Source organism: Heloderma suspectum, chromosome 16 (assembly GCF_057233095.1).
Source record: "Heloderma suspectum isolate Gila_16-S chromosome 16, 16-S_ref, whole genome shotgun sequence".
In the NCBI taxonomy this organism is placed as follows: Eukaryota; Metazoa; Chordata; class Lepidosauria; order Squamata; family Helodermatidae; genus Heloderma; species Heloderma suspectum.
Genome location: NC_139473.1, coordinates 8,960,284 through 9,248,641, shown reverse-complemented (window position 1 = coordinate 9,248,641; position 288,358 = coordinate 8,960,284). Strand labels below are relative to the sequence as shown.

General features: G+C 46.2%; 4 protein-coding genes and 1 long non-coding RNA gene across 27 annotated transcripts; 1 reads left to right on the top strand and 4 right to left on the bottom strand.

Moving 5' to 3' along the window:
- Positions 1 to 33,856: 33,856 nt before the first annotated feature.
- CCDC182 (coiled-coil domain containing 182) lies at positions 33,857 to 37,124 on the bottom strand. Its single transcript, XM_084822864.1, has 3 exons — positions 36,605 to 37,124; positions 35,155 to 35,229; positions 33,857 to 34,118 (listed from the first exon to the last, which is right to left on the bottom strand). The coding sequence occupies exons 1-3, from the start codon at positions 37,078 to 37,080 to the stop codon at positions 33,857 to 33,859; spliced, it is 813 nt and encodes a 270-aa protein (XP_084678990.1). The 5' UTR covers positions 37,081 to 37,124.
- Positions 37,125 to 73,334: 36,210 nt separating this feature from the next.
- MRPS23 (mitochondrial ribosomal protein S23) lies at positions 73,335 to 140,990 on the bottom strand. Of its 15 annotated transcripts, none has more exons than XM_084822467.1 (6): positions 140,921 to 140,990; positions 140,158 to 140,363; positions 137,549 to 137,725; positions 135,340 to 135,417; positions 135,109 to 135,232; positions 73,335 to 73,789 (listed from the first exon to the last, which is right to left on the bottom strand). In XM_084822467.1, exons 2-6 carry the CDS (start codon positions 140,244 to 140,246, stop codon positions 73,748 to 73,750), a joined length of 510 nt encoding a protein of 169 aa, XP_084678593.1. In that variant the 5' UTR covers positions 140,247 to 140,363; positions 140,921 to 140,990; the 3' UTR covers positions 73,335 to 73,747. The 15 variants fall into 15 exon arrangements, with proteins under 15 accessions (XP_084678593.1, XP_084678597.1, XP_084678585.1 ...); XM_084822471.1 differs by lacking the exon at positions 73,335 to 73,789 and adding an exon at positions 125,141 to 127,743; XM_084822459.1 differs by lacking the exon at positions 73,335 to 73,789 and adding an exon at positions 127,769 to 130,087.
- A 13,885-nt stretch (positions 140,991 to 154,875) lies between these two features.
- Positions 154,876 to 240,290, bottom strand: CUEDC1 (CUE domain containing 1). 6 transcript variants are annotated; one of them, XM_084822445.1, is made up of 13 exons: positions 239,723 to 239,796; positions 189,411 to 189,565; positions 182,883 to 183,522; positions 175,485 to 175,612; positions 170,427 to 170,553; positions 168,902 to 169,085; positions 167,324 to 167,407; positions 162,160 to 162,249; positions 161,489 to 161,582; positions 159,596 to 159,654; positions 157,179 to 157,247; positions 155,411 to 155,450; positions 155,023 to 155,241 (listed from the first exon to the last, which is right to left on the bottom strand). In XM_084822445.1, exons 3-11 carry the CDS (start codon positions 183,174 to 183,176, stop codon positions 157,180 to 157,182), a joined length of 1,128 nt encoding a protein of 375 aa, XP_084678571.1. In that variant the 5' UTR covers positions 183,177 to 183,522; positions 189,411 to 189,565; positions 239,723 to 239,796; the 3' UTR covers positions 155,023 to 155,241; positions 155,411 to 155,450; position 157,179. The 6 variants fall into 6 exon arrangements, with proteins under 6 accessions (XP_084678569.1, XP_084678566.1, XP_084678570.1 ...); XM_084822446.1 differs by lacking the exon at positions 239,723 to 239,796 and adding an exon at positions 239,202 to 239,337; XM_084822443.1 differs by lacking the exon at positions 239,723 to 239,796 and adding an exon at positions 240,070 to 240,290 and having other exon boundaries at positions 154,876 to 155,450.
- Positions 240,291 to 250,616: 10,326 nt separating this feature from the next.
- Positions 250,617 to 279,612, bottom strand: VEZF1 (vascular endothelial zinc finger 1). 4 transcript variants are annotated; one of them, XM_084822439.1, is made up of 9 exons: positions 279,223 to 279,612; positions 266,068 to 266,786; positions 265,358 to 265,421; positions 262,923 to 263,106; positions 261,185 to 261,226; positions 258,454 to 258,594; positions 254,614 to 254,652; positions 253,668 to 253,712; positions 250,617 to 253,003 (listed from the first exon to the last, which is right to left on the bottom strand). In XM_084822439.1, exons 1-9 carry the CDS (start codon positions 279,253 to 279,255, stop codon positions 252,576 to 252,578), a joined length of 1,695 nt encoding a protein of 564 aa, XP_084678565.1. In that variant the 5' UTR covers positions 279,256 to 279,612; the 3' UTR covers positions 250,617 to 252,575. The 4 variants fall into 4 exon arrangements, with proteins under 4 accessions (XP_084678565.1, XP_084678562.1, XP_084678564.1 ...); XM_084822436.1 differs by having other exon boundaries at positions 266,089 to 266,786; positions 279,223 to 279,465; XM_084822438.1 differs by lacking the exon at positions 253,668 to 253,712 and having other exon boundaries at positions 266,089 to 266,786; positions 279,223 to 279,465.
- A 240-nt stretch (positions 279,613 to 279,852) lies between these two features.
- On the top strand, positions 279,853 to 283,076 carry LOC146334938 (uncharacterized). Its single transcript, XR_014786100.1, has 2 exons — positions 279,853 to 280,103; positions 282,631 to 283,076. It is a non-coding gene; the product is annotated as an uncharacterized LOC146334938 (long non-coding RNA).
- The last annotated feature ends 5,282 nt before the right edge of the window (positions 283,077 to 288,358 follow it).

Below are 288,358 nucleotides of genomic sequence, written 5' to 3'. Positions count from 1 at the left end.
AAGAAAAGCTGGAGGAAAAAAATGGGAGTGCAATTATTTTTTCATTTCGATTGTTCAGGCTCAAAAGCATTTTGTGACTTAAGTGGTATCCCCCCCACGCACACACACACACAACCACTTTTCCTTTCTCGCTCACTTTTCTTTCGGTACATCATATTCCTCAGTAATCGCATTACAGTTGCTGGTGTTCTTGCAGTAAAAAAAAAAAAAGGGCGGGGGGAGAACAGCAAAAGCACTTCACACAAATAATCCTCCTCACTTCTGAAAAAGCCCTATTGTGTTTGGTGCGAAATGTTGTCAGGGATTCCAGAGGACTCAGCTCCACAACAATCACCAGTGTTTTCACAACTCAGAATTAATATCATGACACCCTTTTCTGTTCAGGGACTGCTGGAGAGGGAAATTGGGTCTAGCAATGGGTTGAACTAGCTTCCTTCAAAAATTATGGGCCCTTCCAATGTGGGGAATTTCTGGGAAGGGGGGCTGGTGCAAGCGTAAGAAATGTATATATCTGACAGACCCCCTTCTCCCCCATGAGCCACTTGTTACCATCTGCTACACACTGGGGTGTCAGAGAAATCCGCAACGGAATCAAATGAGTTTGGATTTTTATGAATCTGACCCTGAGGTTCCATAGCTAAGGATTCTGCAGACTGGTGGGCTGGGCTTTTTTTTTACTTTCCAGAATTTTACGCAAATTTAGCCTTAGAAAAATATGTAAAATAAAAAAAACACAGGCCAAAAATGTGCATTTTCCCCATAGGCTAAAGCATGAAAATGCACATTCGGGGAGTTTTGTGCATGGGGGGGGGGTGCATATTTGCAGAAATTCAGGAAATTGGAAAAAATCTGATTCCATCAGTGAGCAGATGACAGAACAAAAGGCACCTGACAGTCAACGAAATGCAGATGCAACAGTTTTTACGAAGTCCATACATCGCTTCCTCTGAGGCCCTCTTGTTGGTCCCAAACAAGGGGTTGTTGTGCCCAGACTCTCAAACTCCCAACCTCAGGGGGTTTGTTTTGCCCTCCCTCTTTTGGCCTTGCCCCACAGTGTTAAGACATCCCTATTTAGGAAGCCCTTTAGCTTTTAGATGCAGGATTTTATAGCTTGCCGACTGTAATTATCTGCAATTCTTCTGACATTTTTAAAACTGTTTTGTTTTAACTTGGCTTTTTACTGAGCTTATGTTTCTTACTGCACCTGTTTTAAAACTGTTTCATTACTGGCTTTTATTACGCTGTGAGTGTTTTGCTTCCATGTCTAACCAGCACCTTTGGGGAGTTTTTTTAGAGCACGAAAACACGGCATTTAATTGTGACAGCGATAGAAAGTGCTGTTTCTACTTGCGTATTTGTGCTATTCTGCTATACCACAGCACCACCTAGGTTATGTGGCAGAACAGCAGGAAAGGAAACGCTCTTGTGCAGTGCTTGGATCTCAATTCTGTGACGAAACTGAAAGCAGATGCAGCGGATTAGCAGCCAATTAACAGCCTCATGGGCAAAAGCCTGACACTCTACCGGCCATTGCCGACCCAGGCCCCTCCAGATGTTTTGAACTACAGCTCCCACCATCCCTAGCAATTGGTAATGCTGGCTTGGGCTGATAGGAGGTGTAGTCCAAACCATCAAAAGAGCACCAAGTTGGGGAAGATTGCCACACTAGCTTGAGTGGCATCAGGCTCTCACATCTCCAAAATGGGAACAGCCAACCATTTGTAAGAAAGAGCATGGGGCACTTCAGTAAAGAACCCCCACATATGGCTCATTGTTAAGCATCCTATTTATCTATTCATTCAAGGCTACCTGTCAGATCGGGGTAATTCCCATGAGCAGTGACACCTCCACAAAACTATTATAGCTAAACTAAATATGGCATATTGGAGTTAGCTATTAGTTGTTGTCCCAAAGAATTCCTGAGGTAGAAAAACACAGGGGATGCATTGCAGGCAAGACTCTGAAATATTTGGTATGTTCCAGGGAGGAAGGAAGAGAACGATTAATGCTCATGAGTTATCTAGATGCTTCAACAGCCCATCACCGATCCATCTACAATCCTCACATATTCCACAGAGACACTTGACCTTCAATTAAAGCTGAATACTGCTTATTTGCAGCACCTTGCAGATACTGGCACTGAAAGATTAACATGTGAACCCCAATTATCAAGCCAAGCACTCTGACGCACGAGAGAGGGCACTGCAATCAGATAAGGAACTCTTCGAAAGCTTGCTTTCCTAGTGTCTCACGGAAGCCAGACCATGGTCTCTGCACAGACAAGGAGGCACATAAGCTTTGCCCTGAGAGCAGCGGCAGAACCTTGCTGTAAGATAAGTAAGAAGTTGTCCCTTGAAGAGGTGCTCATCTGGAGCAATTGGAGGACGACACATTAAAAGTTCTGCTTCGTACCAGGGAATTGGCTCTTCCCAGGCAACAAAATCTCAAGCCAGCGGCAGAAGTAATTCTTTGTTCGTTATTAAAATGCATATTAATTGAAAGAAGTCAGAGGCTAGTCGTGACAGGCCAGGTTCTTAGCCACAGGCTTGCATATTCAGATCTCCCTGGGCCCCCGAGTCCTTTTGGCACAATTCTATATGGAAAATCACACAGGGAGCTAGTTCTCAAGGTCTCAGGTGTCCTGGTGCCACTGGAGTCAACTTCAGAGGAGGAGCCAGAACCTTCAGAGGACCTTGGCACTACTCAAGATGATCCAGGCCCCTCAAGAGTGATGCCTTTGGATATGCCTCCTGGAGAGGTAGAAAGCTCAGCTTCTGAGACAAAGGGGCCACCACCACCTAGCCCCCGAGAATGACACGCCTTAAGATCCATGAAAGGACAGTGGCCAGGCAAAGGAGTGGTCACCTACTGAAGAGGATTACTCATGAGTCAGGCTCTCCTCATGAGGAGGACATCTGACAAGCCTCTAATATAGCTGAGCACTGGGTGGGGCTCTAATAGCTCTAGATATGTGAGCTCTCACTTGTAACTTGAGAGCTGCTGGAAACAACCTCTGAACTTCAGCTCTGTATCCTGTTTTCTCCCTGACCTTGCTGTTTGGACCTCTGGACTGCTACCTGACTCTGCTTTCGGACCGTATTTTTACTTGATTGATCTCGTGGCTTTTGACTTTGCTGTGCCTCAGACCTTGCTCTGGCAAAACCCCTCTCTGTCTGGTAAAGCTGTGCTCGAACATTTGCCTGCTAAATTGACTACTCTGTTGTATACATCCCTGTATTTGCTTAGCCAAGGCTCAGTTTAGAGCAGGACACTGGTGCAGTCTGCATCATATCCCATTTCCTGTTACCGATACTGGCCCTTTAGAACTCCGCTTCCTGGTTTCTTTGCTTCTCCAGCTGTAGTGTAACATAGGCAGCTAAGACACTTGAGATGTGGACCAGAAAGCCCCAGGTTCAAACTTCACCTCTGATATAACCTCACTGGCGGTCTTCAGACAGCCACCAGATCATATCTTTAGCTGCCTTCACCCCTGCAATTTGGGCTTAATAATGTGGAACTGGAGATGGCAGAAACAAGGGGAGATGCAAGGACCCAGGGAAATCCAAGTCGTTTCCTGACTTCATGGGTGAGGCAGGGCATTACTCATAAAGGAGTATGATAATTTTCAGCCTTTGGAGCTGCAACTTCCAAGGAGACAATAACCTCTACTCCTTTCCCATTGATGCCAGTCTCACTGGGGGGGTGACCACTCAGGCTGGGAAGAGCCTTGAAATGATCGTATGTGATACTGGTATACCTCACAAGGTTGTTGTAAGGAAAATGCAGATACTGTATGGCAGATGTTGTGGACTTCAACTCCCATCAGCCCCAGCCAGCATGGCCAATGGTCGGGAATGCTGGGGTTTGTAGTCCAAAACATCTGGAAAGCACTAGGTTGGGGAAGGCTGATGTATGAGAAACACTTTGGAAGTTCTTAATGTTATTATGATTAGCTGCATGCATGTTAGCATCTCATTCAAGAGATACTATGGCTGCAACCTTATACATGTTTAGACAGAAGAAAGTCCCACACTTGAGGAACGCTGTGAGTTGTAGGACTTTTTTCTGTCTAAACATCAGGGCCGGCCCTACCATTAGTCTGGGTGGAGTGGCTGCCTCAGGCAGCAAATGTGGTGGGGCAGCAGTAAGGTGTTGAAGGGCAGAGCTGTGGGAGTGACACAGCCTGCTCTACACCCCCTAAGCTAACTTGCTGGAGGAAACTGTACCATTGCCACTGTTGAAGTAAGATTTGACTGTCACTCTGATGGACTTCCCTATGTGGGATGGAGGGGTGCCATTTTATCCTTTACCTTGGGCAGCAAAATGTCTTGAGCTGGCTCTGCTAAGCACATGTAGGGTTGCACCTTAACTTCCTGAAATTAGTCCGGCCTGATCACGTCTACCACAATTTCCCTCGGTCCATTCCTTCCTCCTGCACAAATCCTGCTGAAATGCATGACCCTGCCCCGCCAATTCTCTTGACTGTGTTCACAAGGAGGATTGGACCCAACGGTTAACAGACCAAAAGCCTGCTAAACCTTTCAGACATTCACTGCTATTTCAACCGAGCACATGAACCTCCTCTTCATAAAGCCTTTCCTCTTAGAGATAAAGAGCAAGCAGAAACACGGGCACTTACTATGCGGAACGACGTGAGGCAAAAGAATCCAGAACGCATCATTTATTCCTTTTCGTCTCCATTCGTCATCGCCGGGGCGGCTTCTGGATTCAGCTCTTTGCCACAGTAAGCGCTGAGGCAGCAATCCACCAGATAATCCTTCTTTTCCACTTTGAAAGTTTAGGGACATTGCAAAACCACTCCACAATATACAGTGGGTCATGCCGAGAAGCCCGCATCCGTCGTTGCCAGCCATCTGCTGCCCAAATTCCACTGCTGCTTTTGCTGAGTTCTCTCTCTCTCTCTCTCTCTTTCAGTCTTCACATTACTCCTTGGCTGTTTTCTCCTCTCTGGTTTCCCCACTTTTGCTCTTGGCCCTTCTAAAACCTCTTTGCTGAGAGGACCTGCAGAGAAAAACTTGGGCTTATTCAGGCAAGAGACGGGAATGCCACACACACTCACCCCCCATCTTCTCAAAGGTGGTGTGACAAAACAGTTCAAGTGACAGGTCCCTGGGACTGCAGACTCTGGGCTCGTTGATCAACCAAAGAGGATGTACTTCCTGCCTCCCAGGATAAACATCATGGCAAAGGGGTGACCCACCGAGCCCCATACATTGGCCAGAGAAGGAACGGCTGCAGGGAGCTTGTTTCGCCCTTTCCTGCCAGAAAGAACACCTCTAAGGACTTTGAAACTAAGAACTAATGTGCCTGAGTTTTCCTTTTTTTCCTTCTCCCTCCTAATCCCCTTTTCTTTTGTGTCGTGTCTTTTAGACAGTAAATCTGAGGGAGGGACTGACTCATTATTAATCTAAGCCACTCTGGGAGCCTTTGGGGGCTGAAAAGCAGGGTACAAATACTGTAAAGAAACCAACAATAACTAATACAGTGCAGGCTCTCAGACACTGGCACAATTCAAATCACACCAAACCCTAGTTAAGGAAGCTTTCGGTATGGGTCGCAATTGGGCCAAAAGAGGCGCAGGAGATGTGCTTTGAAACGAGTTTGCAAACCGTTGTTTGAGCCAACGATGAGTTTGACGTGAGATCTGAGTGGACTAGCCATAGTTAATGGCCATCGCTCTGCCACTGTGGCTAAAGATGGGATTGCTAAGCAAACAGGAAAGCTGGAAAAGCTGTTTTAAGCCACGGGTATTCCAGATGTTTGCAAGCTCAAACCATGGTTTGGATTCTAAACCAAGGTTAGCACAAGCCAGAATTTGGTGCCACGTCTGAATTGAGCCTTCCCTCAAAGCTGTATGCTGCACCAGTATTTAAAGACTTATTTTTATTGTGCAAATTTCCATCTTCCTTGCCAGCTTTGACTTGTCGGTTTGGCATTTACCATCACGCCCATCAGTTCCTCCTGATATGCCGACCTCAAACCTCTTTATTTCTGCTTCCCCTTCAACGACCTTGTTTTGTGCCCTAGGATTTCTGCTTCTTCCACATTCCTGCCTGCTTTCATCATCTTCCCCTCATACCCTGAGGCCTTAGCTCACCTTGAACCACACTATCAACCTCCTGCCCGCCATTTTTGCCCCAACTGTCACTTCCAATTGTCAGCCAGAAAGAGGCATTGTGACACGCCTGCTAAACACACCCCTGATTGGCTGCCCCAATATTCCATTGGTCACTGTTGCCACATAAAGGTTTGTCCACTTTAGTAACACAGGAAGGAGTTACTTACACCAGGTCTGACTATTGGTCCATACAGCCCAGTATTGACTATGCTAAATGGAAGCTGCGTCTCTGTCAGAGGTATTCCCCATCACCTTCTATCTCGTTAAGACCAGAGGTATCCAACGTTTGAGGGCCAATGGGCACAATTGAAATTTTGGTGTGGGCTCTCTCACAAAATGGCTGCCATAGTGTGGGGGCTTCCCCATTTGCAAAATGGCTACCACGGTGGGCATGGCCTGTCAGAAAACACCCATTTCCCAGAAGGCAAATTGGTGAGGCGAAAACTAAATGGGCCAAGAAACTCAGCACAAGGCAAAGGTGGGGTCTGAACCTCAAATCCCAAATCACATCTTCACCCCCACACACAACAAAGCACAACACACACACACACACACACACACATAGACGAGAACTGGCATGGATTAATTCCTTCCTACTGAAAACAATAGGAGGGAATTCATTTCAATTCATAAAAAAAACAGCCAGGGGGGAATATGGAAACCAGAAAACCACTTAATGCCCACTTCTGGAGGGAAAGGGCTGGATGCGCCTGATCTCATCTGATCTTGGAAGCTAAGCAGGGTCAGCCCTGGTTAGTACTTGGATGGGAGACCACCTGGGAATCAGGCTTCCTGCAGTGCGCAGGGGGTTGGATTCGGGGGTCTTGTAGGCCCCTTCCAACCCTATGATTCTGCCCTGCCAGCATGGGCCAAGCTGGGCTTTGGAGGAGGCTGTTTGTCTGCCTTCTGGACTCTGCACTGAACCTGGTAGGTTGCTCTACCCTGCCAATCTCTGCCTCCAGAGGAAACCAAGGAGGCTCTGGTGGGCTGGAGTGTGGAGCCTGGTGGGGCAGATTAGATCTAAAGGGCAACTACACTGATCAAGGGGCTGGAGCAGCTCCCCTATAAGGGAAGGGGAGGGATTGTTTAGCTTAGAAAAAAGGTGAGTGTACAGAATTATGCATGGTGCAGAGAAAGTGGATAGGGAGACATTTTTCTCCCTCTCTCATCATACTAGAGCCCAATGGGGTCATTCCATGAAGCTGATGGGTGGGCGATTCAGGACAGATTAAAGAAAGGACTTCTTCACACAGCGCATAGTGGAACTCACTTCCACGAGATGTTCTGATGGCCACCTGGATGGCTTTAAAGGGGGGTTAGACATATTCATGGAGGAGAAGGCTATCAATAGCTACAAGTACCGAGGGCTAGATGCTTCCTCCAGTATCAGAGGCAGTGAGCCTATGTACACCAGTTGCTGGGGAACATGGGTGGAAGGCTGCAGTTGCGCTCATGCCCTGCTTGTGGGTTCCTGGCCAACAGCTGTTTGGCCACTGTGTGAACAGAATGCTGGACTAGATGGACCTTAGGTCTGATTCACTTGGCATGGACAGGAGGCCACCTGAGAGCCCCATGTATGCTTTAAATAAAGGTGGGCAGAAAGTAAGTAATACACTTATTACTCAATCCAAAGTTTGTTGCAAAAGGGGTGGGCAGAAAGTAGATATCCAGGTATTTTGGACTCCAACTCCCAGCACTGGCCATGGTAGCAGAGACTTCTGGGAGTTGAAGTCCCAAACTTCTGGAGATCTACTTTCTGCCCACCCCTGTTCAAAAGCTTCTTGGAGAGAGCTAGTGTGGAGCTGTGGTTAGCGTGTTGGACTAGTGCTAGGGAGACCTGGGTTCAAATCCATACTCAGCTCACTAGGTGAGCTTGGGCCAATCATCTTCCCTCCCTCACAGGCTGTTGTTAGAATAAGGGCAGCATGGCGGTAGAGGAAGAACCATGTAAAGTACCCTGAGATCTTTGGGGAAAGGGCAGAATAAAAATAAATAACAGAGCAATAATTGAAAGGCGAGCAGAACATAAATATCTCAAAAATTCAAATTACCAGCATGAGTGCAGAATTTCACCATATCCAGGACTTGCAGTCAGTTTCATAAGCCAATTTGGCCAAGCTCTTGAATATAATTCTCCCCATATCACATATCAGCTAAGACCTAGAACAGCTTTGGGTCAAAGCATCCCTCCCTCTAATAACAAACTCAAATAGCATGTGCCGATAGGAATGGAGTAAAAAAACGGGGCCACTGAGGAACAAAAGGGGCATACCAGCCTGGTCAGTGAAACCCTGAGTTTTGCAGACGTACAAAACATTCATGTAAGAACAGAACGAGCCTAAGGGGAACCCCTTCCCCAAAACAACATGTGTTTGGCCACTAAGCAATAGCCCTGCCCGGCTTTGGGGACTGGACAAACTGGACAAGCCGTGCAGTGGTCAGCATTATGAGCCTGCATGAATGGAAGAATCCTATCAATGTCTGCCATAGCGATCAAGTACCCTAAAGCAGCACATACAATCTTTGGGCAGCCACGCCCTTGCTCTTGGGAAAACCTCACCAAACTCAATGGGACACTTGCATTTTGGACCCCGCTCACTGTTTGTATCTACACACTGTAATGTTCAACCCAAAAGAAAAACAAGGCAGCCCTTTTGATAAATGCATACATCGCACGTAACCTTGCAACGTCCTCTGCAGCTCAAGAGGGTTTCTTATTCCAACTGGCTTTGTAGCCCGAAGGCTAGCAGCACCAGATGACTGGCTAACCCTTGGGGAACCCCTTGTGGCTAATATCTAACTACAAGACAAATTGAGGGGGGCTATAAGCCTTCGACCAACCCATCCAGCCCTTCAAATACACCCAAATATCTCTGCAACAGCAACAAGGGAAGAAACAGCAGGGGGAGGCAGGCAGAAACAGCCAAGACAGAAAATATATTTTTGATTAGGCCCAGTAATTTGCTTGCCTCGTGCTATTCAACCAAAAGACGCAGTGTTGACCTACATGCTCCATTTCTTTCCTTTGTTAAAAAAATATCCTCACGCAGACACACACGCTATTCTCCACCAGCACCCAAGACTATTTGCATGGGGGGAAAAACACAGCGGCATTTGCTATGATACATAACATTACGTCCCGCTGTTATTTCAATCTCATTACTGCATAAGCAACAACATAAGTGAGATTAAAAACCATCTTCCCCTCTCAGTAGTTACTAACAGCCTTCAATTTCTTTAGTGTTCTGGGTTTGTTTACCCCCCCCTTTTTTCCCCTTTCCTTAATGCTATTAAAATATGTTTTGAACAACAAGAAGCTAGCCACATGGAAGAAAACAGGGAATTACAAGAAAAAAAGAAAAACGGAAAAAAGAAAAAGAAAAGTGGTGCTGACAGTTACTCGAGAGATTTGTATTGAAATGAGCAAAGCAGAAAATGGACGGTTTTTTCCCTCACCCTCCTCAGCTTATAAATGACACTCGGAAGCCACCTCAGATTTGGCAGATGTGCGAGTGACATTCATTAGAACAGATGCGACAGCCAAAGTACGTGCCGGTGCTCCAATATAGAAAAGTACATGCCGACGCATCACTTCAGCGTGCATGTGCCTGTGGCAGAACGACCCCCAGTCGAAATCATAAGAGCAGCCATATTGGATCAGGCCAAGGCTCCATCTAGTCACGCATTCTGTTCACACAGTGGCCAACCAGCTGCCTGTGGGAAACCCACAAGCAGGAATGTGGATAAGGAGGCTTTTTCCTCCCTCTCACATAATACTAGAACCCGAGGTCATCCCGTGAAGCTGACCGGTGGGAGATTCAGGATAGATCAAAGGAAGGACTTCTTCATGCAGCGCAGAGTTAAACTATGGAACTCGCTACCACCACAGGATGTAGTGACGGCCACCAACTTGGATGGCTTTCAAAGGGGGTTAGATAAATTCATGGAGGAGAAGGCTATCAGTGGCTACTAGTCCTGACGGCTAGATGCTGCCTCCAGTATCAGAGGCAGTATGCTTATGTACACCAGCTGCCGGGGAACATGGGCAGGAGGGTGCTGTTGCACTCATGGCCTGCTTGTGGGTTTCCTGTGGGCAGCTGGGTGGCCACTGTGTGAACAGAATCTTGGACTAGATGGACCCTTGGTCTGATCCAGCAGGGCTCTTCTTATGTTCTTGTGACATGGGTGGAATAGCACCCTCCCCCTCATGTTCCCAGCAACGGGCATACAGAGACATACTGCCTCTGAAAGTGGAGGTAATATATATTGCCATCATGACTAGTAGCCACTAATAGCCTTCCTCTCCAGTTAGTCCATGCAATGGCTAGGCTGCAAGGAAAGAAGGCCAGGCTTGAGACGGTATAGTAGATTTTCATGGAAGAGAATGGTGAGGAGTCAGGTGTGAACTTTCCACAGAGCCATATACAGTGTCGAGTAGCATATGCCTACTTATTTGGTGCGCAGTTGACAAACATTATGAAGTTAGAGTTGGTTCACATCGCTGTATGCAGATGTACTGAGGGTTAGTACGTCTTGCAACTAACACCAAGCAGAGAGACATTCTGCACACTTCATACTTTCTTTCTCATATGATTGTTTTTCTTTGCTGTGAGAAACTCTCTTTCCTGCCACGAAGACGAGGCTCCCCTTTTTCTCCTCACTGAAGAGAGGGGCGTGTGTGTGTCTGCTGACAGTGTCTCGAACTTAGGAGAGGCACCCACAAAATCCAAACACCCCTGGCTGGCTCTTTCTTCCCATCTGAGAGGGTGAAGGCACGCCACCTGCCCAGAAAAACAGCCCCGGGGACGACGTCTGTGGCTTCAAGGGAACCGGGACAGCCACAACTTCGAGTTCAGGGGCGTGCGCAAGCTTTTCTTTGCTTTCCTTGTCTGCCTCTGCATTCCGTCAATAAACCGTATGTCATTCTTTCACACAAGTGGGCTTGAATCCTATTGGTGCCCTCGAATCTGTTTAGTGTGGGTCCTGAGTAGATCTGACCCCAGGTTTAAGGCAGAAGGGAATTCAGTAGGGATGTACGAATCCCTTACCTTGTTCTGTTGTGGGGCTTCCGCGGTGGGGGGGAGGCACTCCGTCCCTCCCCCTGGAATCCTCCCTGGCTGGCTGCGCTCCACGGCAGCTCCGCAGAGCCACCAGCCAGGGCCGTCCACACCCGGAGTTCCATTTGCGTGGCTGTCTTTACCGTGATAGGCTACGCAAATACTTACGTAGCCTATCATGGAAAGAGCAGCGGCGCAAACGGCATAGCAGCCATTTGCGTCCCTGCTCTTTGCCGTGATAGGCTACATAAATACTTACGTAGCCTATCACGGCAGCTTGGCAGGACGCAAATGGCAGCCGCAGCAGCCAGCTGAAAGACCAGCTGCCGCCGGAGCCCCAGGTAAGTTTCGTTCTGGGGGGATTCCGCAGGGTGGCGGGAGGCCGTTCCACCATGGATTTCGGGGGGCCGAATGCCAGTGCATTCGGCCTCACTGAAATTCGTGGCGAAATTCTCCGCCATCCCTAGAATTCAGGAGTGAGCTTTAGTGGGATGTAACTCCGCTCCCGTATTGCCTTCTGCCTTGCGGTTGTGACCTACATGGGTGTCTAAGAGAGGCGCGGGCAATTCTATCAGTTTCACTTTCTTGAACTTTCAAAATCTCCATGACTTTATCTCCCGAATATGAAGCACTTTGCAAATTTGGGTAAATTCTGATCAAAGATGAACTGAAACATGGAGCATGTTTCATGGAGAAGACCACGATGTACCTGCTGGCCGTATAGCTGCTGCTAAAGATAAGAAGCCTATCAGAAAAAAAGGTGGAAGCTCTAAGCAGCACTAGCCTTGTTGGTGCTAGCCAACACAGAGATTCAGGGCCAGATTCTTAAGAGCTCAGCACGCTAAGCCCTGGGATTGTCAGTTTCAGTTTCTCCCACATTCATTTTTTTAAAAAATCTCAAGTCCTTTTTGTCCTGAATACAGGGAACGTTGCGAATTTTGGCTAAATGCATATTGAAGCTAAACAGACGCAAAATTCTCTGTCCTGCTTTGACTGCGATGGCCTCTGAGCGCAGGGCTAACGCAGAAGCAACGCAATGAAGCCAGCAAGCTTTCCAGCATACGGGTTTCTAGCCAATGGAGTTCAGGCTAAGACAGGATTGGTCCAAATAAGAGTCAGGGCTCAAAACATGGACATGCCGTGGGATCAGGAGGCAGCAGGGTTGGTCCAGATAACAGGAAAAGGTTTAGTGTGGGTCCACCACACAGTCCACCAGTCAGATACCTTAGGCAGTCCAGAGGCAGAGTCAATGGGGACTCCAAAGGTCAGAAACACAGAGCATCACTCACAGGGCAAGGTCCAGGGCACAGGAGCTGGAAAAACAGCATTGTTCCCACACTGGCAGAGTCTGCAGTGAAGACTTTTAACCCTAAAGCCTGCTGAGCCCCACCCAGAGCTCCCTGTTCAGAGCCCTACTCCTGAGGAAATGGGTTCCAGAGGATTTCCAGGCCACGACCGTAGAGTCCACCAGCTAGAGCGTCTGCCATGGCAGGCGACACTCTAGCCACTGCGGACTTTCTGTATGGTCACGCGGCCACTTTGGATGCCATAGTGGCCACCGGGAGTCCGTTCACACCGCAGAGGATGGGATGCTCAGTGACCACACCAGGAAGATCACCAGGTAACTATGGAGGAGGGAATAGTGCCACCACGCAGAGGGATGTGGTTCCTGGTTGTGTGATGGGTGCGCGTGTCGTCGTTTCGCAACCCTCACCCCCACAGTTACGCTAACCGCCCTCTCCCCGTGTGTGTCTAAACAGGGCCAAAGAGAAAGAGAAAGAAGCTGAAAAAGTTTGAAAATGTCCCCCAAAACTATTGGACTAACTTGGGAATCATTTCCATGATTTGCTCCAGACCAAATTTACAGGAATCAGGAATACTTAATGCAGAATCTTCCAAGATTAGCTCCATGTCTAAAGCTAAGGAAGAACAATTGTGTGTTTGTTTTTTCTCTAGAGATCTGAACTTGGTTTGAAATAAGCTCCTCTTGTGCAATGTATATAATATTATGCCTTTTATCCCACTGTCACTTCTGATCAAACAGGTTTGGCAGGGTTCTTTGAAGCAGAACAAAAACCTGCCACACCTATTTGACCAAGAGCAGGACAAGAGTCCTGCAGCATGAGCCAGGGCCTGCGCAACATATTTTGCAGCCTGAGGTGGAGAACAAGATGCCCCCTCCCTCCGCATTCCAAATACAGAAGCCAGATGGAGTGGCAGCTGAATCATGCTTCAACACTGGTGATAGCATAGAGTCTTCTGTCTGAGGGAACAGACTCATTTAGGGGGCCTAGGCCAGGCTGCATGGTATACACAGCTCTGTCCTCCAAGAGAGGGGAACAGGAGGAACCGCTAAGCAGCATGTGCTGCCTGAGGCAGTCGCCTCACTCTACCTAATGGTAGGGCCGGCCCTGTCATAATCTTCAATCTCTCTTTCAGATCGTCTATATCTGTCTGGGAAAAAACAAACAAACAGCTATTGTCCACCTCCAGCAATAAGCTGTGTGTAATTTAACCTCCCCTCCCCCTTGCTTTCATTTGCAGAGCATGAAAGCTATATTTCGTCACTGTGGTTTATTCCCCCCGCCCCCCCCCCCAAAAGCAGGAGTGCAGGGAGGCTGCAGAAAGGTCTCCATTTCTGTGAATGGGTCAGGGCCTCTTTCAAAAGCATCCACCTTAATAGCCAAGGGAAGGTCAAAGACAGCCAGCTGCTCTCTTTGAATGTAGCAAGGTCAGTGGGAAACGTGGCCAAATGGCACATTTCTTCTCCCTTTTCTTTTCTTTTTTTTATGAATTGGCCTCCTTACGCTCTCTCCGACAGACGCACAGAGTGCCCGGGGGCAGGTTTCACTCTTGTGCAGGCCTGCGTATCATGAGGATCGATAACGTTGCAGGGGAAGACAAGAGGGAGGGGGGAGGTGAAGGTTAGGAAAAAAGGAACTTATTTCGCTTGTTTCTGTTTATAACATTTCCTCGCGGGCTGTCTCTGGACCTGGACATTTAGCAATCCAGACAGGAGACATTACTGCTTAATTAGAAACGAGACAACCAGGGTACGCGCGTGTAGGTTGGTGGCCGGGCGCCGGGCGAGAGAGTCACCATTTCGATTGTGCTGCCGAGGTAATTCGAGCTGTCACATTCAGCTGTCAGGAGTGGGTAATGGAGACAGCCTTGGGGGAAATCTCCACGGGGGAATGCAATACCTTGGATTAAAGTAACCGTCCACAGTAGATCAATGCCTCTCCCTGCGAAATGCAGCTGCGAGTACATTTATCTGAGCGAAAGGAACGCATCTCGGAGAGTCAGTGACGGAGGAGAGCAGTTCCGCTGGCGACAGTATTATCCAAATTAGCCACTCGACTATGAAGCGCTCAGACTTTTGCAAAGGTCTCCAGTGGTGTCGACACATGGGGGGGGGGCTTTTTATGACACATGCAGTTCTTCGGGGCTTTGAAGAAACAACACATCTGCTCCGCAGCCACAGTTAAGAAATGCTTGTAAAAGTAGAGTGAGAATAGAAGACTTTGCTTACCACCCACCTCCAGTATTTGGTTCATTTATTTTATTTTATTTAAAACATTTCTTGGCAACCTTTCAGGACAGAAGCCCTCGCAAGGCAGCTCACAGCAATAAAATACATAAAAACAGCTAAAATATTAAAAGCGATAAAAACATAAACACAATAAAATAGCAAATAAAAGCAACAATAAACACTAACAATAAAACCAGCAACAACTGCAGTTATATCAAGAGAAGGCCGTGATAAAATAATACATTTTTAAGGCCTTCTTAAAAGCCTGCAATGACAGAGCATGACGGACCTCCAATGGCAACTTGTTCCCAAGGTGTGGGGCCACTGCAGAGAAGGCCCTCTCAGGTGTAGTCACCCACCTAAGTGCTGTCACAGGTGGGCAAATGAGAAGGGCCTCTCTTTCTGATCTTAAAGTGCAGGCAGGCTGATATGGGTGAAGGCAGTCCTTCAAGTAAGTTGGTCCCAAACCATTTACTAATATTGCCTTATCCACAAAACCTCCAATATTTGGTTCATTTGGTTCACTATCCTTGAATAACAATGAAGAGTGTCGTGGCACCTTAGAAAATAAGGGCTTCGCCACTCGGATCTTATATTGTGCAATTGAGATTGCTTACTCATGGAAGTTTGTGGGTCCTTTATATGAGGTCATCAACCTGCAGGGCCCCTCTCATAGTTTATGACCTTTATCCCACCTTTGTAAAATGCACGGAAAGTCTGATTTTTCTCTAAGAAGCACGATGAAGCACTTTAGTTGCTGTGTATTTCCATAATGGCTATAAGAGCAGCGCCATCTAGTGGCTGTAAAAAGAAACATATAGAACTTGCTGAGAAATAAATAAAAACAGCACGTGTAAAGGAGCCAATCTTAATCCCACAAAGAATCTAGAAGCCCCAGTAAGGATGTGGAATTTTAACCTTCCGTGATGAAGCTCTAACACATTTATTATTTTGCTGCAACAGACTCTTATAGCTACACCTCTGAAAACTATCCTTGAGGACTAAGAAGGGGTAACAAATACGTATGACACATGCCGCCCTTAAAAAAAGAAGAGATCATACACTAACAGCACAATCCTATCCATATCTACTTAAAAATAAGTTCCACTGAGTTCAATGGGGCTTAAGTAAGTAGGTTTAGGACTCTAAGTGGATATAGGATTGCAGCCACCCTGAAGACAATTTCACAGATGTGATTATACATGGCAAACTCAGATCTGCAAGAGTTATCCAGTTGTGGCTTCTGAACAGGTGAACCGGCACAATACTGGAGATCGCAAGCATGCACTGGTCACATTCACAGTTGTAGGTGTATTATTATTTGTGATTATTTATATCCTGCCTTTCCACACCACAATGCCCCAGATGGTTAGCCACCAACAAGATAAAATGCGACTACAACATATAAAACTGCGTATAAAACAAGTGGGTATAACAAGGGGTCTCCAAACCTTTTGGGTCAGTGGGCAGTTCGGGAATGTTGAGTGTTGTGGGCACTCTCACGAAATGGTTTGTCCATTCACAAAATGGCTGCCATGGTGGGCATGGCTGGTCACAAGACACCCATTTCCCAGAATGCAAAACTGGCAAGATTGAAAGAAACTTGCCCCCCACCAACTAACGAACAAGGCAGAGCTTTTTTTGAACTCACACTTTTCTGCTCCTTTCCCATTTCACAGGAAGCAGTCTGTTCAGGTTTGGAGATGTGGGCCCAAAAATAATAATATTACAATAACAACTTAATAAAAACCAATCCTAGAAGCAAACCAATTAAGAAAGCAACCAAATTAAAAGCAGAAACCCCTTTCCCTCAGGTCTGGTTCGACCTCTGCAGGAAAGGTGCTCAAAACCAAAAGAGCAACCATGAAGAACAGCTTTCCACGCGCATAATAGCATCTTCTGTAACAATGTACATCTCAAGTACCACAGCGGAGGTGGGGGGGGGGAGTCTCAGCTTTCATGTTTAAGTCAAGTTTCTAGCCCTCATGGGTTTTCTCTCCCTTTCTTTCTTAAAAAGAGATCCACAGAGATTCATCCTAAACGTACTGTGCTCAGAGATGCCATTTCAAACTTGGGCAAGGGGAAAGAACCTTCGAGTCATTTCAGTAGGGGCGGGGGGACTGAATTACGTACACACAAAAGAGCAAAAGATGCGAGTGTGAGTGATTGTGATCAGATCCATCAGTGAAAGTTTAATCAGGGATACATTTGCAAGGATAAGCCATTCATGCTCAGTGTGCGAAGTTGTGAAACGGGAGACAAATGTAATATAAAGAGAAGGTATTCAGAAGTTGAACAAACGGAGCTGAAGATGCCATTTGCCAGGGCACTGATTGGGTTTGGGCCAGCCCTGAGCCTGAAAAAGGTCCTGCATTTGGTCTGTACATCCCACTAGTTTTTTGTTTTTTTCCTTCTCACAAACCCACTGTTCGGGAGCTTTCATTAGATATCCTGCTATCTCACAAGAGGATCGGTGGGAAATCCGATTTTAAAGACAGAAAAACAGGGAAGGCACTTCATTGTACAGGGAGCAAATCGAAATCTAATCCTGGCTCTCTTTATATACAGTGGCGCATGGAACATTTCTCTTTGCTTAATGTTTTAAGCGCTGCAGAATAAGCTCGCCGAGATTGTATCTGGTTCCCAAAAGCGTCCCACAGGAGCCTGGGTGATGTTTAACAAGAACAAATCGTGCTTTGGTGTTGCTTGAATTTATAAAGCATTCTGTGTTTGGTTGGAACACACACAAGGCTTTGCTCTTCTGTGGTGTTGGGCACACTCCAAATTCACAATAGCCGGAGAGGAGGAAACCCCCACATCTTTCCCCAACCTGGTGCCCTCCAGATGTGTTGAACTACAACTCCCAGCATCCCCCAGCCAGCCAGGCTGCAACACGAAACGGTCAGGCTAGGATCCCTGCCAGTATGTAAACTTCACACCAACTCCCTACAAATTGTAAGCACAAGCAAAGGATGAGTATTTATCAGTCCCACACGCATGCAAGGTTAAAAAGGAGACCTCACCCTTCTTTGGTGAAGAAAAGGTAAAAATAATTTACTTACAATATTCTTTCATATAATATGCAGGCACAGTGTACAGTTTCAAAAACAAGAGTTTGTTCAGTCCATTTGCGTTCTATAACACTGGCAGGAACAAGAGAGAAAACACAACTGCTCCTAGTAATGGAGGAGGTCAGGCAGGGGGGAGGAAAGGGAGGAGCAAAACGAAGAACTCACAGGAAACCACACTGCAGGCTATAGAGATCCTGAGGTTAGCAGTGGCCTAAATTCCCATGAACTAACTCTAACGCTGCCTCCTTCCGGTAATTTGCAGACGAGGTTGCACTATTCCCAACAACTGGTGCATTCTAAGAACACACCCACACCCAAGCATAAACCAGCCAGGAGTTATGGACTTCCGCAGATCACTCTGAAACGTTCCAAGCGAGGACGTGCAAACTTCAGCCTCTTCTCCCATACTAACTAAATAATATTCATTTATTTCATTTCTATACTGCCCAACAGCTGAAGCTCTCTGGGTGGTTCACAAAAATTAAAATAATAATAACCACCTATTTAGGTTTCATTGTATTAACCTCTTTAATAATAAAAATAGTTGTGACCAGAAGGCTGTTCTCACTAGCGGAACTGCACAACTGAAAAGACGAGCCGGCGGTGAGAGTTTGGCAGTAAGGAATGAATGCTGCAGGTTGCAGAAACCTCCTGGGGGCCCGGGGGGGGCATGTGACCTCTTTTACAGAGGACCATCTTCTCTTTGAAGAGTTGTCCTGTCCAGTTATGGTGTAAAGCTAAAAAGTGAGCTTCAGGGCTGAGTGTGAATTTCAACCTGGGTTTCCCCGGTTCTAGTCTGACACTCTTAACCACTACACCACGCTGTCTCTGGAATGAATCGCACAGGTCATTCTAGGAACATGCACAGAAGCTTTTGGTGATGTCCTGGGCTGTGTTGGGTTACCAACCAACCAGAATTTCGCCAGTTTTTATGAGGTTTTTTTGCTAGGAATCCTGGGAGTTGCAGTCCAACAGATCTGGGGGCACCAGGATGGGGAAGTCTGGGCTAAGCCATCCCCCTTCCCTGGGAGCTTTTTTCTAAACACAGGTTGATTTGTTTTTTAGTTGTATGCAACCTTTTGTACTGGGCCCTGTCACCGAGACCTGTTGAAACTACTAGTTTTTAAAATGTATCATAAGCTGTGCTTACCAAAAAAAAACACCATGCCAGAATGTACAGCTGAACCTGTAATGCTATGGACAGATGTGCCCCATGAGAGGCTCTCTGGAAAAGCAAACCCTAGTCCAGTTTATTTAATAGTTCTTGACGCTGCCTGGCCCCCATACGACACTCAGAAAACAGGTTATCTTCATCCATCCAGGTTGCTTCTTCTGTCTGCTGATGCCAACAGGGCTCTGCACACACTTCCTCCAACTTTGCTCACTCACACTACTGGAAGGAACAGTCTTTGTTAGCCTATAAATCACCTTCCTTGAAGGATGTCACTGTCAGGAATGAATCTGAGCATGTGGAGATGAGATGGGCATGGCAGCTCAGTTTCAGAATCAGAATGGGAACAGCCAGAACAGAGGGAGGCACCCTCCCTAGTGAGCCCAGATATGGCGAGACTGTCTTCCCAAGACCTTGACACGCAGATGGCCCAGTCTGAATGGCTCCCCCATTCCTCCACCACGAGAACTCAAGTTTTGGAGGAGGAGGAGGAGGAGGAGAGTGAGGGATGTGACTTGAGGGATGCCAGGGTCCATCACAGAGCGAAGCGGGACAAGTTAGGGACAGAGCTCAGATGCTCCACCAGGTTGGCCACTCGTGGAAGCCAACGTAGGAGGGAGCCACCTTGAGTGCGGGGCATCCCTGCGAAGCAAGTCTGGTGGAGAAGTTCATGCCCAGACTGCTGGCAACTTCTCTAACTTCCACTTCGTCTCCTCTATTGATATTTGTAGATGTGTGGATTAGCTGGTTCCATGCAGTCTGAGAGTTTCCTAGAATCAGCATTTGTAAAGTAGCTAGTCATTAACTAATAAAGTAGTGTGCGCCTGAGGTGTGGCTCAGCCTTTCCTGAGCCTGAGGAAACTCCTTGTTTCCTGGAGTGTGTTGATTGCGAAGGGAGAGGACGTGGAAATGTGATAGTCACCTGCACTGCCCACTCAATGCTTCCTGTGTGTCAGGAGCGCTCTGGCGGCTTCTCCCAGTAGATTCCAGTAGCCAACTCAAGACACAGACGAAAGGATTTCTTTTTAAAGCTTTAATCCTTTTACAACTTAATGACTCTTTCAGATGCTAATCACCAGCGACTAAAGCAAGGAACAGCAGGGTAGCCTAAGTTTCAAGTAGGGTTGGCGGAGAATTTCTCCCCGAAACTTCGGGGGGGTGAGCACCAACGTGTTTGGCCCCCCAAACAAGTTTCGGGGAGAAATTCTCCGCACCCCCCGCACCCCCCCCCGGGACGGGACTTAACTTTGCCGAATGTCCTCCCGGCGGCGGGTCCGGCCGGCGGTTCGGTGGGTCTTCGTCCGGGGCGGGAGCGGCAGCCGGTCTTTTGACCGGCTGCCGCCGCCACCGCCATTCCAATAAAAGAAAAAAAAACGCCCCCGTGATAGGCTACGTGACGATTAACGTAGCCTATCACGGCTAGATTTGCAAAGTCAGCCGTGATAGGCTACGTAAATCGTCACATAGCCTATCACGGGTGACTTAAAAAAAAAAAAAAAATGCGTACGGATAATGGCGGCCCCCATAGGGAGCCGCCATTCCCGTTCCTTATTTGGTCGCTGTAGTCTACGTAAATCTTTACGTAGACTACGGCGAAAATAAGGGCAACGCGTACCATTTGCGTATGCGCTTTTTTTTTTTTTAAAGTCACCCGTGATAGGCTACGTGACGATTTACGTAGCCTATCACGGCTGACTTTGCAGATCTAGCCATGATAGGCTACATTAATCGTCACGTAGCCTATCACGGGGGCGTTTTTTTTTTTTTTACTTTTTAGTTCGCGGCGGGGAGAGGCGAGGCGCCTCCTCCCCGGCCTGAATTTCGGCCGGCCGAGGCGGGAAGCCTCCCCCCCCTGGCCTGAACTTCGCGGGGGGAGCAGCGAAGCGCCTCCCCCCCACCACGAAAAGCTTCGAGGACAGGTAAGTGACTTTCGTCCATCCCTAGTTTCAAGTAGTCAGTTGATCCCCGTTTGAAAGAGAGTCACTTGAAGACCCAGAACTTATGGGCTAGGGAGAGATCCTCCCTCTTTCCTTTGGATTCATGGGAGGCGGCCGTTGCTTGCATGCCAAACGGGCTCTACACCTCCTTTCCGCGCCCTCCATTGCTCGTCATTCTTTGCGTCTGCGTCGAGCATCTAAGAAGGCCCCCTCCTGCACGCCCTCACTACCCGGGTCACTAACTGTCTCTGGAATGCCGGCAGGAGGAATCTCTGCCAGGTGCTGAGCCTGTGAGGGATGAGCTGCCTCCTCTCCCACGGATAGCTGTTCCTCCTCAGAATCCGAACTGCTCTGAGGCTCTCTGGGCTCAGTTTCCACCCTGACACTGTGTTTGATGCCCATCATGGCAGGGAAGGAGGTATTTAAGGCTGAATGGCTTGGTAACTGGTAACGAGCAGGGCTGTATGAGAAATTCATTTCAGTTTCTTTTTGATCAGGATTTACCCAGTTCGCATTTTCCAGACCGAACACGGATTTGGGTGCACTCTGCGTTCGAGGTCTGTACATTTCCAAACTTGCAATGTGATTCACAGACACCCCTCCCCCCAATAATGGGTTCAACAGCATGTGGTCATTTGAAAAATGCACATGAAACAAATGCGTACTTCTGAAAAATGTGCAGGAGTACACTTTAATCAGCAGGAGAAGAATCCATGCAAAGATGAGTGCAACTGATGCGTACATTTGGGAAAATACCCACAAAAATACAGATGGATTTTTACGTGAAAACAAAATGAAACAAAGCTCGCAAACTGATACGGACTCGAGTCAGGACAGTGCTGAGTTGAAATTCAGAGAACTCTTTGGGCTTGGGGGGGGGGTTATTTGCGCAGTTGGGGGAAACCCATGAGTAGTTGGGCGAAGAGGGAAGCAGTCCTGGTACTGAACCCTCCATCTGCCCACCTCTCTTAACCCTACAATCTGTCCCACAAAGTAGTCCCAACCCAAGGTGGCCTCTGATACCAGATATTAGCTGGGAAAAAAACACCTCAGAAGGAAAGCCATGGACAGAAGAGGATCCGGCAGACACACCTTTCTGAAGTCTTACACACCCACATCCTGCAGGAGACCTCAAACCTCCCACCTGCCCCAGACTGTTGTAGTTGGTCCAGGAGCACTTACCCTAGTTATGGCCCTACACTGGGTCAGTTGCCTCCTGTCCATATGGCAGACAAACCAGTTGTTGCATGGGTATCCCCAGGGGAACGCTTTTGCAGTAGCATCTGCCTTGCTTCCAAGCCTGTGCAAACCTTCCTCAATTATTTTCTACACTAAAGGGCAGGAACCTAAACAAGTATGTTGTCAAGCTAAACCAGGTTCTGTTTAGGGGAATAAATGAAGAGTGTGGGGAGGGTGGGATTTCCCCCTAAGGACATCCGTGTTTTAAATAAAACCTCTAATTGCCATTCCATATTCATGAAGCAGGTTCCTGTCAAAATTACACCTGTCACGGGATGTGTCTGCTTTGTTTTCTTGTGGGGGAAGATTGCTGTTCTCCATTATAGGCAGTTTGTTTGTTTCAGCCTTGCTTTCAATATATTTTGGGGGAAAAAATATACATATAATTTATGAAAAGCTCCATTGTTGCCATATGTTGTGCTCCATCTCTGTACAGGAAATGCGTAGCCTTTAATCTGTATAATTATAGTAAAGAGGAAAGAATAGCTTAGCAGGGTAATTATATTTAAACTGGGGAAAATAAGATAATTTCCCCACCTGTAAGAAATGCAGCAGTCGTGGCAAATTTGGGCCGGTATTTCTTTTCCGCTTATTTAGAGTAGCACAGAGGTGGAAACGGATGGACTTGCCATTCAAAACTACGCGAATGTCGCTTTTCCTTCACCGTAATCACAAGCACAATTTTGCATGGCCAGAGTGCCCCCCCCCCCCCGAGAGCCAGTGATCAGTTCCTCTTATAATCAACATTTACCCAAATTAGTCTGCCACGAAGCTCAAGGCCAATCCATGCACTCTAAGACCAATCAATCAGAACAAAGAAAATGGAATAATACAAAATGATGGATCTGTTAAGAGCATCAGTAGCCGACATGCAGGCTGCAGGATGGCCTCCAAGACACTCAAAATACCTTATTGGGATCTGAAACATCCTCGTTTTTTAATTATTATTTATTCTGAGTCCTTGTTGTTATCAGGGCTGGGGGAAGAATCCGAAAGTGCGGTGGCCAAAATAGAATGGATCGGATACAGGGAAGGAAGGAATTAAAAACAACCACCACCTATTTTTCATTCATTCCTCCAGGTGCCTACTCTGAGGGAGGCTCGGAAGACAGCAACTAGGGAGATGGCCTTCTCTAACTAATATTAGAACCTCCTATGGGATGGAGAGAGGGTCCCCTACACACCCTAGAGCAGCCTTCCCCACCCTGGTGCCCTCCAGATGTATTGGGCTACCATTCCAATCCACTCCAGTCATCATGCCATGCCAAGCCTTGGATCAGTCTCCTTCCAAACCTCAGCACTGTTTCTTCCATGTGTGTCGACTTCCCCATGTGATAGGAATTTTCAGAGCAGCTTCTTTTATAGGGTTCACTGATTTGTATATTCGAAAAACAAATGGCTCTGACGAATCCAGCACTCATATGCTGCCCTTGCAAGCTACGCAGGCAAGCACCCACCCAGACAAACTATATTAATCTTTTAAAGCAGCAGCACATCCGTCCAAGCAGCAAACACACCCTTGCAACCTCCCAATGCTTCATCTGGCCGGCCAGCTGAAAAACCTGGGCTTTTCAAGAGCCAGTTTCTTCTCTGAGCCAGAGAAGAATGCACACCTCCCTCTGTTTGATTTAATGGGGCAACTTCTCCCCATTAGATTGAACAGGGGGAGATTTAAGAGGCTGCAGGGCTAAGAGGGTCCTTGCAAGCTGTGGGCTTTTCTCCCCCACCCTTGGATTTTGCCCCTGCAGCAGTGGTATAGCGGAGGCAGGGCTCGCAGGGATGCAGCCCCGGCACTTTTTCATGAGCAGGGACACTGATGTCATCTGCCACCCCCCTCAGAATCCCCTGCTCCCTCTGAGCTCAGCTGTGATCCTCACTGTAGCTGTGGGGGGGGGGGGAATGAATTTTCAAAGCAACAATATATTGTTCCATGTTGGAATGGAAAGTATTTGGGATGACTTGGTCTGGAATGGGCCATTAAGACCGATTCGCGTTACCAAAGACGTGCTCCTGGTGGAGATGAAAACTCCTAGAACTGGTTTGTTGATATAGATCGACACAGCTGCCTGAAATTTTGGGGCTGCCCTTGGAGACCGTCACAGTGAGCTCCTGCATTTCCAAATTGACCACTACACCACTGCCTTGCAGCCTCTTAATTTTGTTGGGAATACTGCAATCTTGTTTGCAAGTTACTGGAAGGGGGCAGTGTTGTAGTCAGTTCATAGGAATGTTGACCACAGCTGGCCTCAAGATCTCTATAGCCTACAGAATGGTTTCCTGTGATTCCTTCTTTTTTTGCTCCAATGCCGGCCATGGGCGACTCGCCCCATCTCTCAAAGGGAATCAGTTAGAAACTCACCTTGCCTACCCAGTCCGACACAAACAAAAGTGCACACACAAGCTGAACGTGGCGAAGGAAGAGGGAGGGCCTCCATTTTTAATCTTTCGCTGGAACTTTTGATAAATGCAATTTCCACTTGAACAAAGAAGCCCTGGGCTTCAGTGTTACGTGGAAATCCAGGCGTTCTGTGTGTTTTTGCAAAGAAATATAAATGCAACAAAAACGTAAGTAGAAGCAACAGGCATCGCATACAGGAAAAAAGAAGTCCATTTTGGCTGAATCACCACCTGGGGCGTTTCAAGAGGAAGCTGTTTATTGCATTTTAAATGTTGGTTTTCATTTTCTTTTATCTTTACAGTTTTAAAGGCTACCCTTGAAAAGGGGCTCGGTTGACCCAAAATACATTCCAGGAAATTTTGAAGTGTGCATTAAAGGAGGAGTGTTATAAATCAGGGTCATCAAACATTATCTCCTGCTTTCTTTATAGAAAGACTTGGTTAATATAAAGACTCTAGGTGTAGCCCTTGGTCTGATCCAGCATGGCTCTTCTGATGTACATCTGGGCCATGGTGGGAAATTTAAAGCAGCAGCAGGGGGCTGTCAATGTAGGAGTGGGCCCACCTTGCTAAGGTCCCTTCACACCTGGAGCTAACAACAGAAGAACAGAAAAACAGAAGAGCCCTGCTGGATCAGACCAAGGTTCATCTAGTCCAGCGCTCTATTCACACAGTGGTCAACCTGTTGCCTAGAAGAAAGGATATGAGTGCAACAAGCAGGATACGAGTGCAACAGCACCCTCCCACCCATGTTCCCCAGCCAGTGGTGTACATATGGATACTGCCTCGGATACTAGAGGTAGCACAGAGCCATCAGGACTGGATAGCCTACTCCTCCAGGAATTTGTCCAATCCCTTTTTATATCCATCCAAACTGGTGGCCATCACTACATCTGTGTGAAGAAGTCCTTCCTGAATCTCCTACCCATCAGCTTCATGAGATGACCCCACTGGGTTCTAGTATTATGAGAGAGAGAGAGAGAGAGAGAGAGAGAGAGAGAAATGTCTCCCTGTCCACATTCTCCACACCATGCATCATTTTGTACACCTCTATCATATCTCCCCTTTTTTGCCTTTTTTCTAAGCTAAACAATCCCAGCTGATGCAACCTTCCCTCGTAGGAGAGATGCTCCAGCCCCTTGATCATTTTAGTTGCCCTTTTCTGCACCTTTTCCAACTCTACAATATTCTTTTTTTAGGTGCACTGACCAGAACCGTACACAGCATTCCAAATGTGGTTGCACCATAGATTTGTATACAGAGCAGTATAATATTGGCAGTTTTATTCCCAATTCCTTTCCCAATTATGCCTAACGTGGCATTTGCCTTTTTCACAGCAGCTGCACTCTGGGCTGACATTTTCATCGAGCTGTCCGCCACAACCCCAAGGTCTCTTTCTTGGTCAGTTGCTGCTAGCTCAGATCTCATCAGCTTAGACCTGATGTTTTTGCCCCAACGAGACAACGCCACTCGTACCTCCCAGAGCAACTGCTTGTCAGGGTTGGATCGGAGCCCATAGAGTCCCAAAGCAGTTCTGATTCTGAGAAAGAGACAGAAACCGTGGGAGAGGACCCCGCGTGCTGTTCAGAGGTGCTGCCGGAGGGAGAGCCCCTCCCTGCTCACATTCCTGAGAGTGGCAGTGACCCTAGCAGGCAGAGGGAGGGACAACTGGAGCTTTGGGACACTAGGCGCCAGCGCAGGGACAAGCAGGAGATGGAGGGCGCTGAGAGGAGGCACTCAGCCCACTTGGCGCAACGTCAACAGCTACGCCCCGATGCCCCATGGGAAAGGGGTGGACCCTCTACTCCTAGCCCTTAAGTTCAGAGGTTTCCTGCCCTTTCCTTCCAAACAGAGACCAACTGATTCCCTAAGGCTAGAAACCCCAGGTAGGCAGCTCTCTCTTAAGTTTCCCTCATTAGGCTCAGGCAATTAGCATCTGTAAGCGTCATTAGGTTGAATGGAAATAAAGCCTTGGAAAAGAGCCCTATCGTCTGCATGTTGATTCTGGCTACTTGAGGATTTCAGAAGGCAGCAAGGGCGCTCCTGACACTGCTCTCATCTCGTCCCGAGAAAGCCCATCTCACACTGTGGGAATCACAGTACAATGCCAGTCAGTGCTTAAATACCAAAGCTGCCACATCTGGGACAAATTACAAAGTGGGGCGCGGGGGATAGCATAAACGGCCTCCATCCTCCGTCTCAGACTCCCATCCACCTCTGGAAAGCTCGTATCTGAATAGCGTGGACCAAGCCCAATCTGACGAGAGGCACGTTTTGCGGGGGAGCCAGGAAAAACCATCATGCCAACAACTTTACCGTGCAATGGCAGAAGGCAAGCAGCAAAGGGAGAGGATGGGGGAAGTATCTGTCACTCAACCTGTTTGATACATACAAGGCAGCGGAGTCCGATGGCTCCCAAGGTGCTTTGCACCTTGGAGAGCTCCTTTAGAGTTCTGACTGAAACCCGGAGCGGATTCACCACCCCACTGGCATCGGAGCAGCCCGCCTCCACCCGTACAAGGGCAAGTCCTCAGAGATCCAGTAAAGTGCTTGCCGACAGATGGATGTTCTTCGTCCAGCACTCTCCACCCAAGCTGTGCTCCACCTCCTTACCTGACACAGATGCGACTCGGCCTGTCAGTCGGTTAAAAATAAATAAATAAATAAACCAGCAAGAGATCAGGCAGGCTAATCATATGTGGCAGATAAATAATTAATCATCCATCTCTGTTTAATACCAGAACAAACAAACAACACACAAACAACTGAAAAGTCAACACATTTAGGAACGCACGCACGCCACAGAAGGCCCCATAGCCCTGCATATGATTTAAAATTTACAAAATGCCAGCTCACTAAATAATCAAACCATTTCGGCTGTGTCTCAGAAATTGCCACCTGCGGCAAATGCTCCAATTTTAAATGCATCCCCGAGTCAATCTTTGTAAATTCCACATTAAATATTGATCAGCCTGACAGGAGCCTTAATATGGTATGTTTAGCATACACGCACTACGTTTGGAAAGAAGCCGTTAAGCCAGCAAAGTCAGCTTGTGTACAATTGGAAATCAGAATGCCTGGGCTGTTCAGCTGGTCACCTGTGGTGAGTGGAAACTGCTTTGAGATGATCAAGGAAGGAAGCTTTATAAATGACGGCGGGGCTTTTCTTTTCAGACGAATATGCCTATGTGCACAAACAACTTGCACAGGTGTGTGGGCGAGTCTGTTTGTTGGCTCCACTTGACAGTAGCAGCCATCAGTTATGAGATCTAACTTCCTCTGTGACCAGGTAGAGCTGCTACGCGGTAAAAAGTCTCTGGAAGACTGTGGGAGCTATTAGTTCAAAGAACTGCTGCTGCTGCCTGCAAGAGAGTCCCCTTCCAGACATTTCCAAGCATCACCCCCTAGCACTTACTTTCGAGCTCTGCCTGGCTCCTTCTAGCAGCAGTAAGGAACACAGGGCTTCTCCACACGGGGCTTTTATCCTGTTATTGAGATTGGTTACTCACAGATGTTTGAGGGTCCTTTACACGACATCGTCAACCTCCAGGGCGTCTCCTGCGCTAAATGACCTTCATCCCATTTTTTTAAAGATTGTAGAAAATGAACTATCAAATTACAGCGCGTTGAGTTCCCTCGTGAAAAGAGGAAATCCAGCAATAAGAGGCGCTAGACCACAGCGTCATCTAGTGGCTGTATAATGAAACATATAGAACACCGCAGATAAGGGGGGAAAGGGAGGCAGGAAGAGAAGCACGTGTATTGGGAGTCCATCGTGATCCTGCATTTAAAACAAAAGCAGAACGCCCCGGTAAAGTTGTGGGATTTTAGCCTGGTGTAGAAATGCTCACAAACAAGGATGTTGCAGCAAACCAGAGCAACTTTCTTGATCTTCTGTGCTGCTACAAAAAGAAACTGGATGTGCCCGATCTCGTCTGATCTCGGAAGCTAAGCAGGGTCAGCCCTAATAAGTACTTGGATGGGAGACCGCCTGGGAACCAGGCTTCCTGCATTGAGCAGGGGGTTGGACTCGATGGTTGTGTAGGCCCCTTCCAACCCTATGATTCTATGACTGCCTGAGGATGAGTTTGCAAGCGGGCATGTGGGCAGTGGCACTGAAAGGGGGCTGGATACAGGCAGGGGAGTGCAGCATCAGCTGTCAAAGCCAGTAGCCGCTACGGTCGCCTAAAGGCTTCCTAACAGATGGAGGCTCTCTTTAGGGCTCTTGTGTGAACCAGGTCACATAAGGAGGGCAAAAGTTTCGTGACTCAGGGACCGTTTTGTCTTAGGTCCACATGACAGAGAGCAGAGTTTAAATCCATTTTGCACTATGAAATGCACTGGATTCACATTGGTCCTTCGGCTAGTCCAAAACAACAACAAAACCCTGCTGAATTAAGCAGTCCAATCAACGGCCATCAAAAACTGTCAAGCTATAATCACACATGTAAACCGTTAATTGAACAGAACAAAGAGAACCTTATGCAAACAACAAATGGAAAAACCTGGGTTAGTTAACCTAGGGGAACAATGACATTCAGTTCTATTCTTCTTATTATTTATTTATGGCTATCGATCACTGCCTTGTTGTGGCGAAGGGGCTTGCGTAACTCAGTGAAGCCATAAGCTATGCCGTGCAGGGCCACCCAAGACGGACAGGTCATGGCAGAGAGTTCTGACAAAATGTGGTCCACTGGAGAAGGAAATGGCAACCCACTCCAGTATTCTTGCCAAGAAAACCTCATGGAACGTATCACAAGGCTAAAAGATATGACACCGGAAGATGAGCCCCTCAGGTCGGAAGGTGTCCAATATGCTACTGGGGAAGAGCAGAGGGTATTTCCAAGTAGCGCCAGAAAGAGTGAAGCGGCTGGGCCAAACCCGAAAGGACACTCAGCCGTGGATGTGTCTGGTGGTGAAAAGAAAATCCGATGCTGTAAAGAACAATATTGTTTAGGAACCTGGAATGTCAGATCAATGAATCAAGGTAAGCTGGAGGTGGTCAAACATGAGATGGAAAGATTGAACATCGACATCTTGGGAATCAGCGAACTAAAATGGACAGGCATGGGCGAATTTAATTCAGGTGACCATCATATCTACTATTGTTGGCAAGAATCCCTGAGAAGAAATGGAGTAGCACTCATAGTCAACAAAAGGGTGGGAAAAGCAGTACTGGGGTACAATCTTAAAAATGATAGAATGATCTCAGTACGAATCCAAGGCAAACCATTCAACATCACAGTAATTCAAGTCTATGCCCCAACCACTGAGGCCGAAGAAGCTGAGGTTGATCGGTTCTATGAAGACCTACAACACCTTCTAGAACTAACACCAAAAAAAGATGTCCTCTTCATCATAAGGGATTGGAATGCTAAAGTAGGAAATCAAGAAATCACCAGGATAACAGGCAGGCATGGCCTTGGTGTACAAAATGAAGCAGGACAAAAGCTAATAGAGTTTTGCCAAGAGAACATGCTGATCATAGCAAACACTCTTTTCCAACAGCACAAGAGGCGACTCTACACATGGACGTCACCAGATGGTCAATATCGAAATCAGATTGATTATGTCCTTTGCAGCCAAAGATGGAGAAGCTCCATACAGTCAGTAAAAACAAGACCTGGAGCTGACTGCGGCTCAGATCATGAGCTCCTTGTTGCAAAATTTCGTCTTAAATTGAAGAACGTCGGGAAAATCACTAAACCGTTCAGGTATGACCTAAATCATATCCCTGGTGAATATACAGTGGAGGTGAGGAATAGATTTCAGGGATTAGACCTGATAGACATAGAGTGCCTGAGGAACTATGGACGGAGGTCCGTAACATTGTTCAGGAGGCAGCAACGAAATCCATCCCAAAGAAAAAGAAATGCAAGAAAGCCAAGTGGCTGTCTGATGAGGCTTTACAAGTAGCTCACGAAAGAAGGGAAGCGAAAAGCAAGGGAGAAAGGGGAAGATATACCCAACTGAACGCAGAGTTCCAGAGAAGAGCAAGGAGAGACAAGAAGTCCTTCTTAAATGAACAATGCAAAGAAATCGAGGAAAACAACAGAATGGGAAAGACTAGAGATCTCTTCAAGAAAATTGGAGATCTCAAGGGAACGTTTTGTGCAAAGACGGGCATGATAAAGGACAAAGAAGGCAGGGACCTAACAGAAGCAGATGAGATTAAGAAGAGGTGGCAAGAATACACAGAAGAACTATACAGGAAAGATCTGAATGTCCCTGATAGCCATGATAGTGCGGTCATTGAACTTGAGCCGGACATCCTAGAGAGTGAAGTCAAGTGGGCCTTAGGAAGCATTACTAACAACAAAGCTAGCGGAGATGACAGTATTCCAGCCGAACTATTTAAAATCCTAAAAGATGATGCTGTTAAAGTGCTGCATTCAATATGTCAACAAATCTGGAACACTCAACAGTGGCCACAAGACTGGAAAAGGTCAGTTTACATTCCAATTCCAAAGAAGGGCAACGCCAAAGAGTGTTCAAACTACCGCACAATTGCGCTCATTTCACATGCCAGCAAGGTGATGCTCAAAATCCTACAAGCTAGGCTTCAGCAGTATGCGAACCGAGAACTACCGGAAGTACAAGCTGGGTTTAGAAGAGGCAGAGGAACTAGAGATCAAATCGCCAACATTCGCTGCATCATGGAGAAAGCAAGAGAATTCCAGAAAAACGTCTATTTCTGCTTCATTGACTACGCTAAAGCCTTTGATTGTGTGGATCACAACAAACTGTGGCAAATTCTTAAAGTGATGGGAGTACCAGACCACCTTACCTGTCTCCTGAGAAACCTGTACGAGGGTCAAGAAGCAACAGTAAGAACCAGACATGGAACAACCGAGTGGTTCAAAATTGGGAAAGGAGTACGACAAGGCTGCATATTGTCACCCTGCTTATTTAACTTATATGCAGAGTACATCATGAGAAATGCCGGGTTGGATGAATCAGAGGTCGGAATTAAGATTGCTGGGAGAATTATCAACAACCTCCGATATGCAGACGATACCACCCTAATGGCAGAAAGCGAAGAGGATCTCAAGAGCCTCTTGTTGAGGGTGAAAGAGGAGAGTGCAAAAGCTGGGTTGAAACTCAACATTAAAAAAACTAAGATCATGGCATCTGGCCCCATCACTTCCTGGCATATAGAAGGGGAAGAAATGGAAGCAGTGACAGATTTTACTTTCTTGGGCTCCAAGATCACCACAGACGGTGACTGTAGCCATGAAATTAAAAGACGCTTGCTTCTTGGGAGGAAAGCTATGGCCAACCTAGACAGCATAGTAAGAAGCAGAGACATCACCTTGCTGACAAAGGTCCGTCTAATCAAAGCTATGGTTTTCCCAGTAGTAATGTATGGCTGTGAGAGCTGGACTATAAGGAAGGCTGAGCGCCGAAGAATTGATGCTTTCGAACTGTGGTGCTGGAGAAGACTCTTACGAGTCCCCTGGACTGCAAGGAGGTCAAATCAGTCCATCCTAAAGGAAATCAACCCTGAGTGCTCATTGGAAGGACAGATACTGAAGCTGAAGCTCCAATATTTTGGCCACCTAATGCGAAGAGAAAACTCCCTGGAAAAGACCCTGATGCTGGGAAAGACTGAAGGCAAAAGGAGAAGGGGACGGCAGAGGATGAGATGGCTAGATAGCATCACGGATGCAATGAATATGAACTTGAGCACGCTCCGGGAGAGAGCGCAGGACAGGAAGGCCTGGCGTGCTATGGTCCATGGGGTCACGAAGAGTCGGACACGACTGAACGACTGAACAACAACAACAAATGTTATGCAAATACTAAGTTTGCCTAAGCCCCAGTAACCTGGTTGCAGGGTCTAGCCTCAGCTATGGAACTTGTGAAGTGGGCTATTGCCTAGCCTCCTGGGCATAAGCATCTTTTTTCACCCAGTGTTAAATGTCTCTGCTGTAGGGATATATCGAACACAGAATCCATTCTAGGTGGTCATCACTCAGAGGGTCATATTGAGAGACAGTGTTGTGTAGTGGTTACAGCAGGAAATAGCCAACCCAGTCCTATCCGTATGTTTTGGACCCAAACTCCCATAATTCCTGACCACTGGCCATGCTAGCTGAAGCTAGTAGAAGTTGTAATCCAAAACATCTGAAGAGGAGACTCTGTTTTGAATCCCCACTTAGCCATAAAGCTCACTTGATGACTTTGGGATGATCAGTCACTCCCTTTCTCTCAGCCTAACCTACCGCACAGGGTTGTTGTGAGGATAAAATTGGGAGAGAACCAGCTATGGTGTCTCAGTCTCCTTGGAGGAAAGTCAGGATATACTAATGTAATTATTATTATTATAATTAAACAAACACACGCACATACACACACAAATACTCAGGTAGGTCCTCTCCCCGTTTCTCAAGGTCAAACTGAACACAAAGGGGTGGCCATTCACCTGTCAGCCCTATTCCCATATAAAGTGGTGTCAGGAGAGGGATCTTTCTAAAACAGTAAAAGGAGCACAGGGTAGAAAAGCGGTGAATACTACCCCCTCCACACTGCTACAGATCAAGCCATCAATCCATCCATCTGCCAGTTTGCAGCATACTTTAAAAGCAGGGCTGTCACCTGATTAAATCTGCACTGCATGCTAAAGGCCTTGTCTGGAAGCACAAGACATCGGGGGTTGGACTTGATGGTGTCAGAGGTGCCTTCCAACCCTACCATTCTGTGATTCACCCTGGCTAAGCCATGTGCCTTGCTCAGTCTGAAGTCCAAGTGCTGCCAGCTGATGGACAATTTCAAGACCTTCCTCCCTTCTTATGGTTCTCCATCTTTAACCTGCACTTGGACTAGACAGGCCTTCAGATAGAGGACTGCCGTCTGTAAGACGGGACACACGAGCACTCTTAGCCATTTCACACAGCGTTTGGAAGTGCTTCCCTAGCCGCTTCATTAAAAAAAATCAAATCAGCTTTTTCCTGCACACCTTCATTGTTGCGCGGAAGTGCACACACCTAACCATGGTATTAATTCACACATGCGCAGCTGTGCAGACACCGGGAAATGTTTTTTTAAAAAAAAAAATGGTGGTGCAACACGCGATTTTGTGAATAACATATGATTGAGGCGACGTGACCATCAGATGACCACCCTATTGTTGTAGCATGAGTACTCATGCTACAACAAATGTGACTTGCACTAATGCGATAAAGGATTTAAAATACTGCAATAAGTGATACTGTGTGCGCTACGACGTAAATCTGCGCAAGAGGGATACAGCATCACCATGATGGGGTTGTATCGATATGACACTAGGTGTAGATCCATCCTAGGTCTGCCTTCAAATGCAGGCATGGTCAGACACCTGCCAAGGGCCCATGCCCCAGCAGGGTTCCACTAACAACATCCTCTTGGACTTGTTCCACCTCTTCACCATTACAACCTGCTTGTATGCCTGCAGTTTCACCATCTTCCTGCAGAACCAAAGCTGAAGGTCAGATAGGTGAACTTCCTTAACAGTGACATCCTTTTGTGAGATGAAATCAATATCTATAAGATCAACAGCAGCATTTACACTTACAAGGGTAAGATGGGGAGGGAGTCTGGAAGGAGAAGAGAGCCCAGGTGATATTCAGCAGAGAGAAAAACCTGAGAGTGAAATCTGTGTTACTGGGTAATAAGCAGTGAGGGGTGTGTGTGTGTGTGTGTGTGCGTGCGTGCGTGTGTGTGTGTCAGGAGTGGGAAATCACTATTCATTTCATCATGCTGATGCTTTTATTATTTTTAATCTGCCTGTTTCTACACTAATGAGAGTAGCAGGGAGGGGAACGAGGAGTGCGAAGTTATTTTTATTTCAGCTGCAACCTAGGAGTATTTTCCATGACATCAGTGATTAGTCAAAAAGGGTGGAAGGAGGAAAAAAACGGCAGGGAGATGAATGATCAAATCTTTTTTAAAAAACACACACACATTATATTTGGGGTGGGTGGTAATTATGTCACGCAGAAGAGTGTGATGCATAAAAACAAGGAATAAAGGCAAAAGGGGATATCCCCAAAGGTAGAGGAAATAGTTTAATTTAGGTTACAATCCCATACATTTTTATCTGGGAGGGTGTCTCATTGAACATATTGGGGCTTCTCTCTGAGCAAACATGCATAGGATTGCTCTGGAAAATCTTCATCAGAGGCTCTCCTATTAGGGAGGCCATGTGACCTTTTTACAGAAAAGGGCTACCAGAGTATTGTCCTCTGTAGAAGAGGACACATGGCCACCCTAGACTAGCCTCTGATGAAGAATTTGCAACACAGTCCTACGCATGTCTATTGTCCTTTATTTTGAAGACATCCTCTCTTTGAAGGCCTGTCCAATCCAAGTCTGGTTTAAAGAGAAAGAGCCATCCAAAGGAAGAGGTAGGCCGTGGAGTTGCCCATCCAGTAGACCAAACAAGGCACACAGGTCATCTGGTCACAATCTTCAACACTCTGGTGAGGTGTCCTGTATTTCTATTTAAATGACAGTAATTGTTTTATATTTGCATCTATACAAATCAATTAGCATATGCAAATCAGTGTCCTCTTTTGTTCTCGTTTTGGTGATACATTTCCCGTTTTGGTGATTCGTTAGTGCCCACCATACCTCCTACAAACCCCACCACCACCATCGAAGGTTAGGCAGGTGGTGATCCAAGAGAGGGACTCTTTGGTTATTGACCTGGTTCGCATGATCACCGCAGGTTAAACAAGCCACAGTGATTTGTTTAAGCCTCAGCACATGCCGGATGCCATTTGCCTAATCACCTACCTGGGTGTGGCTTGTCATGTTGTCCAAACCCAGGCAGCATGGCTTGTTGGAGGGGAGAACAACCCTCAAATAACCCATGGGCTGTTGTTCAACGCACGGTGATTGTGCAAACTGGCCCATTGTGTCTGTATCTGTGTGCATGTGATGTGATGTGATGTGATTGTGTGTGTGCGTGTGTGTGTGTGTGTGTGATTCCCTCCCGCCGAAGTCTTACCCAGTTGTCCTTTCAATGCCAGGCAAATACTTTTTTTTTCATTTACCCAGACATTTTAGCATGTTTTTAACTGGTGTTGTGTGTTTTTTAGTTTTATGATATAGTTCTGCTGGCTTTATTTATTCAATACATTTCTATCTTGTATAGAACTATATAGAACTATATAGTTATTGGCTTTATTTATTCAATACATTTCTATCTCACCTTTCTGACAAGGCACCTAAGGCGCTATACAATTTTTAAATACTGAAAACAAACACATGTTACCACACTCACTCACAACCAGAATATAGTTCTCTCAAGCAGATTGAAGTTCTCTTCATGAGCTCCCTGGCCTGGGTTTCTTTTTTTTTTTCTGCCTTTCTCTCAGGGCACACAAGTCTTAAACAGCCCCAGGGAAGTTGGGGAAGGGTCTGCCACAACATAAGCCCCCAGGCCTGGACTTCTCTTCATAATTTATGTCTGTGGTTTCTGTGCTTTCACCTTTCAATTTTGTTCCTACACCATTTTATTGTTATATTGTTATCTATTGCATGCCACCCTGGGATATTAATATACTGAAGGGTGGCTTAGAAATTATTAACCCAGGCTTTTTCAGATGTTTAGTTTGCTGCAGTCATATATTGTGATATGGCATAAATGTTTATTAAATAGGTATATCATTCCTTCCACTCCCCTGACACTTGTAATCTTCTTTGGGAGTCTATATACCTGAGAAGCAAAATATAAATGCTTATACAGTCTGTTTCCTGCATAGATAGGATTATCTCTCTTTTTGCCTTAAATAATAATAATTAGGGAAGTGATAACTAGTTCAGTAGCCTCCAAACAAAAACCCCTACAGGGAGTTCACAGGTGTGCTACAAAATAAAGAGATAGGTTACGGTTAGGATCCCAGTGTCTGAAGTTTTATTATGATTTTTCATCAATATTTTGCTTCTCATCCCTCCAAACCCCCCTTTTTAAGACTTGGTCCTCAGACCTAGGTTTTGAGGGCAACACTTTCTCTTCTTAATGGTGAGTTCCGACTGGATTGGTCTTCTCTATTCATTAGCCCCTTTCTTTTTTTACCATTTCTCCAGCCAACTTTTCTTGAAAAACATCTTCTCCAGAATCGCACACTTTTTGCGTAGCTCCCTCTCTCTGGACAGCAGGAAAGCAAGGACTGTGTTCCGAGCTGTGCCTCTGTCCTCTTCCTCTTTGAGTCTTTGCTCCACATCGTGGCTTCTGGTTTCAAGTCTGGCCACTACTTCTGTCAAGAAACTGAGAGTTCCCTCTAGCTTGATCAAGGTGTCCATAACTCCTTTCTGAAAGCACCTGATGTCCTTCTCCATGTTCTTCAGTTCGTAATGCAGCTTCCCTAAATCTACAGCATGTCGGCTGCACGCTGCCGGTGTCAACATGGAGAGGAGACACGCCGTGGTTTGAGCAGGGCCAATCAGGATTGCTTTCCCAGGTGGAGGCTCTGAAAGGATGGATGTTGGACCTTCCTTGGACGGCATTCCTGCCCCCTTCTCAGGAAGCACAATGTTCTCCCCAGTTTCCATCTTAGAGTGTGAGGTGAATGTCAGCAGCAGTTCATGGGCAGGAAGAATGAAAAGTCTCCAGCAGCTGCAATGCCTGGGACTCTTCTGGGAGTCACCTTAGGCTAAATGCTGATGGTAAATGGACTTGAGCTGTGAGATTATGACCTCAGAGCTAGATGAGACAATGACAGTGTTGTTCACACGACCTGATTTACATGTGTCAGGCCTATGGGTGAACAGAAAACTGCGAAAAATAAACTTACTTCAGCAAACAATACCTCCCAAAATATCACATTTAGGCCATTTTTAATTTCTGACTGTGTCTGGTATGGAGGTTCATTTGTTTTGTACATGTTCTTAGTATGTTACATTGTTTTTATTCAAAAACAGCAAAAATGAAAACACCCATCGGCATGCTGTTGTGTTGTATCAAGTGAAGAGATCATTGTCTGTAGGCGTTGATATAACTAATAGCCAACAGAGGATGTGTTGATGGCAGTTGATAACTACTGGCTACTAGCTATCATGCCAGCTACTAGCTTTTTATTTAAATCACTTTTGTACCACCCTTCCTCAAAATTGATTGCAGGGCTGCTTACAAGACTAAAACAAAATTATGTCTATATACAACCAAGAATTAAAAAATTAGCCAGCAAATAAAGAGCAGCAACATTGCACATATATCCAGTGGAGGCTCGTGGCTCTGATTTCAGTGGGGCAGTGAATCCATTCCAGGTTTCAGTCAGAACCAGCCAGAGCTCTAAAGGAGCTATCCGATGTGCTGACCCCTAACCCCCAAAATAGGTTCAGCACCCTGGATAGCTCCTTTAGAGTTCTGGCTGGTTCTGACTGAAACCCGGAATGGAGTGACAGCCCCACCAAACTCAGAGCCATTAGCTTCCATGGCATATATCTCACCTACTTAGGTGGGAGCTTGCAAAGAGGTTGGCACTTTTTAATGGAAAATCCTATCGTGCATAATGGGAGGTGGCCACTTTCCCTGAGAAACCTCAAAAAAAAAACAACAATTGATTAGTCAGTTAAAAGCTTGACAGTTTAAACGGGCGAACACATTTTCAATAATTTCACAATGTGATTATTTCCTTTTTAAAAGGACATCCTGGCAGCCAATGCCAAGGTGCCTGTGAGTTTTGTTGCTGTTGTTCAGTCGTGTCCGACTCTTCGTGACCCCATGGACCATAGCACGCCAGGCCTTCCTGTCCTGCGCTCTCTCCCAGGGCATGCTCAAGTCCATATTCATTGCATCAGTGATGCTATCTAGCCATCTCATCCTCTGCCATCCCCTTCTCCTTTTGCCTTCAGTCTTTCCCAGTATCAGGGTCTTTTCCAGAGAGTTTTCTCTTCGCATTAGGTGGCCAAAATATTGGAGCTTCAGCTTCAGTATCTGTCCTTCCAATGAGCACTCAGGGTTGATTTCCTTTAGGATGGACTGATTTGACCTCCTTGCAGTCCAGGGGACTCGTAAGAGTCTTCTCCAGCACCACAGTTTGAAAGCATCAGTTCTTCGGCACTCAGCCTTCCTTATAGTCCAGCTCTCACAGCCATACGTTACTACTGGGAAAACCATAGCTTTGATTAAATGGACCTTTGTCGGCAAGGTGATGTCTCTGCTTCTTAGTATACTGTCTAGGTTTGCCATAGCTTTCCTCCCAAGGAGCAAGCGTCTTTTAATTTCATGGCAACAGTCACTGTCTGCGGTGATCTTGGAGCCCAAGAAAGTAAAATCTGTCACTGCTTCCATTTCTTCCCCTTCTATATGCCAGATAGTGATGGGGCCAGATGCCATGATCTTCGTTTTTTTTAATGTTGAGTTTCAAACCAGCTTTTGCACTCTCCTCTTTCACCCTCAACAAGAGGCTCTTGAGATCCTCTTTGCTTTCTGCCATTAGGGTGGTATCGTCTGCATATCGGAGGTTGTTGATAATTCTCCCAGCAATCTTAATTCCGACCTCTGATTCATCCAACCCGGCATTTCTCATGATGTACTCTGCATATAAGTTAAATAAGCAGGGTGACAATATGCAGCCTTGTCGTACTCCTTTCCCAATTTTGAACCACTCGGTTGTTCCATGTCTGGTTCTTACTGTTGCTTCTTGACCCTCGTACAGGTTTCTCAGGAGACAGGTAAGGTGGTCTGGTACTCCCATCACTTTAAGAATTTGCCACAGTTTGTTGTGATCCACACAATCAAAGGCTTTAGCGTAGTCAATGAAGCAGAAATAGATGTTTTTCTGGAATTTTCTTGCTTTCTCCATGATCCAGTGAATGTTGGCGATTTGATCTCTAGTTCCTCTGCCTCTTCGAAACCCAGCTTGTACTTCCGGTAGTTCTCGGTTCGCATACTGCTGAAGCCTAGCTTGTAGGATTTTGAGCATCACCTTGCTGGCATGTGAAATGAGCGCAATTGTGCGGTAGTTTGAACACTCTTTGGCGTTGCCCTTCTTTGAAATTGGAATGTAAACTGACCTTTTCCAGTCTTGCGGCCACTGTTGAGTGTTCCAAATTTGCTGGCATATTGACTGCAGCACTTTAACAGCATCATCTTTTAGGATTTTAAATAGCTCAGCTGGAAGACTGTCATCTCCGCTAGCTTTGTTGTTACTAATGCTTCCTAAGGCCCACTTGACTTCACTCTCTAGGATGTCCGGCTCAAGTTCAGTGACCGCACTATCATGGCTATCAGGGACATTAAGATCTTTCCTGTATAGTTCTTCTGTGTATTCTTGCCACCTCTTCTTAATCTCATCTGCTTCTGTTAGGTCCCTGCCTTCTTTGTCCTTTATCATGCCCGTCTTTGCACAAAACGTTCCCTTGAGATCTGATTTTCTTGAAGAGATCACTAGTCTTTCCCATTCTGTTGTTTTCCTCGATTTCTTTGCATTGTTCATTTAAGAAGGCCTTCTTGTCTCTCCTTGCTATTCTCTGGAACTCTGCATTCAGTTGGGTATATCTTCCCTTTTCCCCCTTGCTTTTCGCTTCCCTTCTTTCCTCAGCTACTTTGTAAAGCCTCATCAGACAGCCACTTGGCTTTCTTGCATTTCTTTTTCTTTGGGATGGATTGAGTTGCTGCCTCCTGAACAATGTTACAGACCTCCGTCCATAGTTCCTCAGGCACTCTGTCTATCAGGTCTAATCCCTGAAATCTATTCCTCACCTTCACTGTGTATTCATAAGGGATATTATTTAGGTCATACCTGAATGGTTTAGTAGTTTTCCCTACGTTCTTCAATTTAAGCCGAATTTTTGCAATAAGCAGCTCATGATCTGAGCCACAGTCAGCTCCAGGTCTTGTATTTACTGACTGTATAGAGCTTCTCCATCTTTGACTGCAAAGGACATAATCAATCTGATTTCGATATTGACCATCTGGTGATGTCCATGTGTAGAGTCGCCTCTTGTGCTGTTGGAAAAGAGTGCTTGCTATGATCAGTGTGTTCTCTTGGCAAAACTCTATTAGCCTTTGTCATGCTTCATTTTGTACACCAAGGCCATGCTTGCCTGTTATCCCGGTGATTTCTTGACTTCCTACTTTAGCATTCCAATCCCCTATGATGAAGAGGACATCTTTTTTTGGTGTTAGTTCTAGAAGGTGTTGTAGGTCTTCATAGAACCGATCAACCTCAGCGTCTTCGGCATCAGTGGTTGGGGCATAGACTTGAATTACTGTGATGTTGAATGGTTTGCCTTGGATTCGTACTGAGATCATTCTGTTGTTTTTGAGATTGTACCCCAGTACTGCTTTTCCCACCCTTTTGTTGACTATGAGTGCTACTCCATTTCTTCTCAGGGATTCTTGCCCACAGTAGTAGATATGATGGTCACCTGAATTAAATTCGCCCATGCCTGTTCATTTTAGTTCGCTGATTCCCAAGATGTCGATGTTCAATCTTGCCATCTCATGTTTGACCACCTCCAACTTACCTTAATTCATTGATCTAACATTCCAGGTTCCTAAACAATATTGTTCTTTACAGCATCGGATTTTCTTTTCACCACCAGACACATCCACAGCTGAGTGTCCTTTTGGCTTTGGCCCAGCCACTTCACTCTTTCTGGCACTACTTGGAAATACCCTCTGCTCTTCCCCAGTAGTATATTGGACACCTTCCGACCTGAGGGGCTCATCTTCCGGCGTCATCTCTTCTAGCCTTGGGATACGTTCCATGGGGTTTTCTTGGCAAGAATACTGGAGTGGTTTGCCATTTCCTTCTCCAGTGGACCACATTTTGTCAGAACTCTCTGCCATGACCTGTCCGTCTTGGGTGGCCCTGCACGGCATAGCTTATGGCTTCACTGTGTTACGCAAGCCCCTTCGCCACAACAAGGCAGTGATCCATGAAGGGGCCTGTGAGTTTTGGCCGCCCACAAAGTGAGTATGGTCCACCCCTCACACGCTAGCTGAGGGCTCTCCTCAGAATGTCCTCCCTTAATTGCAAAGGTCCAGAGAGAGAGAGAGAGAGAGAGTGAGAGGTGGGGAGAAAACCCTTGTGCTGTTCTCTTATGAAGGCTATTCGGCCGCCTAATTCTCCTTGCCGCCATGAATTTCACAAGACTATAAGCCAAAATGGTCCTTTTCTTTCGTTTCATCCCATTAGTCTTACTAATACCCTTGTGTATTGCGCTAAGCAATTCTTCTGCCTTGTTGGTGGGAGACATGATCATAACGCTGAGTTCTGCTTCTGCCTGAATGACTTTAATCCCCACAGCTCCCTTCTCCATGAGATTCAGTCCTTGAGTTTTGAAAAGTGAAGCTGTGAAATACATGAGAACTTTTTGTCTGACAGAGGGATTCCAGAAGCTTCTCCATACCCAAGGGCCTGCGTAGCTACTTAGGGACACTTTGGCAGTAGAGAGATGCAAAGACTTCTGGGAGGGAATAGTTTAATCTAATCAATGGTTTCTCTCTCTCTCTTTCTCTCTCTCTCTCTCCCTCCCTCCCTCCCTGCCTTCCCAGAATTTGCTATTTAGCCTTTTGGCAGCATATGCACATGAAGGAGAACAGTGTTACTTCACGTTTGAATTAACTCAAACTGATCATCGTACATAGAGAGAAACATGGGAAGCTGCCATATAAAGCCGGTGTGGTGTGGTGGCCAGAGTATTGGGCTGGGAGTCAGGAGATCCGGGTTCTAGTCCCCACTCGGCCATGGAAGATCTCTGGGTGACTTTGGGCCAGTCACAGACCCTCAGCCCAACCCACCTCACAGGGTTGTTGTTGTGAGGATAAAATGGAGGAGGTTTATGCATGCCACCTTGGGTTCCTTAAGGAGGAAAAACGGCGGGATATAAATGTAATAAATAAATAAATAAAAATATACTGACTGACTTAGCTACACTGACCGACAGCGGCTCTCCAAGATTTCAGATAAGGGGATTTCCCAGCCCTGGGCCAGCCCTCCCATGAAGCAGGGTGAGGCCCCCGCATCAGGCGGTGGTGCAGAAAGAGACGCAGCAGGGGGCATGATGTGGCGTGTGGGAAGGGCTGTGATGCGATGGCACCGCATGCCCTCTCCTGCCTCAGGTGGTGGCAGAGCTTGCACTGGGACTGTCCTAGCCCTACGTGGAGATACCAGGGATTGAACCCGGGACCTTTTACTTTGCATGCAAAGCATGCGCTCTACCAGTGAGCTGTGGCCCCTTCAAGGAAGAATTTTTCACTCACATCAGTTTGCTCTGCTATTGCCTTCCTTTTCAGGACAGGGCATGGCTTCTTTGAGCGTTCTCAGCAGACAGGCACCTGAAAGGTACCACAGCGTTGTGATCCAGGGACTCAAGCAGCGACATCGAAGCACCTGATTCTCTGCGCCAACATGGCGAAATGACAGAAGAAGGGGCAGCTGCTCTGCAAGGTTAAGCACCATCCCTGCAAATGAACGCAGCAGGGCCGGCCCTACCATTAGGCAGAGTGAGGCATTTGTCTCAGGTGGAAGATGCTGGGAGGTGGCAACAAGGCGTTGGAGGAGAGAGAGTTGTGGGTGCTACTCAGCCTCTCCTCCACCCACTAAGCTAGCCTGCTACCTTAAAGTGTGGTAGAGGATGGCGTCCCATTGCCAGTGTTGAAGAAAGATTCAACTACCGGTCCAGTTTGCTGTTTGTATGATGAATGGATGGGGACGCCATCTTGTCCTTTGTCTCAGGCAGCAAAATGTCTTGGCCTGGCCTGGGGACATAGACCAACACTGCAACTACCAATGCAGCAGAGATCAGGTGACTTTGAGGGGCTAATAGGATCATACCTGATCGTACAAAGCTACTTTTGGTCTGGCCTCCTCAGTCTGGGAAACCCATTGCTCAAGGGCAACCTCAGCTGTTCTCAGATTGCCAGTTTCTCAATACACCAGTCTGGGCTGCATCTTGCTATGGTGCACCTCGCTCCTGCCCTCTGGCTCACGCACGGTGTGGTCTGCCTCCTGCTAATGCTTCTGTGGGAGGGAGGGCATGCTTTGCATGCAGACGGTCCCAAGGTTCAATCCCTGGCATTTCCCGTTGAAAGGATCTCAAGTATAAGGCTGGGAAAGAGCCAGTCCCACGCTAAAATGGGAGTCAGGTGTCAAAGAGCCATGAGGTCAGAACGAGAGAAGGTGCCAAGAGCCAGTAAACGCCCCCATTGGCCAGGCAAGAGCTGAGGAGGCTGGACAGGAAGCCTTTAGAACCCTTCCTGAGGAAGAGAGCCAATGACCAGCATGGACATGGGGATGCTTTAGGTACCAAAAACAGCACATCTGGGACTTGACTCTGCTCCCACCACCATGATTCAGCCTTATATTACGTAGGTACATGCAGGAATCACCTGCAGCACATATGATCAGGTGATCCCAGGAACTGATTGGTCAGTTTGAAATTCCAGTCCCTCTAGGAGTTATCCCCCCACCAGCACCACCACAGAAATACCCTTGTTTGTAAGATCTTTGTCTTCAAGCCACTGACAAAGAAAGAGTAAAGATACTTTCAAGCTGCAGAGCTCTAGATATCCCCCGCAACTTGCTTTGGTGATTTATTCTTAGGACTGTGATAAGTACGTTTTGGTTGGCTAATTCTATGTTTCATGTTGTTTTAAAAGCAATTGCCCACTTTCTGAACTTCTCTCTGCTTGGTTCATAAACAGACTCAAATGGAAACTGGGGTTCATTTTAGTTCTTTTGCCGAGCCAAAGGTCGGTCTTATTTTTATTTTATTATTGCATATTATAATTATTTCATTACATTGTTACATTATTCACACACTGGCCTGCTTGGCATACACACTTGCCTGGTGTTTAAGGAGTTTAAAGGAGCCTGCCCTTCTCCAAGAAGATAGTTCCCACATGTGCAGGATAAGCAGGGCTGGCGTCAGGGGTAGGCTTGATAGGGCACCTGCCAAGGGCCCACACCCCAGCACGGGCCCACTGACAAGAGCCCCCTGGAGTTGCTCTCCCTCTCTACCACTGCAACCAGCTAGCTCAGAGCCAGAACCGGGGAAAAGCATTATTAATCACGCAGGTGGTGGCAGTTCTATCTCTGAAATAGACAACAAAGGGTGTGTTGTAGCATGTCCTACCTCGCAGGGTTGGAGTTGCAGACTCCCCTTGGTCACAGAGCTTTGAAAATAGCTCTGTACTTTGAACTTAAGAGCATGACTAAATGCTTCCAAAGAAAGTTTTGCTGGGTGGTGTGAGTTTTGTTTCTGTCTGAAGTATATTAAAGGTCCTAAATATAGCATCCTGGTTACATCAGTGCTATAAAGCGGAAATGTCCCCTCCCCATGCAGCAACAGATCCATTAGGCTGCCAAACATGCTCGTGTTCCAACCATTTAATTCCATTTTGATTGATCCTTCCACACACTAAGGGGGAAGTGAAAACAGGGCTCATGTCGCGCAGCCTTGCCAAAATGCAAGTGGTAAAAAGTATGCGCTCCCTCACTAGGTTGGACATGGATTGTTTCTATCTCTGTGTGGTATAATAGATGGAATCTTAGATTGGGGAGCCCTGGGTTCAAATCTTACGTTGGTGTCTGTTTCTGTGGTTCTGAAGAGGGCTTTTTTAACAAGGGGGTATAAACCAGGTAAGAAGAGTGTGATCTTGTGAGCAGAGGCGTCACGGCAGTCAGTTTCAAACCTTTTACACTGATCTAGCCAGCTGGAATTCCATCAGAAACGGGGGCAGAAGGTGAAATCAGAAATATAACAAGTTGATAAACCATCTTCTCTCTCTCTCTGTCCCATCTCATCTCCAACACAGTGGGGGTGTGCGTGCATGCACACGCACGTACGCACGTGCGCGCACACGCACACGCACACACAGACAGGAGCTTACGGAAACTCATGCAGACAATTTCAATCCAACCCTGGTTTTGGTACCGTTTTCATTTCAGATTACTGCCCCATAGCTGAAGAGGGGACAACTTTATTAAGAGCAACTGGCACAGAAATCCGCTAATAGAAAAGTCATGCTTCCTGACAGTTATAGATATTCCTCTGTGAGATCTGGCAGAATATTGGGGGAAATGAAACAGATTACATAAAGAAGGTAATACAGAGCAATTTCTAGTAAAGTGTCAAAGAACCATATCATTCAGCATTTATATAGAGAAGGCTTCAGGGGAGCTGTTGGAAAACAAAAAGAGAGACCAAAGAGACAATATTAAGAAATCTTTCCTTTTCTTGGTACAGACTAGTGGTTTTCACCTGCAGAAAATACTTTTGACACTGATGTCTTCTCAGGAACTGCTGACCATTTCTCACGGAACGTCCACAACCTTAAACATGCCCCAGAACCAAATGCAAGATGGGATCAATTCTTTCCATCCCTTTTTTAATTAATCCCTTTTTTCAATTAAATCCATCCCTTTTTATGTAATGTGAGTACTGGTACTATTTTTATCCTGCTCTTCAGTGAAAAAGGTTCCCAGAATGGCTTACAGATCAATAAGAATAAGACAAATCCTACCCTGATGTTTACAAACTAAGAGACATGGCAAGAAAGGAAAAGGGGGTGCGGAAGGAGGAGAAAAGAAGCAAATTCAGATACAAATTCTTAAAGCTACCATTCTTACAACAAACTGGTGGGGTGGAAAGAATTCAGGTAGCCTGATCGAATGGTGACCGCTATGTGAAAATGAGTGAAAAATATGGAAAATATTCAGGCATCAACCCATCCTGAAGGCTTTTTTGCAAACATGCCAGATCATAACCTTATGTATTAAAAGTATTAAAGCAGTGATGAGTGGATCTGGCCAAGGGTGCTCAGGAATTAGTCCAGAGTAAATAGACGACTTTTCCAAATGCCCATTGGTCATTCTAAAAAAGACTGAACCCAGTCTTGAGTTTGGAGCAATCAGACCCTGAATCCCTCCACTACAAGATGATACACTTATTATTTATTTAGCTGAACATTGGAATGAAAATAACAAGTTGTATCCAGATTAAATTTGGGTCAAAGCCACAATCAAGAAATAACCTCAGTCTTTATAAGGCAAATCTAGGGATGGCGGAGAATTTCTCCCCGAATCTTCGGGGGGCCAAGCGCCAACACATTCAGCCCCCCGAAATCGGCGGTGAAATTCTCCACCACCACCCCGCCACCCCCCGGGACGGGACTTACCTTTGGCGAATGTCCCTCCTGGCGGCGGGTCCCGGCGGCAGTTTGGCGCGGGCGGCTGCCAGTCTCCTGACCAGCTGCCGCCGCCGCCATTGCAAAAAAAAAAAACTAAAGTAAAAAAAAAAACAACCCATGATAGACTACGTAACGATTTACGTAGCCTATCACGGCTAGATTTCCAAAGTCAGCCGTGATAGGCTACGTAAATCATCACGTAGCCCATCACGGGTGACTTTGAAAAAAAAAAAAAGCGCGTACGCAAATGGCGGCGGCCCATGGGCGCCGCCATTTGCGTTCCTTATTTTGACACGTCTAGTCTACGTAAAGATTTACGTAGACTACGGCGAAAATAAGGGCACGCTATTTGCGTTGCCCTTATTTTCGCCGTAGTCTATGTAAATCTTTACGTAGACTAGACGTGCCAAAATAAGGAACGCAAATGGCGGCGCCCATGGGCCGCCGCCATTTGCGTTCGCGCTTATTTTTTTTCAAAGTCACCAGTGATAGGCTACGTGACGATTTACGTAGCCTATCACGGCTGACTTTGGAAATCTAGCCGTGATAGGCTACGTAAATCGTCACGTAGCCTATCACGGGGGCATTTTTTTTTTACTTTTTGTTTCGTGGCCGGGGAGACAGGGCACTTCTCCCCGGCCTGAATTTCGGCCGGGCGAGGCGGGAAGCCTCCCCCTCGGCCTGAATTTCGGCCGGGCGAGGCGGGAAGCCTCCCCCCCTTCACCTGAACTTCGGGGGGGGGAAAGCGAAGCGCCTCCCCCCCACCGCGAAGCCAAGCTGCGAGAAGGTAAGTGACTTTCGTACATCCCTAGGCAAATCAGGAGTAATATACCCATATTGCAGATACAAGGACTAAGGCAGAGATACAGTTGCAAAAGGTAAGATTTGAACTGGCAACCTTCTGGTTTGCAGCTCAGGCTCTTCGCTTCTCTGCTACATTACTTTTCATAAATTGCTGCCAAAAGAAAGAAGAGGGTTTTGCGGGGAGGAAGAAAACTAAAATCTCCTGGCTTTTATTGTCTTTCCATAATTGCTACTTATTTTATATTTCTGCATTTACCAAGCCATCCTGCCAGATGTGACAGCAGGTCACAAATTTTGCAATTTGTCTTGTCAGAGTGGCAAATAACGTCTTTTTGTACGATCCAAGGAGCCGAGTGTTATCTTCCCCAAACGTTCCATTTTTGCATTGCTTTCCTTCCACCCCCCATTTTGTTAGGCTTAAAAGGAGGAGACGAAATATGAATAGAGAAGACAATCCTTTATTCCTTCTGATTAATTAATACTGAAATGGGGAAGAACAACAACAAAAAAAATTCCCCCAAGGCACAGAGCAGTAAAAATACCTGTGTAATTTCTAAGGTGTTTCTGTGGTGACAATGTTCCATGGCCCTTGTGACTTCCCCCCCAGTGTCATTTGTCATAATTTGACACTGATAAAGAGTTTCTCTAGAGCCATGTCTCTGCAAGGTAGTGAACATATCCATATAAAAGCAACCTGAACTGTCCTTTTGGGGGGCGAAACAATCTCTCACATTTTCCTCCTGGCCTAGTTTCCTTTTAGATTTTCAAACAACCGTTTGCCTTTATGCCCTCATCGCCATGATTATGGTTACGCACACACACGCACATACACTTCTTGCATGCACACACACACACACACACACACCCTACCCTCTCATTCTATAGCAGCTCGTGATTTTGCCAGTGCTAATCATGAAACAGGAGGGGTCATTGAATCTGTACATTTTTCCTGGAAATTGCAGCTTTTCAGATTGAAGACTGATGTCATTCATCATCCGGAAATACGCCCTTATTAATTAACACTGGGAAGGTGTCCTTGTGGGAGACATGTTCAAAAGTGATGTTCTTGGTGCACTTTTCTTTCTTCTTTTTTAAAAAGTCTCACCTAACCTTATTTGGTGACCAAAGGAATAAAGTGTAACAAGGAGAACAAAGAAACCAGATCCGCTTACAACAAAGCAGGGTTATTGCCCCCTGCGGGTGCTTGTTTTTAATGTATTTGTTGGGTGAAAACGTTACTATTCTGCCCTTCATCAACTCAGATTTCAGGGCAGGGTGCAACAATGCAAATCAGGGGTGGGGAACCTCTTTCACCCTGAAGGCTGGATTCCATTTTGGAAAAGCTCTTGGGGGCCACAATCCAGTGGTGGGTGGGCCAAAGGCAAAAAGGGGCAAGGCCCCAAATGGCGAAAATACCAGCAAATTTAACTTACAGTTCTTAATGCCAGCGACTAATCCTTAGGAGAGGCACTTCTGTTGGGGATATTACAACCTCATTTGGAAGTTACAGGGAAGGGGCAATGTGGCAGTTAGTTAAGTGAATGCATGGGAATTTGGGGCATAGCTAGCCTTAGGATCTCTATAGCCTACAGTGTGGTTTCCTGCACCCCCCACCCTCTCTGACTTCCACCATTGTTGGGCGCACGCCTGCCTGTGTAATGGAACACAAAATAGATGGAACAAACTCTTTTTGAAACTGTACGCTGTGCCTGCATTTATATACGCAAGAACTCTTTGTGAATAAAACCATCTTACCTTTTCTTAGAATCATAGAATAGTGGGGTTGGAAGGGGCCTACAAGGCCATCGAGTCCAACCCCCTGCTCAATGCTGGAATCCAAGTCACAGCATCCCCGACAGATGGCTGGCCAGCCTCGTCTTGAATGCCTCCGGTGTGGGAGAGCCCACAGCCTCCCTAGCTAATGGGTTCCATTGTCGTATTGCTCTGACAGTCAGGAAGGTTTTCCTGATGTTCAGCTGGAATCTGGTTTCCTGTAACTTGAGCCCATGATTCCGTGCCCTGCATTCTGGGATGATGGAGAAGAGATCCTGGCCTTCCTCTCTGTGACAACCTTTCAAGTCCTTGAAGAGCGCTCTCCTATCTCCCCTCCGTCTTCTCTTCTCAAGGCTAAACATGCCCAGTTCTTTCAGTCTCTCTTCATAAGGCTTTGTTTCCAGTCCCCTGATCATCTTTGTTGCCCTCCTCTGAACCCAATGAAGGGTGTGGTCCCCTTCGTTATTATAAAATAGCCTCATGTGCACGTGGGACTGGTAAACACTCATTCTCTTCTGCCTTTTGTTTTTTCTCTGCTAATTGCCTTTTTAACAGGAGGCTTCATTACCAAATAATCCCACCAACTTCAACGTTTTAAAATGGGGAAAAAACTGCACAAAAGCCAGGAAACCACCAAACAGCTGAGGAAAGGAAAGGGGCCAGGTAAGGTGGCATGAAATGAAATTCTCTCCCATCTGTCCCAGCCCAATTAAATAGATACAGCTATTCTCAGCATAGGGAGAATCATGTTGTACTTGCCTGCTGTTAAAGTTGAACAGCCTGTTGTAAAAAAAAGAGGTGGCTACTGTAATTCAGCAGTAATGTGGCTGAACACACAGGAATTCAAACCTAGATTTTTAAGAGCTAACCACTCAAAGCCCTGAATGAACTAATCTGCTTCAGTTTCCCCACATAACGATTTTTTCAACCTCAAGTTTTTTCTGTCCTAAATATGAAGAAATTTGTAAATTTTGGTAAATTCTGGCCAAAAATGAACTGAAACAAAATTATCGCTCCTTCCTAGGTGGAAAAGGAAGAGGCTGGAATGGGGAGGTAAGAACAGTGTGAGAACTGGAGAAGAAAGAGTGACCAAATGGAGAACAGAGCAGGTGTAGAGTAAAGCTTTCCAAACTGTGTGCCGCGACACATTAGTGCGTCGGCGGCAGTGTGTAGGTGTGTCGCGCGAAATGCAGAAAATTGTGCGGAAGGGCACCGCGGAGCTCCCTTACTCGCGTTTGCTTCCCTTGGCCCCTCCCCCGGAACTTCCTAAAGCAGCCAATGTTAAAGCAGCTAAGGCTTAGCTGCTTTAACATTAGCTGCTTTAGGATCATGTGGCGTCTTGACGTAGGACGCACGTGATTGGCGGTGTTGGAGCAGTACGGCGAGGTAGAGGCGCGGGGCGAAGAGAGGGGAGGGGAGGCGCCGCCCTGGAAGCAGAGCTTGGCCGATGCCGGCGCGAAGTGCAGCGGCCCCCGGCTCTGCAAGATTTCGAGAGCCTTCGCGGACTTCTGCACCGCGCTCCTGCGTGGCCAGGCCAGAGTAGCGCGCGGGTGGAAACGCCACCTGGGACTGCACCAAGCGGGCCGTCCGCCGTCTTGGCCAGTCGGAACGGAGCTCAGTGGAGGCCAGAAGCCTCAGAATTGGCGTGCTCCCAATCACCCGGGCGAGCGCAGCTGCAGGCTGTCACCCAGTCAACCCACCTGCTGCTGGCTGAAGGGAGGCCACCCTCCCAAACCCAATGTGGCAAACAGCAAGACACCCACCACGTGGCACTTATAATTTGAATTCTGCCATTTATTTTTATTTTTACTCTGCTGTAATTGTGGATTAACCACCCACCGGCAGTATACCACCAGCGAGTGCTGGAACTGGATTCTGGACATAGGCATTGCAAATATTTACAGCAATACAGCCTTGTAGTGAGACATATATATTTACACCATTTTTTTTGGACTTTTGCTTCTCTACTTCATGTGTTTTTGCAGCTGAGCTCCTACCTGGGCCTATGTGTCCTAATATGTATTGTAAATACTTTAGTTAATTTTGTTTATTTTTCACATTTTCTTGCACTTATTTACATACGGTTACTCATAAATGACAACAATGTATGTTATTATCTTACAAATTATGTATTTTTAAAAATATAAATGAAAGGTTTTCATGAGATATGTTCTATCCCCATACATTTCATTATTACAATTTATGTATGTGTCTGTATCTCTTATAACGGGTTAGTTTAACCTCCAGTTTGCTAGTAAAACTGAATTACCGTGTCACGAAATGACGCATGTCTAAAAAGTGTGTCACCAACATGAAAAGTTTGGAAAGCTCTGGTGTAGAGTATGGCGATGATTCAGAGCTGGAAGTTGTTGGGAATACTGCAACCTTGTCTGCAAGTTACTGGAAGGGGGCAGTGTTGCAATTAGTTCATGGGAATTTTGACCACAGATAGCCTTCGGATCTCTATAGCCTACAATGTGATTTCTTCCTGTGATTTCTTCCTTTTGCTCTTCCCCTTCCTTCTCTCTCTCTAACCTTGGGAGCACTTGTGTTTGCTCTCTCATTCCTGCCTATGTAATGGAACACAAAATGGACAGAACAAGCTCTTTTTGAAACTGTACACTGTACCTGTATTTTATATGCAAGATCATTTGTTAGTAAAACCATTTAACCTTCTTTTCACTAAAGAAGGGCGTGATCTCCTTTTATTCTAAGATAGCCTTGTGTGGACGTGGGACTGGTAAATGCTCGTTCTGTTTTGCCTTTTTGTTTCTTTCTCTGCTAATTGCCTTTCTAACATTACTAAACAATCCCATCAGATGTTTTACGGTGCAATCGTACCAAAGCTTTCAGCTCCGATTCACCATCCTCTCCTCTATGTCATAATTCTCTGGAAGCATGGCCAGTTCAAATCATTTTTCTGCCTGAGGTGAAAGAGTTAATGGCCCCAGCATCCAGATGCATAGTTACCCAGGGCTGGCCAAGTTATTTTTGCACCTCAGGGGTGAAATCCCACAAGTGCTTCTCCCTGAGAGTAAAAAAATGAGATAATAATACATTAAGTAACTATTTGCTGCCCTTTCATGATGCACAAAGTCAGCTGCCTGAGGCGACCGCCTCACTCTGCCTAATGGCAGGGCTGGCGCTGTCTGGAAGCCAACTCTCTGACAACACGATGACAGCTGATAAGAGACAGAGCAGAATGTTTTGGTAAGCCTTTTCTAGCCCGGAGCGCCCATAACATTGTAGTGCATAACAGCATGTTGAACTACCTGGTAGCTCAGTGGAAGCCAATAGCCTCCTATTGGGTTGTCAAGAGTGAATTATGTGGTCTTTGATAAAACAAAGAAACCACCACACTCCAAGAGTTACTTATCAGGGTACTGGCTTCAGAGCTCAAGATGGTCCACTAAATTTGCTCATGAATCGCCATTACAGAGTACACATCTCAAATTTGGGAGCTTTCTGCATGGAGCGCGGAGGGTTGTAAATGTATACATTTCATTTTAATCCCACCTTTCCTCCACATTGTGCATAGTGGTGTGTATAGTGATTCTCCCTCTGTTGTTATTGTTTTATCCTCACAACTATCCTGTGAGGTGGACCGGGCTGAGAGATAGTGCCTAGACCAAGATCATCATGTGGTGAGCTTCCCAACAGCCAAGCAAGGATCTGAACCCAGCTATCTATGGTCGTAGTCCAATGCTATAACCATTACACCATACTGCCGCTCCCAAAATATATGGCTTCGCTTTTAGTGGTCTGCATTCAAACTACATGGGATATCGACAGGACTGGAGCATGGTTTTTGTAACCCACTGGGTAGGTGACATGCAGGGATGAAATTCTATTTGCCTTCAGACAGTCTGAAGGCAAATAGAATTTCATCCCTGCACATCACCTACCCCTACGCTCCACCTACCCGGTGGCTTACAAAACTCTGCTATCCATACAAAAATAATGTGTACTTAATTTGAAAAGAATGTGTAAGCGCGTCCTGTGTGTGGCGCCTGGATGTAGGAAACCCAGGTTCAAATCCTTGAGCTCCTGCAAAGCTCACCAGGTGGCTTTGGGCAAATCTCTTCATCTTATCTTGTTCACAGTGTCGTTGTGAGACTAAAATGATACTCTGAAATACATATACCTGCTTCTTGTAGGCAGGGCTGAGAAACCTTTTTTTTTTTTTCTGTTGAGGGACACATTACCTCTTGGGGGTAATCTGTCGGGGCCTCATAGCAGTGGTGGGTGATGCTAAAGCTAGTGGTGGGCAAGAACAGAGACAAAAGTGGCCCCTTTTTTCTCTCCTTCTGCCACCCACCCATGTGTCTCTCTCTCACTCACACACACCCTTCTCTCTCTCTCTCTCTCTCACACACACACACACACACCTACCTTCTTTCTCTCTTGGAACCCCCCCCTTCTCTCTGTCTGTCTCTGTCTCTCTCTCTCTCTCTCACACACACACACACACACACACACACACACACCTACCTTCTTTCTGTCTTGGAACCCCCCCCTTCTCTCTGTCTGTCTGTCTGTCTGTCTCTCTCTCTCTCACACACACACACACCCCTACCTTCTTTCTCTCTTGGAACCCCCCCCTTCTCTCTGTCTGTCTCTGTCTCTGTCTCTCTCTCTCTCACACACACACACACACACACACACACACCTACCTTCTTTCTCTCTTGGAACCCCCCCCTTCTCTCTGTCTGTCTCTGTCTCTGTCTCTGTCTCTCTCTCACACACACACACACACACACACACACACATCTTCTTTCTCTCTTGGAACCCCCCTTCTCTCTCTCTCTCTCAGTCTCTCACACCCCCTTGTCTCTCGGACACCCCCCCCTCTCGGACACCCCCTTCTCTTTCTCTTCTCCCCCATCCAGCAGGCTGTTAGTGATGGGATAGATCACCCTTGCCAGAGCAGTCTGAAATGATTGCTTATAGAGGGGCCACTGAAAGCAGATCAAGCACCACATGAAATTATGCCATGGTTACCCACCCCTGTTATAAGTCTTCAAGGCCCTATTACTCCCTTTCCTGGTGAGCCCAACACAGAAACAGGAAACTGAGCTATGCCAAATAATCTTGGCAGCTAGGAATGTGTTGTTTTGACTTTTAAGCTAAGCAGTTTTGTTCTATATATGGCTGAGAAGAGAGCAGGTAAGAAAAGACGTGATCTTTGACTGGGGTTAGTTTTGTTGTTGTTCTTTTCCTGTTTGGACTGGCAATTTAATAAGAGCTTAATTTTTTTAAGGCTTTTCATGTTTAAAAATAAAGCAGGCAGGGCAGATAAAGATACCAGTTAATTAGCACCACGTCACGATTGCAGCCTCCAATATTCACCCACCATATGGTCAACTCGACGTACTTCCGTACCACACAACGCATCCAACAAAGACTTCATTACCAGACATCAAGTTGAAAAAGGCTCCGGTTATGTGCAAATCGGGAGCAAAACCTCTTATTTCAGAACATTCCTGAGGCCGTGCAATGCTGAGCAGCTGTCGGGAGCTGCCGGACGACCTTCAGAGAAATAAGCATCTCTCCTTGTCAATATCACTGGGGCCGAGACTGCGGGAGTTTGAACCGCGGTAGCGAGCCGGATGCTGCTGACTTTTCAGACTGTACCGCCGACCGACATGGGAACTGAAAGCATCTGCTTGTATCATGCTAGGTTTAAAAAAAAAAACAAAAAAAACCCTCAACTCCTCTAATTAATAGAACTCTGGGCAGTTTGTCCAGCGATTCAAAGCAAAACCTCTACAGCAAAAACTGCGTCATTTGGCTTTGTTTTCACCGCTTAGTTAGATAGGGTACCAGTGACCACAAACAGCATCTGGGAATGGCATTAGAGGGCCATAAATAGATTTTCTGAGTGACTGTATTCATCTGCTGACAGCAGTAATCTGTGAGAGGGATGTCGTGTTCTCGGCAAGCGACTCGTGATACCACATAAATCCACAAGGACAATAATAAGGGGAAGGGAGAGTCTGGAAATACATGGACCTTTGGCTGCGAGGGTTAATTCATCCAGAGCTTCTCAGGGTGGCTTGTAAACAGAGACTTGATTTCACCTACCTACACAATTTTTTTTTTTAATGATTCCACTAATATATTCATATAGGTGTCAAAGTAGAAGGCTGGGAATTATCTAGGATCAGGGAGGGGAGAAGAGACAATGTCTGAAGACCTTGCTTGGCTTGAGGAGTTGTATGGCAATGGGATGATGGTCTGAAAGTGAAGGTGCCCATAGTCTGGCATCTTACTTCTAGGGCTGTGCACAGACCCCTCGCTTCACTTTGGATGCCACTTCAGACCTTCCAAAGCAAGCCCCACTTCTCTTCGGACCAATTTGGACCCAACCCGCTTCGCTTCGGATTTGGATCTGAAGTGAGATTTGAATATCTGACTCATTCGGATTTGACATTTTCCCACTGACTTGCATTGGAAAACAGAAACATAAATAGGGATAAATGCCAAGTTCTGCACCTAGGAAAAAGAAACCAAATGCACAGTTAGAAGATGGGGGATACTTGGCTCAACAACACTACAAGCGAGATCTTGGAATTGTTGTAGATCACAAGCTGAATATGAGCCAAAAATGCGATGTGGCTACAAAAAAGGCCAGTGCTATTTTGGGATGCATTAATGGAAGCATAGCTTCAAATCCTGGGAAGTACTAGTTCTCCTTACTCAGCACTGGTTAGGCCTCATCTGGAGTACTGTGTCCAGTTCTAGGCACCGCACTTTAGGAAGGATGCTGACAAGCTGGAAAGGGTTCAGAGGAGGGCAACAAGGATGATCAGGGGACTGGAAACAAAGTCCTATGAAGAGAGACTGAAAGAACTGGGCACGTTTAGCCTTGAGAAGACTGAGGGGAGATATGATAGCACTCTTCAAGTCCTTGAAAGGTGGTCACAGAGAGGAAGGCCAGGATCTCTTCTCGATCATCCCAGAATGCAGGACACAGAACAATGGGCTCAAGTGACAGGAAGCCAGATTCCGGCTGAACATCAGGACAAACTTCCTGACTGTTAAAGCAATACAACAATGGAACCAATGACCTAGGGAGGTGGTGGGCTCTCCCACACTGGAGGCATTCAAGGTGAAGCTGGACAGCCATCTGTCAGGGATGCTCTGACTTGGATTCCTGCACTGAGCAGCGGGGTTGGACTTAGAGGCCCCTTCCAACCCTGCTATTCTATGATTCTAACAGTCCTTTCTCCCTTGCAGAATACCCTAGGGAGAGGGTGATTTGCTTTACAGCAGGGTCAGGAGGCTTAACTCTCCCACTACCAGTCACTTTCCCACTCTAACTTACGCCCCGCCCCAGCTGCTTTTACTCCTGGAGGTTGACTTTCAAACAGACTACCTCCAAAGGTGGTGGCCTCTTTTTTGTTAGAAGCTTCTCAGCGGAGGCTGGAGGGCCACATATCAGGTCTGCTGTAAAAGTGGATTTCCTGCATTGGCAGGGGGCTAGACTAAATGACCTTTGAGGTATCCTCCAACTCTATGATTCCATGACCCTCCTAGGCACCAAGGAACAGTACTCAAGGTCTGTCCCTAGGAAGGAATGTAAGCCACTTGTCATGCTGCCCAGCATAAATGGCAGACCACTCCATTTCTGCAGGGATGAACATTTTGCACAAAGCCAGCTACACTGACAAGCCAAGTAAACACCTCGAGATCAGCAAGAGCAGTGAAATCTGCTTGTAGCCCCCTGCTTAGCTTATACACGTCACCTAACAAGCCTGCGAATGACTTATTCCCAACTGCAAAGTTCCATTTGCAGTTCAAACAGTAAAAGCAAAGCAGGTGCAGGGAGTAACAGCAGAGTGTTCACAAGCTCCTTCTGCATTAGAGGACCTCTGTCCACATCTTCCTTGGTGGCCGTTTGTAGATTTTTGGGGTGTGCTTTCGTGTGTGTGTGCAAAACCCAAAATGTCTGCAAAGCCTTAATGGTTTTGCAAGCGACATGGAAAATTCTCTTTATTGAAGAAGGGTCTCTTGGTCTCTTGCTTTGCACAGCTAAACTGGATCTAACAATGGTGAAATAAGAACATGCAAAACATTCCATAAGATATAAATCTCTTTGCATGCATCAACACCATCTGTGATACATTTGGAAACTTGAGAAACAGGATGACCAGTGACACATCATGAAAAAAGAGGAAAAGCATCACCAAAAAGGAGGAGAGGGCACATAATTTGCAAACATTTCCATATGCTAATTTATATGTATTTATGCAAATTTAGAAATAAAGACTATAATTTGAATAGGAATACAATACATCTCACCAAAACTGGGAAGACAGTGACTAGGTGTCCTGTGTCCTAGTTATTTACTGCATTCAATTTATTGCACTGGCCACTCACAGAAGTTCGCGGGTCCATTACATGACATCGTCGACATCCAGGGCCCCTCCCAGGCTTTTTCAGGTTTATCTCGCTGTAAAACACACTGGACTAAATCAAGTATTTTTTTTAAAAAAGGGAGGAAATCGGTAGCGTGTGATGCCGCTGTAGCACTTATATGTTAGCCACTATAGGAAAAGTGCCGAAACGGAAGGTTTCAATTAGAGCCACGTGGTCACCCATGAAATGGAGCTGATCCTGCAAAGATTCTGGAAGCAGAAAGCCCCAGTAAGGCCGCTGGATTTCCCACTGATGTGGACAAGCCTTCAGTCTGCTGTCCAGGTGTTAACTGTGTATGGGAATCTCCCATCACCCCCTCTTGTTCTCCCTTCTTATGGTTCTTTATCTTTAAACCTGACTTGGACTGGATGACTCTTCAAATAGAGGACACCTTCAAATAGAGGGCAGCCCTTCCAATAGAGGACTTCCTTCTGTAAAGTAGGACACGTGGCCATCTACCGAGAAACCTGCCTTATATCATCATACCGTTGCTCCATCCAAGTCAGTGCTTACTGTGGCTGACAGTTGCCCTCCAGAGTTTCGGACACGAGTCTTTCATAGCCTGACCTGGAGACGCTGGGGATTGAACCTGGGAACTTCTGCATTCGAAGCATGTGTTCTACCACTAAGCTACAGCCATTCCCGTTTACATTATTTGTCCCCACCGCCTCCCCAGCTTGAAAGTTGAGAGGAAGGCTGGATGTTCTTGGCCAGGCAGAGCTAAACAGGCACTCCACCCCATGCCCTGGGCTTTCCTGCTCTGCCTCACCCAACCTGCCCCACCCAACTGCTGCATCACCCCACCAGCAACTCTCTCCGTTGCCCCTTTCCTTCAATGCGGATATATTGACTTAAGAGTTGTTTACATCTTTCTGATGCTTGTTATTGTTGTGAGCCACTGTATTGGCCCCGGGAGCGTAGCCAAGTCATTTGTAGCGTTAGAGGGGCCTAGAGATCCATAATGCTTGCTTAAGTTCATTATTGGTGCAATTCCCATGCTAGTAAGCCTCTGAGCATGTGCAGATGATTCAAAAGACTGATAACACTTCTTGGTGCATTCCTTGCTAATAAGGTGAGTCTCATTTCTGATGTGCCTGGGAAGCAAAGTCTGTTTACAGGTGGCTGTGCTTGAGAACCAAACACTTCTAGCCCATGCTGGGAATGGACGTGAGGGGTGCTTGCGAGTGTCGTGCTGCCTCAAGGCTACCATGTATGGTATAAAACCCATTCTGCCCAATGGCTCGTGGTTCAGAGAAGCTGTCTGATCCAACCATTGAGTATGCCTGTGCGCTGTAAGTAGGGATGTTGGAGAATTCTGCCACGGACTCCAGTGAGGCCGGATTCTTTAGAATCTGCCCCCCTGGAGTCCGTGGAGGAACGGAGCAATCCCCCCCGCCACCCCACAGAATCCCCCCAGGACGGAGCCTACCTGGCAGCGGATGCGGCGGTGGCAGGTCGTCTTCCAGCCACTGCCAGGCTGCTGCGGCCGCAAATGGCGGCCATCGTAGCGGCCATCAGTAGGTCGTGATAGGCTAAATACTTACATGGCCTATCACGGCCTAAGGCACGGACACAAATGGCAGCCAGCGTAGTGGCCGCCATTTGCATCTGCAGCGTGGCGGCAGTGGCCAGAAGTCCGGCTGCGGCCGGCCGGCCGGCCAGCCAGGGAGGATTCCGGGGGGAGGGACGGACCGCCTCCCCGCCCCCAGCGGATGCCCTGGACCATAACCAAGTGAGTAATCCGTCCATCCCTAGCTGTAAGTTACCCAATAAAGTACTCCTAAATAAACCTTTGAGTCTGATTTATCACTACCTTGGCACCCCTAACCTAAGAGTTCAACGCCCACTGCAGGGGCGATACAGCCACATTGAGCTCAACTTTGCTGCTGGAAAACCTGCATATCTTTCTTCTATATGTAAAAAAGTCAAAAATTGTGTGTGGGTTTGTGGCTGGCTGCAGGGCCGTCTGTAACGCAGGGAATAAGGGGGAGCTGCCCTGCGTGTAATTGCACTGTAGGGGCCCACTGAGCCTGCCATTTGGGCCCTACAGTTGCTGCCCCGTTTACTTCACATTCTCACTTGCCGGAGTGTATGACAGGAGTCACTGGGTTACATTATTCCTTTGTTTATACTTTCCCTTACTAACAAGTACACCCTCTCAATCATGGTGCAGGCCAGGTTTCTGATTTCAGCTACGAGTCACCCTATTGGGCATCTTTCATTCTATTGGTCTCTCTCCCATTCACTCTGACTTCCTTCACCTTGGATTGGCCGGCCGCCACTTGTTCCCTCCCCTTTACTTGTGGTTTCTTTTCTGACTGTGCAGAGCATGTAGTTTCTCTCCCCTCTTCCTGCAATATCCGGTGAGCAAGCAAGTTAGTGTTAAATATCTTTACCCCTTTGAATGCCAGATGTATCTGTTAGTTGTTGTTCAGTCGTTCAGTCGTGTCCAACTCTTCGTGACCCCATGGACTATAGCACGCCAGGCCTTCCTGTACTGCGCTTTCTCCCGGAGCATGCTCAAGTCCATATTCATTGCATCAGTGATGCTATCTAGCCATCTCATCCTCTGCTGTCCCCTTCTCTTTTTGCCTTCGATCTTTCCCAGCATCAGGGTCTTTTCCAGAGAGTTTTCTCTTCGCATTAGGTGGCCAAAATATTTGAGCTTCAGCTTCAGTATCCGTCGTCACCTGAATTAAATTCGCCCATGCTTGTCTATTTTAGTTCGCTGATTCCCAAGATGTCGATGTTCAGTCTTGCCATCTCATGTTTGACCACCTCCAGCTTACCTTGATTCATTGATCTGACATTCCACGTTCCTAAACAATATTGTTCTTTACAGCATCGGATTTTCTTTTCACCACCAGACACATCCACAGCTGAGTGTCCTTTCGGCTTTGGCCCAGCCGCTTCACTCTTTCTGGCGCTACTTGGAAATACCCTCTGCTCTTCCCCAGTAGTATATTGGACACCTTCTGACCTGAGGGGCTCATCTTCCGGCGTCATCTCTTCTAGCCTTGTGATACGTTCCATGGGGTTTTCTTGGCAAGAATACTGGAGTGGGTTGCCATTTCCTTCTCCAGTGGACCACATTTTGTCAGAACTCTCTGCCATGACCTGTCCATCTTGGGTGGCCCTGCACGGCATAGCTTATGGCTTCACTGAGTTACGCAAGCCCCTTCACCACAACAAGGCAGTGATCCATGAAGGGGTCTGTTAGTAGTGTGTGATTAACACTAATGTGAAATGTGGTGCGGTGTGTGCTCACCTGTGTGAGGGGCTGGGATGACACACTGGAGTGGAGACTTAGGGCTTTATTCAAAAAAGAGTGAACTGCAGGGAATTGAGAAGGGAATTGCAAAATGAAGGGCAAAATAGCAGAGTTTTACATGTAGCTGAATTGAGGATTTTTCCCAGCTCAGCTTCTTTGGCTTTAAGTTTGCAATTCCCTCTTTCATGAATAAAGCCCTACGTGGCAGAGTTCAATGTATAAGGTGGCAGAGGTGACATTTTTTCAGGTTACTGAGCCGAGTGTGTAGCTGGGGTTTGACGTAAAGGATTTGCAAGTTACCTGGTAGTTGGTAGGCTGGTGATTCACATTGTATTATGTGACATTGCCATATTTTATGGTCAGGCCAATGTTTACACAGCACATTGAAGTAGGGAGAAGTTTTGGTGAAACATGGGACATGGAGCAGTGTTTGTTTGGGGGTACAGTAGGGTGATGTGAATTTCAGTTTTACATTGCTGGTCGCAGTGTCCATTGGTGGCACATTGTGTGAGAGAGAGAATGGGGTTTGAATAGGATTAGTTTTTTTGTGACATATTTCAAGGTTTTGGTGACCTTTAAGGCTTACAAAGCATTAAAAAAAAACAACCCTCTGTGTGGACAATGCACCAGAAGCCTGAAACCATTTATAGCGTTAATGCAGTGTTATGATAGGGCTTCATGTCAAACCAACCACTGTGCTGGACTCTAAAAACAATCTCAGCTGTGTATGATGCAGTAAGGATTGTGCCATTCGGGGCCCACAAACAAATGCTTGCCTTGGGTCCCATTAACATTAAAGACGGCCCTGCACACAAGTAGTCACACCTGAGAGGCGAGGGTGAAGGCGGGTAGCATTCCAGAAGTTTCCAAATTGTTGTACATAAGGAGATGGGGCAACCATGTCTGTTAGTCTCTTATGAATAGTGCTAAAGTGTTATTAGAGCCTCTGTTGAACATTTTAATAGTGGTATGAGATTCAGTGTGGATTATACTGTAGTAGTGCTTACAGTTGAAAAAAAATCAACTTATATCCCCATACCAAAAAAGGGAAGCATCAAAGAATGTTCAAACTATTGAACAGTGGCACTTATTTCACATGCCAGTAAGGTAATGCTCAAGATCTTGCAAGGTAGACTCCAGCAATTCATGGAACGAGAATTGCCAGATGTACAAGCTGGGTTTAGAAAAGGCAGAGGAACTAGAGACCAAATTGCCAATATCCGCTGGATAATGGAGAAAGCCAGGGAGTTTCAGAAAAACATCTATTTCTGTTTTATTGACTATTCTAAAGCCTTTGACTGTGTGGATCATCACAAATTGTGGCAAGTTCTTGGTGGTATGGGGATACCAAGTCATCTTGTCTGCCTCCTGAGGAATCTGTATAACGACCAAGTAGCAACGGTAAGAACAGACCACGGAACAACAGACTGGTTTAAGATTGGGAAAGGAGTACGGCAGGGTTGTATACTCTCACCCTACCTATTCAACCTGTATGCAGAACACATCATGCAACGTGCTGGGCTTGATGAAGCCAAGGCTGGAGTTAAAATCGCTGGGAGAAACATTAACATTCTCCGATATGCAGATGATACCGCTTTGATGGCTGAAAACGAGGAGGAGCTGAGGAACCTCATGACAAAGGTGAAAGAAGAAAGTGCAAAAGCTGGGTTGCAGTTAAACCTCAAAAAAACCAAGATTATGGCAACCAGCTGGACGGATAACTGGCAAATAGAGGGAGAAAACGTGGAGGCAGTGACAGACTTTGTCTTTCTAGGCGCAAAGATTACTGCAGATGCTGACTGCAGCCAGGAAATCAGAAGACTTCTTGGGAGGACAGCAATGACAAATCTTGATAAAATAGTGAAGAGCAGAGACATCACACTGACAACAAAGGTCCGCATAGTTAAAGCAATGGTATTCCCCGTAGTAACCTATGGCTGCGAGAGCTGAACCATAAGGAAGGCTGAGCAAAGGAAGATAGATACTTTTGAACTGTGGTGCTGGAGGAAAATTCTGAGAGTGCCTTGGACTGCAAGAAGATCAAACCAGTCCATACTCCAGGAAATCAAGCCACACTGCTCACTTGAGGGAAGGATATTAAAGGCAAAACTGAAGTACTTTGGCCACATCATGAGAAGACAGGATACCCTGGAGAAGATGCTGATGCTAGGGAAAGTGGAAGGCAAAAGGGAAAGGGTCCAACCAAGGGCAAGATGGATGGATGATATTCTGGAGGTGATGGACTCGACCTTGGGGGAGCTGGGGGTGGCGATGGCCGACAGGAAGCTATGGCGTGGGCTGGTCCATGAAGTCATGAAGAGTCAGAAGCGACTGACCGAATAAACAATAACAAGTGCTGACAGATTCAGTCTCTTGCATTTTTAGTAGTGTTTTTTATTCAGTCTGCTCATTGTAATTGTTGTGCTTTTTTAATCAAGTCTGGTGGATTCAACATGACTCCAAAAAAACGGGGTTCCCCGAATCAGATTTATATCTTTGCTCCAACTGGAAAAACAACAATTGTTGTTTATAAACAAGCCTTACAACGAACTTCTACTTTCCTAATATTTAACTTTAGGTCCATAGTTGTTGGCGCCGTTGCCATGTCGCCCATCATGCTGCTCGGGAATCTCCATGTTCTTCCTACATACAGTTATACCTTCCAGAATTAGTTTGTAACAATAAGCGAAAATTGTGTTGTGTCCTCTTTATTTATTTTGTTTTTAAAAAATTCTTATAAACAAAAGATCTCTTCAATTTTCCTTTTCACCTTTCTTATGGAGCCTTTCCAAGAAGCGTAAACCTACCTTAATGTGTTTCTAACAAATAGTGCCAATTTTATGACAATTTTACATCCCGGGCAGCGCCGGGTCTATCAGCTAGTAGATATTAAATCAAATTGAAGAGCAAAAAGGCCCTGTAAATTGGGGGGGGGGGTCTTAGAGATGGTATGGGCATTAGCCACTGGCGCTTTGCACAACTGGCTATTACTGCAAAAGCATAGAACTGTTGTTTTCAGAGCTTGACCTCAGAGAAGAATTCATTCATTTGGGCTCAAAGAGAAATGTAATAAACGATATTTTTGAGATGGTTGTTTGAAGTTGTTTTAGATGTATGTTTCTTTTGTGTATATTGTCTGTTCATGTGTTTTTATGTCCATGGTTTTTAATCTCTGTATATTGTATTTTTTAATGTTTTTAATCTTTGTAAACCACCCAGAGAGCTCTGGCTATTGGGCGGCATGGAAATGTAATAAATAATAAAAATAAATAAAAGCAGTTAGGGTGCTTCCAGATGGGCCTCACTATGCATATTAAATCTGTCTCATGCCCTAATAATATGGATACTTGTGAAGCAGTCCTGTTCCAGGTGGTGGCAAGTGAATTTTGGAGCAGGAAAGGGCATCTCCTCATTGAAAAAGGCCACCTTTTGTGGAACCAAGTGCGTGGTGCATGACCAAGCCAACATCTCAATGGAAGGACTGGCAAAGAAGATATTGATTTTTGTGGAACTGAACTGCACGCTTCTAGCCGACTCTGGCATGCCATTTCCAACACACAAAAGGAGGATGGGCAGAAATCTCAGTTGTCAGACAGAGAGAATTTGCCATCTATTATCACCCCGCTCTTCCCAACGTTTCCTTGGGAAGAGGGAGGGGTCAAAAGTCACATAAAATGCCATTAATCATTCTTCCCGGATACTGAGGTGCTCATTGGACAGTCCTATTAATCAGGGGGCTATCAAACCTACAGCTGGCTTTAGGTCTCTATTGTCCTGCTCTGCTGCCTATCATAGAGGAGATAAGATTATCAGCGACAAGCCAGGGCGCCCATTGAGTAGCACGAGGGTGGAAGAATGGGATTTCTTTCCTTTTTTACTATTTTTATTTATCCTCCCGCCTCAGAGGATGAGCTGTTTCTTGTCTTGTCAAACCCGCAGCCTTTTCTTTCAAGAATCAGCTTTAAGAATCCAATTTGTCAAGCCGGACAATCATTTTGAGAATCCATTAAAAAAAAAGAGAAAGAAAAAAAGCAAGCCTCAGCGTCTTTATTTTAAAAAAAAAAAATATCGGAGGGTTCTTAAATGGTGGCTCAAAAGGGATTTGGAAATAGGCCAAGCGGCCTACATCAATTAATCTTCAGAGAGCAAGGGCTTTGTGAAGATGAGGTGTCAAAAGGCTAGTTGCTGGATTTTAGGAGATGGAGAATATCGATGTTTCCCCTCCATTTCTTTCTTTCTTTTTTTTGTTCTATCACCCTCCAACGGAGCAAAAACTGTAAAAGGATATTCACCTCCGCTGATGTGTCCCCAAGATAAACAAAAGGGCAATACTGGGCGCCCATGACTTTGGGTGGGGATTTAACTTTCAGTGGCAACGAGTCTGAGGAAAATTTTTTCACTGGGCTTTAAAGAGAGAACCGGAGGACAACTTGAGAGAGTTATCTGACATTGTAACTACTGTGAACTGGGCACTTTGCACCTCATCTTGAATGAACTCAATTTTATTATATTATTCTTTCAAAGTATTTATACCCCGCCTTTGCAGTTTTTAAAAAAATGCTCATGGTGCTTAACAGACTATTTAAAACATCAACATTGCAGCATAAAATATTACTGGGCCATTCCATCTGATATGTGGGAATACAAGTGGCACCAGCAGCAAAATATTGCAATATGGAGTGTGCTTGTTCAGGGCTCCAGCCAGCCAGCCATGCCCTCTTCCAAGATACCCCATTCCATTTAACTTCAGTGGAGATTTGAACTCAGGGCTCCTTTGTCCTTCTCTAACACACTAGCCTTACTTTGTGTTGACCTTCAGCAGCTCAGCTAACTTGTTTATAAGGTGGATTTTGAACATGTAATGGATGTAGATATACAATGCTCCTTGCTGTCCTATTATTATTATTATTATTATTATTATTATTATTATTATTATTATTAGGCCACTGAGTATGCTTAGACCTCATTATGTTGTTTTGGGCTCTGCCCCAACCCACCCCCACACTTAGGTCCCCCCCATAAGTGTTTTCATTTCTGTAACTCCCAATAGCTGAAGCTCTCTGAGAGGTTCACAAAAATTATAACGCAAAGGTGAGAAATAATAAAATATAAAACGTTTAACATATAAAATTCAAAAACAATTTAAAACAGCTAAAAAACCCAGTTACAATAAGATACTGGGACCTGATAAAACAACTGGCATTAAAAGCCCCATCATATGTTGTCAAATGCCTGGGAGTAGAGGAAAGTGTTAACCTGGTGCCAAAAAGATGACAGTGTTGGCACCAGGGGTACCTCACTGAGGAGAGTGTTCCATAATCAGGGGCCATCACTGAGAAGGCCCTCTCCCTTATGGCCATCCTCCAAACCTCCCTTGGAGGAGGCACTTAGAGAAGGATGATGGATGACGATCATAGTGTATGGGGAGGTTCATACCAGGAGAGGTGCTCTGGCAATTATTGTCATGTGACATAAGCATTCCACAATCAGAGGGCTACCACCAAGTAGGCCCTCTCCCTTGTGGCCATCCTCCAAATCTCCCTTGGAGGAGGCACTTAGAGAAGGATGATGGATGACGATCATAGTGTATGGGGAGGTTCATACCAGGAGAGGTGCTCTGGCAATTATTGTCATGTGACATAAGCATTCCACAATCAGAGGGCTACCACCAAGTAGGCCCTCTCCCTTGTTGCCATCCTCTGAGCCTCCCCTGGATCATAGTGTCCAGATAGGTTATACTGTCCTTCTGCAAACCTTTGGGTTCCCCCATGACTGCTGATACCTCCCTCTTGTGCATGGATGATGCATAAGGAGGAGGCTTTTGGCTACATAAAGAATAGGATCCACATGAGTTCCATATCAGTATGTAATATTTATGCATTGTGTGGAGAAAGTGGATAAAAATCTGTCCCCCATCCCGTCCCGTATCCTTCTTTCATAATATCAGAACTTAGCAGAAATCCACAATGGAATCATATGAGTTTGGATTTCTGTTATTCTGACTGTGGAGTCCACAGCGGACCAGCTTTTCCCAAGCCGTATGGATTCTGTGGAGTTGTAGATTTTTTTGTTTGTTTACTTTCTGGAATTTTACACAAATTTAGTTGTAGAAAAATACGTAAAATACAAAACCAACAGGGGGGAAATGTGCATTCCCCCCATAGGCTAAAGCATGAAAATGCGCATTTGGGAGGATTTGTACATTTGCGCAAGTGCAAATTTGTGCAAATTCAGGTAATTGGAAAAAATCCAATTCCGTCAAACGGAATGAAACGGATGACGGAATGAAAGCCACCTGACAATTTGTGAAATGCAGACAGAATGGATTTTACAAAATCCATACATCCCTAGGGCCAAAGAGTCCAACTGATTGGCTGTAGATTCAGGATACATAAAAGAAAGTACTTCTTCACACCGCACAGAATTACTTTATGGAATTTCCTGCCACCAGATGTGACGATGGTCACTGGCTCAGATAGTTTTGTATGGAGACTAGCAAATGCAGGGAGAATGGTTCTTTGAGCACCTAAATGGAACCTCCATGTCCCAAGGCAGTATGCCTCTGAATATACCAGTTCCTGGTGGATAACAATGAGAGGATGCGATTTCCTTCATGCCCTCCTCTTGGCTTCCCAGATACTTCTGGTTGGCCAGGGGAAAGACAAAATGGTGGACTAGATGGAACTTTGGTTTGACCCAGCAGAGGTTGTCTGATAATATTGTCCTACCTACTTTACAGGGTTGTTGTAAGAATTTAGTGAGATAATGGAACATTTTGAAAACTCTGAAACTGCTTCTAAATATGGTTGTTATATTAGATTGCAATGCTTGGAACAAGGTGAGCTTAGTTTAATTCCCAGAACAGCCATTAAACTAATTTAGTTACCCTAAATGAGGGTAACTAGTGCAATACCCTGGACTAGTTATTCACTCTCAGGTTAACCTACCTCATAGAAGAAAAAGAATGGATAGATCCATGTACACAAACTTTGGAGGAAGGGTGTATTACACACATAATACACCAGGTAGCCAGAAATGTAGTCATAAAGGGGCCTAAAGGGGTTGGGAAAATAATTGCAGAAGAACCAGAATATAAATCATGGGTGGGCAAGCTTTTTGCTGCCAAGGGCCACATTTCCTCATGCGTAATCGGTCAGGGGTCATCTGTCAGGGGTGTTTCTGAGCATAGGGAGTGGGATAGCCGTTCAGATTCTGAAGCAGAACTGCCAGACATGGGGGAGGTGTTTTCCCAAGCTAGTCCAGACATGACTAGGCCAGCTTCTCAGGTTACAAACGTCCAGCTGGCTGAGGATAAGGGTCCCTCTTCACACACCCCTGTGAGAGACAGTGAACAGAAGGAGGTGGGGTTTGGGGAGTCTGACCTAATAGATGCCAGACACAGGGCAAAGAGAGAGAAGGCCAGGGCGGAACTTAAGATGGTCTACCCAATTGGTCTTGTGTGGAAAGCTGCACTTAGAGGCCTCACGAGAGAGAGGGACCTCCCGCCCTTAAGTTGGGCTAGTGAGACCGCCTCCCTCTTCAAATGGCGGGCAACTCTCATAACTTCCTTTTGAATCCCCTGAGGGCATTCCTTTGTAGACTGAGAGTCACTGAGAATTTGCATCTGTATGACCCTGTGGAGTAATAGATTAAAATCTGTAGATTGAAGCCTCTCGTCTGTGTTTGTTTTCGGCATTGAAATAAAGTGGGGGCTAAAGGAATCCTGACACCATATGTCAGTGGTGGGTTGATTATTATCCTTTTCCCCTTTCTTTGTCTGCCACCCCCTTTTCTTTTTCTTTCTTTCTTTCTTTCTTTCTTTCTTTCATATGCAACAGATCGCTGTTGCCATATTGCATCCAGAGGGCTTTTGAAATTAGTCTGAAGGCCTCATAACATTAGGCCGAGGGCTGCAGGTTGCCCCCCCGCCCCACCCGCCCTATAAATGCAGATAGCCTAATACATATAAAGTTCTTTACTTGTATTGTTTCATACTGGGTAGAATTCTGCTTGTATGCTTTTCCTTATATCTACACAAATAAAATGGCTAGGGCTCCCGCCCACCTTCAATGAAAGCTGAATATGCAGAGAGGGAGTCAGGAATATCCCCAAGGGATGCAAGCCCCTGTAGACCCTGAATGTAATACATTTAAATAAGTGACCTAAAATTGAGTGATGCCAAGGACACCTCTTCATTTCCATCTTTGCTCCACTGAGGCTGTAAAGTCTCATCTTTTGCCACACGGCACAAATCTCAGCCTTTCCCTTCAGAACAGCACGGTACAATTTCTCTGCCTGCCTCCTGCCCCATACACACACACACACACACATACACACACACACAATAAGATTCCTCTTGCCAATTGCTCATGTTGCAACCACTTAACCAGAATATCCTTGAGATATCTTGTTGGCTCAGTTACGGGAGGAAGAGCGAGGCTAGCGAAGGAAGGTTGGCCTGAAGATTCGCAGGCTACTTTATGAAACCTGACAATCCAACTATCTCTATTACATGCTCTTTTTTTGTTTAGCTGCCGTATGCACAGAATGTGCGGGGGCGGAGGGGGGTGGAGAGGGAAAGGCAAAATAGATTGCTTTGGTATGAATGTAAGGCCTGCAAAGAGTATTGGAAACCTATGGTGGAAAGGGCCAACCTCTGGATTTACCAACTAAGATGAAGACCTTTGATAAATGAGGTGTTTGACCGTTTACATCCAGTCATCTGAAGTAGTGACCAATTCCTCCCAAACACTTAAAAGTATCTGGTAGGCCCATATTGTTCTTCGAAGTGAACAACCAAGGAATTGGAAGCCTTATGTTTGGCCGAAGGAACACAATTGAGAATTTGAACAACCCATGCCAAATTTCCCAGTTATATATCATGTTATCTTTTTTTCCCACCTCCCAAGTCTACACGGTGGTAAGGGAAGTGGCAAACTGGGGGTTCAGGCAAGGTAATATGCTGCTGCTGAATTTATAAAATGACGCCACAGGAGACTGAAGGGCAGAACGAAAACGTTTATTAAACTCTGTGAAACCCTTACTAAAAGTTCTGATCTCAAAATAGCTGCCGGCATGAGCTTCCTCAGAGACAGAAAAAGTTTAGAATGACACAGATCCTGAACTTCTGGGGAGGGAAAACAATGACTGAAAGCACCTATGGCAGCACAAGAACATAAGAAGAGCCATGCTGGATCAGGCCAAAGGTCCACCTAGTCCAGCGTTTTGTACACACAGTGGCCAACCAGCTGCCCACATATGTTCTTATGTACCCGCAAAAAATGCCTGTCGGATTGCTTGCCCCTGGGATTGAGAGGGGTGTGAGTGAAGAAGGCACTGCAGGGGGAGAAGGCTTGGGCAGGAGACAGGAAAGGGATGGCAAGGGTAAAAACAAACAACGAAAGTGTTACCAGATCACAGGAGTGCCCGTTTGTTTTGTGCCACTTCCCCAACATTTCGGGGATAACCTCCTTCTTCAGGGACTCCCTAAAATACATAACATACGTAGGAAGCTGCCTTATACTGAGCCAGACCCTTGGTCCATCTAGCCCAGTATTGTCGACACTGACTGGCAGCGGCTCTCGAGGGTTTCAGGCAGGAATCTTCCCTCTCCTTACCTGGAGAAACTGGGGATCGAACCTGGGACCGTCTGCGTGCAAAGCATGTGCTCTATCACACTGAGCTGTGTATAAAACTAATGTGTATTAGTTTTATACACATGAATATACAAGATATGCAGCACAAAATTACCATGGAATAACCAACTACAGAAGGGGTCCCCAACCTTTTTGGGCTGGTGGGCACATTTAGAATTTTGAGAGCGTGTCATGGGTGCTCTCACAAAATGGCTTATGGGGAAGGTGCTAACCATTCATAAAATGGCTGCCATGGTGAGCACGGCTGGTCACAAAACACTCATTTCACAGAAGGCAAACTGGTGAGACTGAAAGTGACTTGCTCAAGAACCTAAGTATAAGGCAGAGGTAGGGGTCTGACCTCCAAAACATAAAACCACTGTTTAGAACCATAATAAAGATGGGGCTGGAGGGCAGCACTTTGCTTTGAAGCATACCAGGTTCCCAGTTAGATAAATACACATTTAAAAAGAAAATAGAATCAGGAGCGGCAGGGAACCTGGTGAATGCCAAGAAAGGTGTCTGCAGGCACCACGCTGAAGACCCCAGAACTATTTGCATTCACAAATACATTGCAAGCTTTCAACACAAGGACATTCTCAAACAAAACTCTTCCACAAATGTTTGTTTTGAACAATTTAAAATGTGTAAAGCATATAAAACAAAACAAACTAATCGCAGCCACCCACTAAAACTCTTTTACTTGCACTAAGCAAAAGCTTCTTGTCATTCCACATTCAGATGACAGTGTTCGGGAATTTTCTGGTGCTGACAGTTTGTAATGTATTTCTGAATGCATAGTGTTGATCTTGTCTTGTATCACTTCGTGGGGGTTTTCTGGCTACTTTTAGTTGCCTCTCTGTTGTTAATGGGGCAAAAGCAGGAGGAGGACTAAAGGCTGCCTTGGCTCCATTTAGCTGAAGTATTGATACATTCCTGACAAGTAGAAACCTCCATTTCCATTCAACAGCAACTGTATGGTAGCCTTGTGTCCTCTTTTACAGAAGACAGTCCCGTTTGAAGGGCTGCCAAAGGACAGTCCAATATTTGAAGGTGTCCTCTATTTGAAGGATAAAAAGAGGAGGGGAGACACATGTACAGGAAAAAAAACAAGGAGAAAAGAAAATGGAGAAATCCCGGGTGTCTATAGAAAAAAGTTTATGATGGTTATGATGGTCCCAGGGCATGGTCTGAAGGCACATGAGGCAGCCACCTTGCTGAAGCTAAGCAGGTTTGGGTCTGGTCAGTGCTTGGAGAAGAGACCACCTGGGAACCACATGTAGCCACCTTGAGTTCCATGATGGAAGAAAGGTGGGATATGAATGTAATAAATAAAATAGATAATTGCAAGGTTGTTGTTGTTTTTCCCTGGATTTTAGGAAAGCTGATTTTAGTAAACTCCGAACAATGATCAGTAAGGTCCCACGGCAAGTGACGCTAACGAGAAAGGAGTCCAAGATGGGTGGGAGCTTTTAAAAAAGGAAATTCTCAAGGCACAATCACAAACAATTCCAACAAGAAGAAAAGGTGGAAGACAACAGAAGAAGCCAATGTGGCTTCACAAAAGGCTTAGGGATTACCTGAAAACAAAAAAGGACACATATAGGAAGTGGAGAGAAGGCTAAGTAACAAAGGAAGAGAACAGGCAGGTAGCACAGAATTGCAGGGATGGTGTCAGGAAGGCTAAAGCTGAGAACGAGCTGAGGTTAGCGAGGGATGCTAAAAACAACAAAAAGGCTTTCTTCAGCTATGTGCATAGTAAAAGGCAGAGGAAAGAAATGGTTGTTCAGCTATTAAATACGGATGGCAAAACGATACAAAGAAAAGGCAGAGGTGCTCAATTCCTACTTTGGCTCAGTCTTCTCCCAAAAGAGGGTCTATGACCCCCTTGGGAAAGGCGAAGTGCAGGCTGAAGGGGCAGGATTGCAGCTTGAGATAGATAGGCATATGGTCAAGGAACACCTAATTACTTTGAATGAGTTCAAATTTCCAGGACCAGATGAACTGCATCGTAGAGTAATAAAGGAACTGGCAGAAGAACTCTCAGAACTGCTGTCTATTCTCTTTGAGAAATCATGGAGGACGGGGGAAGTGACAGATGACTGGAGGAGGGCTAATGTTGTCCCTATCTTCAAAGAGGTTAAAAAGGAGGAACCTGGGAACTACAGACCAGTCAGTCTGACATCAATCCCAAGGAAAATTCTGGAGCAGATGATAAAGCAATCCAATCCAATCCAAGAGGGTTCAGAGGAAGGCAACAAAGATGATCAGAGGACTGGAAACAAAGCCCTATGAAGAGAGACTGAAAGAACTGGGCATGTTTAGCCTTGAGAAGAGAAGACTGAGGGGAGATATGATAGCACTCTTCAAGTACTTGAAAGGTTGTCACAGAGAAGAAGGCCAGGATCTCTTCTTGATCATCCCAGAGTGCAGGACACGGAAGAATTGGCTCAAGTGACAGGAAGCCAGATTCCAGCTGAACATCAGGAAAAACTTCCTGACTGTTAGAGCAATACGACAATGAAACCAATTGCCTGGGGAGGTGGTGGGCTCTCCCACACTGGAGGCATTCAAGACGAGGCTGGACAGCCATCTGTCAGGGATGCTCTGACTTGGATTCCTGCATTGAGCAGGGGGTTGGACTCGATGGCCTTGTAGGCCCCTTCCAACCCTACTATTCTATGATTCTATGATTCTATGGTCCTTTTATGTTGTCCCAACGCATTTCGGAAATATTAATTTCCTTCTTCGGGGGCTTATCTTGTAGTCAATATACTAAGACAGACAAACCTCATCCATTTGTATTATCAGATGGAACGTGTCGGGCCAACATAAAAGAACCATAATAAACTTTTTTCTATAGGCACCTGGGGTTCCTCTATTTGAAGGGCCAGCCTGTCCAGTTCCAGTTTAAAACTGAAGAACCATAAGAACCATTGGCCATCCACAGTTAGCTACTGGGTTGCCGACTGAACAGCCAGGTATATATGTAGGGCGCCATCACACAAGGCTTTTATCGTGCACTCATGGCGGGTTATGAACTTGAGCACGCTCTGGGAGAGCGCGGAGAACAGGAAGGCCTGGCGTGCTATGATCCATGGGGTCACAAAGAGTTGGACACGACTTAACGACTGAACAACAACATGGCGGATCACTCACGAAGTTTGCAGGTCATGATGTCGTCAACCTCCAAGGCACATCCAGCGGTATTTCCTGGTTATTCCATGTTAAAAAGATCCAGAGATAATGAGCTATTAAAATATCCTGGCTTTTCCCTACTGTGTACGTTTGTTGTTGCACTATTAAAACAGCCACTAGATGGCAAAGTTTCATTGAGATCTATAGAACACTGAAAATTAAAAACTTCCCCACTCAGCAATCACATGGTCGCCATCTGGGAGCCCACGGTGAACGTGGAAAGGCTCCACAAAGGTAGGATGGCGGTTTTTTTCTTTAATGTAGAGACGCCCACAGAAGTCACTGTGTCAGTCTTTCTCACTATGGTGAGAAGTACGGTATTTCTACTTAAATTATAATAATTTCCAAATTTGCATACATATAAATTAGCATATGCAGATTTATGCAAATTGGTGTCCTCTTTGTTGGGTGATGCATTTCTTCTTCTTTTTAGGTGATCCATAAGCGGAAACCCTAGCAGTGAGTGTAAAAACCAGCAACGCCCCAAACTTCCCAACAGCATGTGGTTATTTTCATGGGGAAGTTTCCAGAAGGTGAAGCTGTTGCTAAAACTAAGAGCAACCAAAAAGGGGTGGGGGCAGGGGAAGGCAAGATGTAGAAAGGTCCTGATGGGATGTGACTGGCCCAGAGTTCTGGGATTGTAAAGTGGAGAAATGGGAAGCGATTGGCAATGCAACCGGACAATGAGAAAAGCGTTTGTGATTTTTGCCGTGAAAACGGGCAGTTAAAGATCATTGGAACGGACAAGGCAATCTTCCGACAGGGTAGAGCTCTGATTGCCTCCAACATGATGGAAGCAAGCAGAAAAACAAGGGGGGGGGGGTTAATAGCATCCAATTTCAAATAACTTACTTAGACTCTAAGTTGGCCAAGAGCAAGGATTTCTTTTTGCCAGTTTTTATACAGCTGTGTCAGAAGCGCAAAAATTTGCTTGATTTGTATGGTATTAACTAGGTTCCAGGAAAAGCAACAGAAAGTACATCACAACGCATAGCTAAGTTGCGGAATTTGCTTCCACAGGATGCGGCGCTGGCTGCCAGAGATTCAATCAGAAAAGTTTATGGAGGACAGGTCTATCAACCAGCTATTAACCATGATGGCTAAATAGAACTTCCATGTCCAGAGGCAGTATATATTTAAGTACCAGATGCTGGGGAGAAAGAACACAATGGCTGCGTTCACACAACATGCTAACCCACACTCAGTGGTTGAGTGTGGGTTGTTGTTGAACTGTGGGCTGTTTGTTGAACCATTAGCCTGTTCTCCAAACCTAGGACATTTTCCACAGGGTGGCTTGATGACCATTCTGTGTGGTTTCTTAACCACCCTGAACAACCAAACAACAAACCACAGGTTCTCAAAAAATAAGCCACACTCTATGGTTAACCAGCCACCCTGTGGAAAATGTCCTGGGGACCGAACAACACACTAACCTATGGTTCAACAACAACCCACACTCAACCACGGAGTGTGGGTTAGTGTGCTGTGCAAAACCAGCCAGTGGCCACTACGTTCATGCCTTCCTTATGAGCATCTAGAGCAGCCTTCCCTAACCTGGTGCCCTCCAGATGTTTTGGACATAAACCCCCATGAGCTCCAGCCAGCATGGCCAATGGTCAGGAATTCTGGGAGCTGTGATGCAAAACATCTGGAGGGCAGTGGTGTGGTGAAGCCAGGGCTCACAGAGTTGCAGCACCAGCACTTTTTGATTAGCAGGGATGCTGATGTCGTTTGCCTACCCACCCCTGCCCCAGACTTCCCTGTTCCCTCTGCAATCCTCACACAGTAGGTGGGGGAGAACAGATTTCCCCAGCAACAATATATAGTTGTGAGCTATCCCTGTTACAATGCAACGTATTTTGCGGTGGCTTGATATTGAATGGGCAATTAAGCTTTACCAAAGATCTAGTTCTAGTCGAGATGAGATATGGATCAACACAGTTGCCTGCTTTTTTGGACTCTCCTTGGGGGCGTGGCTATGGGCATGGTCACAGTGAGTGCCTGCACTTTGCAATTTACCACTACTGGAGGGTACACTAGTTGGGGAAGAAGGATCTGGAGACATCCGGCTGGCCTCTTGGAATGGAAACAGAATGTTAACTGTCTAATCCAGCCAGGAAATGATGATGTTCTTATTTATTATTTATTTATTTATTACATTTATATCCCACCTTTTTTCCTCCTTAAGGAACCCAAGGCAGCTTACATAGTCCTCCTTCTCCTCCATTTTATCCTCACAACAACAACCCTGTGAGGTGGGTTGGGCTGAGAGTCTGTGACCGGCCCAAAGTCACCCAGTGAGCTTCCATGGCTGAGTGGGGACTAGAACCCGGATCTCCTGGCTCCCAGTCCAACACTCTCGCCACTACACCACGCTGATTCTCCTGAACATAAAAACATCAGAAAAGCCCTGCTGTATCAGACCAAGGGTCCACCTAGTCCAGGATTCTGTTCACACAGTAGCCAACAGGTCCCAAAAGGTTGGGAACCCTTGATGTCCATGAACACTTCTTTAAAGTGCTATATAACAGCTAAGTATTATTATTATGAACATCCCCTGTGTGAGTCATTCTTTGACTAAGCTGTCCCATCCTGTTTAAAATGTATAGAAATACTTATGGAAACATGGACTGCCTATGATAATCAGGTTCTAACTAGACTGAAAAACCAGAACCAAAAGCAGGATGAGTGTACACGGCAGAAGCAAGCAACCTTTCTTTCAAACTGCCTTCAGATCTCTGATTAAAATCTCATCCGTCTCCTGCCTTAAGGGCTGCTTCACATATGAAGGAAATTCACAGGTCTATACAGCACAGGCCTACGATCTTCTCTATAATGTGAAAGAGAAGAACGTGGTTTTTCTTTTTTTCTAACCCTGAGAACGTGGTGCAGGTAGCCAGAGGTAACTGCAGCTTCCTCACAAGTGTGAGGGATCCACATTGTCAGAGAGAGAGAAATAGATGGCTCTCACATGTTAGGAGCATAGGAAGTTGCGATATATTAGGTCAGACTATTTGACTATCCAACCCAGTAAAGTCTAGTCCAGGGGTGCTGAACCTCAGGCTCGCAGGCCAAATCCAGGTGGCAATGCCTCTCCCAATGATTACTTATTGGCAGTGAGAGCTTTAAGCTAAAATATGCTGGAATTTTTGACCCCGCCCACCAGAGGAATCTAGTCCCTGAGAGCTTCTCCAAAATCACATTTGGCCCTCGAGCTGAAAGAGGTTCGACACCCCTGGTCTAGTCTGATTGATAGCAGGTCTCCGGCAAGGGCCTTTGCTTGGACTAGATATCAAAGGCGTATCTAGCCCAGCATTCTGTTCCCACAGTGGCCCACCAGATGCCCCAACGGGAAGTTCACAAGCAGGACATAAGCGCAACAGCACCCTCCCGTCCATGTTCCCCAGCAACTGGTATAAGAGGCACCCTGCCTCTGATACTGGAGGTAACATATAGCCATCATGACTAGTAGCCATTGATAGCCTTCTCCTCCATGAATTTGTCTAATCTCCGCTTAAAGCTGTCCAAGTTTCATGGCCATCACTATATCCTGCAGTAGTTTAACTATGCACTGGGCAACAATACTGAGAGCCAGTGTGGTGTAGTGGCAAGAGTGTTGGACTGGGAGCTGGGAGATCTGGGTTCTAGTCCCCACTCGGCCATGGAAGCTCACTGGGTGACTTTGGGCCAGTCACAGACTCTCAGCCCAACCCACCTCACAGGGCTGTTGTTGTGAGGATAAAATGGAGAGGAGGAGGATAATGTAAGCCGCCTTGGGTTCCTTGCAAGAGGAAAAAAGGCGGGATATAAATGCAATAATAAATAATAAATAAATAAATAATATACTTCATTTTATCTGTCCTGAATTTCCCACCATTCAGCTTCATTTGAAGACCTGGGTTCTAGTATTATGAGAGAGGGAGAAAAACTTCTCCCTGTCTATTCTCTCCGCACCATGTATAATTTTATACACCTCTATCACGTACCACCTTACTTGCCTTCTTTTCCTCTGAGTTGTAAACTTAGAAACCTTTTTCTATGTTGTAAACTTTCCCCATAGGGGACTTGGTCCAGCCCCTTGATCATTTTATCAGCCCTGTTCTCCACCTTTTCCAGCACTACAATATCCTTGTTGAAGTGCAATGACCAGAACTGGACACATGTGTGGTCACACCATGGATTCGTCTACAGGCATTCTGATAATGGCACTGGCAGTTTTATTTTCTCTTGCTTTCCTAATTATTCCTGACGTGGAATTCGCCGTTTTCACAGCAGCTGAGCATTGGGTCCACATTTTCATTGAGCTGTCTACCACAACCCCCAAGATCTCTCTCTCTTGGGCCCCATCTATATGGCACCACTTTGGGGGCCCCCTCCCATCGCAACTGCACAGCAGTACAGCTTCGAATCACCATGCCCTGCGATACACTCGCGATGTACTGCGCGCTTCCCTGAGAGCCTCGCTGTGCCCTTTTTTTGCCATTATACTGAAATGCATAGCTGTGCAGTCCCGTGAGTGTGGGGGCGCGACACTTCAGTGGCTGTTGTGTATTGGAGGGGCTCTGCTGTGTCTTTCTGACCTTGATTTAGGTAAAAACATTGGTATTTTGTGCTCCTTCATTTCCACAGCATCAATTTGTCAGTTCCCCAGAGACTCTCGTGTTGGTTCGCACTCACAAGCGTGAGTGCTACATGTCTAGCAATCGTTCCGAAATGGTGGCCAGAGCGAAGTTGTTCCTCCCCCAAGACCCCCACCCCAGCCCTTGGGTATTGAGTCCAAAAGCAACTGTTGTGAAGATACGAAGTTGCAAAAATGTGCAAAAGTGTGATTAAATAGCTGAAAAAGCCCCTTTGTGCCTCTGTAACTGCGCAGCTGCGAAGGAATGGGGGAGCAAAGGGGCATCACAGAGTGACGCAGGCACTACGCATGCCTACAACATGCCCACTGTAAGATGCAGGAACAGACGGCCCGCAACTGCGGGGAAACCCGCAGCAACCCCCAAAAATCGCAGTAAAATGACTCCTTGGAACTCTGCTTTTTCTGGGTGAAAACCACGGATGGCTGCAAACTCATGACTGCGCCATCTATCACAAGGGACCTCGCCTCGCACCCGCCCCAGAGTAAAAGCCCAGTGTAGATGGGGCCCTCATCAACCACAACCCCTTCAGCATATACAAGAAGTTAGGATATTTTGCCCCAACTTTACACTTGCTTACACTGAACTGTGTTTGCCATTTTAAGACCCGTTCCCCCAGTGTGGGGAGTTTCTTTTGGACCTCTTCACAGGGTGCTTCCAGTGGATGCTTTTATGGTGCCATCACCCTGCCCAAATTTTACCGGGGTTCCAGATTATGATGTTGTCCTCAACTTGTAACCCTCCTGTGTTTTTCCACTGCTCCTTCTGCTTTTCTGCTACCACAGATTATCAGTTACAAGAGAGAAGATGGAAGAGCTGCACAGTCAGGGCAGGCACAAGTCCTCTTGCTACATGTGGCAGGAGGCCACACTGCTGCCCTCTCTCCTCTCCTCTGCTCCCTCACGGCAGCACAGCTCAGGCCTCTTCCTTGACGCCTCGCTGTGAGGGGTCTTCAGGTCCACCTTCCTGCCAATACCTTGCTTTGAGGATCCCTCAAAGCATGGCATCGGTGTATCGCTGCAGCCCTTCTCTTGCTGCAGCAGGAGAGAAGCTGGTGCTATTCATGAGAGCAACCCACACTATGTGTTACTCTGAAAGTGAAACACAGGGTAGGCGGCAACAGCCACTCCAGAGAGCCATGCTTGGCTCCTTTCTCATGCAGTTGTGGCAGCAGCAGGGCACATGAGATCTGCCACCCTTCAGGATCTGCCACCAGAAGTGGGGGATTCACCCTGCCTCATGGAAGGGCCGGCCTTGTGCACGATGCCTTCTCAGTGGTAGCACCAAAAGCCCTCCATCTGGAAGCACCCACAATCTCTTTTAATTTAAACACCCTGAATAATTCTGTGTCATCAGCAAATTTGACCACCTTACTGCTAACCTCTAACTCCAGATCATTTGAAAAGTTGAAAAGCAGCAGTCCCACCCGATACAGATCCTTGTAGGACCCCGTTGTTTACATCCTTCCACTGAGAGAACTATCCATTTATTCCTACTCTCTGCTTTCTGTTCTTTAACCAGTGAATGATGCATAAGAGGACCTCTACTTTCCCAGTTCTCCTTCCTGCCTTTTAAAATCAGGAACTCAGTCTAGATATCACTGTCTGAAACTTCTGGTGGTGAACACTGATCCTTTGAGACTGTGCTGTGGAAATACGGGATATTATGAGAGTAAATTTTTAGAGAACAACAACAACAACAAAGAAGAGGCCCCATCTGATGGTTTGCAAATGTTGTCACAGTTAGCACAGTGTGAAACTCAAGCTGATCTATGCAGCAGCAGATGGGTCTCAGGAATATATCCTGCCTTGTCCAACCTTGTTAATGCTTTGCTGATGGAGTTCATACAAACATGGCACTCACGCACACAATCCTACAGCTTCCGTTACTGCAAATGGCTGTGTTAACCCTCGGAACGGAGTTATACTACCAAAGGGACAAAAGGCAGATCTGCCTTTTGTTTCAGTTCTCCTAAGCCAGGGGCTGGTTGGCCTCCGCCTGCGCATGGTCAACTTTTTTCTTCCTTATTTGCTTCGCACTAGAATACTCATGTCCAACTAACGGGTCTTAAATTTGAAAAGCAAAAGAGCTTCCTCAGGATGGGATCTCAGCACAACTCGTCTGTGTTTAATAAGCCTGAGTTTGCACTCCTGCTTGAGAACGCAAGTGACTTGCTGGATCAGTCTGTGGGTCATAGAATCATGGAATAGTAGGGTTGGAAGGGGCCTACAAGACCCTCGAGTCCAACCCCCTGCTCACTGCAGGAATCCAAGTCAGAGCATCCCTGACAGATGGCTGTCCAGCCTCGTCTTGAATACCTCCAGTGTGGGAGAGCCCACCACCTCCCTAGGTCATTGGTTCCATTGTCATATTGCTCTGACAGTCAGGAAGTTTTTCCTGATGTTCAGCCGGAATCTGGCTTCCTGTAACTGGAGCCCATGATTCCGTGTCCTGCACTCTGGGACAATCGAGAAGAGATACTGGCCTTCCTCTCTGGGACAACCTTTCAAGTACTTGAAGAGCGCTATCCCATCTCCCCTCAGTCTTCTCTTCTCAAGGCTAAACATGCCCAGTTCCTTCAGTCTCTTCTCATAGGACTTTGTTTCCAGTCCCCTGGTCATCTTCGTTGCCCTCCTCTGAACCCTCTCCAGCTTGTCTGCATCCTTCTTAAAGTGCGGTGCCCAGAACTGGACACAGGACTCCAGATGAGGCCTAACCAGTGCTGAGTGGAGGGGAATTAGTACTTCCCGGGATTTGGAAGCGATGCTTCTATTAATGCAGCCCAATCTAGACCAGTTTTCTACTTCCAACAGTGGTCAGCAGGCCCTGAATGCAATAGTCCTTCCACATTGTTTGCTCCTCAGTAACTGGAATTCAGGGGCAGTGCCAGCTCCAGGCTTTTGATGGATCCCTTAATGGGCTTCCTTCCTCAGTGAGGAGGAGGCCTATTCTCAACCGCTGTTGTCACCAGCCACTCCTCCTCCTCATTACTCCCACTTGCTTGCTTGCTTGACAGGCAGAGGGCCAGTGAGCACGTTGGCCGTGGTATCTGCTGCTTCTCCTTCTCACCCCCTCTGTTGTCTGGGCCAGAGAGAGAGGCAGGGGAACAAGCGGGTTGCAATGATGAAGAGGAGGAGCAACTCCAGGTAGGGGTGCACGAAAGTCACTTACCTGGTCTCGCAGCTTGCTTCGCGGTGGGGGGGAGGCGCTTCGCTGCGCCCCCCGAAGTTCAGGCCGGGGGGGGAGGCTTCCCTCCTCGCCCGGCCGAAATTCAGGCCGGGGGGAGGCTTCCCGCCTCGCCCAGCCGAAATTCAGGCCGGGGAGAAGCGCCCCGTCTCCCCAGCCGCGAACTTCAAAAGAAAAGTAAAAACAAAAACAAAACGCCCCATGATAGTCTACGTTAATCGTCACGTAGCCTATCACGGCTAGATCTGCAAAGTCAGCCGTGATAGGCTACGTTAATTGTCACGTAGCCTATCACGGGTGACTTAAAAAAAAAAAAAAAAAGCACGTACGCAAATGGCGGCCCCCATAGGGAGCCGCCATTCGCGTTCCTTATTTGGTCGCTGTAGTCTACGTAAAGATTTACGTAGACTATGGCGAAAATAAGGGCAACGCTATTTGTCCGCCGGGAGGGACATTTGTGAAAGGTAAGTCCCATCCCGGGGGGGGCGGGGGATGTCCGCCGGGAGGGACATTTGTGAAAGGTAAGTCCCATCCCGGGGGGGGCGGGGGGCGGGGGGGCGGAGAAGTTCTCCCTGAACAACCTTCGGAGGACCAAATGCATTGGCGCTCGGCCCCCCGAAGTTTCGGGGAGAAATTCTCCCCCATCCCTAACTCCAGGGCGCTGTTGTCGGTGGGCCCCTTCTGGAGTGTGGGCCCTCAGCAGGTGCCCAACCAGGCCTACCCTTCACACCGACCCTGTCCAGGGGTACACTGCCTCTGAACAGGGAGGTGATATCCTGCTGTTGGTCATAAGAGCAGTCAGCAGACAGGTGCGCCGTGATGAGGGATGTACGTATTGTGTAAAATCCCTTCCATCTGTGTTTCATGGGTTGTCAGGCGCCTTCCATTCCGTCGTTAACAGAATTTAGTTTCTGAATTTGCGCAAATTCGCAAATGCAAAAATGCACCAATCCTCTCCCCCACCCCCCATGCACATTTTCACACTTTAGCCTATGGGGGACATGTGCATTTTCAGCAGGTTTTTTTTTTTTAAAAAAGCATATTTTTTCCTACGACAAAATTGGTGCAAAATTCCCAAAGGTTAGAAAAACGGTCCACAAGTCTGCAGAAACTGCCCAACACAGGGTAAGCTGGTCAGCTGCGGAATCCACGGATCGGATTCATGGAAATCAGCACTCATTTGTTCCATTGCGAATTTCTCCAACGTTCCAAGCCATGACGTGATCTCATTTTTTCAAAGAATATAGATACTGCCTTGCTGGATCAGAGAGGCAACCTTTTTATTTATTTATTAATTAAATTTATTAATTGCCCATCTGGCTGGTCACCCAGCCACTCTGGGCGATGTACAATAATAGAAACAATTTAAAACAATAAAATTCTACAGTAAAAACATGGTATTTCTAAAAATACCCTAACCCACCCCAAATGCCTGCCTGAACAACCACGTTTTTAATGCATGGCGGAAGCTCATTAAAGAGGGGGCATGGCTGAGTTCCCTAGGGAGGGAGCTCCACAGAGTGGGGGCCACCACATCCAGTTTCCCACAGTGGCCAACCAGATACTTCCAAAAAGCCAATAAGGAGGGCATGGAGGCAATAGCCCTCCCCTACTGCTTCCCTCCCCCACACCCAACAGCTAGCAAACAGACTGATATCCATGTTGACTTGGTAGTCAGTCCCACTGCATTCACTAGCTAGGATCCAAACACAAAACAGAACTTGTACACTTAATTCTATAGGGCTGCCGGTGGGGGGGGGGGATCAACTTGCATTTTTTTCAAATAGCAGCCCCCACTGGCCCCCCATCCCTACCCACCCCATGTAGGGTGGCCATTTACACATTGTCAAAAACGAAGAATTGTATCACCAAAAAAGGGGGATAAAGAGGTGATGAATTTATGTAACATGTATGTATGCATACAATTTAGAAACAATGGGTAAAATCAACAGTCGTCCCATTTTGATTAGACCCACTGAAATGAGCGAGATTTAAGTTAGTCATAACTTTAATCCCATTCATTTCAATGGCTCTACTCTAAGCAGGTCTTATGTTGGATTTTACCCAGTAGCTGTAATTTAAATAGAAATCAGTGGAGGTCGGTGGTTCCGATTTTGGTGGGGCTGTGAATCCATTCTGGGTTGCAGGCAGAACCAGCCAGAACTCTAAGGGAGCTATCCAAGGTGTTGCACCCTACCTCCAAACTAGGTTTGGCATGTTGGATAGCTCCTTTAGAGTTCTGGCTGGTTCTGTCTGAAACCCAGAATGGATTTACAGCTCCACCAAAATCGGAACCGCCAGCCTCCACTGATAGAAATACAAGGCATATCACCATGGTGGAGAAGACGGACCAAGTGACCTCTGTGCTTGCTCAGACTGTTGTCCAGGTGCTAAGCTCTCCCTCTTTATGGTTCTTTGACTTTAAATCACACTTGGGCTGCGCAGCCCATCAAATACTGAGCACTTCCAAATAGAGGACCGTCCTCTGTCAAGTAGGACACCTGGCCACCCTAGAGCTGCTTTTGGAATTGCCTTTAGGGTTTTCAAAAGCACTTTATGGCATGATGTGGTGTTCTGCTATTGGGGGTAAAAGAAAAAATAAAGCCACCCAATCTTGGAGGCATTCCCAAAGTAACCCTTTGGATCCCAACCAATGGGATTTACTCCTGAGTAGGTGTGTGGCCTTAATACCCCCAGGGGCATCATTGTCATTCTTGCTGCATATGGATCAGCAGGGGAGGAGGCCTGTAGTGGGCGTGGAGCAATAGCCGGCAAAGATGAAAATCTTTCCTTAATTATAATGGAAATTTTCAAGGACCCTGTCATTCCACTTCATAGAATGTCTCGCTTCTATTTCAATTCTTCATCCATCCTATTACCTTTATAATATTCTGTCTGGCTCGGCTGATAAAGGATCAGCTGGTTGGAGAGATCCAGGCTTGGAGCCGCTTGCAACTATGCCCAACTTCTCTATCTTTTTAAATATTTCAGTCACCGGGAGATCTTTATTTCCCATTTCGATTTCTTGTAGTACACTAAATTTATCTTAGTCACTCCATCAAGTTCTTCTCCCCCTTATCTCCTTTTCCCCCCGTACAACCAAAACACACGCACGCACGCGCACACACCGCTGCGTTATCTCTGCTGCCGATAAACCCAACTGGTGGTAATCCACAAATTATTCTGATAGGACCATATTCGAGGTGAAGGCAAAACTTTGACGCAGAGGACTTGTCATGGTCTCTGAGCACATTGCCTAAGGCTCAGCTCTCCCCCACTTCAAGGATAAATGCATTTTTGGCCATCTACTGATGAATACATGAAGTCAAGCTAGGCCATTGGTCTGTTTATCCCAATATGGTCTAATCCAGCCTTCCTTCAACTCCCAGCAGCCCCCAGCCAGACATTCATTTAATTTCATTTATTTATTTATTACATTTCTATGCTGCCCAATAACCAAAGCTCTCTGGGTGGTTTACAAATATTAAAAACCATTAAAATACAATATGTGTGTGTGTGTGTGTGTGTGTGTATATATATATATATATATATATATATATAGTATTAAAAACATTTACATACAAATGTATAAACGGATAGCAGACACAAATATATCTAAACAATTTTAAACAAACAATAGGAGAAATCCAGGACCTGATTAAAACCTCTTCATATGCTGCCAAATGACTGAAAGAGGAAGGTCTTAACCTGGCACTGAAAAGATAACACTGTTTATTATTACATTTATATCCCACCTTTTTCTCTCTAAGGAACCCAAGGTGGTTTACATGATCCTCTTCCTTTCCATTTTATCCCCTTTCCCCAACAACCCTGCGAGGCAGATTAGGTTGAGAGTCAGTGACTGGCCAAAGTCACCCAGTGAGCTTCATGGCTGAGTGGGGCCTAGAACCCAGATTGCCCGAGTCCCAGTCCAACGCTCTACCCACTATACCACACTGGCTGTGTTGGCTACAGGCAGGCCTTCATGCCCACCACCAAGAAGGCCCTGTTCTTTGTAGCCACTTTCTGAGCCTCCCTTAGAGGAGCCACCTGGAGGAGTGCCTTAGATGATGAACGTAGTGTACGGGTGGGTTCATACAAGGTAGTGGAGGAGATGCTGTGCCTGTTCTGTGCATAAACCCTGCCCGAAAGCCTCGAGAGCCACTGCCTGTCAGTGTAGGCAATACAGGTCTAGATGGACTAGTATTCTTTATAAGACAGCTTCCTATGTGCTCTGTGCGCATAATTTACAATACATGTAGAGTCTCTTCTGACATGCTCCCAAACTGGAGCATGTCTGTCAAGTGTGGCATGCAGGTGGGTCCACGACCCGTAGGGATGTTAGAGAAATCCACAATGGAATCAAATGAGTTTGGATTTCTATGAATCCGACCCATGAATTCCACAGCGGACTGGCTTTCCCCACATCATGGATTTCACAGATTTGTGGACCTTTTTTTTTTTACTTTCCAGAATTTTACACAAAATTAATCATAGAAAAATACGTAACATTAAAAAACACTGGATGAAAATGGGCATTTCCCCCATAGGCTAAAGCAAGAAAATATGGATTGGGGGGGGGGAGTTTGTACATGGGGGGGGGATTTGTGCTTTTGTGCAAATGTGAATTTATGCAAATGCAAATTTGCACAAATCTGGGAAACTGGGAAAAAAATCTGATTCCACCAATGAGGAGACGACGGAACAAAAGGCACCGGACAATCTGCAAACTGCAGATGGAAGGGATTTTACATCCCTAATGACCCCCGCTACACACACATACAGCAGTGTGGGCAAGGAAGAGACCATTCACCTGAGCAAAAATTCCTTGCGAGGTTTTAAATCAATTATTTAATTTGCGCTCAAGTACTTCTTCAAGTACTATTTCCTGATTACTTTCAAGCATGGTATCAAATGTGTGTGCGGGGGGGGGGGGAGTTAAGTTATAAAGTGTGTTAGAGCAAATCAGGGTGGGGAATAAATGCTTTGTTAAAATGGTGACCAGGAAGGCTGTGGGGTGCTGCCAGGTTTTAAAAAATCATTGTTTAAACTAGCAGTATTTTTTTTTCCATTTCAAGCACCAGTGTGTGATTTTAAGGTAGGAGTCTGTGTGTGTGTGTGTGTGTGTGTGTGTGTGTATCTCTGGGAAAAGTATTTTAGCACTCATTAAGATGGATTACATTTTTTAAACATGTGAGAAAAAGTGCCAGTGAGGTTCACCTGCCCAATAGGTCACCTCACACATCTATAAACACTTCTTGGGAATGATGCAAAAGTAGTGCTGAGGCAACCCTGTATTTAAAATCTCAGGACCAGGATACCTAGCTGGCTGTCTTCCCTTATATATACCCAGCCAACCCCTGAGATCCTCTGAGAAAGCTTCACTGGTCATTCTGTGGCCAATGGAAAGCCACCAGGTGGTAGGACATAAGCGGAGCCTTCTCAGTGGTGGCATCCACCCTTTGGAACACTCTCCCATTTGTGGTTTGAGAGGCAGAAACAGTGGCAAGTTTTAAACACTTGAAAACACAACTGCACCAGCTTGGGGCAGTCCGATATAGATGCCCCATAGAAAGTGAATGAAACATGGTGACTCTACACTAAAAACTTAGAAGAGAAGCACCATAGCATTCTTTCTGCCATGGGTAAATTGTTTTTTTTTTCTTTTCACATGGGGGTTGTGTTGTGTCACGTGTCGCACAAATGGCTTCCCACATCAAAATGAGGTGGCATGGTCACTCGCCACGCGGAGACATAGTGAAAAGCCCACTGACCTTTATGGCAAACCACTGCGCACTAATCACCATCACTTGCCATACAGAGGCCAGCTGCTGACAGGGAGCAACTCCAACACTCTTCCATGTGGTAGCTATTTCGGGTGTCGCAGTCCTTCAACTAAGAAACTGCAGGGAACACATGATGCTCCTATGAAAATGTTACTGAGGTTGTGTGTAATTCCTCACCAGGGCTGGCCCAGGACATTTTGTCAGTCATGTGGTGGTAAGTTATGAAGGCACTTATCATGACAAACCCACAGCCAAGCCCCCAAAGAAAGTCCAAAAATTCAGGCCGCTGTATTGATCCATATCAACAAACCAGTTCTAGCAGTTTTCATCCCCACCAAGAGCGGGTTTTTTTTTTAAAAGCTAATGAGACCAAGGCACCCCCAAATACTGTCCATTGCAACAAGGACCCATACATTGTTGCTGTGGAAATTCATCTCGCCCCAGCTACTGCGAGGTTTGCAGCTTAGCTCAAAGGAACAGGGAGGTCTGAGTGGGCTGGCAGATGACATCAGCATCCCTGCTACTAAAAAAAGCGCTGGTGCTACACCCTTGTGAGCCTGGCTTCATTACACCACTGCATTTTGCTGCCTGAGGGAAAATACAAGATGGTACCCCCACCATCCCATGTACAGAAGCAAACAAGACGGGCAGTTGAATTTCACTTCGACACCAGTGACAGGACAGCAGGCTAATTTGGGGGGCTGAGGACTGGCCACGTGAGACACGCTGCTCTGTCATCGAACAGAACACAGCATGCCGCTGCCGCCCCCCAGCCTTTGCCGCCTGAGGCAGCAGGCTCATTCTGTCTAATGGTAGAGCCAGTCCTCTTCAGTGCTGTGCTGAACTTTTCTCCCACATTTTTTTCAACCATTCTCACTCAATCTGATAGAAAACAAATTGCTCTCGAAATTAAATCCAGAGGAGGAGACAAATTCAGAGAAATTCTCATGGGGTGGGTTCAAGGTTCTTTTGTTTACCTTACTTACAAGGTGGCTGAGGAGTGAATGAGAGGGTCCTGTCTTTCATTATACCACCATATCTCTGGCAGCTGTAGCCTCCTCAGCTTCCCACCCTTCAATTCAAGCCCAGGGGAAGAAATCCTGAGGTAATTCCTTCCATAGGGCTTTTTTCTTCTTCTTCGGATCAGGAAGCTCAGGCACCTGGGAGGCTGCAGAGCAGTGTATAATAGCAAGATACAATACACACAGCACCCTCAGCCACCACCTCGCAGCGATTAGGAGAGCTCAAACACACCAAAATGAATTCAAATGAATCAGAAAATGCCGTAAGAACAAGGAAGAAAAATGGAAGCCCCTTTCATGAGGGAAGAAAACTTCTGGGAAATTGGAGGGCCAGTTTTGGCCCCTCTTCCTCCGCTTCCCTGGAGCTAGACACAACGCTGCTGCTGCTACCTACACACACACACACACACACACACACACACACACCTTCCTGCACAATGGTGAATGCAACATGAGTTGCCACTTGCAGCGACAGCACAAAAAATCCCAAAAATGTTACAAAGCAAGGAAGAAGATGTGCTATAACCCCTGCCAAGGGTAAGCCCTACCTGTGAGAAACTGTTGAGAATTTTTCCTCCTCCTGGAGAAATTCAGTGAAATCGTCCCCCCAAAATTCTCTGCCTACAAACACGGCGGAGAATTTTGAGAGGCCATTTATGTATTTATTACATTTACATCCCGCCTTTTTTTCCTCCTTAAGGAACCCAAGGTGGCGTACATAGTCTTCCTCCATTTTATCCTCACAACAACAACCCTGTGAGGTAGGTTGGGCTGAGAGTTTGCGACTGGCCCAAACTCACCCAGTGAGCTTCCATGGCCCAGTGGGGACTAGGACCCGGATCTCCCGGCTCCTGGCCCAACACTCTCGCCACTACACCTCACTGGCTCCGCCACACATTTGTGGACAGCTTTCGCCCTCTTCCTCACCCCTGGCTTACGGATCTGTGTGTGTATTTGTGCCAGTGGAGGCTGGCGGTTCCGACGTCAGTGGGGCTGTGATTCCGCTCTGGGTTTCAGTCGGAACCAGTCAGAACTCTGAAGGAGTTATCCAAGGTGCTGCACCCTCTCCTTAAAATGGATAGCTCCATTAAAGTTCAGGCTGGTTCTGAGTGCAACCCAGAGCGGATTCACAGCCCCACCGAAATCAGAGCCCACGTGCAATATTTCTTACCTCACATAAATAGCGTTACTAAGAAAATAGTCAAGGTTGTAGTAGAGGGGAAAAACACCCCAAAAGTGAGCTGATGTATTATCTTCTTTGACATCCCTCCAGAGAAAGAAACCTGCATAGCGCTATATATTTCAACCTCTGCTTCGAAATACACGGTCCTGACAGAAACCCAGCATGTTCCTTTGCCGGTCACCTGCAAACATTATCTATTACGCAGACATTTGCCTCCTGGAGATTCTCTCAAAAGTGGAGTCAAGCTAGTGCAGGGAGATGTGAAGTTCTTTACTGTGTATGTGTCTACGACCAGATAGTCCGACTCACTTACATTTCGACCTAGCACCTATATAAAACACAGTTTGACTGCCGCCAGCCCCTTTCGCTGTTCAGGAGCGATATGCCATCCATGACACAGAAGGATAATTTCTCATTTTACATCCAATGGCCATTTGAGAGATGACTAAATATAATCACTTCCCTAGGAGTTTCTGATCCCGGCTTTGCCCTTGAACACCGTTTCAGGAACATCATGCATAGCTCCAGATCAATTTGTATCATATATTTTCCTTCGCTGTTCTCTCTGCACTTGGTGCTTTTGCAGAGCTGGAGAATTACCACACGACATTATTGTAGTCGCTGTTATTTATTATTGCTGTTGTTATTTCAATTTATTAGATGCCTTTCTAAAAAAAAAAAAGATGCAAGGCATCTTACAAGGACTGAAACATACAAAAATTTAAAACAGCTTAAAACAATTGGCAATCAAATACAACTTGTATTTGTAAAACAACTACACTGAAAAGCCCCATCAGATGCTGTCTAATAAACACATTCGCACCTGCACCACAGAAAAGGATCAAGGGAAGCATGTATGGATTTTGCTTTTGTGCCAGGATGACACAATGAGAGAGAGAGAAAGCATGTTTGAATGTATCCTACGGAGCCACATTCAGCAAATGTTCTCATGGTTATTCAGTCCACATTTCTCACAAAGCAGGGGTAATGTTCCGGCCTCACTCTGGGATATTCCAGGCTGTGCACAGTTTGGGTTTTAGGGAGCGCTTGGGCAAGATGTCCTCAGTGGGACAGCCTGTGTGGTGTAGTGGTTAGAGTGTTAGACTGGGACTTGGGAGATCCAGGTTCTAGTCCCCATTTGGCCATGAAGCTCACTGGGGCCAGATCTACACGTAGGGTCATGCAGCTACAATCCCATCATGGTAATGCAGTATCCCTCTTTCGCATGAATACCTTGTAGCACACACAATGACATCTGTAGTGGTACTTTGGATAATACGGAATAAAGAGCCAGAAATAACGCTAGAAAAGCAGTATACGGAATGTCTAAGGCGCCCCAACAATTATCAGTGCGCTTCAATGCCGATAAAAAGCACTAGTGTGGATCTAGCCTGGGTGACTATGCGCCACTCACAGACTCTCAGCCCAACCTATCTTACAAGGTTGTTGAGAGGATAAAATGGAGAGGAGGTTCATGTAAGCTGCCTTCAGTTCCTTGCAGGAGGAAAAAAGGCAGGCTATAAATTTAAATAATCATAATCATAATAGTGATTATTATTAGAGATTAATAGTGATTTGCCAAGAAAACCCCATGGAACGTATCACAAGGCTAAAAGAGATGACGCCGGAAGATGAGCCCCTCAGGTCGGAAGGTGTCCAATATACCACTGGGGAAGAGCAGAGGGTATTTCCAAGTAGCGCCAGAAAGAGTGAAGCGGCTGGGCCAAACCCGAAAGGACACTCAGCTGTGGATGTGTCTGGTGGTGAAAAGAAAATCCGATGCTGTAAAGAACAATATTGTTTAGGAACGTGGAATGTCAGATCAATGAATCAAGGTAAACTGGAGGTGGTCAAACATGAGATGGCAAGATTGAACATCGACATCTTGGGAATCAGCGAACTAAAATGGACAGGCATGGGCGAATTTAATTCAGGTGACCATCATATCTACTATTGTGGGCAAGAATCCCTTAGAAGAAATGGAGTAGCGCTCATAGTCAACAAAAGGGTGGGAAAAGCAGTACTGGGGTACAATCTTAAAAATGATAGAATGATCTCAGTACGAATCCAAGGCAAACCATTCAACATCACAGTAATTCAAGTCTATGCCCCAACCACTGAGGCTGAAGAAGCTGAGGTTGATCGGTTCTATGAAGACCTACAACACCTTCTAGAACTAACACCAAAAAAAGATGTCCTCTTCATCATAGCGGATTGGAATGCTAAAGTAGGAAGTCAAGAAATCACCGGGATAACAAGCAGGCATGGCCTTGGTGTACAAAATGAAGCAGGACAAAAGCTAATAGAGTTTTGCCAAGAGAACACGCTGATCATAGCAAACACTCTTTTCCAACAGCACAAGAGGCGACTCTACACATGGACGTCACCAGATGGTCAATATCAAAATCAGATTGATTATGTCCTTTGCAGCCAAAGATGGAGAAGCTCCATACAGTCAGTAAAAACAAGACCTGGAGCTGACTGTGGCTCAGATCATGAGCTGCTTCTTGCAAAATTTCGGCTTAAATTGAAGAACGTCGGGAAAACCACTAAACCGTTCAGGTATGACCTAAATCATATCCCTGATGAATATACAGTGGAGGTGAGGAATAGATTTCAGGGATTAGACCTGATAGACAGAGTGCCTGAGGAACTATGGACGGAGGTCCGTAACATTGTTCAGGAGGCAGCAACTCAATCCATCCCAAAGAAAAAGAAATGCACGAAAGCCAAGTGGCTGTCTGATGAGGCTTTACAAGTAGCTGAGGAAAGAAGGGAAGCGAAAAGCAAGGGAGAAAGGGGAAGATATACCCAACTGAATGCAGAGTTCCAGAGAATAGCAAGGAGAGACAAGAAGGCCTTCTTAAATGAACAATGCAAAGAAATCGAGGAAAACAACAGAATGGGAAAGACTAGAGATCTCTTCAAGAAAATTGGAGATCTCAAGGGAACGTTTTGTGCAAAGACGGGCATGATCAAGGACAAAGAAGGCAGGGACCTAACAGAAGCAGATGAGATTAAGAAGAGGTGGCAAGAATACACAGAAGAACTCTACAGGAAAGATCTGAATGTCCCTGATAGCCATGATAGTGCGATCACTGAACTTGAGCCGGACATCCTAGAGAGTGAAGTCAAGCGGGCCTTAGGAAGCATTAGTAACAACAAAGCTAGCGGAGATGACAGTCTTCCAGCTGAGCTATTTAAAATCCTAAAAGATGATGCTGTTAAAGTGCTGCATTCAATATGCCAACAAATCTGGAACACTCAACAGTGGCCACAAGACTGGAAAAGGTCAGTTTACATTCTAATTCCAAAGAAGGGCAACGCCAAAGAGTGTTCAAACTACCGCACAATTGCGCTCATTTCACATGCCAGCAAGGTGATGCTCAAAATCCTACAAGCTAGGCTTCAGCAGTATGCGAACCGAGAACTACCGGAAGTACAAGCTGGGTTTAGAAGAGGCAGAGGAACTAGAGATCAAATCGCCAACATTCGCTGCATCATGGAGAAAGCAAGAGAATTCCAGAAAAACGTCTATTTCTGCTTCATTGACTACACTAAAGCCTTTGATTGTGTGGATCACAACAAACTGTGGCAAATTCTTAAAGTGATGGGAGTACCAGACCACCTTACCTGTCTCCTGAGAAACCTGTACGAGGGTCAAGAAGCAACAGTAAGAACCAGACATGGAACAACCGAGTGGTTCAAAATTGGGAAAGGAGTACGACAAGGCTGCATATTGTCACCCTGCTTATTTAACTTATATGCAGAGTACATCATGAGAAATGCCGGGTTGGATGAATCAGAGGTCGGAATTAAGATTGCTGGGAGAATTATCAACAACCTCCGATATGCAGACGATACCACCCTAATGGCAGAAAGCAAAGAGGATCTCAAGAGCCTCTTGTTGAGGGTGAAAGAGGAGAGTGCAAAAGCTGGTTTGAAACTCAACATTAAAAAAAACGAAGATCATGGCATCTGGCCCCATCACTATCTGGCATATAGAAGGGGAAGAAATGGAAGCAGTGACAGATTTTACTTTCTTGGGCTCCAAGATCACCGCAGACAGTGACTGTAGCCATGAAATTAAAAGACGCTTGCTCCTTGGGAGGAAAGCTATGGCAAACCTAGACAGCATAGTAAGAAGCAGAGACATCACCTTGCCGACAAAGGTCCGTCTAATCAAAGCTATGGTTTTCCCAGTAGTAATGTATGGCTGTGAGAGCTGGACTATAAGGAAGGCTGAGCGCCGAAGAATTGATGCTTTTGAACTGTGGTGCTGGAGAAGACTCTTACGAGTCCCCTGGACTGCAAGGAGGTCAAATCAGTCCATCCTAAAGGAAATCAACCCTGAGTGCTCATTGGAAGGACAGATACTGAAGCTGAAGCTGAAATATTTTGGCCACCTAATGCGAAGAGAAAACTCTCTGGAAAAGACCCTGATGCTGGGAAAGACTGAAGGCAAAAGGAGAAGGGGACGGCAGAGGATGAGATGGCTAGATAGCATCACGGATGCAATGAATATGAACTTGGGCACGCTCCGGGAGAGAGCGCAGGACAGGAAGGCCTGGCGTGCTATGGTCCATGGGGTCACGAAGAGTCGGACACGACTGAACAACAACAATCATAATAGTGGGCTCCCTGCACCCACCATCTCCTCGTCACCATCGGTGCTGCCCAGTTCTCTTTCTGGGTTCAATTTGCATGGCAGCCTAGAGGGAGGGGGCGCAGAGGGGGCAGCCGCTGTCCCTCCTCCTCCTCCCTCTGGTTACTGCTCACTCAGTCATGTAGGATGAGCCGACAGGCAGCTACAGCAAAGAGGAGGAACAGCAACAGAGTCAAGGGGATCTAGTGGTCAGCCAAGGGGATCTAGTGGTCAGCGGTGGCCTCTCTGCTGAGATGTGGGCCTTAGCAGACGCCCAGCCATACCAGCCCCTGGTGCCACCCTTTCTTCCCGCCGGTGCCTCCCTGAACGTTCAGCTTAAAAACCCAACACTGTGGAGATGTAGGAGACAGATGTAGGAGACAGCATCATTTCTAGGAATACAAGGCCCTGTCTTATACCATGTCCATCGAATGGCCCAGCTACAATATTGTCTGTTCCAGCAGTGGCTCTCTAGGGCAGGGATGGAAGACATCTGGCCCGCGAGCAAGATGTGGCCCATGGGGTTTCCCCATCCATCCTGCAAGGATTCTCCTGCGGTTATCTCCGATCAGTGATTTAAAGGAGTCCAAGCTGCCCTTTGCAGGCATCAAAGCGGTTGCACTGGGGCTTACTCGGAGTAGACGTGCACAGAACTGACCTGCACTTTGCAGGCATGAAAGCGGTTGCGCTGGGACTTACTCCTGAGTAGACATGCATACATTCAGCCGTTACTTGTGTGCTTGATGGGAAAATGTCCAAATTGGTAACGATTACATCTGTCCATTTTGCTTTCTCTGTCTTCGGCCTCACTCCATACCCTTAGCCTCACCCGCTGCCAGAATGCAGCCTCCCGAGACCCATTCCAAATTGGAATTCAGCCCCCAGGCCAGAAGAGGTTAATCGCCCCTGCTCCAGAACCTCAGCTGGACTTTCTCAGCATCTGCTCCTTTTAAAGTGGAGAACCTGGGACTGAACTTGGCCTGCAAAGTAGGGGCTCTACCACTGCAATACAGCCCTGCCGCAATTTCTTCCACCCCGACCCCAATCACTTGGGCAGACATCTCAGAAGGACCGTAGGGCTCCTTTGCTATTACCCAAAAGGCCTGGAAACAGGACCATGGGATGCAAGTTCCAAGCTGGACACACATTGTATATAAGCCTCATAAGCCGTTAAACAGGCCCAAATCCACTGGGAAAATCAACACAGGTAGTCTGCATTACATTAAAAAAAATTATTATAGGATTTCACCCTGAGCGATCCCTGCTTTTATTTCTATCACCAGTATGATTGCTACCTCTTCAAGTAACATAAATGACTAAGACGTTTGCCCATCTGAGAGAGAGCTTTTATTATTGGGCACTATAGAAATGTAATAAATACATTTGCATTCATTCATCCTCAGGTCCCCATGTGATGCCTGCAGGTATCTCTTTGGTGCCTTCCAGGCCCCCTGCCTCCCCTGATACTTTTCGTAGGTAAATTACCTTTCTTTCAGCCTCACCACTTTGTCTTCTGGGAAATGGGTGTTTTGTGTCTGGCCACACCCACCATGGCAGCCATTTTGTGGAAGCACCCACAACACTCTCTCAAAATTCAAAATGGGTCCACCAGCATTAACTATTTAAAATGAACCAAATTAACTACTGCTTGAGGTTGGCGCTGAGCTAACAAACAACAAAAACAAAACCCCACAACAATTACTAGTGGGGGAAAGCGTCCCAGCTAGTTAGAACCTGCTTAGGTGACAACCCTAAGCTGCAAAGAGGAAAGTGCAAAGCAGGACTCTGGCCTAGATGTGGCCAGAGGAGTGGACCAAGGTTGCCATCTTGGTCAGGAAGCCCCCCCCCCATTACAGAATGTGCATCCCCCATATACAGGTGGTTCATATTTTGTGTAGCATCTACTTCCTCCAGATGGTACCAGTCTCAAAGCTGGTCAAGTGGGCCAGTATCAAGGGTCAGCATCATGGGGCACCTGCAAAGGCCCCCATCTCTGCAGGAGTGCACTGTTGATTCCCTGAGCCTTGTGGCCTATAGCTGCTCCTTGCTGTCAGTGTCTATTACCTTCCCTGTTTGAGCACACAAGCATAAGAACATAAGAGCCCTGCTGAATCAGACCAAGGGCCATCTAGTCCAGCATTCTGTTCACACAGTGGCCAACCAGCTGTCGACCACAAAACCACAAGCAGGACAAGAGTGCAACAGCACCCTCCTGCCCATGTTCCCCAGCAATTGGCGTACATAGGCATACTGTCTCTGGTACTGGAGGTAACATATAGCCAACATGACTAGTAGCCATTGATAGCCCTCTCCTCCAGGAATGTGTACAACCTCCTTTTAAAGCCTTCCGAGTTGGTGACCATCACTACATCTTGAGTTAGCAAATTCCATAATTTAACTATGCGCTAAGCAGTGACAAGAATGAGGAGGAGATGGAATAGTATCTTCCGTTTGCCTTCAATCCTCCCTTTGGGCAACTGTGCAGAGGTGACAGCAGCAAGGAGGAGGTAGTCCCTCTCATAAAGGGAGCCCTCACTGAGAAGATCATGCCAATGAGCCCACAAAAACCTGGAACCAGTGCTGTGGGCATGGCTAATGCCCCCAGGATGATATACAGACTTTTTTGGAGATGGAGTGGGTAGTTCCTTGATGTCCCTGTTCCAGACACACAAGTGGGGGTTACCCAGGAACTGCTGGTGATTTTTCTAAGTACTTGCCCATCTTATTAATTGCCTAGACTACACTTCATTGTGGCCTGCAGCTTTGAGCACCAGCAGTTGAAGTTGTGGACAAGGTGAGAAGAGTGTCTGTTTTGGTCTTCTTGATTGCTCTTAGGTTTGAGACCTCCAGAGTCATGGCATTCTCTCTCTCTCTCTCTCTCTCAGCCATGACACCCAGACTTCCCAGATTTGGCTGACACTTATGTTTTTCTCCTTGGGTTTTCACGCAGAGGTCAAGCAGGGAAGGATATCTTTCCCTTCACTAGATTACAGAAATATGAAATAAGTCTCTTGTCATGTGTGTGTGGGGGGGAATCTTAGCTGTCATTTCTAATATCATCATAATCCACAGCAGCTGGCAAGGGAGCAAGAAAATATTAATAACAATAATATAAAAAAACCTGTGGTATAATAAAGTTGTCTTATTATTTCCATTTTCATATCAACATTCCCAGAACGACAACCATATTGCTATTCCTCGCTAGATTTTCTGGTCTGCTAAAAGTGTGGGTGTAGCACCCTCTGCTGGGATAAATTCTGAAATATGGTCAAAGGAGTCGAATTGTTAGATAAAGTGTGTGCCATGCAGAGATGTTATCTATTAGGGGGCATCATCAAGGTTTTGCAGGAGACATTTAGGTGTAAGGGGGAATAAGGGAGAAAGGGCAGAGTGAATTGATTAATTTGATATCATGATCAGAAGAAGTATGGAAGGTTGTTAGGGAAGCTGTCTTATCCCCCCTCCATATTCCTCTTCGTCTCAGCTTTTTCCAAGTTGAGTAAATGAGAAGGATGGGCAAGCCTGTCCAGTTAATTTTTGGCCAGGCCAATGGATTTCCAGAGTTAAAATCATTTCCTCCCATTTCCGTCTTGATTGCAAAAAGTAAGCAAGCAGCTACATGAAAATTCACGCATGTTTTTGTGCATGTTTCTTCAAATGTATGCACTCTTTTGTATGCAATTTTCCAAATGTGTGCATTTTTAACTCATATTTTTAGAAATGTATGCATTTCCACCCCACAGGCTAGCATGATATGGTGCACACTTTTTTCTTAATATACACATTTTGGGTACGCATTTTTAAATTGCTGAACATGAGTTCAGTGTTCTGGAAAATGCAGATTTCAGAGTGCAACTATGTTCCAATTCATGCTTTGGCTCGGGGAGGGCAAATTACAATATTTGCATCAAAATGCAAACCAAACGAAATTCTCACCCAGCTATCGGTGTTCCATCTGAGAATGATGCAATCCTCCAATTACGGCAGCATTATCCAATGTTGAGTCACTTGCCCATGAAGATTATGAGACACACCGAAGCAACTGTTGCCACACACAGCACCATGCCTGTTTCTGAGGGCACTTACTTTTAAGTAAAAGGATTTTTATTTCGAAAAATTACTCTGAAATCTTTTCTGCTACACAGTGAGTGACCTTTCGTGTCTCTAAGAAAATTAGAAGGATATTACATGCAAATTTCAGTTTTCATTAAAGCACCGATTATCCAAGCTGCATTAATAATTGCTCTGAAGCCAGAAGTATTTTTGTTTCGACTCTTTTACATGGGTGGGGGGGCGTTTACACTCATTCAATTTACTTCAAGATACCAACTCAACTCACCTAGACAGAGGGTATCATGTGACCCCAGAGCTTTAGGTCACTCCTGGTTTTGTGCAGAGAGAGGAAGTATACGCCTGGAGGCTGATGCTAGGGACATCAGCTAACACTCCTTGATTACAGGCATCACAGGACTAAATCAGCCTTCTCCAACCCTCCGGATGTGTTTGGACTATGGCTCCCATCCTCCACAGCCAGCATGCTGGATGGGAGCTGTAGTCCACACACACCTGGAGGAAGATGCGGCAAGTTGGGGAAGGCAAAACTAAATGGATCCTTTAGTCTGATCCACCAAGCCAATTATTTAGAACAGGAGTGGGGACCCTGCAGCCTTTCGGAGGTTTTTGGACTGCAACTGCCCCCAACCCCATGTTGGCTCCTCCTTTAAGAATCAATCATGTCAGCAATAGCTCAGTTGTTCCCATATGGGTCAAGCTCGATGTGAGGGGGCAGCTGTATTCGTTGTACACGTTTCTGCCCCCCTCTTGGATAAAATGGAGGAGTAGCATCTAATTTTAACATCAAAAGGGACAGGCGAGAAGGGGAGCTCAGCCCTCCTTTCTCCTCTCCCTAACTTCCCCACAGTCCATCTTCCCCAGCCTCCTTTTTCACCCAACCCAACGCGACTCAGATATCTGTGGGACGTGAAGAAGAGTCCTTCCAAAAGCAGGTCCAGACCAAACACCTTGTTGCCTTAGGCAAAGGACAAGATGGCGGTTGAACCTGGACTGCTGGTTGAATCCTGCTTCAGCACTGGTGATGGAACAGCACATTTCTTTCACCTTGCTTGAGGACAGCAGGCCAGTTGAGGGTAGGGTAGCCATTTGTGAATTGCCAAAAAAGAGGGCAAAAAAGGGTACCCAGTTGCATAAAATTTGCATATGCTAATTCAGACGTATATGCAAATTTAGAAATAATTCTTATAATTTAAATGGAAATAGTCATGTGGAAGACTGACCAGGTGACCTGCATACCTTAGGGATGTCAGGGAAATCCGCCGCGGACTCAAATGAGGCCGGATTCTTTGGAATCCGGCCTCCGGAATCCGTGGTGGAATGGCTCCATTTACCTACACTCCAGGAGGATTCTGGCCGCAACGGCACCCCAGCTCCGGAGTGCTGGCGATACGGTAATGGCAGCCACCATTACCATATCGCCAGCGCTCCGGAGCCGGAGTGCCGCTCCAGCCAGAATCCTCCTGGAGCAGAGGTAAGTGGAGCGGTACGGGGCCAGAGTGCAGCTCTGCGGAATCCTCGCAGAGCGGAACCGCTCTGAAGGAATCCGGGGGGGGGGGAGAAACGGATCGTCTCCCCACCAGGCGGATTCCCCGCTGGAACGGAAGGTGGGGAATCCACACATCTCTAGTGTACCTTGCTCAGTCTTCTGTCCAGGTGTGGTTGATGAGCAACTTCAAGGCCCAGTTCATCCTTCTGCTGGTTCTTTATCTTTATACCAGCCTTAGACTGGACAGCGCTTCAAACAGAGGACACCTTCAAAACAGAGGACAGTCTTCTGGCAACTCTTCAAATAGAGGACTGTCCTCTGTAAACGAGGACACATGGCCACCCTAGTTAGGATATCAGGACAGGCTGTGTGGCACACACAGCTCTGTCTTTCAATAGAGGGAAACAGCCAGGGAATTTCCGCTGCTGCCCCTCCATATCTACCGCCCGAGGCAGTTGCCTCACTCTGCCTAATGGTGGGGCCGGCCCTGTCTAGAATATCTTAATGAGTGAACAGGCCCATATATGGAAGAATATGGCACTTTATATTTCCTGGAGCCAAGCCATTTAGGGCTTTACTGACACTTTGAACTGGGCCCAGAAATAAACCTAAGTCATTATCCCCGTCGTGGAGATGGCAGCTGATGCCGAGAGGGAACTGAGCAAATCCATGACAAAATTCAAACGGGGAACCTTCCTGCTTCACAGCTGAGTTTCTTAGCCATTGTGTTGTACCATGTCACAGCATCTACCTTTTAGATATGCAAAAAATGATTCCTTAATCTTATTTTGTTTTCCAGTTATTTTTTTCTTTTTGCAAAATGTGCCGACTTAATTCTGTATCAAGTACACTTCGCCTCTGATGATTACAAGAGTAAAAACCGTCCTGTTTCCATCCCATCATTTCCTATCACAAAAACTGTAAGATTTTACAGTTTCCCCAAAGCCCTAGATGACTAGTGGTTGACTCACCCAAGGCCATGCTGTACAAATGAAAACGACAAGAGAATGAGCCATTGTCTAGCAATAGCCTAATTTACAGGAACATTAGTCATTCTTAGCCCAGGACACCAGCAATCCTTACTCAAGACGACCAGGGAAAGAACATTCTGTACTAGCTGTTTTCTGGCTTTCATTTGTTACTGAGGGAGATGGTTTCTTTCTCCTTTTTGTTCGTTTTAAAGGCAGCTTCCACACTAGCCATTTCCCCCCAGCTTAGAGATCACTAGCTCACTCAGGTTTTCACAGAGAATCCAGGTGATATCCCTGCCAAACTGCTGCATTCCAGCATCATCTTTTTAAAGGAAATGGTTTGTGACCATTTTCCCAATGTTGAATGCAATAGCAACACTGGCAAACAGCTACAGAGGCACCTTTTCTGTATAACCCAAACATCAACCTTTGTTAAATCAGATTTGGCATGGGCTGGAATTAGGATCTATTACTGAGCACCTGCTAAAGATTCCATTATATGTGAAGGCTAAATTTGCCTGCACAAGAAGCAGGGCCTTCTTTGTTGCAGCCCCCAAACTCCAGAACACCCACCCCTGGGAAGCTGGCTTATACAGAGCAGTGGAAGCTGGTGGCTCCAATGTCAGTGGGGCTGTGAATCTACTCTCGGTTTCAGTCAGAACTCTAAAGGAGCTATCCAAGATGCTGAACCCATTTTGAGGGTTGAGTTCAGCACCCTGGCTAGCTCCTATAGAGTTCCTATATAGCTCCTATATAGACACCCAGACCAGATTCTCCACCCCACTGACATTGGAGCCACTAGCCTCCACTGATACAGAGTAAGATAATTGGTCTATCTAGTTCAATATTATCTATGCTGATTGACTTTGGCTCTTCAAGGCTGCAGGCAGACCGGAGATGTCAGGGATTGAACCCGGGACCTTCTACATACCAAGTATGTGCTCTACCACTGAGCTACATTCAGCCCTCCATCTTTACTATCTTTGGAAAGAAAGACTAAAATGTTTCTGTTCTGCTTTGAGTACTTGATTTATTAGGCCACCGTTTATATTTTGTTTTGCTTTTAACTGATGCTATTTTAATTGCTGCAACTGCTTTGGTAATCTTAATTGAAAAGTGGTATAAAAATACCTTAAATATGTGATCCTAGCTGGGAGGCAAAAATAATTTAACCTCACAACAATCCTGGGTGCTTCCACACTAGGCGTTTCTCATGGAATAGCCACGCAATGCTCATTCACCTTTTTATGGAGCCCTACATAGCATCATCAAATGGCTGTTCTCCTTCATTTCCTCACACTGATCCTGTTTTTTTCAGACTACAGAATATCCTACTTTTGGGGATGGGATGGGGTGGGGAAAACAGAATACTGCAGTCTTTGCAGGCATAGTGCTTTAGTACAACTCCCCCATCTTTTAAACATGGTGTGGTTTTGAGATCATAGAATAGTAGGGTTGGAAGGGGCCTACAAGACCATCGAGTCCAAGATGTACAATGACATATGCTCAGCAGGTAAGTTAGATATGTATTAATTCAGTCATCTTTTAATTGTGCTTCCTTTCTCTCTCTCTCTCTCTCTCTCTCTCTCTCTCTCACACACACACACACACACACACACACAAATTGTGCTTAAAAGAAAGAAGCGTTTCAGCACAAATTAAAACCCTGATAAAAAAAAAAAACATGCTGCCCTTCTGATTGGCATCATTTTATCACTGTCTATACCCTCACTTCCCCAATTTTTATTTTGTTTTATTCTTTTACTTTATTTTTTTTTTAAATTTATCTCACAATCATGGTCACTGCCCATGCTGGCTGGGGATTATGAAAATTCTACTCTGGTACATCTGGAGGGCACCAATTTGGGGAAAGCTGTTACATACAAATAGCATTTCAGTTCTCTCAATGCCAGTCCTTATGCTGTCAAAATGGCACCAACCACGAACAAGGAGGTATCAGCAGGCTGAGAAGAATCCCAAGCTTTGCAAAAGTAAAAAATCTTCAGGGGGAAAAAAATTCTAATTGGACAGCCCAGTGAAGACCGAGCATTCTTAGAGCTTCGGCTGTCGGACAGTATAGAAATTTAATAAGTAAGTAATTAAGTAAATAAATAAATAAATCTCTTCGTGTGCACAAAATACAGCCTGACTGTGGAGTGGGAGAATGAAAAACCAAGAGGGAAGGGAAATTCAGTGGGATATCCTGAACCACAGGACTCCGTACTGCAACAGGACTCAGGTCATAGTCTGAAGGCACATGGGGCCACCACCTTGCTGAAGCAAAGCAGGTCTGGGTCTGGTCAATGCTTGGAGGGGAGACCACCTGGGAACCACATGTAGCCACCTTGAGTTCCACCATGGAAGAAAGGTGGGATATAAATGTAAGAAAGAAAAACAGGGTGTCGCACATCCCATGTGCACTGCTGTAATAAAAAAAATGCTTATGTACATTTTTTAAAATGATTTTTTAAACATGAATTTTAAATGTTGTTTTTTGGGTTTTTTTTTTAAAGATGTGCTTAGATGGATTGTCCCTACCCTGCCCACGTAGCTATGTCACACCAACTAGTGTGGACTGGACACAGGATGATGTACACACAGACAAAATCATGTCTGGGAAGTCCATTGCAGTTCTGTGTGTAGCTTACAAAAGAGCAACGATTAGGTAGGACTGGGAGCTACCAGCCTGGAAGCATCCCAGGCCTCCATAGACTCCGCCATAGTCATGGCTTAGAATCAGGTTCGGCACCAAGGGGAGGCATGGTCAGGTAGCAGTTGAGGGCCCACGCCCCAGCATTGGGCCCACTGGCAAAAGCCCCCTGGAGCTACTCCTCCTCTTCGCCGTCGCAGCCTGCTTGTTCACCTGCCTCTCGCTCTGGCCCAGACAGCAGTGGTGGTGAGAAGGATGAGCAGGAGATGCCACCACGGCCTACTTGCTCATCAGCTCTCTGCCTCTCCAGCAAGCAAGCAGGAGCACGGAGGAGAAAGAGGAGGAGGCGCAAGAGCATCTGGCGAAAATGGTGGCGCTGAGGGAGGAGGCCCATGAAGGGTGCCTTGCACAAGGGCCCTCCAAAACCTGGAGCTGGCACTCCTTAGAATCCATCGTCTCACCATACTTTAACCACCCTGACTGTGGATACGACAGCACTGATAAAGGTGTTAAGCGGGGATGTGCGAACTCCACCCCACCCGGGTTCTCCGGACGCCCGCCCAGCCCTGCTCGCTAGTCCCAGGACCGCGGTCAAGCCCCTCCCACACTCGGCGAGCAGCCCGCACTCACCCAAGCAACCTCATCAAGCTCCGCAGTCACCCTTTAAAAAAACAAAAACAAATGGCAATCACAAAAATGCGCATTTTTGCATATATGCGAATATGCGCATTCGCAAGATGCGCATTTTTGCAAAGGCACACATCAGTGTGCGTGAAAATGTGCGTTTTTGGAAAATGCATATTTTCGCATATATAAGTATATGTGCATTTGCAAAATGCACATTTTTGCATGGGTGCAAATATATGTATTCTTGCAGTCACCATTTTATTTCTCAAAAAATGACAGCTGCGAAGCTCAACAAGGCCGCTGGAGTGAGTGCAGGCCATTCACCAAGTGTGGGCAGGGGCCGGGTAGGGGCTCGGAGAGTCGGGCTCGGGGGTGCAGGTAAGAGCAGATCCGCCGGATTCCCAGACTAAATCGGGTGCCTGCACCGTCCCTAGTGTTAAGGGGTAACTAACCACAGTTTAGTGATCCCCTGTATTCAACATAGATCCACACCGTTCTGAAACCCAGTCAATTCAGTCTGCAGTAAACCCCATGTGTAAATTGCCATATTTAACATACTTGTGATTGGGGGGGGAAATCCTAGATAAGACAGGATAACCACTCTGCGGCTAGTTAGGTTCTGTGTTTTGTTATTATTAACAAATAACTATTATTGTTATCATGATATTAAATGGAAAACTAATCAAGGGTTTGCGGGGGGGGGGTGGATGACAGCAACAGCAAGTGCGTCTCCAGTAATCAGATTTTTTCCAGGCCAGCACCACCACAATTGACCTGTCAAGAGAAATTACAGGACACAGTAAAAGCTCCTCTCCCACCTGCCTCCTCGCGCCCACTGCTGACTCCCTCCCTCTGCCTCCATCCCCTGGCATACACGCACTCGTCTATATTTGAGATAGCTGCAACTGTGTTCTTCCAAAATGCTGACGGGGGAAAGAACAATGTTAAGAAAAAACTGCAAAGCCAGTTCAAAAGGAAACGTCATTTCTTATCAGGGCCCAACAGACCAAGTAGCAGCAGGAAGGATGTGTACAAGAAAATGGGGATTGTAAACATTAGATCTTGAGGAAGCTTGAGTAGCTTTTTACCCAGGTAAGTTACCATATACTCAGTGGAGGCTCTTGGCCTAACTAGTGGGGCAGAAAGGGGGTCTCTGGAGGCGGAGCCAAGGACACCTCATCACTACACATATCTCCCACCATGAAAGCCAGGAATTTAGCCAGGAATATATGTTCTAAGGCATTGCTTTGCACCACCAAAAGAAAGGAAAGGGTAAAAAATAGACTTACGGCTCCTTCACATGGAGCTTTTATCCTGCTATTGAGAATGCTCACTCACGGAAGTTTGCGGGTCCTTTTCATGACATCGACAACCTCCAGGGCACATCCAGAGGTATTTCCCGGTTATTCCATCTCAAAAAGATGCGGAAATAATAAACTATTTTAAGTCTGATTGTTACGCTATTAAAACAGTCACTAGATGTCGTTGTTTCATTGAGTTCTATGGAACCTTGAAAATTAAAAGCTTCCCCTCTCAGCAATCACGTCATTGCTGTCTGGGAGGCTGCTGCACACGCGGAAAGGCTCCAGAATGGGAGGACTGCGCATTTTTACTTTAATGTAAAGGCAGCCTTAGAAACACTGTATAGCACCACTAATGAAGACCGGGCATGGGCCTCAATTCATTGCTTATGGCAAGGAAATGGAGGACAGAAACAGGCTCCAATTTAAAAACAGTTCAGACCACAAACACCCCACCCTACCTTATCCAGAATAGCAGCACAGAGAAAGCAATTTCTGGCAGAGGTCACTTATCAATGATTGGAAGCAAGTGGGGGAACCCATTTCACATATAGGAAAACCAAGGCAATTGAAGTCAATGCTGAGTTTGGGTTACATAATTACAGGGTTTAAAACAATAATTTTGCCTAGCAAATAGAAAACGGGAGGAATTTGGCCAGAAATATATGTTCCAGGGCATTACTTTGTACCACCAAAAGAAAGGAAAGGGTAAAAAAAAAAAAAAAAAACGATTGAAAGCATTAGCACCACAAAATGAAGGCCAGGCACGGGCCTTAATTCAAGGCAAGGAAATGGAGTACAAAAACAGGTCCCAATTTAAAAGCAGTTCAGACCAGTAACCCCCACCCCAATTTATCCAGAACAGCAGCACAGAGAAAGCAATTTCTGGCAGAAGCCACGTAACAAATACTGGAAGGGGCAGGAGAAAAATCAATTTCTGTCTCCCTCTCTCTTTCTCACACATGCACAGGAACACCAGGGTATGCAACAACACAAAGAAAGCCATTTGTAGAAAAGCCTGTTTCTCCAACATCTCGAGCAGAGGGAGGAGAGGGAGAACAAGACACCCATTTTACACCTAAGAAAACTGAGGCATCAGACAATTAAACACAGTGCTGAGCTTGGGGTCTGCAGTTACAGCAGAACTACCACAAATCAAGCTTTTTTTTCTTTTCTTTTTCTTTTTTAAAGGTTTAACCCATGTGCTTTTCTACACAAACCCCTTACAGAATTGTGGGGGAAGACACACAGGAAGATGTTTGTTAGGAAAAAGGCTGCAGACACAGGCCAAAATGAATTGTTTCTCCACACGACCCCATTGCTTTTTCCAGTCATTTGGGGGGACGGGGGACGGTTTATGCAAGATGGAAACAAAGAATTTTGTTGCATTTTACACCCCAGCATCACTTGTGAAATGCTCCAGACACCCAAAACTGAGAAAGGAAAGATTTTTGAATGAAGAACATATTGGTATACCTGGCTGGCTGGCTCTCACACTCGCTCACACTATCCCTCTCTCAAACGTGGCTCTGACTGGCCGGTCAGCCACCAAACCACCTACTCCATTTATCGGCTGACTTGGCTCAGCTGGCCAGTCCATCAGCAGCCTTCTCCCTCCACACAACCCCTCCCTTGCAGATTGGCCAGCTCAGGATAACAGCCTGAGCAGACCCTATTTTCTGTGCCACTTCCCCTCTTCGTTAGACCCCAAAGCCTTTCCAGCCCAGGGAAAGCCTTTGGAGCAACAGGAATGCTCTGAGCCTGATAACAGCAGCCAGGTGGACAAGCTGGTGGTGCCTCAGAGTGGAGTTTATTTTTAAAGGTACAGGCAGGGGGGACGAGGGAGCGCAGCGGAGGAGCGGTGCACAGGGAGCCCTCTGACCGTAGCCGGCCCTGCATATACTCGAACTGCTGTTGTTTTATTTATTTAAATTTTATTTTAAATATTTCTCGTCCGCCTTTCAGGGCAGAAGCCCTCCCAAGGCAGCTCACAACCAAGGCAATCCCTGGGTGCCTCTTTTCAGCCCACCACCGCCAGGCTGGTGCTCTGAGCAGCACCAGGCAGCTGAGCCTCGCTGCCAGTTTAATTTTCCCACAATGCCCTTGATGTAGCGTCACTCCAGGGCATGGTGGGAAATAGATGGGATTCTTTAGTAATAACGCCTCCTGTTACAAAGACGATTAGCAGAGAAAAACAAAAAGAGAGCTTCACACAGGTTGGAATAGCCCGCAGTTTGATACAGCAAGCAAACCTACGCGGCTGTCAGAGGTGGGTCCACCGGGTCTGAGTGAAGCCAAGTATACTGGCACCCCTAGGCACAGTCCCTCCCATGGTGCACCTCTATAATAGCCCCCTGAGGGAGGAGTCTGTCCACTCCATTCCCCGATGGGGGCTGCCCCACAGGCATCTAACTCTGTTCCTCGGCCTACTAATCTCTCCTGGCTTCAAACGGTATGGACTGCAAAGCGATGTGCTGGTTAGGTGAGTCAGCCCCTAATGGCTCAAGATGCTACTGCAGGCTTCAACCGTATTGGCATATTAAAATTAATTAAAATTAATTAATGCTTAAAAAAAATAACCCTGAGGGTGCACATCCCTAGGGACTCATTAGAATACATGCCAAGCTTCAGTCTTAGCACTATGATCCAGACAGACAGACAGATACTCTTTTCTTGTTTTAGATGATATTCATGTGATCAGAGTGTCATAGAATAGTAGAATCATAGAATAGTAGGGTTGGAAGGGGCCTACAAGGCCATCGAGTCCAACCCCCTACTGTCCTCTACTAACGTTCTGGAGATGGCATTTTTGTACGAATTGAAGTTCCTCCGCTGTCTTTAAAGGCAGCCCCACATAGACAGCATTATATTATAGTAATGTAGTCTTCACGTAACCACTGTCTGTCTGACCGAAGTAGGGATGTACGAAAGTCACTTACCTTTTACAAAATTTGATTCATGGTGGGGGGGAGGCGTCCCGTCCCTCCCCCCGAAACTCTGGCCGGGGGGGAGGCGTCCAGTCCCTCCCCCCCCGAAATTCTGGCTGGGGGGAGGCGCCCCATCCCTCCCGCCGCGAATCCCGGCCGGCCGGGTCTGCAAATGGTGGCGGCTGTAGCCACCGCTGTTTGCGTCCCTGCAGTCAGCCGTGATAGGCTGCGTAAATGTTTACGTAGCCTATCACGGCTGAGTTAAAACAAAAACAAAAACCGCGTGTACGCAAATGGCGCCGCCCATGGCGCCGCCATTTGCGTACGCGCGGTTTTGGTTTTTGTTTTAACTCAGCCGTGATAGGCTACGTAAACATTTACGCAGCCTATCACGGTATTTTTAAAAAATCTAGCCGTGATAGGCTACGTAAATCTTTACGTAGCCTATCACTTTTTTTTTTTTTAACTTGGAAATGGCGGCGGCGGCAGCCGGTCAGAAGACCGGCTGCCGCTGCTGCCGAACCGCCGCCAGAGCCGCCGCCGCCAGGGAGATTCGCCCAAGGTAAGTCCCATCCCAGGGGTGGCGGCGGGGGGGTGGCAGACCGTTTCGCCACCGATTTCGGGGGGCTGAATGCGCTGGCATTCAGCCTCCCCGAGATTCGTGGCGAAATTCTCTGACATCCCTAGACTGAAGCTAAGCAAACGTCCTAACTTTTTAACCTGCAATGCAAACTAGAGGAGGAACAGGCTCCGAGGATTTGGCTAATAAAGGCAGCCCACGGGAGCAGCTGCTGTTCGGAAAGTCAGCACTCCTGCATTAAAAGGGACAGGAAAAGGAGTTTTTCCCCCCTCCCCAGCACAGCCCGCCCCAGTGAAACAATTAAGCTACTCTGCAGGGATAGCGCTGTGCAGATTTTCCAGCAGGAGGGCTGGAGTCTGTAGGAGAGGAATGAATTATCCTGATTTGGTGCCCCTGCCTTGCTTGCAATTCAGAATCACATCACTCCAATGCGTGTCTGATGAATAAATCGTGGACTTAGGCAATCTCTTCGGTTTAGAAAATAATCAAATTTGAAGTAATGAGAGAAAAGAAGGTGGAAGGCTAGGGATTTTCCCCCTCTCCTCTCCCCCCTTTATCCCTCCCTCCCTCTCTCTCACCTAAATAAAGCCAACCACTACTTACTATGAACCATGGGTGCTTCCAGATAAGGCTTTTTATTGTGCAATCGCCCTGCCTCATTCACATAATTTTATGGGGTCCAGAAATGCTTGTCTTCCATTTGTAACCTTCCCATGTTTTTCCACTACCTCTTTTGTCTTTTAAAAACCCATTAAGGATAAACGGAATAGCTGCACAATGTTTTATGATTGGTAAAGGCGAGGAGCCATCCGTCGGGGCGGGGGGGGGGAGATCTTTGTACTGCATTTCTTAATATTAGAATCCTTAATAGTTCAAAGCAATATAAAGAGGAGATAGGGTGTTATTAAGTGATATAAAGAGGACATAGGGTGTTGAAAGGTCTAGGAGTAAACACACAGGCCAAAAGCCAAGTGGAAAGCGGATATACAAGCAAGATCCATGCATGAAAGTTGAGCCTACCGCTTTAGCAGAAAAGCAAGCAAAGCCACAAGGAAATGATTTATTGAGAAGCTGGTTTCGAAATCTCCCAGAATTCCTGCCACGTTTTGAACCACTGCGACTTCAGCGCCAGCAACTGAGGAAGCTAAAGAGGCAAGCCGTCTCTGTTCAGCTGTCAAAGCAACTAGCCTCTTTGGCTTTCCAAATAAAGGCTCTGCAGAATCACTGATATTTCTCTCTCAAAATACTAGGACTCATGGATGGATGGGGTGAAATTCCATCAGTGAAACTGGCACAGGCCCAAGATTCCCCCCTCCCCCTCCCCAACTGTAGGATGCTGCATTTTACAAATGTCAAAATATAGGATGCAACTGTCAGCATTAGTATAGATTTGGGCTGCGGGTGTCAGGGAGGTGGGAGCAGAGACTCCTCTTATATGGAATTCTTTGAAAGTAGAAGTTGGAGATGGAATCCACACAAACTCAGGCTTGTTTGCCTAAAGCAGGCTGGCCCTACCATTAGGCAAAGTGAGACAACTGCTTCAGGCAGGAGTGAAGGGCAGCCATTAGCCAGTCCCCTCTGTTGGAAGAGAGAACTCTGTATGTTATGCCTCACCTAAGCTAGCCTGCTGCCTCAGGGTGCACCGGACAACGCTATCCCATCACAATTGTTAAAGTAAGATCCACGCGCCCGTCCGATCGGCTTCTGTAGATGCAATGGGAAGGGGACACCATCTTGTCCTTCCCCTCAGGCAGCAAAATGGTTGGGCCTAAACGGTGAAGTGGAGGGAGGCAATAATCAGTTGTGTAAAATGGAAAGAGGCATCCCCTGTACTTTTATTTAACTATGCTGGGAACAAGTTGACTGAAAAAGCAGCCATTCCGGCTCCAGTGGAATTATTTCTCATTTGTGCTGAGTAACAACCGAGCTCTTCCGATAATGCGGAATCAGAGCCCATCAGGAAGATGGGAGCTCTTCTGAAGAGTCGAAAGATCAGCTTTAATTTCCTACCAAGCCATTGCAATCAGGTCCAAGATCCTCCTTCTCTTCCAGGTCACTCGCTAGAAACATTTTGTCAGCTTAACACAATCATCTTTTGCAATCTCCCTTCAGCAACTATTCCACCACGAAAAGGTATAGGACACAGGGGAATTCTGTGTATAGGGCGATTCCTCCCACAACTACAACCCAACCCTGCAAAATAACCCTGTCAGGTAACAACAACAGTAATTTTAAGCACTCTACTAAAGCCATTTTGTTTTCCTCAGACATTTATTCTGAGCTTGACACAACAGCAGCAGCCATATTTGTTTGCCCACAAGACCACTCCAGCCTTCCTCAACCTGATGCCTTTCAGATTTTTTGGGCTTTCAGATGTTTCTCAACATCCCTGCCCATCGGCCATGCTGATGGGGTGATGGAATTGGTACTCTAGAACATCTGGAGGGCATCAGACTGAGGAAGGTTGGTCTACTCCAATCAGGTACAGAGTGTGGTTTTTTCAGCTGAACAATTCTCCACTTGTTCTTCTTTGCACTTTACTTCTTTGCACTCTGCAGATTCAGGAACTTTTCTCCTCAACTTGGATTACTTCTGTTACTGGATCCCAGCTGGAGAAAATTCCTTGGAGCTACAGGAAGTTAAGGCAGCGGAGGGTTCAGCAACCTTCACACACATCTTCCATTTGATATAAGAACAAGACCTCCACCCTACGTCCTGCTTTATATGAGAACACGACAAGACACATGAATAAACATGGCTGCTTCCATCACATCCAGTTTGGTCCTCAGTGGATGTGTGGTGTCTTTTCCTGCTGTTGCTGTGTTTTATTTATTTAGGGCACAATCCTATGCAGATAGGCGGCCACCTCCGAACTTGGAAGCAACTGCCTGTCCAATGCAGGGCAGGAGAAGCACAGAGAGACTGTTCCCTCCGCGCTCCTCCTGCCCTGCATTTTCGGCTAGACAGCCGATTGCAGCTGTCTAGCCAGAGGAGGAGGCTGCCATATGACACATTGGATATGTCATACAGGCATTTTTGCCCTCCCCGCCCCGGAACACAGCCCAGCACACCCCATTTTGGCCATTCTGCGCTCCTCTTGTGAGTACGGAGCATTGGGTTTTCCGCACTGCCTGCGAGGCAGCATGGAAGAGGGGGGAGGTCTGTTCCTGGATAACCAGATATCCTATGGCCATCAATCCGCTGACTAGCGGCCATAGGATTACTCCCTCAATAGATCTTTTAATCCGCCTTTCAGAGTACCTTCCCTTCCCAAGGCACTTTACAACCTCATCATTTTCTGTTCTTTATTACTGATTTCTTTTTAACAGACTCATCAACCAATATTGTTGTTCAGTCGTTCAGTCGTGTCTGACTCTTTGTGACCCCATGGACCATAGCACGCCAGGCCTTCCTGTCCTGCGCTCTCTCCCGGAGCGTGCCCAAGTTCATATTCATTGCATTGGTGATGCTATCTAGCCATCTCATCCTCTGCCGTCCCCTTCTCCTTTTGCCTTCAGTCTTTCCCAGCATCAGGGTCTTTTCCAGAGAGTTTTCTCTTCGCATTAGGTGGCCAAAATATTTCAGCTTCAGCTTCAGTATCTGTCCTTCCAATGAGCACTCAGGGTTGATTTCCTTTAGGATGGACTGATTTGACCTCCTTGCAGTCCAGGGGACTCGTAAGAGTCTTCTCCAGCACCACAGTTCGAAAGCATCAATTCTTCGGCGCTCAGCCTTCCTTGTAGTCCAGCTCTCACAGCCATACATTACTACTGGGAAAACCATAGCTTTGATTAAACGGACCTTTGTCGGCAAGGTGATGTCTCTGCTTCTTACTATGCTGTCTAGATTTGCCATAGCTTTCCTCCCAAGGAGCAAGCGTCTTTTAATTTCATGGCTACAGTCACCGTCTGCGGTGATCTTGGAGCCCAAGAAAGTAAAATCTGTCACTGCTTCCATTTCTTCCCCTTCGATACGCCAGGAAGTGATGGGGCCAGATGCCATGTTCTTAGTTTTTTTTAATGTTGAGTTTTAAACCAGCTTTTGCACTCTCCACTTTCACCCTCAACAAGAGGCTCTTTAGATCCTCTTCGCTTTCTGCCATTAGGGTGGTATCGTCTGCATATCGGAGGTTGTTGATAATTCTCCCGGCAATCTTAATTCTGACCTGTGATTCATCCAATCCGGCATTTCTCATGATGTACTCTGCATATAAGTTAAATAAGCAGGGTGACAATATGCAGCCTTGTCGTACTCCTTTCCCAATTTTGAACCACTCGGTTGTTCCATGTCTGGTTCTTACTGTTGCTTCTTGACCCTCGTACAGGTTTCTCAGGAGACAGGTAAGGTGGTCTGGTACTCCCATCACTTTAAGAATTTGCCACAGTTTGTTGTGATCCACACAATCAAAGGCTTTAGCGTAGTCAATGAAGCAGAAATAGACGTTTTTCTGGAATTCTCTTGCTTTCTCCATGATGCAGCGAATGTTGGCGATTTGATCTCTAGTTCCTCTGCCTCTTCGAAACCCAGCTTGTACTTCCGGTAGTTCTCGGTTCGCATACTGCTGAAGCCTAGCTTGTAGGATTTTGAGCATCACCTTGCTGGCATGTGAAATGAGCGCAATTGTGCGGTAGTTTGAACACTCTTTGGCGTTGCCCTTCTTTGGAATTGGAATGTAAACTGACCTTTTCCAGTCTTGTGGCCACTGCTGAGTGTTCCAAATTTGCTGGCATATTGACTGCAGCACTTTAACAGCATCATCTTTTAGGATTTTAAATAGCTCGGCTGGAATACTGTCATCTCTGCTAGCTTTGTTGTTAGTAATGCTTCCTAAAGCCCATTGGACTTCACTCTCGAGGATGTTCGGCTCAAGTTCAGTGACCGCACTATCATGGCTATCAGGGACATTCAGATCTTTCCTGTATAGTTCTTCTGTGTATTCTTTCCACCTCTTCTTAATCTCATCTGCTTCTGTTAGGTCCCTGCTGCCTTTTTCCTTTATCATGCCGGTCTTTGCACAAAACGTTCCCTTGAGATCTCTGATTTTCTTGACGAGATCTCTAGCCTTTCCCATTCTGTTGTTTTTCTACATTTCTCATGTAGAAATGCCCATAAAACGTAGTTCAAGGAGGTTAGTTCTCATATTTCTTTCCCTTGCTCTGGAGTCTTCTGAGTTTCCTGTAACTGGCCATGCCCACCATGGCAGCTATTTTTAAATGGGCAAGGCAGCCCTATGGCAATCATTTTGTGAGAGCACCCATGACACACACTCAAAATTCCAAATATGCCCGCCCACCCCAAAAGGTTGGGGACCCCTTACTTATAGGCCCAAGAGCCAATCAGACTCGTTGGGCTCTGCCCAATCCAGAATCTGGTATGTTTGGCAACACCTCCCTCCTTCTGTATAAGAACCAGCTTAAACAAACAACTTCACACCCAGTTCTATTCCACATGAGAATTTTAAGCCACCCTTTGTATCATGAGTCATAGGACCAACTGTTGTAAGTTAACCCACAAACACAACCCATACTTGGCCCTTTGAATTGTGGCCAGTGTATTTTTAGAGCTATTGTTTAGCTAGCATTTTAAATCGTTGTGACTTGCTTTATTCCTATGAAATAGGAAAGGGAATAGGAAGAATGAGACAAAAGTGGATGAACTGATCTGACCCTTCCCCCTGCCCCCGCCCCCCGTGAGGCCATTTCCTGATTTCCTCCTTTCCCACAATGCTATTCACTTGTGCCAAAGGATCTCCATTTTCACACCTGAGAATTCTGGTACAGGAACCAAGAAGCAAACTTTAAAAATGAGAAACACCAAAAAGCAAACTAAGAAAAGGAAGCAATGTCTTTCGTGTTGGAGAAAGTGGAAGGGATCCAAAGACCGAAGGGACCTGGGGAGCCTTTTTCCATCATAGACAGCAGGTGCTCGCCTAGATGTGGTTATGGCAACAAAATAAATGACGGATAATTGCTTTTGTGACAACTTGCCAATTAAATTAGACTCAGCAGAATAACATAATGACAATTTGTTATGCTCTGGTGGGCACTAACATACCAATCATAATTAAATGCTATGACTGAAATAGAAGGTAGCTGTACCCAGGAATATATAACCCCAATTCCCACCCTGTGAAACATTATAGGTTTGGGCATGATATTTAATTTCGGGAGGATAATAGCATTAGCGCACAGCAGAATGAGCTTGCAGTATGCTCAGCGGTGGCGGCAGCACAGGGGGGTGAGATGAGGCAAGCCGAGAACCACCAAAAGATCGCCTCCCAAATGATCTGCATGTGTTTGCTCCGACGCAGTGTGTGCATGAGGGGGTGGAAGAGAAACTCCTTGTCCCCACTGATGAGGAAGCATTACCAGAAGAGGCTGGCTTTCAAGAAACTACTTTGCTGTTTAACGTACAGCGCAGTATGTGTGAGCGAGAGGCATGCCAAGGTTTAAGCCAGCAGCGTGTTAAAGACTCGTGAAGCGCCAGACTCCACAGGAAAAAAAATTAAACAATTAAAATCTCTCGACATTATGCACTTCTGTTGCCTGGATTTTAATGAGCTGCCGTTAAGTCCCGGGTAAGAAAGAAGGTTCGTTTTAAAAAAATACACACATTACAACACTCCCTGAAATAAGAAAAGAAGTTTGCAAGGTCCCATCTGTTGAAAGGGATTGTGGGAAATAAAACCTCAACGGACATGTAACAGCCTTGCAGCACGGAGGAAGGGCACAGAGGAAGTTGACTAAGGGCACAATCCTATGCACGTTTAGACAGAAAAATGTCCTACAACTCCCAGCATACTCCAGCCAGGACTTTTTTCTGTCTACACATGCATAGGATTGCGCCCTGAAGGACTCAAGAGGCAGGCCAGTAGGGCTCCTTTGAGGAGACGTGCTCGGTTAGAAAGGAGGGCTCAAGAGGAAAAGATACCAGCATTACCGTAAGGATATTAGCATTATTTTAGCGTAAGAACTCAATCCTATGTATATTTAGACAGAAAAAAACTAATGCTGGGAGTTGCAGGACTTTTTTCTGTCTTAACATGCACAGGATTGAGCCCTTAGTCACCTTTTAATTTGTGGCACAACTCGTAGTCCTGCAACTCCCAGCATAGGATTTCACCCTTAGACCAGGTTGGACTTTTATCCATCTAGGCTTGGGATATTGAACCTCTTTCAGCGCCAAATAACATTTTGAAGAAGCTCTCGCGGACAGTATTCCAGTAGTGGGTGGAGCCAACGGCAAAAGGGACAGGACCAAAGGCCAAAGGTTTAGTTTTTATGGATAGGTCTCAATCCTAAACCAGAAGCAACACATACACAAATAAATCCAAGTAACGGAAACGATCAAACTTCTCTGATGCAGTCTTTTGCATTTCCCTTGAAAAGTTTGGCATGTACCTTGGCTAATGCCAGTCAGAAGGTAGCAACTCTTCGCAATATATTGAGATCCTTGTTGAAAAGTAGAACAATCTTATCTTTTAACAAACTGTCCAATTAGTCCAGGAGAGAAGAACCTTAGGTCCTCTTGTGTCTCAATCTGGCCTTCCAGAGCTTTGCAGATGGCCACACTTCCTTCTCCATGCCCCACCCCCTTTCTCTGACCAACAATTATTTGTTGGTTTCCCAGCTTCTGTGCAGATTTTTCCCCCCATTCTAAAATGTTGAAACGCCTCTCTGAGGACTTAGTTACTGGAAGGGAGGGCTTTAAGCTAAAATATGCTGGCATTCGGGCCACACCCCTTTTGCCTTTGACTCTGCCCACCACTGGAATGCAGCCCCCGGGATCTTCTCCGGAATGGAATGTCGCCCTCAAGATGAAAGAAATTCAACAGCCTTGAATTAGTCCAGTGTTTAACAAATCAACCATGTGCTCTCATTTTAGAAGGGTCATGCTTTCATGTGTCTGAGAACGGCTTTTTTTTTAGATGGCATCTGCTGCCTGTATAAGTACTTTATATTAAAAACAAATTAACAATTAAAATAAAAAAACCTGCTGCCTGATTTATCAGGGCATCTTTTTAGTCAAAGATTTTTCAAATGTGGTAATCTAGCTGATTGACTAAACAGTGCGGCCCTAATTCAGTGTTATACATACTCTGTACTAGACATACCAAATTTGTGTGCCAGAATCAGTCTTGTGCCAAGAAAAGCTGTATAAATTATATGCAAACAAGGCAAAGTTACATATATAGGCTTATATGTTGCATCTTTTATTCCACTTCTGCTAAAAGCATGTGAAGACTGTGGGATACTAAAACTCCACACACTCCCGACTACCGTTGGAATCTTTCTCATGGCTATCCTATGGGTTCACACAGCACACTAACCCATATTCAGCAGTTGAGTTGGGGCTGTTGTTGAACCGCAGGTTGTTTGTTGAACCGTGGGTTAGTGTGTTGTCCGAACCCAGGACATTTTCCACAGGGTGGCTTGTTAACCACCTTGGACAACCTAACAACAAACCATGGGTTATCAAAGTTGCTTGTTCGAGAAAAATAAGCCACAATGCATGGTTAACAAGCCACCTTGTGGAAAATGTCCTGGATTCAGACAACACACTAATCCACACTAATTTAACAAACAATCCATGGTTCAACAAACAACCCACACTCAACCACTGAGTGTGGGCTAGTGTGATGTGTGAACCCAGCAGTAGCGTTTGAGATTTCACCCGATAGTGCTCATCTACTTTTACGTCTCTTAAGGTGCTATCCTATGCATGTTTAGACAGAAAAAAGTCCTACAACTCCCAGCATGCTCCAGCCAGCCATAGGATTGCACCCTGACAGACTAGAAACTTTGAAAGAATGTCTAACGTTCTTGGGATACGGGATTCTGTACCAAAACTTATTACTTGCAAAGTGCAATCATGGAATTACAGTATACACACAGAACTATGTACATGCTTCTTTCATTGATTATTTGTAAGCTGCTCTGGGAACCTTTTCAGTTGAGGTGCGGGATAAAAAATACTTGAAAAAAATAAATACATGGCAATGTGTATTACATCTCTTTCTTCAAACTGTGGTAAGGCAGCTTTTTACATTTCATATTTATTATGCTCTATGTTTTTATTGTAATGCGATGTAAATGTGCCATACGATAAATATAGGAGATGGTATTATTTATTTATTTATTTATTTCGGCCCAACAGCCGAAGCTCCCTAGGCGGTTCACAAAAATTAAAACCACAAAGCGCAGGATAAAACAATATAAAATATCAAAGCATTAAAACCACAATATAACAGTACAATCAAAATAAAACCTAGCAGCACTGCAGAGATCTAAAATACAGATTTAAAGCACCAAAGCTAAAAGACTTAGGAAGCTAAAATGCTAAAATACTGGGAAAATAAAAAGGTCTTCACCTGGCGCCGGAAGGAGTCAGGTGAAGACCTAAACCAAGAGAATCACCTAGCATCCACTTTGAAGTCTTTCTGGTGCCAGGCAAAGACTGAAAAAGATATTCCACGTCATCTTGATTGTTTTTATCTCTAGTGTCCAGTGTTACGGCACTCTCTTATTCGCTGTTGATTTAATTGCAGTTGCTATTTTGTTATATGTGGAGTATTCTTTATTGCATTATTGTATTTTTATACTTTTTTATAAGCACCCTGAGAATTTTTTTGAAGGGTGGACTACAAATGTTTTAAACAAGGACTGCACGTGCTGTAGATCTGTAGGAAAAATACTACAGGTACAGACACTTATTGGTTAACATGGATTTGTAAATACTTGTATTAAATATTTTCACAGTGTAACACTATATATACACACTTCCCTGAAGTAAGACTCATTGAACTCAGTAGGGCTTAACTCTGAGTAGACATGACTAGGGCTACATTGTTAATGGGCTAAATATTGTAGCACTAATATATGAACGCACACAATACCCTTATATTATAAAATGCCTTGGTCTCCTAGAGGAAGGAAGTGTAAATTATTCCAATTAATGTCTGTATCCCCTAATGACCTATTAGATATTTCACCCCAGACAAATATCTGCTGGTGTGGTGCTTAAAACTGCTGGAAAAACACGGCAGGAAATCTCTGAGCAATAAAACAGAAGCTAGGAAACATCTTCCCCTCTCTTTGATTAGAGCCTCTGTTCACCTCAACATCCTCCTCACCACAAAGCTTTTCAGTAGCAACCCTACTCCTAACAGGAATTGGTTCATGGAAGGATTTTATTATTTTTACATCCTGAACGTACATCTTCAGCCACAGGGCAGACTTCGTAGCATCGCCAATACTGACACGAATAGGCTGCTATTATTTCGCCAAATGTGCAGCAGGAGAGAGAACAGACTGAGAAAATTAAATAATAAAGGGTGCAGTCCTATACTTATTTAGATAGAAGTAAGTCCTACAATAACCAGCATCCCCCAGCCGGCCGTGCTGTCTGGGGCATGCTGGGAGTTGTAGGACTTATTGTTGGCTAAACATACATAGGATTGCAGCCTAAAGGCTCCAGAGGAGGGTCTCTGCTGCATCTCTGTGTGATTCATTGATCTCGCCTTGGCACCCTCCAATCTCTGACGAAAAGTTGCAGCGTCAAGTGTTCTTGTTCAGGGCTCCAGCCAGCCACACTGTTCCCAGAATATTTCATTTCCTTCCCTTCCCTCGGTTTTCCATGCCCCCTCCCTGCGGCCAACAGTCAGCCAGCATTCTGTGAGCACTAAGCATGCTCAGTCCTCAGTAGGCCGTTCTGAGGGTTCCCTCGGGTTTTTTTAATAAAGATTTTTTTGCATGTCTGTAAACCTTGGGGCTCCCCAAACCCGTTCATACTCCCTCTTGTACGCGGATGGTGCCATTTTGGCTACATAAGGAATCGAGTCACACTAACAAGTTCACTATTAGTATACAGGATTGAACGATCCCATTACTCCCCATGCAGAGATGTAACAGAGTTAGCCACTCTCAAGAGGCTGCCTGTCGCATCTCTGCATGATTTACCACTCTGGCCTTGGCTCCTTCTCATCGGCTTCCACTGAGAGAGAAGGAGGACTGCCCCCTCTGAAGTAGCACACATGGCCATCTTAATGATCTGCTTTCACTGGAGGCTGCCCGTTGCAACTCAGCCTATCCCTGTATCTGGAGGGGCATGCCCAGAAGCGCACCTCAGCCATTCGAAATTTGGGAAACGTCTGAGAAGTAGGTGCTGAAATGAACATCATTTAGGGAGGAGGCAGTGTGTGTGGAGGGGAGGGGGAGGGGTGAGGGGGAGGGGGTTGAAAGTTCATTCATGGTCTGAAGTGCTAAAATGAGAGGATGTTATTTTAAACCTCCATTGTGCCATGAGCCATATGGAGGAAAGAAGAAACTGACCTCTTGGGACCAGCTGTTAACTCGGCTGCCTCACGGTAACGCTTGCCAGAAGACCGGAAGGGCTGCTGACCTCCATTCCTTTTTGTTCGCTTTCAGGAAGGAGGTCAGCAATTTTGCCCGCAAAGGTCGATTGGGCGCCATCTTAATGAGGTGCAGGATCCAAGAGACAGACAGAGCCCGGATCCCCTTCTTAGCAAGACTCACAACACTGCAACAAAATGCTTCTTTTACACCCAGAGCGAGACAGATATTTTGGCTGCCCCCAAAATGCCACGTGCATTAGATGGGGGAATTTAACTGAATTAAGACACCCAAACAGACACACACAAGAGACAAGGATATTTCAGCTCCTTGTTTAGAGCAAGATGAGACAGACCCTCTTTATTACTTGCTATATTAGCTCCCCTTCCCATTACAGGTCCCAAGGGAAGCCCTGTTGTTTTTACTTAAATGGCTTTTTCAATGAAGGATCTCATTATCCAATGTAGCACCAGACTGGAATTACAATGGGAACACCGCCATAAATGCAGCTTCTCGCACGACTACCGTGCAGTGCAGGAGCCATGGGAAAACCCAGTGCGACCCTCTGCCTAGACCTCAGCCAAACGCTTATGGGCGCCATGAGCAAAACCACATCCGGTACATCGGCCTTCCTCAACCTGGTGCCCTCCAGAAGTGCTGGCCTACAAATCTCAACATCCCCCAAACACATGGCTGGGCAGAACTAAAAGCTGAAACATGAACAATTCTCTGGCATCATCCCCCTAGCTCACCACATGCCCTAAAGCAGGGATGCAGACCATTAGGCACCGGGGCAAAATGCAACCCTCTTGGGATCTCAATCTAGCTCTCCGGGCTTCTCAGATGGCCACACCCCTCCCCCCCCCCAACCATTGATCGCTTGGTGGTTTCCCAGCTTTTCTACAGTTTTTCCCCATTGTAAGAAGTTGAAATGCCTTTCCTGAGATGAAGAGATTTTTTTACACTGTTACGCTGTTAATCACTGTATCTACTTTCGCTTTCGTCGCAGAATTGAGATCTGAGCTCTACACAAAGAGCTTTTCTTTTCCTGCTTTTCTGCTACATCACCTCTAGGTGGCACTGTGGTATAGCAGAAGAGCGCAAAAAAACATGTTGGAAAATACTTTTTCTTTTTCTTTTAGAAATAATACTCCATTCCCCCCTCACACACACAACATGGGAAAGTGCTCTTAAAAAACAGAAGCGAAACTGAAGGATCACGGCGGTGTCTAAAGAACCCATAAACAACCATGAATAAGGAGTGATGAGCACACAATAAATACCTCATGTAGAAAACTCTTAGTTACTGACAGTAAGTGCTTTAAGCTAAAACATGCTGGTGTTTTGGCCTTTCGCCTTTGGCCCTGCCACCACTTGAATGTGGCCCCCAAAAGCATCTCCAAGATTAAATTCGGCCCTCATTGAAAGAGATTCTGCACCTCTGCCTTTAAGCCATGAATACACCTTTAGAGTGTGCTCACATTATTCTTTCTCGTGTCACCTCTGATTCCTGCAGGCCAGTGCCAAACTAGACAGGATGGCAGAAACTTGGCGTGTGTTTATTTAAAATATTTTTATCCCATTCCTGGAGTGGCTGACATGCAATTGGTAAAACAAGACCGTCCCTGCCTGCAGGCTTACTATCTAAAAAGACACAACACACAAGCAAATAGGGATGGAGAGGGAAGAGGGGAAAATGAAGTAGTCTTCCAGCAGGGCTGGCGGAATGCGCCTGCTTCTCCTACCATTTTCCTCTGTGCAGCCTGCACAGAAAGAAAGGGCTGGGCTGTGTGTCAAATTTTAACAACAAAACAGGTGAGCGGTGCCAGACCTTTCTCCCCCCAGCAGTGTTCACTTCTGAGGATAAAAACCCTCAAGGAGAGAAGCTGTGGAGAGGGCTCACCACCCCACATCCACACATTGCTTCTGATGTTAAAACAGGACCCCCACCCCCACCCTTCTTGTCTATGTGAGTGGGGCACTTCCAAACAAAAATGCAGCCACGGCATCTTGTTTGGTCCTCAGACCCATGGGGGTGTTAGTTTCCAATGGGGGGGGGCAGGGGAGAAAGCCTGAGGAAAAGATATTCCTTTCCTCTCCGTAGAGGAAACCGCCATATCGAGAGACACCCCGCTATGCACTGAAGGGCTTGTACGTTGACAGTGTACTCCCTGGCAGGGCTGGCCCTAGGATAAATAGCGCCCTAGGGGAGGAGTGCATTTGGTCCTCCACCTGCCCCCCCCCCAAGTCAGTTTTGCAGGACCACCCAGAAGATTTATGGGGCCTGGTGCAGGTATGATGTCCATTGAGAATGACATTGCTGTGATCTCTCAGCCACTGTGCTAGTTTGCACAAGCCAAAGTTTGAAAAACTGCATGCTGAGCAGTGGCCGTGCGCTCTGCAACACAGCACACCTGTCACAGGTTTTACTTATAATATTGTTGTTTTGTAGCAGTTCCTATCTTTTTATTTTAGAATATCCGTTATTTCTATCTTTAAAAATAATGAAGAAAAGATACAAATGAAACATGTATGCCGCTGACCTCTTACAGCTTACGGCTTTATTTTATATTATTTATATACTGCTTATAGCGTTTACGGTATTTGAAGCGCTAAGTGATCGGTAACATTGCCCCAAAGCAAATCTGTGTCCCGCTGGTTTTTACCTAGCGCAAATGACATCAAAGGGGAAAAGGAAACACACTTCAAAGCTAATTGAAGGAAGATCGTTTTTGTAGTTCGCACCCAAACAACCTGTAGAACCTTGGAAGAAAGGTTACAGACGCTTGCTTTTTGCCACGCTTGCTCGCTGCAGACAGCACGTTCACAAACACAGGCCCTTGGCTGAGCTTGGCACCCCCCTCAGCTCAGCACCCTGGGTGACTGCCAGCTCACCCACCCTAAGGCCAGCCCTGCTCACTGAGAGAGGGGGCCCACTGAGGGTGTCTTGCCCAACGGGGGTCCAAAAGCCGGAACTGGCACTGATCAGGCCTATCTAGTTGGTCATCCTATTTCCCACAGTTGCCAGCCACATGCCTATGAGAAGCCCACAACTAGGACACCAGCACAATAGCACCCTACGACTTGTGTTACCCAGCAACTTGTATACAGAGGCATACTGCATCAGGTACTGGAAGTAATATCGAGCCATCATGACTAGGAGCCATTGAGATCGCCTTATCCAACATTAATTTGTCTAAGCCCCCTTTACAGATGATGACCGTCTAAATTAAAGAGCTTTAAGGCTCAATCTTGTGGCTCAGATCATGAGCTTCTTGTTGCAAAATTTTAGCTTAAATTGAAGAACGTAGGGGAAACCACTAAACCGTTCAGGTATGACCTAAATCATATCCCTGATGAATATACAGTGGAGGTGAGGAATAGATTTAAGGGATTAGACCTGATAGACAGAGTGCCTGAGGAACTATAGACGGAGGTCCGTAACATTGTTCAGGAGGCAGCAACTCAATCCATCCCAAAGAAAAAGAAATGCAAGAAAGCCAAGTGGCTGTCTGATGAGGCTTTACAAGTAGTTGAGGAAAGAAGGGAAGCGAAAAGCAAGGGAGAAAGGGGAAGATATATCCAACTGAATGCAGAGTTCCAGAGAATAGCAAGGAGAGACAAGAAGGCCTTCTTAGATGAACAGTGCAAAGAAATCGAGGAAAACAACAGAATGGGAAAGACTAGAGATCTCTTCAAGAAAATCAGAGATCTCAAGGGAACGTTTTGTGCAAAGATCGGCATGATAAAGGAAAATGGCAGCAGGGACCTAACAGAAGCAGATGAGATTAAGAAGAGGTGGAAAGAATACACAGAAGAACTATACAGGAAAGATCTGAATGTCCCTGATAGCCATGATAGTGTGGTCACTGAACTTGAGCCGGACATCCTCGAGAGTGAAGTCAAGTGGGCCTTAGGAAGCATTACTAACAACAAAGCTAGCGGAAATGACAGTATTCCAGCTGAGCTATTTAAGATCCTAAAAGATGATGCTGTTAAAGTGCTGCATTCAATATGCCAACAAATTTGGAACACTCAGCAGTGGCCACAAGACTGGAAAAGGTCAGTTTACATTCCAATTCCAATTCCAAAGAAGGGCAACGCCAAAGAGTGTTCAAACTACCGCACAATTGCGCTCATTTCACATGCCAGCAAGATGATGCTCAAAATCCTACAAGCTAGGCTTCAGCAGTATGCGAACCGAGAACTACCGGAAGTACAAGCTGGGTTTCGAAGAGGCAGAGGAACTAGAGATCAAATCGCCAACATTCGCTACATCATGGAGAAAGCAAGAGAATTCCAGAAAAACGTCTATTTCTGCTTCATTGACTACGCTAAAGCCTTTGATTGTGTGGATCACAACAAACTGTGGCAAATTCTTAAAGAGATGGGAGTACCAGACCACCTTACCTGTCTCCTGAGAAACCTGTACGAGGGTCAAGAAGCAACAGTAAGAACCAGACACGGAACAACCGACTGGTTCAAAATTGGGAAAGGAGTACGACAAGGCTGCATATTGTCGCCCTGCTTATTTAACTTATATGCAGAGTACATCACGAGAAACGCTGGGTTGGATGAATCACAGGTCAGAATTAAGATTGCCGGGAGAATTATCAACAACCTCCGATATGCAGACGATACCACCCTAATGGCAGAAAGCGAAGAGGATCTAAAGAGCCTCTTGTTGAGGGTGAAAGTGGAGAGTGCAAAAGCTGGTTTAAAACTCAACATTAAAAAAAACTAAGAACATGGCATCTGGCCCCATCACTTCCTGGCATATCGAAGGGGAAGAAATGGAAGCAGTGACAGATTTTACTTTCTTGGGCTCCAAGATCACCGCAGACGGTGACTGTAGCCATGAAATTAAAAGACGCTTGCTCCTTGGGAGGAAAGCTATGGCAAACCTAGACAGCATAGTAAGAAGCAGAGACATCACCTTGCCGACAAAGGTCCGTCTAATCAAAGCTATGGTTTTCCCAGTAGTAACGTATGGCTGTGAGAGCTGGACTATAAGGAAGGCTTAGCGCCGAAGAACTGATGCTTTCAAACTGTGGTGCTGGAGAAGACTCTTACGAGTCCCCTGGACTGCAAGGAGGTCAAATCAGTCAATCCTAAAGGAAATCAACCCTGAGTGCTCATTGGAAGGACAGATACTGAAGCTGAAGCTGAAATATTTTGGCCACCTAACGCAAAGAGAAAACTCTCTGGAAAAGACCCTGATGCTGGGAAAGACTGAAGGCAAAAGGAGAAGGGGACGGCAGAGGATGAGATGGCTAGATAGCATCACTGATGCAATGAATATGGACTTGCGCACACTCCGGGAGAGAGCACAGGACAGGAAGGCCTAGCGTGCTATGGTCCATGGGGTCACGAAGAGTCGGACATGACTGAATGACTGAACAACAACAACAACAAGTGGAATCCTATGCACGTATTCTCTGAAGTAAGTCCCATGGAGTTGGATGGGGCTTACTCCTTGGTTAGGATTACAGCCTTAAAAAAAAAAATAGCATTGTTCTTCTGAAAAGACTTTGCTACCTGAAAATGTGCATATAACCAAGGAAGAGAGCAAAGATCAGACTATTATGGGAAACCCAACAGTGCCACCAAGTGGAAAAAAGCTGAACCGGTTTTATCGGTTGCCAGCGCTTCTGCCCTTCCAGCAGTGACATTTTGCAAAAGCAATCAATATCTCATTATTGGCTACAATCACTAGCCAGTGGTTTGGATTTTTGTGGAAACAAACCTCCATGAGAAAGAAACGCACTTTTTTTTTTTTGTCCCCCTGCATGTTTTGCAGACACAGTGTCCTAAAAGTCAAAATCATTATTGAACGGAATGTTAATACACATTTAAAAAAAAAAAAAACCATACACCCAAGGTCAGTGCAACTGAAGGTGGGGAAGGAATTTCTAAAAAGAATGCATGCGTGCACACAAAATCCTAACTCCAAAACCTCTGAAGCTGGTGACCTTTTCCTAACTGCTGGAAGGTAAATGCTTGATAAATAAGTAAATAGGTCACTCTTGGGGAGGGGGTTGCTTACAACCTTTTAATTAAAATACTCCAGCCTCTGTAAGGTCACAATGAATGACAGAGTTCCGAGCACAAATAACTCTTCCAAGGGAGCGGGGGGGATTGAACTCCTGGGGTTTCCTTCGAGGCTCCCTTTCGGTGAGGATACTTGCCTATGACATTGGGTATTCAAAAGGTGAACCCCCAAAAGGTTGTCTCCCTCTTTTTCCAGCTAGCTGAAAGAAATGGAGACTGAGCTGGCCTGATGGCTGTTATTCTACTAATGTGACATCATGTCCAGGCTGGACTGCTGTAATGTGCTATACATGGGGCTGCCTTTGAAGACAGTTCAGAAACTCCAGCTTGTGCAGAATGCGGCTACCCAAGTATTGGTGGGGGCAAGGCGATTCGATCATATAATGCCTATACCACGCCAGCTGCACTGGTTACCGGTGCATTTCCAAGCCCAATTCAAAGTGCTGGTTTTGACTTTTAAAGCCTTAAACAGTTTGGGACCAAGTTATTTGAAGGACCGCCTCAACCCATATCAGCTTGCCCACACTTCAGAAATGTGTGATCAGAAAGAGAGGCCCTTCTCAAGATCAGAAAGAGAGGCCCTTCTCCTTTGCCCACCCATGAGAGCAGTCAGGTGGGTGAACACACATGAGAGGGCCTTCTCTGCAATGGCCCCACATCTTTGGAACAAGCTGCCATCGGAGGTCCGTCATTGCAGACTTTTAAGAAGGCCTTGAAAACATATTATTTTACCTTGGCCTTGATATGTCTGCTACTGTTGCTGCTGCTAACATCACTGTCGGTTTTACTGGTGGTTTTAATTGTTGCTTTTATTGTTGTGTTTATGTTTTTATCACTTTTAATATTTTAACCGTTTTTATGTATTTTATTGTTGTAAGCCGCCCTGGGAGGGCTTCTGCCCTGAAAGGCAGCCAAGGAATATTTTAAATAAATAAATATATATTCTTTGGTGCAGAGGTCAGCCAAGAAGCAACTTGGATTCCAGCAAGCTATTTCTAACTCTGGAAGCTATCTTTAAAAGTAAAGGGCCGGGGGGAGAGAAGCTGTCATTCCTCCCTCCGCCCCATTTCTGCCACCAAAGAGCCAACAAACTCTTGTGAACCACCCAGAGAGCTTCCGCTATTGGGCGGTATAGAAATGAAATAAATAAAATAATAAATAAATAAACAAACTACCCTCATCGGCAGCAAGGCCTGACCCCTGCCAGCTCGTTTAGCTTGGCTGCTTAGGCATCTCAAATCTTTCCAGTTAACTGGGCCGCATTACGGAGCTACACAGAACTCCCTCATGCTGCTCTCCTCATTGGCAGTGGGCCTGATGGCTGCAGCTCCTTTGGAGAGGCGGAACCGTGTCAAGCCAAGCCACAACTGGAGAACTGGCAGCCAAGACGACAGCTCCAAGCTCGGGCTTGTCGACTTCTGTGGGACTTTCCTTCCAAGTCTGTTTCCATTTCAGAGCAAGCGTTTAGTCAGCAGCGTTCTCGGTAATCCAACTGTGGAAGAAAAAGATGGGGCAGGGAGCATCTCCTTAATGCTGGGGGCAGACAGACATGCCCCCTTCCTGCGCCCCAACCCCTTTCCCCCTCCAACCATCTATCATTGGGAGGTTTCCCGGCTTTTGTGCAATTTTTCCCCCCATTCTAGAAGTTTGACGTGTCACTCCTAAGGCTCAGCAAAAAGAGCTTTAGGGCACAATCCTATGCATGTTTAAACAGAAAAAAGGATCTGAAGGATTGCCTCCTCCCGTATGTGCCTGCCCGGACTTTAAGATCATCCTCAGCGGTCCTTCTCCATGAGCCTCTGCCAAAGGAAGTGAGGCAGGTGGCTACCAGGAGGGCCTTTTCTGCTGTGGCACCCCAGCTGTGGAATGAGCTCCCTAGTGAGGTTTGCCTGGCACCTACATTGTATCCCTTCCGGCACCAGGTGAAGACCTTTTTATTTTCTCAGGCATTTTAGCATTTTAGCTTCCTAGTCTTTTAGCTTTCCTGTTTTAAATCTGTATTTTAAATCTCTGCATTGCTGCTAGGTTTTATTCTGGTTGTATTGTTATATTGTGGTTTTAATGCTTTTACATTTTCTATTTTTTTTTTACTGCGTGCTTTTTGGTTTTAATTTCTGTGAACCACCCAGAGAGCTTCAGCTAGTGGGCAGTATAGAAATGGAATAAATAAAAATGAAATAAATTTTAAAAGTCCTACAACTCCCAGCATTCCCCAGCCAACATGTAGTTGTAGAACTTCTTTCTGTCTAAGCATTCATAGGATTGAGCCCTTAAGCTAAAATAATGCTGGTATCCTTAAAATAACGGTGGTATCCTTTCCTCTTGAGGACTCCTTTGGAACCGAGCATGTCTTCTCAACGGAGCCCTACTGGCCTGCCTCTTGAGGCGACAACGCTCTCAGGGGCTAGATGGTTGCCCAGCCTCCATCTCAGAGGCTGAACTCCCCTCCTCCGAGGGTCCAGGCTCCCCTAGGTCTCCTGACATGGGTGGCTCCTTCGCGCTGTCCATCTCTGGGAGCAACTGCTCCTCCGTGGAGACAGATCCCTCCGGCAGGGGCACAACAAAGGCAAACTCCGCACCAAATCGTACCCGCTGTGCTGCCCATTCAGCTGGAGTTTCAGGATATATTAAGGGCCATACAGATATATTAATGGCCACACTCCTCTGCTCCATCTTCACAAGAGGCTGGGCAGAGAGATCGTGACCGGCTCAACGTCAACCACTGAGCTTTAGGACTGGGTCTGTCTTGTCTCACTCAGCCCATACACAAGCGACTGCTCTGCCCATATTAGATGTCATGCTTACGCTCTGCCAGGGAGGAAGACAATCAAAACAGCTGGATGTGAACAAAAACTTGATTGATTTCTTGCTATAGTCGGCTATGGTCTGCGCATGGCCCAGTCCTATATAAAACTTCTCAGAAGGAAGTCCCATTCAGTTCAGCGGGACCAACTCTCGAGTAAGTGTGTATGGGACTGCGGCCTCATAAGAATGTAAGAGCCCTGCTGGATCAGACCAAGGGTCCACCTAGTCCAGTATTCTGTTCACACAGCGGCCAACCAGCTGTCGACCGGGAACCCACAAGCAGGGCACGAGCGCAACTGGTGCACATAGGCTCACTGCCTCTGGTCCTGGAGGTAGCACACAGCCATCAAGACTAGTGGCCATTGATAGCCTTCGCCTCCAGGAATTTGTCTAAGCCCCTTTTAAAGCCATCCAAATTGGTGGCCATCACCACATCCTGTGGTAGCGAGTTCCATAGTTTTACTGTGGGCTGTGTGAAGATGTCCTTCCTTTGATCTGTCCCGAGTCTCCCACCAATCAGCTTCATGGGATGACCCCACTGGGTTCCAGTATTTTGAGAGAGTGATGATGAGTGTTGAGACTACTCCACAAGCCATTCACCTCCTCGATCACTGAGCATTGAAACATCCATGGCAAGACACAGATCTGAAGGAAGCTTTTAATTATTGAAATCCTCACTTAAACATGAACTTCAGTGTATGAGATTGCCTCCCAATGCCAAAGCACGTCCCAAGTAGATAGTCCTCATTGTCCTTCTACGGCAAGCCACTATTCATAACCGTAGGAAATACGAGCTTTGATGACCATTTGTTTTGCAAGCATCTCTCAGTTCAGAGGGTCGCATCGCACTGCTTTAAAACTAAGGCTGAGAAATGCAGTCTTTAGGACGGCAAGGGACTTTCCTCTGGCTCGTCTGTGGGCTCAGGCTTCTGTTCTGGCACGGGGTCTAGCATCTCCTCCAGCACGCTCTGCAGTCTCATTTGCAGCACAGGATCCTGCGGCTTGGCTTCCGGATGAGCCTGCTGGGCTACCTGTAGGTCAGAATCAGGCGAGCGTCACGGCATGCAAGAGTAAAACCAAGGGTGGGACCTTCCAGCTCGAAGTCAGCAGTTCTAGTCCTTCACAAGGTTGCTAAAGCAAATCTCCCCCCCTCTTCTGTGCCCCACAGGTGGCCCAATTAGGGCTGATCTAGACAAAGATGCTATGCACAGAATCAGGTGAATGGTTTTGAGAAGCAGAAAGCAGGTATGGGGTCCCCCAATCCAGATTACAACCCTGGTAGAGCGGGGCTTTCACCCCCACCGCGGTCCTGATCCGAATTGGTTGCCCTGGATCTGCTCTTCGCATTGAAAGAAAAGCTCTCGTTTGTGCCAAGGGAAGCTTTTCTTCTAATGCAATAGCAGACATGAGGCCCTCCTGATCTCTTCTGAGACCACAGCAGGGAACAAGGGGGGATTGCAGCCCTCTAACTGCCCTGTGTCCTGGATCCAGATGGGTGTGAGGGAGACACACTCCTGCTATTTACTTTTAAGCAGCTCTTCACACAACTGCTATCAGCATGAATGGCAAATCATCTGGTTTGGGCCTGAGTGTCAGGGTGGAAACTGAGCCGATAGAGCCCCAGAGCAGTTCTGATTCTGAGGAGGATCAGCAATCCGTGGGAGAGGAGCCAGCTCATCCCTCACAGGCACAGCAGCTGGCACAGATTCCTCCTGCCGGCATTCCTGAGATAGTGACCCTGGCAGTGAGAGAGTGCGGGAGGGGGGCTCACTAGACGCTCGACGCAGGGAGCGACAAGCGATGGAGGGAGCGGAAAGGAGGCATAGTGCCCGTTCGGCACGCAAGCAACGGCCGCGTCCCGTGGACCCAAGGAAAAGAAGTAGGATCTCTCCCTAGCCCATAAGTTCAGGGTCTTCAAGTGATTCTCCTTCAAACGGGGATCAACTGCCTACTAGGCACATAGGCTACTCTGCTGTTCATTGCTTAGTCACTGGTGATTAGCATCTGAAAGAGTCATTAAGTTGTAAAAGGATTAAAGCCTTGAAAAGAATCCTTTCATCTGTGTCTTGAGTTGGCGCTCCTGACACTGAGTCTGCAAGCCAACTTAAAGCCAAATACTGGGACATCACTTTCTGCGCTGTCCCAAAGAGCACATGCCCCCCTATAGATACAGAGAGCTGCCTTATACTCAGGCAGATAATTGGTCCACCTAGCCCAATATTGTAGACACTGACTGGCAGCCAGGTTTCAGGCAGGAGTTTTTCTTGCTCTAACTGGAGATCCCAGAGATCAAACCCTTTGTGCAAAGCAGGGGCTCCACCAATGAGCTACAGCCCCAGGCCCGCTATGTAACACAGCTGCCTGGATATCCGCTGCACCAAAGAAGCCATCTGTCAGGGTGGACACTGAGCCCATAGAATCCCAGAGTAGTTCTGATTTGGAGGAAGAGCAGTCGCTCCTGGGAGAGGAGCGCACCCCTTTTTCCCAGGGCCCGCAGCTGACAGAGATTCCTCCCACCAACATTCCTAGATTAGAAAGCAGTCCAGGGAGTGACCCAGCACAGATAGCAGACTGGGTGGATGCGTGGCGCAGACGCAGAGAGCGGCGCCGACGCAGAGAGCGGCGCCATATGGAGGGCGCGGAAAGGAGGCGTAGCGCCCGGTTGGCACTCAAAGAACGGTTGCGCCCAGAGGATCCAAGGGAAAAGGGGAAGGAGTCTCCCTAGTCCTTATATTCAGGGGTCTGCCAGTAATTCCCTTTCAAACGGGGACCAACTGTTCCAACTTAGGGCATAGGGATGCTTCTGCTCAGATCTAGTTGCTACCTGTAGAGTTGTTAAGTTGTAAAAGAGGAATAAAGCTTTGAAAAGAATCCCTTTATCTGTGTCTGGACTTGGCTACTGGATTAGACTGAGAGAGCCCTCCAAGGAGCCCTTGACACCATCATTGTAACCCTGCAACTGTCTTCATTCTAGAACAAGACACATTCGTGGGAAGTAGTGTCTATGGAGGAACACAACCAGTGCTCCTTTACTGTCTGAAAAAGAAAACAACTGGAGATGTTTGGCTGTTTGTCTAAGATCTTGTGGTGGCCAAAGAGGCTGTTATTCGAGTCAGTGTTCCAACTGAAGGTGACGTTGCCAGACAGACAACGGGATGTAATACGGCAGCTTTCCCCAGCCTGGTGCCCTCCAGATGTTTTAGACTACAGTTCCTAACATTCCTGATTATTGGCCATGCTGGGTGGAGCTGATGCGATTTGAAGCCCAGAACAGGCTGGGGAAAGCTGTAAGAAGGCGGTGTCATGATGGAGACATGTACGGCTTCTGGATTTACACATCCGCATGAACATCACAAAGCTGTTGACCAGCAACACCTGAGATTTCAGTGAGGTTTGGGGATTTAAGATGTGCTGAGATTGAGAGTTCCCACATCACAAACAAGCAACAGCAAGTCAAATTTGTTCCACAACACAGGAGTTGGAGGCAAGCTGAAGATAATGCACACTGCACACATATTAACTAGCATAAGCTGTGTTAGGCCATGCACAGAGTAGTCGAGAATGGATTTTCTCCCTCCTTGTACATTTTTATGCGAAATGCAAATGCCACATATACAGGTTAAGTCCAAAGGACGAGATTAAAGGACGAAAAGGGAGCCTAGAGAAAATTAACACACCATAGTTTCACCAATACTTTAAGGCAAAGAAAATTTAAATGCAACCTAACCCAGTTCATAGTTTTTGTAACAAGCAGACTGATCCTGCATGATTACTCAGAAGTAAGTCTGACTGGTGTCAATGGTACATATTCCCAAGAAAGCATGCATGGGATTGCAGCCTTAGACTATTAAGAGTCAATTTTATCTTTGACATTACTTTCTACTCACATCAGGGCTCTTTCAAGGGTTATGGGGAAAGTTTATTCTTCAACTTAAAGCCCCACTATTGATCAGCTTACAAGGGAAGATAATCTGAGCTTGTCGCTTTCAGGCAATACCAACTCCAGTATTAACTCAAACACATACTAATGAAGGTCTGCTGATAATACCATCTTATGTGGAGGCTAAATTTGTCTCCATATATTTATTTACTGCATTTTATCCCACTTTTCAGACAATTATTGTCTCCCAAAGTGGCTCGCTTCAATTAAAAACAGAGAGAGAGAGAGGGAGGCCCATCAGTCTTACAAACTGAAATGGCAAGATACACAAGGGAAGGGGAGTGAAGGAGAAAGGAAGAGGAGTTCTTCCAGCCCAGAACAAGGTGTTGAGCTCTAAGCAGACATTTAAAGGCACTTCAGACCAGGCTGATCTTCCCTTGCTAGCATTCTTGCTTGAATAGCAATTGGCAGGTATATTGGATTTGGGCTCAGGAGTCAGGTGTGAACTTGCAGAGTCATATGCAGCATCTAGTAGCATATGTAGACTTACTTGGTAGAGCACTTGGCAACTATTATGAAATTAGAGTTGGTTTTCATAGCTGTATGCACATACAGTGAAGGTCAGTGCTTTTTGCTACTAACAAAAGTTATATAATACACAGTCGCTGCCTTGCACAGTTTGTACTTTCCTTATGATACGAATGCTCCTTTCTCTGCTATGTTTCTTTCCTGCCAAGAAATTAAGCCCCCCTTCCCCCTCCTCGGTGAAGGGAGGAAGGTATGTGTGTGTCTTGTAACAGTCTTTAACTAAGTGAGAAAAGCCCTATAAAATCCTGGGCAGATTGACTTGATACCTGTTCTCATCATGGCGGTGGGGTGGGGGGTGCACCACCTGCTCCGATTAACATCCCCCAGGCGGCGCTTGTTGCATCAAGGGAACCAATGCAACTCCCATTGAGGGGACTGTGATCTATCAGTTGAGGGGTGTGCATAAACTTTTCTTTGCTTTTATTATCTGCACCCATTTTCTGTCAATAAACTATTTCATTTTTTCACACGTGGACTTGAGTCATATTGGGACCTTTGAATCTCTTTAGTGTGGGTCCTGGCTGAATCAGGGCTCCAGGTTTAAAACAGTGGCCCTTTTTTCCTTTGGCTGATGGATGGGGCTAGAGCACTCTTTCCCCTTGCCTCCGCAGTCCAACAGCTACAGGCAGTGGGAGGTGAATGTTCTTTCTCGCAGAGAGGGCTCCTTCTCTGGCCCTTGGATGGCCAGGCTGGCCTCCCCCTCGGCTTGATGTTTATATATTTCCTTTATTTATTTACAATATCTGTATACCACTCCATACCCAAAAGATTTCAGAGTGGTGAACAGCAGATAGGATAAAAGAATAAAAACACCATGTTAAAGTAATTACTGTTTTAAAAAAACAAAAACAAACAAACACAGAACTCCGGTAACTGAGTTCTGATAAAACCACTGCCCGTCACTCAAGGAAGGCTTCCTGATATAGCACTGTTCTCAGCAGGTGCCAGAAGCAACATGACATTGATGCCTGCCTGACCTCTGAAAGCAGGGAATTCTACAACAAGGGGGCCACCACACTGAAGGCTCTTCTCCTGGTGGACTCCCATCAGGCCATAGATCCATGTGGAACCACCAGGAGCATTTTATTATTCCTGGGAAGCGGGGGATGCAGTCTCCCAGCGTCCCTAGGTCCCCTGGCTGGAGGCAGCAGCCAGAGTGTGCTTTCTTCCTCATAGATACTGGGCCTCTTCTACTGCAGCCCCAGGACTTCATAATGCCCTCCTGTAGGAGGCCTGCATAGCTCTTTCTCATCTTTCTAGAGACCCCCCTTTCCTGTTAAGCTGTTGAATATTTGAGTCCGCTTACACATTTCCTTCTCTTCTGCTGTTTATTGTATCTTTGGTTTAATGGCTGTCTGATATTTATTTTATGATGCCTTGTGTTTTGATTGTATTGAGAAACCCCTCCAACGCCCTCTGCTTCCGGGTCATGCACCCACTTGCCAAACAGTAGAGCTGCCTTCTCCAACCTGGTGCCCTCCAGATGTGTTGGACTGCCTGTCCCACCATTCCCAGCCAGCATGGGAGTTGCAGTCCAACACATCTGGGGAAGGCTGCTGTAGACCAGCTCTTCATAATACTTACATTCCCCACTGCTTTTCTTCGTAAGAGAAGTCCCTCTGCCAGAAGCGCTTTCCCTGTTTCTTCGAACAGCCTGTCATCATCCATTTCTCCCTGCTTCTGCAGTTCGTTGTATTTCTCAACAAACCTGGAATTCAAGATACTCATGAACAGCAAGCAAGGGAAACAGTCATTTCCATTCCATGAATTTGGGGGTTGGGGAGGGAATCCTCAAGTCAGACTTTGTTCACTTACCTTTGGCAGGTGGATTTAAAGTTTAATCTGGACAGTTCAAAGGCTCTTGGGCCATTTCCATAAACTTCATAAAATTTCCTAATGAGCAAGATAAGAAGTTTTAATTTGGGATTGATCCGTATGACAGACAGTATTGTCAATACGATTTTTAGAGACACTAACAGAAGGGCCAGGGGCATGTTTTCTCCTTCAGAATCTGAACTCCAAAATACAGGCAAGATCTTGGCCTATATTTATAAAACCTCTGTTACACCTTAGAGATGACCTATTCCTCATTTCCTACTGCAGTCTCCAAGATCAACCAAGACCGCCCCCAGTGACTGCAGAAAGGGCTAACAGCTCAGTGCTAGAGCATATGCCCTGTATGCAAGGGGTTCAAGGTTCAACACCCAGCTTCTCAAAATTAAAAAGATCTCAGATCGTGAGGCTGAGAACAGCTGCTGCCTGAGATCCCGAAGAGCCACTATTATGACATACTTATCCTGCCCTTCCTCCAAGGAGCTCTTCCCCTTTCCCCCTATTTTATCCTCCCAACAACTATGTGAGGAAGATGAAGCTAAAAGATAGTGACTGGCCCAGGGTCACCCAATCTGAGTGTGGATTTGAATCCATATCTCCCTGATCCTAGTCCAGAACTATAACCATTGCACCTCTCCTGCTTTCAATAGCAGCTCTACCTGCAGCCCCATGCGGCCCTCAGCCTAATTTCAAAAGCTCCCTGCATACAATCGGTTTAGACTGCTGGCAAGAGCGATCTGTCCCTTCCCTGGCAGTCTGCTGTGTGGGGAGGAAGAGGAAGGGAGAAAAGAGAGTGGCAGAGAGGAAATGGGTGAGCCACCCACTCTTGGCTCCGGTCCTACCCACTGCTGGACTGGATAAGCCAGTGGTCTGAATCACTATAAAGCAGCTTCAAACATTCCTGAGCCATACGGGCATCACACCGCAAAAATGAGCACACCAGCATCCTTGTTACATACACTGCAAGTTATGCAACTGTCTTTCCTGGACAATTTCTTGCAGACTCCCCAATGCCATACTTGGTTACTGATTTTCAGTCTCTGTAAGACAACCTTTTCCTGGCTGGCTTTGGGTGACAAAGAGCTAGACAAAATATGCAGATGTGTATACAAGTCTGTGCTATTAACATGTTTTGGAGATTTGCGCAAGAAAAAGTATGGCTACCTCTCTCCTCCAAACACTTGTGATGGAGTTTTAAACTAATACATTTCTATTTCCTGAGCCCTGGCTCATATACAGATTATGAGCAATCAGATAATATATTTATATTCCATGGAATACTGGGAATTCCTGTGGACATTTCTGTTTATACTAGGCATTTGCCCAACAACTCAAGCTTATCCAGATGTGGCTGAAAGGGGCAAATGTTTTTGAGCCAAAAGACAAGCTTCCCATAGAAGTAATTCTGCTCAAAAGGCCATTTCCTCCTACAACTGGGCAGCCAAGGAATCCACAATTTGCTCAGAATTAAAAGGGAAAGAAAATCAGCAACAGAAGAGCCTGTCTTTCACTGTTCTTAGTATCCCACTGACTCTTCCTTGATCCAGCAAGTCCACCTGCTAAGAGGCTGGCCTGTTACCTGTACAGACCACTGAAACCACCTCCAAGCCTTTGAGTTATGGTACCAAAGCACATGCAGAGGAAGACTGGGGAGAGACACCCAAGGTTATAAAAGAAATCCTCCTGCATAAGAACGAAGGTCTGAGCCCACCTAGCCTACATTGCTCCCACAGGGCTGCCTTGAAAACGAAGTTGCAGCTAGTGCAAAATGCAGCAGCTAGACCGTTGACCAGAACATCTCATAAAGATCATATGACACCAGTTTTAAAGGAATTGCACTGGCTGCCAATATGCTTCTGGTCAGAATTCAAGGTGCTGGTGACATTTAAAGCCCTAGGAGGTTTGGAACCTCGAAATTTGAGGGAGTGCCTCGCCCTATATATGCTGGCCTGAGGACTGAAATCTGTTGGAGGGGCCCTCCTCTGTGTCCCATCAGTGTGAGACATACGTTATGGTGGAACGTGGGAGAGGGCCTTCTCTGTCACCATATCTTGAGGCCTCATCGGATTCCATAAATTAAATATGTGCCATCTGAAGGACTTCCTTCTCTCTGTCCTGAATCTATCACCCATCAATGTCATTGTATGACCCCCAAGTACTTGGGGGGGAGGGGGGAGAGAGAGAAACTTACGCTCTGATCTCATCTTCCTGGTACAGGATATCGGGGACCATGTCTGGCACCTTGACCATCGGTGGACGAGGATCCCGATAAAGAGGGTCCCTCAACGGAGGGAAAGCTGCATAAACATCATACCAGATTGGTTTCTTGGCCTCAGGCATCACCCCAGAGCGTAGCAAGTCCCGTGTCCTGAGGGGTGTGTGGGGGAAGGAGAAATGCACAGGACAATATTAGCCAAGAATAAAGATAAGATATCCTCTTAAAGGTACACACAGAAAAGGGACCTCATGGCAGCTACCACAAAAGAAGACATCTAGTCCAGAACCTTTGCTTGTTTCCCCCTGCTGATGGAGTAGTCAGAGGTGGGAAGAAAAAAATCAGACTAATTGTTGGCTAGGAAAAAGCACTCTTCTGAAACAGCAGCCTTACTTTTGATTTAATGAGAATGATATTTGTGCTAATTATCTGGAGTATAAAATCTTTGTTATTTTCTCCACCTTTGCCACGTCCCAGCAAGTGCCTTTGGGCAAATTAGGACAAAGCTTTGTGCACACACGACGCTTTACTTTTAATTTTGATTCCCTCCTCGCTTCAGTTTTCAAAAACAACATGTGAGAAGCATGGTAAGTTCCTATGCAAAAAGAAAAATTAAGAAGGCATACACACATTGCACTCACTGGATCGCAGCCCCTCCATTTCTCTCGCAGATACACTTTGCCGTGCTCTTGTTCGCGATGGATTGATGCTGACTGAACATGCTATACGTTCATACACTGCCCCTTCATTGTCTGTTCCCACAAGCAAAGTCCCTCCTGTTTAAAGCATTGTATCTGTACTGGTGCTAACTGTAGTTAAACCTAAGCAGGGCTGCTTGGAACCATGATTGCAGGCCACCCTGGTGAGTCTTAAACAGAGTTAGTGCCAATGCAGATGTAATGCTCTGAAAGGCAGAAAGACAGGGGGAGAAGAGATCAGCATGCAAGAGGAAAACGACGAGAGTAGAAAAAGAGCTCGCAGTGCATTCCTGACTTCCCAAAAGACTAACAAGTTTTGGACTGGGAGTTGGGAGATCTGGGTTCTAGTCCCCACTCAGCCATGGAAGCTCACTGGGTGACTTTGGGCCAGTCACAGACTCTCAGCCCAACCCACCTTACAGGGTGGTTGTTGCAAGGATAAAACAGAGGAGGAAGAGGATTATGTACGCCACCTTGGGTTCCTTAAGGAGGAAAAAAGGCAGGATATAAATGTAATAAATAAATACATAACAAGGCTACCTGCCTGATTCCAGATAGAATTTTAATTTCTTAATTTCAAATAGATGACATTAAAAAAATGGAACGCAAGAGCCATGCTGGATCAGACCAAAGGCCTGCCTGGTTCAGCATTCTGATCCCACAGTGGCCAGCCGACTTCCTGGGAAGAACCCAAGCAGGACACGAATGTAACAGCACCTTCCAACTTGTGCTCCGCAGCAACGGCTGAACACAGGCCTACCTCCTCCGATACTGGAGGTAATACATAGCCATCATGACTAGTAGCCATGGGTAGCCTCATCCATCACGAATCTGTCAAATCCCTTTTAGAAATAGTCCGAGTTGGTAGGTGTCACCACATCTTGGGGTAGCGACTTCCATATTTTAATTATACATTGTACAAAGAAGTATGTGTCCTGAATCTCCCACCATTAAAGAAGTTACTGTGACCATCCCAAAGGAACCATGGCCAAGGTTATTATGCCCTCACAGTTATAGGCACCCACAAAGGAGCAATGTATATATCACAGCCTAAAGCAGCCCTTTCTCCACATTAACTCATTTTACTGTTTCACTGGAACTGCACAAGGCTGTAAGCCAGGGTGGGCAACTTGTGGCCCTCCAGATGTTTTTGCCTGCAACTCCCAGCAGCCCTAGCCAGCATAGCCAATGGATGATGGGAAGGAAGGAAAGGTTGCTCTTGTGCAAGCACCGAGTCATTACTGACCCCTAGAGGGACGCCATTTTTCCTCGGCGTTTTCCTGGCAGACTGTATAGTGGGGTGGCTTGCCATTGCCTTCCCCAGTCCTAACTACCTTTCCCCCAGCGAGCTGGGTACTCATTTTACCGACCTCGGAAGGATGGAGGGCTGAGTCGACCTGAGCCGGCTACCTGAAAACCAGCTTCCGCTGGGATCGAACTCAGGTCGTGGGGAGAGTTTCGGATGCATTACTGCCGCAGACCACTCTGCGCCACACGAGGGTCTTAACACGAGGATGAAGGGAGTTGTAGGCCAAAACATCAGTTGCCCACCCCTGCTGTAAGCCATCCTGGAAATGCACTGCATTGAAGGGCATGAAATAAATGCACATAATAAAAATTCATCATGGGTTTGCTGTCCCACGATGGCCTCTTGAAGGGGATCAAACACGTTCACGGAGGGGGATACAACACCCATGTTAAGCAGCAGTATACATCTAAATAATGGTTCCTGCAGGGGCAAGACGATCCTGGAGACATCTGGCTGGTGACTGCGTGATTCAGGATGGCTGGACCCAATTTGGTCTGATCCTGCAGGGCTCAATTCTTATTAACCACGGTAGCTAGGAACAGAACCTCCATGTTCAGAGGCAGTCGATCTCGCAGTACCAGCGACCAGAAGTGGAGGTGTCTTGCCTTCTTTCCCTGCTTGTGAGATTCAAGTCGGGAGATCCGGGTCCTAGTCCCCACTCAGCCATGGGAGCTCACTGGGTGACTCTGGGCCAGCCACAGGCTCTCAGCCCATCCTACCTCGCAGGGTGGTTGTTGTGAGGAAAAAATGGCGAGGAGGAGGATTATGTACGCCGCCTTGGGTTCTTTAGGAGGAAAAAACGGGGGGGGGGATATAAATGTAATACATTTTTTAAAAAATTGTAGGAAACAGGCCACTGTTCTACATAGGCCAGGCTTCCCCAACCCGGTGCCCTCCAGATGAGTGGGACTACAACTCCCAGAATGCCCAGCCAAGTGGCAGGGGGATTCCGGGAGTTGTAGTCCCACTCATGTGGAGAGCACCAGGCTGGGAAAGGCAGACGTGGGCCTTCGCTCTAATCCAGCCTTCCCCAATTTGGGGCCCTCCGTATGTCTTGGACTACGACTCCCAGTATTCCTGGCCACTGGCCATGGCTGATGGGAACTGAAGTCCAAAGCACCTGGAGGAAACCAGGCCGGGGAAGGCCGCTCCAGCTCGAAAAGGCTCTTCTCGCCTTCTTATACCCTACCTCACGCCGAGCCCAGAGCCCGAAGTTTCAGCCAGCTTCCAGCAGCCCTTCCTCTCCCTCCCCGCCCCGCACGAAGAGCTCCGCCCCATGGGACCCACACCCGCGGCAGCCCCTGCCCCCAGACCGCCGAACGGAGCCCCCAAAGCCCTCACCGACTGAAGACGCTGCCCAGCTTCTCAAACCGGCTCCCCGCCATGGCGCCCTTGGCCTACACTAGGCCTCCCTTGGCAACCCGGCGCGGCCCCTAGCAACCGCAGCACCCGGAAGCGGAAGCGCGGAGCCTCGCGAGAGCGCTGGGCGCGGACGGCGCGTGGGCGCGACGTGACGCAGTTGCGCGCCGGAGCCGGGGAAGGGGCGATGCTGGGGACAGGCAGAAGCAATCGCTGGAAGAGCGGCGCTGCCTGCTGCTGGGCGTTTCCTCCCTGCAGCAGGCAGAGTGAAATCCAGCATGAGCCCTACTTAGAGGAGACCCATTGGAATGAATGGGACTTAGATGAGGCATGGCTCACTCAAATCCCCTTCATTTTAGTGGGTCTGCTCCAAGTAGGATTTATCTTTTATTTTGCCCATCATAAGTAATCTTACTTTTTAATTTTTAAGAGGAGCTGGGCAAGGCCATTTAGGGTTTCATTTTGACCTCTGCCCTGCAGCCTATTTGCAATATTAGGGCCCAGCCATGGAGTATGTGCCTCACAGCGCAATCCTATGCATGTTTCTGTAGCAGTGAGCCCCGCTGCGTTCAACGGGGGTGTCCTCTATTTTATTCATCTAAAGTGTTTTTAAACCATCTCCGCCCCTCTTTAGCCAGAGACAGGCTTCCAATCTAAGAGACAGGACACACAAGGGGAAAAGGGCAGGGAGGGAGGAGGAAAAAACAAATGCTCAGGCACCAGCTCTTAAAAGCTGCACTTTTTATAACCACCAGCTGGGATGAAAACAGGTCAGGTAGCCTGATGGAAAACTCTCTGGAAAAGACCCTGAAACTCTCTGGAAAAGACCCTGATGCTGGGAAAGACTGAAGGCAAAAGGAGAAGGGGACGGCAGAGGATGAGATGCCTAGATAGCATCACTGATGCAATGAATATGGACTTGAGCACGCTCCGGGAGAGAGCGCAGGACAGGAAGGCCTGGCGTGCTATGGTCCATGGGGTCATGAAGAGTCGGCCACGACTGAACGACTGAACAACAAAATGCAAAGAGAAAACTCCCTGGAAAGACCCCGATGCTGGGAAAGACCGAAGGCAAAAGGAGAAGGGGACGGCAGAGGATGAGATGGCTAGATAGCATCACTGATGCAATGGATATGGACTTGAGCACGCTCCGGGAGAGAGCGCAGGACAGGAAGGCCTGGCGTGCTATGGTCCATGGGGTCACGAAGAGTCGGACACGACTGAACAACAAAATGCGAAGAGAAAACTCCCTGGAAAGACCCCGATGCTGGGAAAGACTGAAGGCAAAAGGAGAAGGGGACGGCAGAGGATGAGATGGCTAGATAGCATCACTGATGCAATGAATATGAACTTGAGCACGCTCCGGGAGAGAGCGCAGGACAGGAAGGCCTGGCGTGCTGTGGTGCATGGGGTCATGAAGAGTTGGACACGACTGAACGACTGAACAACAACAACAACAAGCCTGATGGAATGGCTGTTGTTTATGGACAGTTGCTGGAGAAGAAGAGCTAAAGGCAATTAGTTACTGGGCAGAAACTATAGATGAACCTTGCTTCCACTCTCTCTCTCCGCTCTGCAGCCTGCTGGAATGGATGTGCATAAGGATTTCAGCCTTCATAACAGAGCAGTGCGGAAACCAGACATGGGGAAATTGCCTTTCCCTCCCTACTCTGCTCTCCGCGTCTATTTGCTGCCCTTTTGTGACACCCAAAGTCAGCTGCCTACAGCAGCCACCCCGTTCTGCCGCATGGTAGGACCGGCCCTGATAGAAATTTGCAGTGAATTAATTGAATAGCAATTCAATTCAACCACAGCAATGACTTTCATTAAATAAAGGAATGAGATTCACACATATATGTCTGGTTTCATTTGATTCCTCTTCCTCCCCTGCAGTTGAAGAACAGCCCTGAAGCCACTGTCTTATGCGTGGGTTGTAGCTGTGGTGACAACATCAAGATGGCCGCCACAGGTGTACGACCAATTTTGTTGTACCATTCCATTGGACCAACTTGATTATGTGCCCTCCTGTTGGAAAGGCATTTACATAAGCTATGAACATGTTCTTACGGTTCGTAATGGAATGCTTTTTTGTTTTATTTGTCTAAAACATACAACAAGAACAAACAACACAACCCTGAAAAAATGGGATTGTAAAATACCATGTTTTGGAGGTATTGTGAAATCAACCAGCTCATTACAACTGCTATGCAGGAGATTAACATGGAGTAGTTCAGGATATACCATCCTTAACTACTCAGAGGAAAAGCAGGATTAAAATTTAATAAAGATTTCTTGAATAAACATGCATAGTGAAAACCCACAATCCTGGCCTCTACCTGTGATCTTGGACAATTATTACTAATTGATATTAACGTAGGATAATAAAGCTGTTCCTTCTGTCCTACTATGTTTAAGCTCTCTCAACATGAATATTATCTTAAAATAAATGGACTTAAAACAACAACAACCCAAGATGCCATAATAACATTTTAATCACTTTCTTTCCCAAAGCAAACAATCTTGCAAAGATTTCTCTTGTATCTTCCAGTCTTTAAAGAAGGGAAGTAGAAACATAAAAAAATGTCTATTTCTAGGCGCTCATTAGCCACAAACAAAACAAAGCAAAAATACCCACCCAAGACTTCAAAGACAATACTTTCAATTACACTGTTCTAATAAAATTAATGTACTAATAAAATAATAATTAGCATGCACGCATGCATGATTTAGACTAGAGAAAGGGGATTGAGAGAAGTTTTTCTCGCTGTCCCATAAAAGTAGAATTCAGGCTCATCCAATAAAAAGGGCTGTTCAGGAGATTCGGGAGAAGAAAAGGGAGGCCTTCTCTTCAATTAAGTTATAATTAAGTTATGGAATGTGTTTCCTCAAGATGTGCAGATGGCCTTTCGCTCTAAAAAAGGATTAGACGTATGATGTTTATATGCAGCTTTCAGGCTTGGGGGAGTATACTTCTAGGCTAGGTAATTTTGTGGTGCAGCTAGGTAATTTTGGGCCCTGAATGGTCTCAAAGAGGCTTACGGTGGATGCTATCCATGTCTTCTCTGAAGTAAGTCCCATGGAGTTGAATGGGACTTACTCCTAGGTTAGGATTATAGCCTTAAAAATAGGGTTGCAGCACTGTGGCTACTACACCAGACCATCTGGCTTATTTTCCTCTGGTTATCTCCTCCTCCTCTCCTGCATTTCACACTGGGGCTGATAGGGAAGGACACAAAAACTGGTTCTTTTGGGGCCAATACCATTCTTCACTTAGGTACCATTTCCAAAGCACAAAAGTGAGAAGGAGCGGTGACACTAGCAACCACCAACACACTCATCCAGTTAGGAGGGAAAGCCGATCGAAGGAGACGGAGGGATGTTCCACATGTCTTGCAACTGAATGCAAATTAAAGTCCTTAAGCTGAGACCATATGGCCAAGAACAGTACCCAGATGGCTTCAGAACCTCAAAGGCTTGGCGAGGCTTCCATCAGCTTTGATGCCTCGGTATAAACATAAATAGATGTGCACTTTTATGCTGCTTTCATGGCACACTTTCTGGCAATTACTTCTGTACTACAAGACACTGTTATTGATGTCAAGGAAGGAGATGGCGCTCCCCCGCCCCCACGGGAGTCTGTTTAGTGTGTTGCTGAAGGCACTTCCTCAATGAGTCTCAGAGGCTGGGAGACACTTGCTTAAATGTTGATGGGTTTTGATGGCTGTACACCGGATCCAGCCCACCTCCTTGAGCAAAGGAGAACAACTGTTCTGCAGCCGGAATGCAGCCAATGAAGGAAAAGGAAGATTTGAGTTTGAGGCTGTGCAGCAAAGATGAGACTAGAGCAGCTTTCCCCAACCTGGATTGCAACTCCCAGTATCCCCCAGTCATGCTTGTAATCCAACACATACTGTTTGCTGGGGGGGGGGGGGGGCTGATACTGCCTCCATTGTTGGCACCATCTGCCTTCATGTTTGCCGGTTCCTCTATGCTCAGCTCGTCCCTTTGCAAATAAACAGATTATTAAAGAAATGTCTTAAATCTCCAGTCCTTTCTTCTCTCAAAGAAACCAACTCTGTAGGAACTGCCCTTGCAAATGTCCCAACATTTGTGGAAATGTGGAGCGTACAACAATATCACAAGCTGCCTTTGCTGTGTCAGAACAAAGGTCCATCTTCTGTCTATCTAGCCCCCCGGAATTGTCAAGTGTTCAAGAACTGACTTATATGAATTTGCTCGTTCACTAAGTTTGTTCTTGGAGGTCCTGTTTTGTGTCCTATCACCACCTGAGGCACATTACGTAGGGCAGGGCCTTTCCAACAGTGGCACCAGGATTGTGGGACTTGTTTTCAAGAGAGGTGCATTTTGCTCCTTCTCTGTTGGTGTCTAGGCGGCAAACAAAGATGCTACTCTTCCAGAGAGCTTTTGAAGACACACGGAAGCAGGGCCGCTGTCAGCAGTAGCATCACTCTGGGGCGTGTAAGAAACTTAAAGTGGTGGCCAAAATTTCACCAATGTAGGAAGGGGCTCACATTGCTAAGGCCCTGCAGACATGGAGCCAGCCTTGCACTGATGAGTTTTCATTTTAAAGTTAAATGCTGCCAGTGATGTTTCCACTAATGTTATGTATTTAATTTCTGTACTGAATATAGGAGGCTAACAATTAGTATATGCAATTACGAAATAAAGGCCAACATAGTTTTTTGTTGTTTTTTTTTAAGGAAGAACTACAAAAAAAAAAGAGGGGCAAATTAAAAACTACAAGTGAAAAGCAGCAGCCGAGTAAAAATCAGTGATACAAATTACATCAACAGGCCGAAAGCCTGTCTAAAGAGGAAAGCCTTCATGTGTCATCAGAAAGCTAGCAGGGGTGTGTGTGTATGTTGGGGGTCAGGAGTGTAATATGTTATATTGTTTTATTGTGCGTTTTATTATTAATCATCCCATCCTTCCTTCAAGTATCAGAGGCAGTGAGCCTATGTACACCTATTGCTGGGGATCATGGGCGGGAGGGTGCTGTTGCACTCGTGTCCCGCTTGTCGACAGCTGGTTGGCCACTGTGTGAACAGAATGCTGGACTAGATGGACCCTTGGTCTGATCCAGCAGGGCACTTCTGGTGTTCTACTTAGTGGCATCCCGTAAGGTTGATTAGGCTAAGGCATGGCAAATGGGCCAGGGTGACAGAGCTTCAAGACCGGTTTTGGAGGCAAACTTGCAGGATTGTCCCCCATGTGTCCCCGTCTCTGTACGCAGGCTGGAAAACCGTAAGGCCTACGATGGCTGCGTTTTCAAGTTTGTTCTGGGTGTTTTGCACAATTCTTTGAAGGGTGATGGCGCTGCCCAGACATGCCCAGCAGATGGCACCAGAAGTGACAGTAGGGCTGGATTTCACCACCCACCCAGCGTCCCCTTTGATTAATGCTCCGAAACACCTACACCAAGGTTACTGCAACGAGCAAACAGTCTTGTCATACTTTCAGGTTTTCCAGGCATCGTCTTCGCTGAGAACCACCCTATGAATGCCCACTTGGCTGGCTGTAGAGATTTCCACTGTTCTAATTACAGATGGGCCGATACAAAACCCACATTCTGCATCGCAAAGGAAAGGAAAATCTGACTCCCTCTTTAACCCAACGTTTGGAATGGGAGAGAGCTTGTACTCGATTACATCATCATCTCAGTAATTCCCCTTCCTTCTACAGTGCAGTCCTGAACTCATTTACTCTGAAGAAAGTCCTACCGTGTGCAACCGGGCTAATGCCCTAGTAGGTGTGCTTGAACCTGAAGCCTGCTGGGCTGGCATCAAGCGTAGGCATGGTCAGGCACTTGCCAAAGCAGGGCCCACTGACAAAAGCCGCCTGGACTTGCTCCTCCTTTTCACCATTGCCACTATTTCACCTGCCCCTCGTTCTAGCCCAGACAGCAGTGGCGGTGAGAAGGAGCAGCAGATGCCGTGGCCTATGGGCCCACTGGCTCTCTGCCTGCCAAGTAAGCACATGAGTGGTAGCCATGATGAGAAGGAGGCCGCGTTGTTCTGGCTACTGGGCGGTATAGAAATGTAGTAAATAAGAAGTTAAATGTCTGGATTTCACTTCAGAAAGACTCTGATCTTAACTAGGATCATATAAAAATATGAATTATTATTATTATTATTATTATTTGTATTATTATTGGGCAACAAGGATAATCAGGGGACTGGAAACAAAGCCCTATGAAGAGAGACGGAAAGAACTGGGCATGTTTAGCCTTGAGAAGACTGAGGGGAGACAGGATAGCACTCTTCAAGTACTTGGAAGGTTGTCCCAGAGAGGAAGGCCAGCATCTCTTCTCCATCATCTCAGAGTGCAGGACACAGAAGAATGGGCTCAAGTGACAGGAAGCCAGATTCCGGCTGAACATCAGGAAAAACTTCCTGACTGTCAGAGCAATATGGCAATGGAACCAACTACCTGGGGAGGTGGTGGGCTCTCCCACGCTGGAGGCATTCAAGACGAGGCTGGACAGCCACCTGTCAGGGATGCTCTGACTTGGATTCTTGCATTGAGCAGGAGGTTGGACTTGATGGTCTTGTAGGCCCTTCCAACCCTACTATTTGTTAATCTGGTACTGAAAAGGGTTAACAAAGAGTAAAGATGGCTGATTTAATCTGGGAGAGGCCTACAAGAAGAGCCCCTAGAAGACCCCAGACTCGTAACCAGCTTTATATTCCAGACTCTTGGCCCCTGGGCGAGAAGACCGTGAAGTTTGATTCTATACTAAATGATGTTATTTCACTAACTGAGACTCTGAGATTTTTCAGGACTGTCTTTGAAGAAGGGGAAGAAAAATGCAGCTGTCTTTACAAGTGGCTTCACAGAGCTTGCTCAAGGCCATGATGTGCTGGCAGAGTGTCTAAGCGAGATGAACATTAGAACTGAGCCTGCTCAGACGCCTACTGAGAGGAAGAAAAGTACTGTTTTGACTTCTCGTGGTGCACACCTGCTGATAAGAGAATGTCCTTCCTCGATGCTAGTTGGGCGGGGAAGCGTAGCCCTGAGCACAAGCGACAACTAGGAGGAGGTGTTTGGGCGGATATGACCGAAAATGGCCAAAGATGACCGGGAGCTTACCAGCTTTGGCAATTGCAATTCTTTTGATTTATCTTCTGTTTTTGTTGCATTCTCTTTCCCTGTAATTGGAAACGACGTCTCTAATGCTCCTATAACGACCATGCCATTTTCTTTGTTTTGTGTTTTTCCTGAATTTTCAGCAATAAAGCCATAAATATGGTTTCAATTTACAGTCTCGTCTGTAGTGATGTTCTGTGGTGATGTTTACCTGTTGGGATTAGCTTGGTTACCCACTGGGGTGCTTCGGACCCATTTGGTGCAGGTTCTGAGGTTAAACGGGACCGAATTTACATTATTCTATGATTCTATACTACTACTACTATATTGTTTTATCTGCTAAAAAGCCACCCAGGCAGTATATAAATAAATAGAAGTTGCCTTCTATTACAGGGGTGAGGAACCACTTCTATTTCAGGGCCAGCGTACAAAGCCCTAAACAACTTGGGACCAGGATACCTGAGAGAGCGCCTTCTTCTTTACCAACTTGCCCAGTCACTGAGGTCACCGGAGGGCTTGCTCCTGGTGGTTCCACATGGACCTATGGCCCGGTTGGAGTCCACCACAAAGAGAGCCTTCAGCATGGTGGCCCCCTTCCTGTGGAACTCCCTGCCTTTGGAAGTCAGGCAGGCGCCAACGTTGTGTTACTTCCGGTGCCTCCTGAAGTCATTGTTATTTCGAGAGGCCTTCCCTGAGTGACCAGCTGCGGTTTATTAAGTTCAGAATCTGTTCTTTCAAAATGTTTTAATTGTTTTAATTATGGAGTTTTCTTTTATCTTGTTGTTCACCGCTCCGAAATCTTTGATGTGGAGTGGTATATAAATGTTTTAAATAATACATACATACATACATGCAGGGCTGGAAAAACACTTCTGTTACAGGGGTGGTGAACCACTTTCAGTCAGAGGGCTGAATGTCATTTTGGAGAACATCTTGGGGGCCACATTCCAGTGATGGGTGGAGCCAGAGGCAAACGGGGTGGAGCCAAAACCTAAAAAAAAAAAATCCCCAGCCTATTTTAGCTTGGAGCTCTTCCTGTCAGTAGCTAAGCCTTAGGGGAGGCATTTCAACCTTTTAGACTGGAATAAAATCTGCACCAAAGGCAGGAAAACACCAATCAGCAGTCAGGGGAAAGGGGACAAGGCCACCTGGGAACCCCGGCTGGCCGTGATGGGACCTCAAGGCCTAAAGTTCCCCTCCTCTGTCCAACTGAATCAGACCGTTGCGCCGTTCTGCCCAGTGCGATCTGTTCGGGTGGAGGTTCTCTGAAGCCTCGGTACAAACTTGCACCTGGCGCTAGAGCATTTGATTTAACACCATGTGTATCTTTTTTCTCCCCGAACTGCAAATAGCAGCTGGTCAGGATTGTGTTTGGGATCAGGACCAGGCAGGAGGGAGGGGGAACTTTAACCCTTCTCTCTCTGCCATGGTGCGGATGAAAAGCGCCTCTCCCACGACTGCTCAATTTGCATTCAGGACAGATCAAAGGCAGGACTTCTTCACACAGCGCATAGTTAAATTATGGAATTTGCTACCATAAGACGTACTAATGGCCACCAGTTTGCATGGCTTTAGAAGGGGATTGACAAATTAATGGAGAAGGCTACCAATGGCTACTAGTCCTGATGGCTCTGTGCTACCTCCAGTCTCAGAGGCAACATGCCTGTGTACACCAGCGGCTGGGGAACATGGGCGGGAGGGTGCTGTTGCAGTCCTGTCCTGCTTGTGGGCTTCCTGTGGGCAGCTGGTTGGCCACTGTCTGAACAGAATACTGAACCAGACGGATCTGACCCAGCATAGCTCTTCTTATGTTCTTACTCAGAGGGAAGCTCCCTCAGGCAGCCATTTGGTGCCTGAGGCAGAGCACTCCCCCAAGTCAAGGTGCATTGAACCCACAGCCTGTCAAGTTATTTTTGGCACCTGAGGCAGAAAATCCAATTTTCTACTCCCTGGGTATACAAGACACAGTAAACATAAATTAAATAACCACTTTCCCCCCATTCACAATGACAAGCTGCCTGAGACGGTTGCCTCACTCTGCCTAATGGTAGGGCCGGCCCTGAAGGATGGAAAGGGTGAAACTCCCCCTTCCTCCCTCTGTAATCCTGACTATTTTTCAGTCGAGACCAAGGTTCTTCTACCACACTAAAGGCATTAAGTGCAACATAGCAAAGCTACAAACTATCGTGTTTCAGTGACTGCTGTTGCAAATGAGCACTATGCTTATCTCATATGTTTTGAGCTTTACACAGAAATGCCACAGACTGTCATGTGTTGTATGCACTTCTGGCCCCACTGCTTACAATCCTCCACCAAGACTTTTTGCATGTGAAAAGTGGGCTCTAGGTCATGAAAACTCCTGTCGCAAGCTTTTAAGGGACCGCATGCAACCTTGTTGGCCCGTTGGGCACATCTGGAATTTTGAGAGTGTCCTGGACGCATTCACAAAATGGCTGCCACGGGGGGGGTGTCATCACCAGTCACACCCATTTCTCAGAACACAAACCAGTGAGGCTAAAAGAAAAACAAATTGCCCAAGGACCTAGGATAAGGCAGAGGTGATGTCTGAGTTCCAAAACACAAAATTACTCTTTTGAACTCACAGTTATCTGCTCCAGCACCATTTCGCAGAAGGCTACCTGGTGTATTCCTTACCAACCCTCAGCTTTTCCTTTTTCTGGCCAGCTAAGACACTTCAAAAGAAAACACTGCTCTGCGTCCACCCAAGGTTTTTGTTTTCTGCGGTTGCGCTTTGCAGCATGCCAGCCTCCCGGTTTAAAAACCCAAACCAACAAATAATTATCAGGAGCAGCCAGGAAGCCATCACCAGCGGTGTCTGTGGGCACCCACTGAGAACCCTAGTATAAGACTCTTTTTGGTATGTTTAATCTACAAGGCTGATTTATCCAGCATTCAACAACTCTCAGGCAAGCATTCAGTTGTAAATCCACCTTTGGCCTCTCCAAAATCTCCACGCTAAATTGCTTCCCACAACCAAGCAACGGACTCAACATCGTAACACAACAAACCACAGCAGAGAATCACAAAGCAAAAGCATTTAAGAGAGTACAACATGACTTTATTATATGAATCACTATTAAACATCTTTTAAGAAAAAAATCATGTGTGGAAATAAATTCTAAAATAGCAACACTCACAAACATCACAGGAATCTCTTTTTTTGTTGGTTTGTGTCCTTTTTTGTTAAACCATTTTTTTTCTTTTTTAGAGAAAGTAATACAAACGTTATCAAGGATTGTACACTGTTTGATAGGAGAAACGCAGCTAGGCTTTTGAGCCCATCTCGGTGGTTCTTAAAACGTGTTTACATCAGAGTTGAAAAATGAAACCAGGAAAGAACACCCTCATCTTTCTTCTGGGATACAAATGTCTGAAGGATTCAACCCAGCTGCAGGATTTCAAAATGGTTCTCTTTCTGCTCATCCCTGAATGATTTCTAAACTTCACCAGGGGGCTTCTATTCTATCTGGCCTTGTGGAGAAACCATAATAGGGGAACGTTACGGAATTAGGCCATAATAGGTGAATTAGTCCTTAAGGTGCCACAAGACTTTTTGTACTTTTTATTCCTAGCTGGAACACAGCAGTACTGAGCAGCTTCAGTGAAGCTTAAAAGAACATTGGTGTTGCTGTGAGTGACTGCAGGAGCCACAGCTCAGAGGGACCGAGTGCTGACACTTTTTTCTTAGCAGGGACCCAACGTAATCCGCCACCCACCTCAGGATTCCCTGTTCCCTCTGGGCAGTATCCAACTGTGTCATTCCGTTAGCGCAAATGGCCTCGCTAGCCAAAAGTAGGTTCTGAACTATGCACAAGAGAAGAATCCAGCTAAAGTTGTGGTTGCACAAGCAGTTTTGCATAACTCTTGTGCAACCCATTATGCATTCTGCTTGTGCAACCGGTTGCGCAAGTGTATTGGACAACCAGTTGTGCAACAGAAAGATTCAGCAGACCTCTGCTAGTGTTATTTGAGTTTGTCCAACATCACTGTTGGATACTGCCCTCTGAGCTTAGCTGCAACCCTCAGAGTAGCTAGAGGGGGCAGATGAATTTTCTCAGAAATAATATATTGTTCCCTGTGTAACACAAAGTATTTTGGGGTGGCTTGGTCTTGAATAGGCAATTAAGACCCATTAACTCTATAAAAGACCTGCTCCTGGTGGAGATGAAAATGGCTAGAAGTGGTTTGTTGCTATGGATCAACCCGGTTGCCTGAATTTTGGGACTCTCCTGGGGGGCGTGGCTGTGGGAACTGTCATGATCAGCACCTGCCCTTCAAAATTTACCACTACACCACTGGACCCAGGTTCAAATCAGCTTTGTGGGGCATTGCAAAAATGTACATTATCATCCGTGTTGGGGCTTCTTTTGGAAATGGTTGGAGAGTGCAGGACAGGGATGCAAGAGGAGAGACATAAATGCTGCAGCTGTAGCTTCTGTGGCTGCAGGCCTGTTTATGAGCCAGGAGGGGTCTCCAAATTGTTCCCTTCCCAATGCAGGATTCACTGTGTACCCATCCTTGAGGACCCACGGGTATTCCTGTGACTTGGGCCGTGTAAGCCAAACAAATGGCCTCGGTCCGTCCTCTTCCATTCCGCTCCCAAATGGCCAACTGGGAAAACCAGTTGCTGACTAAAGCATTAAAGGCCCAGGAATTCTGGAAGGGGTGGGGGGAATGTGGCAACGCCACACCAAAGGCTGTGGATACGGCCTGCTGATTTTTACTATCATATGATGAATCCCGTAGTCATTTCGCTCAAAACAGGTGGGTCTGTTTTCTTTTTCCCTTGTAGATGGGGGGAGCTGCTTATGTCTCTTCATAGCACTGTATGCTAGAGAATAAAAACATAAACGCATGTATTCTGAGAAAGGACACGTGCCTTCGATATGTCCTCCTCTCCTCCCCTCCAGTTTCCACAAAGTGGCCACTCCATAGCAGGCAACATCTAGTAAACATGCTGTCTCTCTTCAGGCCTAGGAGATGGAAGTTTTAGCTGGCTTAAAAAAAAAAAGCCATGGAAAGTCTAAAATGTTAAGCCCACAAAGCGGCCACAAAACGCTGGAACATTCAAACACGCGGCTCCAATGGCAAAACTTGAGTTCCTCCCAAGTGTTCAGAGAGAGCAGCTCTGGGCAAGGAAGAAGGAACAGCTGGTTGTTTGTTCCTAGATGAATAAGCAGAGAAGAGAGCGAGGGGGGGTGTGAAAGCTTTCTAGTTCTATGGCTGTTTATTTCCAGTGGCGATCTTTTGGCTTTGTCCTTAGCAATTCGCAGATTGCTTGCTCTCAAGCAGGGCTAGAAGGGAGGGATGACTGGTGAAACCTATCCTAAGGATCTGTGTGCGTCTCTGTAGCCCTTAGAGTTTTGTTTCCCAAAAGCAAACTGTTACTGCCTGGCTGCCTCTAAAGTTTGAAGTTCTTTTTAAGTAATGTTGTGTCCCCCCCCCCCCCCGCACCCCGACCTTCAAAACAGTGTGGAAACTTGGATCTTGTACAGGACAAGGCTGCCGTGTCCAAACGGCTGAACTTTTGTCTAAGTTGCGCTGACGTCACTTTTGCCCTGGAGAGAACACAAACCTTCATTCAGGGGCTTTTCCCTCTCCCTCTTGCGTAAGTCTCACTGATCTCTCTCTCTCTGTTTTAAAGCAACAGACAACCCCCACAAATTAGGCCTGCTTTTCATAGGCACATTAAAAAAAAACCAAGTAGGTCTTAAGATCTGTATTGTCAAGGTGCTTCTGAAAAGTGAGATGAATGTCCATTTCAAACCAAACCTTGGCAACCACAAATAAAAAGCAAGCCCTGTTGAGCAAGGTCTGAAAGGACCAGCACATCTGGATTCACATAGTTCTTACGAATCACTTAGCCTTGATGGTTAATAGCAAATAATAAACCTAGACTTCATAAATTTGTCTATAAAAGAGGGAATGGTGAAATAGCACTGGTGGGCGTTCAACCCACAGCCCTGGGGTTATTAGCACCATCCTCTGACCCAAGGTAGATATTTAAATCTGCCATCACGCTGATACCCAGTTCACACATCACAGCAGCAAATCATGGGTTATTTATTTAACCCATGATTCACAGGGAAGCACGCCATCTGTAAGCAGCTTCTGGATTGCTGAGTTGTTTAGGGGCTAAATAACCCCATGATTAACCCATAGTTTGTTGTTGGGCTAACTGCTGGATTATTTAGCCCCTAAGCAACCCAGCGGTCTGGGTTCGCACGTCATGATCACAACCTCCGATCAAGCTGCTATGAGGAAACTGATTGCCTCCCCACACCATAATACAAATCAGGTGCAGGAGGAACCAGTCCCAATGCTCAATTTCCCTGCAGGGCCTCCATGCGAAGGGTCCCTTCATACATGCTTTAGTCACACACTGCTGAGGTAATGTTTGAAAACCTAGTGCCATGAGGGCGGGGCCAATTTGGTGCATCCTTCCTACTCAACTGCCATCTAGTGCCAGGCTTTCAAAGATGACCTCATCAGTGTGGGACAAAACCACGAGGACGTGGTTCTCACACCAATGTTACGGAGACTTAATTCAGAGAAACTCAAAAGGGATGATATACAAAATATAATCCTTCACACCAATCCTATCTTTCAATTTTGTTTCTCAGCGATATGGGGAACACGAAGTTAGAAGAGGGATCCCACCAATGGGGTAAAAGAAGTTGAAACTTGGGTGGACGTTGATTTCAACTCCGCTTTTTTAGAACATTCAACAATCAACTGACGCAGGGATGAATCCATTGTAAAGTGTTTTTCTGGTTGTGGAAGGGATTGGTACAAATGCCTTTTCATGGAGAGAGGTTTATATTATTCTGATTATGGACAACCAGCTATCTTGATTTGGGCTTATTTTCTATTAGCAGCAATAATTATATAATAATAATAATAAAATAATAATAATAATAATAATAAACAATTCAACAAAATTTTGAGGCCATTCTGATTGGGTTCACGTGTATCCATTAAAGAGATACGGTTTGAAAACGCTAGGCCAAAAACCAGTTCTGAATATTCTTTATCATTCATACATCTGAACAGCACTGTATGCCCCTTCTGTTGCTTGAAAGTCATTTTCCAGCTGCAAAGACGGTTGTAGAAAAATTCAGGTCAGCTGTTAAATTTTATCTCTCCGCCCTCCCTTTTTTTCTGGATTCCTCAGACTGAAGAAGAAGAAAAACAGAATCGTTTTCAAACCCATTGGTAAGAAATCATTGTTTGCCTTGACGTTATATAATGCTTGTACTTTGGGAACCATCTGATGACTCAAAGCCATGAGTGGAACACCAGCCCAAGAATCATCTTCCTTTTCATCCATCTTCTGATTCTCACCTTATTTGCCTTTTATTATTTTTTTTAAAAAGCTCAGGATCTAAAAGGGAAAAAAGGAGAAGGGCTATGAATGGAAACAAAAACTGAGCTTGCATTTTTCATTTATTTATTTGATTTATATCCCGCCCTTACTCACAAAGAGTCCAAGGCAGCTAACTGCCTATAGAAAACAAAGTACACTGTATAAACAGCATTAAAATCATGACTCTAAAATCACAAATATAATATTATTTATATGTACACATGCGCGCGCGTATATATATAAAAAAATAATCTGTCCCGGGAGGGGGTTCCACGGTCTGTCCCGGGAGGGGGTTCCACGGTCTGTCCCGGGAGGGGGTTCCACGGTCTGTCCCGGGAGGGGGTTCCACGGTCTGTCCCGGGAGGGAGTTGCACGGTCTGTCCCGGGAGGGAGTTGCACGGTCTGTCCTGGGAGGGAGTTGCACGGTCTGTCCTGGGAGGGAGTTCCATGGTCTGTCCTGGGAGGGAGTTCCACAGCTCTTAATTAATGACCAGCTGCTTTAATGATATTTTTTGCTGGAGCTTTAGTACCAATGCTTTTGGGCGTTTTATTTGTTGCTGTGTATTGTTTCAATTGACCTATTATTTCATCGTTATTTTTTGCTGGAGCTTTAGTACCAATGCTTTGGGGCGTTTTATTTGTTGCTGTGTATTGTTTCAATTGACCTATTATTTCATCGTTATTTTTTGCTGGAGCTTTAGTACCAATGCTTTGGGGCATTTTATTTGTTGCTGTGTATTGTTTCAACTGACCTATTATTTCATTGTTTGTTTTACTGCATCGCACTCTCCATTTATTAGTAAGCCACTTTAGTTATTGTCCTAATGTAAGGATGAGCAACTCGTGGCTCTGAGGATGTTGCTGCAGTGCAACTCCCATCAGCTCTAGCCAGCATAGCCAGTGGTGAAGAATCATGGGAGTTGCAGGCCAAAACATCTGGAGGGCCACAAGTTGCCAAGCGTAACAGAAAAGTGGGATACGTATAGTAAAGTTAGGGTGCAATCCTCTGCATGTTTAGACAGAAAAAGTCCTACAACTCACAGCATGCCGGCTGGGGTATCCTGGGAGTTGTAGGATTTTTATCTGCCTAAGAGCGCAATCCTATTGGGATAGGCAGCCGCCTCCGAACTCAGAGGTGACTGCCTATCCAATGCAGGAGCAGGACGGAGGGGATCGTCCCCTCCGTGCTTCAGCTGCCCTGCATTCACAGCCAGACAGCCGATTTTGGCTGTCTAGCCGTGGGTGGGGTGGGGGGGCCGCAGATGCCGGAGGACACATAGGAAGCGTCGGAAGGGCACTTCCCCCCGCCCCCAGGAACGCCCCATTTTCGCTGCTCTGCGCTCCTCTGGCGAGCGACGAGTGCGGGGCCAATCCACACTGCCTACGAGGCAGCACGGGAAGGGGTGGAGGTCAGTTCTCAGGGAGCCGACCTATCCTATGGCTGTCTAGCCACTGACTAGCGGCCATAGGATTGCGCCCTAAACATGCTTAGGACTGCGCCCTAAACATGCTTAGGACTGCGCCCTAAACTGAAACATCGGAGGGTGAAGTTTAGTAAATCGGGGTGTGGGGTCAATAGAAATAAACACACCCATACATGCGCGCGCGCGCGCACGCACACACACACACTCTCCAACTCAAAATACCCAGTTTATATACCCAATACCAAGCCCACGGGCAAAAAATACTGAATGGGCAGGTGAAACCCTTGATGAAGAGCAGCCTGAACCTCAAATCACCCCTCACCTTACTGTACTTCTTTTGATGTTTCTTCTTCCACGGGTAACTGTCGTCTCCTTGCTTGGGAGTCTTCATCTGAAATGCAGAGACAGACATGAGAATGCTGAAGCCTGTGGATCCACCGCCCACTCTGCGGTTGCGTGGAGCTGGTGTCGCATGGGCCCCACCCAACGGGAGAAGGCAGGATAAGCCGGGCAGGAAAAATAAGAAATGCTTGTGCTACACCAGTTCCTGCTGAAGATGAGCAGCAAGCTTTCTAGTTACACAGAATCCCGCCTCCAGCTTCATCCCCAAGAAAGGAGCAGCCATCGCGACTTGTCTGCCCTCGGCTGGAGCTGGCGGAAGCGCCACATCACAGAGAGCTCTCACAGCCTCCATTACCCTCCCCGTCCTCTGTCGTCTCCCTTGCATCCATTTCTAGATTGTAAGCCCCTTGGGGCAGGGAACTGTTGTTGTGAACTTTGTAAAGCACCATGTACTTCAGGCCTAATCCAGGCTGTGGGGGGCCCCAATCCAGTCTGCAGAGCCATCTCGGATAGGTGATAACAGCAGGCATGCGGGTCGGTGGGAGATATCACTGCCCTGCCCCACCCCGTCTATTTTAGTGGTTCTCTGGGCCTCTCTCACCATGGAGAAAGGGATTCACCAGTTAAAGCAACTCCCGGTGCTGGCTGGGTCCCTGGCTTGGCATGCTGCCTGGTCTCCCTGTGGGGCCACCACACGTTCTGCAAAGTGACTTGGCCGGTGGTGGAAAGAGGGGCTGCTCTTTGCAAGAGCAGCCGAGTCCTTCGCTCTGCACAGTGCCTGGCATCCCTCAGCACTAGGGATGTTGGAGAAATCTGTCTGGGGGGTGGAGTTTGATGGTTTTTCCTAGGCTCCACCCCCTGGACTTAATTTCGGTTCCCGCTGCGGTGCCTGACTCGATCTGCAGGGAGTCGGGCCAGTTCACGGATTTTATGAGTGTTTCGCACTTTTTTTTGGAAGGTTCTACAATTTCTGCAACTTTCTGAGCAATTTATGCAAGTTTTGGCTGAACTGGTGCATATTGCAATTGAATTTGCTCAAAGTGTGCAAATTATGGCCAAATTTACATAAGTTGTGCAAATTTGGCCATGATTTGCACAAATTGCTCAGAAATATGAGCAAATTGCTCAGAAATCTGCACAAATTGCAGAACTCCCCCCCCCCAAAAAAAAATGTGCAAAAAAGTTCTTGGCGTTTGGGGAACAGCCCACTGCTCGGTTTGCAGACGTAAAATGAGTCATACATACTGTGAAACTCCGTCGAGCCAAGAAAGAATCGGATTTTTCAGCGATGGACTTCCCTACTCAGCACAGAGAAAGGCCAAAATGGGCAGGGGAGTGGCCATACCTGCTGATGTCATTTGGCCCATCTAAAGCAGTCTGCCCCCCACACATATTTTGTTCTGCACCCCAATGTTCATGTAATAATAATAATACAGATAAGCCCACAGTATGAAGACTCAAGAAACAGTAAGTATACCGAACAGGGAAGTACTGTTTTGGCCCCTCCCCTTTTGGCTTAGGCTCCTCCCCTTTGATCTGGCCCCTCCCCCTTCAGACATGCACACATACCCAACAGCTAACCAGCATGAAAAATGGCTCTCAACCTCATAGCTGTTGTCCACCTGGGATTTTTACAGCCTGTGTACAAACTGGCCTGAGAGGCTTTATGTGTCTCAAGAGTCTCTTGGGCACTCGCCAAGTCACCTCTTCTCTACCCTTAGGAGCTTCACAGCTGCTCAGGTAAGAGGAGCCCTCCTTCCCATGAGAAGCGTGCCCCACCCGCTGAAGAAGTTCGCCGGTTAGGCTCCCGGCTGTATTCTTCAGCCATGCCTTGTCCCCTTATAGAGGGTTCTCTGCCCCCTTGTGGGCTGTGCCTCTTGCCCCTGGGCATCTTGAGAAGGTCCATCTCATCCTATACAGATCGCACCCTCCGATGATGTCATGTCTAGAGGCCCCAACTGGACCCAAGCTGCTGGGCCTGTCGGCACGGAAGCAGGCAGGCAGGGCTGATATAACGCGTCCCTGAGAAAGCCTCTTCCAAGATGGCGCCTGCCAGGTGTACGGTTGTTTGTTTTTTAAAAGTACTTGTATTTTTTAAAGTGTGTGTGTGTGTTGCCTGATTAATCAGAAGCGCATCTTTAGAAGAACAACAAAAGGGTGTTGTTGTTTTTTTACCAATTTGTCAATTAAAGCAGGGTATGGGAACGGGTTGGCCCTCCAGAGGCTGGAGAGTGAGGCATGATGGGAGTTCAAGTCCAACAACATGTAGGAGCGCCAGACGTTGCCCATCCCTGAATTAAAGGCTGCAGCCCAAGCAAAAACTTTGTGACCTATGAAAAGGTAGCTGGAGTCAGCCCAAAGGTGGCGATGGCGTTAGAAACAGGCGTCTCATCTTACCGCACGAATGTCCTTCGACGTCATCAAGAAGATTAGCTGTCGAGGCCGCTGTCCCCATCCTGGGCTTGCGATTAAGGAGAAAAAAAGGAGCTGATGGTGTCGCGATGGCATAACCCAAACCGGGCCGCAGCGGAGTTCCAGGATCCTCTTTTCAACGGCCATGGCTTGGCCCCGGAACGTGGGAAGCAAAAGCAAGGAGGGCTCCTCTATGTTTCAGACCAGGTTATTTAAAAAAATCTCCTACGCTCATGGGTGTTTCCAGACAGAGAGCTCCCAACCAAAAGACACTGTGCAGCCATTCCATCTTTTCCTCCTTAACAGACTGGTGTGTGTGTGTGTATAAAGAAAAAAGATGGAAGCAGCAGTGGGAAAACATAGGAGGGTTAGAAATGGACAGCACTGTTGTCTGGACCCCCTGTGAATGAGGCAGGGCGAATGCACAATAAAGCCTTGTCTGGAAGCAACCTGTATGAACCTGCCCGGGCATTAAGAGCCTTTCTACACAAGGCTTTTATTGTGTGCTCGTGATTGTTCACTCACAGTAGCGATGGCTGGGGAAAGGATTTTGCATTTAAGGGTGCAGTCCTATGCATGCTGAGACAGAAAATGTCCTACGACTCCCGGCATTCCCCAGCCAGCCATGCTGGCTGGGGAATGCTGGGAGTTGTAGGACATTTTCTGTCTCAACACGCATAGGACTGCACACTTGGTTTCTGTCGTCTAATTTAGAAAGGGAAAATAAAAGAGTTTTTTGCTGTTGTTAAACAACTGGGGGCCAGAAACCCTTGCTGATCTACTACAAACCACTGAGAGATCTATCAAGAGATTCCAATCTACCTTTAATAACGACAGTAGCAGCAACAATGACAAAAGCGAGCAAGGAGCATTATAAATCTGTGTCTATTACATGTTCAAATCTGCCTTCTAACCCAGTCAGCTGAACTGCTGAAGGCCAACCCTGCACAGTGTGCAGAAGAAGGACACAGGAGCTCTGAGTCCAAATCCCTAATCAAACTTGAAACTCATTGGCTCCCCCTAAACTGGTCAGGGAAAGTGGCGCACGTCCCACAGAAAGGAGGGCTCCTTTCTCCCTGAGGAATGCCACGGTGGGCACAGAAAGCCAGCTGTTTGTGCCACACTAGAATGACGTTCCCCTTATACTTGGAAGTTCTCGGAAGAGTGCTGTCATCCCTGAAAAGGGATCCATGCAGGTGACCCTTGAGATCACCAGGTTGGAAGACCAACAGCAGGAAGTTTGGCACCATCGGGAAATACTGATCATGCCCTATTCAAGTATTATTCTCCCGGGAAAGATGCCCCCCTATTTGTCCTCTATTGGCTGAAATGCGTTGAGATGGCTTCTGACTAGATGCAGACTGAACTCTCTGCAGCTGACGGAGGTGAAAGCGTGCTATAGGGCTCATTGTGGATACTGCCAGCCGGCTGTCCCAAGTTAGAGGACTTGGTACACTTTCTAATGGAATGTCCTCTGTATGCGGAGCTGAGGAAGCAATAGCTTGAGCCCTTAATAGCTGGGTTCAGTCCCAAATCTTCTCTAAGTACAACCTTATTACTGCTGGATAGTACAGAGTACTATATGTCCTATAGGACTGCCAAGTTTGTCCGACAGGCTTGGGAGAAACAAAAATTACTGACTGGCACAGAAGATTAAGTCTGCTCACATATTTTAATAAGTCAATAAATATTGTCCTGACTTTGCGAAATGTTTTAATAGCCCCTGCAAAATGTTTTAATTAGCTTTGTTGTAATCACCATCCTTAATATTTCTTGTTTAGGTGTCCCTTTCTGTATAAGAGGGGTATTTTATTACGTGTATGGCCTGATTGGTTAATAAGCAATAAACTGAACTGAACTGATCATGTGGAAGGATACACTTGATGCTTCAACAGCTGTTTTCTTTTTGACTTCCTCATTTTGGTCTTCTCTGAGAAAGCCCTGGCAAGTTCAAAGAGCTTCTTGCGTGTAGCTAAAAAACAAAAGAAAAGTGGGGGCATTTTTAAGGAAAAAGAGGGCATAGCTATAGGGTGTCTCTGTGGATTGAATCTTGCTCAGTGGCTTTTGAAATTCCGCCAGGCACGGCTCACATGCTGTCAAGTCTAAGTTCAAAGCCTTAAGGACTAGGAACTTGCTTAAAATAAAAGCTGCAGTCTTCTCAGGACATCAAATCCCTCACTTGCAGAATTTATACATTTCTAACTGCAGAAGAAGAAGGAGGGAGTCTCTGAAGAACGTATATATCCCCACCCCAGGGCCAAACGTGGAAAGCCAGGCATACAGATTAAATATGGTTGTGCAATCATCCCATCCCATTTGGGACCGCTGCCCACATGGTGAACTGCAAGGAATGAGATGCACTATATGCTCCAAAACACACACACACAGTAAATTGCAGGCATTCAGATTTCCATGTTGTCGACACTTAGTGCCAAAGGAATTAAGTGATCCAGTGCAGCGTGGACATATACACACACAGAGTCAGACGTAGCAAGGAAGCCCATCTCAGCCCCAGATTCAATCCTGCCGTTCACCACGGTGCGACTCACATTTTCCCATGTGTTTTAATTTGTCCCTGAATAAGGCATCTTCGGAGACAGCACCACTGGACACGCCGGTTAAGGAGCGAGCGACATCATCTGGAAGGCAAAGACGCCCAGGATCAATGCAAAGTGGAGCAAACGGAGGCGAAACTTTCACGTGACATATGTCTCCCGACGGTCAGACTCCCACAGCTTACTTCTTGTGCCAGTAGCATCCTGTTCTGACTGTAATTTATTTTATTGATATATATGAAGTTTGTTTGTTTGTTTATTTATTTGAGATATTTGTACACTGCTCCACATCAAAAGATTTCGGAGCGGTGAACAGCAAGATAAAAGAATAAAACACCAGGTTAAAACAGTTAAAACATTTTAAAAGGACACATTCCAATAAGGCCACATTTAATAACCTGTGGCTGGTCACTCGAGGAAGGCCTCTCGAAATAAAAACGTCTTCAGGAGGTGCCGAAAAGAACACAACGTTGGCACCTGCCTGACCTCCAAAAAGGCTTACAGAGCGGCTTGCGTATATTGTCAATTATACAGATTATGATGATGATTTGCATTTCTATACCACCCCATAGCCGAAGCTCTCTGGGCAGTTTACAGAAGTTAAAACATTAAACACAATATACAAGTTTAAAAGCCATTGACATAAAAGCACACAGACAATATACACAAACAACATATAACTAAAAACAACTTTGAACTGTCTGTCATAACTAAAGACAGGTTCGGGACCGATTAAAACTCATCATGTGCTGCCAAATGCCTGTGAAAACAGAGAGGTCTTAGGGATGGGGGAGAATTTCTCCCCAAAACTTCGGGGGGCCTAGCAAATAGCGTTGCCCTTATTTTTGCCGTAGTCTACGTAAATCTTTACGTAGACTACAGGGACCAAATAAGGAACGCGAATGGCGGCTCCCTATGGGGGCCGCCATTTGCGTACGCGCTTCTTTTTTTTTTCAAAGTCACCCGTGATAGGCTATGTGATGATTAATGTAGCCTATCACGGCTGACTTTGCAGATCTAGCCGTGATAGGCTACGTAAATCGTTACGTAGCCTATCACAGGGGCGTTTTTTTTTGGGTTTTTTTTTGAAGTTCGCGGCCGGGGAGACGGGGCGCTTCTGCCCGGCCTGAATTTCAGCCGGGCGAGGCGGGAAGCCTCCCCCCCCCCCGGCCTGAACTTCAGGGGGAGCAGCGAAGCACCTCCCCCCCACTGCGAAGCTGCGAGACCAGGTAAGTGACTTTCGTACATCCCTAGTCTTAACCTGGCACCAAAAAGATAATAATGTTGGTGCCAGGTGGCCTCATCAGGGAGCTTGTTCCACAGATGGGGGGCCACCACTGAGAAGGCCCTCTCCCTCGTTGCCGCCTTCCAAGCTTTGGAAGCTTCCCTTGGAGAAGGTACTCGGAGGAGGGATAGTCCCTGCCTTATTTACTATTTTAAAATTGTTTTCCGGGCCAACTCAAGGTGTTGGTTTTGACCTTTAAAACCCTATATGGTTCCGGCCCAGCCTATCTTAAGGAACGCCTCCAGCAACACCAGACAGGCCGCTCAACAAGATCAGCCTCGGATGGCCTTGTCTCTGTCCCAACAGCCAGGACAGCTAGGCTGGTGAGGAAGTGGGAGAGGGCCTTCTCTGTGGTGGCCCCCACTCTGTGGAACTCCCTCCCTAGGGAACTCTGCCATGCCCCCTCTTTAATGAGCTTCCACCACACATTGAAAACATGGTTGTTCAGGCAGGCATTTGGGGTGGGTTAGGGTATTTTTAAAAATATGATGTTTTAATGTAGAATTTTTTTATTATTTTAAAACTGTTTGTATTGCTGTACCTTGCCCAGAGTGGCTGGGTGACCGGCCAGATGGGCAATTAAGAAATTTAATAAATAAATAAAAAGACATGACACACAAGGAAAAAGAAATGGGGAGGGACGAGGGGGGGAATCAATTCTTTTAGCAGGGCTGCTCTCTCTCTCATCAGTTTCTGTTTGCCCTGCTGGAATGGCTGCTGGTGGTAACTGTTGGAGGAGAAGCTTTCATGAGGGAGGTCTTTCAGCAGAGCTGGTGGAATGGCCCAGTTCTCCCTCTCATCTCCCTCTCTCAGAAGACTAGAACCCAAGGTCATCGCATGAAGCTGATTGGTGGGAGAGTTAGGACAGATCAAAGGAAAGACCTCTTCACACAGCGCAGACTAAACTAAATCGTAGTGATGGCCACCACTTTGGATGGCTTTATTAGGTGAATGCATGGAGATTGTGGATAAAGGGGTATGCCGTGATGGCCACAAAAGAGGAGAAAGTGATGGACACCGTTGGATGGCTTTAAAGGGGGATTGGACAAATTTGTGGAGGAGAAGGCAATCAATGGCTACTAGTCTTGACGGCTATGTGCTACCTCCAGTACCAGAGGCAGTGAGCCTATGTACACCCATTGCTGGGGAACATGGGCGGGAGGGTGCTGTTGCACTCATGTCCTGCTTGTGGGATCCTGGCCGACAGCTGGCTGGCCACTATGTGAGCAGAATGCTGGACTAGACGGACCCTTGGTCTGATCCGGCAGGGCAATTCTTGTGTTCTCTGTAAGCCTGGCAGTCTGAGTTCTGGGCTTCAAGGGCACCAATGAGACCACAGTACTAGTCAGCTGGTCCTCAAGGGCCAATGCCAGCACAGTAGGCCTAATAAAGCCAGGGCCTCAGAGTGACCTCCTCAGTCCAAGAAACTTGTCTGTACTGTGAGGACTCTGTCTAGCTACCTTGGATCGTGGCACACGCACACCCTGCTGGCCTCTGGCCCCTTGGTCCTTGACCTGCCTTCCATGGAACTCTATCCCATGTAATAAACAATAATAATAACCCTGCCTGTTTGGGACCAAGCCCCTTTTTCCACCTCCAGGGCTGTCATCCAGCAGCCTAGAGCAGATCCCGCAGATCCCAAATATATATTGTCAACCAACATCTCCTAGGAACATCACAAGCTGGGTAATGAAGGCATGAGCACTGTCCTATTTGCACCCCAGCAACAGGTATTCAGCGATAGTCTGCCTCTGAACATGGAGGCTCTATTTATGATGAGTATTCGCCACTGATAGACTGCTCCTCCTTCATTATTTTGTCTAGTCCCCTTTTAAAGCCATCTAAGCCAGTGAGTGTCACACCCTGCGGCAGGGAGTTCCATAAGTGAATTCTTTATGCCTCTGCAATTACTTCCTAACAAGGAAAATCCGAAAGAGGCTTAACATAACCAGAAGGGTTAACACACCCAGATAGTAGAAGTACTTTCTTCTCTCTCTCCTGAATAGACTACCACTGAATGCCCCTGAATTCTGGTAATATGAGAGACAGAGAGAGAGAAAAATTTCACTCTGTCCACTTGCTCCCCACCATGTATTACAGATGTCGCAGCCTCAAGGACTAGGAACTTGCTTTTTAAAAATACTTGAAAGAAGAGAGAGTCACAGAATGCAGAGTTCTGTTTCCATGAATGGCAACAAGGGAGAGGGCCTTTTCAGTGGTGGCCCCAAATGCTCTCTCCAGCGAGGTCTGCCTGGCACCAACATTGTCATCTTTTTGGTGCCAGGTTATGACTTCCCTCTGTTCCAGGCATTTGATGGCATAAACAGGCTCCTTAATACATCAGTTGAATTGTTTATGGCTGTCACTGAAGTTTTAGTTGCTTTATGCCACAAAACTGTGGGATATGCTCTAACAAAGCCTGCATGAGCCATTCCAATTGATTTCAGTGACGGTTCACACGACACGACAACCCATCGTAGGTACATAGCCACGGCGGGTTGTCGTGTCATCCGAGCCTTGCCCGCTTCCCGCAGCATGGCTTATTTTTCAGCAACAAGCCACCCTGGCAACCCAGGGTTTCAGAGTGCCCACCAGTGTTTCCACGATGAAGGAAATCATTCGAGGCAAGTCATGTGAAGTTGACAATGCTATGATAAGGGCAGCGATGCCATAAAACATCTGGTATGATATTCTTAAGGCAGCTGTACAGTGTTTATGTACTTTGGTGTTTTGTTTTTCTTGTTCCTAGGTGTGTGTGTTTGTGTTTTTATCTCTCACTCCAAATAAAGTTTTGCTGGGAGTCCATGATGCTTCTTGAATAGAAGACTCCTTTGCATGAGCGCTGTTCAGTTCCTAGGATCTTCTACTACTCCTATGTAGGCTTCTAAATGCGATGCTAAGCAACAAAGCGCACACGCAAAGGAAATGCACAGGTGTGTTATAGCGGTGTTGTGCCCACAAATTACAACCACATTGCACCTTTGCCAACCCCTGGAAAAAGTCCTGCAGACACCCATGCGCGATGTGTTGATTCTGGTTGGCAGTCTCACCCCAACTCAGCCCCATCCCGTTCTGCAGCTCTAATAACGTGATATTGACAGAAGGCGGCTATAATTCCCTCCTTTGAGGCTGTCAGTCAGCTGGCTGGTTAAGGTTAAGCAGGATTATTCACTTGTTCTGCCTGCAAAGCAACATTCCCTTGTTCAAAGGCTAAAAGGAAGGCAGCGTTTGCGTTCAACTGTGGCCAGGAATTGGGCTCTTTCTAGTGCAGCCTAGTTTCTTATCTGAGATTTTTCTAGTGCAGAGCTCTTCACACTGGCACCCTCCAAGATGGGTTGGACTGCAACACCCATCACTCCCAGCCAGCATAGGATGTTGTTATTTTATTGTTTTATTGTTTCTGTTGAGCTGTTGTTATAATTGAATTTTGTTCTGATTTGATATCTTATGTATTTTATTTAGACTGTCCTACAGAAGAGCGGGCTATAAATATTAAACTTAGGGCTCAACTTTACATGAGGTTAAATGTGTCTTTGCATCTAAGGTCAGGTTTTTTAAACTGCACATTGCATCTGCTGGGGGTGTGGTGGCTGCCTGATACTTACTGGGGTGACAGCAGGTGGGGAGGGGGGAATTTAACCCCTTCCTCCCCTGCTGCAATCCTGAAGAAATCCCTTCTTCCGAACCTTTGCACCCTCCGTTTTTTTCTGGCTTTGCACCCTCCATTTTTTTCTGGCTTTGCACCCTCCAGTTCTTGCTACTGGCCACAAAGCTAAAATTCTGGCTTAGGTGGCACCTGTATGGGACAAGCATTAGGAACAAAAAGGGTGGGGTTATCCTCAGTAGAGGTGGCAATGGAGAGAAGCAATCTACCTGATATTACAGAGGAGAAACTGATGTCACTACCGAGGGCAACGCTACTCATCTTGGATTTCTTTGACTCGTACCTCAATCGATCTAGATGGGGACAACAACAACAACAATTAGGAAATGTATGAGTTGTCCTTTAGCATCGGCTCCCAGGAACTAGTACACATTTAAAAAGAATAAGGCAATACAGCACACCATTCAACAATGAAACATCATAAAACATAGAACAGCAACATTCACACAGTAAATCAAGGGTGGGGAACCTTTTTCTATCAGAGATTATTAACTGCCAGGAAAAAAAACCCTATTAGGGGCCTACCTGCCTGCGTTCCTCTGGGCTCCTTGCCCCATAACCCCAATCAAGGCCTAAACATGTAGCAGCTACAGATTTCAGCTAACTCTCAGTGTCCTGCTTCTCAATCTCTCTCTCTGCCCAATATCTCTCAATCTGTACCCCGCCTCTTTCTCGGAGCAGGGGAAATTGGCCGTCGCTGCTGGAAGGCTCCTGGAACACCCAACGCCCCACTTTCCTCGCCTTTCCAAGTCTTTCCTTCTCAGTGGGGAGGCTGCCCAGCTCTAGGCAGCCTCCCAGCTGAGGAGAGCTTTGAAGGCTGAGAGTCAACCCAGTCTGTGCTTTCAACGGCATCCTTTCTGAAAGGGTGGGCACATTCAGGGCTGGCCCTACCATTACGCAGAATGAAGCAGTCTCCTCAGGTGGCAGATGCTGGGCTGTGGCAGATGCTGGGTTTGCCCACACTGGAGGCGTTCAAGACGAGGCTGGACAGCCATCTGTCAGGGATGCTCTGACTTGGATTCCTGCATTGAGCAGGGGGTTGGACTCGATGGCCTTGTAGGCCCCTTCGAGCCCTACTATTCTATGATTCTATGATTATATGAGATGGCAGCAAGGTACTGCAGGAGAAACCTGTGAGCCATGGGATCTGCTCTGCACCTCCTAAGTTAGCCTGCTGCCTTCGGGTACAGCGGAGGATGCTGTCTTATCACCAGTGTTAAGACAGAATCATCTGCCAGTCCAGTCAGCTTTTGTACATGGAATAGGAGGGGACGCCATCTTGTCCGTCGCCTAGACCGCAAAGTGACTTGGGCTGCCCTGGGCACATTTTTTTCTGAACCACCCAGATTGCTTTGGCTATCGGGCAGTATAGAAATGAAATCACACAGCATAGCTCTGTGAGCCAGATGAAATTAAACAGCAAGCGGATTTGACCTGTGGGCCACAGGTTCCCCATACCTGAAATAAGCCATAAAACCACCAGAGCATAAAATGGCAATTAAAACCAACAATTCAACATACTGAAATGCCTGGGCAAACAAAAGAAGTTTTCACTTGGTGCCGAAAAGATGTCAGGAGCGGGCGCCTGGCAAGCTTCTCCGGCCAGGGCTTTCCAAACATGGGGGGCTGTGACCAAGAAGGCCTCCTCTCCTCTCTCTACTTGCCTAACCTCAGGTGGCAGCGGGACCTGGCCAAGGGTGTCTGATGACCATACAATATGGGACAGCTCATGTGGTAGAAGGCATCCGTTCAACCCACCATTGGAAGGCTCTAAAACGATCCATTACCTCTCTCAAGGGCCAGGAGGAAATCCCGGTTCCTCTGCAGTTCCTTCATGAACTCCTCATTCTGCAGGAAGAGTGCAATCCGCTCATCTTCCAGGTACTGCTTCCACTTCCTCTCCTGGTCCAAGCAGCCCTGGGCTCTCTGGTCTCCCGGGCTCGGTGTTGTTTGAAGGCAGTTTTGCGAACTCTAGACAAAGGTGTTTATGCATAAAGGAAGAGCAAAGTGTGGCAAACAAGAGCAGTTTCACACCTTACAGGGCAGCATAGCCAAGTTTGTCATGGTGTACCCTTAAGGCAGAGCTAGGCCCAATCAGAGGCCTATGGAGAACACATTTTATTGTTTATTCACTTATTAAATTTATGAAATGCCTCATAAATTTCTCCAGGCCTTTTACCATTTAAAATGTAATATTAATTCTACAAATACAATTACAACAAAATGTAAAACTAATAAATGCGCCAATACAGCATATAATACAATATCATGCGTAAGAGGGAAAACTACATTGTAGGGACAAAAATAATAAAACACAAAAATACTAAGATATTTAAAAAGACTTTAAAGGTGCCATACTATGCAAGGCTGGGGCATGCTGGAAGTTGTAGGACTTTTTTCTATTTAAACATCCATACAGATCTAGATTGTGCCCTAAAGGACTTTAAAAGGCTGGGGGAGTAGGTAAATCTTAGCTTGGTGCCAAAAAGACAGCAGTGTGGGTGCCAGGTGAGCCTCCCTTGGGAGAGCATTCCAGAGCTGGGGGGCCACCACTGAGAAAGCCCTCTCTCGTTTGTTGCCACTTGTATGATCCACGCAGTTTGCAAACACATGTTCATAGCATTCATACTTTTTTTAAAAAAAGAGGTACACTTTTAAAAAATCTTAGAAAAAAAGGTAACAGATGCTGCTGCCTCTCTGTGGACTAAAACCCACTAGGCTTCAAGGCTGTACTTAATGTTTCAGTCTGTGTAAGAACCAGACTAGATGTTCACTGGAGACCTGGGTCTGGAAGTCTGGGTCTTCACCAAGATCTAAATAGCAGGACAGGGAGGGTGTGATTTGGAGGGGAGGAGTATTTACCCTTCCCCCCCTGCCCCAGCTGCTCTTCTCCCAGATAGGGAAAATAAGCTGGGGCAGAGAAATGTAGGGAAACAGGGTAAAGCATCCACTCCCTTGCCCACTGCATCTCGTCTCCAAATCATACGTTTCCCCTTCTGTTTTTTAGATGTTCAGCGGAATGTTAGGAGACTGGCATTTGCCAGTGAATATCTAGCTTAGCCTGAGCCTAAAGAGGCAAAACAACAACAACCCCCAAACCCAAACCCTAGACCACTGGGGGAGTAGAAAATTCAGAAGGAGACCTGGAGGGGTGTCACACCTGGCTCCTTCTGGGTTGAAGGGGAGAAAGGTGTCAGTGGGCCGCAGGAAGCAGGAAGCAGCAACGTCCGAGCCTCCTAGTTCTTGAGATCACAAGGCAAGAGAGACCCGGAGGTAGCCATGATTGAAATACAAAATATATCTACTTCTCACCTGCACCCTGTCCATTTGCTGGGGTAAGATGCGGAGGAAGTCATCAGGAAGATTGCCTAGTAATGGTGGATTCCAGTTCCTGTAGCACCTTTGTGCCTGTGGGCCACCGGAATTTTGGATATCAGTCCTGCACGGTTAAGGAAAAAAAAGGGCAAATTAAGTTGAAACTTCAAAATCTAGTTGTCTTAAAAGGTTGGATCCCTTTCCTAGCATTTAAATCTCCATTCTTCCCCCGGCCCCCTTTTTTCCCTCTGCAAGATTTCCAAGTCATTCTTAGTGCCTGGAAAGTATGGAAGCTTTTGTGGTTCCATTAGATATTCAATGTCAAAATGGCGTCCTCCTGTTGTCATAACCACTACCCCATGGGCCTTATCGTGTGCGGAAGAGGATTTTGATGAGGATGAGGCACAGGCCTTGGGGGTAGGAGTCAGTGCCTTATTCGGGGCCCTCCCAGAAAGAGGACTCAGGGCTGTCATGAGCAAAGGGCTGGATGTGCCTGATCTCGTCTGATCTCAGAAGCTAAGCAGGGTCAGCCCTGGTTAGTATGTGGATGGGAGACCGCCTGGGAATCTGGCTTCCTGCACTGAGCAGGGGGTTGATGGTCTTGTAGGCCCCTTCCAACCCTATGATTCTATGATTGTCTTCTGGCTCAGAGAATGTTTCCCTATTAGAAACTCCACCTCCCTAGCCTCACAGGAGTCTCAAGCAACAAATCCAGGCAAGGGCTCTTTAACGTTCCAGTCAGGTGTTTCAGGAGGGGCGGAACTGACCACACACCAGGTCTTGTCAGCCTACATCAGTCTTTCCCAACATGGCGCCCTCCAGTTGTGTGGGACTGCAATTCCCATCATTCTCAGCCAGCTTGGCCACTGTTCTGGGGGGAGGCCATAGCTCAGTGTGACAGAGCACCTGCTTTGCATGCAGGAGGTCCCAGGTTTGATCCCCGGCTTCTCTGGTAGGGCAAGGAAAGAATCCTGCCTGAAACCCTGGAGAGCTGCTGCTGCCAGTCAGTGTCGACAGTACTGGGTTAGATGGACGAATGGTCTGATTCAGTAGAAGGCATGTTCCTGGAAGAAGAGACTTCCAGCCAGCACAACTGACTTGGAACTATCCAAGGTCCTATTTTCTTCCTCCCTTGATTTGACTGCCATCAGATGCTACCGGCTTCCTCTGTGGGCCGTGAGGAACCGAACACCAGGACACCTATACCAGTGCTTTCACTTAATTTTAATTTATTTAAAACATGTGACCGGCCCCTGAGACAGCTTACAACTTTTCCTTCTTGAATAAAAGCAGCTCTCTTGCCCCAGTGATGCTGGGAAAAACAAATCCCTCCCATCATCTTCCACAGGAAAGGAGCCAGCCTCCGAAATGTGCTTCGAAATAAGGCTTTTATTGTGCAATCGGCCTCATTCCTGGAATTTAGGGTGTGTGTGTGTCAGACTACGGATGAATGGATTTTGTTCTGTCTGCGTTCCACGGATTGTCAGGTGCCTTTCGTTCCGTCGTCTGTTCATTGGTGGAATCAGTTTTTTTCCAATTTCCCAAACTTGCGCAAATTCACATTTGCACAAATTTGTACATGCGAAAACGGGGGGGCACTATGGGGGGGAAACACTATGCAAAATAAATTAAATCAATGATGGATCAATTTGCATAACTAGCCTTAAGAAATGGGCTTTTCCTTGGATCTTAATTTTGACGGGTACTGACGATCAATCTAGCAGTGTGCATTCCATAATCCTACATAAAAGCACAGCAATTGGTACTGCGCCCCGTGTTCAACATCCTCAGAACTGCGCAGCTTTTATTTTAAAAAACAAAACACAAGTTCCTAGTCCTTAAAGTTAGAAAGATACGCTTAAGAGTAAGGGGGGATGTGGGTGGTGAAATATCAGGTCAGGGATAGCGGGTGTGGTGCTGAGAAAGATGTTCAGTGTTCACTGTTTATCCCGCCTCATGACCAGCAGAGTCAGAACCATGCAAAACAAGCCAGAAAATACAAATGGACTTAATCTGAAAAATACAGAAGTTGCAGAATTCAGTGTAGGAGACACATACATTCGGGCTGGTGCAGAACATTAATTCCCCCCACCCCTCCCCTGCCCAGTGCAGCCTTCTGAATGATCATATAAGCACCCTGGTTCTTTGCACAAGGAGAATGTCCATTCAAGGGAGGAAAAGTTTCCAACGGATCTGGAGGCAAGGCGAGGAGGCCAAGAACACCCAGTGTTCTGAGCTCTCTGTTCTGTCAGGATTTTAGAGGACAAGCGAGAGCAACTTGGACTTCCTTACTTGGTATGTGTGAGGGAGGCCCTGTGGAAGAAGGCATGGAGCCAAAGAAGCGGAGGAAAAGATGAAAAAATCACACAGCGATCCAAGCTCTGGTACTTTTCAGATCTTGGCTCAGCTTACAGCCACTCATAAACCCACGTGTCTCTAAGCTGGGAATTCACCTTCTTGGGAGTTTCAGTGGTGCATGAAAGTCAGCAGAGGTGATGATGTAGTGGTGTAGTGGTTAGCGTGTTGGACTGGGACTTGGGAGATCTGGGTTCTAGCCCCCACTCGCACATGAAGCTCACTGGATGACTTTGGGCCAGTCACTGACTCTCAGCCTAACCCATCTGAGATCATTTCCATCTCACTCTTGCATTTGCAAGGGAATATACTCTGTGGTCCCAAGCAAACCATGCAAATTACCATCAAGCTGAACAAACCTATTAAGACTTAATTTACAGGAGAGTAGATATTGGTTGAACGTAAGAAGAAAAGTCATCGAATCATAGAGTTGGAAGGGGCCATTTAGGCCATCAAGTCCAACCCCCTGCTCAGTGCAGGAATACAGTTTAAAGCATCCCTGACAGATGCGCTGTCCAGTCTCTGCTTGAATACCTCCAGCAACAGACAGCCCACCAGTTTCCTAGACAGGTGGTTCCCTTGTCTGAGTGCTCTGACCATTAGGAAGTTTTTCCTGATGTTCTTCTGAAATCTGCCTTCCTGTAACTTAAGCCTGTTATTTTGTGTCCTACAATCTTGGGTGATAGAGAACAGGTTGCGGCCTTCTTCTATGTGACAACCCTTCGGGGGCTTGAAAAGGGCCATCACATCCTCCCTCAGTCATCTTTCTCTCAAGGCTAAACATATCCAGTTCTTTCAATCTTCCTCATAGGTCTTAAGTTTCTAGTCCCCGGATCATCTTTGTTGCCCTTCTCTGAACTTATTCCAATTTATCTGAATCCTTCTTAAAAGTGCGGTGCCCAGAATTGGACATAATATTCGAGATGAGGTCTGACCAACACAGAGCAGAATGGAACTATTCTCATGATTTCGAAACAATACTTCTATTGATGCCTAAAATTGCATTTGTTTTTCAGCCACATCACACTGCTGACTCATATTCAGCTTGTGACCAACTATAAGTCCAAGATCATAAGGACATAAGAATATAAGAAGAGCCCTGTTGGATCTGACCAAGGTCTATCTAGTCCAGCACTCTGTTCACACAGCGGCCAACCAGCTGTCGACTGGGAACCCACAAGCAGGATAACAGTGCAACAGCACCTTTCCACCCATGTTCCCCAGCAACTGGTATACATAGGCATACTGCCTCTGAGACTGGATGTAGCATAGAGCCATCCGTACTGGTAGCCATTGGTAGCCTTCTCCTCCAGGAATTTGTCCAACCCCCTTTTAAAGCCGTCCAAAGTGATGACCACCACTACATCTTGTGGTAGCGAATTCCAGAGTTTGACTATGCGCTGTGTGAAGGAGTCCTTACTTTGATCTGTCCTGAATCTCCCACCGAACATAATTTCTAGTATTATGAGAGAGGGAGAAAATTGTCTCCCTATCCACATCCCCCACACCAGGCATCATTTTGTACACTTCTACTTGCTGTTTCTCTCGGCTAAACAGTCCCAGAGGTTGTAACCTTTCCTCACAGAGCAGTTGCTCCAGCCCCTTGATCATTTTAATTGTCCTTCTCTGCACTTTTTCCAACCCTACAATATCCTTTTTTAGGTGCGGTGACCAGAACTGTACACAGTATTCCAAGTGTGGTCTCACCATTGACACTTTTCACACATGCTACTGGCAAGCCAGGTATGGAAAGAATAGTCCAACGATGGACCCAATGACCTTGAGGGGTGGTAGAGCCTCCCTCATTGGAGGCCTTCAAGCAGAGGTAGGACAGCATCTGCTGGGGGTGGTCTAGCTGTGGTTTTCCTGCACTGAGCAAAGGGTTGTACTAAACGGTCCACAACATAGGAACATTGGAAGCTGCCTTATACTGAGTCAAACTCTTGGTCTATCTAAGCCCAGTATTGTCAACGCTGTCTGGCAGCAATGGCTCTCCAGGGTTTCAGGCAGGAGATTTTCCAGCCCTACCTAGAGACACCAGGGATTGAATTGATGGGATTATTTAGTAATGATGCCTCCTGTTAGAAAGGCAATTTAGCAGAGAAACACCAAAAAAAAGGCCAAACAGAATGAGCGTTTACCAGTCCCACATGCACACAAAGCTGTCTTAGAATAAATAGGCAACCACACCCTTCTTTAGTAAAGAAAAGGTAAAATGGTTTCACTCCCACATAATCTTGCATATAAATGCAGGTACAGCATAAAGTTTTTAAAGAGTTTCTTCAGTCCATTTTGTGTTCCATTACACAGGCAGAAGCGAGAGAGAGCTCCTGCCCGTGTAGTGGAAGGAGCTCTCCCCCCAGCAATGGAGGGGGGGGGAGGAAGGGAAGGAGCAGGAAACCACACTATAGGCTATAGAGATCCTAAAGCTAGCTATGCCCCAAATTCCAATGCATTAACTAGCTAACTGCAACACTGCCCCCTTCCTGTAACTTGCAGACAAGGCTGCAATATTCCCAACATGAACCTGGGATGTTCTGCATGCAAGCCAGGTGCTCTGTCACTGAGCTACGGCTCCTGTCCAACTAGGGATCTCTCTGGATTTCCTAGATCACGCAGCAGCTTGGGCTATCCAGCCTGCAAGGCCCCCTTCCAGCTCTATGGTTCTACAAACTCCAAGTCAGGGTTGCTGGTGCTTACCTGGGGGGCGGTGTCGGGGGGGCCTGCAGATACTGTCTGTCAAACACGTGCATGTCATAGGAGGGAGGAGAGTAAACTGGAGGCGGCTCTTCATCTGAACTGTCTGGTTCCAGAGTCCGTTCCAAAATCTGAATCAAATGAGAGAGAGAAAGGCACAAATAGGCATAAGAATTAGAATCGCTTTGCGCACTGCAGAGGTCCAGCCAATGCAAGGGTGCCGAAGGTTTGCGTCTGTGAGTTCCCCAATTTGCCTAAAATGAACCGGCTCTTAAGAATGATTTATTTTGGGGTGGGGGTGGGGAAAGGCACTGGGGATTCTGCAGGCTGAATTACAAGGGAAGAGGTGAAGTGGGGGCCAAGGAAGCAGGACCAGGGAAGAAGGAGACCAGAGGAAGGGGGCTAAGGGAAGCGAGAACTCAAATGAAAGGTTTACAGAGGCAGTGGGTTGAAAGGAGCAAATGGAGGTTAAAGAGGGAGAGAGAGAGAAGCAGCAAGGCACAGTGGGAAGGGAAGGATCATGAACCTTGTTCAAACGTTCCTGCAATAGCACAGTTTCAGTGAAGCATGTTGCATGTTTGGGGCTCCATGAAGCTGTGCAAACATCTGAACCCGCTTCCCACAGGAGTTGAAGGGACTACGTGCTGAGGGCTTATGCTGCCTTTGCAGGAACTTTGTCCCAAGCAAGCGATCCAGCCAAGTCACATGGAGAGCAAGTGCAAATGCTTCTACAATTTTACGGAGCCCTGAACACATGGAAACGATTCTCCGCAGCACCCAAGCAGCTCTGGTGGGAACGGCCGAACCAGCCCACGCACATATGGGTGCCTGGAGGAATGGTGGGTTGGGGGAGAGAGGAGGAATTGGGCGTCGCAAGGATCAAAGCAGCGCATTTTCGTCACTCATCTCGCCAGCCTCCTGATACATCACAGCCCTTCCCTGTTTCGAGGTCCTGTGTGTTTTTTCCCAGAACATTCTGTGACATCACAAGTGGATCAGCGAATGGTTGGGAAGCTTGCAGGTGACAGCCAGTTAGCCCGGGGAGAGGGGAATATTGGGAGGGGCATGAAGTGGGGAGGGGAGGAGGCACAGGGGGGTCATGTTGCCCTAGGGAAAGAGTGAGCAGTTATGTGCTCCAGGAGGGTTAGGCTCTCGCGAGGCACGAGGCCAGGTTGCTGGCAGCCAAACAGGAAGCTGTCTTATACAGAGTTGGTCCAGCTACCTACACTGACGGGCAATGGTTCCTCCAGGATCTTCCCCACTACCTGATCCTTCTACCTGGGAACATGAGAACATAAGCAGAGCCCTGCTGGATCAGACCAAGGGTCCATCTAGTCCAGCATTCTGTTCACACAGTGGTCAACCAGGTGTCAACCAGGAACCCACAAGCAGGGCATGAGCACAACAGCACCCTCCCGCCCATGTTCCCCAGCAACTAGGCTCACTGCCTCTGGTACTGGAGGTAGCACACAGCCATCAAGACTAGTAGTCATTGACAGCTTCCTCCTCCAGGAATTTGTCTAACCCCCTTTAAAGGCATCCCAGTGGGTGGCCATCACTACATCTCGAGGTAGCGAATTCCATAGTTTAACGCAAGCATCTGCATGCCAGGCAAGCTTGCAGAACTAAACAACGCCACCTGGCTCAATGCAGCCCACCAGCCACCCAACACCCGTCAATCCCCTTTTGGGATCCCCCAAGCAGGCAACACAACCAGCAGGTTTCCTAAGTCCCTGGTGGGCCCCACCACACCTAGCTGGGGAGCGACATTCAGCTTGGAGGGTCACCAGTCAGACAGGCCTGGAAGAACTGCAAGTCTGGGCAGGCATCTAACAGCTTGCCCTGAAGTCACCTGAGACGGGAAGTCACCTGAGACGGGATGCCGCTCACGGCTCCCGCGAGAGCAAAACTTAAGGGCGCTGACCTCACTGAAATCCCAGCGGTCTTGCAGTGCGGGAGTCCTGCTATCATCTTGCCAGGATATTTTCAAACCCGTAAAAAAAAGCACCACACGACACAAAAACTGCTTGCGGTTTTCCCTGTTACTATGGACGATGCACAGCTTGTCCTGGCCAGGTTTCTTTGCCCACCTCCGCCTTTTCTTTTCTGCACAGCAAAGCTCTTGCATCTGGGTTTCCCTTTCGCTGTTTTCAGAGTCAATGTGAGGGTGGGGGGAAGCTATCCTTAAATGCCATTCCTTGCATTCCTCCCTCATTAACCAGGAATGCCCCAAAACCGCAGTTCCATAAACTTTTAATTTTTCTTTTTTTTAACCTACTTTGTGTTCCCATTCCTATTGAAGCTACAAAGGGGTGATTAAGTAGCACTGTCACAAGATTAAAGAAATCTTATTCGACCAATCTTAAAGAGGTTTAGGCTGCAATCCAACACCCACCCACAGTGGGAGTAAGCCCCATTGAACTCTTAGGACTTACTTCTGAGTAGACATGTATGGGAGTGCACTGGTAGTTGATTAACCTACCGATTGATAAAATCCACATATGTTTGCATATGAGAAAAAACAATGCTTCTAAAGGGGGAAAAATATTCTTTTTTAGATGACAGACATGTAATCACAGAAGGCATCAGGATGGAATGCTGCTTCATCACAGCAGGCATATTTCTGCTTCTCTTACATACCGGAAGGGATGCCTCTTCTCAGATGAGGCATTTATGTGTTGCTACAGGCATCATCTTAGAGGAGACATTCCCCTTCCTCTCTTCCACAGGATGGAATGCCTCTTCTTAGATCATGCAACCCTGTGTTGCAGCAATATTCCTGGTTCCGTTGCACACAGGAAGAAATGCCACCTCTTTGATCAGCCTTCCCCCTTCAGATATTTTGACCTACAATTCCCATCATCCCTGACCAATGGCTGAGGCTGATGGGAGATGAAGTCCAAAACATCTGGAAGGACTCAGATTAGGGAAGGTTGGAACAGGCATCCTCTAAGAAGAGGTATTCCTCCTCTCTCACATAGGGTGGCCATTTATGAATTGCCAAAAAAGAGGAAATGCATCACCAAAAAAAGAAGGCAATGATTTGCATAAAATTTGTATATGCTAATTTATATGTATAGATGCAAGTTTAGAAATAATTATTACAACTAAAACAGAAATACAGGACATCTCACCATAGTCTGTGGAGGGCTGTGACCAGGGGATCTGTGTGCCTGTCGCTCAGTTGTTAACCGTTGAAGGGCAACAATTCTTGTGGTTCATTATCTTTAAAGTGGGATTGGACAGAACAGCCCTTCAAATATTTATTTATTTATTTACTTACTTACTACATTTATATCCCACCTTTTTTCCTCTTGCAAGGAACCCAAGGCGGCTTACATTCTCCTCCTCCTCTCCGTTTCATCCTCACAACAACAACCCTGTGAGGTAGACTGGGCTGAGAGTCTATGACTGGCCCAAAGTCACCCAGTGAGCTTCCATGGCCGAGTGGGGACTAGAACCCGGATCTCCCAGCTCCCAGTCCAACACTCTTGCCACTACACCACACTGGCTCTCAGTGGACAGTCCTCTATTTGAGTTAACACCTGAGTGACAGGCACACAGATCCCCTGGTCACAGCCCTCCACACACTATGGTGAGATGTCCTGTATTTCTGTTTTAGTTGTAATAATTATTTCTAAACTTGCATCTATAGATATAAATTAGCATATACAAATGTAAAAAAGAGGACACATGGCTGCCCTATTCTCATGCAGAAGAGGATGCCTCCTCTTTGTTTTTACATAATGCATGTGGGAGGTTACAACAGGCATCATCTTAGAAGACACATCCCCCCTTCTCTTACACACAGGAAGGGCTGCCATTTCTTCGAGGATGCATGCATCTGTCACAGCATGCGGTAGCATACAGGTGGCACATCCTTTCTCTCTCCGACAGGAGGAATGCTTATTCTCAGATGGCGCTTGACATCGACGGTATTTCTAAATACGTATATGAACCATAATTTTACAGAATTTATGAATGCTCATATGAACAATGTTTAAAAATTAAAAATCTGTCACCCCATCAGCTGGAGGAACCTTTCTAGTCAATAGACAAAAAGCACAACCTTATGGACATTGACTCAAAAAAAGTCCCAAATCCAAAAGTTACTCAGTACCGGTAATGTATGGAAAACAATCCACATTTGCCTGGGGATTCCCAAACTGCTGAAGGGTGTGGATCAGTGGATGCTGGTGGCTTCAAATTCAGTGGGGAGGTGAATCCGCTCTGGGTTTCAGTCAGAACCAGTCAGAACTCTAAAGGAGCTATCCAATATGCTGAACCCACTTTAGGTACTGGATTCAGCACCTTGGATAGTTCCTTTAGAGTTCTGACTGAACCCAGAGCAGATTCACAGCCCCACTGAAATCGAAGCCCCCAGGCTCACTGGTGTGGACATTGGGGGTCAGGCAGCCATGCATTTTGGGGAGCAGGGCCCCACAGCCCCTTTCAATACATCGACACTCTTCATGCAGTTAATGTGGAAAGGGGGCTACCGCGTATCAAAAGGGTTTGGGAAACATGGACTTAGTCCGTGCTGGGAATCCGCGACAAGCATTGATTGGGTCATCACGGTATAAGCACCCATCACAATCGCTCTCTTTCCTCTCCATGTTCAGCCAGGAAACCTCACACCCGAGTGGCTGGAATGCCTCTTCAACCATCCTTCCCTCATACACATGCACGCCTCTTTGGATCGCTTGTGCCCGCTTTCAACAAAGGTGCCCACTTTCAACAAAGAAAACTAAGGAAGTGTAACGGAGGAAGAAGCCCTTATTTCAGCATAGCAGGGGAGAACGCCACTGGGCAGCTGGCAGGAACATCTAAGTCATGGAGCCCGATGAACTCTTCACACTTCACCATGCGTCCAAGCGCTTAAAACCAGATCAGAGCCTTAGCTTCAAAGCAGTTATTGAGCACTGACTCGTCCCCCCCAAAAAGGCTGTACCCTAACCAAGTTACAGGAAAGAACATGTCAACACGTGCAATTTGTATAGAGTCTTCCTGACACCATTTGAATATTTTAAAAGAAAGCATCTCATAAAAGAGACTGATTATTTTTCAAACAAAATCAACCAAGGTTTGTGCAACCTGAATCGTATTGGCCACATGCAGAGTGATTTGACACACGTCTGCTCACAAGTAAGTTCCCCTGAGTTCAATGGGCCCTTACTCCTTCGTGCTTAGGACTGCCAACTTATTGACCCTGTTCACACAACACGCTAACCCACACTCAGTGTGGGCTGTTTTGAATCATGGGTTCTTTGTTGAACCGCAGCTTAGTGTGTTGCCTGAATGCAGCACGTTTCCCACAGGGTGGGTTACCGTGTTGTCTGAACACAGCCAGGGTGGCTTGTTAACCATGCAATGTGGCTTGTTAACCACTCTGAACAATCCAACAGCAAACTATGGGTTCTCAAGGTGGCTTGTTCGAGAAAATAAGCCACACTGCATGGTTAACAAGCCACCCTGGCTGAGTTCAGACAACACGCTAACCCGCGGTTTAAGAAGCAACCCATGGTGCAAAACAATCCACACTCAACCACTGAGTGTGGGTTAGTGGGTTGTGTGAAAAGCCCCATTGTGTACATAGTTAACTTGGGGTGTTTTCAGACAGAGGGCTGGTGCTGTGCAGCTATTCCATCTTTCTCCGCTGAACAGCTCTTTTGTGGAAAGGAAATGGTGAAAGAAGTGGGAAAACACAGGAGGGTTACAACTGGAAGATGTCATCCTTTGGACCCCTGTAAAATTCTGTGAACGAAGCAGGGTGATGGCACAATAAAAGCCTCAGCCAGAAACACCTTAGCTCACAGGCACCTAGCGCATTTTGGCCAAGTGGGGTTGACATCTTCCCAGACTGGGTTTCAAAGCAATGAACGGACTATCAACCATTTCCTCAAAATGAGCAGAAATGTCCTACCGGCACGTGCAAGCAGGGTATAATACCTTTCATGATTTATTAACACTGGAACAGCCTTCCCCAACCTGGTGCCCTCCAGATGGGTTGGACTACAATGACCACAGCCTACAGCCATGCTGGCTGGGAATGATGGGAGTTGCAGTCCAACCCATCTGGAGGGCACCAGGCTGGGAAAGGCTACACGAGAAACATCTTGGATAAATAAAGACACTGTGACTGGGTTCACACGTCACGCTAAGCCACCCTGGAGGATGAGCCACCATGAGTTGGTTGTTCGCTCGCCAACCCACACCACTCCCCACAGACGATCGGGCAAAGGGCGGCTTGGCGTGGCTTCCTTCCCCCAGTCCCCCTCAGTCCTCCAGCCCGCTCCCTGCATGTATCCCATTGTCTTTTGTGTGGCCCCCATCTTGACATATTTTTTTAGTGCAGATTCAGCTGTCCGCCCCTGCCTTAAACAAAACAAAAAACTCCCTAGCTCTATTTTTCCGCCCAAGAAAATCGGCCATCCTCTGCTGGAACAGCAGCTAACACCCACTCTAGTGCAGTGTTTCCATGTGGTATCCTTGCACAGCTCTTGGGACACTACTGATTCTAGCCCTGGGCCCCTGTTTAAACTTTGTTTACCTGGCGTTCTTGTGGGAGGCCGCCATTTTAATTTTCCACAATGTTCCAGAGTCTGCGAGATGCTACACTGCGGGGCATGACGGCAATTAAAATAGTGGATACTCAGCACTGACTGAAAAAGCACCATCGTAAGCCCGATGTCAGGGATGAGTCCCAGCCCTTTCGGGTGTCTGACAGCTCCAATTCTCAGTCAGAGTTAGAATTGCTAGATCAAAGCATGGGGGAGGGACCCTCCCTTGAGTGCCCAGATGCTGGGAGAGATTCCTCCGAAAACCCTGACAAAGAGATGGCCCAGGCTCAGTCCCTGCCCCCTCGCTCCACTGTCGGAACTCAAGGATGAGGAAGGAGAGGGCCGTGACTTGAGAGACGCGTCACAAGGGCGCGTCACAAAGTTAAGCAGGAAAAGTTAGAGGCGGGGCTCAGACACTCTGCCCGGATAGCCACTCTTGGAAGCCAACATAGGAGGGAGCCACCCTAAGGGAAGGGCATCACCGTGAAGCTAGCTTGGCCGGGAGGTTCATATCCAAACTGCTGGCAACTTTCTCTATCCCTTGGCTCGTCTCCTCTGCTTAGGGATTGTTGATTAGTTGTTTAGGGCCTGGGGCAGTTTTTGAGAGTTTCCTTGAACCTGCATTTGAAGAGAGGCTAGTCTCTAGCAAAATAAAGTCATATTAGCCTGAAACTTTGTCTATTGTGGTGTTGATCACGAAGGGAAAGGACGATCCATTTCTGACACCCACCAGGACAGGGCCTACTAGCATACGAGGGGCCCCACCACAAGGCACCAGGATGAGGGCCTCCTCAAAGCTGGAGCCGGCCCTACAACCACCTCCCAACATGGAAAAGTTTACCTCAGGAGGAATGCTGTCATCTGAATCCGAGCTGTCATCGTATCCACTGCCTTCGAGGTTCATCTGTAACAGCTGGTCAATGGTAGCATCCACCGCACCATTGTTAGCCCGCAACACACATTCAATGATGTCATAATCCATGTTGGGGAACATCGTCTTGAAGTCCTCCATGGCCTGGTTAAACTCCAGCCGCCGGATTTGCCTAGCAGGGCGGCTATTGTTAAGTTCCTGGGCGGAGGAGGAGCTGTTTCTTGAGCTGCCATTGCTGCTGCTCCGTCGGAACAGACTTGTCATTTTTGATAACTGTTTTTGGAAAATGTTTAAACGTTTTCAGATCAGCTTCTTGAGGTAGAAGGGAAACAAGAAAAAAGAAAAATAGAAGAAGTGGATAAATCCCACACCAGGAGAAAGAAAGGCTGAGGCGCGATCCGCCTTCTCCGTTGTCAAGAAGCTACAGAACCATCTTCCAGCACCACCGGCTGGTAATCCACAACAAAATGGTGGGACATTGGAGATGCTGACACGAGACAGAGCTGAATAAGCCTGAAGAATTGGGGCCTGGGTTAATCCGCCAAAGAGGCTGTCCAGGGGAAGGCCTTCAGAAATATGACAGTTTCGGAAGCCTCAGAAGCATGTTTGTCTGAAAACGAACGCACATAAAAAAAACTTTTTAAAAGGCGTAAGCAACGCATACACGTCCTCCCCTTGCACAAAACGTTACGAAGTTTGGCAGAACGTGAGCTGAGTTTGGTGGAGGAAATTCTCAAAACAAATTGTTCCAACTCTGCTGCTGCTGCTACCAGACTCTATATCTTGCCAGGTTTTAAAGAAATGACAGGGAAGAGCGAAATAATTATCTATTTTAAAGTGTGGATCTCGACAAGTGCGAGGGTGAGGTCTTTTTTTTGTCAGCAGGGCTGGCCCAAGACATTTTGCTGCCTTGGACGAAGGACAGGATGGTGGTCCCCCTACCGCTACAACTACAACATCGAACCGGATTGGCAGTTCAATTTTACTTCAACACCAGTGATAGGGGAGCATCCTACACCTCACCTGACAGGAGCAGGCTAGCTTAGGAGCACAGGTCAGGCTGCGCAGAACACACAGCCCTGTGCTCCAACTGAGGTGAGCGGTGAGCGGGATGCCACTGCTGCCCTCTCCACACCACTCATCATTTGCCGCCTGAGGCAACCACCTCACTCTCCCTAATGCTAGGGCTGGCCCTGTCTATCGAGGGCTGCATTCTCTTGGGGGCAATCTGTTGGAGAAGGGGCACATCCAAATGGTGGATCAGTCCCGGAACCAAAGGTGGGAGGGCACCAACCGCTTCTCTCTCTCTTCTTACCCCCTGACCAGTGGGCCACCAGGTGAGGGACAGATCGCTCTTGCTAGAGATCTGAGGGGGGCTTCTGAAATTAGGCCACGAAACACAGGTTGCCCACCTCTGATCCAATAATGAATGGATCTCACATTTTTTGCCTTCAAGAAGGGACTTAAAAGAGTGTCACCCAGAGGCTAAAACACGGCTGGAGCATACCTGGACTGATCTACTAGACAAGATACAGTCTGCTAGACTTTAATGAGCTTCCGCCGTGCATTAAAAACGTGGTTGTTCAGGCAGGCATTTGGGGTGGGTTAGGGTATTTTAGAAAATGTTTTTATTGTAGAATTTTATTGTTTTAAACTGTTTTATTGTATATCGTACATCGCCCAGAGTGGCTGGGTGACCAGAAAGATGGGCGATTAATAAATTTAATAAATAAATAAAAATAAATAAATAAGATGTTTGTAACCAGTGTTAGCATGTCAGTCCTGCTGGACTTCTATTCTTCAGAAGAGCAAACAAGGAAAAAAATGGAATGCTTGCTCACTATTCTGTGATGTTTTGGTTGGTCCTAATAAAGGTATTAACTTTTTTTTTGCCAACCAACACGGCTCCTTTTACATGCACATATACACACACACACGATTCAAAATGGATAATTAATACAGAAATGTAAAGTCCTTACAATCAAAACAATAATGGAAATGAGTAATAATATTAATGCAATATTTATTTTTACTAAGTAGTAATCACCGTAGGATAATTTCATTTGTTGCACACTAATTTGCTCAGGCAGACGGCCTTATTTCTCAGGCAGACGATCTTTCAACAATTAAGCTGAACATAAATCAATTAATATTTTCTCTATAGTGCTCCCAGCAAAAGAAATGGTTGTACTGTACAGTGTCCCGTATTGCTCCAGTATATAACAAAAATGCTCCATTGCTCAATGAAACAACTGCCTAGATGTCTTCCTTCCCTTATTCTTACTATATTAGGCTGCATTTGCATCACAATAAGCCAGAATTCTAAAGAATTCTAAAGCATTCTGGCTTACTGTGAATGAGCCAGAGTGCTAGTACTGACTTCCTGATTTTTCAACTGTAGTCTGTTTATTGTGATGAGAGAATCAGGAACTCTGGCTTGTCTTTCCCTAGACAAGCCAGAATCATAAGCCACGAATGAACCATAGTTTATGGCTCTGGCTTATCTGGAGAGAGAAAAGCCACAGTTCCTGGTTTCTACATCATGATAAACAAATTATTTAGCCACTTCCTCTTGCTGGACAAGCCAAACGGAAGCAATTGAACAGTGTGTACCAGCACACTGGCCCATTCACAGTAAGCCAGAATTCTTTAGAACTCTGGTTTATTGTGACGTGAGAATGTGGCCAATGAGTGAGCTTGGTCATATAAGTGAGTTTGCTATATTCCAAACTCTCCCAAGCCATTCATCAAAAGAAAGAGGATCAATCTTCTGCATCTGAAACTTATTTATATAGACTGGAGTCAATGAGTGAACAATTTCTAAGGGGCTGTTCACACAACATGCTAACCCACACTCAGTAGTTGAGTGTGGGTTGTTTTGAACCATAGTCTGTTTTTTGAACCATAGGTTAGTGTGCTGTCTGAACCCAGCATGTTTTCCACAGGGTGGGTTAACCACCCTGAACAACCCAATGACAAGCCATGGGTTCTCAAGGTGGCTTGTTTGAGAAAAATAAGCCACACTACATGGTTAACAAGCTACCCTGGCTGCATGCAGATAGCACGCTAACCCACACTCAGGTTGAAGGCAAATTGATCTGTTGAATCCAAACCGCCTTCATATCCCTGAGAGGGCCCCTCAACTACTAGTTAACTCCACCCCCCCACCCCACCCCACCCCACACACTCAAAACAAATGGAATGGGGAATGTAAAAAAAAAATAATAAGAACTTCTGGAATAAAGAAGAAAAATGCCCACCCCGCCTCCTGCCCTGACCAGCGCAAGTCGGCAGAGTGATGGAACTGGCAAATTGTCCACCATTTTGCTCCTTAACCCCCATGTTAAGATTGCTTTGTAAGTCTTCATGCAAAATGATATGTCTGACATTAGAAAACAAAAATTGGATCCAGAGGAAATCATGCCCTGTAACGCTTTTGATTTTGTTTAAAAAAGAAACCCAGTAGCTTTAATTTTAGGACATGACCCAAACATGGCTTCCTTAACTTTGTGTGTCTTGGAGAAATCCCAAATTTAGCTGTTTAGGAGCAGGATCCTTAAACTGGGGCAAGATGGAATTTCTACCACCTGAAGATGGCTGCCTCATCTGATGAGCTCAGTGGCCAGGCAGGCTGGTAAGGGAGAAGGCACTGGCTGGGTTCACACAACATGCTAACCCACACTCAGTGGTTGAGTGTGGATTGTTGTTGAATCATGGGTTAGCGTGTTGTCCGAACTCAGGATGTATTCCACAGGGTGGCTTGTTAACCATGCAGTGTGGCTTATTAACCACCCTGAACAATGCAACAACAAACCATGGGTTCCCAAAGTGGCTTGTTTGAGAAAAGTAAGTTCAGACAACACGCTAACCCCACAGTTCAACGAACAACCCATGGTTCAAAACAACCATGCTTGAGTGTGGGTCAGCGTGTTGTGCAAACAGACTCTCCAAACCCCTAAACTGCCAGGTTTTGTGTAGACTCTCTGCCTCCTAGTTCCTTCAAGGAAGCCATTACTTTTGAAATGAGATGTTGGCAAACCTGGATACAAATCTGATAAATACAAATGAGAAGGAAGGAAAAAACTTCAGACATATTGAAAAATTATGACTCGTGGTGTTTTGTTTTTTTTAAATACCTCAAATCCACAAGGGGGGGAGGGGGAGAGCCACAAATTCTAATATTAGAATTTGTTTGAAGGCAGATAGTTCCCCTTTTGAACGCAAAAGAAATACAATTTATTTCTGGAACAGACTCCACTGATGGATGAAATTACACCAGGAAGAAATTTAGGGCCCATCACATTATCTAATTTCCATTAAGTGGCTGGTAGGAGATTTCAAAACCCAACGAGATAATAGAACCATATTTAAATTCACATTTTAAAACGTTTTTTTCAAAGGAAAATAAATGTGATTAGAACCTCTTAGGTGAAACATCATGCAAGTAGATTTAACACCATCAGGCAAAGGAATGAGCTCTGAAATGTATCCATGCGTAACTATTCCCTTATCACACACACATGTATTATGCACAGAAGCTCTGTTCTTGTGCTAACTCATTTGTGTTAGCAGTAAAAACATGCAGCCATTCATTCATTACATTTCTATACCACCCAATAGCCAAAGCTCTCTGGGTGGTTTACAGAGATTAAAACTTTAAACATGCATTATACGTTGTATTAAAATCATTTACATATAAACATATAAACAAACAGCATCCAGAGCATCCAAAATCTAAACAATTTTAAACAATCAACAATAAGAAAAATCCAGGACCTGATTAAAACCTCATCATATGCTGCCAAATGCCCAAGAGAAGAGGAAGGTCTTCACCTGGCACCAAAAAGATAACAATGTTGGCGCCAGGTGGGCCTTGTCGGGGAGATCATTCCATAATTGGGGGGGGGGGCACCACGAAGAAGGCCCTCTCCCTTGTTGCCACCTTCTGAGCCTCCCTTGGAGGAGGGCCTTAGATGATGAATGTAGTGTATGGGTAGGTTCATGCCAGGAGAGGCGCCTTTGAATAGTTTGAGTTATTCTTAGAAACGTAATGGGATACATGGAATAAACAGATGTCTGGCCAAGAGCACCAGCTGTGTAATGGTATTCCCCCATAGGGATCGTGCCCACTTCTTGGTTTACATCAGCCTTCCCCAACCTAACACCCTCTGGATGTGTTGGACTACAACTCCCAGCATTCCCCAGCCAGCCACATGGACTGGTAGTCCAACACACACAGGAGTGCCAGGTTGGGAGACATTGGTTTGCGTATTTCTCTGTTCCAGTACAAGGTTTTTGTGACTGACGAGAGAACTCTGCGGCACATGATTCGATGATGACATACGGAACAGGGGGCTCTTGGAACCGAAGTCAAGCACTCGGCTCTCTGTGCCACCACGGCAGCTCACCACAAGAGGGAGCAACTGGACTGCTATCCGCTGCTCTTTGGCGCCACTGATGCAGGTGACTGGAAGGAGGTACTGCAGCTGGCTGAGTGTCAAGAAGAACCAGTCAAAGGCTTTTTTCAGCAAGTGCCACCTTCTCCCGAACTGAGGGGCAAAGGAACGTTTTATTTCAGATCCGTAGGCAGAGCAAACGTAATTCACACTACAGTGCCACCTGCCTGCTCTTCCCTTATGGCTGAAGGCATGGTTCCCCCAAACCCAAAGAACTGAGGCAGGGCCTCAGGTAAATACCTAGAATAATAGAAGTATGTCTGTCCGCGCCAGAGTGCCACGTCCGTGAAACCTAGTCGCCTGAAACTTGGCATACATAGTAAGAAGACCTTAGGTGTGTGCACCTCTGGGTTATTCTGCTTTTTTTTTTAAGGCAGTAATTGATTCTAGTTACTTCAAAGGTGCCTGTGTGTTTGAAGCCTGCAGTAGCATCTTCAGCCACTAGGGGCAGATTTCCTAACCAACACATCGTTTTGCGGTCCATGCAGTTGGAAGCCAGGAAAGATTAGTAGGCCGAGGGACAGAGTTCGACGCCTGCCCCCTCCCTGCTGCTGCGGGGCAGTCCCAAATGAAGTGGACAGACCGCTCCCTTGGGGACTACAGGGGAGCATCATGGCAGGGGTCATGTCTAGGGGTGCCAGCAGTTGTGCCTACACTTAGACAGGGTGGGCACAATGTCTCCAGCTCTGACAGCTGGAAAGTTTGCTTGAAGACTTTGCTGAAGAGCTATTCCAACCTGTGCAAAGCTGGGTCTGTTTGCTATATAAAGGTGCAGTATATCTGAGAGGTTTATGAATGCTTCTTCCCCCACCCACACACTTTTATTGTTTTGCTGCATTTATCAGCGAGGAATTCCGTGTGCAGCTTGATTTTCCATGTTGGAGGGAATCAGGCGGCATGCCTGGGGTGAGTGGGTTGCTGCTACCACCACCCTCCCCCTAACATCCACCACCTGAGGCAGCTGCCTTGCTTTGCCGAACAGTAGGGCTGGCCCTGTGCATGAGCCTTGGAATTCTAGGGAATAAGGCCTGAAAACTCGTACCTTCAGCTGTACCGTTTTGAACACAGAGGACTTAACCAAGAAGATTCACAGGCCCATGTCACCATCTCTTTCTCCATTGATTCCAAGCGGACAGCTTGTTACCATGAGAGTGAGATCCTTTCATTGTTTGTCCAGACAGAAGAAAACACAGCCACCTGCAAGAAAATACATGTTTTAGTGCTCTGACACTCCATAATCTGGTGCAATCCAGATGTGCTGCTCGTCCAACACATCTGGAGACCGCCAGTGTGTGGAAGGCTGCCTTAGGATATTGAACTGTGTACCTTATGTGTAGCAAAAAAACACATAGGGTACACAACTGGCAAAGAAACAAAGACACCGGTAGCATTTTGGCAAGCCATTCTCATCAACTTTCAGTGGAAATTCAAGGCTTGTTTGCCCTATTAAGTTTTGGGAAATGTACCCCAGATTCACCCAATGCCAGAAACAAGGGCAACCGTGATGAGGTCCTGACATGGGGTGTTGTTTCAACAGAGTGGCTAGATTTGGGGGAACAGTGATCAATGTTATTAACAAGGTATTCCAGTTAAGCCATCTCAGTTATGCCAAACCTGTTATACTACCCCGGAAGAATCCGATGCCTTGGTTGTTCCATTTCGACAATAGCTAGGATATGATTTGCAGAGTTCCAGAATATAAAAGTAAAGCCAACGCAAAGCGGAACAGCTCAATAAGATCTGGGAACAATTAACCCAGAAGGAGAGCTCCGAGCTCCTTTAGGTCTTTTTTCCCATAATTTCTTTTATATACTTCTACAAACCTTTGGGTTTGCAATCCGCAGATCACAGGGGTTGGCTGGAACCACAAATCAGCATTCTTTCCTCCCTTGCTCACGCACTGTGTGTGGAAAATGCAACTGGGGTTTTGCCATTCGGGAGGCCAGAGGACAAGAATGAGTCACCACAATGGTCACCTTTGTTGCTGTGCGTAGGCCAGCCGGATGGATGCACAAGTCGCTGGGATCAGGGCAGCCCTTACCATGAAATTACGCAAGGCGGCTCCATTGGGTGTCTGATCCTGAGTGCTGTTAAAAGGCAGTGCAAGCAGATCTGTCCCATGGGGAACGTTCCGTTGGGATGTGCCTCTCAGTGGGGCTTGCATGGGGAGCTCTGTGGACTGAGCATTGGTTCCATGCTCCAGCAGGGCTGCTGGACAGAAAAGGAAACCGGAGGGAGCTCCAGTTGGGACACTACAACAGCCCATCCTCCTGGCCCAGCAGTCAAGTGACGATACAGGGTTGATCCAACCCCACCGGGGTTGCATGTACCTGAGGTCCTCTTCAGACAAGCAACAGTGCTGATGTCTGCCCTCATTCTGGGAGGTCGGGAGGGGAGAGATTGGGTTGAGCATATGAGAGGGAGGGAGGAGCCAGCCGCAAGGGTACGCTGGCCTTTATTAGTAGACAATATTGGATTAAATCAAGGGTGTTGAACCTCTTTCACCCAAGGGCTGAATTTCGGAAAAGCTCTCAGGGGCTGCATTCCAGGGGTGGGTGGGGCAGAAGGCCAAAGTGGGCAGGGCCCCCAAATCCCAGAATTTCCAAAATATTCTAGCTTAAAGCTCTCATTGCCAATAATTAAGCCTTAGCAGAGGTATTTCAATTTTTGAATGGGGAAAAAAACCTGTGTGAAAGCCAGGAAACCACCAAACAGTCAGTGGCTAGGGGAAAGAGAAAGAGGCGTGGCCAACTGGGAAACCTTGCAGGGCTGGATTGGGACCCAAGGCAGGCCAGATTTGGCCCACAGGCATAAGGTTCAACACCCCTGGTCTACATGGACAAAGAGTCTGACCTGGTCTAAGGCAGCTTCCCATTTTTGTGATTAAGAAAACAGAAATTTCTGCATTGCTTCAAGATGTCTACGGCTCTGCAGACCAAATGTTTATCAGCCTCATGATTCTCCATTTTGCCTTTTGAATCGATCATTAAGGAAGAGTCCAAGCAAATTGAACATTTCCACATAAACCTCCAGAGCTCTGCCACTGCAAACTGGGGAAGAAGCCAAGGAGCTTTAGCAGCAGCCTCATTAGCTAGCAAGCAAAGGGACATTAATCTGATGATGATCAGATTGCATTCAATTAAGTGAACATCTCCAAGGTGCCAAGGAGCTGGTCATTATGAGCTCACTGAGGGGCCGACTAATTCTCCTCCATCTCTGCTTCTGCATCCCCCTCCAAGCGCTCATTTGCACCAATGCCTTGCTTTGCATTATGATCCATCCAACAAGCGTTTAGCAGCACGCCTCTGGATGGTGACGTTCTGTAGAAGCCATCCTATCTGTTTCACAGAATCATAGAATAGTAGGGTTGGAAGGGGCCTATAAGACCATCGAGTCCAAGCCCCTGTTCAGTGCAGGAGTCCAAGTCAGAGCATCCCTGACAAGTGGCTGTCCAGCTTCATCTTGAATGCCTCCAGTGTGGGAGAGCCCACTACCTCCCTAGGTAACTGATTCCATTGTCGTATTGCTCTGACAGTCAGGACATTTCTCCTGATGTTCAGCTGGAATCTGCCTTCCTGTAACTTGAGCCCATGATTCTGTGTCCTGCACTCTGGGATGATCGAGAAGAGATCCTGGCCTTCCTCTCTGTGACAACCTTTCAAGTCCGTGAAGAGCGCAATCCTATCTCCCCTCAGTCTTCTCTTCTCAAGGCTAAACATACCCAGTTCTTTCAGTCTCTCCTCGTAGGGCTTTGTTTCCAGTCCCCTGATCATCTTCATTGCCCTCTGAGTCTGAACCCTCTCCAGTTTGTCTGCATCCTTCTTAAAGTGTGGCGCCCAGAACTGGACACAGTACTCCAGATGAGGCCTAACCAGTGCTGAGTAGAGGGGAACTGGTACTTTATGTGATTTGGAAGCTATACTTCTATTAATGCAGCCCAAAATAACATTTGCCTTTTTTTGCAGCCACATCACATTGTGGGCTCACATTCAGCTTGTGATCTACAACAAATTATTTATTTATTTATTTATTATTAAATTTATTAATCGCCCATCTGGCTGGTCACTCAGCCACTCTGGGCGATGTACAACATACAATAAAACAGTTTAAAACAATAAAATTCTACAATAAAAACATTTTCTAAAATACCCTAACCCACCCCAAATGCCTGCCTGAACAACCACGTTTTTAATGCACGACGGAAGCTCATTAAAGAGGGGGCATGTCGGAGTTCCCTAGGGAGGGAGTTCCACAGAGTGGGGGCCACCACAGAAAAGGCCCTCTCCCTCGTCCCCACCAGTCTAGCTGTCCTGGCTGATGGGACAGAGAGAAGGCCATCCGAGGCTGATCTTGTTAAGCGGCCTGTCTGGTGTTGCTGGAGGCGCTCCTTAAGATAGGCTGGGCCGGAACCATATAGGGTTTTAAAGGTCAAAACCAACACCTTGAATTTGGCCCGGAAAACAACTGGTAACCAGTGCAACTCCTTCAGCACTGGAGTGATGTGATCTCGCCAGCGGCTGCCTTTAATCGGGCGAGCCGCCGTGTTCTGTACCAGCTGCAGCTTCCGAACCATCTTCAAGGGTAACCCCATGTAGAGCACGTTACAGTAGTCTAAACGAGAGGAGACCAGGGCATGTACTACCGATGGAAGCAGATGGTCGGGAAGGAAGGGGCGCAGCCGCCGTATCAGATGGAGTTGATACAGCGCTGTCCAGCTCACAGCTGACACCTGAGCCTCCATGGACAGCTGGGAGTCCAAAATGACCCCCAGGCTGCGGACCTGGTCTTTCAAGCGTAGCCGTACCCCATTCAATACCAGGTCAACATCCCCTAGCCTCCTCTTGTTTCCCACCAAAAGTACCTCGGTCTTGTCAGGGTTCAGCTTCAGCTTATTCCTCCCCATCCAGCCACTTACCGTCTCCAGACATTTGGACAGGGATTCTACGGCCAACCTTGGTGAAGATTTGAATGAGAGGTAGAGCTGCGTGTCATCCGCATATTGATGACACTGCACCCCAAACCTCCTGATGATAGCCCCCAGCGGCTTCACATAGAACAATTCCAAGATCCTTCTCATATGTTAGCTCAGAAGTGGGGGGGGGGGATTCAACCTCACCACTACCATTCAGAATGCAAAAGGGGGGGAAAGGGGGAAAAAAGCTTTGCGCAGAGAGAAATCCAACATGACCGCAACAGGCTGTGATAAACAAAGCCAGACCATTAATTCATCTAGTCCTGAATTGTCTACTGGCAATGGCTCTCTACTACCCAAGACCCTTTAATCCAGGGGCAGGTAACCTGGTGCCCTCCAGATGTTTGGGACAACAGCTCCAAGCCCCAGCCAGTATGGCCAATGGTCAAGAATTATGGGAGCTGTAGCCCAAAATATCTTAAGGGCAACAGGTTACCTACTCATTCGATTGAACCTGGGACCCTGTGCACGCAAAGCGAGCACTCAGCCACTGGCCCTATGCCTGTCTAGGGACTCTGCCAGGCAGTGGCGTAGTGGAATCAGTGTCTGCGGGGACACAGCACAGGCACTTTTTAATGAGCATGGATGCTGATGTCATCTGCCACCCCCCTTGGAATTCCCTGGTCCCTCTGAGTCTAGCTGCGGGGGAGAAATAAATTTCCCCAGCAACAATATTTATTATTTATTTAGTACATTTCTAATCCGCCCAATAACAAGTGTTAACAGTATATCATTCCCCAAAGTATTTTGGGGTGGCTTGATCAAGAAGGGGCAATTCAAGCTTTACAAAGGACCTGATCCTGGTGGAGATGAACTGGTTTGTTGATACGGATCGACACAGCTGCCTGCATTTCTGGACTCTCCTTGGGGGTGTGGCTATGCGAACTGTCATGATGAGAGCCTGCACTTCAAAATTTAACACTACACTGTTAAATGTTTTGGAGGAGGGAACGGCAGCCACCCAGATGCTTCTGGGGACCACATACAAACCGGGCATTATGGAGGTGGCCAGCTTCCGTTGTTTGACCCCACCATCTGGCATTCAGAAGTCTACCACCTCCAAGAATGGAGGTCTATCAGAGCTGGAGTACAGCTCTAACACAGCTGTCGGCATTCTGCAAGACTGGGGAATTATTCTCCTCCATACCCTGAAATGCAGCATCCTGGTGGATCGCCAAACATTCTGTAAAAATAAACCGGCACTTCTCCCACCGGCTGGAAAATGGTTAGGTGTCCATGGTCTTCCCTCTTCCTTGCCCCCACCCTGGCAATACCGAACAGTTCCTGGCTGATCATTTTCCACATTGTTACGCAGATGGCCCTAAAAACCTGGCATGCTTGTTGCTGTTTCCCCCCAAAAAAACTGATTAAAACCATATTGTCCCCCGTCTGCAATTTGTCCACGAATGCCTCTTACCAGGCCCTTACACACATGGTTTTTTTCCTACGCACACAGAGACACGGTACCGTTCATTCACAGCTTTGGGCGTTCATGCACAGTTTGCCAAGAAAGCTTCCCACGTGTTCCGTTCAAAACTGCTCGTTCCAAGCAAAGCAATGTTGGAAATTCTCAATAACCTTACTCAAGGGATTACAAACACGCTCACCAGCGGTAACCTCATCTTGTACTGGCGAGCCCCTGCCGCAGGACAACGGGAAGAGTGGGCAGGGGAGCGGGATCATCTTTGCATTCAGAAGCTGCCAAAAGTGTCGGAAGCCAACTTCCACATGCCACTAACCCTGGTTTCCTAAACAACAACAATAAAATAAAAATGGAAAACAGATCTTCTCTTCACAACAACCATATGAGGGAGATTAGGCTGTGAGATACTGGGGCTGTTCACACGACACACTAACCCACACGCAGTGGTTGCGTGTGGGTTGTTGTTGAAACGTGGGTTGTTTGTTGAACCATGGATGAGCGCGTTGTCTGAACCCAGGACATTTACTGCAGGGTGGCTTGTTAACCATTGGATGTTATTGCTTTAAATATTGTTGATTTTATCTGTTTGTCACTTTGAGTTCCCTCTCTGGAAAACAGGGGAGAAAGAAGTAACTAACAAATAAACTAAGTAATAAATAAAATTTCTCTTTGCCCAGCCCCAATGGCGAACTGAATACATTATGCAAAAATAACCTAAAATATGCAAACTGGATTCTTTGCATAATTTTCACAGGTCCCAAGAATTTGATATTTTTGACAAGTCCGGATTATAAACCTGGCCACGGCGTAGCAGTGCAATCCTACGGGGGAGGGGGGAGTGTTACATTTTAGCACTTGTAACTTGATAGCCCCTCTAAAAGCCGCTCCTGTACTTTGTAGGTTCAATTCTAAACACATCTCTCTGGCTATTCAGAAACTGCGGGCTTCTCAATCTTCTGATAAAAGCAAGCACCTGGGGGACCCCTTGTTAATGCCACGGTCATATTAAACTGCAGCGGCTACGCTACTTGGGGAAGGCAACAATAAAAAGCAATCAGAAGGAAATAAAATAGGCAAGCCCTCTAGGGACAACCAGCCCTACACACACATACACACACACACACACACACACACACCCCTTTCCAACAAGAATCGATCCTTCAAGACTGCATATCCAAGTAAAACTGGCCCAGGGAGAAAACACAGAATGGATGGACTATGCAGAATGTCGAGAGAGAGAGGGAGAGAGAGAATAACTCAAAAGAGAAAAGAGATTGAGGGAACAAAGGAATAGACAGATTCCAAACACAGTCTGGTACAAGGCATTCAGAGGAATCTAGTAGATGATGTGACTCCACGGCTGGCCATCAGGTGACTGTAGCAGCACTGATGTTTCAGCAACAGCAGAGAGGCCAGACTGGCAGCAAAGACATTTTGCTGCCTGAGGTGTAACACAAAACGGGCCCTCTCACCAAGTCAAGTTCATACTACCTAAGACTGGCCAAGTGCAAAAAGGGTATTTTGGCACCTGAGGGCAGAAAATCCCATGAGCACCTCTCCCTGGGAGAAAAATAATAATACAACGGGTATCCAACAGTCTCCCAGCACCAGCACTAATGATGCAAACAAGGCAAATGCTGTTTTAGGCTGCATTATAGCTTCCAAATCCTGGGAAGTACTAGTTCCCCTCTACTCAGTGCTGGTTAGGCCTCATCTTGAGTACTGTGTCCAGTTCTGGCCACCGCACTTTAAGAAGGATGCAGACAAGCTGGAAAGGGTTCAGAGGAGGGCAGCAAAGATGATCAGGGGACTGGAAACAAAGCCCCATAAGGAGAGACTGAAAGAACTGGGCATGTTTAGCCTTGAGAAGAGAAGACTGAGGGGAGATATGATCGCGCTCTTCAAGGACTTGAAAGGTTGTCACAGAGAGGAAGGCCAGGATCTCTTCTCCATCATCCCAGAATGCAGGACACGGAACAATGGGCTCAAGTTACAGGAAGGCAGATTCTGGCTGAATATCAGGAGAAACGTCCTGACTGTTAGAGCAATACGACAATGGAACCGATTACCTAGGGAGGTGGTGGGCTCTCCCACACTGGAGGCATTCAAGATGAAGCTGGACAGCCACTTGTCAGGGATGCTTTGACTTGGATTCCTGCACTGAGCAGGGGGTTGGACTCGATGGTCTTCTGGCCCTTCCAACCCTACTTCTCAATGGTTCTATGATGCTGCACTATTGTAAACCAATGGGGGGGGGAGTGTCAATTTGCAGCCAAAATTCGGTGGTATAGCAGCAAAAAAGGGGCAGTTTCTTTTCAAGAAAAACTGCCCCCTTTTTCGCTGCTGGCCTGCTGAATTTTGCTGGCAGATCGCTGCTTCTTCCTACTGTGATGGTTACATTGCACAAGCGTTGGTTTACGCTAGCACAACATCGTTGTTAACAGCGGGATACCCTTGGATAGCAACCAATAAAAACTACATTAAATACCTAACGACTGGCTTCCTATTCATACCTCTCTAAATCAGCTGCCTCACACTGCCTAATGGTAGGGCCAGCACTGCACAGGGGCTTGCTGTTCCCCCTACTGAGCTGGGTTGGTGGTCCTACAGCACCATGGGGAAGATGGCAACGGGGGGGGTGGAATTCAGAGGGGCAGCTTGGTCGCTTGGCTGCTCTCAGTTATTTTTAATTTGGCAGCAAGTTCAGTGGCAAATTAGTATTGGGGTGACATTTGGGTGCAGCTTGAGCAATTGCCAGGCTTCAGGACAGCCCTCTAACAGTCACATGCAGTCATGTATGTGCTTCTCCCCACCCCATTGTATCCTCTCAACAACCTTGTAAGGTAGGTTAGACTGAGAGACATCGTGTCCTAAGGTCGCCCAGTGAGCTTCATAGGTGGTCTTCAACCTGCGCCTCTCCATTTCTGGTCCAACATAATGGGGAGGAAGAACACGGTCATCTTGCCTGCTCCCCACTGGTTCAGCATTTGTTTTGCCATCTTATTTACTTAACTCTTGATCCATAACGTAAATTTTTCAATGTGAAATCGCTGAATTGCTAATTCATCAAGAGATTCAATTCAAGTCCTTCTGCTTTGGATAAGGACTTTAAAAAAAAAAATATCACACTATATGTATTAATTGACTCACCAGTGCAATGATGTCTGCGTTATCGCCCAACAACATTTTACAAATGGCACCTGTTAAGGTAACTATCACTGTCTACTTTTTGCATTTCAGTTCCCTCTGATAACACAAGTTACATCTCCCCCTCCCCCTGCACCCAGCATGTGTCTATAAATCAACCAATTTAAGATTAATACTTCATGAAGTAGAGAGTGTCCATGAAACCTTATGCCAGGATAAATTTGTTAGTCTTTAAGATGCCACAAAACTCTTCGTTGTTCTCGCTGCAACAGACTAACATGGCCACCCTTCTGGAAATTACAATTTTAGGTTTTGTTTCTTTTAAATCTGCCAGTGCTGTGCTGGTCAGGATTCGAGAATGAGCCTCTTGGCTTGCACGAAACTGCCTTGGGGATGTTGCTCCTCGTTCGGTTGGTCTCTAAAAATGTTTGGAATATATGTGTGTGTGTTTTTCTTTTTCTTTCCTATGACTAATGCATTGCTGTTCCATGTTGGAATTTAAATTTTCTACACTGCAGTTCTAAATTAAACCTGTATTAATGAGGAAAGTGGAGGTACTTAATTGAAAAGCTCAATGCCTTGCAGGCCCACTCTCCATCTGTTGCATGGGAAAGTAATTTGATCGCAGTAGGATGACATTCTTGAAATAGTTGGGGGAATTGAAACATGAAATAAAGTTTCTAGGAAGAGAGGATGGCGGGAACGTGAAGGTGACAGATATTTTATATACATTTTAGGACTGCAAGATTTAGTCCATTTCATCAGATTTCGTGATTGAAAACTTCACTGGGTAGGAGGATTTTTTTTTTTAATTTGTTCACAACATGGTTAATTGTTTTAATGCAAGAATCTACAAAAATGATAGCTGGCATCTGTCTGTTTCCAGTCTGTGTCACTTTGCATGTGTTAATTCACGAGTCCCTTGCATCTTCATTTCTGCATCAATCTGTTGATCTATTCAAGACACACAAAAATGTGCATTTTATGCGTGCACTTTGCCCTAAAATATGCATTATTTTTGTATGCATTTTAACCTAAAATAGGCATTTAAGGTATGATTTTTATATATTTATGTAAGCCAAGAAGTGTGATAACAGAAGATTAACTCTGTTCCAATCTGCTTATTAGCTCAGGAGTGTGAATCAGGTCAGTTTGCTTAAAAATGAGAACTGAACAAAATCCTCAAGCATTCTTAGTTGGCAGGCACCATCATAAAAGAGGAATCCGCTTCTCCCACTGTACAGAAAGCCTCTTTTGGAATGGTACCAGTTGTGACACCTGCGTCCACAATCTAAAATCAAAGTATGTGTCTCTCTTTCCAAAGTATTGTTTTACTCATACGCAAATTTATTTTATCTAACAATTTTAAAAGTGATATTTGTATATCTCTTTTCAACCGTTACAGTACTCAGAGCTGTTCACAACAATAAAATCATATCTGACAGATCATTTTGGCTCTCACAAGGACAGCAACCCTCCTATCCATGATAGAATTATCAGATTGGAATCGATTCATGCAGTCGATTGATCAAAGAAATCTTAATCTTGTGACCGCACACACATACACTAGGTAGGTAGACAGGGCCCCACGAATTTGGGCTTTTCTTGCTAAGCAGCCCGAATTTGTGCTCACCCATCCCAAGTGGGAGAGGTGGCTCTTGATTTTATTTATTAAATGGGTATCTTGTCTTTCCTCCAAGGAAGTCAAGACAGCATGCATGGTTCCCCCCCCCCCATTTTATCCACACAACAACCCTGTGAGGTAGGTTAGGCTGAGAGGCAGTGGCTAGCCAAAGTCACCCAGTGAGCTTCATGGCTGAGTGGGGACTAGAACCCAGGTCTCCCGAGTTCCAGTCCAACATTCTAACCACTACACCACGTTGGCTCATGAGGAATTGCTGCTTCCAAAGCCCAGTGCAGCAGCAGGGCAGGGTGGAGAGTGTAAGAGGAATCAAGCTTACTTTGCACTGCGACTCTTAGAAACCTGCTACATGTCTCACTACTTATTGAGCATGAGGGCAGCAAGATGCCCCAAAGCTTCAGAAAAAGGAAAGGGAATCTCTCAAGCTTCATGCTGGCTCTGGAAAGGATTGGAAAATAGCAAGATCAGAAGGGTCAAAACATGGGGAGGCCTGCCTTGCGTGTTCTTTCAGCTTTTGGCTACCTTGCTTACTGTGAACAGGCCCATCACTGTAGTTTTGCTTGCAAAACTATCAGGTGGCCAGGGACCTAACAGAAGCACCTTATGTGTTTCTTGATGGCCTGAAAATCTCTCCCCTTTGCCTTTGGAATGCAACACCCATCATAGTATTTGCGGTGTGTGTGTCCCCGTCTGTGATGCAGCTGGAAATAGTTTTGAATGTGAACACAGAGCTGCGGGTTTAGCTGGAGCTGAAACAGCCTGAGCAGTTGTGTGTATATGTGTGTCCAGTCCACACTGCTTGATTCCAAAAGGGACCGTAGCTCAGTAGCGGAGCATCTGACCTCCATGCAAAATGCCCCAGATTCAATCCCTAGGCCTGGGCAGGCCACCGGCTTGAAACTCTGGAGAGCTGCTTGCCGGTCAGTGTAAACAATACTGACCTGGATGAATCAACGGCCTGATCCTTAATAAATCAGCTTCCTTATTCACTATAAATCATCAGTGTGCTCTCTCATGCAAAGGAAACTGGACCCTGTAGCACTGTCCCAGGAACTTCTCACATCTGAGATAAGCAATGCATGCAACTATTTATACAGCACCATCCATATATACGGAAGAAGCAAGCCAGCATATCGATGTGCCTTTGCCCCTAACAGTGATGGATCCTTCCAGAATCCAATCATTTTTCCTTGTTGTCAGCTACCATCAATTCATCCGGAGAGGTGGGGGTACATTTTAATGTGCAATTAAAGCCACAGTTGCGGAAAAGGGCAACTAAAATTATCAAGGGATTGGAGCAACTCCCCTATGAGGGAAGGTTATAACCGCTGGAGTTGTTTAGCTTGGAAAAAAAGGAGGGTAAGGGGAGACATGATAGAGGTGTACAAAATTATGCATGGTGTAGAGAATGAGGATAGGGAGGCATTTTTCTCCCTCTTTCATACAAGAATCTTGGGTCATCCCATGAAGCTGATTGGTGGGAGATTTAGGGCAGAGAAAAGGAAGGACGTCTTCACACAGCGCAGAACTGAACTATGGAATCCGCTACCACAAGACGTAGTGATGGCCACCCATTTGGATGGCTTTAGAAGGGGGTTAGACAAATTCCTGGAGGAGAAGGCTGTCAACGGCTACTAGTGCTGAGGGCTGTATGCTTCCTCCAGTATCAGAGGCAGTTTGTCAATGTGCACCAGTTGCTGGGGAACATGGGCAGGAGGGGGATGTTGCATTTGCATCCTGCTTGTGGGTTCCCAGTCGACAGCTGGTTGGCCACTGTGTGAGCAGAATGCTGGACTAGATGGACCCTTGCAAGAGGAAAAAAGGCGGGGTATAAATGCAATAAATAAATAAATAAAATTTTAAAAAAATTGGTCCGATCCAGCATGGCTCTTCTTATGTTCTTATTGCTCCTGGATCATGATGATGGATCGGAGCCCTAGCTACAACACAAGTTGTCCCATGGAATGCAAAAGGGAATTGCTGCCTTCAACGTCTCCCGTCCTGCTCTTTCCCTTCCAAGGCCTCTTTGCAATTGGGGGTGCGGGGAAAAAGAAATAAACTGTTCTTGATTCACCTAAGGCAAGGCAAAAGCAGAAAGCCCAGCGCGTGTTTCCATAGAAACAAAATGAGTGCGCGCTGAAAGGGGCGGTGGGGCCTTCTCCCTCATGGGCACTGTAAATTATTTAAGCAGGACAGGCCTCTGTCCATTAAAGCCTAAGAAAAAGATTTAAAGCTAATCATTACACAGCAAGCCACAGCCGCTTCATTCAGGCCACTGCCCCCCTGGGAACAAGGGAGGAGAAGGGTTGGGGTTTCATTCATTCATTCATTCAGCTTTGATGCCTGCAAACAGCTGTATAAGCCATCTTGGGATGCAGAAGGCTGGGTGCAAATTTCTCTAGGCCTTATATTATCGGCCAACCTGAAAATAATAATAAGACAATGATACAAAATGACATTCACTCTCTGCTACTGTCAGCCAGTGCTGGGAGCTTCTGGGGCTTAATCGGAAGCCAGGGGAGAAAGAGTTGTGGGATGCAGCAGGAACGGCCCCAGCCATTTCGGTGCCTGAGGCCAAAATACACCTAAAAGCACCCTGCACCGTGGTACAGATGTAGTAATACATTAAGGAGTTGACAGACTGCTGCCTTTTAATGGACCGCTGAAAGGTGTCATGGCGTAGCATTGTTTCAAGGGAGTTTCTGAGGAAAAATACGGATGCCATACAGCAGCCGTTTTTCCCCCAGATGCCCCCTCAGAACGATGCCAGGTTATGGCATTCGGAGGACGATGGCTGCCATCCATCCAAAAAGCTCTCTTCCCCCACCCGCCTGCCCCAGTGGTAAAAATGAACTAAAATAAGAAAACAGAACGCCACAAACTGCCCCGCACCAAGAAATCTTTTTTTATCTAATCCTCTGGAAAATTGAGATGATGCCACCACCACCCCCAGCCCCCATTGCTGCCATCTGTGAATGGGGCGGCAAATTCGGAGGGGGCATTTACTTCCATCTGTAGCTGATTGTGCTGTTTTAATATTCAGCGTTTTTATGATGATCAGCTAATACCCAACAGTTCGTTTGATGAGGCGGGATATACATATATTAAATAAAAGCATACAAATGTTAAGTTGATTAAGCCCACCTATGATATGCTTATCACCTTCTAGCAGGGTAAATTGCCAGAATTGCTGAATAGCAAGTGGCCATGTACCAGCACCATCCACAATCTGTTTGCTTATTATTTTTATATTGTAGTTTTAACCTTTTATACTGTATTTTATTGTCTTCTTTTTATGGTTTTAATTGTCGTGAACTGCCCAGAGAGCTTCGGCTATTGGGTGGTATAAAAATGTAATAAATAAATAAAATCATAGTATCACACAAGTTCTTATTATCAGCTGACAGCGCACGAATAGTCTGGCAACATGAAGCTAGCCTCACTTCTCTTTCAGCAGATAGCTTTTATAAAACATTTACTTAAAACCTTTCAATATAGGGGAAAAAACCCAATTCTGGATTAGAAAATCACATAAAAACACTAAATATAACCATAGCAACACAACAGCACCAATTAAAGACAGCCACTAAATCAGAAGGAGCCATTTAGAGCCCGATAAATTTAATCAATTTTTACCTGGCACCAAAAAGCCATCAGATTTGGCACCAAGGAAGCAGGTAAGCAGAGGAAGTTCCACAACTGAGGTGCTGCTACCAAGAAGGCCCTGTTTCTTGTAGCGAACAGCCACCTTGCCTCAAAAGGTAAGAGCAGGACAAACCAGGCCTCCAATGATGGTCTTAACCTATCCATGTATTTGTACTCTAGAAGACAAATCTTCCAAACTCTTGGTGTTAGACTGTTCCAAGTTTTAAAAGGTCAAAACCAACACGTTGCACTGTGACTGGAAACAAATTGTTCGCCAGGGAAGTTTTAATAAGCACCAGCAAGAGATGTTCCATTTAGCAGCGTCTTATTGCCCTGATATGGAAGTGATCGTTAGTTTATTGAAGACATTTTTATCCTGCCTTTCTACTTCAACAGCCTTCAAGATAGCTTATACTGAAATATTTGAAAAGAGAACAATTAAGGGTGCAATCCTATGCATGTTTAGACAGAAAAAAGTCCTACAACTTCCAGCATCCCCCAGCCAGCACATATTTTTAAGCAATGTTATTTTAAGCTGTGTTTTATTGTTGGATTTTTTAAACAAATTGTTTTTAGTTCAAAGTTGTTTTTAGTTATACGTTGTTTGTCCATATGTTTTATGTAAATGGTTTTTAAACTTTGTATATTGTATGTTAATGTTTTGACTTTTGTAAACCACCCAGAGAGCTTCGGGTGTGGGGCGGTATAGAAAAATAATAATAATAATAAACATGCATAGGATATGCCATAAATTACAAAAAGTTGCTTAATTTGGTAGGCAAGGAAGAGTATAAGCCAATCACTCCCTCTAAGAGTGAATTCAGTGCCCCGTGCCAATAGAAATGGAGCCAAAACGGGAGCCATTGAAAAACAAGAGGAAGGTATCAGCATGCTCAGGAGAACCCTGAGGTTTGCAGAAATACAATAAATAAACTTTTTTAAAAAAAACCAAAGAGGGCAATTTATTTATTTGATTCCTCCCTGCCTCCTTTTCTACGAAGAAAATGGCACTCAAGGTGGATTACAATCATAAATAAACATAGATTAAAACAATAATAAAACAAATACATTAAAATACAATTAAAAACACAACAACAGAATAAACAGCATCCAGCCCAACAGCCTGCTTAGATGTCAAAGTTCAGCTTGAATAAAAACGTCTTTGCCTGCTGGTGAAAGGACAGCAGAGAGGGAACCAACCTACCCTCCCTCAGCAGGGAGTTCCACAGCCTGGGAGCAGCCACCAAAAAGGCCCTCTCTCGCGCCATCACCTAATGTACCTCTAAGGGTAGCAGTACTGTTACTTAAGTACTTAAGCAGTACTTAAGCAGTACTTAAGATCTTCAGGGCCTCTCCTGAAGATCTTAAGACCTGGGCAGACTCATATGGGTGAAGGCGGTCTTTCAGGTAGCCTCATCCCAAGCCGTATAGAGCTTTATAGGTCATAACCAGCATTTTGAATTGTACCAAGAAACAGACCAGTAGCAACTGAAGCTGTTGTAACAAGCGAGTCATGTGCTCCCTGTGGCCCAGCATTTTGTACCAGCTGAAGTTTCCAAACAGTTTTCAAAGGCAGCCCCATGTAGAACACGTTAAAGTAGTCCTAACAGGATGTAACTAAGATACGTGTGACCTGAACCTGGATGCCCTGATGTGACCTGAACCACATCAGACACCTCTAGGAATGGGCGCAGCTGACCCACTAGCCTCAGCAGTGCAAACACATTCCTGGCAACCGCCGAAACCTTGGCATCCAGGTTCAGGGATGAGTCCAGAAGTACAACCAAATGGCAATGCCTCCCCCAAAAGACCAGCGTACTGAGGACTGAGCGTGCTCAGTGCTCATCAGTAGCCATAGTATGCCAGCTAGAAAAGAAAAACTGAAGGGGTTTGCTTGAGCCACTAATAGCTTATAGTATCCCAAAGGAAGGCAAGGTTGCTGCTTGCTGGAGCACTCCTTTTAAGGGTGGAGGATATACTGCAACATTTTGTTGCAGGTTCCACTTGTAAATGCGACTATTAATGCACAAAACAAACGTACGGCAGTAGAAGAAGGAGATAAAAAGCAGTTACAGCCCGCTCATATTAGCAGTTGTTAAAAGCACAGGCCAGACATTAAAGGAAAGGGAAAAATAAAAATAAAATATTGGCGAGGGGAGACACACTTCATGGAATAGTAGGGTTGGAAGGGGCCTATAAGACCATCATGTTTTCCTCATGGGAAGACAAAAAGGTTTTCATTTAGGGTGTGAATAGGGATTACATGCCCTCAGGAGGAGCCTACCTCATCTGCTCCTGCATGATTCCCTATTCTGAGTGTGCTCGTGAATGGAAAAGTGCAAGCCCACAGCAGAAAGTCTTGCAGAGATGTGACAAGGCACCCTCTTCTGAATGTCTTAAGGTTGCTGCATCTCTGCATCAGAAGTGACCCAATGTACCAAATCATGCACAACACTGAAGGATCTGACACAATTATCCACCTCCAATGGAGACGGACCAAAGAAAGGCAAAAGCAGCAATTCATACAGAGACGCAGCTGGCCGCCTCCTCCGTGCATGGGTGCTTTGGGCTACCTGGAGTTTTTAATTATTTAATTTACTTCTTATGGTACTCTAGCATATCTTAGCACTCCATTTGGGTTTTATTACTGTATTTTGGTAATTCTAGTATAACTTCCCTATGCGGGGAAAAATCCCCCATCACTTTATTCTCAGGTACCGAAAATGGGTGGGTTACTTTGGCCATTTGTGGGGCAGGGGACACACAAAGAAAAATTCCCTGAAAGTTTAAGTGGGACCTCACGTTGACAGTAGTAATTCCTTCCCCATCCCTCCAATTTTTAAAACCTTATTCTCACTTTTGCTTGCGGTGGCAGAAAGCCACCATTTCACAGTTCTGCTGTGCTTTTGAGGTGCTCCATGCATCTCACTCTGTCCACCACTGCCACAAGCAGCAGCAAGGAGAAGGTTGTAAAAATACATATATTAAAAAGTATGTGTGCATGGGGAGATCACTGCTGCTGTCAAGATATGAAGGGACCAAAACCTTCAGGGAATTTTGGCCCTTTATTTTTTCCTCTCTCTCTCTCTCTCTCTCTCTCTCGCACGCACATATTTCAAAGCCAAAGGTTCTCACAAAAAAACTTTCAATTCATCATTAATAAGCCTAGATTTGTGTCTCTTTCCTAAAGGTCCGCCATGTTGGAAAATGTCAGAAAAGCTAGAAAACAACAGAACAACACGCTTACAAATGATCAATTCATCACAATCTGTAGTCAACCCAGGAGGCCGATAATTAGGTCGCCTCCCTCAATTCCTGCCCTCTCAAGGCCTCATCCAACTCCCAATTAAGTCGAATTCGTCTTTACACACAAACCAGAAATGCCTTTCGGTACAGAAATTCAGCCTTGGTCACCATGAACAAAAAATTGGCTGCAATTACAAAGAGACCATTTAAAACAGTTACGCTAAAATGGCAGAGGGCAAGCAGTGTTTTATTATGAAGGTACTGCTATCATCCTCCAAAAACCTCAGCTTTCCCCCAGATTTTGGAGCTGGGGGCGGGGGGAATAATATCCCCACAGTTCTGTGTTTTTGTGGCTCTCTGAACATCTCACCGTGCTTTCGAGGAAAACACCTACACAGGTCACCAGGGAGGACCCAAGACATTTTGCTGCCTGAGGTGAAAGGCAGGCAAGATGGCAATCCCCCCTTCCATGTACAGAAGCCAACTGGACTGGCAGTTGAATAGTACTTCAACACTAATGGCAGGATAGTGTCCTCCACCGCACCTGAGGGTAGCAGGCTTATTTAGGGGGCCCAGGACAGGCTGTGTGGCATAGACAGCTCTGTCCTCCAAGAGAGGGGATCAGCTGGGGGCTCAAGAAGAACAGCTGAGCAGCATCTCCTGCCTGCAGCAGTTGCCTCACTCCGCCTAACGGTAGGGCCGGCCCTGCAGGCCACTGTCATTGCTGTCTCCCTTTCTGCTCCTGTCACAGGGAGCTGCTGTATACCAAGTCACTCTAGTGGTCTAGATGGACAGAGGGCCATCTCATATAGAGGGTCCCATCCCTTAATCCTTCTAACTGGAGATGCCACGGGTTCAATCCGAGACCTTCTCTGCATGCAAAGCATGTGTTCTACCACTGAGCTACAAACTCTGCCTGTCCTCCTGTATTTGGTAAAGCGATGTGTACATAAATGGGGCCACCTTATTAATAACAAATATCCTCAAGGCATCAGCTATGGTGCCTCCAGTCCTGTGGGCCTCCAACTCACAGCCTTGGCGTTACGAGTCCCACATTCTGACCAAGTGAGCTACCCAGCTCCCTCCTTACAACGAGGTTACAAGCTAGCAGACAGGACCTTGCTGAGTTTATTTTGTGTACAGCGCCAGCTACTTTGCAGATTTAGAAACAATAGCTAATTATGACAAGGCTAGGCCCCAAAGCCCACGCTGTATTGTTGGCATAACCAGATCATTATTTCAATATTTGGGAGGGGGGTGGGGAAATAGAGATTATAAATATTGATGAGGCAATTACCTTCAATTAGCACCGGCTGGCTGGAACCCCTTAAGGAATCCACTTGGAAAGATGCCCAGTTCCCACTTGTGGGCTGCTTTGTGTTCAAGCTGGAGCATGAAGGCCCATTCTTCAGACAGAACAGCGCTAACAGAGTAGAAAAGGAAGGTGGATTTCAGACTGCAGGCCTAAACTCACTTATTAGGGAGCAAGCAAAGGCCCATTAAACTCGGTGAGAATTACTTCTGAGTAAATGTGCTTCGGATTATATAGCAGGTCCTTGAAGCAAGCCTTGAGAAAGACTTCCCCAACCTGGTGCCTACCAGATACGTTGGACTGCAATGCCCATCATCTACAGCTAGCATAGTCAATGGGCATGCTGGCTGAAGATGATGGGACTTATAGTCCAAAACATCCTGGTTGAGGAAGGATGTTTTAAGATCATCCAGTCCGGGAGGTGGTGGTGGTGGTGGTGGTGGTGGGGTGACACAACTAGGAAAGATGGCGGAATAATGCCATCGCTCCGCTCAGTCCTCCAGCAATCTCAGAAGATCTGAAACTAAACAAACCTGCCAGGCTGCTAAACGTGAGCTGAGCAAAGGGAAATGCCCCGGGGTCCTGTTGGTGCCAAAAACAGTCCTTTGGGGGTTTTCTCTGAGCCAAAAAATAAAATGCAAAAAAGGCCGCTTCTCTCAAAGGAGGCTATGGGGAAGCCGAATAAAATGCCCAAAGATGGCGCTGAAAACATGACTGAGAACAAGACCGAAGCCATACAATTAAGGCGCAATCCTATGCACGTTTAGACAGAAAAGAAGTCCTACAACTCCCAGGATTCCCCAGCCGTGCATAGGATTGCACCCTTAAAGTCTTCTGAAATATGTTTTGTGCTTTGTTATTTTAGTCCCTGCAATGTGGTTTTACCTCTTATACCTGATACTATATTTTATGCTGCATTACTGGTTCTACATTGCTGATTTTATTGTAATCTGGGTGATACGTAGTAGATCAACAAGGGTTTCTCGCTCCCAATTGTTTAACAACAGGAAAAAGCTTCTTATTTTCCCTTTCTGAATTAGGCTGTTGAAACTAAAGGTGCAATCTTTTGCATGTTCAGACAGAAAAAAGTCCTACAACTCTCAGCATGCTCCAGCCAGCACTGCCGGCTGGAGCATGCTGGGAGTTGTAGGACTTTTTCCTAAACATGCATAGGATTGCACCCTAAACCACTAAAAGAAGTGGATGAAGTAGCTGCTAAAGAAATCCAGCCAAAGAATCCTACATATGTAAAACATATACTGCTCAGCTGTAGACCACAGGATGAAAGATGACTCGACATCTTATTTATATAGTATTTTAGTCTCTGCGGTGTGGTTTTAATTCTTGCAGCTGATAGCTTTCCATTTTATTAAATTTTGTGCTGTGTCAGTATGTTTATTGGTTTTATGTTTTCGTTGTATTCAGTGTGATTTTATTGTATTGATTATGTCCTTAAATTTATATCGTACAACAATACAATTGTACAATTATATTGTACAATAGACAAATCTATTGTATTGGGTGTTTAATAAATTAAATAAATGTACACAAAATGTTATATCGTGCCCTTCTGGTGCTTATTATTCACATTCAGGACAGCTAACAACCATTAAAACCAACGCTAAAATACCATAAAATGGAATTTTATTTTTACAGTATAATAGAAAGAGAGTCAGGTACAGCAGATAAAAGAGAGGCATCAGATAAAACGCATCTCTGATAAAACAAAAACCGTTTTGCTATACGGGTTTTGCAAAAAATGGTGAGACGGGGCAAATTTTAAGCCTCCCGGGGCCAGGGGTTTCATTATATTCCCTTACTACCCCATATGCCTTCAACCCCTCCAAACAATGATGTAGCACCATCTCTTGTTTTTCCTTAAAATCTTCTCACTACATAGTAACATCGTTACTTTACATCCCCAGTCCTCATCTCAACCCATACAAAGATTCTGTACATGGAACAGGAGAGGCAAGGATAGCAAGGATATAGCCTTACCCATCCTGGCACTCTCCAGCTGTTTTGGACGACAACTCCTAGAATTCCTGATCATTGGTCATTCTGGCAGGGGCTGATGGGAGTTGAAGTCTCAAACATCTGGAGGTCAAAACACGACTTTGAGCAAGGTGAGTGGGGTCCCTCCATTAAAGGAAGGAGAAAATGAAAATTAAAAGATTGGTGAGGGAGGTTTATTCCCACTTATATAACTCTACTGAAAACACATTTCTTTCCTTCTTTGTCTCCTGCATGAAAGATGCAACCAACCTAAGCTTAGAGCCTGCAGCCCTAAATTCAACCTGTCAAGATTCATCCCTGTTTCCCTTTTTGCTGGATAAATCGCTTAACCTAAAACCAGCTTGGGTAAAGAAAACAACTTGTCATAAAATAAATGTTTTTTTTTTTTTTTTAAATCTTCAAGGGGAAAAAATGAGACATTTGTGGCCTTTTTGTCACTGCATTGAAGTCATCTCCTGGGACTCTGCTGGTGCAAATCCTATGCACTTCTACTCAGAAGTAAGACCCATTGAGTTCAATGGGACTTACTCCCAAGTAAGTGTGTACAGGATTGCAGCTTGAATGACATCAAGATTTGATATATGTATGGGTGTGCATATCCTCTTGGTGGAACTGATTATCTAGTCCCATTTCAATCTGGGTTTTGTCCTGGTTACAGGACTGAATCAGCCTTGGTCGCCCTGATGGATGACCTTTATCAAGAGAGGGACAGGGGGAGCGCGACCCTATTAATTCTGCTCGATCTCTCATTGGCTTTTGATGCCATGCTATCCTCCTGGATTGGCTCCGTGGGTTGGGCATTGGAGGCACTGTGTTACAACGTCAATTTCAAACAGTAAAACTGGGTGACTATTCCTCAGCCTCTTGGCAATTGAGCTAGGGGTACTATCTTGCCCCCAATGTTGTTTAACATCTATATGAAGCTGCTGACAGTGGTCATGACGGGATCTGGAGCCAAGTGCCATCAGTATGCTGATGAGACACAGCTCTGTCTCTCTGTGACCTCTGAAACAGGTGATGCCATGCAAATCCTGGATCAGAGCCAGTGATGGGTTGGAGGAGGGGCAATAAACTGAGGCTGAATCCTGGCGATACAGAGGCCCTGCAGGTGAGTGGTTCTCGAGTCCAGGAGATTGGCTTATTGCCCGTTCCGGATGAGGGCGAGTGGTTCTTCCACTCCCTTTGAAAGATCAGGTTCGTAGTCTGGGGATACTCCTAGGTCTGTCTTTGTTGCAAGTGGCCACAGCAACGCGGAGTGCTTTCCACTTGCTTCGGCTGGTACGCCAGCTATAGCCTCTCCTGGACAACGGAAAGCTCGGACACAGTGGTACAGGCGCTACTAACCTCAAGTCTGGATTACTGCAATACGCTCTCTGTGGGGCTGCCCTTAAGGCTGTTCTGGAAGGTGCAGCTAGTGCAGAATGCAGCCGCTTGGCTGTTGTCAGGGGCTGCTCCTTTTCAGCACGGGACACCTTTGCTGAGGGAACTGTACCAGTTGCATATTTGCTACCGGGCCAGGTTTAAGGTTTTGTTATTGGTATATAAGGCCCTGAACAACTTGGTACCAGGATATTTGAGAGAGCGCATTCTCCCTTCTCAACCTGCCCAGTCACTGATGTCATCAGATGGGATGCTTCTGGTGGTTCCGCAAAATAATTTTGTATTTTGATTTTTTCCCCTTCCTTTTTATTGTTCACCGCTTGGGAATGTTATAGGATGTAGAGCAGTACATAAATCCTGTGTGCATTTACAATTTATTTACAAGATATAGATAGACAGATGATAAAGGAAGGAAGGAAGGAAGGAAGGAAGGAAGATAGATAGATAGATAAGACACACACACACAAGTTTTTTCCTGTTGCACCAAAGTAGGATTAATACACAAAATCAGAAGTAGTTGAACTGACTTCAAGCACTCTACCAGGCTTAAAACAAATAGATGAAACCTATTCTGAACCGCTGATAATCTCAACTAGAGAGAGAGATCTCAAGTTTCTGGCCTTCATGGTTGTAGGGAAATCATCAGTCTCATCATTTATATAGTGTTCAAAACATTCCACATAATTATCTTTTTCTAATCTTTACAACCCTATAATGAAGATCGCTACTGACACCCCCACATTGCAGATGGGGGCCCTGAGGCCAAGGGAGAGAAAGTTGCTTGGGTTCCTAAAGCCACCTTGTTAGTTCATGGTTGATACAAGACTTGACCTGGAGACTTCCTGATCTGTAGCTCAGCCAACGTGCTACACTGTCATTCAACCACAAACATGTTCTACCTGGAGCAGGTCCTTGTGTTTTTGCTGCATGGCTCTGTATCCTGCCTGGATGCTTTTCTTTTCTTGATACTTATAGCTCTTGCCCAAACACTGGCCACTTTGAATGCCCTGCCACCCCCTTTCCTGTTCCCTTCCTCTTCATTTAGCTGTAGTGTAAGAAATTGCATTTCTTCCCTCCTGTTCTCAAATCTTTGACTGACCAAAAAAAGAGCTCAGAATTCTACAAGAATGCAAATGTATGGCTCAGAAGAAAAACATGCAAATGAAGCTCCTTCACGCAAAACCACATTTGCATACAGATTTGCTTTTTTAAATAAAGAATTAGCATTTTACAGAAATACAGGTTTCTAGAATTTCTCTGAGAATATAACTCTGGTGTATGAACAGACCTATTTAAACCAGCTATAGCAAATAGCTTAAAATTCCATCAAGATCTTTTATCATCCAACAGTAGTTATCTTTCTGCCATATGTGATAGATAACCACTGTCTCTTTTACCCAATAGAAGATGACATGCAGATATTAAAGCAAGCCGATGTCAGTTGGCAAAGCAAATATGCAAGTTTTTGGTGTTTTACAGAACTCCACCTGGTGAGGAGTTCTGTGTAGCTCAAAAGCCTACATCATACTCCCTTACTGAACAAAACCATGTCAATAAAAACAGATAAATCTTACCTCGAGTACAATATATGCCATAAGGGAAGCAGGAACCCCTACATTTCTCCAAGGAAGAATACTAGGTCATTGACTAACCCATATGTAAATAAGAGGCAGAGGGGATTAAAAAGGGATGGAATCACACCAGCTGTCTGCAATGGAACCATTAATTAAAGGGGCAGTGCTGTCCTTTGTTTGAATTAAAGCTCTGAAGACCACAGAAGGGATATGCCTGAGACATGATTCCCCTTTTGCATGTTTACTTTAAAGAGAGAGAAACTGAGAGGAGTTTGGCTGAATTTCTCAGCTGCTCCAGAGATCAAGATCCAGAGAGAGGGAAATACCAACTACATTTTTTTGAAAACTAGTATCAAGCAATCCCAGATGCTAACCTTTCATGGTGCATGCAGCACAAATTACATGGAACTTAAGAGGCTTGCTGATCCACCAACAGTTGTAGTCCAACAAAAGGCATCATCAACATGTATTTGGGGGGCTAACACAGCAGCCCAACAGAGGCATCAATCGAATCTGCCAGCTGAAAAACATGGAGGCAACAGTATGCGCCGACAGCAATGATTGTCTTTACGTATTCTTATTCCTAGCAGCGGTAACAGCATCAGTCATAAAACACCACCTAAGTTCTAGAACAGGACTGTGGAACCTCCATCCTACTAATCCGTGTTGGGAATACCGCAGCCTTATCTGCAAGTTACAGGAAGGGGGCAGTGTGGTAGTTAGCTAGGAAATGCATGGGCATTTGGGGCATAGCTAGCCTTAGGATCTCTATAGCCTACAGTGTGGTTTCCTGCTCCTCCCCTTCCTTCCCCCCACCTCCTCCATTGCTGAGAGGACATGTGGTTGCTCTCTCTCCTGCCAGTGTTATAGAACACAAAGAAATAGACTGAACAAACTTTGTCTGAAACTATATTTTGTACCTGCATTTTCATGCAAAAAAACCCCCCAAAACAACTGAGTAAACCATTTTACCGTTTCTTCACTAAAGAAGGGTGTGATCTCCTTCTTTAGCCATTGTGTGTGTGTGTGGGGGGGACTGGTAAACGCTCATTCTGTTCTGCCTCTTTGTCAAGGGCTCCTTGGAGGCCTCTCTCAGTCTAATCCAGTAGCCAAGTCCAGACACAGACAAATGGATTCTTTTCAAAGCTTTATTCCTCTTTTACAACTTAACTCTACCGTTAACTCTATCTAGTTGCTACCGTTAGCAACTAGATATGAGCAGCAGAGTACCTATGCCCTAAGTTGGAAGTTGGTCCCCGTTTGAAAGGGAATTACTGGCAGACCCCTGAACTTAAGGACTAGGGAGAGTCCCTCCCCTTTTCCCTTGGATCCTCTGGGCGCAGCCGTTGTTTGCGCGCCTACCGGGCACTACGCCTCCTTTCTGCGCCCTCCATTTGGATCTCTGCGTCGGCGTCGTGCGTCCACCAAGTCTGCTTCCCGCACTCTGTCACTCCCAGGACTGCTATCTAAGCTAGGAATGCTGGTGGGAGGAATCTCAGTCAGCTGTTGACCCTGGGAAAGAGGAGCGCGCTCCTCTCCCAGGAGCGACTGCTCTTCCTCAGAATCAGAACTACTCTGGGATTCTATGGGCTCAGTGTCCACCCTGACACTCTTGTTTTTCTCTGCTGCCTTTTTAACAGGAGGCAGCGGTACCAAATAATCCCGTCAGTTCAGTCCATGGAAGCTCTGCATCTGACCCATGGGGCCGCCTTGGGTTCCTCCAGGGGTCAGGGCTTGGGTCCCCCCCTGGAGGAATCCCCTCGTTATCTCCAGTCTCAGATAGGAGATGACAACGGTGATGCAAGGGACAAGAGACTCTACCAGCCCCGCTGGCCGAGTGGAGGCACATGCCGCATGAAGACAGGGACTCAGACAGCGCTGTTTTAGAGTCCCCCAGGTCTTTTTTCTAAAGGTTTTTTGTACTTCTGCAAACCTTGGGGTCTCCCGGAGCCTCCTGAGAACTCCCTCTTGCGCATGGGTGGTGCCATTTTGGCTACATAAGTATCCACACCTAGATAACGAGTTCGCGACTCGTGTATATAGGATGCATTGGACTGTGTGCCTGCAGCAAATTTCAGCTTTCTATCTGAAATTAACACTGTTGATACCTCCACCAGTGTGCAAGACAGCAAGGCCCCAAATGCCTTCATATAATATAAGGTTGCTATTGGAAAGTAAGAAAAGCCCTGCTGGATCAGTCCAGGGGTCCATCTCGTCCAGCATTCTGTTCACACAGTGGCCAACCAGCTGTCAACCAGGAACCCACAAGCAGGGCATGAGTGCAACAGCACCCTCCCACCCATGTTCCCCAGCAACTGGGGTACATAGGCATACGGCCTCTGGTCCTGGAGGTAGCATATAGCCATCAGGACTAGTAGCCATTGATAGCCTCCTTAGAATCAGGTCTGATAAGACATCATGAGAGAAATCAGATGTCTCCATAAACAAACATCAAAGTCAAGTAACCTCCATTTCATGCATGGCTTCAGACAACCAAAACTGATGGTATCTGAAGTCTATTGTATCAGCTGCCCACATGAGGAGATGTCCTGCCCCCCAGGGACCAAAACATCTGGTGCTCCTTGGCCAAGGTTGCTTGACAGCATACATCAGAGCAGGAAGTCTATTCTCCCCTATGGTCACCATGGAACCTTCAAAGAACAGCAAGTGGAACCCTATCAGCAGCATCCAAGGCAGTGATGGGTAACCTGGTTTGGACTACAACTCCCATAATCTCTGACCATTAGCTATGCTGACGAAGGCTGATGGGAGCTGGGTATAACTGATGGACCCTGGTTGCCTACTTCCGATCTAAAGTCTGGGGAGTGGATGTTTTCTATCATTGCATACCTCTCCCACTCCTAATAATAATAATATTAATATCAATATCATCGTCAACAATAAGCAATTCTTATATCCCACTTTTTTATATACCTTGCCTTAAAAACTGGATTGTCTTATTATGTATTAAGTTTCACTTGCTGTCAGCCGCATTGGAGGCCCTACCGTGTCCACATGGGGAGCCAGTTACACAAGGGGCCTGGGAGAAATCTGGAGTGCTGTTATGAGTGGCTCATCCTTGAAATGCAGCAACAGCCATTTCTAAATCTGCATACATTTTCCAGGCAACTCTCCTGGCTGCAGAAGCAGAAACAGACTGGGGTGAGGCAGAGCCTGAATTTCTGGTTTAAAAAGAGAATGTCACCGGCTATGATTCTTCATGAGCGTGGAGAAACATCGCTGAAAATCCACTAGACCACCAGGGCTGCAGGGCAAATCCGGCCCACGCCCCTTTCACTCAACCACCAATCATTTGGTGGTTTCCTAGGTTTGGTGCCATTTCCCCCCCATTCTGAAGGGTTACAATGTCTCTCCCAAGGCTTAGTTAGTGACAGTAAGAGCTTTAAGCTACAATGTGCTGCTATTTTTGTCCCTGCCTCTCTTTCCTTCAGCTCCACCCGCTTTGCCTTCAGTCCTGCGCACCACTGGAACGTGGCCCCCGAGCACTTCTCCAAAGCTGAATTTGGCCCTCGAGCTGAAAGAGGTTCTGCACCCCTGCACTACACATTGTGTTGGAAATTAAAGCGGATAATTCGATTTTAGATTGGACACAGACAACAGGATTGTGCCACGCTCTGGCTCATTTCCCTCTGTGTCTATGGTAGGGAACCTCCCCGGAGTGCAAAATGAGCGAGCAGCAGAACATACATAGACACAGAACTGCTACTCCTCACTCTGAGGATGATAATGGTGGAAGAGTTTTGGGGGGTAGACCCAAATACAAGGAATGAGTCTGGAGTATTGTACAGCCAAGTACGGACCTACCTTTGCCCATCACACCGGGTCTGACTAAATCGGGCTGAGCTCCTTAGTAAGAAGGAGGCTGATACCGAAAGGTGCAGAACCAGGAGTAGCGACTACCGCTTCCTCCAGCCTCAGTTGCTGGATCTGTTCTGTCCAGAGGACTCTCAGGAGAACAGAACACCTGGTTCTCAAACCAAGGAAACAAACAAAACAGCTGCTAGGTGACCACTGTGATGAAACAGAATGCCACCAGAGCCTTTTGCTTAATCCACTGTGCTGCTGGCAGTTAAAGCAAAATGCTTATTCCAGCCTTCCTCAACCCAGCAGCCTCCAGATGTGTTGGACTACGACTCCCATTATCCCTTCCCATGCTGGCTGAGAAAGATTATTTATTTATTCATTCATTTCATTACTATACCGCCCAATAGCCAAAGCTCTCTGGGCGGTTCACAAAAATTAAAACCAAACAGCACACAATAAAACAATTTAAAATATATAGAACATTAAAACCACAATATAACAATACAACCACAATAAAACCTAGCAGCAGTGCATGAGTTTAAAATACAGATTTAAAACAGCAAAGCTAAAAGTCTAGAAAGCTAAAATGTTAAAATGCCTGGGAAAATAAAAAGGTCTTCACCTGGTGCCGAAAGGAGTACAATGTAGGCGCCAGACGAACCTCACTAGGGAGCTCATTCCAGAGCCGGGGTGCCACAGCAGAAAAAGCCCTCCTCCTAGTAGCCACCCGCCTCACTTCCTTTGGCAGGGGCTCACAGAGAAGGGCTGCTGACGATGATCTTAAGGTCTGGGCAGGCACACATGGGAGGAGGCGATCCTTCAGGTAACCTGGCCCCAAGCCATTAAGGGCTTTAAATGTTAATATTTTATTTATTTATTCATTCATTCATTCATTCATTCATTTAATTTCATTTCATTTCATTTCTATACCGCCCAATAGCCGAAGCTCTCTGGGTGGTTCACAAAAATTAAAACCAGACAACACACAATAAAACAATTTAAAATATATAGAACATTAAAACCACAATATAACAATACAACCACAATAAAACCTAGCAGCAGTACAGGAGTTTAAAATACAGATTTAAAACAGCAAAGATAAAAATTTAGAAAGCTAAAATGCTAAAATACCTGGGAAAACAAAAAGGTCTTCACCTGGTGCCGAAAGGAGTACAATGTAGGCGCCAGACGAACCTCACTAGGGAGCTCATTCCAGAGCCGGGGTGCCACAGCAGAAAAAGCCCTCCTCCTAGTAGCCACCCGCCTCATTTCCTTTGGCAGGGGCTCACGGAGAAGGGCTGCTGCTGATGATCTTAAGGTCCAGGCAGGCACATATGGGAGGAGGCGATCCTTCAGGTAACCTGGCCCCAAGCCGTTAAGGGCTTTAAATGTTAATACCAGCACTCTGAATCCGGCCCGGAAATGGACTGGCAGCCAGTGCAACTGAAAAAGTACTGGTGTAATATGAGCTCACTAGCCAGTCCCTGTTAACAATCTTGCTGCCCTGTTTTGGACCAGCTGAAGTTTCCGGACCGTTTTCAAAGGCAGCCCCACGTATGACGCATTGCAGTAATCCAGACGAGAAGTTACCAGAGCATGGATAACTGTAGCTAGGCTATCTCTGTCCAGATAATGGCGTAGTTGGTATACCAGCCTAAGTTGATAAAAAGTGCTCCGTGCCACTGAGTTCACCTGTGCCTCAAGTGACAGTTCTGGATCCAAGAGCACCCCCAAACTATAACTAATGTACGAGTTATAGTACAAGACATCTGGAAGGCGCCAGCCTGGAAAAGATTGTTTTAGTCCTGAGCTGGGCAACTTCCGGCTCTCCAGGTGTTTTGGCCTATAATTTCCATCAGCCAAAGCCAGCATAACCAAGGGTGAAGGATGATGGGAGCTGTAGGCCAAAATATCTGGTGGACCATAAGTTGCCCATCCCTGTTTTAGTCTCTGGTATGTTCCTGTTTTAATGAGGTTGTTGTTATTATTTTTATTTAATTTCTATACTGCCCAATAGCCAAAGCTCTCTGGGCGGTTCACAAAATATTTATTAATATTTTTTAAAATTATATTTTAATTTTATAATTAAATTATATTTTAATTAAAATTATATTTTAATTATATCCCACCTTTTCTCCAATGAATTCATGGCAGCATATGTTATTTCCCCCCTATCCCCATTTAATCATTTATGAGTATTTATAAACCACTTACATCTACAGATTTCAAAGCAGTGCACACAAACCATAAAAACATAAAAACCAACACAGAGAATATATCATATCCACAAGATGGTCACCTAAACTTCACAGGGGAGGCTTGCTTAAACAGATGTGTTTTCAACATGTGCCTAAAAATAAGTGCTGGTGGCATGTCTAATCTCAGGGGAAAGATGACTCTACACAGTGGGCACCACTGCGCTGAACAGCTGTGGAATGGACCTTTGTTATCACAACAGCCCTGTAAGAGGTGGGTTAGGCTGAGAGACATAAGAACATAAGAAGAGCCCTGCTGGATCAGACCAAAGGTCCATCTAGTCCAGCATTCTGTTCACACAGTGGCCAACCAGCTGTTGACCAGGAACCCACAAGCAGGGCACGAGCACAACAGTACCCTCCCACCCATGTTCCCCAGCAACTGGTGTACATAGGCTCACTGCCTCTGGGACTGGAGGCAGCACATAGCCATCAAGATTAATAGCCATGGATAGCCTTCTCCTCCAGGAATTTGTCCAACCCCCTTTTTTAAAGCCATCTAAATTGGTGGCCACCACTACATCCTGTGGAAGTGAGTTCCACAGTTTAACTCTGTGCGGTGTGAAGAAGTCCTTCCTTTGATCTGTCCTGAATCTCCCACCAGTTAGTTTCATGGGATGACGCCGGGCTCTAGTATTTTAAGAAAGGGAGAAAAATGTCTCCCTGTCCACATTCTCCGCACCAGGCATAATTTTGTAGACTTCCATCATGTCTATCATGACAAGTGACTAGTTCCTAAGACAGGAGTTGGAACCCTCATTCAGCCTGAGAGCCCAAATTCAATTTCAGAGTTGTTCTTGGGGGCTGCATTCCAGTAGTGGACGTGGCCAAAGGCAAAGGAGGGAGAGCCAAAATAATAATTAATAAAAAGCAGCATGTTGTGGCTTGAAGCTCTTATTGCAGTAATCAAGCCTTGGAAGAAGCACGTTAACCTTTTAGAAGGGAGAAAACACTGCACAAAAGCCAGAAAACCATCAAATGATTGGTGGTTGGGGGAAAGGGAGCGAGACCCTCTGATGAGGCAGGCCTTCTCTACACAATGTGGTTGGGGGGAAGGCAGGATGAGGCCTTCTCAGTTGTACCACCCAGCCTGTGTGTCATGTTCCCCAGCCTTGACCTGTCCTCTGGCTCCGAAGAGGCCTCAGAGGCAGAGGAGACTCCCTCCATTAATCCGGTCCCTGCTAGGCCAGGGCTTCCCAGACCAGAGGATATGCCTCTACCTGACTCCTCTGGTGCAGAAGACACGCCCCCATTACAGCCCTCGCCACCCCCACCCCGTAGGAGCCAGCGGCTAGAAATCAGGCTGTAGCCCTTTAAGAAACAAACTACTTCTCTGAGGGGATGGAGCTAACTGCAGGACTTGAGCTGCTGGCCTTTATAAGGCTTCAGAAGGCTTCTGATGGTTGCTGAGTCAACAGCTCTCCTTGCTTGAGTCTCAGCTCACTGGGAGCTAGCCAAGGTCCTGGAAGACCCTGCCTGGTCTAAGTTGCCTGGCTATTCAGCACCCTTACGCTGGCCTGGCCTGGCCTGGCCTGGCCTCGACCCAACCTGACTCGTCAGCTCCTTGCCTGTACGTACCTTGCTGGTTTTAGCCCCTCTGGGTGCCTTGAACCAAGCTGGACAGGACATTGTGGGACTCTCTACCCCTTCCCTGATGGTGTTTAGACACCAATGAAAACAGCACTGTTCCCATGTGCCTGAGCTATGGCTTAGGAATACAGGAAGATGCCTTATACCGAGTCGCGCTACTGGTGCATCAAGCTCAATATTGGCTAACAACAGCCTTTGCCAACCCAGCAACCCAGCAACCCCATGTTTTGGACTTCTACTCCCATCAGCCTGGCCAATGGTCAAGGATGCTGGGAGTTGGAGTCCAAGACATCTGGAGAACACCAGCTTGGGGACGGCTTCACTGACTGCCAGTGGCTCTCCACCGTTTCAGGCAGGGTTTTTTTTTTCCCCCACCAGCCCTACCTGGAGATGCTGAGGTTCGAATGTGGAACCTTCTTCATGCAAAGTATGGGTGTAGAGCTTTCCCTGACCTTAGCTCAGTGAAGGCTGGTGGCTCTGATGTCAGCAGGACGGCAAATCTGCTCTGGGTTTCAGTGAGAACCAGCCAGAACTCTAAAAGAGCTATCCAAGGTGCTGAACCCTAGAGAGGAGACATACCCCACCCCGGTTGTGTTGGACTACAACCCCAGAGGGAGAGCGAGGGAGAGAAGCTATCTTAATATTGTAAACACAAAGCCTCTATGTTTATATTTTGTGAAGCACCTTGGATTGCTCCTTTAGAATTCCAACTGGTTCTGACTGAAACCCAGAGCCTGCTACGCCGCTCTCTTGCCTCAAAGGGAGCTCAGTGCATGGAGGTGATCAGTCAGGCATCCATCTGAAATTGCATCACAGGTCACTTTCCTTCTGCCCTGTATCAGGCAGCCAGCATCCAAGGGGTTTGCACACCATCAGCTAGTATTAACAACCCAGGCCTATGACTGACGCCACCAAGTTGTAGCCTCGTATACATTTTCCACCAAGTTGCACGGTGATTTATACAAGGACACATACCCCATCTCAGATCCCTTGTTGTTGTTCAGTCGTTCAGTCGTGTCCGACTCTTCGTGACCCCATGGACCATAGCACGCCAGGCCTTCCTGTCCTGCGCTCTCTCCCAGACCGTGCTCAAATTCATATTCATTGCATCGGTGATGCTATCTAGCCATCTCATCCTCTGCCATCCCCTTCTCCTTTTGCCTTCAGTCTTTCCCAGCCTCAGGGTCTTTTCCAGAGAGTTTTCTCTTCACATTAGGTGGTCAAAATATTTGAGCTTCAGCTTCAGTATCTGTCCTTCCAATGAGCACTCAGGGTTGATTTCCTTTAGGATGGACTGATTTGACCTCCTTGCAGTCCAGGGGACTCGTAAGAGTCTTCTCCAGCACCACAGTTCGAAAGCATCGATTCTTCGGCGCTCAGCCTTCCTTATAGTCCAGCTCTCACAGCCATACATTACTACTGGGAAAACCATAGCTTTGATTAGACGGACCTTTGTCGGCAAGGTGATGTCTCTGCTTCTTACTATGCTGTCTAGGTTGGCCATAGCTTTCCTCCCAAGGAGCAAGCGTCTTTTAATTTCATGGCTACATCTGTGGTGATCTTGGAGCCCAAGAAAGTAAAATCTGTCACTGCTTCCATTTCTTCCCCTTCTATATGCCAGGAAGTAATGGGGCCAGATGCCATGATCTTAATTTTTTTAATGTTGAGTTTCAAACCAGCTTTTGCACTCTCCTCTTTCACCCTCTCAACAAGAGGCTCTTGAGATCCCCTTCGCTTTCTGCCATTAGGGTGGTATCGTGTGCATATCGGAGGTTGTTGATAATTCTCCCAGCAATCTTAATTCTGACCTCTGATTCATCCAGCCCGGCATTTCTCATGATGTACTCTGCATATAAGTTAAATAAGCAGTGTGACAATATGCAGCCTTGTCGTACTCCTTTCCCAATTTTGAACCACTCGGTTGTTCCATGTCTGGTTCTTACTGTTGCTTCTCGACCCTCGTACAGGTTTCTCAGGAGACAGGTAAGGTGGTCTGGTACTCCCATCACTTTAAGAATTTGCCACAGTTTGTTGTGATCCACACAATCAAAGGCTTTAGCGTAGTCAATGAAGCAGAAATAGACGTTTTTCTGGAATTCTCTTGCTTTCTCCATGATGCAGCGAATGTTGGCGATTTGATCTCTAGTTCCTCTGCCTCTTCGAAACCCAGCTTGTACTTCCGGTAGTTCTCGGTTCGCATACTGCTGAAGCCTAGCTTGTAGGATTTTGAGCATCACCTTGCTGGCATGTGAAATGAGCGCAACTGTGCGGTAGTTTGAACACTCTTTGGCGTTGCCCTTCTTTGGAACTGGAATGTAAACTGACCTTTTCCAGTCTTGCGGCCATTGTTGAGTGTTCCAAATTTGTTGGCATATTGAATGCAGCACTTTAACAGCATCATCTTTTAGGATTTTAAACAGCTCAGCTGGAATACTGTCATCTCCGCTAGCTTTGTTGTTACTAATGCTTCCTAAGGCCCACTTGACTTCACTCTCGAGGATGTCCGGCTCAAGTTCAGTGACCGCACTATCATGGCTATCAGGGACATTCAGATCTTTCCTGTATAGTTCTTCTGTGTATTCTTTCCACCTCTTCTTAATCTCATCTGCTTCTGTTAGGTCCCTGCCTTCTTTGTCCTTTATCATGCCCGTCTTTGCACAAAACGTTCCCTTGAGATCTCCAATTTTCTTGAAGAGATCTCTAGTCTTTCCCATTCTGTTGTTTTCCTCGATTTCTTTGCATTGTTCATTTAAGAAGGCCTTCTTGTCTCTCCTTGCTATTCTCTGGAACTCTGCATTCAGTTGGGTATATCTTCCCCTTTCTCCCTTGCTTTTCGCTTCCCTTCTTTCCTCAGCTACTTGTAAAGCCTCATCAGACAGCCACTTGGCTTTCTTGCATTTCTTTTTCTTTGGGATGGATTGAGTTGCTGCCTCCTGAACAATGTTACGGACCTCCGTCCATAGTTCCTCAGGCACTCTGTCTATCAGGTCTAATCCCTGAAATCTATTCCTCACCTCCACTGTGTATTCATAAGGGATATGATTTAGGTCATACCTGAATGGTTTAGTGATTTTCCCTACATTCTTCAATTTAAGCTGAAATTTTGCAACAAGAAGCTCATGATCTGAGCCACAGTCAGCTCCAGGTCTTGTTTTGACTGACTGTATAGAGCTTCTCCATCTTTGGCTGCAAAGGACATAATCAATCTGATTTCGATATTGACCATCTGGTGATGTCCATGTGTAGAGTCGTCTCTTGTGCTGTTGGAAAAGAGTGTTTGCTCTGATCAGCGTGTTCTCTTGGCAAAACTCTATTAGCCTTTGTCCTGCTTCATTTTGTACACCAAGGCCATGCCTGCCTGTTATCCTGGTGATTTCTTGACTTCCTACTTTAGCATTCCAATCCGCTATGATGAAGAGGCCATCTTTTTTTGGTGTTAGTTCTAGAAGGTGTTGTAGGTCTTCATAGAGCCGATCAACCTCAGCTTCTTCGGCCTCAGTGGTTGGGGCACAGACTTGAATTACTGTGATGTTGAATGGTTTGCCTTGGATTCGTACTGAAATCATTCTATCGTTTTTAAGATTGTACCCCAGTACTGCTTTTCCCACCCCTTTGTTGACTATGAGTGCTACTCCATTTCTTCTAAGGGATTCTTGCCCACAATAGTAGATATGATGGTCACCTGAATTAAATTCGCCCATGCCTGTCCATTTTAGTTCGCTGATTCCCAAGATGTCGATGTTCAATCTTGCCATCTCATGTTTGACCACCTCCAACTTACCTTGATTCATTGATCTGACATTCCAGGTTCCTAAACAAAATTGTTCTTTACAGCATCGGATTTTCTTTTCACCACCAGACACATCCACAGCTGAGTGTCCTTTCGGCTTTGGCCCAGCCGCTTTACTCTTTCTGGCGCTACTTGGAAATACCCTCTGCTCTTCCCCAGTGGTATATTGGACACCTTCCGACCTGAGGGGCTCATCTTCCGGTGTCATCTCTTTTAGCCTTGTGATACGTTCCATGGGGTTTTCTTGGCAAGAATACTGGAGTGGGTTGCCATTTCCTTCTCCAGTGGACCACATTTTGTCAGAACTCTCTGTCATGACCTGTCCGTCTTGGGTGGCCCTGCACAGCATAGCTTATGGCTTCACTGAGTTACGCAAACCCCTTCGCCACAACAAGGCAGTGATCTATTTGATTTTAATATCCCATGCTTACAGGGGGAGGGGACAGAAATAGGAAGTGAAGTCTTCTATAACTGCTTTAGTTTGCATTTATCTCTTGTTACCCTTGCTTATCTTCCTCCCATCCCTGATCTCCAACCTAAATTTAGACTGCAAACTCCTTGGGACAGGGACTTGCCTTTTCTTGATGTTTCTTAAAGCTCCATGAACACACAATATTATATAGCCTTGCAGCATTTTTACCCGTCTCTTCAGCCAAAAAAGGCTCCCAGAGTGAACTTCTTTCAAGGATTAATATTAAGACATTCCCTGCCCTTAGGCTTACAGTCTAAAAGACACAACACAAAAGGAAAAGGGATTGGGAGGGAGGAGGAAAAAAGCAAAACTCAGGTGGTAGTTCTTCGTTTCAAAGCTCTTAGAGGTGTTCTTTCTGGCAGAAAAGGGCAAAACCCTTGCCATGAAGTTTATCCTGGGAGGCAGAGGATATATATAGGACTTCTAGCCAATCAGAACGCTAGTACTGTCTCTCTCCCCGCTACCCTGGATTTTTTCTGTTTTTCCAGTTTTTCTTCCAAGCTGCCATCTGCATCACTCTAGTTTGCCCTGGGCTCAGATGCCTCAGATGTGTTGTTTGTAAAGGCAGCATGTTGGAGCTTGCAGCTGGAACAATAGGGCACGTTTGTTCCACATGAAACCAACGTGAATTCTATGGTGTGGCAGAGTGCAAGACAAAGAAGGAAGCTGCTTCCATGGTGTAGGGAGAGAGCCGCCGTTGAAGTAGCCTTTCAACATTTATTTACATCATTGGTATCCCTTCACACCTTCAGGGCTCCCAGCCTTCGACACTCCCATGGTGGCTCGCAATTAGAAAGTTAAAAAATACAATAAAATCCAAACATAAAAACCAAAAACAGCCGAAGAACCAGCAATTATGAACTCAAGGAGGCAAAGCAAAACAGCAACACTTCTTCCAACTCCTTAAATCGGATAAACACATCTTTTAAGAAGCCTGGGAAAATAAAGAGGGCTTTGTTTGGTGCTGAAATGACATCAGCAACATTGGCGCCAGGCGAGCCTCTCGTTAAAAAGTTGGGCTGCCACCACTGAGAAGACCCCGCTTTCCAGCATCCAGTCGCCAATCCTCACGGCGAAAAACCTTAGATGACAATCTAAGTGAACGGGCGGACTGGTACAGGGGAATGTGGGAAAAGCAACGGAGTACTTTAAAGTTAACCACAAGGTACAACGTATAGTTCCATATGACCCAGAATGCTTTTGTCATGCAGATTTCACAACTGTGTGCATTCTTATCGTCGCATATGTCACTCCCCAAATGCAAGTGTTTTTCAGAGGGTAATCATTTCAGTCAGTGCCCACTAGCAAAAGTGTTCCAAACCAGCCCTGATGAGCTCTTTATGTTCACCTAATGAGTTCATGCATTGAGCAGGGGGTTGGATTCGATGGTCTTATAGGCACCTTCCAACCCTACTATTACATGACTCTTATGATTCTGTGTAGGCATGAGATTCAAATTTGGGACCTTCTGATGTGTAGCTCAGACTTAGCTATTGCATCATCATTATTGGCGGCGGCAGCAGCAGTGTGTTGAACTGGGAGTCAGGAGATCTGGGTTCTGGTCCCCACTCAGCCATGGAAGCCCACTGGGTGACTCTGGGCCAGGAGCAGACCCTCAGCCCAACCCACCTCACAGGGTTGTTGTTGTGAGGATAAAACGGAGGAGGACTACGTACGCTGCTTTGGGTTCCTTAAGGAGGAAAAAGGGGGGATATAAACGTAATAAATTTAAAAAAAAAACATTATTATTATTACCACCCCACTCTTCTACCCAAATGTACCCACAGCAGCTTACAAACAAGGGGGAAAATACTCCAAAGAACAAACATACAACATTAAAAACCACAGAATTAAAAAGAAGGGGTTGTGGAAAGCAGCCGCTAAACACATCGTTATGCTGTATCAGCTCTAACACACACACACAGAGCTAACAAACAGTCCTAATTAAAGAATGAATTGAGAGCCAGCGACACAACCTAATTAACCGTAAGGCCATTGCAAAAGCACCCAGAGAAATATCATTTTCAGCAGGAAGTCACTGCCTTTCTGGCTTCTATCCCCCTTGGCAAATAAACTATGTAGCAAAGATTTGGCATGGAATTAAAGGGGAAAAAATCTATTCTCTTTTGTCCTCCACCCCACCTCCCTTTGTAAACAACGGGGATTCTAGCACATTACAAATCTTTGCTTCTTCTGGTAGCTTAAGAGCCTCTTTTGTGTGTGTGGCAAATATTATTGTCTCTGCATTTTTAGAAACTTGTACGCAAGTGTCTGGCTATTTAATCGGGGCAGGCCACCTAAGGCATTTTGCTGCCTGAGGCGAAGGACAAGATGGCATCTCCCCATTCTACGTACAGAAGCCAACCGGACTGGCAAGTTGAATCGTACTTACTGTCCAATGGCACAGTCTTTACCACACCATGAGGGCTGCAGGTTAGCTCAGGGGATGAGACGGCCACCTCCCTCTGCCCAATGGTGGGGCTGGCCCTGCTGGTTATTTCAGTTAATACAATTCCTCTTGTCCCACACCTGCCCCTCATAGCTACTAAAGAATGCGTCCACTTTTCTGCGCATTCTCCCAGTTTTCCCTTCTTCTCTGATCCACCAGCCTCCATTTTGTTCTAAGGGCCACCCTTTCGTCCAACCTACCTTTCCTAGGCACCAACTACTTTTCTTTCTGTCCTTCCTTCCTGCCACAGACAGTTGGGATGCAACAGGTTAAAATGTAGACGTTTCAGATAAAATCTGTGCATTTGTATCTGGTCTTTGGTTCCAGAGCCGGCGTCAAGGGTAGGCACTTGCTAAGCACCTGCTGGCAAGAACCCCTTGGAGTCGCTCCTCCTCTTCACCGTTGCAACCTGGTTGCTCACCTGCCTCTCGGTCTGGCCCAGACAGCGGTGGTGGTGAGGAGGAGAAGGAGGAGATGCCGCAGCCTACTTGCTCCCCAGCTCTCTGCCCATCAAGCAAGCAAGGGGCAGCCATGATGAGAAAGAAGATATGAAGCAACAGCAGTTGGTGATGATGGCAGTGAGAAGGTAGACTCAATGAGGGAGGGGGCCCACGGAGGGTGTCTTGCCCAGGGGCCCTCACAGACCTGGAACCAGCAGTGTTTGGTTCATCGCCCACTTGCCCTGAGACAGCAACAGAATCGATCCATTTGGAGCTCTTAGCTGCAGAACAGCAGCTAAGATTCTGGAAGCAAAACGTAAACTGGAGTCATGTCGGCTACTTGTACAGTCATAAAAGGGCGCCATCTAGTATTGTGCACTCCGATTGGCAGTGATCCAGAAACTCTTGGGTAGAGAGAGGCGTTTTCCCAGTCCTGTTACCCGAGATTCTTTAACTAGGGGTGGGGGGAGAAATTCAGGGATAGCCCAAGCCATTTGGGTGCCTGAGGTGAAGGACAAAATGGCGCCCCCTCCCATTCCGTGTACAAAAGCTGACAGGACTGGCAGATGAATCTGTCTTCAACACTGATGATGGGATAACGTCCCCTACTGAACCTGAAGGCAGCAGGCTAACTTAGGGAGCGGAGAGCAGGCTACAGGGCACACAGCTCTCTCCTTGAAACCTTGCTGCTGCCTTTCAGCATCTGTCGCCCAAGGCAGCTGCCTCACCCTGCCTAATGGTAGGGCTGGCCCTGCAGATACTGAACCCAAAGTCTTCCTGTGCTCTCTACCACTGACTTGTGGTCCTTCCCCAAGTACATGCAGATGCTGATACAACTCGTTGACCTTGGTTTCGCTCCTGCTCAATATCCTAAAGCAGGGCATGCCATTGGGTCAATTTTACAGGCAAAGTCCTATAAGTGTTTTACCCAGGCTTGCTTCTAGATTGACTTGAGCTGAAGCAAAGGAACCTATGCTCGTCAAAAGTTCACAGCGGGTCTTCTACCAAGAGGGTAAAAAGAGGCTGAGACTTGATTTCCCACTCAGCGATTGCCTCCTGCTTTGGATTCTCCGCAGCGCATAACGTATGACCTACCTGCTTATTCTAAGCAGTTAGAAGCAACATTTTCTTCATCTGTTTAACTGGCTGCAGTTCTGTGCTTTGCTAAACAAACCTAACATCTTGGTTAATTGCCTCTGGCACATTCTGATCTGGGGACATTCTAACCCTACTTCATCTCATGTTACTGCCTTGAGGTGCTTCCAGAAGCCGTAGCCCTGCCTCGTTCACAGAATTTTATGGGAGCATCCAGACAGCGTAGTCTTCATCTTGGAACCGGTCCCCGTTTTCCCACTGCTTCTTCCATCTTTTTCCTTTCTACACACACACACACACACACACACACACACACTCTGTTAAGGAGGAAAAGACGGAATAGCCGCAGAACGTATTTTGCTTGGGAGACCTCCAATTAAGCACCCTAAAGGAGTTGCAGATTGGCATGCTCCGGGAGACAGCGGAGGACAGGAAAGCCTGTCGTGCTATGGTCCAATGGGTCACGAAGAGTCGGACATGACTGAACGACTCAACAACAACAACAACACCAATTAGATCTCTCCCTCCAAAATAGTTAAGAGAGTCCTATAGCTCTGTTAATCCAGTATCGGGTTCCAGCTAATGATTCACGAGGTTATTTTAGGATGGGGTTACCCCCGGTGGTAAAGCTGGTACAACTAAAAACCCATTTAAAAGTCTCTTACAAGGGCGCCAAGGTCAATTCCCTACAAGCCATTCAGCCTGTTCTATCTCTGTTTTAGTGATGTGGGGTCGTTGTTTTTTTAAAACTGAAGTGGAGAGTTTTAAAGAAGAAATTCTGGAAAATATTCCTATGCAAATGAGGATAATTTGCATTGGAAATCTTTTAGTTTGCATGAAACGAACATCTGATGCCCTACAGCGTGAACGAATTTAGCATGTTTATTTTACTTGTATTTAATAACAACAAAGCTAAAAATAAAAGTAACTTGTGTTAATTTTTTGTCCCAGTACACTACAAGTGTTGGACCTGAAATATTTGAGGGCAGAAATTTAGGGCATCTCCACACCAGCCTAAAATCCTGCATTTAAAATTTTAAATTTAAAAAAGTTTTTAAATTTTAAAAGCTTTAAATGCAGGATCACGATGACTCCCTTTTTCATCCGCTTCCTTTCCCCCCTCCCCTTTCCCCCTCCTTCTCCCTGTATCTGAGTCTTCCATATCTTTCACTGATCTCACTCCTCTTCTTGCACTTTTCCTCTTTTCACGGAGGGAACTCAAGCGGAACACAATGGGGCAATTTGTTGGTCACTATCTGCGATCTATTTAAAAACAGAACAAAGGGCATTTAGTGCAGGAGATGCCCCGGAGGGTCAGGGTGTCATGTAAAGAGCCCGCAAACTTCTGTGAAGGAGTGATCTCAATCGCAGGATAAAAGCTCTGTGTGAAGAAAGCCTAAGGGCGCAATCCTACCTGGGTAGGCGGCTGCCTCCGAACTCGGAGGTGACCACCTATCCAATGCAGGGCAGGAGAAGCGCAGAGGGGATCATCCCCTCCGTGCTTCAGCCGCTCTGCATTTGCAGCTAGACAGCTGATTTCGGCTGCCTAGCCACGGGAAGGCAGAGCAGGGGAAGTGACTGCCGGATGACACACTGGATGTGTCATACCGGCATTTCCGCCTTCCCTGCCCCAGAATGCCCCCAGGAACGCCCCATTTCCACCGCTCCAAGCGCAGAACGCGGGGCCGTTCCGTACTGCCTACAAGGCAGGGCGCGACAGGGGGGGGAGGTCAGGTCTCAGGGAACCGACCTCAGAGCGCAGGCCCCAAGGTCGGTTCTCAGAAAATGACACATCCTACAGCCGTCTAGCAGCTGACTAGCAGCCATAGGATTGCTCCCTCAAGCACACAATGTGATTTAAATTTTATATTATGTAGTTGTTCTTATTGGAATATTTGCAAACATTTAAAGTCAGAAGCATGTACTTCCCTTACATCATTTAAATTCAAAGGGAAAAAACAAAGGTTCTGAAAACTGTTGATGCAGTAATAAACCAAAGAACTGTGCAGGATATGTGGGCAGCCCCTCATCTGCAACATGTCTTATATTGTATTTGCAGCTGGCATCCATTCATCGATCCTAACGAACTTATGAAATAGAAAATTTTCTACTGAAAAATAAAACACTGGAAAAAAATTCCACCCTGCATCGCTAGGACCAGAGCAGCTCAACCAATAGCAGCCTTCTGATTGCTCAGCCCTTCTGTGACAACCTAACAGCTGAGCCAATCACTTTAGAAGAAGCTTCAGCAACATCACCCCCACACACACACACACAAAATATATTTCTGAATGTAAAAAGCCTAGCCTGAAACGCCTTCCACAGGCACCAACAATAAAGCAGTCATTTCCATTACCTATGACAACCCAACTGTGTGCTTAGCTAATTAGGTGTGGAATTAAATTCTTACAAGAGATCCAAGATGGTGAAACGGAGTATAATGACTCCCCCAACCCAAGCCAGGAAACGAATCGTCAGTCCAGAATTTAGTGGCAGAGGAGGAAGTCATTTTGCTGCCGTAAACGAAGGAACAACTTCTAATTTATTTTGGATTTAGGAAATTAGCTGTCAAGCCTTTAGACTGAGGATCCATCAGATGCAACCTTGGAGAAATTACTGTCTATATTTGCTCAGCTTCACAAACTGCAACAGAGGTTATAAAATGTATCAGTATACAAATTGCTCCCTAAACTGGTTTTTTTATTGAAACTTGTCGGCTATATCTTTGTCTACTCATTATTTCCCCACCCGATTTTGATGGCTTTCTTGGTTTTTTTTTTTTTTTTTAAGGCTCATTTAGATACGACAGACCAACATGTTGCTTTGCTTCCTAAATCCTCTGCCCCAAAGATGCCCCAAGGACGTTATCGCACATAAACTTCGCTTTCATCATTAGTTGTGCGGAGGTAACCATCTCTGAACTCTGATTTGTTTGCACGTGCAGGGGTTGGAGCGAAACAGTCGATTTTGCAATCAGGACGGAGGTTGTCATACCTGAATCCAGACTTATAAGACTGTAAGAAGAACCATGCTAGATCAGACCAAGGGTTCATCTCTTCCAGCATTCTACTCCCACAGTGGCCAACCAGCTGTCTGTGGGGGACGCCCACAAGGAGGAGACGACTGCAATAGTACCCTCCCGCCCATGTCCCCCAGCAACTGGTATACAGGAGCATACTACCTCCAATATTGGAGGCGGCGTATAGCCATCAGGACTAGTAGCCATTGATAGCTTTATCCTCAATGAATTTGTCTAATCTCTTTTAATGCCATCCAAACTGGTGGCCATCACTGCATCTTGTGGAAGGGAATTCCATAGGTTAACTCTGTGCTGTGAGAAGAAACCCTGCCTTTGATCTGTCCTGAAACTTCCACCGATCAGCTTCATGGGATGACCCCACTGGGCTCTAGTATTATGAGAGAGAAAAATGTCTCCCTCTCCATTTTCTCCAAACCATGCATGATTTCATACACCTCTATCATGTCTCCTGTTACTCGCCTTTCTTCTATGCTAAACTGTCCCAGACTTTTAACCTTCCCTCATAGGGGCATTGCTCCAGCCCTTTGATCATTTTGGTTGCCCTTTTCTGCCCCTTTTCCAACTCTAAAAAAAAAAAAGGTAAAGGTGTCCCCAACCAGTCATGACCGACTCTAGGGTGTGGTGCTCATCTCCATTTCTAAGCCGAAGAGCCAGCACTGTCCGAAGACGCTTCCGTGGTCATGTGGCCGGCATGACTGAACACCGAGGTGCACTGAACGCTGTTACCTTTCCCGCCGAGGCGGTGCCTATTTATCTACTTGCAATTTCTTGCTTTCGAAGTGCTAGGTGGGCAGAAGCTGGGACTGAAGATGGGAGCTCACTCCGTCACGCGGCACTCGGGTCTCGAACTGCTGTCCTGCCAACCTTCCGGTCTGCAGTTCAGCGTCTTAATCACTACGCCACCGCGGCCCCTTTTCCAACTCTACAATATCCTTATTTGAGGTGCACTCCCTTTTTGGAGTGTGTATTCTCCCACTCAAGGGTCTCCGAGGCAAAGATTCTAGAGATGTGGGTGTGAAATATAGATCTGGAGGTTGGAGTGCAGTAGGCCGAAGACACCGCCTTGTTGAGCATCGAGAACCCTCCATGGTTGGTCAAAGAACAGGGGAAGCGGGGAACATGGCCATGTGTGTATTGGCCCCACCCTCAGCAAAAGTAACCTGCGCCTTACGATTCGCAAGGAGAGATGCTCCTGCAAGATTAGATCTAGTAGCTCAGCTCTTGCAAAGCTCATCTCGCTTCTTTTGACATTTTCAGTGGAGAAATACTTGGCGGCAGTCAGAATTTTCAACAGATGAGAAGGAAAACAAAATGAAAGGAGGTGGGTAAGATTCAGAAGCAGAGCAGAGCTAATCTTCTCCCGTACTCACCCACAGGTGATCTGCAAGTCTATAGCTATGTTTGCACATCACAAAACAGTGTGCTGGTGCATGCTCCTCAATTGTTCCCACATGGCTTCGCCTGCAAGTGGGAGCAGCTAAATAAATCACAAACCTTCTGCCCAGTTTGTTTATTGTAGCGTGCGAACCAGGAACTTTGACATGTCTCTCTCCAGACAAGCCAGATTCATAAGCCAAGAACAAACCATGGCTAATGACTCTGGCTTGTCTCGGAAGAGACAAGCCAGAATTCCCAGTTCACACATCACTGTCCTGTTGGAAAGTCAGGTGTGACTTACAGGAGAGTTGCTTTATATACAGAAAGCGTGGCAACACAGCATTTAGTAGTGGAGGCAATAAACGCAGGCTAGAGCCAATTTAAAAGAAGTTCAAATCAGCTTACTTTATTAGTGCTTTTATACACCTCATCAAAGAAGGCTAACACTATTTAATTACAACAACAGCAACAACAACAATAATGTTTATTACTGAAAAAGTTTATTGAAATTGTTTTTAGCTGTTTCAATTGTTTTACATTTTGTACATTAAAAATTTTAGACTACGTTTTATGATTGTATAATATTGTGGTTTGAATTTTTTGTGAATTCTTGCATACCGCCCAGAGATCTTCAGCTACTGGGTGATTTAGAAATGATATAAATAAATAAGTAACTACAAGCACTCCCTAAAGCTGGATGCGTGGATGTGACAGAAGGCATAAGATATGGTTACTTGCTTCCTCTCTGCAGAGACCACATGGCGCTTGTTGCAGAGGCAAGAGGAAGAAAGTGGAAGAAGGAACAGGAAGGGGAGGGAGCAGGAAATAGGAACTGATCAAGCTACAGGACATTCTCTCTCGCCCTCTAGTGTCTGGAAGCATGCGGAGTTATTCCTATTATCCAACATGTCCAAGGCAGGTAAGTGCCAGGAACAGGTTTAGAAGACAATGCAAGCTCTAAGCCGGCTAGGTGCAGGCTATGAACAAGAATCCAGGCAAGGGCAACCCACAACCACAAGGCAGTTCAAGGTAGAAGCCAGAAGGGTTCAATCAGAGAGCTAGGGACATCTGACTCCAAGGGCTCCAGATCTTCCTTGGATGAGGAATCCCCCAACAGAGTCATGACAATCGTGATAAACCATGGGCAGAAGATCCATGGCTTGTTTAATTATGCAGTGTGCACTAGCACACTCATTCATTCACTCACAGCAAGGCAAAATTCTCTAGAATTCTGGTTTATTGCGACGTGCAAATGCAGCCAATTAGTTTAGACATCCTCTGCATTTCAAGATGGTGTGATTGCACCTTACAGAATCAAACCAACTCTGATTTCCAACAAACTTCTAAATCTTATTTAAATAAAGGTGTTTTTTTTCCTGTGCAGAGTGCTCTCAAGCCGCGGCATCTCTCCCCTCAGGCCAGAAGCAGTGGGAGTTGCTCTTAACTAGTTCCCAGTTCCTCCCAGGAAGAACAGCTCATTCAGGCTAAATCCAGTGGCTTTCATAATGTTACACTCCTCTTGACTAAACATTCTCCAGGGCTCCTGAAAAAAATACTTCTTTGCCTCAAATGTCAACAGCATTCAGAAACATTTGCAGTCTTCATCCGAAAGCCAAGTGTGCTGTCAGCCCACAAGGAAAGATATGTGTGTTATTAACAAAGGGAAATAACCCACATGATTTTAGAAAACAGACATCTGTGATCCAGGCTGTCACAAAGCAATTCCCAAATTCATATTGACACCGTGGGAGGCGTTGAGGATGCAGGATCAAATTCACAGAGGGAGGTCCAGCTTTCCATCTCCCTACCTGACTTTCACACATCTGAGTTTCTCCCTCCAGTGCACCTGTATACAGCTCACAGGTGCTTCACAGTTGCCACCCAATTCTATGCACATTTACTCAGAAGGCAGTCTCTCTGCGTTCAGTGGGGCCTACTCCTAGCAGGATTGCAGCTTGGGTCACGCAAATCAGCTATCATTACAAATTATTAATTGGGCACACCAAAATGTATAAATTCCATTCGTTTAAAATTAAGAACGGGTGTGTCTGCTTAGCCCTTACTAATCATACTGCAATCTAGATGATGAGCATTTTCCCCAGTAAATAAATGAAAAGCACTAAAGACATTTGCTGAAATAAGTAAATAATTTTTTTACGTAACCGCAGCAAATGCTCTTAAAATACGTTGCTTTTTGGCAGCTTAATTTGGCAATTTAACTGGAAGTTTATTCAAGGGCAGGACTTTGAACCCTCGAGAGAATTGCCTCCCTTCACCAAAATCTGAAATGTTGCCCCTTGATTCCCACTTTAGAAAGGTATGAAATTCCAGAAGAAGAAGAAGAGGAAGAAACCAGACAGGTACATCCAATGGAGGCTGATAGCTCCCATGTCAGTGGGGCGGTGGATCCACTCTGGATTTCAGTCAGGACTTCAAAGGAGCTATCCAAGGTGCTGAATGTATTTGGGGGATAGGGTTCAGCCTCTTCAAGAACTCCTTTAGAGTTCTGACTCATTCTGACTGAAACCCAAAGTGGATTCACTGCCCCACTGACATGAGAGCCACCAACCGCCACTGAGTACATCTTAGGTCAGCCTTTCCCAACTTGATGTTCTCCAGATGTGTTGAATGACAACTTCCAACACACACACACACCCCCATTGGGCATGCTGGCTGGTGGATTATGGGAACCAGTTTGATAGGTTTAGCAGTATGCCAACTTTTCAGTCGCATGGACCAATTCATTAGGCATCAGTGGTGTGGAGATTTCCGGCCCACACTGCAGAAGAGTGAGTGAATGAGAAGAGGAGTTCTTTGCACCCTCTGTAGGAGACAGATCGGGTGTGGACGGGTGATACTTGGTCGCGGGCAGAAACACTGACAATCATGTGGCGTGGTAATAAACACACTGCAATTCCACAGGTGGGTGGGAAAAAATGCTCAGGCTGTGGGTAGCGGGTGAAGAATGCAGCTACCTGAGAAGCTCAGATTTCATTTTCTTAAAAATCAAACCAATTTGCTAGACCTTATGGCTATGAAGCTCAAAACAATGGAAGTGGGTGGTTTTCCCCTGCTAGTTGCTGTTCTTGTTTGCGCCGTTCTGTTGTTGTTTTAATTGGTTTCCTTGTACATTGCACTGGGTGTTTTATGACAGGCAGGTAGCTAATAAGCATTATCAATAAAATCAGCACAGTCGAATTGCTTCATAGAATAGATTCCGGTTGCGCCAAAGGACAACATACAGGAGTTTGGGAAGGCAGACTCAAGAATTTGCAGAAAAGATAAGCCCGCAGGAAAGACCTTGCAAGAGGAACGGAGGGCCCTTTCCTTTCGTCTAACAAGCAGTTTCGTCCATGCACCCACCACACCATTTCAGTACCTGGAGCCGAACAAAACGAACCGCCAGTTTAACACTTAACTAGCAAAACCACATGAAGGCCAACTGGATCCAGCCGACAGAGAACTGAACTTCAAATCTGGGAGTCCTGAGTTCTAATCAGACCCCTGCCACAGATTAATTCTAAGGCTTTCGGCAAATCGCTGTCAAAAGCCTTTTCACAAGTGACCCTCAGAGTGCCTTTTAGCCTCCATTTGTATTCATGTGCAAACATAGTTTTGTGAATGCGGTTTTGAACGTGCAGGAATTTGGTTTGGGGGCCGGTCACCATCACTCAGCCCAACCGACCTCACAGGGCTGTTGTAAGGATAAAATGCAGAGAGAGAGAGAGAGAGAGAGAGAGAGAATGAACCACACAGGCCACCCTGAACCCCACAGAGGAAGGACTGGATAAAAATGTCTTCACTAAACAAAACAAAACACGTTTTTGAACTGATTGAGAGCTGTGCAAGAAGGGAGATTTACATTTGCCCACCAAAGTTCATGAGTTAGCCTTATTATATTATATTAACCCTATAAAGGCCCTCCATGCTGGCTGGGGAACGCTGGGAGTTGTACGACCTTTTTCTGTCTAAACATGCATAGGATTGTGTCCTAAGAGTAATTAATAACTCTCTTAATTAATAATTAATCAAATTATCTGTATCTTTCAAAGAAAAGAAGTCACACTGAGTTCAGTAGGGCTTACTCTCAGGTAAGTGTATACATATGATTGTGGAACAAGTAATTCTGTCCCAGGAGAAACATGTTTCTTGCTTATTTCTTTTCCCTGAGATTTTAATAACTTCTTTATTCTGAGTTTTGGAATAAGAACCTAAGGACATGAGAAGAGCCCTGCTGGATCAGACCAAGGGTCCATCTACTCCAGCATTCTGTTCACACGGTGGCCAACCAGCTGCCCAGAGGAAACCCACAAGCAGGACATGAGTGAAACAGCACCCTCCCGCCCACGTTCCCCAGCCACCGGTGTACATAGGCTCACTGCCTCTGGTACTGGAGGTAGCACAGAGCTATTGGGACTAGAAGCCATCCATAGCCTTCTCCTCCAGGAATTTGTCCAACCCGCTTTTAAAGCAATCCAAACTGGTAGCCATCACTACATCCTGTGGTAGTGAGTTCCATAGTTCGACTATGCGCTGCGTGAAGAAGTCCTGCCTTTGAGGTGTCCTGAACCTCCCACCAATCGGCTTCATGGGATGACCCGGTTGGATTCTAGTATTATGAGAGAGGAAGAAAAATGTATCCCTGTCCACTTTCTCCACACCATGCCCCATTCTAAGTTTGGGGACTAACTGTTGATCTGTAATAATGAGATTGTCTCAGAAACCTGAGAGGGATAAGGAAATAGAAAGTGTTTGGGGAACCATGGGTCTTTCGCTTGGATGACCCCACAGAGAACAACAGTAAGGAAAAGGTGTTCTCAGCGCAAAGGTGAGGGGATTCTGCCATCACCAGGCAACGGGGACCAGTCGGTCATCTCCTTATTCGCATGTTTGAAAACACTGAGCTTGACTGAGTTAGAGAGCAGATGTCAATCATTCCCATCATTTGACAGACGGCTCATTAATAGCAACAACAAACACAGCCAGTGAGGTAAAACCCGGTTGCAAGCTTTTCACTAAAAACTCCCAGGGACCTGTGACAAACCATCATATAACTACGACTACAGTGAGAGAAGGAAGATTGTTCTCAGAAATAATACAACACCTTTCTTCCAGAAATGGGTAATTGTGTGAGCCATTTTATCTGACAAATAGATGAACAGCAATACTACCGCTTCTGTCCTGAGGTGGGGAATGATATTCTGATTGGTCGAGAGGGATTCAAATCACCAGAAATAACCTTTTAGATCTTAATGGTACCACTCAGACCAAAACAAAGCCATCACCCCCAATGTTATAACTCAGGAGCACAATGACATCCAAGGAACCTAATGGATCACCACTGGGTCCCATGCAGCAAGAGCTCAATTGGTTTCTTATTGGATCCTTTAAGAAACACTCAGGCAGCTAAATTCTATCCCACTGTATGAGATGTAGCCCATCCCACCTCAGCAATGTAACTGTGACAGAAGTAGACCAATTTCGGAAACTGAACTGCCTAGGTGCATATCCAAAATGAAACAGGAACCAAGCAAAAAACCTATCATAATTTAGGTACCTTTTATATCTGTTCAACTTTCAAAATTATCCCCCCCCCCTTTTAAGTAAGCATTAGCTCTATGTAAACTGAAGACCAAAATCACTTCAAATCTCACTTCCCCCATGAACTAGTTGGGTGGCCTTAAGTGAGTCATTGTCTCTCATCCTCAGTGGCCCCATCTGCAAAATGGGGATAATACTGCAGACAGAGCTCACAAGGCTGTTGTTAGGATTGCAAGATTATGCATTTATTATTATTATTATTATTATTGGGGGAAATAAGAGAAGGGGAGAAGTGAAACAAATCAGCAATCACTGCAAACGCTATGTGTATTTGGCAGATTTGGGGCAGGGAGGGGTAAGAGAAAGAAGTAAGACCGGTTCTAGAAGTAGTTTCTATACAACCTTCCTCAATAATGGGGGGGGGGGGAGATCTTGTTGGCCCCAACCCATCCACAGCGGCCTCCCGCGCGTGATCACATAAACAGGAGAGGCATACCCCCCGGCGGAAACCACCACATCCGGAATTGTCCAAAAAGGAAAAGGCCGAGAGCGCCAGCCCCCACCCTTTCCTCGAGCCAGAGAAGGAGCCCCCTTTTACTCACCCACCCTCTCGGCCATGCCTGCCCGCCTCTCTTGCTGCCTGTCCTCCAAAAGCCGAGCTCCTTTTGCTCACGCCCCTTTCCCCTTTAAATCCGACCGGTGGGAGGTGGGCTGGGGTCCTCCAACTCTCTCTCTCACACACACACACACACACACACACAGAGAGACCCTTCTTTCATTTGGAATGCTTTGCGCGGGGCTGGGTGGGTTTAGGGTTGCCTGGAAGGAGGAGGGAGGGGGGGAAGGGGCCACCCACACACACGCACCCACCCACCCACGCACTTCCAGGAGCCGGGATCCGAAAGGGGAAGAGGAAAAGCGGGCTCGAGAGCGCGCCTACGGGAAGCGCTGGCTCGGAACAGGCCCTGCTGGGGGAGGGGAGGGGAGGGGAGGGGAGGGGAGGGGAGGAGGAGGAGGGCGGCGGGGAGAGGGGGCTGCGTGTGGGGCTGGCGGATCAGCTGCCACGCCGCCTCCGGAATCCGATCACGGGAGGACCCGGGGAGGGGGTCGCGTGCTTGCTTGCCTGCCTGCCTGCTTGCTTCCTGGTCCGCGAACGTTCTATAGAACGTTCGGAGCGCGCGCGTTCCGCGAAGTGGCAGCAATTCGGCCCTCGGCGCTCCGAAGGCGCCGGCCGCGTTCCAAAGGGCAGAGGCGCGCTCCGGGGCGGGGAGCCCAGCGGCCGGAGGAGAGGCGTGGGGGCTGGGCTGGGCTGGGGACAGAGCTGGCCGGTGGGCAGCACTGGGGAGGTGGGGTGGGGGGCCGCGAGCTGGGCGCGCAAAGATCTCGCCTGCCGCCCTCGCCTCTCCCCAGAAGGGAAACCACCGCGGCGCCCTCGCCTCCCCCGTTCCCCACGCCCAGGCCCGGCCTTACCGACGTTGGCTCCCTCGGAGTTCCCCCCCCTGGATCCGAGACCTCGGCTGGAGAGGGCGGCGAAGGCGACCCTTTAATTAAAGATGACTTAAAAGGGCAGTGGCGGCTCGCTCGCGCCGGCTTGCAAGCAGCCAAGACCGGAGGAGAAGCGTGAGGCCGGCCAGGCAGGCTGGGTAGTTCCCCCCACCCCGCACGCACCCCCCCCACTTTTCTCCCCCCCCCCTTTTCCGGGCTGCTCCTTCCCCCCAGCCTAGCGGCCGGCGGCTTGCGACGCAGCCGTAACACGCCCCTCCCGCAGGAAGGCCGCCCTGGCGACAAGTGGATTTCGGAGGCAGGGGAGCGGAGGACCCAGAGCGCGCCGGGCCGGGGGTGGGCAGCGACGACTCGCACAGGGCAGCTCCCGGACTGGACCTCCTCATCCTCGGGCCGGATGGGGGGGGGCGCGCCGAGGTTACGGCCTGGAGAGGCTGCCCCCCCCCCCAGCAGTGGTGTTGGAGGAGTCAGCGCCTTTCGCCTGCCGGGCGGCCGAAGCGGGTGACGCCGACTTCGGTGGGGCTGCGCACCCTCCCTGGGGTCCAGTCAAAACCAGGCAGGACGCTGGAGGAGCTCCCCAAAGTGCTGAAGCTAGTTTGGGGAGGGGGGGGCCAGCACCTCGGATAGCTCCTCCAGAGTTCTGACTGCAGCCCAGGATGGATTGACAGCCCCACCGAAGCCGGAGCCGCCGCTCGAGTGGAAAGTACGATCGCGCGTCCGTCCCTCCAACACGCGCGCAAGCAAGTTTTTGGCCTGCCTTTGATAGGGATAGGGCTTGCACCAAGTCGGCGTTCCGGTCCACCTATCCCAGGATTGTCGACACTGAGTGATAGCAGCTCCGCGGAGTATCGGGCAGGATTTGTTCCGGTTCTACCTGGAGATGCCGGGGAATGAAGCCAGGACCTCGAACACGTAAAGCTGGCGTTCTGCCACTTGTCTATGACCCTTCCCTTAAAAATAAAGTAAGGTTCTGAATAAAGGGGTTGATTTAAATAGCACAGGAAGGTGTCTTATACTGAGTCAGATCCTTGATCCATCTAGCGCGGTATTGTTGACACTGACTGGCAGCAGAGGCTCTCCAGGGTCCCCCCCACCCCCCACCCTACCTGGAGATTCAGGGGATCGAACCTGGGCCCTTCTTTATGCAAAGCAGGTGCTCCGCCACCTCTCATAATTATATATGTACAAACAGCACACAGGTGGTAAAATGTCATTGTTCCTAACCAAATGGCCATTACAGTATACATCTGATCCAAGGAAGTAAATCTATAAAATTCTACAAGGACAAATCACCCGTTTTTAATCAATCTATATTTTATTTGAAAAGGATAAGAACAGCACAAAATGACATGGACTTACACATGGACATGGACTTTATATGTTGCAGAACTGATACTTTAGTTTCATTAGATATATAATTCGTTAATTCCTTTGTTTCTTTAGTGATTTTGATTTACTATTATGTATGTTCTTCTTTTGGATGCATTTTGTTAACCTTGTTTTGAAATAAAATAAAATGTATACAACTGAAGGTCAATGTCTATGCAGTCTTTGATCCAATATATAAGGTAAGATAAAGTAAATGTTACAGAGGTTAGGTTTCTTATAACCACGTTTTGGCTCTGCATTATGTGCTGGAATTCACTCTAGATGTGAGTTGTCTTGCTCTATGCTACAGCAAGATGTGATGGTGTCACCAATTATTTGGAAATCATGTGAATGTTGAGATTTCCCAGCAACTCTTGGGATTTAGAAGTCCCAACAAAAGGAAATATCAGAAGATGGTTTGCTCACAAATGTTTTAAAACCCACACCATTTATACCTATGGGTTGGTGAAGAACTATGACACTGGAACATTTGTTGAAAGCACTTGAGATGGCTTTGCCATTTACTAGGAGACATGTCAGGATTTCAGACTTTCCAGAGTAAGCTCCATTGAACTCAATGAGACTCGCTTGTGAACAGATATGAAGTAGGGCCTGCTTTTTCCATGCTGTTAGACCTTAAAATTTAATGTTTAAATTGTAAGCTCCTGGGGCAGGCACCAGTCTCAATGTTTATTGTGTGTGCTTATGCTATTGTGTAAAGCACCATGCGGACTGACGGCACTAGAAGAGGGCCTCCTTTGTGGTGGCATCCGAACTCTGGAATTCCCTCCTGAAGGATATGAGATTGGTGCTGACTCCAAAAATCTTTTCTGTGCCAAATGAAACCATTTGCTTGCCCAGGCATCTTGAGGTGAACCCTGGCCATCAAAAATACAATCTAAATCAATTTTAGATTTGTTTTATTTGCTGTTTTTGTTGTGTTATGCCTCTGTTTAATTTTTACGTATTGCTTTTTATAATTTTACGTACACAGCCCTAGGATTGCCTTTGGTAATGAAGGTGTGATGCAGAACATTTATAAATGAATGTTTCTTAGGTAGCTTTGAAAAAAGGCATGTAAGGGGAGACAGAGGTGTACAAAACGATGCATGGTGTGGAGAATGTGGCTAGGGAGACACTTTTCTCCCTCTCTCATAATACTAGAACCCAGTGGGGTCATTGCATGAAGCTGATTGGTGGGAGATTCAGGACAGATCAGAGGAAGGAGTAGCTCACACAGCACATAGTTAAACCTCTCCCATCCCTTCCCTGAAGAGCTGCTACTGGTCAGAATGTGGGCTTTTCTACTCGAGGCATTTATTGTGTGCTTGTCATTCCCTACTCACAGGTTCTTTAGTGAGCAGCCCGGGGAGGGTGAACTTTTCCTGTCCTACCAGAAGTGGAGGGAAAGACTGAAGTTAAACCAGTTCAAGTAATCTATACGTATACAACCTTGCTTAAACGTAGAGGCAAAAAGTGGGGTCCTAGTAACGTAGCCTGTAGCGAGCTTCCAAGGATTGAAATGGGGGCCCAATTCGGTCATCAGGACCTGATTCTTCCAATTCAAGGAGTCCCTATGATTTCAAATATGCACATTCCTGTTGTGTCTTTGCGCTATTCTGCTATATCACAGTGCCACCTAGAGGTTATGTAGCAGAAAAGGAAACCCTCCTTGTGTAATGCTCGCATCTCAATTCTGCAGTGAAACCGAAAGCAGATCCAGCAGATTAACAACCTCATGTAGAAAAGTTTGTAGGGTCAAAGGAAGCTGCCTTATACTGAGTTACACCCTTGTTCCATCTAGCCCAGTACTGATGACATCGACTGGCAGTGGCTCTCCAGGTTTTCAGGCAGGATTCTTTCCTCACCCTACGGATCGAACCTGGGAACTTCTGCATGAAATGGAGGTGCTCTATCATGCTGAGCTACAGCCTGATATCCCGATGAGCAAACTAGCTCAAAGTGGGCTAGATGAAACAACGATCCGGTGGATCCACAGTTGGCTACAGAAATGGACTCAAAGAGTGCTTATCAATGGGACCTTCTCAAACTGGGGAGAGGTAACAAGCAGGGTACCGCAGGACTCAGTCCTGGGCCCAGTGCTCTTCAACACTTTTATGAATGACTTGGAGGAGGAGGTGCAGGGAATGCTGATCAAATTTGCAGATGACACAAAATTGGGCGGGATAGCTAATACTTTGGAAGACAGAAACAAAATTCAAAGTGATCTTGACAGACTGGAGCTCTGGGCAGAAAATAACAGAATGACATTTAATACGGATAAAGGCCAAGTTCTGCACCTAGGAAAAAGAAACCAAAGGCACAGTTAGAAGATGGGGGATACATGGCTCAACAACACTACAAGTGAGAAGGATCTTGGAATTGTTGTCGACCACAAGCTGAATATGAGCCAACAATGGGATGTGGCTGCAAAAAAGGCAAATGCTCTTTTGGGCTGCATTAATAGAAGCATGGCTTCCAAATCCCAGGAAGTACTAGTTCCCCTCTACTCAGCACTGGTTAGGCCTCATCTGGAGTACTCTGTCCAGTTCTGGGCACCACACTTTAAGAAGGATGCAGACAAGCTGGAGAGGGTTCAGAGGAGGGCAACAAGGATGATCAGGGGACTGGATACAAAGCCCTATGAAGAGAGACTGAAAGAACTGGGCTTGAGAAGAGAAGACTGAGGGGAGATGGGATAGCGCTCTTCAAGTACCTGAAATGTTGTCACAGAGAGGAAGGCCAGGATCTCTTCTGGATCATCCCAGATGGAAGCACGTGGAATCATGGGCTCAACTTACAGGAAGCCAGATTCCGGCTGAACATCAGGAAAAACGTCCTGACTGTTAGAGCACTACGACAATGCAACCAATTACCTAGGGAGGTGGTGGGCTCTCCCACACTGGAGACATTCAAGATGAGGCTGGACAGCCATCTGTTGGGGATGCTCTGACTTGGATTCCTGCACTGAGCAGGGGGTTGGACGTGTTGGTCTTGTAGGCCCCTTCCAACCCTACTATTCTATGATCCTATGAGCCCACTCCAAGTAGACAATACTGAGCTAGCTGGACTAATGGCTTGACCCACATAAGGCAGAGTTCAAAGGAACTACGGATGGATTAATCAGGCTTCAGGATTCATCTTTCTGCCATTCAACTCCCAAAAAACATGACTCTAGGCCCAGCTTCCCCAACCTAGTGCCCTCCAGATGTGCTAGACTACAAGTCCTAGCATCCCCAGCCACCATGTTGGCTGGGGGATTCTAGGAGTTGTAGTCTCATGCAACTTGGGGGCACCAGGTTGGAGAAGGTTAGTCTATACAGAGTTCTGATTCATTTTTTTTAAAAGAGTACCAACCCTATTTATTCATATCATACCATTACTACAAAAAATGACAAAGTCTTTAAACATTAATGTCCAATGCCTACTTCAGTGTCACCTGTGCTGGTATTTTTAGCAACCATTAGCACACTTGGGAGGTAACATCCATAAATAGAGAGTCATCCCTTCTGCCAGAAACCATAAATAGAGAGCCATCCCTTCTGCCAGAAAACTCTGGTTACTCTTATTATTAAGAACACACATTAAACCCCAGGCAGGGCTCAGAAGAGCTTTGAAATTTGAACTGTTTTGTGGGGGGAGGGATGGGGATGGAAAGGGGTCAAATTTAGTTTATTTTGGTCTCTCTTGTTACATGTACAAGAAGATTATAACCCAGTTTGATATCAAGAGCAAAAGTGCCCTCCTCTAATGAGGTTTATTCCCAAGTAAGCGTGTATAGCCGCTTAGAAAATAAAAAATTAAAGAATGCACAAATACATACCCCCAACATCAACCCTATATACAACTTTAAAAATACACCTACAGATCAGTCAGCGGATAAATGAAACCAATGTTGCTAACGCAAGACAAACTATTTAAATCAAATGTATTTCCTACTCCAGCCTTCCCCAGCCTGGCAATTTCCAGATGTTTTGGAATTCAACTCCCCTCAGCCCCAGCCAGCATGGCTAGTGGTCAGGGATGATGGGAGTTGTAGTCCAAAACATCTAGAGGGCATCAGGCTGGGGAGGCTGTCCTAGATAATGTAGCCTTCTCCAAACAACCACCAGGTGTGGAAAATGCAAAACAACAACGACCCACAAACACCCAATTTAAGCACCATCCTTGCAAATTGTTTCCTGCTAAGCAACCCTGATGAGGTTAGAAATTAGTCTAATATAATTGTTCTCAGCGTGCATCAAAAGACACTGCTTGTATCTAAAAAGGCCTGAGAGTCATTAGCTCCCTGTCCAAAGATAGCGAACACTAAAGATTCTGAAGCATTTACAGAAAATACCCAGCCATGCTGGCTGGGGCATGCTGGGAGGTGTAGGCCGTTTTTCTATCTAAACTTGCATAGGATTTGCACCCTTAGTTTAATTATAAGTGGGACCTGCAATAAAAGGTTGCAGTGTGGCATGCTCCTGTCAGGGTGCCAGCCAGGAAGCCATATTCCATTTCATCCCCCAGTCAGCAGTTGACTGCCACTGAGCATGCACAGTCCTTATCAGCCTGTTTTGGGTCCCTCCCAATTCTTGTACTTCTGCAAACCTTTGAGTTTCCCCAAGCACAATACTGGGCTAGATGGACCGATGGAGTGACTCAGTATATGGCTTCCATTCCAATCCCTCCTCTAGCAGCAAACTCACCTTTCGCTTGTTTTTCAGCTTTGGCTACAGTCCTGTCTGCACTCAACCAGGCAAGTTCACTATGTTCCTATGGAACATAGGAAGCTGCCTTATGCTGAGCCAGACCCTTGGTCCATCTAGCCCAGTACTGTCGACACTGACTGGCAGTGGCTCTCCAGGGTTTCAGGCAAGGATTTTTCCAGCCCTACCTGGAGACCTTCTGCAGGCAAAGCAGGGGCTCTACCACCCCTACGGCCCCTCCCATACATTCCTCTAACGGATATATTCTTATAAGAAGCCCTCAGCCTGATCACCAACATGATAGACTCTCCAGAACTACCTGTGATAAAACAAAGCAGCAGAACCGTTCTATAATAAACAGTTTTAAAAACTGCTGTTAATTAAATGCTCAGGTGAAAAAAAATGAGCAATTGGGTTGTGGGGAAGGACATAACTTTTTATCTCTTTTTGATTGTAATTCTAAAAAACAATAAAATAGAAAATTACAACCAAAGATCAAGTGAATAGAACGGATTTAGCCGGGCACCTAAATGAGGGTCACTAGACAAACTTGCTGGGAAGGGAATTTTGAAAGGGGAGGGTGGAGTTGGCAAAGAAACGTCAAAAGAAATGGAGATGTGTCCTAGCCCCCAATTAATATGGAGATACATTTGTATGACTGGCAGTAAAAATACCAATCTCCATCAAGGCTGCAATCCTAAACACTTTGATCAGTACAGCTTTCCCTAACCTAGTGCCCTGCAGATCTGTTGGACTGCAAACCCCATCATTTCCAGACAACATGCATGATGGGAGGCTAGACTAGGTTGGGAAAAGCCAGACGAGAAAGAAAGCCTTGACCACAGTAGCTCTGACTTCCGAATAATCACATGCTGGATTGTGCTGTTAGAGAAACAAAACTGTCCAAAAGAAAAATCAAGCGTATCTGTTAGAGCAGAGTTATCATCTGAGTATGAACAAAAACTTCAGTGATGCAAAATGGAATGCTGTTGTACTCTGAGGTCTGGAACCAAAATAAAGTACTATTGCTCATCTCTAGGATATGACTCTTTACTGACAAATCCTTTGGCTTTTAGTTTTTCTTTCCCAAGAGCCACATGTATGAATCATAATTAACTTGCAATCCCCGTTAATTACACTTGAATGTTTTCACTAATCCACTGACCCACCACTGTCCTTTAGGATTTCTCTATACATCATTTTCCCTGTGATGTGCAGAATATTTTATACCTTGCCTTCTTCTGTTTAGTCTGGCTTTCCACCTGTTGTATTCTAAAAGGAAGGACAACGTATTCTTTTAGTACATTCTGTTACATTCAGACAGCATTGGGGAGAAAACCAACTCTTGATGTTCAGTGCTAATGATTTTTATAATTTTTTTTTAGCTGGCCTTGAAGCAGAACTAGCCAATTACTGGTAAAATATTAATTAACTGACCTTCACTGGTTGTAAACCATGTGTCATAAAGAAGGCAGGAAACTTGACATACTGTAGTAAACCGACGTTGACAACACAGCTTAAAATGCGAACTGCAGAATGGAAAAGCCTGTTATCAATACAATACTGAACAAGGGTGGGGAACAATCAGGACAGAAGGCCAAATCCAAATGGCCTGAGATCCTTCGGATGGCCACACTCCTTTCACTGGCCCCACCCCTTTCGCTCAACCACCAATCGCTTGTTTTTTTCCTGGCTTTTGTGCAGTTTTCAACCCTATTCCAATACCTCTCCCAAGGCTTAATTACTGGCAGCAGAGGCTTTAAGCTACAATATTCTGGTATTGGGTAGGTGTTGTGTTTTTAAAAAATTCTTGGCCCCACCCACCTCGACATGAGCCCCCCCCCAGCCTCTCCAAAATGGAATTTGGCTCTCAGGCTGAAAGAGGCTTCCCCAGTGGAGGCTGGTGGCTCTGATTTCAGTGGGGCTGTGGATCAATTCTGGGTTCTAGTCAGAGCCAGCCAGAAGTCTTAAGGAGCTATCGAAGGGGCTGAACCTCAAGGCTGATGGACTGCCCCTTGCGCGAGCAGCTGTGGCCAAGAAAGAATTGCCTCTAGGTGGCCAGCTTCTGTACTATGAGAAAGCTGTTTTAGGGTCTGACATGGGCCATCGATGTCCCCGGACCTAGTTATGAGCAGCCCGACAAGGCAAGAGTGCCATCTAGTAGCTTGGACTCACTTGCAAGGCTGGACTCATTACACCAGGGAGCGGAACCTCTGGCCCACAGGGAACCCCAATCTAGCCCATGCAGCCTGTTGAGGTTCCTCCAGGGGGCGTGACTTGGGCTCTGGCCCACATGCAGCAAAGTCTGGTTCTTGGCCAAGCACCCGGGTGGATGAGGAACAAATGACCTCAGGTGGGCACGCCAACCAACATCAAGGGTGTGGCCACACCACCTGCTATCATAAAGCTCACGGAGGGCTGTGCAGGGGTTATATGGCCCCCCAACCAAGTTCTGTGACCCTTCATTATAGCAACAACTCCCACTGTGTCCCAGGGTGCACTGTGACACAGGTGAACAGATGTGCTCCAACAGCCTTCCTCAAGCTGGTGCCTTCCATATGTTTTGAGCTGCAGCTCCCCAGCATTCTGGACCATCCGCCATGCAGGCCGGGGCAGAAAGGAATAGAAGTCCAAAACATTTGGAGGGCATCAGCCCAAGGAAGGCTGTTACAACAATTTAAAGGTGGAACTCTCAAGCAGCTGTGCGATAGTGGGGTGGCTGCTGGACCTGTGCATGATTAATTTGTGTCCCTACCCCCAATTTCTGAACCCTTGGGGCCACTTAATTCTGTTCCCTCTGAAACAGGAACTATTGGAGCATACCTGACACAAAGCGGTAACTTTTTTTTAAGGGCACAGCCCTATGGCCACCAGACAGCATCTAGATGGCCATAGGATTTTTCGGTTTCTGGGAACTGAGCTTGGAGCCAGCACCCCGAGATCGGTTCTTAGGAATCCAACTCCCCGCCCCCTCCCCTGCCATCTCGCAGGAGGCGCGGGTCGTCCCCAGCTCCGTGCTTGCTAGAGAAGTGCGGAGATGCCAAAAAGGAGGCATTTCTGGGGGCAGGGAGGAGACGGCAGAAGCAGCTATGCTGCTTCCTATGTGCCATCTGGCCTCTCCCCCGTCAGTGCCCTAGCTAGACAGCCAAAATTAGCCATCTAGCTGCAGATACAGGGCGGCTGGAGCACAGAGGAGAAAATCCCCTTTGCACTCTGCCCACCCTGCACTGGATAGTCAGCCGCCTCCAAGTTCAGAAGCGGCCCACTATCCCCATAGGATTGCACCCTAAATGTACTTGTGTTCACCACTCCAAAATCTGTTTGGCCAGGGAGCAGTATGCAAATGTTAAATAGATGATAGATAAGATAGATAGAATTATCTGCACTCTAGCTGCATGAGTTGCTACTCTGTGCTTACAAGAGGTCAGCAATGGACCCTTTTTGGGTGCACATACCTCAGCTACCAGTTCTGCAGCGAGGGTTACAACGTTCCACTATAGTGTCCCAGCCACAACTCAGCAACTAAAACCAGTACCTCAGACTGAGTCCTATATCCACGACAGCCTCCTCCTCTGCCAGGGAGTGTCTTGATGGCATCCATAGAGATACGTACAGAAGCATTCTTAGAAGCTGCTCTCGAACTCTGGAACAACCTTCTTGACATCCACCAATGGAAGCAATGCAAAAAATGTGTATTTAAGTAGGCTTCTGCCATCTGGAGTTCTTGGATCAAAACAAAATGCTAGATTGTCAATATCAAGACAACAGTCAGTGGCAGGAGAAACTAGATTAGTGCTCTTCTATGAATTTTTGTCCAAGAGCTAGCAGAAAACTTTGCTCCTCAGTGCAGCACCATGACTTATTGGGGATTAGGAGAGAAACCGTGAATAACGAAAATGACAGCTTGCTCTGCAGAAAGTTACAAAGCCATAAAAAGGTTGTGAAAATAACTTGTGCAAAGTTTTATACATGAGCATGCACCAGAAGAGGGAGTGCCTTCTTTGCATTTGGGGTCTACTTTTATCCTGCTCTTTCCACTATGCAAAAAAGAAAAGAAAAAAGAGTTCTATCAGAAGTGGGGGAGGAGAAAAGATTTTCCCACTAGCGGAAAGGCATGTTTGAATCCAACTCAATATATGCTTTACTATCTGCTTTGTCCCTACAGAACAGGGCATATTAGAAATCAAAATCTTTACTACAAGAAGCATTACCATGACTGCTATGCATACCTCCACGTATCCTTGAGATGTTGTACCTTTATACTGGATCTCAATGGTAAGCTGCTTTGGGAGTTTGATCACTGCCAAAAGGCAGGGTATAAATTCTAATAAATTAGTCATCTAGCTGCAGATGCAGGGCAGCTGGAGCACAGAGGAGAAAATCCCCTTTGCACTCTGCCCGCCCTGCACTGGATAGTCAGTGCAGGGGTATAGGGTAATACACACAACTACAAGGTCTCTACATTTCTGTTTATTGAGACAAACTAATTAAAAGGCACAAACATGGGGCATATGTTTACATGACATTATAACAAACATATACATTAAAAGTGTAGGAATGTGTTCTTTTTGCTACACAGGAAGTTCCTAAGCTTTTATATATACAAAAGTTGTACAATTTGATGTCCTAAGGTACAAAAGATCATTTATAAAATTATTTTACACTAAGTTCTATTATTTTTCCCATTTTTTTAACTATGTAGTCCAAGCCCCTAGAACTGTTTTCACATAATCTGGACATCCGTCTCCTGACCCTGGACGTTTGCCTTAAAAGTACGAAATAGGCTGCTTTTACACTGACACAATGGGTATAAACACAAAACAGTGGACTTTGACCCTCAGGCTTGCCGGCATCCCATTACAAATCAAAATATTGACCGTTACTGTGTTGTCACCCTTGTTCTGATCAAAAGCCACCCCGCCTTTCCCTTCCAATTATTTCTTATACCATCTTGGTTATAGGGTATGTCTTTAAAAACAAAGATTAAAAAGTGACTGTGACATGATATCCTAAAAAAGTAATTGCTTCCCTAGATTTTCCATCCTACTTTATGTACAGATAAAAGAAATAAAGGATGTAGTTGTGGCATGTGTGTTTTTTAAATGTGATCGTTCGAGGGGGTGGGGACTTCTCCTTCACTGGATGGGTCAGACAGTTGCTGGGAACCCCCCACAAATTGATAACTATGAGTTAACACAATTAACTAAAAGTACAAATGATGGGCGGGAAGGGTGTTCCTGCAAATATTTACAAAGTTGAAGAGATCTCCACAACACTTGATTAAGGAGGAGGGAAGAAAAAGTTTTAAAAAAGGAAACACAAAACAATAAGATGCACTCTCTTGGCTTTGTCCTGAAGGGGCATCCTAACTAGTTAGTGGTTAGAATAAAAACTGTATACCATTTTATAATATAAGACAAAAAACTTCTAGTGAACACCGCCTGCTCTCGTCGCAACATCGGCAGGTCCTGATTGAGAGAATGGGGGCAGACAAACATCCAGCCCCAGCACCTCCAAGATCTTCCAGCTTAAAGCAATTTCTCCATGTTCCAAAGCCCGCCATTTGCTCTTCAGAAAGAGTCCCAACCGGGTTTTGACTAGAGACCATGTTTCAAATCCTCTTCCACCAGCCACAGCTGTTCCTTGCCGAACGTTTAAACAGTTCTTCTTTTTAATATGTTGACTATGATGTTATATTCCCTTAGGGTAATATGTCACGTAGTATTTACATCTCCAAATGTCAGGTCACAATCCCTATTGTTATTTAGCAGTCAGAATGATAAAAGTTACCATATGCTTTGCATATCAGAGCTGGTATCACTTTTCCCATAGGGAATTCGGCCTGAAATCATCATATTCCCAAAAGGTAAAATGCATAATTACTCAAAATGCATTTTTAAAAAAATAGGACCATGAAATGCATTTACTTAAAACAAACACTACAACCCTACTTTCTGAATCAGAAGAATAAAGAGCGGGCAAGGTAAAGTGATCCATCTCCACCCTGTTGATTATGGAGGGCCTCATTTTGAGTCTTCTAGTGTTTAGAATAAAACCATTTCTTCATTCGCAATTTCCAAGGTTATCGATAATGCTCCTTAAAAATATATATATATATATATGTAGAGACTGGGTTCAACTCCCATCTGCTCCTCTTTCAATATCACTGCCAGCTTAAAGGAAACAAAGTGACCCAGTGATAAGACTGACAGCCAGCCAACTAAACAGGGGACGCTTTTAAGTTGTTGTTTTTTTAAACTGGTGCATTATTTTTGCCCCAGTTGAATTTGTCTGGTTTCGTTACCATCGTTAACAAAACAAAAACAAAACAAAATGGTAACTGCTGGTAAGGACTTGCTTTTCATTTCTTTTTTAATACTGCTGTGAGGTTTTTGTTTTGCTTTGCTTGGTTTTTTACCAGGGGGGAGAGGTGGGCAAGGCCTGGGGAAGGAAAGGCATGCTTTCCACAGGTCTCATTGCTATATTTAATGGACCAGCTAACGTCATTGGTGTGGGGAGGTTCATGGGTGAGGTTATAGTGACCGGATGTGCTATGTTCACTGGAGCAGTTACTGAAGTCGGTAAATTGACAGGTGTCGTAAGTGTTAACGGAGAGGTCATGGACAACGGGCTGGTTATAGTGACAGGGTGGCCTAAACTCATGGGGCTGGAGATGTTAACTGCGCTTGATACATTGACTGGGCTTCTCATGTTCATTGCAGCAGCCACTGTGACTGGATTGGTGATAGTCCCAGATGCCACTGAGGAGGTTATATTGAAGGGAGTAGAAAGAGTCACGGGCGTAGAGGCAGCAGTGGAAGTTTGGCACAGGTTAGCAGCTTCTAAAAAACAAGATATAAAAAGACACCACGGTTGTTGTTGTTTTTTTTTAAAAAAAAAGGAGACACAAAAGGGAAGATTTTGAACCACTGGCAGGGCAGTCCTCAGGATAAACTTTAATGTACAACTTTGTGGGCTCCTACTTGGACTGTTCCAAATCCAGCCCTCCTCACCTCTAGGAAGCCCTTCCCACCGCAACACATGGCCCCTTCCGGATCTAGGCCCTTTTTGCTGACAGTTTATGCCTAAGCAGCAAGAACTTTTCGAGCACACCACAGCCGCTTGGCTAACAGCTATTAAGGGCTTGCAGACCGACGAGTTAGCCATCAGCCTGTGTCTATCTCAGGTTTCCTGTAAACTGGCAAAACTACTGATTTTTAAAATAATAGCCATCTACATATTCTGTGCTTCAATATCTCATTTCTCTCTACAACAATAAGTAAGTACTCTCAAACAGCATCTATTCAGAAATACAATAATTAAATACTATAACAGCCTATGGTAACTTCAATCATGCAATTCATCTCAATTCAAGACATTTCCTGGGAAGCTTCTTTTTTCTTTTTCTTTTTTAGTATAAAAGGGGGATTCGCTCATAAAAACAGCACAGTATTAGCAGAAAATCCTCTCATGAGGAACATTATAAGTAGAGGAGAGTGTACATACCGAATGGTACGTACTCTATAGCCTTCTCAAAGTTGTACTGACATTCTGTGAAGGTTTTAAAAAGTCATTATTAGGGACCGATACACAAAGCTGGTTTCACTATTTACCTGCTTACTTCATTCTTAAGATAAACTTAACCACCATTGGTGGAATAATTTTGTAAGTGTGGCTTAATTACTACAATACCCCAGTCAATAAGATGTGTGCATCAAACCCCATTGGTCGCACAGATTTCACGTTGGCTAATAATTACACATCAGCGTTTCCTTTGGCATTTGAGAAAGGGTTAGGTTTACACCGTACACCAAGAAGAACATGGGGCTCACTGCATGGGGAAGAAGGCTATATAGCAGAGGTAGCTACCTCTGATATATCAGCACCACCTGCTGGCTAGCAATAGACTACTTCTCGTGCTCACATGGAAACAGGAAAAAAAGACAAGAAATGGAAGGAATGCTAAGATTACCACAGGTATGGAGAGGACTAGCAGCCCTTGGAAACCGCAATCTAAGCAAAGTTCAGGCATGAAGCCAAGACATAGAACCATTCACGTATGCCTCCTGACACAGACCATATAGCCAGAATTTATCAGGCAGGAACTCCACATGCTTTTCATGTGAAGCCTTGGCTGTGCCACACCATCACTCCAGTGTACAACGGACAGGCTATGTCTACTCACAAAGAGTTTCTCTCACAGTGCATAACTTGGGGGGAAGGGGGATGCACAAAGAGCCACAGGGGCAAAAGGTGGGTGGTGCTACAGCCAGTGCACAAAAACTCCCCGGGCTGCATTTCTTGTGCTAAGCAACTAGCATCATTTTGTCCAGAAACCGACGTCTTGTACCCCACAAATGTGGAACTGTATGCTGTTATTTCAAAGGGGGAGTTAGAGATAGCTAGGAGTCCAGCCTTACCATACAAGCTATATAAATGTATCTGACCCTACCTTGCTTGACTGAAGTTGGCCTCAGAGTCTGTTGACTTTCTGCAATCAAAATTGGGAGGTGGAGGAAAGGTGTTGCAATTAAGCCATTCAATGACACATTTTTCCAAGTTTTCTGTATTATTCTTATAAAACCAGACAGGCTGCCTTTGCACACAAGTGTAAAACTGACAGTTCTAGCTTTAAAAGTACCAAACCAAAGCTGAGTCCCAAGAATTCCCAAAGGCAGGTGTTGCTCTATGGAGCAAATCACTGCACAGGATATGAAGACCACCGGCCTGCTCTACTCTGACCAGCAGTGGCTCTCCGAGGCTTCAGGACAGGGGACTTGCCAAGCTCTGCCAACTTTTTTTTAACTAGGTATGTCTAGGATTGAACCTGGCACCTTGTGTTAGCAACGCATGGGATTTTCCTCTAACCTACAGCCTCTCATCATGCTCTGACCCGTCACCTACTGCACAGGGAAGGTGCCAGTGCCCCAGTCCTGACCACCATGTTCCTTAGGATACTGCACATGCATGACGCCGCTTGTGTGATCACTGTTGATAACAGGTTCTGGCAAATCAGTGTGCACCATTCTGACTTCCCACCACATAGGAAAAGGAGGAGAGGCTTGAGCCAAAGAGCACCTAGACACAATGCAGATTTCTGGATTCGATCATGAACTGCAAGAGATGAGGAAGACACAAGTACTACAATCCTGGTGCCCCGGAACCAGCCAGCTGCTTTGTGTCCCAGGAGCCAGAACAGGCACAGGAGTCAGATTATTCACTCCTCATTTTTTTGGCAGCTGTGTGCTGCATCTGGTGTTTCTGCAGCAGGGCCACTGGGTTCCACTTCTCAATGGGCTGCAAGTGCGGTGCCTTTTATGCAACGTATTCGGAACCAACCAAGACTAAAGCGTGCACTCTCTGCTTTCTGGCTGTTCTCCCTCTGCTGTCTCTTCAGGCTCTCCCTGTTTTCTGTCTTTCAGTTCCCAGGTAAAATCCTTTCGCTAGGCTCCCTTGCTTGAGGTTTCTTTGTCTTGTGTTTGGAGGAAGTACACAGATACTTGTCCTATATCACATGGGAAAACTTCCTCTTCAACAGGGCTCTTCCACACCCATCTGGATTTGGCCTTATCTTGAGGAATGGCCAATGCCTTTTTGCTTCTGGGCCAAGCCAGCAAGACACTTGTGGCAGACTAGGCCCAAGGAAGCGCCTCCTTCCCTCTTTCCAGGCTTCTCACCCTGTTCAGATTTGGCATCCTCTGGGGAGCTGAGAGTTCTAAAGGCCCTCGCCCAACCCCACCCCTGCAACTGCTGTCACCCCTTCTCTACATGTTCCCTGGAAACCACGACTGTGTGCATGCACAGTTTCATAAAAAACATGGTGATGAGAGAGGAAGATGCTAGCAGCCACCATGAGCAGAGAAAGGTAAAGGTGCAAATGGCAACAGGAGAAGGGAAAGCAGCAGAGGTTGGTGGGCCTAATGCTTAAGTCACAAGTCAGCTATTGAGGTACTGGGGTTTACCTCAACACCTCTTACTCAGAGAAGGAAAGGAAATTCTGGAACTAGAGGAGGACTCTCTGCATTACAGCATGCAATAATCATGTACTTAAGCATACTGGATTTGGACTGGGGAGGCCCATGTTCAAATTCCCACTCAGCCACAGAGCTCATTGGATGACTTTGGGCCAGTTAGATACTCAGTCTACTTGAAAGCAAAAATATACTGCCCTTGGAGAAAGGGCATGATTACAGATCTGTGGATGCATTAAATATTGATTGATTGATTGACTGATTGCATTTATACCCCACCTTTTTTCCTCTTGCAAGGAACCCAAGGCGGCTTACATTATCCTCCTCCTCTCCATTTTATCCTCACAACAACAACCCTGTGAGGTGGGTTGGGCTGAGAGTCTGTGACTGGCCCAAAGTCACCCAGTGAGCTTCCATGGCCGAGCGGGGACTAGAACCCGGATCTCCCAGCTCCTAGTCCAACACTCTTGCCACTACACCACACTGCCACAGGCTTCCCATACAAGAATGGAATTCAGTACAGATCCAGGATTTGGCATCCCAAGTAGTCTCAGCTTCCACAAAGAAGTTAGAGGAAAGCCAAAGCAGAGAGACCACAATGTGTCTGAGGCTTCTATTGTCAGAAAATTTATATTGTACCAACTGCCCCATTCCTCCTGCAAACTCTGAAAGCAGAATTATGCAAGGGTGAACACCCACATTGTTTATTCCAATTGCAGAATCTGGATTTCCTTGGCACGCAGTATACACAACTCAAATTATAATATACGCATGGTAAAAACTGAGTACTACCACAACACACACACACAAAGTACATTGATCAAAACTGGTGGGAAAAACACCTGTGTGGATAGAAATAGAAAAATCAAAATGGACCACTACACCCAAAGGGATGGAGCTTCCATTCCCGTGCTGGAAGTCTGGTACACATTGCTACCCTCATTTTAACACAAATAGAAAAGGTTAATTTAGCATTAACTTGGCGTCATTGAAATAGATGCCTTTGTCAAAGGTAGCTGCAATAAGAAAGGTACAACTTCCTTGTATTGAAGCCACCACAAGGCATAGGATAAAATGCACAGGTGTGCCTTTGCTTCACATTATTTAAAAACATGATTTTATCCCAAAGTGAGCAGTGGTAGAAGTCCAAGTGCCAAGGAAAAATAATAAGCTTGACTCTGTGAGAAATGTTACACCAGCCTTCCCCAATGAGGTGTCCTCCAGATGTTTTGGACTACAACTCCTAGGATATCTGACCATTGACAATGCTGGCTGGGGCTGACAGGAGTTGATGTTACAACATTATCTTCCAGAGTTACCCAACACTTTCTTGGCTCACTCATAGGTTTTACATATATTTAAGTCCGAGTGGGCTACAAATGGCAACTGAGTGACTAGCATCAAACTAGAAGAGCTAAAGGTCTCCCTGGCAAGAATGGACAGCACGTTGAGTTTTGTAGTCACGCATACAAACAGCCAAAGTTAATAGAACGTCAAGCCAACTTTGTATAAGAGCAAGACATGAGGGGAATATAAGGCAAGTGGGATAAAACTGGTAACAACATCAAGAAACCATGGAGGTTGAATGCCTTCTAGCCATGTTAGAAAACTTGAGAATGCAAATCTGAGAATATATCACAAAGAATTGTATACCAGTTTAACTGCCATGGCTTCCACAAAGTTGCTGAGAAGTCTCCATTAGACATTCTCTCTCCCTGGGGAACCCTGGAAACTAGGTCTGTGATGAGTGGCTATTTGCATCAGACTTAAGCTTGGGGGGGTCGGGGGTAATGACCCAACAGACTTAGCTTAAATCTATTGCTAGAACTTGAGGCTTTACAAGGGCAGGCAACCTGCTGCCCTCCAGATGCTTTGGACGACAACTCCCACAAGCTCCAGCTAGTATGTCCAATAGTCAGGGATTATAGGAGTTTACTGTGTACAAAACATAAAGTTTCGGAAGGTATTGAATTCAGTTTCTGTATGTCCCCAACTTGACACTGGAACGAGGGCTGATACTTTAGATTTAAGCAACAGACCACCACAGGGGGCTTTGCTAACCCATAATGCTCCTAGCCTGGTTCCCATAAAGCAATCGCTTGAGGTGATTAAGAAGTAAGGGTTTATGGCAAGTCTGACTGGTAATGCCAGCCAGTGCCAGATAATTATCGTCATGCGGCAGCTGCCACTGTGTGTGTATTATATATACAGTGTGAATGTGCTCCATGTTTCTTGCCCAGTATATGTCACCTTCACACAAACAGCATTAATTCCAACACTCCATACGCTGATACCATTCATTCGAAAGCCAAAGTTTTTACCTTTCTTCCTTGCTTTGACAGCTTCTTCCCACAATCTCAGGGTCTCTACCTGTTTTCCAGGCCAGTTTGTCACATGCTGCTGTTGCTGCTGCTGTTGCTGCTGCTGCTGCTTCTGGTTGTTGCTCTCTTCATTCATGCAAGCTATTCCAGCCAAATATAATTTAAAGATACATATACATACAGATGCAAATTAGAGTTTTCCCCACCAAAAGAAGTATTTTGCCGAAGTTAAAAGCCATGCTCAGAGACTCTTGAGAAAAAGAGAGTTTGATTTAAGAGTTGTATGAGTATTTTCTCAAATTATCTCTACACAATTTTGTACAAAAAGTGGTATTTGTGCTGGAACAGCATTTCAAAGGCAAGACATGAAAGATATGTATAAGAACACACCTTTCTAGGTTTATTAATGCCTAGGCTTTCAAACAAACAATGACGGTAAAGTGACACCTGCCAGGTTGCATGCACACACACTGAGATTCTGTGACTGATCCTTCACTGCTAGCAGACAGAGGCCCGGATCGTGTGTCATAGCTAGCCAGGGTTTGTTTAAATGAACGGGAGGAAGCTAGTGTGTTGGCTCCTGGCCATCAACTGCCACTGAGCTAAATAAGGTGATGTCTGAACCTGGAATTGTAGGTTGTTGGGGGAGGAACAACCCAGGCTTGTAACCCAGGAACAAACCACGCTGCTTCTTTAGCCCAGCAGGAGCGGCCAAGAATCAGCACGCATACTCCCACTGAATCGTCAACAACCCACGGTTTAAAAAAACTGGGTTTTTGTGACATGTGAACCAGATCAGTGGCTTGCAATCCTCCATCTCTCCCAAGATCTTAAGCGGAAACTCTGCAAACAACACTTGTGAAAGAACTGTCCTCTTCATGCCCCCGGGGTCAGCCCCAAGAGCAACCCAGGTCAGCGCTTTTGCCAGGCAAGAGAGCGAGGGGCAGGAGTGAGCTGAAGTAATGTTTTATATCCAGTTGCCCCGGTTTACCAATTCTTATATGCAGCAGCACAATGCATGCTGGGAATTCAAGCCATTCTCCCACCACCGCCAATTTGTGGACACCCAACAAAATACTACACTATGTAGAGGAGTACAGAGTCCCCCGCCCAGGTTTAAGACACACTACATTACTCTCAAGCTACACAACTCAAGCAAATGCTATGTAAGAGCATAATCCACTGATAACCTGACAGTGAAAAGTCTGTTTTTAGCACCTTGGGAGTACCCAAGGGTGATTAAAGAATGTTAAAGGGTAGCTACTAGCATTGCATGGACCTGAGAATGCCTAAGAAAAGGGCTGGCATGTCTTCAGCCCTGCATCATCTTTTTGTTGACTTTCAGGGTTTTTTTAGGGTCCCTGTAGATCAGCCTTCTCCCCAACCTGATCCCCCCCAGATGTCTTGGGACTTCAACTCCCATCAGCCCTAGGCAGCATGGCCAATGGTCAGGCCAATACTGAGATGTAGTCCAAAATATCAGGAGGGCACCAGATATTTTGAGAAGGCGGCTGTAGATGAATGTGGTTTAAGTTTACCAAACAAGTGTATGTATACACTCGGGATTTCTTAAGAGAAGGCATAATGAGGACCTAGTTCTCACAGAGCTGAGAAATCCAGGTGAGCTTGAATATGCAAGAACATTCATTCTTGCTTTATTGGATTATGGCCCACCTAGTCCAGTGTTCTTTGCAACTATCACAGTAGCCAGCAGGTGCTAGCTTTCCCCATCAGAAAATGACTTCTCTTCTGCCCACGCCTGTCCTAGGAGGCCTAGCCATTTTGTCAGTGTCATATCCATTTTGATGAACAGGGATTCCCCTTCACTCAGTTGCCTGGGAGGTAAAAAAAGAAGCCAGAAACCTCCACACATAATTTAATACTTCTTCTAAAAGAAGAATGTTGCTGGGAGAGCTCTCAAACCCAGCCATTTAAGACCAGCTGCATCTTCAAACAGTTTGGAGAAGAGGAAGGAGACTGAACCTCTGTCAATAAGTCTACTGATGAAATGGACTGGGGCAAATGTAATCTACCATTCCCACTAATTAAGGACTGGCCAATATATTTTGTTTTACATTATTATAGAGTTGTCACACTCTTATTCCTTGGGGCCCAATTTGTTTTGCTTAGACCGTGAGTCCTTTACAGGACTACGGCCCTATTTACTTCATGCAGAGAGGGTGTTACCTGTCCTTGAGCCCTTGTAATGGAGCGTGAGCCCTTGTAACTTAACGTAAAAACAAAACGTTTTAACAGACCTTCCTAATGAAAGAGAGCCAGCTGTTTTCTAGCCATGTAACTGCTGCAGGTATACGGTCTCTGCCAACAGGGAGTTCCATAATGTAGATTTGTCAAAAGGGGGCACATGACTCTCGCTAAGACAGACTGGGGTGTGTGCACAGGAGGCACAGAGTGTGCAGCTGTTTCTTCCACAGTGATCACAGCTGTGGCTGAAACAGATGAATGGAAGGTAACCTAGATGTGTTGACAGACTGCACTGCGGGGTAGATCAATTAGGGAATGGTGGGCAGAACTCGCATGGAATAATTTATGGGGGGAAACTGGAAACTTCTACCATAACAACTCGTACAAGTATTCAAATCACACTCAATGAAAACATGACGGCAAACCCCTTCCTATCTTAAGGGCAAAGACAGGCTACTAATTCTTGCACCAAACATTTCCAGTCTTATACATTAGAAGATATCCAGTTTAAACAATTGCTACTCACAAGCAGGGAGGTGTAGATTTTCTTGCTTGAAAAAGCCAAATTCTGCAATTAAGAGGAATGTACATGAAGGAACCCTGAATAACTTACCAAGCACACCATTTATCCCCACTGAGAAAACCTAGGGAAGTTCTTTTGCACAATAATGTGGGGAGGGGGTGGGTGACAGACATGTGGTAGAAGAATAGCAATAGGTAGAGGGGGTTTATGTGGGGGCAGGGCATGGTGGATACAGGTTTATCTTTTGGACACTGAACCTGGTTTAAATCCCTGTGAAGCCATGAAGCTCAGTAAGCAACTATTTCAGTCTAGCGTCTCTTCACTGTGTTGTCGCAAAGATAAAGGAAAAGAATATATTCTGAACCTGCTGAATCCCTTGGGGGAGGGCAAGGACTATTCAGAAACCCTTCTCCAAAACCTCTGGAACACCATACGGGCTCCTGTCTCCCGATCCTTGAGCAGACAGGGGAAGATCACACTTCTTCCTTCTGTGTAAAACTCACCTATTTTTTCTTACATGTTCTATGTGCTTGGACAACCATACAAATAAGACTACAAAAAGTTAGTAGCCAAGAAGACTTTTGCTAGTCCACGTGTGTTAGTCACGTCTGATCTACACATGCAGTAGAATGAGCTGGGAGAATGAACTTGTACCGCTTTAGACTGCAGGTGGGGAGGGTGCCATTTCTGAGTGCTCTGCCATGTAAGACGTTCTTTGCAAAGTAAGAAAAACCCTAGCATGTCGAGGAGAAGGTTCTACTGAAGCCAGCTCATCGCTGTGCTAGTTTTCTGCTTGCAAGTTGGCTGTTCAGTACACAAAAATGGTATCCCTCACCTGCATTCCACCACTATAGATCCCTACCATCTCATTCTGCTGCATGGGTGGGCCAGACCTCACCTCTAACCTACAGAGAGAACCAACATTAATAAAATTCCTAGGCATAATCCTTACTCACCACAGTTAAGCAATGAGGTGGCTATTTACAACCTATGCTTGAGCTCTGCAGATCCTGCAATACAAATCTACTCTGGAATGGATCCATAAAGGTCAAAATCTACACTTTGTGGAAATGGACCCATAATGACTTCTACACTCGCTGCCCATAGCTACTGTGAACCTTCCCGCTTCTACACTGGGAACTGCTGGAAAAGTTGAAAGGGTTTGTAAATGCTACGGAGATCCTTCAAAGTTGGGGCTGAAGTGAGCTGCTGTACAGTTAGTTCCTTTAGGCTCCACTGAAAGTCTTAAGTAACCATTTTGGAGGGGAAGTTTTTCATTATTTGCACCGCTAAACATGACTGGGCATTTCAGTTGCAACAACACTCAGGTTTATCTTTAATGCCCTAAAATACTGCATCAGGATGATTTTTTAAAAAATTGTTTAGTCATCAGCTCCAGCATGCAAACACTGAAGCAGCTATTCAAAGCCTGCCGAAATCAATGGGACGCCTTCCACCGACTTCAAAGGGCTCTGGACGAGGCCCTGCATCTTACACGCCAATTCTGGCAAGCTTTCAAGTCGCTTGTGGCAAGAAGCAAAAATCTGAAAGCTTCCCATATCAATACAAAGACTCCCATCTTCACAGGTCTTCATTTGTAGAATTTTTTCACGATGACTTCATCCTTATCTTACACAAGCTAAAATTGTCTTTAAAATGTTAAAACACTCCGCACACACTCCTTCCTACTGGTGATTAAAGATGGCATTGAATGTCTCATAAGAAAAAAATATCCACCTACTTTTATTGATGCCTTGTTTACAGGTATTACAGTTGATACTTTGGCTCTGCCCATGAGTCTTTAAGTGGCTGGTAATATATGCCGCACTCAGAAGTTTACCACAGATATTACATGACACCTTTCCTTCATGGCGCACCATGTGCGTCCGCAGCCTGTCTTTGGTGGCAAAGGCAGCCGTGCAGGTCTATGTGGAAAGAAACAGAAGGCTTAAGGCAAGTAGTCTGACTTGAGCAAATATTAATTTTAAGTGTGTGTGGGGGTTTTAATATTAAACTGCCAATGCATAACAAGTCGTTACAGCCCACAAGACAGCCCAAAGAAGGAACTTAAGGCGTGTAATTAAAGCACATCAATTTTCTTACTTAAAAGCGCACGCATTGAATGAAGACTCCCTTTATATGTAGTATCTTCCATATGGCTGTTGCTCCCACAGTAGTCATGCCAAAGTATATGTGAATGGGAACCAACACCTAATTCATACAATGTCCAGGTCTGGACGATCAGCAGGGGAAACAATGCAGTGTCGGTTGTTTCCCCCACGTGGTCCGGTCGCATGACTGGGATTACTCTAATTAACCATGCCGCACTGCAGGTTGCCATGCTGTCCGAACCCGGCACAGGCATAGTGAATTTTCACAACCCATGGCTGGCAGTAGGGATTGTAGGGTGGGTGAAAGTTCACTATGCCTGTGCTGTCCGCTGGGTTCAGACAATGTGGTGCAGGTAAAGGTAATCCTGGTTGCACAACTGGAACGCGGGGGAAGCAAATGGCATTGCTTTGTTTCCCCCGCTGATCGTCTGAATAATCTCACACAGCAAGTAAGGTGGTAAACCTGTGGCTACTTCAGTCTGCAGGGTGTATATGTGCGTGTTGTTGGGGACTGAGGTGGGGGAAGAAAGAACCATGGTGTAATGCTCCTCCACAGCATGCTAATTTTCTGGCTGCAGGGAGTGAATTCAATTAAGTGAACCCCCACCAGGAGTCTGAAGTGGTACGGGAACAGTTTTGCCACCTCTAGTCAGTCTATCATGGTCACCATCGTACCTTAAGCCACTTTTGCAGCTGGATAAAGCGGACTTGACCATGCAGGATAAAGATGCAACAGGTAAGCTTAAGCATTCTGCGATTATATAAGACGGGTGACTTAACTACTCTTCCAACTCTCCACAAATCGATGCATCTATAATCCAAAGGTTGAGTGGTTCTCTCAAGAATGCACCATAGAGCTGAATAAATACTTCAGGGACAAAAGTGGAATTTTTGTTTTAAAAGCTAAGACAACCTCACATACCAAGTTGACACGGAGCTTATAAATGCTAGGAACACACACAGGTGGTCTCTTGTACAGATTTCCTGATAACACTCCTGGTCCTGGTTTTTCCATTACTCAGTTACATTTAGTTAAATAAGAATCAGACAAAAACTGAATACAAAAGCACAAGGAGTCATTCCTTTTAATTCAGAATACTTGCTGGCCATAGTGAGTCACTGAGAACAAGCTCGGGCACGCATGGATGAAGCTAAACAGAAGAACAGAGTCAGCCCATCAAGCCACCCAAGTTATTTTGCTTGCCTTTAAGCCTTGTAAATAAGCTGACACATTAGCCCACACAAAAAATAACTGCTAGCCTGACCGCTCATGCGCATGGTCTGTCATTTGTGGCACACTGACAACCTGGAAGGGGGATTAAAAAAAAGAAACAAACCACTCTTCCTCAGTTTACAAAAACTTTCCTGTTCAGTTACCTTCCTTGCAGCCAGATATTTACAAGCCTGTTTTAAGCTCCTAGTTAGTTTTCACCACTCGAACTGGTTTTCGACATCAAGTCCAGAATTGGTTTGCTTAGTGGCAGAGCTGCTGACAATTGCTTACAACAGTTACAACAGCCTTCCCAAACTTGGTGCTCTCCAGATGTGCTGGACTGCAATGCCCGTAATTCCCAGCCAGCATGGCCACCAGGCCATGGAGGGCTCCAGGTTTGGGACAGCGGTCATGTGAAAACGCAAAGATTGATCTCGGAAGCGAAGCAGGGTCAGCCCTGGATAGTACTTGGACGGGAGACTGCCTGGGAATCAGGCTTCCTGCACTGAGCAGGGGGTTGGACTCGAGGGTCTTGTAGCCCCCTTCCCACCCGATGATTCTTAGGGTGAACTTTTCCTGTCCTACCAGAAGTGGAGGGAAAGACTGAAATTAAACCGGTTCACGTAATCTATACATATACAATCTTGCTCAAATGTAGAGACAAAAAGTGGGGTCCTAGTAATGTAGCCTATAGCCAGCTTCCAAGGATTGAAAAGGGGGCCCAATTCAGTCATCAGGACCTGATTCTTCCAATTCAAGGAGTCCCTATGATTTCTGAAACCAAGCTCTGGTGTGAAGAAGTTCAGCCAACAGCCCAACGAGTTAAGCTCTATACATCACTGAAACTCTTACTTGGCATTTGAAGGGCCTCTCTGTGGAGTGAACGTGTTTAACATGACAGCTTAAGTGATCAGGCCTGTTAAAGGAAGAAAAGTAGGGACACAAGAAAACACATTGTTACACATAAACACAGTACTGATCATCCATACAACCCAATTTCCTTCACAAGGAGGAATTTTTAAAAATACTCCCAAATGGCACAAATCCACAGTTCCCATGCTATAAGAAACGTAATATTTGCAGTGCCCGTACAGCACTCCTCAAAGCCACCATGCAAACAAGTTGCCAGTGGCTATTGGCAGGCCTTGCCATGAAAAGATTTAGTAAGCATACATTCTCTTTAAGAGACGTAAGAAATCTATTAGCCATTTACTCAGAATACCCCAATAAAGCAGAGGCTCTATATTAATACAATACTGCTAGATTAGTGCTCTCCCCATAAGTGGGGGGTTTAAATATCTGTCATAGCCTGCTCACACTTTTTCCTCTGCAGGTCCAATGCAAACTAACGCTAAAGTAATTTCTGGTTTAAGACCACAGGCAGTGTCTCCATTCACTAGCAAAAAGGTGGCTTTAGATTCCTATCTGGAGACTGAAGACCACTGTACTCCCCCTGCCCGACCCCCGGCCACCAGCCCTCCCAGCTCTCACTTTCCTCCCAGCTCCCCCCCCAGCCCACCCCCCTCGCGATCACGGAATGAAAATCCAATACTTGAGCTCGCCTGGGATTTTCTACATGGTACCTCGAAAAGCCTTTTCCACAAACACCACAGGTGTAGGGTTTGGTGATGCCACCCTCATGAGACCTCACGTGATAGGTCATGCGGTCCTTCCTTTTGAAACGCTGATTGCAAATCGGGCACTCAAAAGGCTTCTCATCTGAGTGGGACAGCTTGTGCCTGTTGAGGTGGTAGACGTCACGGAAGGCCTTGCCACACATCTCACAAGCGTGGTTCTTCTTGACGGGCTTGCTGGGCTTTTTCACCGTCTGCGTCACTGGCATGGCCGTGGCGCCAGCGCTGCTGCTGGGGTTGGTGGCGGAGGAAGACGTAGTGACGGTCGACAGGATGCCTGCAATGGTTGAAACCAGTGATGTCCGGCTGTTGTCGCCTGCAATGGTCGAGATTAGGGGTACCATCGTGGCAGGAGCTTTCTTTGGCCGTGACACTAACTTTATCCCTGTGTGGCAGGATTCATGGCGCCTCAAATGGTAGCTGTCCCTGAAGGCCTTGCTGCAGTATGTACACACAAAGGAGGTTTTCGGTTTCTCCTTTTTAATCCCAACAATGGCATCTTTTAGCGTTTCTGGTGGGGGCTGAGGTTTCTGTGTTATCGGCAAGGGTAAGATTGGCTTCTGGTCAGGGGGCTCGACAGCAGAGCTCAGAAGAGGCAGCAAACTGTTCTGTGCTGCTTGCTGTTGGTGATGTGATGCTTCATGCGCCTAGAACCGAAACATTCACATTTCAGAACTCACAGATGTACTGTTTAGCTTTGGTAAGAGCAGAAAGCTCGTATTTATTCAGGCTGGTGATGTGGATCCGACATACCTACCTAATCTGGTAGGATCTGTTTTGATATGGAGGATCCTTCCTTGGCTAGAATAGAACTGAGGGGCAGCTGGTCCCTAACACGTTAGGATTCAAATGGCACTCACGATGTAGGACAAAGCACACCCTACACAAAGAGGATTCATGTTGCACACGAAAGATGATGAAAGCAAACATGCATATATTTTAACTTGCGAAACTGTACGACAACCAAGATCAATGTTTTTTGCTACCCCACGCCTCACACTCAATTGGCAGACACTGGAAGTAAGGGGAAAGTATGGAGACTGAGTAACGGAAATAGTAGCCAGCAGAAGGAACAAGCAAATCTGCAAGGCACCCTCACCTAACCTAGCACCCCCCAAGATGTTTGTGGAGGATGATAGGAGTTGTAGTCCAACACATCTGGAGGGCACCAGGCTGGGCAAGGCTGCTGTAAGGCATCCAAATTTTACCAGAGCTCTGCCTAGTTATGCTTGGTTTCCAAGTCTTCAGACACAGTCGATGTGCTTTCAGACTTTCTCTTAGCAGTTAATAAAAAAACATATTTTAACAAATTAAACTTGTTCTCATGTACAGCCAACCAGTAGCAAAGTCAGCCAGTAGTGCGCGACACACCTTTTACAGAATTATCTCCCCTGGGAGATCCACCAGAATTCATCCTTTTCTATTTTTAGGAAGCAGGTGAAGACAGTTGTTCAGGAAGGCTTCTTTACATTTATTAACTTTGCTACTGGCTTGTGAATGAAGACTGCTGTTATGTACTGGTGGTTTGGCTTGGGCAATTGTTTCGGCTTTTAAACAGAGCAAAGTAGGTTGAGGTTCCTGGCTTGATGGAAAACTAGAATAAAATAGAGTAATACCTGGATAGAATCAAGAGGGCCTGTAGATCTAGCTAGTGAGACCTATTCTCTGCTAGATTCTCCTGTGCTGCAGCTCAGTATATTATAAGCAAAGCCAAGAGGGCTGTGTAAGTACTGCAGTCTCACAGTTTGGGACTGGCTTGCAGGGCATGCGCCCAAAGAGTTGAGAATGCCAAAGTCTAAAATGCCACCAGGAGAGTTTATACCAGTATCACAGTTACAGTTGTACCAAAATCCTAACCAATCCTCCATTTAGGAAGCACCTGTCTGGTCACTACTGGGATTGGAACATTGGTCCTTAATTGGGCTAACAGGCCAGGAACAGTAAGTAATGTTACACCCTCTTCACCCAGCCACAGCTTTATGTTCAACCACCTAGGACTGGATTCTGTGTGGGTTTTAGCTGTAAGCCACTTTAGGAGCCAGTCTTGGCCAAAAAATGGGGGTATAAGTAAACAGAAGTGGCACCTGAAAGGACAGAGGAAAGCAATACCAACCATGTCATTCCCAGTAGCCATTTCCTACTCACAGCACCACTTCAAGCCAAGCTGGCATTGATGCAAGAGCGAGCAAGGAAAACTAAACTGAGTGTGAGTAAGGGCGTCTCGCTCTTTCTGGTTGTAAGAATACGCAAAATCCTGCGAGAATGCAGGGGCCTGTTCTCTAGTCACACAGGCCAACTGCACATCAGAATGAGTTAGCAGCACCCTGGTTTCCCAGCTACCTACCTTCAAGGGACTCTTTCCATTTCAACTTGCCTACTGAGGAATACCTGTGGGTTGCAGAAGTTTAGGAGGCACGTTCTCAAGAGCAGCTCAAATGGACCCACGTAAAAGAGATGGAAAGAGCACACGCTTTGAATGCAGAAGGTCCCAGATTCAATTCCTGGCAATCCTAGTTCTCGGGTATCTCAGGTAACGGGAAAGACCTCTGTCTGCAAGAGACCCTGGAGAACAGCTGCCAGTTGCAGCAGACAGTACTAGGCTAGATGGACATGTAGTCCATCCAGGATAGGGACATTTCCCATGTTCTATGACCCACACACAGGTCTATTAGGCCTTATCATTTCCCTAAGTCAGGGGTGGGCAACATGTGGCCCTTCAGGTGTTCTGGTCTATAAATCCCATCATCCTTCACCACTTACGCTGGTTAGGAGAGGGGCGGTGGCTCGGTGATAGAGCACCTGCTTTGCATGCCAAGGGCCCAAGGTTCAATCCCTCCCCACCTCCAGGAAGGTCTAGGAAAGAATCCTGCCCGAAACCCTGGGAAGCCGCTGCCAGTCAGTGTTGACAGTACTGGGCTGGATGGACCAAAGGTCTTTGTATAAGCCAGCTTCATGATGGGATCTGTATCCCAAAAACTCTGGAAGGCCACAAGTTGCCCACCCTATGTGAACCAACCTTACACACCCCAATACAGAGGTGGATAGAAGGTTGATCTGGATCTACTAGCACATCTGTGGGTGACCTGCAGTAAACCAGCAAAGATTTGACTCTCAGTTGTTTGACAACAGCAGCACCATTCAGTTCTGGTACTCAAAACATATTCCTGGGCTCAGAATGGTGTATGTCTGATGCATCAGGCTCTAGCTGTGGATCTCAGGGTTCTAGTAAAAAAGATAAAGTAGATGCCACATGCCTGAACTGCCCATCCCTGCCCTAGTAAAGCCTTCCCCAACTTGCTGTCCTCCAGTTGTGTTGGATTACAATTCTCATCCTGATAGGAGTTGTAGTCCAGCACATCTGGAGGCTGGGGAGGGCTGTTCTAGAACAATCACTGCATCTTGCAGGGGAGATTCAGTAAGGGGTAACAAGCATCTTCCAGGGTGCTTGTCTGCCATTTACTAATCTTCCAATTGGGGCATCTCCAAGGGAACAAGCATCTCTGAAAACCACTGCACTCTGTAAATGCTATAAAGTAGCCTCTTGGCCAACTTGCCAAGTTAGCAATGCCACCTCCAAAACAACAAAGCCGCTAAGGTCTCCACCTTTTTAACTAAGCTGTATTTCTCCCCTATGAATAGAAGAGCAAATCCTCAACATAAGAACTGGGGTAATGGGCACAAGTTATATAATCAAACCCACAGTGATTTCCCTGAGAGGAAGATAAGCCACTTGCTTTCTGAACACAGGCGCTCATCACAAACGGACATAGCATGGTGCACGTTACAGCAGACCATTGTTTTAATTCCCCGAGGGGAGCAATTCTTGCAGCTAATGACTGGGTATATGCCATGATGCTCAACATATTGCATGATCTCTATCTTAATGACAGACTATTTGGTTAACTGCAAGTTACAAATATAATTATAAATGCCCAGTCTACTCTATTAGATTGTGGATACATTAGAAGGGATAACAACTGTTGACACCAGCCCCTACACACTTGGAAGGCTGTGTCAGAACACCATCCGTGAACCCACTTGCAGCCACAGTCAGCCAACGGAGGCTCCAGCAGAGTCAAACAATACTTGACAAAGCCTCCCTGTGCTGGAACTCACGCCTTCTGTGGATGGAGTGAGTGAGGGAAAGAGATAGTGTATAGACCAGGGATATGCAACACATGGTCCCACTGCCACAAAAAATAATAAAGTAAGCGGTTTGCCACTGAAATTCAGCAGCAAACCAGTACGGAACCTTAGAAAGGCTAAATGGAGCTTGTTTTCAAGCTACGTTGGACCTTCCGAAGGCTCCATAGCAATTTGCTGATGAACTCCAGCAGCAAACTGCCTATTTTTTTTTGCCGGTGGCATGGTGGCAAGAGCGCAGCCCACACGGGGGGGGGGGGGGGAGTGTCACAAGTGAATCAGCAAATCAACAAACTGGTGATTTTTAGAGGACATAATTCAAAGTCCTTCTACAACCACAATAAGCCTATGGGCTGGAGTGGACAAACCAGCAAGCTGGGTACAAGGATGTGGAGAATGATTTATTTGGTTCAACCAAATAATTTTTTACAGAGGGCACTTACATGGAGTACAGATAGACATGGCATTTGGTTGGATTTTCAATTTTCAGTGTTAAAAGGTGTAAAGAACTCAAGTTCTGATAGGAGGAACAACTCTCACAAGAGAGAACTTTTCAAATGTTGCTCTCCTGAGCCTAATAAGGAATATGTGTTTAAGCCTAGCTGATAGAAAGAGCCCTCGACAATGCCATGTATCAGATAGGACATTAATGCAAGGGAGAAGTGAAGACAAGTGGTAGCTGCTCCTCATTTTGAAACTTGCTTCCCCAACACAAGGGCAATTTAAAAAAAATCCTATGTACACACAGTTGTCTAAGAGTATGACATGGCTTAAGAATTTGAAAATATTTCTGGCCATACCCAAGCGTTATCCATAGGAATGGTGAAAGAGACAACCGTAAAAAACCAAGACGGTAGTAAGCTTTGCACATTACAAAAGTGTTTAAAAACCATAAACAGATGGTTACCTTATGGGACAAGGACACAGAATTCAAATACAGACTCCTTAAGCACATACTTTAAATATGCCAGAGTGCAAGATGACCCTGAATGACTGCAGAGAGAGACAACTATACGTACTATGTCATAACCAGCAATTAACAGTTTGCCTAGACTCAGACTACTTGACTTTATCCTACCTTCCACTGGCATCAAATCCTATATAGCCTTTCCCCATCTTATACCAATTGTACAGTGGAACGACTGAACGACTGAACAACAACAACATTTACAGCCTAAAATGTTCAGCCATTTTTCTGATTTCCTTTATCATGTTATATGTGCTTCACGGTATTTGGTTCCCTATACTTGGGATTAAGCAGAATTAGTCACATGCAGAGCTGCTCAGTCTGAATCATAATCTAGCATTACCAAGTGAAACAGTTTAATGTGAAGACATCCAACAAGTCTTAATGAAACTCTTTTAAAAACAGCCATGTTTTGGAAGAAGCATCCTTTCTATATTGCCAATGGAGACAACTAAGTCTCATTCTCCTCTCTACGGCCCATGCTTAGGGGCCGCAATCATGGTATCAAGGACAAGAGTGTAAACAATGCCTTTCACAAATGTTTGCTACTGGAAACAGCTTTAAGGAGTTCTGCAAGCTATGCTGAAGGAACAAAACCAGGCCAGAGTCCAAAGAGCTGTTTAGACTCATGTAAAGGGCTTGCATTAGCCCTGTAAAAATTGGGCCCTCTGACGAGCAAGCCACTATGCACCCTCACAGGCTGGTGCTCAAGCACCCATTCCAAAATCAGTTTGGCATGCAGCACAGAGGCCTTCTATCTGATGAAGACCAAATCTAAGCACCACCTGAGCCAAACCTCAAGGAACTAGTTAGTTCTTTGGATCCCGGTCCCGGTCTCCGACACTCAAACCTTTCATGAGCTGCACAGCTTCAAGAAGATCCTTTCACTCAGATCATGACTCATGCCAACTAACCCACCTCTTAGACAAGGAAAGGCAAACTGCAACATGTGACCTGTAACATGGTTTTACCCAGCCTCCATGATCTGTTACCAGTACATCACCAGGCTAAGAGTACAGAACAGATTACCTGTGTTGTTCTTTAGCTTCCCTATCCACCTTTCTGCCATTCTCCACTACATCTGAACATGAGAACTACAAGGAAATGAGACAGCACTTCCAGCCAGTTCCACTGAGAGTGGGAAATGTACTCCAAATTAAAAAGATGGCCTTGGGAGAGTCCAGCCTGCCATTATTATGGAGTTTGATCTAGCTGTCAGACGTATTTTAAAATTTTGAGATGAAACGTTTGGGGTCTATCAAGGCCAGAAATGGCTACCAAGTTATTTCCACCACCATCATCACCTTTAAAAATGGACAGCTTACTGGAGGTGGAAAAGAAAACCCCAGTTCGCACATAATGGCAACCATTGGGTTTTTTAAACTCTGGATTACCAAGAGCGAGCTAGCATGCCAGTGCACTCGGCTAGATCACTCTGACTTGGCTCATCCTGCCAGCGGGAGCTACTAAATAAGCCAGTTACTCTCCATCCGTGGCTTGGTTAGCTTTATGTTTCAACAGGGAACTCCTGCTTGTCTCTACCCCAACAAGCCACAGTTGTGACCCATGGTTTGTTCTTGGGTCATAACTCTGGCTTGTCAGAGAGAGACAAGTCAAAGTTCCTGATTCAGGTGCAACAGAGCGTCAGTGGTCTGTTTAGCTGCTCCCACTGGCAAGAGCCAAGCAGGCACGATTGAACACATGCGCTGGCACGCTGGCCCACTCATGGTAATCCAGGTTTTTTTTAAAAAAAAAAACAACAACCCAAGGTTGCTGTTACGTGCGAGAGGGGACCAAAGTGAGTGGGGCTGCTATGTCCTTTAGGCAGAACAGGAGGTACTCTCCCAGGATTTGTACTTTATTGAACCCCTAGTTCTGTACTGTTGCACAGAACTTGCTTCCCTAAGGAAGACTCCAGAACCTGCAAGCATGGTCTGCATTTCAAGCCCACATGTATTTTTAATAGAAGGGATTGGAGAATGGATGAGGAGAGGATGAACCCAAGGCAAAGCTGTACTTTTGATCAAGATTACACCTAAAACACAGTAACGATCCTGTATTTTTAAAAAACTGATAATACTTTATGGGCAATAAAATATATGCAGCCAAGGATACAATACTGGAACACCAACTCAAGCAGGCTTCAACCCCTTTATTTTTGTGTTTTCCGGTAGTCTTTTATACAAAATATTTATATAGATTCATATGCTGCAAACATCTGTTTAGGGTCATCAGGCAGAGTCCTCCATCCAAAATCTCCTCCCCCTCCCTAAAGCCCCACCCCTGAAATAATTCATTTCTCCATTGCTCCTGCCTCTCTCTTCATGGATAAATTCTGTTCAGAGAGACAGGAGCTTCACCTGCCCTACACCTTCCCCTGCTAGGGAGGACGCAAAGTGAGGAAAGCCTTAGCATGCCACTCACTCTCCCAGTTGGGGGAAGGGGGCAAGCAACATGACGGGGAATCCCCACTGGGGATGGGCAAACTAGGCCTGAACCCCCCAGTACCTGACCCCACCCTAAGATCACAAAGTGTACATTTCAAGGCACAACGCACCAGATCAATAAGGAGCCCAAATCCTTTGTGACAAGGTTCAAGCAGCCACATTTTATGGGCCCTTTTAAGCCTTACAGAGCTGTTAAGCTCCATGTGGTTATCATGCACTTTGTCTTAATAAAGCAACAAAGCCATTAGAATGTGAAATTCATAGCAGAAAGCTTCATGAATATATTGAAAGTCATTTGCACATAAATACATACATACATACTTTGAGATCCAGGTAGCTCAGCTTGTTAAGTTTGCTAAAACTGGTAAATCAATACTGCTTATGGCAGAAGGTAATATCCTGCGATTCTTACCGATCCCTTGCTGACGGCCTTCTAAAAAGGGATCGAGAGTTAAATGATAAATGAGAGCATGAAGAGTGAAACAGAATCAAAGTATCTTTTGTTAAGTCATTTTTATTCACTTGTAGAGTATGGTTTTATTAGGCCTAGCATGTAAGTCAATAGTTCTGGGTTTCCTTTCTATCACTGTGATTTCTAAAATAAAACAAAACACTGTTTCATGACCCAGGGTGGAAACATTTGGCATTGTGAACTTCCATTGCCAGAGGCAAAGATTTTTTTGCGCTGAAGCCTTGATGTCAGAGCCACCAATTAGCATCAGTGAGTCATACCTTGGTTCTGCTATTAGATGGATGATATTTTCCTTATTAACATGCAACCTGTACTTCCTAGGCAGATATAATACTGTTGTAAGATACATACCAATGTGTGGACAGAAGTTATTCATTCTGAGAACCTGTTCCTCACTTCAGTGTAAGACCCTTCAACACGTGATCAAGATCAATATACTTCGAAAGGTGGCGCAAAATCCACCATGCGTTGACTTTTTACCCACAGTATGAAATACTGTACAAGATTCTTTAAGTAAGCATTAAAAGCTATGTGAAGTATAAGGAGAAAAAATACTTGATCAATACAGTCTATGATTTTAAAGCCTGAGACCAGAATTGGGGAGAGGTCATAGCTCACTATTATATGACATGCTTTGCATGTAGAAGATCCCAGGTTCGACCACGGCATCTCCAGGGGACTGGAAAAACTGTCTAAAACACTGAAGAGACACTGCCGGTCAGTGTCAACCATACTGGGCTAGATGAAACTGAGGTCTGACTCAGCAGCTTCCTATGTTCCTATGAAGATGTGTTGTAAGAAAGGGCTTTAATACCCATTTACTGGAAGAAATGAGGACAAAAAGAATGATTCAAGTTCCATCAACATTCATTTTCGCTTTCCCATCAAAATAGAGGTACGAGGCAAGAATTAGCAATATTCCCCGGGGCCATTTTCATACTGAAAAGCACTAGACCAGCCTTCTCCATCCTGGGTCTCTCCAGATGCTCTGGACCAGAACTCCCACCAGCCCCAGTCAGCATGGCCAACGGTAAGGGATTATGGGAGCTGCAGTCCAAAATGTTAGGAGGGGCCCAGTTTTGGCGAGGCTACACTAGAGACTCTACTAGCTTTGTGATGCGGCTGGAGGACTGTTGATGGTTAACAGAGTGGCTGCATTTCAAAGGCCCACAGCCTGATCACTGGTATTTAGTTTAGGCAAGTGAAACTGTTGATCCCTTAAAGCAGAAATTGGGAATGTGTGGCTCTCTAGATCCCATTAGACTGCTACTCCCTTCATCCCTCATTATTGCCTATCCTGGCTTGGACTGATGGGAGTTGCAGATCAACATCTGGAAGGCCACACATTTCCTGCCCCTGCCTTAAAGTACCAAACTGAGCCAAGTAGTTTTTAAATCCAGCTATAGGGATGATCAACTGAACCACAAAATGTCAGTAGATTGTACACTTGTAGAGACATCGCAAGAGTGATCTTTCCCTTCAAGTGATTATAAGGAAAGATACAGCAAGGAGTGGAGGGCTTAGAATATTCTCTAAGCCATGCAATGGAGATGGTTCTCCAGTAACAAGATTAACAATGTTCAAAATCTCAAGAAAAGGGAAATTAAAGCCGTAACTGGACTACAAACATTTTATTGCTGGCATCTGCCTATGGTAAAACATTTCTTACCTAGTATACGAAGGTAAATCATACAAAAAGTTTTTACTAGTTATCATAGGCTCAAACAGATTTTGTTTTCAAGAGCATGTTTTAAGCCTGCTTCCCGAGACTGGGCACCTAAGCAAGTGACTCATCTTTGTACTTGGAAGTCTTTTTTTCCTTTAGAAGAGAAAGACTGCAGTGCATTTGCCTCTAGATTTATTCTCTCGCTTCATGTTTTCAAACTGGAGTCATGCTTTGTATTTTAAAAAGAACAGAAGACTCAACGGGCAAGTGACGCAGGCTTGTAATTTGCAGACAGGATTATTTTACCTTCAGGAAAGAGGGGGAGGAGAAGAGGTATTGCAATTAGTATACTTTTTCCAGCTAAAAAAGGAGAATGGCTTGTAATCTAGGTTCTCACTTGGCTCATAGATTTGAAGAGGAAGTAGTCTGGCATGCTGCATTCCTTATAGAAGATTAATGCTTCCAAGTGACTCAAGTTGCAGACTATGTGGCTTCATTTTTACTACATTATACTCTAGCATCTTTAACAGCTCTTAAAATTTCTCATTTTTTTAAAGAGGGTAGCAGGGATTACTACATGTTTATAATTCACTCAAACCCTGACTTGATGAGGACAATCCCTGGAAATTTCTCTTGGGAAAGTATTCTTTGAAATCAGGCTGCAGGCTAGTAAATTGGTTAGAAAGCTGAATATATTCCCTCCCTGCCAAAACTACCACATATGGGTTGACCCAACACTTTGTTAAGTCAACCAATTCCAGCTAATAAGTCCTTAACATGCTCCCTAGTCAGAACAGCCCACTGTTTGATCCCATATGCAGGTAAGAGGATTCCTGACCCATATCTTAATAAGGTTGGACCTGAAAATTAATATATTATCTGATCTTAAGACTTGCTCAAGCAGATTTAACTTCCAAGCAAAGAACCAACCAATATATATATATATTTAGAAGACAGTGGTATAGTTTTCCAGAGAAGTGTCCAAAACTAGGGGGGGGGAAACATACAAGCCCTTTATGTGGCAGAGTAGCAGAGTAAAGAAAGAAGTGAACAGTATTTTAAGTAGAACAAAAGAGGACAGAGTAGAGAAAGTGACAAATTTTTGAACGAGGTAAGAGATACAATGAAGCATGTGAGCAATCTTTAGAAAGGAGGGGAAAAGGATAAATGGAAGAAAGTGATAAATATAAGAAATAAGATGTTAAGCAAAGAGACAGGAGTAGATAATGAGAAGTGAAAGGAAAGAAAGGAAAACAGTATAGTGCCATTAAATAAAGGTGAGAAAACAGAACATTAGGAAGATAAGAAAAAGAAACTGCAGGAATAAAGGGGGAAAACATGAGGACAAAAAGCATAGAATGTATGAGGAAAAAAATGTGAGGACAAAGTTGTAAAAGGTAGAAGAGTTTATAATGGGGGGCAGAAATGAGTAGTGCAATTCAAAAATGGAGGACAGAACAGAGCAAAGGAGACAAAAGTAGAATCCCACACACAAAAAAGGAGAAAAAGAAGATCAATCATTTGCAAGAATGAAGATGCTGAATGAAAAGGAAGTAAAACAGACTGCCAAGGACATGGTAAAAAGGAGACAACCATAAAGGGCAACATGCTGGGGGGAGTGCAGTAGAAGTAGCAACAACCACAAAGTAAGGAATTCCAGGGTAGCTGTGTTAGTCTGCTACAGGGCACCCACACGCAAGGCCCTATGCCACCCTATAGACTAAAGGGAAAGCGCCAATGCTGGAAAGGGAAAAATAACAGGAATTTAAAAACCAAAGAATAAGAAAACATGAAAGCAAGCAAAAGAAACTGAGGAAGGAGACACTCTCTTTTAATAATAAAAGGCAGCAGACTTATTGTGGGGCAGGAGAAATTATTCATACTAAACATTACTAGCAGGCTGAAGGGAAATGTGCAGAGAAACCTGGGTGGTGGTGGGGAGATAGTTAAAAGTCCCAAAAAAAGAAGGGAGGAAAAAATACAGCAGCAGAAGTATTGGGGTTGGGGGGGGGGGAGAAGAGAAATAAGCAACCAAAGAACACAAGATGGAGAGGAGATTGAAATGAGTGAAATGTGCAGAGAATCCCATTTTGCGGTGGCAGCAGGGGGGTGGGGAAGAAAAATAAATTTAGATTCCCAGTGAAACATAGGGAAGGAAGAAAAATGCTTGAAGTTGGATGGTAGAGAAGAAGTGAGTAGAAACAGAATCCCATGGAAGCTGATTAATTAAAAATGCGAAATAATTGGTGGGAGAGAAACAACGCAGAAGAAAATGGGGGGGGTCAGGAGAAGAGAAGTGTGCACTGAGAATCTCATGGGGGGAGATTAGTTAAGAGTCCTAAAGAACCGGGGAACCAGGGAAGTGAAATAAAAGAATGCAGCAGCAGAAAATATGCTGCGGAGGAGAGAGGGGTCTGCAGACAGTCTCATGAAGCGGGGAGATTTCTTTAAAAACCCTAAAGAACTAGAGACACGTTTACCAAAAAAAAAAAGGCAGACAGAGGAAAGAACGAAAGAGAGCATTTTGTAGCAGCCGTAAAAAAAAAAAAAAAAAACTTGCGTGGGGGAGCAAAAAGAAAAAAAAACCACCAATGAGTCCGAAGCGCAACAACAAGAAAGGGGGGGGGGGGCCCTCTTAATAAAAATGAATAAATCCCCACCGATATCGAACACATATAAGACGAAACAAAAACCACCCACATCCATCAGCTTCATTCCTCCCCCCTTTTCTTTAAAAAAAGAAGAAAGAAACAAGAGAGGAAAAAGCCAGTTGCAGGAAATAGTTTTGCATGTGTGTGTTCAAGGGGGGGGCTAAGGGGGGGGCTAAGGGGGGGGCTAAGGGGGGGGCTAAGGGGGGGCCCACCCATACTGCTACTTGGGATGAGGATGGAGGCTACACTGGGGGGGGGAGGCGAGAAAGAAAGGGAGGGAGAGCAGAGCAGAGCAGAGGAGCGCGCTATAGCCGGCCTCCCACCGCGCTATAGAGAGCCCAGCTACACTCTCCTCCTCCTCTTCCCCGCTCCCGCTATCCCCCCCCCACCACACCGCGGGGGGGGGGAGAAAGAAAAAGCGAGGCCGCCGCCGCCCCCCGCGGCCGCCTGACAGACCCAGCCGGCCTGCTCCCTGCGAGGAGGCCTAGCGGGGTGGGTGGGTCGGTGGGTTTTTGTAAGGGGGGGGGGGGAAGGCAGGCAAGCAGGCGCGCCCCCGAGGCGGAGGCGCGCGCGCGAGCGGATGAAGGAGGAGGAGGAGGAGGGGGGGGAAGGGGGGAAGAAAAAGCAGCGACGACCTCTAATTTTTTTATATTTTTTTTTGGATTGGGGGGGTGGGGGGGGTCCGGCAAAAAAAAAAAAATGCGCATAACAGCGGTTGGTCGCTTCTTTTCCCTCACCTGGAAGAGGAACGCGGTCCAATTGGCCTCCATGGCTTGGGAACGGCGCGAGGGGGGGCCCGTCGGAAAACAAAAAATGCGTGTTCCGTGCGCGCGTGTGTGTGTGTGCGCGCGTGTGCGTAAATATAAATATATAAAGGGCCCGTGCGCGCCTCTCTCGCTCCCCTCAGGCCCGGCGGCCTGGCCTCGGCGGCGGCGGCGGCCCCTCGCTGGCGCTTCCTGCCCGGCCGGCGCTCTCCCCCGCCCGCCCCCCGCCCGCCCCGGGCCCCCAGCTACATGGAGCCGACAACAAAGCACGAGCGGCGGCGGCGGCGGCTGCTGGCGCGGCGGCGGCGGCGGCGGAGGCGGCTCAACATGGCAGCGCCACCGCGGCCGCGCTTCCGCTAACCCCCGGGCCGTACCACCGCCGCGAGAGGGGGGAGCGCGCGGGGCCGCGGCGCGGCCGGGCGCGGCCCCGCGGGCGCGGGCGGCCCGCGGCGGGGCGGCGGCGCCCCCCCCCCGACGGCGCCGAGGGGCGGCGGCGGCGGCGCGGGGGGGCGGCGCGGCCGGGCCGGGGGCGCGCCGCGGCGGCGCGGGCGCCCCCGCCGCGGCCGCGAATGGCACGGCCGGCTCTCCTCAGGCCGCCGCGGGGGAGACGGGCAGAAGGGCGAGAAGATGGAGGAGGGGGCGGGCGGGCGGCCGGGCGGGCGAGGAGCCCCCCTCGCCCGCCCGCCGCCTCGAAATGAAGAGCCTCCCCGCGGGGAGGAAGCGGGGGAGCCCCTCGGGGTCGCGCCCGAGGGGGGGTCGCGCCCGAGGGGGGGCCCCCCCGTCCGTCCTCCCGTCCCTCCCTCGCTTCGGCTGTTACTATTTCATGCGCTGGGGAGTGAGCCGCCTTGAGCTCGGTGGGGCTCCAGCTGAGCAGGCCCGGGGGGGGGAGGGGCGCGGGGGGAGGGGGGGGAGGGGGGGTTCGCTTTTTAAGTAATGCGGATTTAAGACTGGGCGACCTTGGGCCAGCCGCAGACTCTCGGCCCAGCCCACCTCGCAGGGTGGTGGTGGTGGTGAGGACGAGATGGAGGAGGAGGCGGAGGAGAGTGCAAGCCGCCTTGGGTTCCTCGCAAGAGGGCAGAAGGCGGGGTATAAATGCAATGAATGAATGAATGAATGCGGAGGTGGGATGGGGTTTGCCTGAGGAGCAGCAGCATAGCAAGCCCCGCTTATTTTTTAATAATAATAATAATGTAGATTTAAATAACGTAGATTAAATTTCACCCTCATTCGGAGGTGGGATGGGGTTTGCCTGAGGAACAGAATAGCAAGCCCCATTTATTTAATAATAATAATAATAATGTTGATTTAAATAACGTAGATTAAATTTCAGCCTCATTCGGAGGTGGGATGGGGTTTGCCTGAGGAGCAGCAGCATAGCAAGCCCCGCTTATTTTTTAATAATAATAATAATGTAGATTTAAATAACGTAGATTAAATTTCACCCTCATTCGGAGGTGGGATGGGGTTTGCCTGAGGAGCAGAATAGCAAGCCCCGCTTATTTAATAATAATAATAATAATAATGTAGATTTAAATAACCTAGATTAAATTTCACCCTCATTCGGAGGTGGGATGGGGTTTGCCTGAGGAGCAGAATAGCAAGCCCCGCTTATTTAATAATAATAATAATAATAATGTAGATTTAAATAACCTAGATTAAATTTCACCCTCATTCGGAGGTGGGATGGGGTTTGCCTGAGGAGCAGAATAGCAAGCCCCGCTTATTTAATAATAATAATAATAATAATGTAGATTTAAATAACCTAGATTAAATTTCACCCTCATTCGGAGGTGGGATGGGGTTTGCCTGAGGAGCAGAATAGCAAGCCCCGCTTATTTAATAATAATAATAATAATAATGTAGATTTAAATAACGTAGATTAAATTTCACCCTCATTCGGAGGTGGGATGGGGTTTGCCTGAGGAGCAGAATAGCAAGCCCCGCTTATTTAATAATAATAATAATAATAATGTAGATTTAAATAACCTAGATTAAATTTCACCCTCATTCGGAGGTGGGATGGGGTTTGCCTGAGGAGCAGAATAGCAAGCCCCGCTTATTTAATAATAATAATAATAATAATAATGTAGATTTAAATAACGTAGATTAAATTTCAGCCTCATTCGGAGGTGGGATGGGGTTTGCCTGAGGAGCAGAATAGCAAGCCCCGCTTATTTAATAATAATAATAATAATAATGTAGATTTAAATAACGTAGATTAAATTTCACCCTCATTCGGAGGTGGGATGGGGTTTGCCTGAGGAGCAGAATAGCAAGCCCCGCTTATTTAATAATAATAATAATAATAATGTAGATTTAAATAACCTAGATTAAATTTCACCCTTATTCGGAGGTGGGATGGGGTTTGCCCGAGGAACAGAATAGCAAGCCCCGTTTATTTAATAATAATAATAATGTAGATTTAAATTACCTAGATTAAATTTCACCCTTATTTGGAGGTGGGATGGGGTTTGCCTGAGGAGCAGAATAGCAAGCCCCGTTTATTTAATAATAATAATAATGTAGATTTAAATAACCTAGATTAAATTTCACCCTCATTCAGAGGTGAAATAGGGTTTGCCTGAGGAACAGCAGAATAGCAAGCCCCGTTTATTTAATAATAATAATAATAATGTAGAATTAAATAACCTAGATTAAATTTCACCCTTATTCGGAGGTGAAATAGGGTTTGCCTGAGGAGCAGCAGAATAGCAAGCCCCATTTATTTAATAATAATAATAATAATAATAATAATGTAGATTTAAATAACGTAGATTAAATTTCACCCTTATTCAGAGGTGGAATGGGGTTTGCCTGAGGAGCAGCAGAATAGCAAGCCCCATTTATTTAATAATAATAATGTAGATTTAAATAACGTAGATTAAATTTCACCCTTATTCGGAGGTGAAATAGGGTTTGCCTGAGGAACAGCAGAATAGCAAGCCCCGTTTATTTAATAATAATAATAATAATAATAATAATAATAATAATAATAATAATAATGTAGATTTAAATAACCTAGATTCACCCTTATTCGGAGGTGAAATAAGGTTTGCCTGAGGAACAGCAGAATAGCAAGCCCTGTTTATTTAAAAAAACACACACACAAACCAATAATTTAAGCTCAGCTTTTCCACCTCAGATAGCAACAAAGTCAGAAATATCTGTTAAATGCATAAGATTTGGAGCAGGAGGCCCGCCAATGAATTTGCAAGGAAATCCAATTGGCACTAATGGGAATTACTAGTGAGTAAACACGTTTAAGGCTGCAGCACTACGTTTAGAAAGTCACTCAAGATCTATGGCACTGGGTTATTAAGAAGCTGGACCTGATGGTCTTGTAGGGTAATTATTTGCAATTATTTGGCAATGTTTTCCCAGTTATGGCTGTGAGAGCTGGACTATAAGGAAGGCCGAGTGCCGAAGAATTGATGCCTTCGAACTGTGGTGCTGGAGGAGACTCTTACTAGTCCCCTGGACTGCAAGGAGGTCAAATCAGTCCATCCTAAAGGAAATCAACCCTGAGTGCTCATTGGAAGGACAGACACTGAAGCTTATATTTTGGCCACCTAATGCAAAGAGAAACCTCCCTGGAAAAGACCCCGATGCTGGGAAAGACTGAAGGCAAAAGGAGAAGGGACAGCAGAGGATGAGATGGCTAGATAGCATCATTGATGCAATATGGACTTGAGCAGGCCCCGGGAGAGAGCGCAGGACAGGAAGGCCTGGCGTGCTGTGGTCCATGGGGTCACGAAGAGTCAGACACGACTGAACAAATGTGGCAATATTGTGCAGTTTTAAAACCGTTAATAAACAATTAGTTTAAAGACTTAGGGTATGATTCCAGATGAACCCAGGCATGGATTTTATTTTTGCATTCCTGTTAAGTTTTGTTTCTCACTTTGTCAAATGATTCATTCTCCACTTTCCTACTCTACAGCCATGCATACAATCTAGGATGTTGCCTCTGAAAGGTTTTGCCACGCCAACAGTCTCTATGGTTGCCACGGTGCTTTATTTAGATAAAGCACTCCACACTGAGGTATTCTGGAATAAGGAATACCTGGCACGCCAAATATATATTCCATCCACTAGGTCCTGGAAATGGTGATTCAGTCGGTTAAAACTACATATTGCCTATTCTCCCCAGAGAGGAAGTTATCTTTGAACAGATAATTAAGCCCCATATTTCCACCACTTTGTAACAACCCAAACATACAGGAAACATGGGTGACTACTCTGGATTTAACTATGTGGTTTATTTTATGTTTATCAATTGTTAATAGTTTTATGCCAACTTTCGGGGAGGGGGGGACACCAAGGCAGTGCACAACATATCAAAATAATCAATTACAACCATGAATAAAAACAAAAGGCCCCAGCCAACGGTACAGGCACCTGTATCCACTCAAGAGTTAGTCATATCAGCCGGTTGTAGCCAAAGGGGCTAAAATCCAATTGCATTCAAGTCCTCCCACTCAACTGGTTTTTTGGTTGAGCAATAAGGCACCCTAGCATTACATCAGCTCAGCCCAATGGTATTACTGTAAGAAAGAAATTGACACCACTGTTGCACCAACGGCCAGCTAATTAGGTTGTGCAGAAGATCACAGATGTCACCCTCACACCCTGGTCTCCAAGTAGTTACTACAGAACTACTACAACAGTGCAATCCCATGCATATCGACTCTGAGGTAAATCCTATTAAGTTCAGTAGAACTTACTCCCAGGTTAAGTATGTCTTGGATTGCAGCCTACAGAGATCAGTGAATGTGGTCTTCCTGGGAGGAGAGGGTGGGGGTGTACATTTATTTCTGCTCCTATATCCACATGTACCCTTCCTCCACACTAGCCTGGATTTCATTGATTTCTACCCCACTGGCTTACAGCAGGTCATAGTGCATATATACCTATAATTCTTGTCCTTGCTGAAGGCCTCACATGCTTTGAAGAGCAAAGGAAAAGAAACAGAATTTAACAATATTAGGATTATTAACACTCAGCCCTTGGGGGGCGGTTTAAAGCAATGCACACACTTTATGCTGTTATCGTTACAGCAACCCTGTGAGGTAGGCCAACATTATTAAACCCATATTTCAGATACAGGATGTAAGGCTGAAAGAGGGGCTTCCCCCAAGGCTACAATGGGATTTCAGAGAAAAGGCAAAATTCAAACTTCCCAATTTGTGCCTCAATGTCTTAGCCTCTGCACTACACCACGTGGAAATACAAATCCATAGTTTGTTTACTGCCATACCTGTCCACAAGCCAACTCCAGCTACAGACCCTTCTCCTTTTGGATTTCCACCTGCCTTACCTCTTAACGGTCCTCTACACCTCTTGCTTAGGGCTGGAGTCCCATTATATCTTAGCCAATCTTACCAATTAGTTGATCAATTGGCTATATCTGCATAAATTAGCATCTGAATAGTTCTGACAACAAGTGTGTCACAATACACACCATCTTAAATGCAGAATTCCCTCCCCAGGGAGAATGAAGGAGAATTTTCTCTCTAAGATGATGCCTACCACCTGCAGCTTTACTAAGTGCTTATATTAAGAGTGAGAGCTGCAACAAAATGTTGCAGTATATCCTCCCTCCTAGAGTGGTCCCCTGCCACTCCAGCCAACCATTCCCTTCAGGGAAACTTTCCCCCAATTCCCATGTGTCATTTTTCTTTTTTAGATGTCTCTACATTCCAAGGCTACCAAGTATGCTCAGTACCCCTCTGGGGTGTTTTTTGCCCTTAGGGTTTTTCCTATATATCTTGTGGTTTCCCCTGAACATGGTGATACCTCCCTCTTGTTCCTCAGTGGTGCCATTTTGGCTGGAATTCTGTTGGCACTCACCACCGCAAGCTCTCTGTTAGTGGGAGCAATTCACAGAGGATTTTATCTCCTGCCAGTTAATCAGAGGATAACTTTTCAATAGATCCAGAAATTTTTGATCAGTTAGCAGATCAACTAAACATTAGGCTAATGCCACTCGATTTCCTACTACTTAAAACCAACACTGTAAAATAGAGTCATGTGTTTACTTAACATTGTGTGATGTTTATAGTTTATCAAGTAAAATACATTCCCATCTTTGTTCATGGTCAGAGGAGAGAAAGCTCATCTCTACAATAAAACTTTTTAAAAAATCTTAAGGTTACAGCACAATACTTAGTCACTTTTAAAGGTGCCTCCTCTCCCAATATTTGGTAACAATCCACATGTATGGTGTGGAAGACTCACATCGTAGTAGGGGATTTTTACTTCTAAATAGTTTGTCCAGCACTCGTTATATACAACCAGCCACATTAGAAGCATCACTAGGACAGATACCTTCTCCACTAAAAACTTGGAAACAAGTGCCAGTCATGAAAATTCCCCAATCCACAAAGATTCCCATTATCTAAAGTGGATGGACTCCGACTTGGCTTGTGTGATGTGATGAAAAAGTACAGCCTTGCAAAATTAATCCAAAGTTACTAGTCCATAAGAAAAGTCCTTGCAAAATGAGTCCCAAAGGGATACCCCCAAGTAGGACATTTTTTCCCCCTGCCCAGGACTAGTAGAATGGACGGTGCAAACACACACACCAAGAAAACAAATACATAGTAATGTTAACACAAGAGGCCTGCAGGATCAAACCACAGGTCCGTTCTAGTGCAACGTTTTGTTTCTCACAAGACATAAGCAGATACTTCTAGGAAGCCCACAAGCAGTGCGTAACAGGCATGGCCCTCTTCAGTTTGCCCCCCCCATTCCAACTCTCTAAACCTAAGGGCACAATCCTATGCATGTTTAGACAGCAGGAAGTCCTCCAACTCCCAGCTTCCCCAGCCAACTGGAGGGCTTTTTTTTTCTGACTACACATGCATAGGATTGTACCTTAAGAGCCTAGACTCTAAAGCAACCTTCCCTAACTACATTCCCTCCCATAGGTTTTGGACTACAACTCCCATCAGCTCCTTCAAGCATGGTCAATGGCCAGGAACCCTGGGGGCTGTAGTCTAAGACTTCTGGAGGGCACCAGGTTGGCTAAGGCTGCTCTAAGGCGTACTGTCTCTGAAGCTAAAGGGCCTGTTTAGCTATAGCCACTAACACCTATTGAGTGATCATGACTTTATTTAACACCCTTGCATCATTTCTACAGATCATGCTCGGTTTTGCTTAGCACCAAATTTACAGCTGCTTTTTGTCTCGTTTTACACACAGAGAATATGAAACTTACCCTTGCCTCTAGGGACCAATCTAGTAGGATACCAAGAACCCCCTTCACTTCCACCTACAGCACTGTTCTCGTTGTTGTTCAGTCACTCAGTCGTGTCCGACTCTTCGTGACCCCACGGACCACAGCAAGCCAGGCCTTCCTGTCCTCCGCTCTCTCCCGGAGTGTGCTCAAGTCCATATTCATTGCATCGGTGATGCTATCTAGTCATATATCAAGGGTGGGGAAACTCGGGGCCAGAGTTTCCAGCCCTAGGGACTCAGCCCTAGGCTGAGTCCAACCCTAGGGACTCAGGCCAACTTTCTGGGGCTCCCTGGATGGCTCCACCCACCAATCATTTGGGGGTTTCCTGGCTCTTGTTTATTTTCCCCCCTATTCTAAAAGGTTGAAATGCCTCTTCTAAGGCTTAGTTACTGTTAGTAGGAGCTTTATGCTAAAATAGACTGGTCTTTTGTGCATTTTAAGCTCCACCCCTTTTGCCCCTTCACCAACGGAATGCAGCCCCCTGCGAACATCTCCACATCTGGCCCTCAGACAAAAGAAATTCCCCATCCCTGTACTATACCAACAGCTACTATTCCCAGATGGATTGGCTTTATACCCCACAACAGGAAAAGGCGGGGAATTAGCTTCCTTGACTCCACCCCCAGGCTCTGATAGGTTTCTGCCTTGACACACCTAGAGTTTTCCTTAAAGGCATAGTAGCCCCAGCAACCATCTGAGTGCTGAGCATTGTCTGCATAGCTTCCACTTGGTACGTTCTAGTGGTAGCTGGTGGATGCTGGGAGCTGTAGTCTAATTTTCCAAAAGACTTGCAACTTAAGATCTCCACAGGTACAGCACAGGTGTTTGCACGGCTGCCCCTTGGTGACGCCATGTTCATTTGTGACTAAGACTGCCAACTTTTTGTTTCCTGGCGGGGCTTATGCGCCCCTAACACAGCAGTGCTAGACTCCAACTCTGCTTGAGTACAGCTCCCATCATTCCTACTAGCTATGCTGGCTAGGACTGATGGCAGTTGCAGTCAATGTTGCCCACCCTTGCCCTAACATATGGTAGTTAGCATCTGAATTGTACCTTTCCCTTTCATTGCTGTTTAATCAACAGTAATTAGTGACTGATCAGCTGCATGCTGTGAAAAGCTTTTCCTGCTAATTTCTGTACAGTCAACCTCTGTTAAAAGCACAGGAGCAGGACAGGTCACTTTTTGGGGGTCAGTTGGTAACCCTATGGTCAGCTAGCTGTCAGGCACACATGTAGCAGGTGAACTCCCCCCCCCCCCAAATACACAAATCATGTTGGTTATTTCATCTATCTGGAAGCTGTTAACGGCAGAGGAGCCAGCAGCCCTAGCCCAAGGCAAAGTAACTCTTACAGCCCAGTTCTATGCATGTTTACTCAGAAGTGGCCCAGGTGGAGTCCACCAGGAAAAGAGTCTTCAGTGTGGTGGCCCCCTTCCTGTGGAATTCTCTGCCTTTGGAGGTCAGGCAGGTGCCAATGTTGTGTTACTTCCAGTGCCTCCTGAAGACATTGTTATTTGGAGAGGCCTTCTCTGAGTGACCAGCAGCAGTTATTAAATTCGACCTTATTGGAATTTGCCTTTTTAAAAAACGTTTTAACTGTTTTAACCTGGTGTTTTACTCTTTTATCTTTGTTGTTCACTGTTCCAAAATCTTCTGATGTGGAATGGTATATAAATATTGTAAATAAATAAAATTAGTAACTCTCCCCAAGTCCAATGGGACTTTCTCCCAGATAAGTGTGATTAGGATTGTAGCTTGACACAATTATGTTCCTCTCAGCGGTCCTTTAAGATAGGTATGTACTATGCCAGGTTCCAGTATTATGTTATAAATCAGGAGCAACAGTCACCTGGGGGGGGGGAGCTAATAG

Excerpts from the sequence above, each read along its gene's own strand:
- CCDC182 (XM_084822864.1), bottom strand. The coding sequence starts at position 37,080 with ATGGAAACTGGGGAGAACATTGTGCTTCCTGAGAAGGGGGCAGGAATG. Across the intron at positions 35,230-36,604 it reads AAAAGTTGGCTGGAGAAATG|GTCAATAACCAAAGAGTCCC; the intron begins GTAAAAAAAGAA and ends CATGCGAACCAG. Across the intron at positions 34,119-35,154 it reads GGTGGTGGGGTTTGTAGGAG|ACTCCCTCCCCATCTTACCC; the intron begins GTATGGTGGGCA and ends TTCTCCTTCCAG.
- MRPS23 (XM_084822455.1), bottom strand. The coding sequence starts at position 140,246 with ATGGCTGAGTGGGGACTAGGACCCGGATCTCCCGACTTGAATCTCACA. Across the intron at positions 137,726-140,157 it reads ACCTCCACTTCTGGTCGCTG|GACACGGGACTTGCTACGCT; the intron begins GTACTGCGAGAT and ends CACACCCCTCAG. Across the intron at positions 135,418-137,548 it reads CAGGAAGATGAGATCAGAGC|GAAATTTTATGAAGTTTATG; the intron begins GTAAGTTTCTCT and ends CTTGCTCATTAG.
- VEZF1 (XM_084822439.1), bottom strand. The coding sequence starts at position 279,255 with ATGGAGGCCAATTGGACCGCGTTCCTCTTCCAG. Across the intron at positions 265,422-266,067 it reads TACCATGTAGAAAATCCCAG|GCCTGATCACTTAAGCTGTC; the intron begins GCGAGCTCAAGT and ends TTCCTTTAACAG. Across the intron at positions 263,107-265,357 it reads AGAGGCCCTTCAAATGCCAA|ACCTGCACGGCTGCCTTTGC; the intron begins GTAAGAGTTTCA and ends CTTTCCACATAG.
- CUEDC1 (XM_084822443.1), bottom strand. The coding sequence starts at position 183,176 with ATGACAAGTCTGTTCCGACGGAGCAGCAGCAATGGCAGCTCAAGAAAC. Across the intron at positions 169,086-170,426 it reads AGCAAATGGACAGGGTGCAG|AGTTCGCAAAACTGCCTTCA; the intron begins GTGAGAAGTAGA and ends ACCTTTGTCTAG. Across the intron at positions 161,583-162,159 it reads ATTAAAACACATGGGAAAAT|CTACACGCAAGAAGCTCTTT; the intron begins GTGAGTCGCACC and ends TTTGTTTTTTAG.